This window comes from Sinohyriopsis cumingii, chromosome 15 (assembly GCF_028554795.1).
Source record: "Sinohyriopsis cumingii isolate HCF-2022 chromosome 15, ASM2855479v2, whole genome shotgun sequence".
In the NCBI taxonomy this organism is placed as follows: domain Eukaryota; kingdom Metazoa; phylum Mollusca; class Bivalvia; order Unionida; family Unionidae; genus Sinohyriopsis; species Sinohyriopsis cumingii.
In genome coordinates, this window is record NC_142975.1 from 46438361 (window position 1) to 46674780 (window position 236420).

The window sequence follows — 236420 nt, forward strand, 5'->3', positions numbered from 1 at the left end:
TCTCTCTCTCTCTCTCTCTCTCTCTCTCTCTCTCTCCTTCGTAGAAAGAAATCAGCGAATATCGGTTAAAAAACGAGTGTGGCAAATTTTCATTTGTAATGCGACGATGTCTCTGGACCTATGAATCCAGCTGCAATCAACATCGACACTGAAATACTATCACACATGCGCTGAGAGATTAGAATCTATATTGATTGATATACTGATTATTCCCAACAGACTACAGAGACTAAGATGTACTGGCACACTGTGCAGTTTGCAGTTGGTCTCAACTTATAAACTAATGCAGACAGCGTTTGAAACCATCAACCAAATGTATCTCCATAATAAAGCTCAACACCATTATAATTAGTATCCTTTATATACGACTCCAAATCATTCGGAAGAATGGAGAAGAAAAAAAAAACATATGGCAACGTGTTTTCTCCATAAAGAAGACCATTGTCACACAAAAATACGCAAGCAGACTGTTCACCAATAACCATAACACTCGATTTAATGTTTTGGTAGAAATTAAATATTACTTTAAAACAATTTCCGGATATTGCAGTTGATAAAAGCTTTGTCGACATGACCGCTTTCCTGACATTATTAAATGGTTACTTAAAACATCTGGTAATTTGTTGCAATTCTTCCATATGTTAACTGTGTCAAGAATTAATCGTTTGCACTATCTTCACTTAGGCTCTATTAACCATGCCTAGCATTGATTGTTTGCACCATGTCAACTTAGCTATATTAACGAGTCTACTTTGGATTGACAGTATATTCAAATCAGGGATCCCCATTTCTTTTTTAAGAATCCTGTCATCATGTTCAATCTCATCAGGACAGATTAAGGATTTTTTTTCTCGCGTAAGTTGTGAAAGAATAACTACGATATATATATTTTTGATATGCTAAAGCTTTGTAACTGTTCTCCCTTGAGCACCACACGATAAACTCTCTTGTTATCGTCAGGTGATCAGATCATCGTCATACAAGAAGATAATGTATGCGTACAATACTAATATTGCTTTACACAAAAGGGTATGTATTGGTAATGATTTTGCATTATCGAAGTTGTGTGTATCTCAGTGAAACAATTAATAAAACGGCATGGCGCCACAAAAGTCGCCGTTGTATTCAACCTCTCCATACAATCATCTACGTGTGCAACAACAGTGGAAACCAATAATGAATCTGGCATCACGTCAATACATCAATTAAAATCTAAGTGAAACTGATTTATGCCAACAATGAAGTTCATTAACTCTCTATTACTGGTATTGATTAAATCTGAGATGGACCAAACTGCATTCTCTCATCAAATTCCATGACTCTGTGCATCTAGCGAATTTCATATTTTTCAAGACCAACAATTGTTCTTTTTAAACAGTGAAACTGTGTTCCCCTTGTTTGTTTTTTTTTTTGTTTTTTTTTTTTTGTTTTGTTTTTGTTTTTTTGTTTGTTTATTTTTTTACTTTATCCAGTCTTCTTTTGTTTACACAATATAATACAAACAGATTAGTTCTTGTCGTCATTTTGTTTTTCTTCATTCTTTTTAGTCCGCGTCGAGTAGGCAGTTGAGAACACGTGCAAACATTACAGGTCGCAAAATGGTCACCAAAGAGCTAAAAGGTAGTCTGAGCTTTACCTTGTGAGCTTGTGTTATAGATAGCATTACTTTAATTAAAGAGTTATTAAGAAAACGTGATGTGGCTAATTTTCCATCGCTCTGAAGGATGCTGCTCGGTGTAAGGAGCCAAGGACTGCATTCATTTCAGTGTCAAACTGGCAAAAATGAAGATCCCTTCCGGATCATGCGGATTCTGGGCTGGTCATGGTCTCCAGATGCAGACGAATGCTCCGGAAGTGTGCATTTTACAATAATATTAAAAACTACGTTAAGCTAAATAATTAAATATCAGTCTTCCTTTGGCACTTAATGTTCTTTTAACAATGTTTAGTAATTTAATATATATTGCAAGCCTACGAACGAGTTTTGGAAAAAATTTAATGAGAATAAAATGCCGATTTGTTTGTAATCTTTGTGTGGTTGGCCTGTTTTTCTTTTCTTGATATACTTATTTGTGGTGCTAAATAGAACCTGTGTCTTGTTTTTTATTTACCAATAAGCTTCCAAATATTGAATTGAGAAAAAAATCCGATCAAAGCAAACTAAGCAACTTGTGTTTATTGGATAGAGCTGGATTAAGCTATCCTATAAATCAGCGGTAATGCCATGGAATTGTTTCTATGGCTGTTTCCTTCAGTTCAAGCGCAGAGATATATTGGTCGTTATATTTTTGAGAACTGCTCATACTCAAGGAAGCTTTTATCTGCCTTCCAGTGTACCAATTATTAGCAGCAGCTGCGTAAAATGGAAAATCCCTGTATTGATCTTAGATTTGTCCATTTAGAAATGAATTTACTTCGTCAAATATTTCGTCGACCCAAGCTTTCGTTAGTGGATAAGCGAGATATGACAGTCGCTTTTCAGACAGCTGCTTTCTCGACAGTTTGGTTAAGGTGTTTATTTAAAGATTTGTTTTTGTTTGTATTTCTTTGACGCCTAGATGGAATTTTCTCATAATTGTAATATCTCAGTACAGAGCAAATACAAGCCATTCAGCACTCATTTGGCCGTATCGTCAAGATCACAAACCTAGACGCTTTGCGCTAACGTTTTAGCTAAAGCGTATTAATTGCTTACAGTTCCTTAACGCTTTGATGGAATCGTCTTATACTTGTCAAGTCTCAATATAAAATAGGCACTCTGCGACACACCTTCATCCTTGAGGTGAAGGACACATAATCATCAAGGTTTATTTTTAGCTTTTTCTTTGCTTATATTTCCTAACTCCATCATTGGACTATGATCATACTTTGGATGATTCATTGTAAAGTAAAGACAGTAAATACTAATCCTTTTTACCATGGGCTTTAGGCTCTCTAACATCAATGATAAAGCTGGGATTAAAAGAAGAATACAAGGAACATACTGAGCGTGGGCTCGACATCCATTGATGTATCATTCTTCTTAACAATACTATTATCTCGAACCACTTTTTATATTGATGTCGCCTACTGATATTTTCGCATGTGATTTTTCACGCATGCTTCTTGTCCCATCTGGGGGACAAAACAAAAACAAACGCAAGTTCCATTTCTTCGCAATTCATACCGCTAGGGCACCGAACTGTACTCGTTTGCACACTTAAATGTCCATTATGTTTTTGACAAAAGCGTTTTAACATGGAAATATAACTACTTTATTTAAATCAGGTTAATAATCTATACACATATCAGGTAAGTTAACATATACTGAAATGAAACATGATGAACAGAGTTTTGTTAACTGAAGTTGCATCGTAATTGATAAAACAAAGTGTGTTTGCTACTGTGGGTAATTAGTGAGTACATTATAACCGTTTACTTCTCTTAGATGTGTTTGGTTTCAAATTCACTAACCTACCCTCTAGTGCATGTTACATTAGAATATTCCATAATTTTCATTTAAATTTAAGATAAAGAAAATGGTTATAGACCATTCAAAAATAATAAATTGCCAAAAGAATTACTTTGGGTCTTTGACAGAGCAGTAGTAATCCGCTCGCACTGCATCTCTCTGGCCCTGGGCTTGGTCCACGGTTCTGGCATTTTTACGAGTACATGCTGACCCGTCAAAAGTGTGGTTGTTATTTTCCCGGAAAGTCCGGATTCCTCCATCTCCGAGATTTCAAAATGTCATTATTTTAGACTACAGCAATGCGCCTTATTAGTTCGCTGAACATGCTGTTCAGTCGAGTTGAAATTAAGTAATTTACAACTGTAAAACATGTAAGGTGAATTCTCCATTTTTAAATAACGATTTATGTTTCTTTAAATTTATAAGCCTCCAAATATGGTTTAGAGGAAATAAATAAAACTATGAACATGAATGGTCTTTATAGGATAACCATGTTGGATCAAAATGTCCTATATATCAATGGTAGCTGTAGGAGAGTCTGGCTTTGAGCTGCTTATTAGCCAGCACAAGTGTTTTCTCCAGAACGAATTGTCGATTTTTGTTTCGGTGCATATATAATTGCTTCGAAGAGAGAAATCTCTGAATTGGTTATATAGCTGTCCATTTAGAAATGAATTTACGATATAAAATACTTTATCAGCATTTGTTTTTGTGGAGCTTTCGTTAGTTGATGAACCAGAAATGGTAGCCACGTTTCCGACTTCCTCTTTGTCTACAGTTTTGTGAAGGTTTTAGTTACAAAGCTTTTTATTTTCTTATATAGTTTTTATGCCACAAAGGAATCTTTTAATTCTTGAAATGTCACAATATAGAGCAAATACAGTTCATTCTGCAACATTGTCACTTGACTATTTTACTTTATGGTCATGTTCACAAACCTAGAAGGCTTATATTTCAGGGTACCCCTTTATATATGGTCTTAATACTTGGATTGTCACTTTAAAAAATCACTTAATTCTGCGACACGCTTGCTCATTCCATCCGACCACGAGGTCAAGGTCGCAGACACGAGATAAAGTCTGTATCTGAATATTTTTTTATATTTCCTGAATCCCGCTATAGATTTAAGTCTATAGATGGGATGTAGGCAAGAAAATATATTCTGTGATATACGTACTACTCCCTTTGACCTTGGAACCAATATGCAACCCGCTTCCATTTTGTTAAAACTATTGTTATCTCGAACTGGTTATTATAAAGATGTCACACACCGGATGGTTTACATTTGCTTTATAGCACGTAAAGCACGTCATTTTCTTTATAGCACGAGTGACCGCTCCGGTGGCCTTGTGGTTTGAGCGTCCGCCTCGGATGCGTGAGGTCGCGGGTTCGAAGTCTGGCCGAGTCATGCCAAAGACTTATAAAAATGGTACTAACAGCTGCCTTGCTTGGCGCTCAGCATTAAGAGGTTAGTGTTAGAACTGGTCGACCTGGTGTCAGGATAATGTGAGTGGGTAGGACATCATGGTACATGTCTGTGGCATGATGCCCCAGTGATATACATCACTATAAACTGCCACACTGCAGACATCGTAGCGATATGACTGAAAATTTGTTAAAGCTACGTTAAAAATTCAAAACACACACACACACACACACTCACATGCAATGCAGCAATATAGGTAAAATGTTTTAGAGTACCCACCCACCCCCCACCACCCCCGTCTATCACTAATTATAATTTATATTGTGAAAAGGCACTATGGGCTTGAAGTAACTCAGACAAAAATGTTTATTGAAATTGAAATAAACTTCCTCCAAATTTATCCTCAAATTAAGATTTTGTGTTTGGTATTATTATTTTTTTAAACGATGTCTGCAGTGTGGTAGTTTGCAGTGATGCCAAGTACTGGGACATCATCCTCAGACATGTAGCAGCACGTCCCTTCCAGTCACATTATCCTGACACCAGTCCTAACACTAACCTCTTAATGTAAAGCGCCAAGCGAGGCAGATGTTTTTACCATTTACATAAGTCTTTGGGATGACTCGGCCGGGGTTCGAACCAGAGGCTGTAACCACGTTGGCCACCGGAGTGGTAAGATTTTGTATTTGCTTGTTGTTTATGTTAATTCAGACAATATCAAATATTTTATTAGATGTCGATGTAGAGATAGCGGAAATAATGTGAAATCAGTTTTTAATTTTTAGAGAAAAAAAAAGAGTTATGAATATGTGAAAATAAAAAAGAAAGATTCCTTTAAAGAATATTTCAGATTTATTAATGTATTTTATTTCTGATGCTGCTGAAAAAGTGTGTGAGCAAAATTTATTATCAGTCCTGGAGCTAGGTTACCAAGAAAAATAATTATTAACACTAGTGATACGCACCACGAAATACCGCAGTAAATATTAATGGCCAACGATTCAATGGTCTGGGGCATGGACCAAACACTTTTTCATTCTTTAATTTCCGTCTGACACTTGCTGGAAAAAACATATATTGCTCTAATGTATCGTCAAATAGCACCATATTATAGTATTCGAGAGAAATAGTTATCTTAAGCTAAAAGAAACTAAAATATCTCACCTCAAAGAAAATAGCAGACGCCCCACCACCACCACCAAACGAGATGCTTAATACGTTATAGTATATAAATCTGCTATGTGCATGTTAGTTATTGGATAAGTTTTAATCGAAAAACTAACTAAAGTGGGATGACACCATCCGTTCTAACGGACATCATGTGAAAGACAGTGTGTTGACAATAGAGAGATTGTTGATAAAAATAGGAAGTATTGACACCGAATCTTACTATTTACTAGCCACTCTATTAATGTAACAGGGAAACTTTGAGTGGGATGCCAACGGAATGGGCCAGTCAAGATATACTACACTTAATCACCAAACAAGAAAACATCTAGTTGACATGATAAATTACGTAAATTTCAAAAAGGAAAAACCTATTCTCCTGAAAATCTTTATGATTCAGCCGTACAAAGGAAAACATGTATTAACACATTAACAAACGCTAGTAAATAACTAAAACAATGTGACGTGTTTTTTGTGTGTTTTTTTTTTATTCTAAATTTTCCCAAAGGTTGTAATTGACCAGCATATCTTTCGCAACATAAAATTTGGCCACCACATTTGCATAATGAAACGTGCCAAAGATGTGAAAATGGATCATTAATATAATTAAAAATATTTCCTGGTCTAGATTTTACGCAATTTGTGATAATTAACATTGCCTGGCAGTTGCTGCTCATCCAGTAGTAAATAGGGTTCTATTATTATTTTAGATCTGACGAAAGGCGATTCTTGCCCAAACGTTTCAGGATGTCCAGGTCTTAGCGACCTATAGGCTTCTTATTCACAAAACTGGCATAGATCACAAATTCAACTTGTACAAAAAACCTCCAATGTGAAAACCATATTCAAAATCTTTCGTCGATATTTCTGAAGAATAAGTTTTAAGTATATATCAAGGATAAGATATGCATGCAAATCATATTATTCTAAGTCACAGTGATAAAGTTATTCGAAAACTATAAGTTTCGAAGTTTTAGTATCTTTACAAATGTTGTGCTTATGGTGTTTGCTTTGGGACTAAAACACGTACCAGTATTGCCTAAACATTTTCAATACTAAACTCACGAGACCGCTCCTGCGGCCTAGTGGTTAGAGCGTCCGCCTCGGATGCGGGAGGTCGTGGGTTCGTTCCCCGGCCGAGCCATACCAAAGACTTACAAAAATGGTACTAACTGCTGCCTCGCTTGGCGCTCAGCATTAAAGGTTAGTGTTAGGACTGGTCGGCCTGGTTAGTGTTAGGACTGGTCGGCCTGGTGACAGGATAATGTGACTGGGTGGGATGGACATCATGCTACATGTCTGCGGCATTATGCCCCAGTGCTAGACATCACTATAAATTGTCACGCTGCAGACATCGTAGCGATATGAGTGAAACATTGTTAAAGCTACGTTAAAAATCCAAATCTCTCTCTCTCTCTCTCACACACACACACACACACACAGACACTAAACTCACGCTTCAGCACTATCTCGCACACCTTTGACGTCCTGTAACTTCGATTAAAATGAATTATCAATCACACAATTTTCAATGTAAGCTTAACTGTTGTTTCCAGCCTGTATTTGGACTCGGCACCCATTACGCCCATCATGTAGCTATCACCAGTAGTTTGGTACCCTCTCTTTTTCTCTACGCTACGAAATGGTTAGAAAGACAGGGTAGCGTACTACAAATGTAGTATGAGTTCCAAGCATTATTGAAATATAAAGCCTGTTTAGTTGCTCTACCGGCTTGCACGTTTCATTTAATCAGGCGTATTAGAATCGGCACATCTGGGCCTGTATTATGCGAAATCTTTGATCGCTAAACTCAAACTCAGGTTCAAAAACCCAAAACCATGCAGCATATGTTTGGCATGTCTACATAACTTGAACATTGTGTGCTAATAAAACCCAAAATCATTCCTATTTAAAGTTACTGCACGTCGAAGATAGCATACTTTGTGCTAGAGTTTCATCGTCAAAAACAAGATATTGCTATGTCTTGTATAATGTGCAATATTGTTTTCACCACATTGATTGTATAATGTACAATTACGTTGTCACCACATTGATTGTATAATGTACAATTACGTTGTCACTACAGTGATTGTATAATGTACAATTACGTTGTCACTACAGTGATTGTATAATGTACAATATCATTGTCACCACATTGATTTAATGACATTGAACAGGAAGAACGAAACAAAAGTTTAAATAAACTGTTCATTCAATACTGAGGTCACTATTTCATTTTTGATTACCGAATCAGAATTTAATGACTTTGCTATTATTTCAATATCGTTTCTGTAATTTCAGGTTTTCAGCGGCGAATTTGTATTGCGATAAACCTGGGATGACATCCAACGGTACACTATCGGAGTCAAGTCAGGAACTCGTGTCTTTCGCCATGATCTATGCTCATTATCATGGTTACATTAGCATCTTTGTGTGTCTGTTCGGAATCGTTACCAACATCTTCAACATCACCGTCCTGACGAGAAAAACCATGAGGACACCGGTGAACCACATTTTGTCGTGGCTTGCAGTATCCGATGTAATAACAATGGTGTCCTATGTTCCATTCGCTCTTCATTTTTATTGCATGTACCCTAGTGGAAGTAAAACTGTGAGAAAAAATAGTCAATCTTGGATGACTTTCATGATCTTTCACATCAACCTGACTGCTACCACGCACACCATCTCCATATGGCTCTGTGTAACGTTAGCAATAGTTCGATTTCTGCACATCCGGTCACCGACCAAAGGGAATGCAGCCCGTATTCGGCGAATCTATCAAGCGAAAGTCATGGTTTTCATTGTATGTATTGCATCTACGTTGATTCTCATTCCAAATTACATGAGTAACCAGCTACTGAAAGATCGTGACAGTGAAACCAATGACACCGTGTATGTCCTTCGTGACTTGAAGCTTGGTCGGAACGACACGGAGCCACTGGTTCTGGTCAACGTATGGGTCTATGCGGTTATTGCCAAACTTGTTCCATGTATGCTCATGGCCATATTTGGAAGTCTTCTGATTTACAATATTCATGTGAAAATAAGACATAGAAGGAAAATATTACAACTATCTGGCAGTAATAGTGTTCGACTATCAGAGCATTCAAGGACAACGAAAATGCTATTAGCTGTTATTGTTCTATTCCTTCTGACAGAACTTCCACAAGGCGTGTTGATTGTTTGTAGTGCTTGTATTGAAAACTTTTTTGACAGAGTGTACATTCCGTTGGGAGATGTCATGGATATTGTAGCTCTTGTAAATAATGCAGTGAACTTCATATTGTATTGCTCAATGAGTTCAAAGTTCAGACAGACATTAGTTCATCTTTATTGTGGCGCACTTTTAAGAAGAAGGACTCACGAGAATGGATATACGTTGGCAGATAATGTTTTATCTAAAACTGAAGGCCATAGCAATAATAAGAGAGGACAGTCGTGAGAATCAGAGATCTGACAGGCACCAGCAAAAGTGCATACGTTGGTGGCCTTTGGAATTCACGGTCCATTTAATTTTAGTAGCATTTGAATCAAAACGTTACATTCGTGTTAGAAAAAGTTATTATAATAATAATCTGTTCCGAATGTTATTTTTCACTTGTTGTCATATGAAAGTTATAACTTGATGGGTGAATCAATACGTTAACGCAACACAACCTTAACGCAATCTCAACAAATGTACTTATAAGAAAATATATACTTTAATTATGTTACGAAATTTTAATATTCGATCAAACGATAATTTTTGGATGATGCAGATCTTTATGTAAGTTTCAAATTCAGTATCGAAGCTCAAACAACTGAAATTAGATTGGCTGCTGTTATATGTATTAAGAGGTAGAAAATGAGAGAGAGAGAGAGAGAGAGAGAAAACAATTCCTCGGTAACAGAAGCCCGGCCATGATTTTAATTTACTCCAAGTTCGATGGAAAAGTTTATCATATAAGTCTTTTCTAATAGTACTAGATCAAAAAAGATCATGTTGGTCAGGGTAATAATGTATAGGACAGAAAAAACTGACAAACAACAATGCAAAAGTGATGCGCAACCAACCCATCCAAGCTTTAACAAAGAGCCAGCTCATCTAAATAGTATATATCTATAATGGATATAGTATATCCGGGATGGAAACTATTGTAGACGGTTCCAACATTTATTGCTGACCTGATAAAGCAGGTGATTGAGATCAGTTGTTATCCATTCCTAGCTTGCTAGCACTAAAAAGTAACAAGACTCGACATCGTTCAACCCTTATTTTGTATTTAATTGTACTTTTCTACAGCAAACACAACGTTGACTTTGTATAGTACTCGCATTTTGTGTTTTGCTTTGCCGCCATTTGCGTAATTATCTTTTATGACATCGTGCCTTTGAAAAAGAAATTGGTAGATTACGAAAGTGCTTGGGCTGGTTTCGCACCAATTGTTTTGCACTGTTGTTTTCCAGTATATATATATATATATATATATATATATATATATATATATATATATATATATGCATGCATGTATATGTGTGTGTGACATTTTGTTTTCTACATAGGGGTGCAGATGACATACTTTCACCAAATAACATCATCGACATGCAAAGTAGGATCCTCCGATCCGATCTATTCGTAAATCCACAAAGAAGAAACCCGTACTTTCCGCTGTATTTCTGAACATGCAGTGATACATCCACGATTATGCCGCAATTATATCAGAAACCAATAACCGTGTTTTCTAGGGTAACGTCCTGAGACTTGCAAAAAATTAAAGTCGGCCAAGAGCTGGAACAACTATTTTACTCTGATTCATAGCAAAAAAACCCCACCATATTGCATCCATTATATGTTTTGAAATAAAATCAAACTATCCAGAAATAAAAGAAAATCAAATTCCTCATCTCACAACAACAAATGCCGCCTCACCCCAAATATTAAACGGCCAGTGCTTTACAGTAGATGAATGCGCTGTATTTATGGTTAATTCTTGTGAAATCGCCCGTTTGAAAAGTGTAAACTTGCACCCTGTAATAGACATTTGGCTGATATTAGAGAGTTTGTTCATAAAAATGGAAAGTGATGATAACTGAAGCGCACAATTTACTTGCCACCTTATTACTACAAATCTGAGGGCAGCTCTGAGTGTGATGCCAACGCCCTGGCAAGATATTTATCAGAAGATGTCGGTAAATATAAAATACACCGACTCAGCAAAGAGATGTATTTGGTGGACGTGAGAAATTACACAATAATTCAAATAGAAACAATCGCTTTCCTGAAAATCTTAGCGGAATCCAAAGTAACATCAAGGAATACAAGTACTTAACACACAAACATACGCAAGTAAAAAAAAAATACAAACTCGAAATACCATAAACATGATTGTATTTGTGCCATTCATATTAATTTGCGACATAATACATCTGTTTGGTAAAATAATATTTTTATTATTATTATGTCACTTAAAATGAAAACATGCTATTATTACCGCCAAATTCGTGAAAGGATTCCTCGGAGAATATCTGTATATTCCTTGCTGACCGAAACTACCGGTAAAACGAAAAGGTGGTGTGGTACACACCACCGGAAATAGATACCAAGTTAAACTGGTACACCGGTATTATCGCATACTCACATTTCGAGGTTTCTCGGGTGTCTTCTGATGACAGGTTTGATACATTAATGTCACGGTACTGACGAGTTGAACTGTTATAAAGTATTAAAACTGGCGCACTTTAATATAATTCTGCTTTTGTTTTATTCTATAGCAATTTTTCCCAATTAGCTACAAATATATTGGTTGTACCCTGATAAATCTGAGTTCATTTTCCCCTCAGGAAAATAGGCTGGTGACAGCCATACTTTCTAAAGGGAGATTACCATAATATGTTTCCGTTCTATTCGTTACAAAAACATCAATATGAAACCTACAAGGATATGAGAAACGACTATAATTGTATCTACTGCCCGTTTTAGTATCATTGCTTTTATTTGCTCTTTCCACTGAACATGTACATGATGGAATACAAAATAAGTCAATTGTTATGAATATAGTAATCTCGGTTGTACTTCCTTTGGATATTTCTAAATGTAGTTCCGTGCTGATTGAAAACCTAATTTTTATATATATTATAAGCTGTATATTGGCCTTGCACAATAGTTAATGTTTTTCTTCATATGGTTTTCATAACGTGTCAGCTTTAAAATGAAAGAGGCCTGGCGGTGATACTTGAGACAGCCAAAGCATCTTAGTCCAAACTGTATTTATTATTTTAAACATTTTTTTCGCTCACTTAATATGATTGGCACTATGTCAAATAAAACCACTTTTTGTGTAAATTCACTTTTTATTTATGGTCACTATTTTCTCAACACGTATTAATATATATTTTCTTTTATATAAAAATATCATCGAACTTATATAGCATTAATCAAAACACAACCAATTAGCTGATTGAGTCCATGTTATGACAAAAGTCAAACTACTTGCAAATAAAACTAACGCACTGCCCTGCGTCCTCTCCAATCGGCGTATCAAAATGCCATTTATCAACATTTCCACACTTTATCAAAATTTGATAACATCGTTTAGCAATCTCAGTTGAACATGATGATCGAAATTATTCGCACGAACCTTAAATGATTTCCGATGAAAGGCTGGAAAATATCCGTTGTGATTCCATTTGTTCCTATTGCAGCCATCTGTGAACATTATTAGTCCATTGATTCAAAATTTATATTCTATTGTAATCTATTTCCTTTTTGCCAAGCAAGAATTTACCTTTAAAATGTGATTCGTGTCACTTTATTTTATCACGCCTTTATTAATTGCTTAACGATATGTCATAGAATGTGTGATATAGTCCAAAGTCCCTGAAAAATCACTAGAGGAAGAAAATTAATTCACTTCGCGCTAGTTTTGTTTGTTTTGAATAGTGCCTACCACCGTCAAGCCTTTTGAATGTACCTATGTCTCCCCTAAGCTTTCCAAGCTGGAACAAAAATTCATTCGACATCATACATGAGCACATTAAAGAGTATCGCAAAGCGCTACAGCTTTATGAGACCAAATTCTTAGCGGTAACAGAAAGTAACGCAAAGCGCTACAGCTTTATGTGACCAAATTCTTAGCGGTAACAGTAACGCAAAGCGCTACAGCTTTATGTGACCAAATTCTTAGCGGTGACAGAAAGTAAAACAAAGCGCTACAGCTTTATGTGACCCAGTTCTTAGCGGTGACATAAAGTAACGCAAAACTTTTTGGCCATCTATGACATAATTCTTAGACACCGCTCCGGTGGCCTAGTGGTTAGAGCGTCCGCCTCGGATGTGGGAAGTCGTATGTTCGATTCTCGGCCGAGTCATACCAAAGACTTACAAAAATGGTACTAACAGCTGCCTCGCTCAGCGCTCCGCATTAAGAGGTTAGTGTTAGGACTGGTCGGCCTGGTGTCAGGATAATGTGACTGCGTGGGACATCATGCTACATGTCTGCGGCATGATGTCCCAATGCTAGACATCACTATAAACTGCCACACTGCAGACATCGTAGCGATATGACTGAAAAATTGTTAAAGCTACGTTAAAAATCCAAATCACACACACACACACACACACACACACACACATAATCCTTAGTGGTAATATAAATTATTGCCAAGTACTCAAGCGTTATGTGATATAATTCTAAGCGGCAATATATATTATTTCAAAGCACTTAAGCATTATGTGACATAATTCGTAGCAATAATATAGGTGGCGCTATACAGTTTCGCATTTTGCATAGGATTTTAAAGAAAAAGAATGTCCCCGGCTTTCCTCACTGGTTATACTGGCTATTTAATAAAGACCTTGTATATCTTAGGTATAATGCAAAGAACCTTTAATTCCCTTTATTTTGGTGTATGATTGATGGGTGTACTATGGGTTATAGAGTATACAGCTTGGCCTTACTTCAAATGTGCACCTTTCAAAAAAGTGCTAGCTCTACTTGGTCATTTTCACTTCCTGAACTTCAGAGGTAAATTGTATAAAAAAGAGCCGATAACTTTTTTTACACTTTATATATTTGGTAATTCATTCATTGCACTTTCAGCAGCTGGTATTGTCTAGTCTGGCAAAATTCATTTTCCCTATTTTAATAGCTGCTATGTATAGTGTACTTTAGACTAATTCAGACTGATTTTTTAACACAAGGGAGCAGTCATTTTAGTTAGCAGTGTGCTTAAATCATGTAAAATTTCCAAAAGTACAATATCCACAAGAAATATCATCCACATTACATTAATGTAGCATAGAGGTATGCAAACATTCTCTCCACTGTGCATGTTTTAAATGCGAACTACTTCACCTTACATACGTCACTCTCTCAAAAGTACATATTATCTGGTGAGCGCCACCATAGATTTTCGCAAAGTACTTGAGCACCACGTGGGATTTGTATCTATATTGCTTGGTTCCAAAGTAGTTGGTTCTTAATTAAAGTAGTACCCCATCAGACATCCAATATGGTCCCAAATGCACTGGCATTGAGTTTTCTCTCATGACTTCTTATCATACGGTGATGGTCCTAAACGAAAATGATGCCAACCATACCTCCAACATAACGGCTGTGTTGGTCATCTTCAAATATCAGATACTGAAACGTGCACTACTCCTGAATGAATGATCGTACTGACATCGTATTTTTGATAAAAGACTTCTCACGATAGATTTATGGTCCTAAATAAAATAAAACGGCACAGGCCTGACTTAGCGGGCATCCTGAAAATCATGTCATCGCTAAATGTAAAGGAAAGGCGGTTTTACTAAAGGGTATCGATAATATGTAGATAAGTCATAAAGAAATCGGGGTCAATCTGACTTTCAACCTAAAGCCACAGCAGCCATCTTTAAAACCTTGTTACCGCTTCCACCGAATGGATAGACGCATAAACATGGATTTTTCATTGAAAGGCTTCTTCTCAAATATGGTTAGTCCTAAACGAAGATTGAACTGATTTGATTTCCAAAATGGTCACGATAACGGTCTCACATCCAACACTGTCACCACAGAGGTCATCTTGAAAATCTTGTTATTGCTCTTCATGAACGTGCTGTTGTGCTGTCATCCGGTTTTCACTGAAAGACCTCTAGTGAATCTAGTTATAGTCCTAATGAAAATGATATCGATCTGACACACAACATGACCGTCACTGTTTCCAGATAGAACATATTGTATTGTTACTCTTCTTGAACAGATAAACAAAGAGATAATAAGCTTGGTATGGAGCTGTACTAAAACCGTTTTAATGTATTTAGTTCGTCCTGCTTGAAAATGGTGCATGTATGTTCTCCCAAAATGGTCGCCATCTTGAAACTCTAGTTATAACTGCTTATCCTGAATGAATAGTCATACTGACATCGGATTTCTACTGAAACACTTCTAGTGATATAATGTAGTTCGTCCTAGATGAAAATGGTTCCAATCTTAGCAGATAATTGTTTGCCGTTGTAGACATCTCAAGATGAGATTTCATTGAAATATATATTGAATCTAAGTGAAAATGTTTGGATCTGACTTGACAATATGGCCACCATGGTGGGATAAAATAAAAAAAATCACTTCTTGCATTATTTTTCTTTATCTTCAATGAGGTTATGATTTCAGCAACTACAAAGGATTGTGAGCATGGTAACAGAAAAGTATGAATTGATTTTGTGCTAAGCAAATTGCAAATATATCTGAAGAGAACTTTAAATGATTTTAGTAATCAAAATGTGTTCCTTAATATTTGTTTAAACATATTTTTAATGACTATAATGGTCCGTCCATATAGCATTTCTAAAATATGATAATAACGAATTGCAATAAAGGGTTGTACCAAACTTAGCGTGTGGGTATATGTTAACAGTATCCATGACACGAGTGTCGAAGTCAAAATCGATAAAAAAAAAGATTATTATACTGAACTTATCTTTTGAACATTATAACTAGGATATATAAGAACATAATCTTTGAATAAAATTGTTACACTCGAGTTTCTTGGTCATATCTCGGACGATTTCAGTACTCGGCACTTAAACAGGCGCTATTTCATTGATTTTCAATAAATTAAATTTGTTTTCCTTTTCTCTGTTTGATTCAAAATGTCGAAAAATGTTAAAATTAAACTTATATTTGATCTAATAAGGCTGAAAGTAGCATTTAAAGACTGCCAAACTTTGACGTACGTAGGGTTGACTGTCTAAATATAGAGCTTGACTACACTAACATGATCACGTGACACATCATAATTGTAATCTACAGCGCAGGAGTGAACGTTGATGCTGTAACCTTAATTTATGTTATAATAAAAGACTATGTAATGGTGTCGCCCACAGGATGAAATAGTTTTAATACATAGTAATGTACTCTTCTTTAAATATAGCTGTTTTCATGTGCAGTTTTAGAGCAGTAGATAAAGCAAGTAGTTTGTTGTGTAATTATATCATGGGGGTCATCTCAAAGAGTTATTAATTGAAGCTTTGCTCTCTCTCTATCTCTCTCTCTCTCTCTCTCTCTCTCTCTCTCTCTCTCTCTCTCTCTCTGTTTATTAATATGGTACACATACTTGTTCATCCCAAATTCACACACAGAACAAGTTTAATGTTAACAAGCGAAACTGTAACGGATTTTCATCAGAAAAGTAAGACAGACGGATCCACAGATATAGATTCATCCACTTGCATAGATGGATCCACAGGTATAGACGCATCCACTTACATAGATGGATCCACATATATAGATGCATCCACTTACATAGATGGATTCACATATATAGATGGATCCACTTACATAGATGGGTAAAGTAAATCCTATGGCATGATATTAAAGAAGGAAATAGTTTTAATAAGTCGTACCTCGTGAATCCTTTCAAAAAAATAAATAAAGAGAATTATCAAGGGGTAAACGAAATATACTTTGTAAGAACCAAGTATGGCTTGTTAGGTATAGATGGAAATAACGGTAATAAAATTGGTAATTTGCAGGTTAAACATGGTTCAGCAATTTTTCTCCTGTTATGCATTAAACTTTAGGAATGCCGGTTAGTTTTCGGGGGGGGGGGGTATTTGAACACCAAAAACTATATATTTCCAGCCTTCGGATAGCTTTCAAAAAATATCTCTCCAATTTGTTGAAACAAAGAACATCTTATATCCAGTTATATTAGCTGAAAAGAATTAACTATCTTGAGGTAATAGGGAAATGTATTTCTCGATTGAATGTAAATCCATCGTCCCCCCCCCCTCCTCCCAGCCAAAATAATTAGTTTGTCCCTTGGCATAATATTTCTTTAAAGTTTGACAACATTAAGTGAAGTGGTTCTGAAGAAGGTACGAAAATTATGTTCTCACCTGTGTGTCATAGTGACCAAGGTAGACACGTTTTGTTTGTAGATTAGGATACAATAAATATATCAGCCAATATTTTAATTAAAATTTTGACTGTATTTTCTGGGGTGAGTGGGATGGTGAAAACGTTTTTTCTTCCTAATTGCTATTGAAGCAGACAAAAAGAAAATTGACCTGAAAATACACATAGAATATTTAACCAAACATTGTTATTTGTTTATTCAAAGTGTATTTTTCATCCAATTGTTCTGGGAACAAAATTTTTGTTACATCATAAAGTCACGCAGGACAGATGATAAATTATATATATATATATATATATATATATATATATATATATATATATATATATATATATATATATATATTTAACAACTATAAGCAACATAGGTTCTAACTAAAACATTATTTACCATCTACTCTAATAATATGATGTTCTAATTTACGTTCCAATTTTTCATAAAGTGTTCATTTTCCATCTATTTTTCGTGAATATAGAAGGAATGGTTGCGTGGTACATACAAGTTGTGAATGGGAAAAGGAAACGACAAATAGCATCCTATGCACAATTCTGTGGATTATTATTATTATTATTATTATTATTATTATTTCCTCCACTTTTATAACTGAAAAAAGAAAGCTTTGAAAGTTTGCGGTTTTGGTATGAAATTGTCTGTAGGTGATTTCATGGTATTTGTAATAGCCGAGTCCCTCCAATTTCCAGATATTCAAAATATACAAATGTTGGCAAACAAGAAAATTTGATTTTGTCCCCTACTGATGATAATTTTAAGATACTGAATTATAATTTATAATATTTTTGTGTACAGCAACACTGTTTTACATGCAAATATTCATACAAAATATCGCTTTTCTCTTTCCAGCGACACAAATCTAATTGTATTTTGTAATAGTAATTAAACCCATTCTTTGGAAATAATTTCTGTAAAGTATAGATCTGACAAGGGTAAAAGCATAGAATCCTTTATCGTAACAGTTACACTTCTATCAGTGTAGCTAACCTAACAATGGTTATCAAAAAACAAAATAGTTTCTGATTCTAATATAGAAGAATCACCGATAGACCTCTGCTGGCTTGAATAATTATGTTAAACAATTGTTTTGAAGATCCTTTATGTGATACCTCATGAAACATAATAAATAAGGAATATAAACAAAACATTAAATTATGGTACCATCTAGATTTTTGAGCATTAATGATCCAGCATTTGTATAATGGTTTTGAGATGCCCCTCGTTAATTCCCTTCAGATTACTTTAATCCATCTTCCACATAGGCTGGAAGCGTCCAGCTCCATTGTATTTTTGTCCTGTCTCCTATGTCTTCTTTCTCCGCCTTCTTGATTAAACAAATTCCGTGTATACTAGCAGAGTTTCCACAAAACACATTTCTTCTTCTGGGATGTGCGTCTTGGACAATTTTAATGTTTACATGGAATTATGAGCTTCTAAAGTAACAGTCGCAATTGTTCGAATATGTAAACATTATTCCTGTGCTCTATTTAGAGAAACCAAAACAGACGATCGCCGTTTTTTTTTTTTTTAAACTGTACGTTAGACGTAGATGATATAGGCCGATCAAGATAGCTGTCACTTAGTTTACAGGACAGAACGTTGTGCTTTTACAAAGGATAACATTCATTTTGAGTTTCCTGGAATTTTTACAGTTTTCATATGATTCAGTAGAGCTCCTTTATATAGAATAAAATGAGGAATAAGTCATCTTGTCATGGAACGCTACAAATTTGTTTCTGCCAGTGGAGAATCGTTCCATCGGAGGAACTCGTATTCTATTCACTGACAATGGCAAAATGAAACATATATGTTTCTCTGCTTATCAAAATGTTACAATAGATTTTGATGTTACTAATGTAGTAGTGAATCGTGTTTAATACGATAAAGTAAACAAATATAGCATAGTGCTCATCAACATCATTACGTAACGTCATAACAAAGATAAACGTTGTGTGAGGTAACACGTAGCAACACAATATCGCCATGTCATTGAAGAAATGAAAGTCCTTACTGTATGTGATAAATACAATATCAAAATGGTGTTTACTTCACATGAAACTTTTGACAGTGTTTAAATAATGTAACTTACAATTGCCATAAGTAGAACTTGCTACATAATGTTTTTCAACTAGTGTTATATAACATTCTTATAACGATAACACTAGTATACTACTTTAAATAAATAAGGATCGATCTCTGAAAATGAACAAGGTGGAATACTACAAACAGCTCTGTCATAATGATTATTGGAATATTTGACATGATGTTCAAACTAGTGATGTATAAACCATATTACTCTCCGTTTTGAATTGTTCGTACACGATACTAAAACCGTAGATACAATGTAAAAATGTTTACGTTATTCACATTATACAAATTTGGTAATAATCATTCCAGTTGCTAACATTTCTTTGCGTTCTTGTTTTTACAATTCTTTATTTCTAATGTTGTGTATAACTATATTGAGTGTATAACGTTTGACTATGATTGTAAATTGTAAGGGTCGTGTGTAAGCAATATAATGCATAGTTAACTTTTATCAGTGATTGTAGATTGGAATGTAAATATGTTGACATGGCCTTTTGACCTTAGAAGATTCTAAAAGGAGTACCTCCTTTTTGTTTTGTTTGTAAGTTATAAATATGCTGTTTACTGATGTTTGAGTTCTAGCTCGGGGGAATATAGAAATTTTTTATGTTTTTGAAGCAAACTTTTTTCTGAATTTGATAGCAAAATGACCAAGATTTGAAAAATCTTAATGTGTTTTCTGTCTTATATAAGGTTCTGAAGAAATCACAATGCTTTACTACTATCTTTACGTTCATTGTGATCAGACTTAACCTGAGAGAAATCTTTTATTTAAATTATTCATTGGAATTGCAAAGTGCTCATTGACATTTAGGACTAAATAACTTTTTGGGGAATTAGTGTGAATTAATTCAAGGACTTTCTGGATTATGTAATTGTGATACATGAAGACTATTGGAACATCAACACATTCAATATTGGAATTCATTAGGGACACTATACTTCTGGACTTGTCATAGAACGTTTATGATCTTTTCGGATTTAATTCACAATACTCTAAGATCATCTTAAATTTTCACCTTGTATCTGAGAAAATGCATTTTTTGTTGAATTTTACAAAATATGTTGTTTTTAATTCTTCTTTTACTTAGCTAAACAATAGAGTCGTAACAATAATTATTTTTATGATTCAGCATAACACTGATATTATCTGACGGTCCAAAGATCAAAATTATTTCAGATTTGTACCATGGAATTATAAATAGTCATTTTTATATGTCCATTTTTGCAATCGAATCTGAGGAACTACATTGGTTAGGCTTTCTGAAACGATTCCATGACTTCTAGTTAGATAAAAGAAAGCAAAAAAGATAAGCAAGCTGAAAGCGTGATTTATTTAGAAATATTTATAGTGCGCATATTTCATTCAGTGTTAACTGAATTTTGTTGTGAATACATTTGTGTTAAGTTGATACTGGCTTTGTATTTTCATCAATGTTTCATCATGATAATTTGTCCCATATTGAAAGGTCCGCATGCTAGCATGCTTTGTGTCTAAGTTGGTCAAATTATATTAAGCGGTTTTGCTTGTTTCTAATAGATAACATTCCGTAAACAGGGCCGGCGCTACCATATACGCAAACTAGGCAGCCGCCTAGGGCGCTGATTTCAGGGGGCGCATTTTTTTTTAAAAATTATTGTTTATAAATTTTGAAATTGATATATTCCGGGGGGGGGGGGCGCCAAAATATAACTTTGCCAAGGGTGCCAGATAGTCTGGCAGCTTCTGGCGCCGGCCCTGTCCGTAAATAATTTTCTATATTTAGCGGTATACCAGCATCATTTGTTCAAACCTGAAACTACAATTAATCCAGGATGCCTCCTGTAAAGTTTGGTTAAATCATGTTCAGCAGTTTTTCAGAAGAAGCTTTTGTGGTGATTTTTTTAAAATTCAGTTTCTTTTGTACACATTTGAAAGGTCTTCATGCCAGCCTGCTTTCTGTCAGCAAATTATGAAGGGTGGAATTTAGGTACAAAGGTGAGGTGGCTATATCTCGCTAATGTAACATGTACATGATGTTGAAAGCCCATTTTCTGCGTAAGTTTCGGTGAAAATAGATTATATCTTGGTCTAATCTTGCTAATTAAGAAATATAATGATACATGTTATTAAATTAGTGTAGTTTCTGTAAAAATATTTAGAAATATAAAATATTTTTAAGTTATGCACTTCTCAAGAGTCCACATAACGCACATATGTTTTAGTTCCCCTAGTGAGTAAAGTAAGGTGAAGGTAGAAAAAAGATGGCGTCGTCTCGATTCCAATTCACTATGTATTTTATTTTTTGTGTTGTTTCTGGCAAGTTATTTGTCTGTTACTTCTCTTTTATTGAAGAAGATAGTTTTTTTTTTTTTACAGAGTAGTACAGTAATTTATTCTTCAATTAATCAACCGACCATTTTGCACTTGTATTTGTAAAAATGTTGGTCAACTAACCAAGACAAATCCTGTTGAAGTGTGTTGCGTGGGCCTATGGCCAAATAGTTTGTGCTCCATATGTGTGTAATCTTAATCTTTGGAAACTATGTTATCGTTACAAAAGTGCCAGATACACATACAACACTTTATGTCCTATTTCTCCAGTTATATTTTACATTTATGATTTCTGTCGTGGCTACATATCTGGTATATGTATTCGTCCTACAATGTAAGAAATGGTGTTTATAATTGCTTTAAACAGTTTATAAAAATATTTTCCTTTAGAACTGGATTTTTCGAATGTAAGTATTCCCCAGTAAACTAAATTTGCTTCAAGCTTGATTAAGCGAAGTTCATCTTCATTTCTAATGAAATATCTTCTATACGCTACACACATGGCTCTCGTTTGGATTCCTTCGTCCAGTATTTAGTGGAGCGAGCATGAAAATAGTATAGTTTTTTTCTTTTGTTTGTTTCAATGTTTACGCCTTTCGTCCATCGTTGAGCATTTACAGACCTGAAATATCTACCACGTCCGATATTTTTGTTGTTGTATTTATTAATATCCCTATGTTGCTACAGCCCAAGGAAAGAAACTGAGATCACCTACCTTTCCGATTCAAGTTATGGCACGTCACCAGCATCAAATCTACAACCAAAATAAAACGTAAACATTTTTTTTTATTGTACACAGATCGATTTAAAACTTTAGCGAATCAGAGATTTGGCTGATTTTGATACTCAGTAAATTGTGACCGTTTTTAAGATTATGGATTATATTTGTCTAAAAATAAACATTTGAAATGTATTATGATTTAAGCATTCTAATGTTGCATCACCTAAATATGTTTCAAAGTTTCATCCTCACATGATAGCAAAGTCAACCTTTGCCATATTTTTTCGAGAGCTTTGATAGTCACGTTTCTTACAACCTAATAAAATTCAAACACTGTAGGTTTCAACATTTTCTTTTTGTTTTACTTTTAATGAAAGTATATATCACACTTCTTTATAATACTGTTGAAAATAACTTCGAGATTACATTGATGTTTTAAGTAATGGGTCACGATCGACGTATAACGGGATTAGTGATAAAATAGTCATTCAGCATCTTTTTTAAAATTATAATAATCAGATGCTATGAAGATTCATTATAGGATCTCCAATCAGTGTGCGATAATCCGTTAATTTTTAAATCATTTTATGCAAATATATTGCCTATCATTTACATTTTAATAATTCCAAACAAATTTATAGGGAATTTCCAATTTAACAAGATCTTTGATAAATTACTAGATTAAGTACGTTTTTTGACTTTTTTTTCGGAGTTACTCTCTGTAAGTGACCTAGCACACTCAGATGATGGAAGCCGCTAACATAAAAACCTAGGGAGCGCCATCTAAATACATTGATTAAATAAAGATTGATTACAAAGTTAACTTGTAGATGGAGATACAGATCAGGTTATGATACTAGCAGTCTCATATCAACGATAGTAATAAATGCAAGCAATATCGCAATGAAGTGAACACTACAACGCATCCTGGTAGTTTGAATTCCGAATGTGTGACCTATTTATTTACGTATTTGTCTTGTTTATTTTGTTTGGCTGTGTCATTTTTTTCTAGTGTAATCGAACTTTGTTATACTGAATTATCTCATCTTGACCATATCTAAGCGCATCGGATTTTGAATATTTTAAATTCATTTAGCCGAGCTCCCGTATTTGTAAATAATGTTTTGTCTCTTCCTTGCCTTGTGCCTTCAGAAAGACCAATTTTGGGGAAATTCGTGTCTTCTATTAACACACGACCTCTACGGATCACCAGCTTATCCAGTCCACCAGTCAATTATTCAATAAAAAATATGTAACCAGTTTCTTATTTCCTATTCAACCATTTTCACATCCAGTTAGCTACTTATTCCTTTTTCCTGATTCAATAAGTAATTGGTTACCTCTTATTTATTACCGATTGAAATAAATCCTGCATCAAATCTGAACACTCTTCAGGACATGTATTGCTATTATTCTAACCCAACTGGAGAAATATGAGTGTTCTTTTGGTACATCTGTATAAAGCTGAATAACGATAGATCACGGATTATATGTAGAAAGGGTTCAAATTATTGTTTGGTTTACATGTTGTGTAATGTTAAATAGGATTAATTAGTTCTGTTTGGTGATAGGTCCTGTTTTGTGGTGCGTGGCGTGAAGTATTAGTATTCGGCTTCGAAAAGCTTAATAACGACGCATGCAAATGTAAAAGACAGAAAAACCCTACACGTGTGAAATTGGAAATTTCTTCCTGTGTATTGAAATTGTGCTATGGGGAGAATTTTTTGGAGTATTTACAATTTTAAGAATCAGATGACATCAACTGTTGTTTTGAAGTCCATGGAAAGATATAAGCAAGCATACAGGTGCCTGGTATAAAAACATGTAGAATGTGGATCAATTATATCTATGTATTGTAAAAACTAAACCCCTAACTAGACGATTATGATTCGAACTACTCTTTGACTGTTTCTAGCTACAGATTTGTTCCAAAAGAAGAAAATGTTTAAAGAAAATTCATGGAGATGATTTCGAGACATAAAGAGCACAATATTTGACAGGGGATGAATAACACTTTGAAATTATTTTCACAAAATAAAACGTCTAGCTTGCCTTTTATTTCAGATTGTATCATATAATTTTATATACATTTCCTGAATAGAAATATCTAGTTTAAAGTTACGATAGTAGAAATGACGGTTGATGACGTCATCACACTTCCCCATATTAAAGCCTAGACGGATGCTGGATTCGGCAGTAAAAAAAGATAACACATACTGTTCCGTGATCGGTACGGGTGTTAGACCATTTCGCTTATTTACTGCAGGGTAGAATCTGGTGAAATAGGTTGCTTCCGCCTGATGGTGTTTTGTAGAAAGACTTTGTGACCGTAATGGTCAAAATAAAGGTTAATTGTCCGGATTAGATTCATGCGATGGTCGTCTGAGAGTTATGCGTTGGTATGTTATTGTATTTTAAATGGATATGTGTAGTTTTCAGTCTTTTGGCGATCCTGAAGCTATAAAAGACGCGTGACAACGGTCGAATCGAGCGGAGGCTGGGGTCACGCTAGCTACTTGATTTGTTGTGGCTCAGGCTACGATCTGATCCCATATCATGTAATGGAGCAAGAAAAATCATCACTAAAGTCGGAAAAACAAGTAGTGTAAGAATCTACTATATAAATATAAGCATTTTGTGAAAGAAGTTTAGCTTATTTTGAATATATTAAGCCCTTACACGATAAAATAAATTGGCATGGTTACACTAACCTCACCGTGTCCGCCATGACAGATAACGCAAGACTCTCGCCGTGACCCCTTTTCTGTATCAGACTTTGCCGGACCATATTTGGATATTCTACGCTATGTTATTATCAATCAAGTGGCGAATAATGGCTTCTGGGTGGACTTTAAAAGTTGCCGACAAACCATATTTACTTTTAATGCGCATAATTTCTGACTCAAACCGCGACATATTTTTACTACGATTTGTTTACGTTTCCAAATAAGTCCTCAATGTCCTTACATGGCACACAAACAAACGAGGCTGCGAACGGAAATAATCATTGTTTGAATTAATATAGTGGACGATCTAAACGAACATATCGGATAAGAAAGGTAAACGAGATTTCACAACTATTTATACAATGATTAACGATGCTTCCGGTATTGTATAAGAGGAATACTCAATTTATTTCATTATATGCAAGGAATATGTTCAAACTGTTAATATTAGGCTAAAAGTGCACCTGGTGTGAATCACACCTGGCTTGCTCAATTGACATATATATGCTAATGTTAGTACCCCGTCCACGAGGTAGGAGATGGGTACTAATATTGGTACTAGGGTCACGATTGCACTCCTTGTGTTAATTTAAAGTACCGATAAGGTGATTTTGTTTTGTCAGAGATTGCATCGTACTTTATTAATAAAACGTCAGACTCATGTGGTATAATAAATTCCTAATGTCATTCCTTCAGCTTTCCACATTCGGACCCTACAGTTTATGAATTAAATGATTTTGACATGGATTGTTCTTTGATAGTTTGTATATAGGAATAATGTAGACTCGCTAGAGACGTATTGACGAATTCGTCGAGAGCAATCGAAGGAAAATGAGGGTCTTCACCGATACTAGCAGTATTAAACAGTTACAGTCGTTTTTCTGATTGTAACCAAAACGTTGTAGTGTGTGAACCCCTAATTAGGCAATTTTTATTCGCCCTCAGATTCACAGTTCCTAGTTAGGGATCTGGTCCAACAGTAGCTAAAATTAATTAAACACAATTTCTTTGTGCCGATTCGAGAAATTGGGGGCTATCCTACGTATCAAAATGGGCCATACTATCTCCTCTCTTAGAAGTTTTAACACCGACCCTTCTTTGTCTTTTTATCTCTAGGGAAAATGCCCATCCAAGCAAGAAATCCAGAGGAATCAACGAAAAAAGGCGCAACCTATGGGTACCGGGTAGGAAAAACGTGCACATTGGGGATCGATTGTATCAACAATTTGTACAAATTAACCCCTACTTAGATGACTTCGATCTAGTTAGGGATCTGTTCCAATAGAGGGAAAAGTTTAAAGAAAATTCATCTAGCCGATTTCGAGAACTCCGGAGCTTAATATATGCTGGGTATAAAAGTCCACTAGGAGTTTACCGGAGCTTAATATATGCTGGGTACAAAAGTCCACTAGGAAATTACCGGACCTTAATATATGCTGGGTATAAAAGTCCACTAGGTGATTACCTCTAGGGCCCATATCTGGATCCTACAGCTCACCCCTAAAAGGATTTTGATACTGATCATTCTCTGATAGCGTCTACGAAGGGATATATTTGACTCCCAAATCCATTATTGTCGGCGTTAGTTGAAAGCAATCCGAGAAATTGGAGGGTCTTTATGGATAGCGTCAGCATTAAAAAGCGTGACAGCCAAAGTTTGAGATACTTCAAGCCCTACTTAGAGAACGTTGATTTCAAAGCCCCCTTTAATAGTTCCTAAAGAGGTGACTATGCCAACAGTAGCCAAAGATAATAAAACAATTCGTTGAGCCGATTTCGGGAATTTGTGGTCTACATAAGGTGCGTGGAAGTTGCCGTAAAAACATGGGCCGTAAGATTCCCTCTTTAAAGAGGTCTTACTTGGATTCTTCTTTGATATTTTATCTCTAGGGATAGTGCCAACTCATGAAAGAAGTCCTAATAAATTTTATCCAGAAGAAAAACACACACAGTGTGGATCGATTGTATTAATAGTTTGTGCTGGGTATGAAAAACACTCTCAATGTGGATCGATTATATCAATAGTTTGTACTACTTGAACCCTTTGTAGATGATTCTGATTTCAACACCTCTTAAACAATACCTAGTTAGGGATCTGTTCCAACAACAGGAAATGTTTTTTAAAAATTCGTAGAGCCTATTTCAAGAAATAAGAAGATAATGTTTGGTACGTATAAGAAAGCTCACCAAGAGATTACCTCTTCAGTCCATATCTAAATATTACAGTTCACCCCTAAAATGATCAAGGGAAGGATCATTCCTTCATAGCTTCCACGTAGGGATATATTTGACTCCCAAAGCATTACTGACGGCGTTTGACTAAATCAGTCGGACAAACAGGGGGATGTTTGCGAATAGCGGCAATATTAAAAACACAATCTCTAAACAGATTGTAGTCAAACTTTACGATGCCTGAACCTTTACTTAGAGAATGTTATATCAACCCCTGTTTGAAAGAGAATTTGATATCAACCCCTGTTTGAATGTTCCCAGTTAGGGATCTGTTCCAAGAGTAGTCAAAGTAAATAAAATAATTCATCGATCAGATTTCGAGAAATTGGAGAAATGAGAAAAATGGGGATGGATTGATACAATACATGCCATAAGAAGATTACATCTTACGTATACCCATGGACCAAAAATCCTCTCTTTAAATTGATTTTTTATAGACCATTTGTTGACAATTTATCTCTTGTGATAGTGTCGAACCGCAAAATAAGTCCTGATGAATATCGCCAGCTAAAGAAGGGAAAGCTATGCTACCAGGCATGAAAAACACGAACAATGTATAACGATAAAAACAAGAACAATTTATATCGATAAAAACACGAACAATGTATAACGATAAAAACACGAACAATTTATATCGATTGTGTAGGTTGTATAAACTGACCCCCTGCTTAGAGAATTTTGACTTCAACACATGTTGGACAGTATTAAGTGAAGGATATGTTCCAAAAGTAGGAAAAGTTTAAAGAAAATTCGATTTTGAGAAATCCGGAGCTCAGTATATGGTCGATATAACAAAGCCCACTAGAGGATTATCTCTTCAGTACATATCTGGATCCTCCAGCTCACCCCTAAAATGATTTTGCCATTTATCATTCTTTAACAGCTTCTACCTAGGGATATATCTCATCCTAAATGCATTATTAATGGCGCTCGTCGAAAGCAATCTGAGAAATATGAAGGTCGTTACGGATTCCGGCGGTAATAACATTGCAGGACTTGTATGACCAATGTTTTTCCTGGCCCTCTGTAATTGATGTCTTTCAAACGGATTTTTACCTAGCGCTGTAATGAAGCTGGGGGGGGGGGGGGAGAGAAAAAACAGTTGTTTTAACAAAGATATTTTGGCTACGATATATCAACAAAGTGAACAGACTTTTTCCAAAATTGTACATAAGAGGTCTAGCTTATCTATGACGGATGTTAACCATAGCAAAGCCACGCAACTTCAGTTGGAATACATCATGATTTTACTTGGAGCATCTTGTCTAAATTGTTCTTCTACCGAAATTAATAATTTGTCCAACATACGGATCTTCAGTAATACCCCGCTGTATACATTCAGCTATCTTTAGGTACAAAGTCATTGGGCGAAAAGGAATGTATATCTGGTGTTTTATAAAATTTCTGAGTGCTGTCAAATCGATACAATTATTAAGAAGTTCACAATAATTGGAATAACGCGTCATCTTGTACTTGCGACACAAGATCCTTTACTTTATCTATTATTGGTAATGGAAGATGTAGTAGGCGTATTTCATGGTGGATAAGCATTAGTTACAAACGATTGAAAGTTCGCAATGCTAAAACGCTTTTTTGTCAGACCTGGTCACATTCTGCTTAGTCTTACGTTCAGAAGAAGTTATATAAAAACATTCCATTTTGGTAACAGTGGCCATATTTGATGGCAGGTTTTCATCTTATGTGAGCTTTTGTGTGGCGTTTATGCCAGGGTGATTTCGGTAAAGCGTGGTACCATTCCAATCAATAGTTTCAGGGAAGAAAAAGTTTTTAAATATGTTTCTAGTTTAGAATCAGTGGCCATATTGGAGGGCAGATTAAAATGACTTGTATAAACATGAAACGTGTCCATTTCAGGGGCCAAACTATGACAATATGATCAAATTTCGATCAAAGGTTTAGTAGTCGTCATTTATAGCTTTTCAGTTTGAGCAATGCCAGCTATATTTCATGTATTTTTTATGCATCATTTTTGTTTTAAAAAACGCAAATAAACTTGGAGGGTCCATATAATAGGATGCCTTCTGTCAAATTTGGTCAAATTCTGTTTAGTGGTTTTGCTAAAGTGACTTGAAGGTTTAATAATTGGTACGATTTGTTTAAATATGAAGGCTAATCATCATCATTTTTTAAAGTTTGAAAATTTTTAAGCCCAAATACTTTTCAGTAAATTTGATTAAATTTTGTTTCTGACCTTTGAAGTAGTCCATTAAATATTATTTCTATCTTTTGTAATTGAGACCACATTTGACATTGTACAAAAATTGAAGCCCTTTATGCCACAACATATCCTTTCAAATTTGGTCAAATCCAGTTGAGAAGTGTTTGAAAACAATTGTTGAACAGCTTATATATATTTACTCGCAGTGGCCACATTTTATAACAAATTGGCATCATTGTATCAGTTTGAAAGGTCTTAATGCTAGGAACATTGCTTTTTTGTTAGGTATGTGTTAAACCTTTGGTTCGTGACTATAGATTTTATTTTTTGATACACTGTAAAAAAGTTTCTGAAACGTTTTAAACTGAGTATATCTAATTAATCTCTTTGTTGTTTGGAGTTGTGTTGCGACATAAGTCACGTAGGAGGTATAACGACACAGAGTCTTAGTAGAGTTCTGAGGATGTATAGAAGCAGAAAGAAGGAAGCAATTAATTTAGTCCTCATCTCATATTTCCTATTACTGTTTTCATTTCAATATTTGTCTCCATGTGTATTTAATGTTGTGATTAAATCTAATTTAAGAGGAATCTTATTTTTAAATTATTTTTTGGAATTGTAGCGTTCATGCGACTGTCTGGACTAAAACAACATTTTGGAATTATTGTAAATTCATTCTAAGACATTCTGGACAGTGTCATTGGGATGCATTCACGGCAGTTGGTAATTGAGTAAATTAAAGAATATCGGTACATTTGCTCATCCAGGACCTGGAATTCATTCAGAACATTTATCATTATTCTGGATTTAGTTCACAATACTTTAAGTTCCTCTAAAATATTAATTCTTTAGCAGTGAGAATAAATTATTTGTTACCTTTTACATAACTTGTTGGTTTTGCTTCTATCCGTTACTTAGTTTAAGGTCGTATGGTTTTAGCAAGGATTGGGATGGGGGGGGGTCATTCAGACGACAGACGAGAATCGCTTTAAAAACACAATTGAGAGAAATTGTTTCGGTATTTTCTTAGTCCCTGATATTTTAATTTCACGTATTTTAAAAAATACTTTAGTGAAACCAAGAAACTAACACAATGTCATCTAAGGTTGGGAACTTTTGTTTTAAATCTTAACCAGGAAGGGATGTGGTTTTGAAAAGGGTTAATTACTCGAGCTTTCCATACATTTTTCTATTTTCGAAGTTAAAGCCTCTTTGGTAAAACTAGAAATAAAAATTATCTTTGCACATTATTTGGTGGAAAATAACACCTTTGCTACAAGTGCCTCTGAAATGAAATTAAAAGAATTGATTTGAGTTTTACAAACCCAGATGTGAATAGAGCTCAGAAAGCTCCAACTTAAAAAAAGTATGAAATTGCAAGATCCAAAAAGTCAACTGCAGAAAGAGGAGAAAAGTAAATGCAAATGTAACAAGAAGAAAGAGAAAGAATGCCAAAAGAAACCAAATGATGGGAAATGCAATTTAAATAAACATAATTAGAACTGACAGGAAGAAAGCACTCCTCCCTTACAAGTAAGTTCTAGTTTTGATGTTTCTAAAATATTAGGTTTGTACCCCCTTAAAGAAAACGAAATAGAGTTCCATTTTCCTGATTTTGAGAAAATTTAAGAACATTTGCAATGACCAAGAGAGAAACTGAACTTTATTTTTTACAGAGTGTACATATGTGGAAAGCTCGTGAAGCCTATACCTTATTATCACCACAAGAGACTGCTAATCATAATGTAATTAGGGAATAAATGTGTCTTGAAGGAATATGAGATGGTACCTGAAGCATCTCAACAAAGATCTAGGAATTGTAGAAAAAATAAACTGGGCAAACACATGTCGAATTTGCTAGGGAGAAATAACACAGTTTGGTAGCTGTTGTTCCTCTAAGAAGGTCTATATAGATTAGGATGACATTACACACCTCATATTATTTGAAGAGTTCAAGAATGCATCCATAGTGACGTCAAGAACTATCTTGTTGCGCAAAAGCTATAAACTTTGGAAAATGCTGCTAACGTTTATTTGTGGACCCGCAACTTTTTCTTTTTGTTTCCTTTTCAGCAGGATTTGGGTAAATTAAAAATCATCTCCATCTCGAATAAATCTAGTACAACTGTTAGGAATCAAACTTTTGTTCAGAAATTATTGTCTCTTCCTACATCTACTTCTTTAAAATAGGGCACGTTATTTCTGACGACTACAAATTTAAAAAATACGCAAAAGAATAAAGACATATTTTATATGCTCTTATTTCTTAAATGTCAAAATCACGGCATTGTATTGAGGACAATACATTTGGTTGGTCAACCAAACCTAGGTCTGATTCTGATTTTGTTATGGAGAATTATCAGCCATTCATGTCTCACGGTTCTATATAACTCGTGGGTGATTCACTCAAGCCTATCCCTATTAAAATATAAATGGACGAGGGAGTTTCCTATAGTATTTTATTATCAGATACTTCACGTCTCTGTAAGTATCTTCTTGTAGTGCAATTTTTATTATTCAGGAACTAGAATGCATATCTGTTAATATTTCTCTCCATGGTGTCAATTTGTCACCATATTTATTCTCAGGACCTGTGACTGTCGGAGTGGTGAATCTTTCGTCATTTAGTTCTAGGCAATGACCTACCTAGAGATAAGGTTGTGACAATCTCGTTTGAATCAAAAAGTGGACCCTGTTCATCCTTTATCTGACACCTGTATTGCTCAATCTTTTGATGAGGTCAGCTTTGCTCTTGGTATTGATCAATGAAGAAGTGTTGATCAATGTGATCCTATATTTACTCCCCATTCTCAGTTTTAATCTGCGTGACAAAAGAAAATTACACATTGTTGAACAACAAGAAGATAATAAGATCTCCTGTTTGTTTCAGAAGGCTGTTAGTGAAACTGAAGCTACACAAGTACCAGTTTGTTATTTTGCGGAAAATGGGAGTCCTTTTGTGGAACTGGAGATCACCTGAAGTATCCACCTGCGACCAGTGGTCAATGAGCTTGCAAGTTGTTGTTCCTAAGTCCTATCGACCGGAAATTCATACTTTATATCACGAAACTCATTGGCTAGTTTTTTAGAAGTGAGTATCACTTATCAAAAGATTTTGAATCAGTTTTATTGTCCGAGCTAAATAGATCTTCTCGGACTTGTCAAATGGAAAATCCAATCAGAAGATACCTAAATCTAATCTGCAACCTATTCCTGCATTTGACGGACCATTTAGCAGAATACGGTAGACCTGCCGGTCTCTTACTTAGGAGCTAGTCAGGTAGCCAATACTTATTGACCAAATTGTGTACATCTCCAAGATTTCCAGAGGCAATTGTTTAAAGAATATTATCACTAAAACCATAGTAAAAGTTTTGATAAAGTATTTTTCACGTATTTTTAGCCTTCCCAAATCTGTTAAGTCTAATCAGGTGGTCTAAGTTGATGTCCGGAATTTTCCAACACGTTATGCATGACGTAGGCATCGAACGGTTAATTGTCGGCTTATTATGCTGAAAGTCGATGGGCTTTGAAAAGATTTATTCATACATTGAGCAACGTGGTTGGGTCAAATTGCTTTGATAGAGGAAAATACTGCGATGGAGTTGTTCATTTGTTATTCTTTATTATTAGGGAATTAGTTCAAAAATATTTAGGTTCAAGTCATTTTGAGCTAGTTTTTGGACATACTGTCAGTAGACCACTTAAGTTATTGAAAGAGAAACTCCTTTCAACCGAAGATTCAAAGATTAATCTTATGGATTATGTCTCTGAACTGAAATTTAAGTTGTCAAAGGCTTGTGAAGCAGCGAGAAATAATCACCACTCTACTCATTCAAAACTGAAATTAAATTATGACACAAACGACCAAAAAGGAGTTTTCAGCCCAGTGATAAAGGTATGGCTCTCTTGCTCATGCATCTAGGTCCTCCTCAGGCTAAGAATTATGACCCTTATATAATCGAAAAGAAGGTAAGTGGCTTAAATTGACTTAAATTATATCATCAACACTCCTAAGATGGAACCAGAAACAACTTTGCCATATGAATATGTTAAAGGAGTATGTTGGAAGAGATTGCCCTGTAAATTCTACACCTATAAAATAGTATCCTTATATGATGAATCCTTTCAAACGGTAATGTTTGAAACAGGAAAATCTATATTTGCTGAAGAATGATTTTTTTTTAACCAAGTAATAGGATTTCACCATGTAGTCTTGTACCTAAACCAGATAATACTTTCCGCAGGTGTACTGACTATAGAAAACTGCAGTGTCACCAAAACTGACCAAATTGAAATGCAAAATATGTCACCAAGTTCGACCTTTTGAAAGGATTCTGGCAAAGTCCACTTGTGGAAGGGACAAAATAAATTTCTGCATTTACAACTACAGATGGACTTTATCAATATAAAGTGATGCCATTTGGTATGAAAAAGTCTTACTCAATGTTCCTACATTTAAAGAACATGGTAACATCTAAGCTAGGTAACTGTGAAGCATAAATCGATGATGTCATAATCCCCGTTGACAAATGGAAAGAACACTTTGAAACTGTCATGAAATTCTTTGATGGACTGGAAGATGCCAAGATGACAACAAAGTCAGGAACAAATAAGTCTTGCCATGCTTTTGTTACATTTTAGGACATGTCGTATGACATTGTTAACTTAAATCCATAGAAGTTAAGGTTAAGATTATATCTGAATTCCCAGTGCCCATCACCAAAATGCAAGTAGTGTGATTTTTAGGTACCGCTAGATATTATCGGAAATTTTGCTCAATTTTTTTCTGTTATTGCTTAACCCCTGACCAACTTGTTGCGTAAGAAAACCAATTTTCATTGATCTGACAAATGTCGGGATGCTTGCGATAAATTAAAGGACACACTTGAGAGTGCAATATTGTTTCAGCTCCAGATTCCAACCAAATTTTTAACATGCATGTTGATGCAAGTTATGTTGGTTTTGGTGGGGTATTGATTAAAGTATGCAAAGATGATGTGGATCATCCACAGTGCTATTTCCAAAACAAATTAAACAAGCTTAAGAGAAATCATTCCATAATCCAGAAGAAATGTCTAGCTTTAATATTCACTTTGCAACACTTTGTAGTGTATATTATTTCAGCACTTTCTCCAGTTATTGTATTTTGTGATCACAATCCCATCACTTTCATTAATGAAAGGAAAAACAGAAGTCATAGATTGCTGATTGATGAGTTTGAAGTTGCAGGAAGACAACCTTGACATGAGGTATATCATGGGAAAGATAATTGGATTACAGATGTATCTCATGTGTATAGAATCACTATATTGCTTTATTTTCTGTACATGTTTGTGTTATTCATAAGACGTCTATGTAATTTTATTATTATGTTATCATTTTGTATGTATATTTGATTTACTTGTATTTGATTTAATATATATTTATTTCAATTTAATTGTCAGTTTTATTTTTTTTAAATTTTTATTACATGATATTGTAATGTAAATTTCTTCTCTAGAGATGCTACTTTTTTCAGAAAATAGTTTGACCAAGGTTGTTAGTTTATAAACACCAGGTATTGATCTAAATCCTGACCTTGTTTCAAAATTTGTAGCATAAACGTAAACAAGTTCTATTTTATTTTGAAATGATTGGTTGTTGTCGAGGTCATGATGGGACTTCGTCTTTAAGATGTAAACAATTTTTTAATGTTTATTTCTTAAAGTAAAATGATTGGTTTTCGTCAGGGTCACACTGGGTAAACGTGATCTTTAACAAGTACTTAGCTTCTATAAACTTCCAGGAGATGATCACGTGACCCCTTGTTTACGTTTTAGGATATGATATCATCTCTGTTTTTGAGAGTTCTTCTCAGTAGATGTTGGGCTGTTGAACTGGAAGTTGTATGTTGTGCTGTTTTGGAGTTATTTCAAATTACTTGGTTTCAAAAGGATTAATTCTGTTATTTTTCTGGAAAATACATGTGATATTCTTAATCAAAGACAGTTCTATTAAGAAATTTATTGTAATTTCCAAAACCGGAGTGATAATTCTTGTTTCTACAAAGAACTGTAGACTTCAACGCTACAGATTGCAGCATACGTCATCATCTTCCATCTTGGATTCTTTGTCGAGATTCGAACTTGAAATCAGTAGAAAATTTTGTTATTAGGACTTCAAAAATGTTATTCTTGGTTTATTTTGGATTTGATTCTATAAAACCGTAAGTTCATATTTTTTCATTTTTCCAGAATTGTTCCAGGGAAATAAATTATTGTATTTTTCAAAGATAGTTGTTTTCATTCTTTCTTGTGTTATTGTTTATTCGAGCCTAAACACATGACATAAGAATATATTTGACTAATATGTAAAAGAAGCATTATTATATAAATCTTTCTTTATGAGGGAAGATGTTACATATCTCAGCATTGTGTTTTCCATTCGCTGCATGACTGTAGACTTAAGTTTTAGATAGCAATACAAGTAAGTTGTTGACAAGTTTTAAATTACCTATATAATAAACCTGTTTACAGTTTGTGGTAATTTTCCTTTGAATGGTCAAGTCAGGTGGGTTGTGTTGTAAAAGAAATCAGGCGGGTTGTGTTGTGACAGAAGTCATGTAGGAGGTATTGTGGCATAGAGTTGTAGCACAGTCATAGGGCTGTAAGTAAGAAGGAAAAAGGGAAAAATTAATTCAGTCATAATTTCCTATTATTGGTCTTGTTTTAATGTCGGTCTGCAGCTGTAATTAGTGTTGTTTAAATTTAATTTGAGAGGAACCATATATTTCAAGTATTTATTGGAATTACGTAGGGTTCATTATTGTCTGGACTAAAACAATAGTTTTGGAATTGTTCTGAATTCATTCAAAGACAATAAGGACAATGACAATGTGATACATTCAAGACCGTTGACAGTTCAACAAATTCAAAGATATTGGTACATAAGCATTTTCAGGACTTTATACTGTAATTTATTCATAACACTATTCTTTTGGATTGGTGACAGAACTATTATGATCATTTTGGATTTTGATCACAATGATGTAAGTTCTTCTAAAATATTCTTTTTTTAATTCAGAGAATCAAATTATTTGTTAAGTTTTACATAACTTGTTGTTTTAGCTTCTTTATGTTACTTAGTTTAAGACTATAGAGTTGTAACATCAAGTTCTATTCAGTAGCCTTAGAAAACATGTTTTAAAGTTTTTATAATTTTTAATAAGGGTAGCCACATTTGATGGAAGATCAGCATCAGCTCTAAAAATCCAAAAAGTCATGCCTGATGCTTTCTAAAACGCTTGGCCAAATTCATACCAAGATGCATTGTTCCAAACAGGGTAAAAACTGTTCCATTGGTATGAGAGAAGTTTTACATAGAATTGCTGACAGACACACAATACAAAATAGATGATGCACAAAACTCAGTCTACACAAGGACATATCATAAGCTGACCAAGTATTTTGCCCAGTTAGGCTATAACAAACTATTGATACTTTTGTGGTCTCCTTGAAAGTTACACAAGACAGGATAATCTACCTAGAAGCTTTCCTCATATATTTCACACAAGCTTTCGATAGTTGCAAAAAACTCACAAAACATTCCACGTGAGAAAGTCTTGCTAATATGTGAAAAGTTTCTGAACTAAAATCTCACATGAGGTCTTACATTAAAGTTTCTGAACTAAACTTTGAGTAAATTCCAAGTCTAAAAATCTCATACAAGTCTGCTGTACTAGGCATCCTCTTCAAGTCTGAAAAGCTTATACTGCTGTACTGTGCTGGCATGCACTTCAGGTCTAAAACGCTCATGCAAGTCTGCTGTACTAGGCATGCTCTTCAAATCTAAAGAGTTCACACATGTCCCATGCATTAGGCATGCTTGTCAAATCTTTAAAGCTCAAACACGTCTTATGCACTTATGAAATGATCATGAATAATTCATGAATTAGCATGAACTGTTCTTGAATGTGCATGAACTGAAAATGGTCCAATTATGAAATTATGAATTCATGAACCGTTCATGAACCAACACTTCACAAACTGTTCTTGAACAGTTCATGAAGTATTCGTGAACTGAATTCATATATATATATATATATATATATATATATATATATATATATATATATATATATATATATATATATATATATCACAGATAACGGTTATTTCGTGCTTTCAAATTTTTTCGCCATTTACTATTGATAAAACGTAGGACTTAAGTGGTATAGGCCCTTAGCATGTCACTAATGCATCCACTCCAACTGCACATGTTGCGTATAGCTGCTTCCAATTTCATATAGGCCCTTAGCATGTCACTAATGCATCCACTCCAACTGCGCATGTTGCGTATAGCTGCTTCCGATTTCATATCGGCCCTTAGCATGTCACTAATGCATCCACTCCAACTCAGCATGTTGCGTATAGCTGCTTCCGATTTCATCACATTAACTATTTGAGCTCTTTTTTGTTTTAAATTAACAAATTACATCAGATCTGGCTGGGTACACTTTTCGGTCTAATTTTGCTCTCACCAAATCATTTCCTTCATATTCTTCATAATCGCTTCTCTGCACTTCTACATACTTTTTAGAAAATGATATTAAAAATAGTCTCATCTGTCCATACCATGGCTTTTATTCGATGTTTGTAATTGTTGCAGAACCTTTTGCGTGCACTTTTATTTGTGGGGGAAAAGGAGGCTCAGCCGCTGAAATCTCGTGCGTATATTAACTAATCATCTTACATCTTCTTTTAGAGTCATCTAGTCAGGATAATCGTTGTTTCCATATTTCGGTTTTTATGGCAAATTGGCAACTAGCGACTAAGCTTATTTTTAATACCGTATTTACCGCAAATGTTGGGACACCGTATTTGTTGGGACACCATAAATTAATTTTAAAAGTAATTTTTTGTGCACTGTATGTTCTGGGACACATCGTTTTTTTCGAGTCGTAAGTTGTGGGACACCTTTTAAATCATTCGAAAATTACATGTCGGAAATTGCAATCCAACTGAAATTTTATTTTTTAAATATAAAATTGTACTTGAGATAAAAATCTTTAATCCATTGCAGCAGCATCTCATCAACATAACCCTTCTCCTGCACACGTACGGTCTATTATTTTGGTACATGAATACTTTTTTAACTTTCTCATACCGTGAAAAATTGTTGGAGGCAACACACCACCTGAAGTGGAAACTGCAAGAACAAAAGGAAGACTTTTTTTCAAATCTGCACTAGTCTTGCTAATTCTCACACTTTTGATGCCCATCTTATTGTCAGTCCATCCAGGAATGCAATCAAAGTACACTAGAGTTTCATCCATGTTAATGATCATATTGTCGGGGAAATGATCTGTTTCTCTTCTGGCCATCACAAATTCATCACGTGATTTTATTTTCTCCAAATCTTCTGGATGATGCTGGGTCATCGATGTTCGCGCACGAAGCACTATATTGTGCAACTTTAAAAACTGTTCCATTGTTTTACTTTATTGTCAAACTTTTTGTGAAAACTGTTGAAAAGGAACCAAAGTTAGCTTCCATATCTTGGTCGTCTTTGTATATTCAAAGCTAAAAAAATAAATCGGCACACTTAAAAGAATCCAGTAGTCGGCATCTGATGTCAGCTTGCTTTGCAATAAAATAACCATTGTATTGATATCCTTTAAAAAAAATCGGCTTCCGAGTCCAAAGTCGGCTTCCAACGTCTGCTTGCTTTGTAATAAAAATAACCTTTGTCTTTGATGTCCTGTCGGCAAGTTCAAAGAAGTTTACTGCTGGCTGCCTGTTGTGTTCATTTACCACCAGGGCTTATATGTGCTTGGTATCTTTAGTAATAATTGATACAAAGGTGCACTGATGTCTGCGGGTAAATATTAATGATACTTACATAACCCACGCTGGCGAAAAGATTGTCATTTGCACTCAAGTGAATGTGTTTTAAAATAATGATTTTTATTTACAAGATACTGGCATACAGTATAGTTCTCTTCTGGCCTTAACGAATTCATCACATGATTTTATTTTCTCCAAATATTCTGGGTGAGGCTGGGTCATCAACATCTGTGCACAAAGCACTATATTGTGTCACTTTGAAATTTGTTCCAATGTTTCAATTTATTTTCAAAATTCCCGTGAATACAGTTGAAAAGGAACCCAAGTATGCTTCCATATCTCGGCCGTCTTTGTATATTCAAAATAAAGTAACCGGGGTCGGCTTCTGAGATCGCCGCTTTGTAATAAAAATAACCTTGTCTTTAAATGTCCTGTCGGTAGGTTCAAAGAAGGAGTTAACTGCTTGCTGCCAGTCGTGTTTATTCACCACCAGGGCTTATGTGTGCTTGTTATAGTAAGGATAATTATGTAACCCTAGCTGGTGAAAACACTGTCACTTGTACTCAAGTGAATGTGTTTTCAAATGATGATTTTGTTTTGTGCGAGATATTGTCATACAGTAGACCTGGATATAATTCAATCTTGATTATTTTGCACCCAACACCGTGTCATGCATGAATGGCATCTTCAAGATATCAGTTGACTATTTCCCTCTTGTATGCGATTTTGTTGGCTCCAGTTTTCAGTCGGATAACATGTTCAAACCTTTGAGCACAACCACACACAATTGTTGCTCATTGTTCATGTAAATGAACAACATGGTGTGTGGTATCGGACATAATTGATACACGCTACAGTATGGAAGCCTACGCTGCTTATACGGATTTCGTGGAAATGTTTTATTCTTTAATGCTCATGTTGAAAAAAATGGAATAAATGATAACAAAACAAGGTTAGTTTCATTCTTTTTTCTAATCAATTAAGCGTTTTATTTATCTATTTTATTGCGACGTGCAGTTGGGGGGGGGGGGGGGGGGAGAGCACAAATGCAATATCAATTTATTTCGTTCTTAAGTCTTGGGACATATGACCAAAGTGAAAAAAAAATGTTTCACCATAAGTTCTGGGACAGGAAACAAAATAATTATTTTATCGTGTCCCAACATATGCGGTAAATACGGTAGAATATGCAGTTTATGACAGTAATGGACAAAAATGTTAGAACAAAGTCGTTGAAAGCTTTTATAGCAAATACATTTTGTTCATGCTGGCCAGAAAATATTTTCCCATATTAATCCAGAACTACTCGGGTTAAGTACACAAGTATTGAATGAAAGATCTCTAGGAACTTTTTATACAGTATCATATCAATTAAAAAAAGAAAAATATTAACTGTTATTTATATTTCACTAATATTGTGAGAAGTTTGTATGATGAATTTTCATGAAAATTTTATGAATATAATGATATAGAAATTTCATATACATTTTTAAGAAATATCTTAGTGCTGCGACAAAGTATTTGAATTGTTCAGGAACCAAGTTCATGACATTTCAGGAACTTCAAAGATATTATAATAGTTCATTAAAGTTCATCAGTGTCTTCATGAACTTCAAGTGCATGATTCATCAAAATTCTTTAAGTGTTCATGAACTTAGTTGAGGAACTTTCATGAATATTTGTTCATGAACTCAAATGATGAACTGAGCATGAACGTTTCAAGAATGTTCATCAAGACGTGAATTTGTTTTCATTGGGGCAGTGAATTAGACATGCATTTCAAATCTGAAAAGCTTACACACATTTCATGCACTAGACATGCATTTCAAATCTGAAAAGCTTACACACGTCTCATGCACTAGACATGAATTTCAAATCTGAAAAGCTTACACACGTCTCATGCACTAGACATGCTCTTCAAGTCTGAAAAGCTCATACACGCCTCATGCACTACGCATGCTCTTTAAGTCTGAAAAGCTCATACATGCCTCATGCACTATGCATGCTCTTTAAGTCTGAAAAGCTCATACATGCCTCATGCACTACGCATGCTCTTTAAGTCTGAAAAGCTCATACACGCCTCATGCACTACGCATGCTCTTTAAGTCTGAAAGCTCATACAATTCTGATATACTAGGCATAATCTGCACGAAGTTCCTCACACATTTTATGTTGGATACAATTTTAGAAATAAGTTCAGATAGGGTTTGGCCTTTTTGTATTTGAAAATCTGTAATAATCCTCAGGAAGAAATCATCTTTAGCCTGTTGATTATTTTAGTTACTATATGAGGGTTGAAAAGTTCCAAAAATGCTGTAATGAAAGAGTTACTTAAACTTTAAACAATAATTTTTGTAGTCCTATTTCAAAGTAACTTTCTTTTACTGTAACACATTTTCTCATCTTGTGACCTGCAGTATGTCCCTAGACAGCATTTGTACTGACATGTAGATTGTATCTTTTAGCATTGACATGGAAATTGTATCCTTTTGTACTGACATGGAGATTGTATCCTTTAGTACTGACATGGAGATTGTATCCTTTAGTACTGACATGGAGATTCTATCCTTTAGTACTGACATGGAGATTGTATCCTTTAGTACCTACATGGAGATTGTATCCTTTAGTACTGACATGGAGATTGTATCCTTTAGTACTGACATGGAGATTGTATCCTTTAGTACTGACATGGAGATTCTATCCTTTAGTACTGACATGGAAATTGTATCCTTTAGTACTGACATGGAGATTGTATCCTTTAGTACTGACATGGAGATTCTATCCTTTAGTACTGACATGGAGATTGTATCCTTTAGTACTGACATGGAGATTGTATCCTTTAGTACCTACATGGAGATTGTATCCTTTAGTACTGACATGGAGATTGTATCCTTTAGTACTGACATGGAGATTGTATCCTTTAGTACTGACATGGAGATTCTATCCTTTAGTACTGACATGGAGATTCTATCCTTTACTACTGACATGGAGATTCTATCCTTTAGTACTGACATGGAGATTGTATCCTTTAGTACTGACATGGAGATTGTATCCTTTAGTACTGACATGGAGATTGTATCCTTTAGTACTGACATGGAGATTCTATCCTTTAGTACTGACATGGAGATTCTATCCTTTAGTACTGACATGGAGATTGTATCCTTTAGTACCTACATGGAGATTGTATCCTTTAGTACTGACATGGAGATTCTATCCTTTAGTACTGACATGGAGATTGTATCCTTTAATACTGACATGGAGATTGTATCCTTTAGTACTGACATGGAGATTGTATCCTTTAGTACTGACATGGAGATTCTATCCTTTAGTACTGACATGGAGATTCTATCCTCTAGTTCATCTCCACTTTCATAATGGTTCTCCTAAAAGATGTCTTTAAATTCCAGAAAAAGCCAGAAGCCACAAGGAGATATATCTGGAACATATGGTGGGTGATTTCGAGTTTCAATGCAAAAAGTGAATTCTGGTGCAAAACGAAGTCATCCCTCAGTTATAGGTCTGGACACTCACTATGGTATTCTCTGATGCCATGTGGTTCAAAACTTATTCCTGGTGCATTGAAGAATGTAATGCACATAACCTTTCCAACAGATTTGGAAAAATATGCTTTTATAGATGATGGTGAATTTGTGCGCTTCCAAACACTGCCTTGTCTTTAGGGTTCAACATAGTGTATCAAAGATAATCACATGCAATGATCTTATTTTAAGAAATTATATCCCTCTATTTTGTACCTGGATAATAATTTCCAGCAGATCTTTACTTGCAAATCATTATCTTCCTTAGATACAGTCTTTTAGTTTAACCAGGATTACCAATGATGAAAATCAGGGTAATACAACTGCTTGACAGGATTACCAATGATGAAAATCAGGGTAATACAACTGCTTGACAGGATTACCAATGATGAAAATCAGGGTAATACAACTGCTTGACAGGATTACCAATGATGAAAATCAGGGTAATGGTGGCGCTCACCAGATAATACGTACTTTTGAGAGAGTGACGTATGTAAGGTGAAGTAGTTCGCATTTAAAACATGCACAGTGGAGAGAATGTTTGCATACCTCTATGCTACATTAATGTAATGTGGATGATATTTCTTTTGGATAATGTACGTTTGGAAATTTTACATGATTTAAGCACACTGCTAACTAAAATGACTGCTCCCTTGTGTTAAAAAATCAGTCTGAATTAGTCTAAAGTACACTATACATAGCAGCTATTAAAATAGGGAAAATGAATGTTGCCAGACTAGACAATACCAGCTTCTGAAAGTGCAATGAATGAATTACCAAATATATAAAATGTAAAAAAAGTTATCGGCTCTTTTTTATACAATTGACCTCTGAAGTTCAGGAAGTGAAAATGACCAAGTAGAGCTAGCACTTTTTTGAAAGGTGCACATTTGAAGTAAGGCCAAGCTGTATACTCTATAATCCATAGTACACCCATCAATCATACACCAAAATAAAGGGAATTAAAGGTTCTTTGCATTATACCTAAGATATACAAGGTCTTTTTTAAATAGCCAGTATAACCAGTGAAGAAAGCCGTGGACATTCTTTTTCTTTAAATTCCTAACCCTATGCAAAATGCGAAACTGTATAGCGCCACCAATACAACTGCTTGACAGGATTACCAATGATGAAAATCCGGGTAATACAACTGCTTGACAGGATAACCAATGATGAAAATCAGGGTAATACAACTGCTTGACAGGATTACCAATGATGAAAATCAGGGTAATACAACTGCTTGACAGGATTACCAATGATGAAAATCAGGGTAATACAACTGCTTGACAGGATTACCAATGATGAAAATCAGGGTAATACAATTGCTTGACATTCTTAACCCTGTACAAAAGTGCATATCTCTGGAGTAGAACCAAAGTATTACAAAGGTATGTATAATTTGAGGTATAATTTATAACCAAAATTTTACACAAAATATTATACTCTGAGGCATAAATTTTAACCAAAAATATTATACAGGTATTTATATTTTGAGGTATAATTTTTAACCAAAATATTACACAGTATTACACAGGTGTGTATACTTTGAGGTATTATTTTTAACCACAATATCACACAGGTATTTATACTTTGAGGTACCGTTTTTAACCAAAATAGTACACAGGTATTTATACTATGAGGTATATGTTTTAACCAGAATATTGCACAGGTATGTGTACTTTGGGGTATAATTTGTAAACAAAATTTTACACAGGTATGTATACTTTGAGGTATATTTTGTTTAGAATTGTCTGCAATTAATACTCATTATTTCTGTTGAACACAAGACAAGCTCTAAACAAGGGTTCTGCAAAATACTGCCTCTTACCTTTTACCTCTATCTTGCTAGCAAAATCCTGAACATATGATTTTATTTAAATAAGGTTCTGTGGAACTGAGGTGTCTTGCCTTGGATCTCTTTTTATGACTAGCTTCTTAAATCTTAAATACAAGAAGTAACTTAAACAATGGTTCTGTTAAAAGTTGAATATTGAACACACAACTTAAATGAGGGTTCTGTGATGATGTGTCTTGCTTGTGGCCTCTTTTTATGTCAGGCACAATCTTAAATATTGAATACAAGACTTAACTTAAGGGTTCTGTGAAGTAAGGTGTCTTACCTGTGGCCTCTTTTTTTGACTAGCAAAATCTTGAACACATGAAGTAACTTAAACAATGGTTCTGTGGAAAGCTGTGACCTCAGCACCTGAATTGCAAAATCTTAAACACAAGACTGAAGTTAGACAACAATTCTGTGGAATGGTGTGTCTTACTTATGATCTGTGTCTTACTTGTGATCTGTGTCTTACTTATGATCTGTGTCTTATGATCTGTCTTACTTGTGATCTGTGTCTTACTTATGATCTGTCTTACTTGTGATCTGTGTCTTACTTATGATCTGTGTCTTACTTGTGATCTGTGTCTTACTTATGATCTGTGTCTTACTTGTGATCTGTGTCTTATGATCTGTGTCTTACTTGTGATCTGTGTCTTGCTTATGATCTGTGTCTTACTTGTGATCTGTGTCTTACTTATGATCTGTGTCTTACTTGTGATCTGTGTCTTACTTGTGATCTGTGTCTTACTTGTGATCTGTGTCTTACTTGTGATTTGTCTTACTTATGATCTGTCTTACTTGTGATCTGTGTCTTACTTGTGTCTTACTTGTGATCTGTGTCTTACTTGTGATCTGTCTTACTTGTGATCTAAATACACCTGATTAGCAAAGTCTTGAATAATAGGACTCAACCTAGACAAGGGTTCTGGAGAATGGTGTGTTAGCCTTTGACCTCTGCACCTGACAAGCACAATCTTAAACACACAACTCAACTTAGACAAGGATTATGTGGAATGATGTGTCTTACTTGTGATGTATCTACACCTGATTAGCAAATCTTTAACACATGACTTTACTTAAGTAAGGGTTTTGTGGAATGATGTGACGTGGAATTTTATAACTTTCATGTGAAAATATCAAGATCAAAGCATAAACAAACTATAATGAGTCATGTAGTTGTTGTACAAACTATAATAAATGATGAATCTGTTTTATTTCAAATTTTGGATATTAGCTGAATTCTTTGCAATTAAATTACATGACACATAAAATTTTGTCAACGATTTTTTTTTCTTCTTTCAAGTTCTAACATGCATTCACACATATCCATATATATTACATGGTCATTCTAGAACTCTTGTTCTGTGCATTAATAATAATAATAATAATAATAATTAACACCTTATAATTTAAGATAAAAAGATATGCTGAGTGGATTATTACATGTAGTTCAGTAGGAAATACTATTTCATTACAGACAATACAGACAATAATTTCAGACTGACTTGAATAACAAACAGCAAACAGACTGAATAAACTCAAATAGGTAGACTTTCAATTTTTTAAATCCAAATTCAAACTTGTCTATTTTATTTAGTATCTGATGCTCCATCGTTAAATCTCATTTATATAATTTTGGTTCTTGCTGGTGCACCTGCACATGTTGAATTGCAAAATAATATAGATAGATAGGTAGGTAGGTAAGTAAGTAGGTAGGTAGGTAGACATCAATGTTTTATCTTAATGTAAAGTTTATGAAACTCAGATCCGGACTAATATACAAATATTCTGAAAACCTGAAGCTGTGAGATGGGAATTTCAATAATAATTACACTGTATACATAAACTTGGACAGGCAGTCATAATTTTATCACACAATTGTGCCAGAGGTAGGCATTTACTAGTTCCTGTTGTGCACCTCATAGACTAATGGTGCACTTTTAGCTCACCTATTTTTTAATTCTGTGCTACAATTAAGGCAGCTAAGTGTCTTGTAAACTAATTTAAAATGTCTGAGCCATTTCAATGCTAATTAGTACATCAAGTGACTGCACTTAGGGCACAATGTTATGGATCAAAGATTAAGCCATGAAGAGATTCTACTTCTCACAGTTATTGCCTCAGAAGCACGACATACCTGTTACCTATTTCTACAATGATAAAAGCTTGTCTAATAGAATTTTAAAAAGTGGGGATGGGTTTATTCTTAGATATGGTCTTCTAAAACATTGTTGAAAGTTGGGTGTACTGCACTTTACTGTTCATTAGGCTGCAATCAGTATTACCAATTCCTTCAAATCATTTTATAATCTGTTAGATGGAATATCTTCATCAGAAAATCAATCAGACAGCCTATTACATATTTTTTTAGAGAAAATTTTTTTTCATTTCCGCAAGCCATTATCAGTAAAGCACACTGATGCTTGCTGTGGCTACTACTAAAGTCTCTACATGTTCATGAAATGGTCGTGAATAAGGAAATCCATTTCGCTTGCGAACATTCATTTTAAATAATAACGAAGCATTAATAAATACTCTAAGTTCATCTGCATCTTTTTTTTATTTTGAAATTTGCAAGCATTGGAATTTCGATTACTTTTGTGATTTATTTGATGCAAATCTTGAGTGCTAGATGCCAGCAACCATGATCTGTTCATTTCTTCTCTAAGATTTCATTGAAGATTTTGACTCAACATGATTTGGATGGAATGTGAGCCATGAAGCAAAGAATTCTCAAAGACTCATCACACCAATCAAATTTGGTTTTCAAACTGACATTCTAGGCATGAAGAAAGGAAACTTTAGATTATTTTCAGAATAAAACTAAAATGATTGTATTGCTAGAACTGTTTAATGCGAATTTGGAACGATCCCAAAACATTTCCTGGCAATGCATGGCAACACAACATCATTCTAACACATTACTCTTCTGCACTTACAGAGGGAAAAGTATTTCATTCAGATTCCATAAATTCAAAACAACTGACAGGTTCTGTAATTAATGTTTTTGTGTAACTGATATTAAAAGACTGAAATGTCACTTAAAGAAAGAATACAGTTAAATAATATTTTTTCATGCTGCTAAGACTAAACAAATTTTGCATCAAACTGTGGACCCTTTGACAAAATGTTATGACAGCTTGCATACATTTTGTTCACTCCTGGGTCAGAAATGGGAGTGAGGTTATTTAAACAACCCCACCCTACCCAACCAGTCTGCAACAAGCTTCTCAAAGTGAGAAAATGGGTTAACTTTTTGAACATGGCGTATCATTAGAGGAATGTGATACAAAGAATTCTGCTTACAGATATATTCAACTATATACAACCTATCTCTGATTATTTACATTCATAAACATGGATCAGAGTAAGTTCTTCTGGCATAACATAGATGCTGCAATGTAAGGCCATGACTTGCATCTTAAAATATAATTGTAGATCTTTCACATCTTTTCACATTACATTCATTTAACTATGTACATTCTTTTCATGTAATTAGTCTGTCTGAATTTGAATTATGTAATTAGTCTGTCTGAATTTGAATTTCTGTAATTAGTCTGTCTGAATTTGAATTTCTGTAATTAATCTGTCTGAATTTGAATTTCTGCAATTAGTTTGTATGAATTTAAATTTCTGTAATTATCTGGTCAGAATTTGATATTAAGCTGTTTCCTAACCTCCTGGAGATGCACAAAGTCAGTGCCAGAAAGAAAATACATTTCAAAATACACTAGAGTACCATATCTACTCTCTTACCGGTATAAGTCAAGTCTAACTGCAAAACACATAGACCCTGATCTGCCATCAAATACTACTGATTGCTCTAACAAACTGCATAGAGCCATATCTGCCTGTGCATTATTTAATGGCAGACCTGGGTCTGTGCAGTTTGCGGTTGGACAGTATGTGTATCTTATAGCATTGACTTAATGGACACATTCTGAAGGTTATTTTTCTCTTATAATAACACACTGACAATGGTGACAATATCATCTCATTACAATTTATCAGGAAAGGTCATTAGTATCTATTTCCGAATTTTCGTTGCATTTCACTTTGCACATGCCTGTGATATGCAATTTGTTTTGAAAATGAAACAAGCTTAAAATGTATTAGCCAATAGTGTTGAAATTATGTTTTTATATCAACTGCTCAATTCCTCTGGCATGTATCTTGACTCTTTAAGCCAATGAAGTCTTGTACATCAGTCTTTGGTGGGTGGAGCTGGAACTCTATCACACACTTTCATAAATTCCACGATAGAACGGGACAGATTATCATCAGGATGGCCCTCACTGGCCACAACAGCTTTACGACCAAACTCCTTTGCCTGAATTAAAAATAAATCATATACACTGAAAAATCACTACTACAATATATTTATTTTATTATTGGCATTCAAAGGCTGGGTGCCATCAATGTGAAACATACTCTAAACAAAAACTATCTAATGAAAATGCCATACCTGCCCGAACAAATTATACACCAAACACAAGATTTGTCTCCAAAATAACTCAATATGGTTGTGTTTTAAAAACTATGATTTTCAGTAAGCTCGAGAAAAAAAGGGAGAGAGACCTTTCTTGATACCATATTGTAACCTGTAAAAACAATAAACAGTGCTCAATGCTCATGGAAAACTATCACTACATGGCATTTTTACAGTTAATTGCTATTGAGATCAAAAGGAAATATACTCGCTGATAAACAACCACCCACAATAGATGTTTTGTGATGTTGCGTGGAGCTGTTCAAGAGCCTACTAGGCTAATTTCCATAAGTAAATTACATGAAGTAGAAAAACCCAATTCATTTGAAGTTAGACAAATCAAACATGAAACAAGTTATTTTTTTGTTGGATTTAATGATGATGATGATGTTCATCCATCGGTGTTGATGAGGACCATTTGATGTCATCAATTCAATGGTGGTGGGTCTGGAGATGGATGATCAGTCCGGTCTGGGAATGGAAGAGTCTGTTGCAATGGAGACATGGATGCACAGGCTGGTGACTGCGAGTTGCGGAACTGCTGTTCCTGGATTTGTGCAGATCATGTTTCTCAGCTGCATCCACAAGTCTTTTCTGCTCAAAGGCTGCCACACCAGCATTGACCTTACTGCACCAAGCAGATCAATCAGCAGCAAGACTCTCCCAGCTGTCAGGATCAAGGCTTCAATTCTTCAGTGAGTGCTTAAGGGTGTCCTAGTAACTCTTTTGTGACCACCATGAGATCTCTTGCCTTACTGTAGCTCTCCACAGAAGACCTCTACCGGCATGCAGACAGCATGGCAGCCCATCGGAGTTGTGCCTAGCACAGCATGGTATGGATGTTTGTCATGCCGGCCTTAGTGAGCACCCCTGTGCTTGGTACCTTGTCCTGCCTGCCATCTGATTTTCAGTAGTTTTCTCAGAGAGCTCATATGGAAGTGGTTCAGTTTTTAACATGGTGGCTATACACATTCCAGGTCTCACATGCATAGAGGAGGGTGAGAAGAACTGCTGCACAGACTTTGAGTACGGTGGCAAGCTTGAAGCCTCTTCTATCCCAGATATTTGAGCAGAGTCTGCCAAATTCTACACTAGCTTTGGCAATCCTGGTGTTGACCTCATCGTCTATGTGGACTGCTTGTGAAAGGGTGCTGTCGAGGTATGTGAACCTGTCTACATTTTGAGATTTTGGCCATTTACAGTGATGGATGGTTCCAGTTAATCTTCTCAAGGAGCTGGCTGATGCAGAACCTCGGTCTTGCTGGTAGTGATAGTGAATCCAAAGTTGGTGCACGCTGTGGAGAAAGGTCCATGCTCTGTTGTATGCCTGCCTCCATACTGAAGTTGAGTGCACAGTCATCTGCAAACAGGAGGTCACAAATGTTCTCAACTTCATCTCTGGTTTTGGTTTGAAGTGTCCTCAAGTTGAACAACTTCCCATCCAGGCAGTATTGGAGACCTACTCCCACATCACTGTCCTTGAAAGCATCTACCAATATTGCAGAGAACATGAGGCTGAAGAGAGTGGGGCAAAGATGCATCCTTGTTTCACACCATTCATAACTGCCAAGGGTTCGGATTAGTTACCCTGGTCATGGACTCTGTTAAGCATGCCATCATGAAAATGCATCACCATTTCAATGAAGACTTCTGGATATCCAAATTTGACCATGATTTTCCAAAGGCCTTCCTGGACAACAGTGTTGAATGCCTTAGGTCCACAAAGGTAGTGTATAGATGGACATTTTGTTCAAGACACTTTTCCTGCATCTGCCTGGCAGCAAAGATCATGTTGATGATGCCTCTGGTGGTTCCTCTGTGCAGTCTGATGGGTCCAGTCTTCACATGCAATGGGTGACAATCCCTAAATCACCAAGGATTTGAGACCCATCAGTTACCCTCAACCTGGTTAAGCCAGCCAGTCAAAGCCATTGCTTGTGGTGTGGCTGCTGTGCATGCTACAGCTTCTTGGAGCCATAGGTGAGAGCTGAGTGCCAAGTGGGGACCAAAGGTGGACTATCTATCCCCAAGAGTGTTAGACTGTTATCCCAGCCAGAGGATAATACCCGTCCATGAGCACTCCTTACACCATGCATTTAATGATAATGTGTAAGTCATGCTATTAAAGATTACTCGCTAGTTCATGATCAGCGGCAACATTTCTTCTAAGTCAGAATTTAATCAATGTTATAATAAACATTACAACGATAAATATTTCAGTACTCGGATTCATCTTTGAAGGCAAAAGCAAAATGTCACAACTGCTCGGCTAGTCAGAAAAAGTTGAGTCATCCATGAGGCAAGCTAAGCACAGCAAAACTAAATTATAGACCTTCTGGTTGACTTTAAGAAGTACAGCAGCAGTGAAGGGCACTGTATTCTTTGCCCATACTGTAAACACTGTATTGACATGTAGTCATTCTGGAGAGTAATATATTCATCAATATAAGAACACCACCCAACTTTTGGGGCAATGCATGAATACCCAGCTGAATTCCAAAAGTTACTAATATGTTTAAACATTAAAACTAGTCACAGTTATTGGATATTTGACACTCCCTCACAGAAATACAGATGCAGAAAGCTCACTTTCTTTAACAAAGATCTTTGGTTAATTTGAACCACAGCACCATGATAAACTCTTATGACACTTGTATCACCTTCAAACTCCTAGTGAACTATTGCAAAGACTGCCTCTAGTTAAGACAGTATTCCAGTGTGCAATGGATTTTAAAGGCACACATTTTATGTGTTTTTGAGCATGTATGTGAGTGTGTACACATACATTTCTGTGTGCTGATGACAATACAAGTCTTGACAACCAACAGCTTTTTGTTTGAAAGTATATTAAATGCTTAAACATAAACAAAATTTTTTATTTTATAAAAAATTTAGTTGCCATCATTTTCTATAGGTTTATGTGAGTTCATATCTTATTTAAACATCATTTTTGGGGTCACTTGGGATCTCAAAAATCATTTTGTGTTCACGAAAATAACCAAACACTGTCTGGGAGTTGGCAGGTATAGTTTTAGAAATTAGCAAATATTTTTGGATCAAAATCCTACCACCTTGCCACAAAAATGTAGTTGGATTATGAAAAATTAAATGATGCAGACACTGAAGCCATGCTATTTACTACTCAATTTGAACCCTAGATTTGTCACGGTTTATAGTTATCATGAATAATCTGAACTCGAAAGTTGTGAAAGTTTGTAGCTGTCATGTCTAATTTGAGCACTAGAGTTGTCATGGTTTGTAGTTATGCTTAATTTAAACATTAGTGTTGTCAAGGTTTGCAGTTTATTCTGAACTCTAGAGTAGTGAAAGTCTGTAGTTATTATGTTTAATTTGAACAATGTTTAATTTGAACCTTAGAGTTGTTAAGGTTTGTAATTATCATGTATAATTTGAACTCTAGTGAAAGTCTGTAGTTATTATAATTTATGCTCTAGAGTTGTCAAGGTTTGTAATTATCATGTATAATTTTAACTCTAGTGAAAGTTTGTAGTTATCATGTTTAATTTGAGCTCTAGAGTTGTCAAGGTTTGTAGTTGTCATGTTTAATTTGGTACAGTATTTTTGTCAAGGGTATAACTATTGTACTGAAATGGACGTCAGAATAAAGTAGAGTGATACCTATCAATTTTTAGTGGCCATTGCAAACTTTAGGTTGCTAAGCCCCAAAAGATTGGATTGAAAAGATTGTAAGAACAGAGATTTACTGAATAGAGAATTAAAACAGAAAAAGTGACAAAAAATGAAGGTTTCAATTAGGTCAAATTAAATTGTAAAGTTGTTTTAAATAGTATATCTAGAACTGACTCCATCACTGTCTCAAAATTCAAAATGCTAATTTCCAACCTGCTTTATGTTTTAACTATCTGGTGAAAAATCCAGTAGACAACTTTTGTTACCTAGAATTTGTAAAAGTGATATCTCCTATTGAAGGCTTTAGGTGGTGCTCTACAGTTTCATATTTTGCATAGGATTAGAAATTTGAAGAAAAAGAATTTCCCTGACTTTCATCACTGGTTACACTGGCTATTTAAAAAAGACCTTGAATATCTAATGTGTATTTCAAAGAACCATAAATTCCCTTTATTTTGGTGTATGATTGATGAGTGTATTATGGGTTATAGAGTATACAGCTTGGCCTTACTTCAGATGTGCACCTTTCAAAAAAGTGCTAGCTCCACTTGGTCATTTTCACTTCCTGAACTTCAGAGATAAATTGTACAAAAAAGAGCTGATAACTTTTTTTACATTTTATATATTTGGTAATTCATTCATTGCACTTTCAGAAGCTGGTATTGTCTAGTCTGGCAAAATTCATTTTCCCTATTTTAATAGCTGCTATGGACAGTGTACTTTAGACTAATTCAGGCTGATTTTTTTAGCACATGGGAGCAATCACTTTAGTTAGCAGTGTGATAAGATCATTAACAATTTCCAAAAATACAATATCCAAAGAAATATCATCCACATTACATTAATGTAGCATAGAGTTATGCCAACATTCTCTCCATTGTGCATGTTTTAAATGCAAACAACTTCACTTTACATACGTCACTCTCTCAAAAGTACATAATAACTGGTGAGTGCCTCCTTAAAGAGAACATAGGTATTATTATTGTATGATCTAATTTTGATTGTATGGCTGAAACATTTAAGTTGCAAGCATCAAAACAGTCCTTTTTAATAATTCTCTTGTATTTCCCCCCACAGAACAGTATTTATGAGTGTCATTCTCTAACAAGTCTAGCCCCCCCCCCATGATAAAAAGTGAGCTATTTTAAAAATGCATATTACATTTTGTAAACATTGTGACCAATGTTATGCTGAATGGCAGGAACATGAAACTAGCCAGAATTATTTCTGAGATATCAACAATGAATTTTACAGTTTGAAAAGGGAGGTAACAAATCATGTTCATAAAGGTCAAAGGTCAAAGTGTAAAATATTTGCCTATTGTTTAATTCATTCATTGCACTTTCAGAAGCTGGTATTGTCTAGTCTGGCAAAATTCCTTTTCCCTATTTTAATAGCTGCTATGGATAGTGTACTTTAGACTAATTCAGGCTGATTTTTTTAGCACAAGGGAGCAGTCATTTTAGTTAGCAGTGTGCTTAGATCATGTACAATTTCCAAAAGTACAATATCCAAAGAAATATCATCCACATTACATTAATGTAGCATAGAGGTATGCCAGCATTCTCTCCACTGTGCATGTTTTAAATGAAACAACTTCACCATACATACGTCGCTCTCTCAAAAGTACATAATAACTGGTGAGTGCCTCCATAAAGAGAACATAGGTATTATTATTGTATGATCTAATTTTGATTGTATGGCTGAAACATTTAAGTTGCAAGCATCAAAACAGTCCTTTTTAATAATTCTCTTGTATTTCCCCCCACAGAGGTATGCCACCATTCTCTCCATTGTGCATGTTTTAAATGCAAACAACTTCACCATACATACGTCACTCTCACAAAAGTACATAATAACTGGTGAGCACTTCATAAGCCATTTTGCTGCAGGATTAAAAAGATAAGAAATCAAAGGTTGACTGTCACTGTTTTCTAGGCTTCAGAAAATCAAGAGAATGAACAAACTAAGGGACATAACTCTTAGAAACATAATGAAACAAGCAAAAATCAAAACAAAAGAAGCATCATTAAAAAATTTCATATTTTACACTTTCTTATCAAACTGTATTTACTTCTCCACTGGTGTTGTGTTGACTTTCCATTTGTAAATAAACTGTTGAAACCAGTAATAAGTGTATCAGGTGTAAATGACCATATGCACTATATGAGTGTAATCTGGGACAAATAACACACACCTGGTAACAAGAGATCATGTGTTATAACACTATTAGTCTTTAAGACAAGAAAATACATTTTGTTGTGAATAATGGGTTTTCTTTTTAAACAGAATATTATTAAGATTATTCTAAAGCCTTATCTAATTACTCTTTTTCAAAGACTGTCTAATTACACTTATTCTAAGGCTGTATCTAATAATACTTATTCTAAGCCCTTATCTAATTATACTTATTCTAAGCCCTTATCTAATTATACTTATTCTAAGCCCTTATCTAATTATACTTATTCTAAGCCCTTATCTAATTATATTTATTCTAAGCCCTTATCTAATTATATTTATTCTAAGCCCTTATCTAATTATACTTATTCTAAGCCCTTATCTAATTAACTTTATTCTAAGGCCTTATCTAATTATATTTATTCTAAGCCCTTATCTAATTATACTTATTCTAAGCCCTTATCTAATTATATTTATTCTAAGCCCTTATCTAATAATACTTATTCTAAGCCCTTATCTAATTATACTTATTCTAAGCCCTTATCTAATTATATTTATTCTAAGCCCTTATCTAATTATACTAATTCTAAGCCCTTATCTAATAATACTTATTCTAAGCCCTTATCTAATTATACTTATTCTAAGCCCTTATCTAATTATACTTATTCTAAGCCCTTATCTAATTATACTAATTCTAAGCCCTTATCTAATTATATTTATTCTAAGCCCTTATCTAACTACAAATAGTATAAGGCCTTATCTAATTATACTGATTCTAAGGCCTTAGTTAATTATAAATATTATAAAAGCCTTATCTGATTACACTTTTTCTAAGCCCTCATCGAAACACCATTATTTTAAGGCCTTGTCTAATTACATTTTCATGAAGCCATATATATGATTACATTTATCATTAGACCTCATCTATTGACACTTATTCTAAGGCTTGTCGACTTACACTGTTACACTTATGATTATGACTGTACAGTATAACTGTCACTATGCTCAATAAACTTGACTGGCTTCAACAATATCTTGACAAATCACAAAACATACATGCATGCTGGAAGGGTTAATAAAATAATTTTGACAAGCACATGTAAAATATTAAATTTTCAATATTTTTAAGTGATTAATGTATAATATTATAATATACTTATCAATTTTCTACCCAAGTGTGAGCCAAATATTTGCTATCAAATCCCACAAGTAGGAAAATGATACTGTCATTTTTGGATCCTGTATTACCATAATCTCAGCTGCAGCTGAAACTACTTTTTCCTCCAGGTGTTCTAGTTACCACTGAATAAGTATGAATAACTATGCTGTACCCTGACCTAACATGCAAATAAACATGAGTAGCATTCTCTTTAATAAATTTTGTATCATCAAGTTCCAACAATTTGACCAATACCACTGTTAATAACTGTCAAAACATTGCTGTCATTCTGATGTCAAGTCCACATCTGAGCCTCTCCCACCAGAAACAGTTCAAACACTATCAGTAAGGCCTCAGATGGAAACTTTCTGAGTTATTCAGCTGGTGAAATCTTCTATAATGCAAAATTTTACAAAGGCACAATAGCTGTATATCATTAGTACGACTCTGCTGTCCCTATGTGCTGAAAAACTTGTCACGCTTCATTCATAACATTATATTCATGCATGTATCAGCTCTATTAGAAAGATTGAAAGGTTAAAATGTTAAACAATTTTTTATTTTTTCAGTGATGTTTTAGGATTTTATTAATTTATCAGTATATAACAAAAATACAATTAACATACTGCTGTAATTTGATTTTGAATGCTAGATCATGTCTTGTTGTCAGTATCATGTCCCATAATGATCTGGATTTAACAACAACTCGATATGATCAAACTGTCAAGATCACATTATATGCATTTATATTATCATTTATTAACTCCAACAGAAACTGTAGGCATAGTACATGGTCAAGTCTTAACATAAGACCATATTCCCCTCTTTAACAACATGATCAGGCCTGGTATGCAGATTGATCTCTGATGAGATAGGACAAATACAACCTAGGTACAGGATACGGTGGCTTTTCATCATAAGGATGTTGGTGAGGACCTTATATGAAGTGGATAAGACAAATCTGTCTTACCTTGTTGATGTCCATGAGAACAAAGTAGAGCATGGCAAGTGCGTGACTGACTGTAGCCAGATCCTGGGGCTGCCTGTTGGGCTGGTGTTCCCGCAGATCATAGAGGGCATTCAGCACCTGCACTGCCTCTGCCTCCTGGGCCTCATCTGGAACGTGGTATAGTATAGTGCCAATTAAAATTAGTGAAAATGGTAACAATTACTAAACTCTTTATGAAGATAAAAGTAAAAATAAATCATAAAAGGCAAAGATATACAAATTCTTTAGAACGTAAATAAGATAAGAATAGTAGAATTCTAAAATTATTGGGTCAACAGTTGGTACATAAATCATATGGAACACAAAGACACAATGAATATAATAGAAAAAGATGTCAGAATTGCAAGTGAGCAGGAGCAAAGAAGATAACTCGCTCATTTGTGGAATGTATAGTCAGTAGTTGCAAACAATTTTGAATACGCCCTGATCATTAGTATAGTCACAATGACCCAGTCTTTGTGTGTAATATTGCAAATACAAACTATGTCTGATTTGGTGTATTAAAATAAGATTTATAGTTTACGTTGGAGGGCCAGAGAGAAGGATATTTGCAGGCACAAAAGTGTGTCCCATCAATTACAGACTGGAATGCTTGATATAAAAAAAACACATTCAAGACCACTTTATCACAAAATGTAAACTTTGTCAACATGCTCATGGTTTTTATTACCCATGTGTCAAAACATACTTTTATTACACATGCATTTCATCCTACATGGCTGATCATGCATTTGATACAAATGTTAAATCTATAATTCTGTATCACACAGTCACCCAGATTGAAACTACTTTGGTGTCTTCTCTGTCTTCCACACATTATTATTTACTGATACATTGAATCAATTTTGTTAAAAATCCCAACTGGTTTGTAATTTCATTCATATGTAAAGTTAAAAATGTTGAAAAAGTGTTAAAAGGGGGGGGGGGGGAATAATAAATACAAAACTGAATTTACATTTCATTCTGAGTGTAGGTTATAACTCACTTGATATTGCTTATAAATACATCTTGGCCTAATGGTATCAATGTATCCCTATGTCATATCAAATGAGTTCTTCCTGCTGATTTAGAAATAAACACAAATGTAGTTTTATGTACCTATCCCTGAAAGCAAACACTACAGTTTCATAGTCATGCAGACTCTGCAATGGAAGGACTTTACTACAGTAAAACTTGACTTGAAAGACCACTGTTGTGTGAGACCATCTGTCTTGATAGACTATATTTGTCATATAGTGTGATCATCTCTTTCGACTGATCATTTGCCTTGAGAAACCATTTCTCAATTTTTAGAGTAGCTTTACTGTACTGACATTTTAGTTCCTAATAGTTCTAACAAAACAGGCTTCATTCCATCTGCAATAGTCCAGTGGTCATAACACTTTGTCCACTCAACATCAGAAGAGTACAGATTGGAATCCATCTCAAACCAGGTTTGTTCAGCCAATCAGTATTTCTGGGGGGAACAGGTTTGTTCAGCCAATCAGTATTTCTGGGGGGAAGAGTAACCATACATGTGTTGATGTTCCATTACACAAATTAATCAATAAACCCAATCATTCAGCCTAAAAAATATCCCCATATTAAGTAGTTAGCTAGGTAATATTAGGTACATAAAAGGTAGATATTAGGTAGATCAAGGTAGATATACAATACAGTAAAATGCCTCTAAATCATCATGGTCACTGCAAACACCTTTTGCCAATTTATAAAGGTGGCCCATTTAAAAAGGTTTGATTAGTGTTAAAAGAGCCGAACTAGAATCAAAACATATTCCTTAGGAAAGTTTTACTATATACTTATGTATTCAGTCATGGATGGATAGGTGGATAGAAGAATAAATGGACAAATGAACTGGTATGCAGATGGGTTATTGTTACGAAATCCCCGATATGGCTCATTTAGTCTTCCATACTTTTCATTTAAATCAGGTTGTCTTGTTTCACGTGCCATAATATTTCTGTAAATGCAATTTTTCGTCGTATCGCGTGACGCTTTTATTGCTCGCGTGGCACGTGCAAAATAATGTATTATTGCACACTATTATATATATATCGGGTAGAGATATTGAAGGGCACAGCCAATATAGAGGGAAGCTCTTAAACATATTCAACTGTCGGGCAGGTGCCATTGTAATTTCGTTAAAGCCAAACAGTTGGGTGAGTCTAATGTTATTTTAGTCAACTCTTTTTATTATTTACAATAATTATTCAGTTTCGTAAAAGCACGTTCATTGTTGTATTATGTGGTCACATCGTTTATCGTATTTGCAATTCAGTTTATTAAGATATAACCTAGGAAATGTGGTAGCGAGTTAATTTCATCTAGTCGCTATCACTACTAATTTCGAAAACATATTATGTATGTATTAATGTCATAGCATTACGTATATTTGTTTTTATTGCATAGCATTCCTATGTCATACTTCGTGCCTATCGTATATTCTTAAAGTAGTTGCAACAAAACCGATTTCAATTAAATTAGACTATTGGAAAGGTGTGTTTATTTTCCATATTCAGCTCGCCGGTTATGAGCAGCCGGATGGGCTTGTGAATACCATGACATCTGGTGTACCATTACTAGTATAACCTGTGCCAGCGTACAGGTACAAGTGCGGAGGGGAAAGTGACCGTGCCAGAGAGAAGGCTGTGTCAACGTGTATTTTCCAAACAAGTATTGTTTTGACAATGTATTACAAAGTAAAGCACAATAACAAGTAGTGTATTGACTACAAGTAAAAGGTCAGTAACAAGTAGTGTATTGACTACAAGTAAAAGGACAATAACAAGTAGTGTATTGACTACAAGTAAAAGCACAATAACAAGTAGTGTATTGACTACAAGTAAAAGCACAATAACAAGTAGTGTATTGACTACAAGTAAAAGGCACAGTAACAAGTAGTGTTTTTGACTACAAGTAAAAGGACAGTAACAAGTAGTGTATTGACTACAAGTAAAAGGACAGTAACAAGTAGTGTATTGACTACAAGTAAAAGGACAAGTAACAAGTAGTGTATTGACTACAAGTAAAAGGACAGTAACAAGTAGTGTATTGACTACAAGTAAAAGGACAATAACAAGTAGTGTATTGACTACAAGTAAAAGGACAATAACAAGCAGTGTATTGACTACAAGTAAAAGGACAATAACAAGCAGTGTATTGACTACAAGTAAAAAGGACAATAACAAGCAGTGTATTGACTACAAGTAAAAGGACAATAACAAGCAGTGTATTGACTACAAGTAAAAGGACAATAACAAGCAGTGTATTGACTACAAGTAAAAGGACAATAACAAGCAGTGTATTGACTACAAGTAAAAGGACAATAACAAGCAGTGTATTGACTACATAAAAGACAATAAGGCAGTGTATTGACTACAAGTAAAAGGACAATAACAAGCAGTGTATTGACTACAAGTAAAAGGACAGTAACAAGCAGTGTATTGACTACAAGTAAAAGGACAGTAACAAGCAGTGTATTGACTACAAGTAAAAGGACAGTAACAAGCAGTGTTTTGACTACAAGTAAAAGGACAGTAACAAGCTAGTGTTTTGACTACAAGTAAAAGGACAGTAACAAGTAGTGTTTTGACTACAAGTAAAAGGACAGTAACAAGTAGTGTATTGACTACAAGTAAAAGGACAATAACAAGTAGTGTATTGACTACAAGTAAAAGGACAATAACAAGTAGTGTATTGACTACAAGTAAAAGGACAATAACAAGTAGTGTATTGACTACAAGTAAAAGGACAATAACAAGTAGTGTATTGACTACAAGTAAAAGGACAATAACAAGTAGTGTATTGACTACAAGTAAAAGGACAATAACAAGTAGTGTATTGACTACAAGTAAAAGGACAATAACAAGTAGTGTATTGACTACAAGTAAAAGGACAATAACAAGTAGTGTATTGACTACAAGTAAAAGGACAATAACAAGTAGTGTATTGACTACAAGTAAAAGGACAATAACAAGTAGTGTATTGACTACAAGTAAAAGGACAATAACAAGTAGTGTATTGACTACAAGTAAAAGGACAATAACAAGTAGTGTATTGACTACAAGTAAAAGGACAATAACAAGTAGTGTATTGACTACAAGTAAAAGGACAATAACAAGTAGTGTATTGACTACAAGTAAAAGGACAATAACAAGTAGTGTATTGACTACAAGTAAAAGGACAATAACAAGTAGTGTATTGACTACAAGTAAAAGGACAATAACAAGTAGTGTATTGACTACAAGTAAAAGGACAATAACAAGTAGTGTATTGACTACAAGTAAAAGGACAATAACAAGTAGTGTATTGACTACAAGTAAAAGGACAATAACAAGTAGTGTATTGACTACAAGTAAAAGGACAAAAACAAGCAGTGTATTGACTACAAGTAAAAGGACAATAACAAGCAGTGTATTGACTACAAGTAAAAGGACAATAACAAGCAGTGTATTGACTACAAGTAAAAGGACAATAACAAGCAGTGTATTGACTACAAGTAAAAGGACAATAACAAGCAGTGTATTGACTACAAGTAAAAGGACAATAACAAGCAGTGTATTGACTACAAGTAAAAGGACAATAACAAGCAGTGTATTGACTACAAGTAAAAGGACAATAACAAGTAGTGTATTGACTACAAGTAAAAGGACAATAACAAGTAGTGTATTGACTACAAGTAAAAGGACAATAACAAGTAGTGTTTTGACTACAAGTAAAAGGACAATAACAAGTAGTGGTTTGACTACAAGTAAAAGGACAATAACAAGTAGTGTATTGACTACAAGTAAAAGGACAATAACAAGTAGTGTATTGACTACAAGTAAAAGGACAATAACAAGTAGTGTATTGACTACAAGTAAAAGGACAATAACAAGTAGTGTATTGACTACAAGTAAAAGGACAATAACAAGTAGTGTATTGACTACAAGTAAAAGAACAATAACAAGTAGTGTATTGACTACAAGTAAAAGCACAATAACAAGTAGTGTTTTGACTACAAGTAAAAGCACAATAACAAGTAGTGTTTTGACTACAAGTAAAAGGACAATAACAAGTAGTGTATTGACTACAAGTAAAAGGACAATAACAAGTAGTGTATTGACTACAAGTAAAAGCACAATAACAAGTAGTGTATTGACTACAAGTAAAAGCACAATAACAAGTAGTGTATTGACTACAAGTAAAAGCACAATAACAAGTAGTGTATTGACTACAAGTAAAAGCACAATAACAAGTAGTGTATTGACTACAAGTAAAAGCACAATAACAAGTAGTGTTTTGACTACAAGTAAAAGGACAATAACAAGTAGTGTATTGACTACAAGTAAAAGGACAATAACAAGTAGTGTATTGACTACAAGTAAAAGGACAATAACAAGTAGTGTATTGACTACAAGTAAAAGGACAATAACAAGTAGTGTATTGACTACAAGTAAAAGGACAATAACAAGTAGTGTATTGACTACAAGTAAAAGGACAATAACAAGTAGTGTATTGACTACAAGTAAAAGGACAATAACAAGTAGTGTATTGACTACAAGTAAAAGGACAATAACAAGTAGTGTATTGACTACAAGTAAAAGGACAATAACAAGTAGTGTATTGACTACAAGTAAAAGGACAATAACAAGTAGTGTATTGACTACAAGTAAAAGGACAATAACAAGTAGTGTATTGACTACAAGTAAAAGGACAATAACAAGTAGTGTATTGACTACAAGTAAAAGGACAATAACAAGTAGTGTTTTGACTACAAGTAAAAGGACAATAACAAGTAGTGTATTGACTACAAGTAAAAGGACAATAACAAGTAGTGTTTTGACTACAAGTAAAATGACAATAACAAGTAGTGTATTGACTACAAGTAAAAGGACAATAACAAGTAGTGTATTGACTACAAGTAAAAGAACAATAACAAGTAGTGTATTGACTACAAGTAAAAGCACAATAACAAGTAGTGTTTTGACTACAAGTAAAAGGACAATAACAAGTAGTGTATTGACTACAAGTAAAAGGACAATAACAAGTAGTGTATTGACTACAAGTAAAAGGACAATAACAAGTAGTGTATTGACTACAAGTAAAAGGACAATAACAAGTAGTGTATTGACTACAAGTAAAAGGACAATAACAAGTAGTGTATTGACTACAAGTAAAAGGACAATAACAAGTAGTGTATTGACTACAAGTAAAAGGACAATAACAAGTAGTGTATTGACTACAAGTAAAAGGACAATAACAAGTAGTGTATTGACTACAAGTAAAAGGACAATAACAAGTAGTGTATTGACTACAAGTAAAAGGACAATAACAAGTAGTGTATTGACTACAAGTAAAAGGACAATAACAAGCAGTGTATTGACTACAAGTAAAAGGACAATAACAAGCAGTGTATTGACTACAAGTAAAAGGACAATAACAAGCAGTGTATTGACTACAAGTAAAAGGACAATAACAAGCAGTGTATTGACTACAAGTAAAAGGACAATAACAAGCAGTGTATTGACTACAAGTAAAAGGACAATAACAAGCAGTGTATTGACTACAAGTAAAAGGACAATAACAAGCAGTGTATTGACTACAAGTAAAAGGACAATAACAAGCAGTGTATTGACTACAAGTAAAAGGACAATAACAAGCAGTGTATTGACTACAAGTAAAAGGACAATAACAAGCAGTGTATTGACTACAAGTAAAAGGACAATAACAAGCAGTGTATTGACTACAAGTAAAAGGACAATAACAAGCAGTGTATTGACTACAAGTAAAAGGACAATAACAAGCAGTGTATTGACTACAAGTAAAAGGACAATAACAAGCAGTGTATTGACTACAAGTAAAAGGACAATAACAAGCAGTGTATTGACTACAAGTAAAAGGACAATAACAAGCAGTGTATTGACTACAAGTAAAAGGACAATAACAAGCAGTGTATTGACTACAAGTAAAAGGACAATAACAAGCAGTGTATTGACTACAAGTAAAAGGACAATAACAAGCAGTGTATTGACTACAAGTAAAAGGACAATAACAAGCAGTGTATTGACTACAAGTAAAAGGACAATAACAAGCAGTGTATTGACTACAAGTAAAAGGACAATAACAAGCAGTGTATTGACTACAAGTAAAAGGACAATAACAAGCAGTGTATTGACTACAAGTAAAAGGACAATAACAAGCAGTGTATTGACTACAAGTAAAAGGACAATAACAAGCAGTGTATTGACTACAAGTAAAAGGACAATAACAAGCAGTGTATTGACTACAAGTAAAAGGACAATAACAAGCAGTGTATTGACTACAAGTAAAAGGACAATAACAAGCAGTGTATTGACTACAAGTAAAAGGACAATAACAAGTAGTGTATTGACTACAAGTAAAAGGACAATAACAAGTAGTGTATTGACTACAAGTAAAAGGACAATAACAAGTAGTGTATTGACTACAAGTAAAAGGACAATAACAAGTAGTGTTTTGACTACAAGTAAAAGGACAATAACAAGTAGTGTTTTGACTACAAGTAAAAGGACAATAACAAGTAGTGTATTGACTACAAGTAAAAGGACAATAACAAGTAGTGTACTGACTACAAGTAAAAGGACAATAACAAGCAGTGTATTGACTACAAGTAAAGCACAATAACAAGCAGTGTTTTGACTACAAGTAAAAGGACAATAACAAGCAGTGTATTGACTACAAGTAAAAGCACAATAACAAGCAGTGTATTGACTACAAGTAAAAGGACAATAACAAGCAGTGTTTTGACTACAAGTAAAAGGACAATAACAAGTAGTGTATTGACTACAAGTAAAAGGACAATAACAAGTAGTGTATTGACTACAAGTAAAAGGACAATAACAAGTAGTGTATTGACTACAAGTAAAAGGACAATAACAAGTAGTGTATTGACTACAAGTAAAAGGACAATAACAAGCAGTGTATTGACTACAAGTAAAAGGACAATAACAAGCAGTGTATTGACTACAAGTAAAAGGACAATAACAAGCAGTGTATTGACTACAAGTAAAAGAACAATAACAAGCAGTGTATTGACTACAAGTAAAAGAACAATAACAAGCAGTGTATTGACTACAAGTAAAAGAACAATAACAAGCAGTGTATTGACTACAAGTAAAAGAACAATAACAAGCAGTGTATTGACTACAAGTAAAAGGACAATAACAAGCAGTGGTTTGACTACAAGTAAAAGGACAATAACAAGCAGTGGTTTGACTACAAGTAAAAGCACAATAACAAGCAGTGTTTTGACTACAAGTAAAAGCACAATAACAAGCAGTGTTTTGACTACAAGTAAAAGGACAATAACAAGTAGTGTATTGACTACAAGTAAAAGGACAATAACAAGTAGTGTATTGACTACAAGTAAAATGACAATAACAAGTAGTGGTTTGACTACAAGTAAAAGGACAATAACAAGTAGTGTATTGACTACAAGTAAAAGGACAATAACAAGTAGTGTATTGACTACAAGTAAAAGGACAATAACAAGTAGTGTATTGACTACAAGTAAAAGGACAATAACAAGTAGTGTATTGACTACAAGTAAAAGAACAATAACAAGTAGTGTATTGACTACAAGTAAAGCACAATAACAAGTAGTGTTTTGACTACAAGTAAAAGGACAATAACAAGTAGTGTATTGACTACAAGTAAAGGACAATAACAAGTAGTGTATTGACTACAAGTAAAAAGACAATAACAAGTAGTGTATTGACTACAAGTAAAAGAACAATAACAAGTAGTGTATTGACTACAAGTAAAGCACAATAACAAGTAGTGTATTGACTACAAGTAAAGCACAATAACAAGTAGTGTTTTGACTACAAGTAAAAGGACAATAACAAGTAGTGTATTGACTACAAGTAAAGGACAATAACAAGTAGTGTATTGACTACAAGTAAAAGAACAATAACAAGTAGTGTATTGACTACAAGTAAAGCACAATAACAAGTAGTGTTTTGACTACAAGTAAAAGGACAATAACAAGTAGTGTATTGACTACAAGTAAAGGACAATAACAAGTAGTGTATTGACTACAAGTAAAAGAACAATAACAAGTAGTGTATTGACTACAAGTAAAGCACAATAACAAGTAGTGTTTTGACTACAAGTAAAAGGACAATAACAAGTAGTGTATTGACTACAAGTAAAGGACAATAACAAGTAGTGTATTGACTACAAGTAAAAGGACAATAACAAGTAGTGTATTGACTACAAGTAAAGGACAATAACAAGTAGTGTTTTGACTACAAGTAAAAGGACAATAACAAGTAGTGTATTGACTACAAGTAAAAGGACAATAACAAGTAGTGTATTGACTACAAGTAAAGCATAATAACAAGTAGTGTATTGACTACAAGTAAAGGACAATAACAAGTAGTGTATTGACTACAAGTAAAAGAACAATAACAAGTAGTGTATTGACTACAAGTAAAGCACAATAACAAGTAGTGTTTTGACTACAAGTAAAAGGACAATAACAAGTAGTGTATTGACTACAAGTAAAGCACAATAACAAGTAGTGTTTTGACTACAAGTAAAAGGACAATAACAAGTAGTGTATTGACTACAAGTAAAGGACAATAACAAGTAGTGTATTGACTACAAGTAAAAGAACAATAACAAGTAGTGTATTGACTACAAGTAAAGCACAATAACAAGTAGTGTTTTGACTACAAGTAAAAGGACAATAACAAGTAGTGTATTGACTACAAGTAAAGGACAATAACAAGTAGTGTTTTGACTACAAGTAAAAGGACAATAACAAGTAGTGTATTGACTACAAGTAAAAGGACAATAACAAGTAGTGTATTGACTACAAGTAAAAGGACAATAACAAGTAGTGTATTGACTACAAGTAAAAGGACAATAACAAGTAGTGTATTGACTACAAGTAAAAGGACAATAACAAGTAGTGTATTGACTACAAGTAAAAGGACAATAACAAGTAGTGTATTGACTACAAGTAAAAGGACAATAACAAGTAGTGTTTTGACTACAAGTAAAAGGACAATAACAAGTAGTGTATTGACTACAAGTAAAAGGACAATAACAAGTAGTGTTTTGACTACAAGTAAAATGACAATAACAAGTAGTGTATTGACTACAAGTAAAAGGACAATAACAAGTAGTGTATTGACTACAAGTAAAAGAACAATAACAAGTAGTGTATTGACTACAAGTAAAAGCACAATAACAAGTAGTGTTTTGACTACAAGTAAAAGGACAATAACAAGTAGTGTATTGACTACAAGTAAAAGGACAATAACAAGTAGTGTATTGACTACAAGTAAAAGGACAATAACAAGTAGTGTATTGACTACAAGTAAAAGGACAATAACAAGTAGTGTATTGACTACAAGTAAAAGGACAATAACAAGTAGTGTATTGACTACAAGTAAAAGGACAATAACAAGTAGTGTATTGACTACAAGTAAAAGGACAATAACAAGTAGTGTATTGACTACAAGTAAAAGGACAATAACAAGCAGTGTATTGACTACAAGTAAAAGGACAATAACAAGCAGTGTATTGACTACAAGTAAAAGGACAATAACAAGCAGTGTATTGACTACAAGTAAAAGGACAATAACAAGCAGTGTATTGACTACAAGTAAAAGGACAATAACAAGCAGTGTATTGACTACAAGTAAAAGGACAATAACAAGCAGTGTATTGACTACAAGTAAAAGGACAATAACAAGCAGTGTATTGACTACAAGTAAAAGGACAATAACAAGCAGTGTATTGACTACAAGTAAAAGGACAATAACAAGCAGTGTATTGACTACAAGTAAAAGGACAATAACAAGCAGTGTATTGACTACAAGTAAAAGGACAATAACAAGCAGTGTATTGACTACAAGTAAAAGGACAATAACAAGCAGTGTATTGACTACAAGTAAAAGGACAATAACAAGCAGTGTATTGACTACAAGTAAAAGGACAATAACAAGCAGTGTATTGACTACAAGTAAAAGGACAATAACAAGCAGTGTATTGACTACAAGTAAAAGGACAATAACAAGCAGTGTATTGACTACAAGTAAAAGGACAATAACAAGCAGTGTATTGACTACAAGTAAAAGGACAATAACAAGCAGTGTATTGACTACAAGTAAAAGGACAATAACAAGCAGTGTATTGACTACAAGTAAAAGGACAATAACAAGCAGTGTATTGACTACAAGTAAAAGGACAATAACAAGCAGTGTATTGACTACAAGTAAAAGGACAATAACAAGCAGTGTATTGACTACAAGTAAAAGGACAATAACAAGCAGTGTATTGACTACAAGTAAAAGGACAATAACAAGCAGTGTATTGACTACAAGTAAAAGGACAATAACAAGCAGTGTATTGACTACAAGTAAAAGGACAATAACAAGCAGTGTATTGACTACAAGTAAAAGGACAATAACAAGCAGTGTATTGACTACAAGTAAAAGGACAATAACAAGTAGTGTATTGACTACAAGTAAAAGGACAATAACAAGTAGTGTATTGACTACAAGTAAAAGGACAATAACAAGTAGTGTATTGACTACAAGTAAAAGGACAATAACAAGTAGTGTATTGACTACAAGTAAAAGGACAATAACAAGTAGTGTATTGACTACAAGTAAAAGGACAATAACAAGTAGTGTATTGACTACAAGTAAAAGGACAATAACAAGTAGTGTATTGACTACAAGTAAAAGGACAATAACAAGTAGTGTATTGACTACAAGTAAAAGGACAATAACAAGTAGTGTTTTGACTACAAGTAAAAGGACAATAACAAGTAGTGTTTTGACTACAAGTAAAAGGACAATAACAAGTAGTGTTTTGACTACAAGTAAAAGGACAATAACAAGTAGTGTATTGACTACAAGTAAAAGGACAATAACAAGTAGTGTACTGACTACAAGTAAAAGGACAATAACAAGCAGTGTATTGACTACAAGTAAAGCACAATAACAAGCAGTGTTTTGACTACAAGTAAAAGGACAATAACAAGCAGTGTATTGACTACAAGTAAAAGCACAATAACAAGCAGTGTATTGACTACAAGTAAAAGGACAATAACAAGTAGTGTTTTGACTACAAGTAAAAGGACAATAACAAGTAGTGTATTGACTACAAGTAAAAGGACAATAACAAGTAGTGTATTGACTACAAGTAAAAGGACAATAACAAGTAGTGTATTGACTACAAGTAAAAGGACAATAACAAGTAGTGTATTGACTACAAGTAAAAGGACAATAACAAGCAGTGTATTGACTACAAGTAAAAGGACAATAACAAGCAGTGTATTGACTACAAGTAAAAGAACAATAACAAGCAGTGTATTGACTACAAGTAAAAGAACAATAACAAGCAGTGTATTGACTACAAGTAAAAGGACAATAACAAGCAGTGGTTTGACTACAAGTAAAAGGACAATAACAAGCAGTGGTTTGACTACAAGTAAAAGCACAATAACAAGCAGTGTTTTGACTACAAGTAAAAGCACAATAACAAGTAGTGTATTGACTACAAGTAAAAGGACAATAACAAGTAGTGTATTGACTACAAGTAAAAGGACAATAACAAGTAGTGTATTGACTACAAGTAAAATGACAATAACAAGTAGTGGTTTGACTACAAGTAAAAGAACAATAACAAGTAGTGTATTGACTACAAGTAAAGCACAATAACAAGTAGTGTTTTGACTACAAGTAAAAGGACAATAACAAGTAGTGTATTGACTACAAGTAAAGGACAATAACAAGTAGTGTATTGACTACAAGTAAAAAGACAATAACAAGTAGTGTATTGACTACAAGTAAAAGAACAATAACAAGTAGTGTATTGACTACAAGTAAAGCACAATAACAAGTAGTGTATTGACTACAAGTAAAGCACAATAACAAGTAGTGTTTTGACTACAAGTAAAAGGACAATAACAAGTAGTGTATTGACTACAAGTAAAGGACAATAACAAGTAGTGTATTGACTACAAGTAAAAGAACAATAACAAGTAGTGTATTGACTACAAGTAAAGCACAATAACAAGTAGTGTTTTGACTACAAGTAAAAGGACAATAACAAGTAGTGTATTGACTACAAGTAAAGGACAATAACAAGTAGTGTATTGACTACAAGTAAAAGAACAATAACAAGTAGTGTATTGACTACAAGTAAAGCACAATAACAAGTAGTGTTTTGACTACAAGTAAAAGGACAATAACAAGTAGTGTATTGACTACAAGTAAAGGACAATAACAAGTAGTGTATTGACTACAAGTAAAAGGACAATAACAAGTAGTGTATTGACTACAAGTAAAGGACAATAACAAGTAGTGTTTTGACTACAAGTAAAAGGACAATAACAAGTAGTGTATTGACTACAAGTAAAAGGACAATAACAAGTAGTGTATTGACTACAAGTAAAGCATAATAACAAGTAGTGTATTGACTACAAGTAAAGTACAATAACAAGTAGTGTACTGACTACAAGTAAAAGAACAATACAGTAAAACCTGTCATGAGCGACCTCTGCTATGAGCGACCACCTGTCATTTCCGACCACAATCGTAATGCACGGATCGATTTTACTATATAAACGCTCTGTTATGAACGACCACCTACTGAACGCGACCAGCGACCGCGATTTCTTGGCAAAATATGCATTTTGACACTGCTATGAACGACCGCATCGCCAAAAAATCAAAACAGATTGACACCACTGACCTTAACTTAATCCTTTGTAAACACTAGAGCTCGGGATAAATGTAGTATGCAAACAAAGTACACATTAAATAACACTATAGTTGAACAAGCATATATCGGGATAAACACCTCTAACCATCATTTAATCCTTTGTAACAAAGACTGCATAAATAGCAAAGATTGCTCTAATAAAGTATTTAAAAATAATTTGTCTTACTACAGTACCAGTTTTGTGAAATTTACAACTCCAGCGTACGGTGTCATTTGTAAACTGCAGTAAACCAGACTAAAGTACATGTCACTAACCGCCATTGTAGTGCCGAAGTCGTGTGAATAGCCAGTAAGAGTAACATCAAAGGGAGTAATGATGGATATACGCAGTCAATTTAGAGGTTTGTATTTTTTCTTTATCTGTATGAAAACTCACAAAACGCCGGTAGTCCTTATGTCCAAGTGAGAAATCGTTTGAAAGGGCTTCAGTGTTGGTTTGAGTACGTCGTTTGCTTTCCAGTTAATCCATAATGCCTGGAGGGTGAATGAGCTCATTGTCTTTAATACTAGTAAGTGAGAATCATTTCCGGATTTTTTTAAAATTATTTTTTATTTCTTTTGTTAGTGTTTCACCAAGCCACAATCTGTTTACGTGGGTGCAGATGGTCGGAACATTTGTTTATCGAGCTATAACGCTGTTGATTTAAACTTCGTCTCAGAATAAATGTACAGTATTGTTTCCTGATGAGTTAATTATGTCTTTTGGTTTCATTCATTGGTACATAATATATATTTATTCCACAATTCCCCAAAACCTGATCAAAACCGATAGTCTTTATAACGTCAACACTAATAACAACGGCAGAATCTCCGCTGAAAAAAAGAAAAATTTTAACACTGGAAGAAAGGATTAATGTCATTGAAAGAAATGAAAAATGGGAGACTGCTCGCACAATAGCAGTCAGCTTAAGCGTCGGTAAAACGCAAGTTCAAAATGTAATCAAAGACAAGAAGTCCATTAGAAACGAATGGCGGAAAGGTGCACAAGCACAGAGGAAATATGCCACGGCACGACGGACAGTTTACGGAGATCTGAACGAGCGAGTATGGGAGTGGTTTTGTGTCGCAAGGAGTAAAAACATACCAGTAAGTGGGAAGTTGATTCATGAAAGGGCAATAATTGAGATACATGTTCAGACCAAATAGCTGAGTAAAACATGTCAACAAAGAAGTATAATGGATTTCTTTAAAAAAAAAAACAAGTGAATAAGTGTATAAAATAAGATATATACATCATATCTAACTGTTAATTTTTTGTATATATTAATGTGATGTTGAAATATAAATTTTATTCTCGTTTGATAGATGTATATCTTTATTATATAAAGATATTTTGAGAGGAATGCATGCATTATTTAACAAGATTCATGAATAAAGGATATGATACATGTACAGTGAGTATGGGTATTATTTATTTTTCAACAATGCTAACTATTGACCCTGAAAACCAGTCCATTTTCACACACCTCTTATGAGAGACCACCTGTCTTGAGAGACCGCTTTTGGTTGGCAGAAGGGGCGGTCTCTCATAACAGGTTTTACTGTAACAAGTAGTGGTTTGACTACATGTGAATTATGACAGTAGTGTCTGACTACATAAATGTTTGCAACCAGTAGTTGATTATATGGGTTTGCAACAAGTATTTGTTTATATGAACGTTAGCTAGAGATATTAGTGTACATGAAGTTTACATGGAGTTTCTAGAACTTTTTGACTACTTGAATGTGACATAGTAGTCAAAGTGTATTTTGTATGTGTTTTATATTCATTGTATATGCTTTTCTGTGTTATTTTCATATCATTAGTACCAGTGTTTAATATATTGTCATTTGTCATCCACGAACATGTTTATTGTTTCTTTAAAACCCTGCCCGGTCTCAAAGGGTCAGCTCGACTACATTACAGTTATATCCATGGATGTATTACTAGGTACTTAAACATATACGAAAGTAAGTAGATAACAAATGGTATCATCCAAATTAAGGCAGCTACAGATACTAAAAAATGGAATGATACATTAATTCAGAGATGAATGGATGACTGTTAGAAATATAAATCAAATTTTACTGAATGAAAATTGTAAAAGGTTTTCCTTCCATTGAAAATCTAGTGAAATTACCTAGACCCTCTTCTTCTTCCTCTGACATTTCACTTATCAATGGACCAATCCCTTTCGGTGTTGCTGGCGTCCTTGTCCTGACCTTCACAACCTTGTATAAATGGGTATACCAAATATCGGTTACCTGCAAGGATGATGAATCAGTTGTTTCCAAAAATAGGTTTGATTAATAAATTAAACTGACCAAGCAATATAATACTCGGTCACTACAAGGCACTCTAGTATAAAGTGGTTTATATTATATATGACAGGTGTGGGAGTGCACTGACACCATTTTATTACTCAATGCATATAATTTCACAATGTACAACAACCTCATAAAAAATTTAGTCCAAGGACAGCATAATGGTTAGGGTCATTATACTTGATTTTCTTTAAATATATGATGTTACTCGTTGCTATAATTTATGATGATACTCACTGGTATATATAACTACTCTGGTGGCCTAAGAGGTTAGAGCATCTGCCTCAGATGTGGGAGGTTGTGGGTTTGAGCCCCAGCCAAGTCATACCAAAGACTTATAAACATGGTATTAACAGCTGCCTGGGTGGGACATAATGCTACATGTCTGCGGCATGATGCCCCAGTGCTAGACATCACTATAAACTGTCACGCTGCAGACATCATAGCAATATGACTGAAAAACTGTTATTTCTTTCAGTTTTAAATTGCAAAAGAGAAAGGAAGAAGCATCTAGATGCACAATATAAATTTCCAACCATTTCAAATGGAAAATTTATTTTTTGTTCCCTTGATTTCTGTTGCACATGTCAGCATCCACAGGCAAGGCATTTTCATGATACAGTGAACCTTCGTAAAGGTTAACTCCTGTTAATCACCATGTAAATGTTTGAACACATTTTATAACCTCTCCAGCAAATAATTTGGACATTTTTCTCCAAAAATGGCAGGAGACTGGAGAAAAATCATGCAAGTAGTTTTCATGCATATAAAATTTGCCAATGTTTTCTCTTTATTCTTGTTTCTTTTCTTTTCCCAAGAGAATAGAAAAATGAGGAAAAGTAATTCATTTTAAGCATAAATATTTGAATATTAGTAGTTAAAAGAAAACCATGTTTGAAAGATTTCAAAATCATTTATGAAACATTTTCCTCTCATTGCAGTTATCTGTTGATAGGACTCCCCCCTCTAAATTCTGTATCAGTCTGACGTTATTTGTCCTTTTGAAGATTGTTCAAGATATTTCCCACATTTTTAATACATATTCAATGAAAACTTTTCTTTGCAAGAAATAAGACTGCCTACTATTAGAGACAAGGGTCAGGTAAATGTGTCATTGCCTAATCATTGTCATATTTTACTTTAAATTCCAACATGTGCAAACTGAACATGAAAATAATTTGGTGTAGTTTGGGTAAATGTATTAATCTTATCATCATTTCTTGATAAAACTCCATTTTAATGCTGTCATATCCAATTGTCAGCATACACATTTATTTTAAAGTAATTGCCTCCATTATGCATGTACATATAAAAAAATGAAATGACTACGTGTTTCTATTTCAATTTTAATTGTCAAGTGCAAATAAAATAATTTCTTGATTACAATTTAAAATCCCAATCTTAATTCATATGCAAGACATAAAAAAATTCATGTATATACATTACTTTTTGGAGATATTTCGATATGAGAAACATGCAAATTTAGATTATCAAATCATTAGAAATTTGTCTACTGTATGTTTATGTTATAATTCATTAAAAATTTGTCAACCTGTATGCTTACACTATGACTCATTGGAAATTTGTTTACCTGTATGTTTATACTGTGACATTAAAAATTTGTTTAACTGTATGTTTATGCTGTGACGCATTACAAGTTTGTCAACCTTTATGTTTACACTAAGTTGCAAATGAAAATAAACTTTGTAAATGATAATTACTGGTAATTAAAATAAAATTTTCAACATACTGCAATTCAAAGTGATAACTGCTACAAATGTAAATGTCCAAAAAAAAATGCACCCCTTCATACAAAACAAATTGCATCAATTAACATTAACTGGTTTGTTTTAACATTTAAACACTTGTTTCAAAGACACTTGTTTCAAAGATGTAATAAATGTATTTTTACTCTGAATTCCAAAAACTTGAATATGAAAAATATCTGTCATCTTAACAGTGTCCAAAAATTAACTGATTCAATTAAAAACAATGAAACAGTGAGGCCCGAATGAAAACTGAAAAAAGTACAAATTTTATAATTGCATTTGATTGATATTCTTACTTTAGAAATGAAAAAAATAATTTGTTCTTAAAGAATATGTTCCTGACGTAAATCTGTAAAACTCACATGAAAGAAACAATATAAATATATGAATCAAGATTTGTGTTTTGCTAAAACTCTATGCCGATGCAATCTGATACTACACAGTACCGGTGAACATTATGTTCTCCATAAATAAAATGACAAAGCATTTTGCTTTTGCTTGGTTTGGCAATATGAGTTATTCACTGAACATTAAGCAGGCATTACAGATAAATAATTGATTAAGAATGAATTATTTTACACCATAATATGCTCCACTTAATTTCATCTCTGACAAAACATTGAGGAATAAACGAACTTCTAGTTGCACAATTCAAAACCTAACACTTTATTTTTCATCCATTGCATTTTATCTACTTCTTGCAAAAATCCCATTTTGTTGGAAATTTCATGTGCTGTAAAATTTTGGGAAATTGAGTCCTGTAGACCTCAGATCTGTGAACCTGGATCCGAAATTGAGTTTCCACTTTCAGCCAATCATAAATGACCTTTCATAAGTAACATGATTTGTGAATGATGAAAATAAAATTAAAGCTCAGAGGCTTTATGGCTTCTAGGTCAGATCTTGATGTTGCCAATAAAACTCTTTATTTAGTACTGAGATAATCTATGATCTGATTAAAGACGACAAACTGATAGTTTTATGTCATGTTTTAAAACAATTCACATAAAAGACACAATCATGAAAATCATAAAGATAAGTCTTGATAAAAAAATTTTTAATCTTTTGTGCATATTAAGATTTTGAGAAAGTATTAATTTTTAAATGTCACAATTAGTATTATTTTTATAGAATTTCTGGTAATACTGATTCATGGGTGCTGATTTTCAGGTGGTTATTTGTCTTTAAACCTGAAATACAAAATGAATCACTTGTCTCTTAATAAAGTAAAAATAAATGGAGACCTCAAAATGATTCTGACATTTTATATGTTTTTCCTATTTCATTTTTAACTTGATGTTACCATGACAATCATTACTCATTCATGTCAGGAAACTGTCAATTTCAATTTTTGCAAAGTATGTTACCCTAAATTACCCCATTACCAGAGAATGAATCAAGTCTGAATTTCAACTTAAGTTAAGAATCAAGAAATTTCATTGGCTGAAATTAAAGTCTGACTTAAATTCAACCAATCCAAAGTCTTAAGTCTAGACATAAACTTTAAGATTTTGTTTGGTGAAATTGGGCCAAGAACTTACTTGTCTATATAGAGAATCAGCTATATCAATTCTGCCTTGCCGGTAAAATACATTGCCCATATGAAAGTATCCACCAGATGTCCTGATGTCATCAGTTCCAAATTCTTCTGATGCATGGTAAATCTACAGGTACATGCAAAGGTAGATAGGTATTGCAGTAGAATACGTAGTAAAATCTCACATTTTTAGCAAGGAAGAAATGTTTGCTGTAAAACAGCTACACCAATTCAACCTTTCTTTATATATTTACCTGGGATTAATAGCAATCACAGTTTTTGCCTGCCATAAATCATGACATTGTGTTACATTTGCAAGTAAATTATTGAAATCATGACATTTGTGTTACATTGATAGGTAAGTGATTGGAATCATAACATTGTGTTACATTAATATGTACCATAGATGAATGGAATCTTGACATGGTGTTACATTAATAGGTAAGTGATTGGAATCATGGAATGGTGTTATAATGATTGGTAAATGACTGGAATCATGACATGGTGTTAGATTAATAGGTAAATGAAAGGAATCTTGACATGGTGTTACATTAGTAGGTAAGTGATTTGAATCATGACATGGTGTTACAATGATTGGTTAATGACTGGAATCATGACATGGTGTTACATTAATAGGTCAATGAATGGAATCTTGACATGGTGTTAAATTAATAGGTAAGTGATATGAATAATGACATGGTGTTACACTGATTGGTAAATGAATGGAATCTTGACATGGTGTTAAATTAATAGGTAAGTGATATGAATAATGACATGGTGTTACACTGATTGGTAAATGACTGGAATCTTGACATGGTGTTACATTAATAGATAAGTGATTGGAATCATGACATTGTGTTACATTTAAAGGTAAGTAACTCGAATCATGACATTGTGTTACATTATATAGTTATATAAATGATTGGAGCATAAATTGACTTTGATATTAGGTCCCATAAAACTAAAATATGCATATTACACAGAAACACTGAATTTTGATAACTCAATTACTATTGCTTGGATTGGTTCAGAAATGGAAGTTAGCTTGTTTATATTTAATGCAACAAGTGTCCTAAATGTTATAAATTTCATGCCATTAATAACTATTTTTCTGTGCAGAAAATAGTACAATCATAACTTTTGCCATGAAACTGGATTTTTAAAAGATATATGCATGCTCCATAGAAATGGTTACAATTTAATATACCTGGATGTTTTTCACAGAAAAAGTTATTATCTAACTATACATTTTGATCATTCATTCGTGCATGACACTATTTTGACATGCTGCAGTTTCCAAATTTAAAAAAATTATTGATTCTACAATATTATGGCTTAGAATTTATAGTATTCAACATTGTTTGAAACAAATTAGTATACTGGTCAAGACTAAATTTTTACAATAAACTTATCAAGGAGGGAAGAAATGAAAAAGGAATGAGTATTATTCACTGGGACTAGGTGTGAACCTTAGGACCAAGCAAATTAAAAAAATTTAAGACAAATGCACCTTTCAGATTTTTACTTTCCAAAGTTGTGGGACAGAAGAAAAATGTAAATCTACTCCCCTAGGTGGATATTTACTGGTAGGTGGAATAGCTAAATATCAATGTGGTTAATTGTAATATATCCTCAGTGGTTTAAATAGCATTGCATGACACTATTTCCACATTGCATGACACTATTTCCACATTGCATGACAGTATCTCCACATTGCATGACACTATTTCCACACTGCAAGACAGTATTTTCATGTTGCGTGACACTATTTCCACATTGCACGACAGTATTTCAATATTGCATGACACCATTTTGATGCTGCATGACAGTATTTCCACAATGCATGACACTATTTCCACACTGCAAGACAGTATTTCAACATTGAATGACAGTATTACCATGCTTGCATACAATGCCTTAAGACCTTCTATTTCCTGTTTCCCCAGATCAGGGTAACATTCTACATGTATTTGCATTTCCTTGCCAATTATGCCACCAATAAACTGATTATAAGAACAGAACTGTTACAGCGTGTTGCCAAAATGTCAACATGCCAAGCCTACTGCCACTTGTGAATGAATTCCTCGAAACTGACGAAAATGCAATTTGAAGATGACAAAAAAATAGTAAAGTTATGAAATAATTGGAAATTATGTATAACAAATGTATCAAGTATCACTATTTCTACTAACACCTTGGTGAAAAAATTAGTGTCAAACTATAACAATAAAGATAATTAAACTATGCCAGTTATGGCTAATGAAGCAAACTGCTTATAAAAATCCATATTTTTACCAGACCCAAAAGAAGCAAACTTATTTTGGAGGGAAGGGGGTGAGCAATGCCATCTATTTCTGGTGAAAATGCTATATGTTTTAGTGTAAGAAAGCAATTTGGTTCTTTTATGCAAAATGTACCATACCTTTGAAACTCAAACCCACTTAATGACATGAAGTTCATGTGGGTTGGACATCAGAAACCTGTCTTACATAACAACAGTTGACCATTCCACAAAGCAGGCTTATGTAGTATTGTAAGAACATGACTTAACTAAAGTACCTCCCATCATTCAGAGTATGTTAATTTTATTTATTTACTATAGTTTGATTGAAATTCTTTTGTGATAAAAAGCATAATAAGTATGCATAGACTTCACTCATAATTGAAGTAATTCAAACTATTGATGCTATCAACCCACTTACAAAGTTTTATCAAATTCAGGTGGAAATTATAGTCTCTGAACACATACGTTTAGCAATCAGAAAGAAAATCATCTCATTAAACTTTTACAGATCTCACTTATTACAGAACCTGTCTTACACCATAATGTAATAATATTATTTACCAGCAAAATCTGAACAAAATGCAGTCTCCTGAGTTGAAACAGGCTCAGCCAATCAGACACAAGATAGGTTCATAAATATGTGAGATTTTTGTTTGTAATCCAATTCATTCAACATCTTGATGATATAATACTATTAAATAAGTCTGATCAAAATCTTATCTAAAGTAGAGTGGTCTGAATGCTGACAAGTCCAACCAATTAAATACAAGATCACTTCATTTACATGCAATGATCTCACTCATAATTGTGCTTATCTCAAATCTTGATGATATAAGCCTGTTTACAAAGTCTAATTCAAACCTTGTATGGAAAATATGGTCTTTAGAGCCAGGCATTAATAGTACAGACAAGTAGAAGCAGTAGTAATAGTTGTTGCATTAGTAGTCAAGAGAGATAGAAGCAGAAATGGCAGTTGTAGCATTCATAGTACAGACAGAAGTAGAATTAGTAGTGATTATAGTATCATTAGTAGTACAGACTGAGGTGGAAGCAGAAATGGCAGTAGTAGACTTTAGTACATAGTAGCATTAGTAGTACAGGCAGAGGTAGAAGTAGGAATGTCATTAGTAGCACTAGTAGTAAACAGAGATAGAAGTAGAAATGGCATTAGTAGCATTAGTATTGCAGGCAGAGGTAGAAGCAGGAATGTCATTAGTAGCATAAGTAGTAAACAGAGGTAGAAGTAGAAATGTCATTAGTAGCATTAGTAGTAAACAGAGGTAGAAGTAGAAATGTCATTAGTAGCATTAGTAGTAAACAGAGGTAGAAGTAGAAATGTCATTAGTAGCATTAGTATTGCAGGCAGAGGTAGAAGTAGAAATGTCATTAGTAGCATTAGTAGTAAACAGAGGTAGAAGTAGAAATGTCATTAGTAGCATAAGTAGTAAACAGAGGTAGAAGTAGAAATGTCATTAGTAGCATTAATAGTAAACAGAGGTAGAAGTAGAAATGTCATTAGTAGCATAAGTAGTAAACAGAGGTAGAAGTAGGAATGGCAGTAGTAGCATTAGTAGTAAACAGAGGTAGAAGTAGAAATGTCATTAGTAGCATTAGTAGTAAACAGAGGTAGAAGTAGAAATGTCATTAGTAGCATTAGTAGTAAACAGAGGTAGAAGTAGAAATGTCATTAGTAGCATTAGTAGTAAACAGAGGTAGAAGTAGGAATGGCTGTAGTAGCATTAGTAGCAAACAGGTCAAAGTAGAAATGGCATTAGTAGTATTAGTAGTACAGACAGACGTATAAGTAGGAATGTCATTAGTAGCATTAGTACCAGAGGTAGAAGTAGAAATGGCAGTAGTAGCATTTGTAGTAAACAGAGGTAGAAGTAGAAATATCATTAGTAGCATTAGTACCAGACAGAAGTAGAAGGAGAAATGGCATTAGTAGCATTAGTAGTAAAATGGTAGTAGTAGTATTAGTAGTACAGACAGAGATAGTGGTTGTACATTGATTTAATATGTTATGTTTTTATCTGAGTATGAACATAAAAATATTATTGTGATAATTTGTTTGCATTTATCAACTTTTGCAGTTACATGTATTTGTTTCATTTGGGCTTAATATTCCAAAAATAATACATGATAATCTGCAGCATGCTATATTTTCATTTTTTAATTGTTGATTGCATTTGTATTTCCAGAGCATGAACTGTGCTCAAAGCACATGCAAATAACATGTGTACATTTTAATGAATTCAAAAAATAAAATCCAGATGCTGTTTTCATAGAAACATTAAATTAATAATTTCTAAGTATAAATTTTTGTTTGTTCCAGTATTTTTTTTTACAAATCAGTAATAGTATTCCACATCATCAGATTGTAGAACAGTGATGACACCATGTTCCAATCTTTGGCAACAATGATATTACTGGCAATATTGGTAAATGGAAAATGCTAAAGGTCAATTTGTTGACAAGCATTTCCAAATATGAAACTAACTGAAACATGTTTCAAGTTGAGTAGCTTCCAGTTTGCAATATATAGCTCAAGTGGTTCCATTTTAAAGACTTCAATTTTATTTGTACACAGCTAAACTGAATTAGTGTACATATTAACACAACAATTTTATACTAAACAAAGTGCCAGACAACGAAATAAGTAAAATATACTCTTAGATACAATTTCATAATGGTTAAATTTCATATTTTAATTAGTTTCATTTCTTGTTCAGAGAAATTTATAATGCAAAGTAAATTACAAAAATAAAATGTGCCTTAAAAAGGTGAATTTTCAGGACAACTCCTAAGATCTGCAGAAATCTTAATTATAGTTCTTACATCATTTGCTAACTGTCTCAGAGACTCATCATATTCCCCCTTTGCCGCATGAAGAAGTCCTAGATTTCTGTATAGTCTAGATTTAATTGAATTAGAGCACTCAGGAGTCTTCAGCACTGTCCACTGAGCTTGGGCTAAATATTCCTCTGCCTGCGACAAACGACCAAGACCTATTTAGAAACAAGTAATCAAATTAATGCTAATTTACTGTGAATTTTTTTGTAGCTGTTCATGGTACACTGTGTAAAAATGTACAGATTTGTTGTGCAAGCAATATAAAACAAAAGCTTAGTACTTATTAAATACTGATAGTTAACAAATGTAAATTGATTATTAATCAAAATGTATTTTTACTTGATGGTTTTGATGTTGATTATTTGATGTCTTGAGAATAAATGTTTAGTGTTATGCAATTTGTTATTATCATAATCACAAGACCCTTTAATTACACTTTCAACATTTGCATAAAAATAAAATGCCATAAGTAGGACTTATCTACAGCTGCATATATTAGTGGATAATTATAAGATGAAATAATAAACTTAATAATAATAAAAATTAATAATAATAAATAATAATAATAATAATAATAAACACTTTATATACAGAAGGTAATGCAAGTAGTTACATAACTAATCTACCTTGAGGCTTTCTAGCTGTCGTGTACATTATGTACATCATAATGTAAAGAGTCAGGCTTGACACTAAATCAAAATATCAAGCCTACAACATATGCACAGACATCTGTGAACAGTAAAACATATATAAAATAGAAAATATCACCATGCATTGAAAAATTCAACTGTGAAAATGCTGCAGAAGTACAGAAAAACAGATGATATTTATTTATATTACTAGGTCTATTCAACTGTCTTAAGATTTCATTCATTTGAGATATTAATTATGAAAAGAAGAAATGGTAGGAACCTGCCTTATGTCACTGGGAATGTTGTTCCATTCCAGAGGACCAGTACATTGAAAACTTCATTTAAACAATTCTTTCTCTGGTCTTATTGTTTAATGTAATTATTACTTTTAATGGACATTAAATTTGGAGTTCCATCAGCATCTATTTGGTGAAAGATATTGCTTACTAGATATAAAAGAATGGCTTTTCTGTATACTTTACACATCAATTTCAATTTAGACTTTCTAATAAATATTATTTCATGAATTGTTCAAATCTTTATATTATTCATTGCATCCTGGAAAATGTCAATGAAGTTTTCTAGAATTAAATGGCACGCCCTCTTTTGGAGTCTTAAAAGTATTGTTATGTTTGAATTAGAGGCATTACCCCAAATTACATTACAATAGTCCAGATATGGCTAAATGTAAATTTTATAAAGGATGAGTCTATACTGAAGAGGAATGTATGTTTTTATTTTCTTCAGTAGCCAAAGATAAGAATTAACCTTTTTTGAAACATGTTTAATGTGAACAGACCAATTAAGTAAGATTGTTATCTACGAATACATGAACTTTTTTATGAGAGGTCATATTAAGGCTCACATTGTAAAACAGAACCTGGGGTTTGTTGCTATCTAGCTTGCTCATTTTTGTTGCAATGTAACTTTTATTTTTTCTGTATTTATGATCATACTGTTTTTCTTGTACCATGCTTTAAGTCTGTTTAGAGCATCTTGTAAACTATTTTCAAGTACAGTTTTGGTTTTACCTATCTCAGACAGTGTAGTATCATCTGCCCAGAGGTCTGTGGACATTATAGAAATTCCTAACAGAGTGATTAACAGAGGTCTGTGGACAAAATTGAAATTCTTAACAAAGTCATTAACAGAGGTTTGTGGAAGAAATTGAAATTCCTAATAGAGTGATTAACAGTGATCTGTGGATGAAATTGAAATTCATAATAGAGTGATTAACAGAGGTTTGTGGAAGAAATTGAAATTCCTAACAGAGGTTTGTGGAAGAAATTGAAATTCCTAATAGAGTGATTAACATAGGTCCGTGGATGAAATTGAAATTGCTGATAGAGTGATTAATAGAGGTCTGACGTTTTAAATTTAAAGGTAATCTTTGGCTAAATTTTTATGTCATAAAATTAAACAAAAATGTATTCAACATACAAATATTTGCTCTTACTAATAAAGTCTTATAATGTAGTTGCTATTTCTAAATCGGAAAAAGTGCATCAGACTCAGTGACATAAAACATTTCATCTATGTGCAAAAACAGTGTGTGTCTGTCATACCTTATGTATGTTAAATATTTTAAGAAGGAATATGACATGCAAGGTTGTTGTCTTTACTCTGAATCTTGAAACATCTTTAAAGGAAAATGAAAGTCAAAATTGCCATAGTCCATATTTTAAAGTCACTGGTTTGTACCAAAGGTATGCATAACCAAGGTCAAGTTTCCCTAACATTTTCTTTGTTTTCCCCTAACAATGAAATTAACAATTAATTATTCTGCCAGAGTAATATGTCATATTAACTTACCTATACTAGCCTCACCCAGTATGAGATAAGAAGGTACAAGCTCAATGCTTGCGAGTCCATGAACATCAATGGCAAATCGGAGAGACTGCATAGCAGCTGGAACAGCCTGCTCATGTTTTCCTTCAAAAAGTAACTTCTGACCTGTAGTCCTTGTTAGATCTATCATTGCTTTCTGTGAATTGGCAAAAAAGTGATTAAAAAGAACTGAATACTTTCAGGCTGGAAAAAGACAGGAAAGTGGACAGCAGTTTTTGTGTCATCTTAAGCATGCCTTTCATTCACTTTAAATCTATAAGAAGTGCTGGGAAGTAAAAACTCCATATATAAAGCAAAAATACTCTTCTAAACTTCAGTGCTTTGGGTTTTTTCTTTGACATTTAATTTTGTTGAACGTTCAAATTTTTTTAATAAAAAGGTGAGAGACAAGAATAAGGAGCAAAGACAAATTGACTGTGATGCATTAATTACTGCTTGTGATTTCATAATCAAAAGAATTTCTATTTTTATATCTAACATTTGGAAACAATTTATTCACACCATACCATCTAAAACTGGAATAGCTTTCCAAGACACAACCAAATTAACTTGTATTATTTCCATCTGACAAGACAATACAAGTAAACTCTATTCTTTCGATTCCTAAAATATGGCACTATGTTAAGCACAGCCACATATGGTAAGTCTCATTTATTTCATGAAAAGGAAATTTATCTCTTAAATAAGATATTTAGGCCACTTCTCCAAAGTACAACCAATGTCGGAGGGGGTGGGGTGGAGGGGTCTATTGTTACAGTATGTGAAGGTTACAATGAGAGCACAGCTGAAAATCTGCTGATATACGATGGCTGTATGAAAGATGCAGACATTGAAAACACTATATCCAATCAGACAGGTGTCCTCACTTGCAAAATAATCAATAGGAAATGAAAGCATTGACGATTCTAGGGTTAAAGTGAAGAAAATGACCCAAAAAATCTTACAGTAATAAAATGCATGAATGCTGAAATATGGCTTTTTAACATGTTATCAACAACACTGGACAAAATACAGTCGAACCTGTCTGAATCGTTGCCTCCAAGGCCATCTGTTTATAAGAGTCAGATTTTCTTTGCCCATCACAGTTTGCTAAATAAATGTCAGGCAAGAGCAGAGGAGGGAGTACCTGGTTGTTTCCAGTAGAGACTGGATGAAGAGGGTTTCCTACTCAGTCACTCTGACAGGTGCTAATTGTTCTTGGGATGACAGGGACAAACAATAAAGTGGCAGTTCAGGCACTGGGCAAAACTGGAGAAAGAACATCTAGTTGTCTATGGATGAAGTGTGAAGACAAGAACTGGCTGTCTACCACAAACAGGTAGTGACTCTAATCAATTTTGCCACCCTGAGGTTGCTCCCAGTGATAGATTGTCCAAACTGATGATCATGGTGGTACAGCAGTAGAGACACTGTATTACAATATTTATTCTTCTGGATAAGCAGTGATGGCCAGGAAAGGCTGCAAGGCAACTGAGGATAGATCGGTGATGTTGCAGGGATAGATGACAGCTAGGAAAGACTAGCTCTTGGGCATGAGAGTTTGGCATCCCTTCATGCAGTCCTCTTAATGGGGCATCCACTACACAGAAACATGAACACCCCCAAAGCCTTCTGAGAGGGGGAAGAATCAAAGGCTTGTTCAATGGACATTGACAGGTATAGTAATGGATGCTAAATCCCACAGTTGAAAACTATTCAAGAATACAAAAGGTCTGAAGATCCATGAATAAAGGTTATGCTGCAGGCCTGTACAAAATCAGGTGAAACACATAGAGCCTAGCTTTGGTGAAAAAAGGAGGATATCAACCAGGTATTACATCAATGTTGATAATCTCTACACAGATGATTTGTACCAAACAAGTCTAGTGGGTGAAGTCAAGGAGAAGCAGACTCAAGACAGTTTTGCTAGAACTGAAGAGAAACTACTGAACTCTTCATGACCACCAGTGTGTAGTACTTTTAATTAGTGAAAGCAATAAACCTGTTCAAGACAGATTGTTTTTGGACACTTCAGTCAAAGATCTGATTAAATTTCCGGAGAAGTATTGCGGGGAGTGCACAAATTATTTGAATTTTTTTATAATATTAATTTTCTAAACAGTTTTGTTGCCAAAATTCTGTGCAAAACATGCCTGAATTCATTTATATATCTAAGACATCTGGTTACTTTATGACACAAGGAGAAAGCTTGCTCCATCTATCCATTTAAACTGTCAAATTCTACGTTCCATTTTACAACTGTACATTTTATGGCTAGGTAAACAAATTCTGATGAATCCCAATCTAAATGGTATTTTGGGCAATATTTAATATCACTGTATATACTCACATATAAGCCAAATAAATTAAGACAAATTAAACCATGGAAGAAGGGATTCTGAAGTCAGCTTATCAATGGGACAAGATCTAACTTGACAATTTTTAAGTTTTCTTCTTGACTACCAGTATATATATATATATATATATATATATATATATATATATATATATATATATATATATATATATATATATATAGTTATTGCTGACAGACGATGACAAGGTCACATAACTAACCTGAACCTCCAGGACCTCCTGTACTGAAACCCCATGTGAAGATGACCATCCATTCAGATAGAATAACAAGATTTTTTTACAATGGCTGGACATATGGGTTGGGTTATATGTGGATCATTCACATTTTATGTGTTTATACCTATTCAGTTTGGGAGGTCAGCTTACATGGAAACAGGCTTATAAGCAAGTATATACAGTACTACCTGTTCTATTACCAGTCCAGACTGGTTTTGATTTTTCAATACTTATACCAAGGCCTGAGAAATGATAAATGAGATACAGGGTCTTTTCCGAGCCATCCAAAGTGAGTGAAGTATAATCTACATATTGTGAGATAATATATTCTGAATTATTTACTGGTACTCCTTTAATATTTGGATTGTTCCTGATCCTGTCAGCCAGTATTTATGCACAACAAAAATACAGAGACAGAGGTGATCATCTTGCCCCTACTAATGTCAAACAACAAAAATGCATCATTTGTTCTTTTTGTGAAACAGGTATATTCCATTTTTATGCCACATTTGAATTTTGTTTCAAACAGGAATGGAAATTAATCTAGCAAAAACAAAAATAATTGTCTTTTGAAATGGTGACTTTCTGAGAAATTAAAAGTGTTGGTATTATTGGGGCAAACCTTCTTAAACAGTGTCATTTTATAAATACATGGGGTTGCTTTTCATATTGAAGTTGAATAAGTCAAAGCTGCCATTGACATCACAAACGTTGAAAGCACTATCTGGAATTATAGGTATCAAGACATATTTTTGGAAAATTACATACACAGGATATATTTAAAATATATTATGCTACAGTGAAACTAACGTTATACAGTATTATGGTTCAGACAATTGGCGGTAGGAACATTCACTAGAAATAGAAGCAATCAAACACAGATTTTGTAAAATATATCTTAATGTGTCAATACTGTCAATAATTTTGCTAGTCTTGGTGAATGTGGATGATACATTTGAGCCCAACTTATATGTTCAAATATATAAAGTACCAGAAGAAAATTATACATATGCCAGCAAGCAGATATCCCTTCCAATGTTATATTATGTTAAAAAAGACTGGATGATGCTGGCAAAAGCATATGGGCCAGTAAAGTTAAAAATGCTTTTTCTCTCATGGTTTTGGTAATGCATGGTTAGCACAAAAATAGGGGATAAAACAGTTTTCTTTAATGTTCAGATATCTATTTGATTCCTGGTGGAGAAATATTTAACATTAGATCGACCTTTCATTTTCTGAAAAGTATTTGCATCTTTTTTATGTTCTAAACATGATTTCATGATTGAATGAAGAATGCAAACTAAAACTGAAAGTGATCAAAGAGATTGAAAATTACATCTTACAGAAAATATCAACTGTGTAAAAGATGAGTATCATTTTGTAAGACTAAGTATATGTATTTCTTATATGATTTTTTGATGGAAATACCTTGACAAGATATATGATATCAACCCTTTAGTAGATAAATTGTATGTGCACTCAAAACATAAGCCTTATTACAAATGTTTCAAAACATTGTATATATTTCGCTTTTAACCCTTTACCTCATAGAGCAAAGTTACCCAGTGCAGTGCACTATAAGTAGAAGAGCTGTTACCTATTCTACTCCATACACATAGGCCTGCCTGTTAACTGTTAAGCAATGTAGTGTATGTTACGTTTAACAGCAATTTTAACCATTTTACATTTTTGGTACAGCACTATTATGTGCAGACAAATTTAAGAGTAAAGTCTGATTGTTATAGCTGTGTATATGTTTTTCATGGAAGAATTTTTTATGTGCTTTAAAATCTTGAGAGAATTTGTTCACCATCAAGTCAGTGAAGCCACATGACCAACTGTAGCTGCCATTTCTCATATTCAAAATTTACAAGTTTTTTGTCTGCGACTACATCATTAAGTCATCTGAATTTGATAATTTATAAAAACTAATTGCTGCCTACATCAATATCATAGCCTTTACCTAAGTTACTGAAGTTTTTATAGTTGTGATTCTAATCTTGAAAACTTCATAAGTACTGAATGAAATCCACAACCTCCATTTTGGAGAGTATTGAAGAATATGACCCAATTACTTTAAATAGCAGATTTTGTCCAGAGCATAAACAGTGACCACGTGATCTGATGTAATGGCCATTAACAGAAATGAATGTAGTATCTAATGTGGGTTTCCCCCGAAGGTGGTGCTACAAAAACCAGCTTAAAATGGCTGATGTTCACAGCAGGCGTCAAAAGGAGCTTTCATGCAAATGGAGTAGAGGCGTCAAAGGGTGCTTCCATGTGAATGGAGTAGAGGCATCAAAAGGCGCTTGCATGAGGTAAAGGGTAAAACTAATAAATGAAAAGCATCAATATCAGCAAGTAGACTAATGTATTTTACTATACTGTTTATGGTGCACTGTGTATTATACTCAATTTACTAAATTATATATTATGGGCCAAAGGCCTAAAGTCCTGAATAAACTTTCTGTTCTGTTCAAATGTAAAAAGTCTAATACTTTATGAATGGCCATGGCCAACAGAGTCAAAAGAGTTTTCAAGGTCTATTAGAAGAAGAAGTACAAGTCCCAATGAGAAAAACTCTGTATAGCATGCAAATTTACAACTTTTAGCAAGTAACAGCCTAAAAAAACGTTCATGTAAATAATTATCATTCGTGTTAAAATAAAAATCCAGTACCTTTTTGTGGAGAAGCTGTCTTTGCCTATTTTGTCTCTCTTCCTCTGATGCCAAGAAGGGTTCATTTTGCCGTAGTGAGATCAAGTTCTGACATACTTTTTCATGTATCCCAAGCCAATCTGCCTTTTGATGTTCAACTCCACTATAAGGTAAAATAATGACATTTAATCTCTTTTCCACAATGAAGCTGATAATGTTGACAGTCAGCAAAGATCATGATGATGAACAATAATAATAACAATAATAAATAATATTCATCACCATACATAAAAACTGGCCTAACACCTCAACACTTTTAGAATTGGAGTCAATACACAACAACTTATCTTTTTCTTTGTAAGATATTCTTCTCATTCATCTCATGTTTGATATTTATGGTTATATGATCACAGTTTCATTATATTTCTTCATTACTGCTCCAGTGGCCTAGTGGTTAGAGCGTCCATCTCGGATGCGTGAGGTTGTGGGTTTGATCCCCAGCCAAGTCATACTAAAGACTTATAAAAATGGTAATAACAGCTGCCTCACTTGGCACTCAACATTAAGAGGTTAGTGTTAGGACTGGGCAGCCTGAAGTCAGGATAATGTAATTGACTGGGACATCCTGCTACATGTCTGTGCCATGATGCGCCAGTGCTATACATCACTATAAACTGCCACACTGCAGACAATGTAGCGATATGACTGAAAAACTGTTAAAGCTACATTAAAAATCCAAATCACCCACACACATTTCTTCAAGCACAACCTAAACAGAACTACAAAAGAAGACCAAGACAAACTCAGTCTCTTTACTATTCACACATCCGCTTGTTTGTCCTCACCAACTGATTTTAAAAGCAAAAAACATCAAGGCTATAAAAAATGAACAAAACTTGGTCATTTCATTTACTGAATTATAATTTATAACCTGACAGTTGCAAAAATGTCCTTAACACTATAATCAACTTATCAGTATTCAAAACAAATGGAATCTCTCAATGAAAACAATCAGACAGACTGCTCACAGTCATTTTCTGGTTTATAAAACACTCCATTTCAGTAAAAACTGTGTTGTCTGCATCCAAAGTTTGCAAAGTCTAGTTTTAATATTGCTAATAAAATTGAACAAATAAATAGGAGGAACTCCTGCATGTGTTCATGGAGATTTTACCTTAAAAAATTATGGATATATTGAGATTATCAAAGAAAGTGAACTAATTCACATAGTCTGTTGCTTGGAAACATAGACTAGCCCATGCAAATTTGATGACCGTGTAACTAAAGAGGCTCCTGTTTCATATGAAACATCAAAAAGTTGACAGCGGTTGGGACTCCTTGGCGACAATCAGGTTAGAATTTGTAAATAACTCAATTAAATGACAAAGTTTTGTGCATTTTTTTATATCTGTGTTAATGCTGATCGATTGCTGTGCATTGTACGCATATGCTATTTTTAAAATCACAATACAGAATTTGTCTTCGGACAAAAATATTTGAAAATACATCTACAGTGAAAATATAGGTAAATATGCAATAAAAACAACAAGAGTATGGTTACAATCATTTACGTCACAGTGGATCATTATTATCATCATCATCATCTTCCTTATAATGTATCCATTAGAACTGATAATCGTTATATGAATCCATTAATTACCAATAATATGTGACTCTGCACTTTGTGCATTGAATAAATGCAGGCTTTTGACAAAGTTCACACAATAAATTCACTCCCTTGGGATTGGCAAGTGGATTAAGTGTCATTTTGTGTGATTATTCCAAAAATGTATCAATAACGATATCAGTACATCCCGCCATTAATGTTGACACGGTTGCTATTACCGATGCGCATGTGTCTTGGAGCTTCCGCAAGTATAATACTTGCACGGACTGTAATGATGCCGTGACACTATTCTCGGTTCACTAAGATAACTACCTTACATAATGTAAGACTATTTTAAACCCGACTTTTGATTAATTCATGTGTCTCATAAGTGCTTTAAAGCAAAAAAGCATTTAGTTTAGAACATATATTACCTTTGTTTTATTTAAATTAGGACTAATAAAGACAGTCCCGCCCCTAGGGCAAGGCGAACGATGCAACTGCCTTGTGCCCCGCGCTGTCAGGAAATCAACTCTGCAAAGTATTTATTTTTTTTTTTTTTATTTTTTTTTTTTTTGGCTTTGGGGCCTTGCTCATCGCTTACTGTATTGAGGCCCCGCATGCTGCCTTGGACCCTGCACATCCTAGGGCCGGTCCTTAATAAAGGATAAACACACCATATTATCCTTAATTGACCTTGGAGAAGGAAAGATGGTGTATGTACGAAAATGGGCGTTACGGAAATTGTTAAAGCAATTAGTAACTCAATAGATTTAGTCTCTAAGATATAATTTGCAGTATCGGGTGCCACCGCACAAACAATACCTCACATTAAACTGTACGATTCCAATGTACAAACAATACACCGTTGTTATGGAGGATATAATGCAATACAAATAGATTATGATTTTGAACTGACCGAAGATTCTGAGATATATGCATACTCAAAATCCTAGTTGTGAAATAGCTCTGTGTGAAGTGTCACCACGTGAAGATTGTGATGTTCCGGATACGAATGAATCCATCAGAAAACTAGCACAACAATGGAACAGTAAACTGGTATTCACCTACCAGGATTTCATTACCAAAGATGGCTATGTAGACAAGAGACTTTATGGTAAAAGTCAGCTACTTCGCCTTTCATGTGAAGGAGTAGAATCACTTGTCAAACAGATAGATGAAATCATAAGATTTGTGAACAGTTACAGTGATGTAACTTTCAAAAGAAAAATCAGAAACTCACAAGAACAAACGTAAACAGTGTTTTGTTATAGACATTGACAAATCCAGAATGTAATCTGTGTGATTGTAGGCATAGAGGTAAAGACTTTAGATGCTGGGTATTTCTGAGATAGGCCACAAAGCCAGAGCCCATAACTCTTTCAAAAGAACACAGGCAATAATGTTGTTACTGTTGTTTCAATCAAATGGCTTTATTCCAGACAATGTGGATCAAGACATCAATGGAAAATAGACTCATGTTAATTTCTCCAGATAAAAATGTACATTTGCTTGGCATATCAGAAGCAAAGCTGACTGAAAGTCAAACGGATTATTTTCTTTGCAGTGATTGATATGAAATACCTTTTCGCAGAGAAGGGAAGGCATAAGGTGGCTAGATTTGTATATTTGGGTGTTATCAGCATACAATTGGTGAGACACTGGATGATGATCTATGACACTTGAGAGCGGCTGAGTGTACAGAATGAAGAGAGCCGGTCCAAGAACAGACCCCTGTGGAACACCACAACATAGATCAACTGGGCTGGAGTGTATTCCATTTGCAGATACAATCTGTGTCCTGTTGATCAAGTAGGACTTGAACCACAGTAAGGCTGTATCATGAATGTCAAATACATGTTGGAGACGGTGAAGTAATATATCATGGTCTATTGTGTCAAATGCTGCAGACAAATCAAGGAGGGTGAGGACTGTAATCTTTCCGCTATCTATCACAGAGAGAATGTCATTAACTACTTTAAGAAGAGTAGTTTGAGTACTGTGGCAAGGGCGATATGCAGATTGTACATTGCTAAAAAGACTTTGAATTTAGATGAGACACAAGCTGGGATAGAACAACCTTTTCTAAGATTGTTTATATGAATGGGAGATAAGAAACTGGGCGGTAGTTCTTTAAATCGTTATGGTCTAGTGTTGGTTTCTTCAGCAGAGGCTTTACAATGGCAGTTTTGAAAAATAATGGGAATTCCCCAGATGAGAGAGAGGTATTAATAACATCAGTTAGTGAAGGCAATACTGGATCTAAGCACTCAAGCAGCAATGATGTTGGAATTGGATCAAGTTCACATGACTTTGGTGCACTCTTCATCAGGATTGTACGTACGAAATTAATAGAGACAGGTTCAGATGCTGCTAATGGTTGCCGGTCAAATTATGTATCCCAACTGTATGGTGACGATGAGTAGTGTCAAGCTTATCTCAAATGGTTTGTACTTTGTCACGGAAGAAACTTGCAAACATGTCCGGAAGGTCGACTGGAGAGAAGATAGTTGGAAGTGGTCTAGATTTGTTCCTTGACATTAGGTTGTTAGTAATCTCGAAGAGCTCTCTGCAGCTGGAACTTTCCATGATCTTAGTAGTATAGTGGGCTGATTTCGCTGCATGGACTATATTTGTGACATTCTTCTTAGCGGCTTCATATACAATGCATAAGAAAATATTTCATGAATTTCTGTTCTAAAATTTGGTATAAGCGATCATTTTGTAATTTTTCTCAAAAGAAAACATAACAACAATGTATAAGAAAAGAATGTTCATAAATATATCGTATACAGGATTGATAAAACTTTCAATAATGAAAACTTAAAGAGACGAGACTACATTATATATGTAGGTAGTGACGATGAATACAAAATCTGGAGAAATAAAGTAAGCAAACTGCTATAACAAGCAAAGAGAATCGACTGCCAAAGCATTCTTGATGGGAAAAAGAACATTTGCAAAAATATCTAGAAAGATTTTAAGGAATTTGGAGTAGGAAAGTTAAAAAGGAATGATATATCATCCCTAATTAATGAAGGAAGCCACGTTTATGATCCATATGACATTGCAATTATTTTCAATGAATAATTTTAATACATTTCCGAGAAGATTACAGAACATAAGTTACACTCTGACCATTGAGAACTAAAACCCTTTGTTCCACAAAACTTACGAATTATACCATATTTGAAAATCCCGGAATTACGTTTTGTGTTTGTTTTGAAGTACCTCAAGAACATCAGTGTTTCTAAATCTACAGGACTTGTCATGATAGGTCCAAAACTTCTTAAAACAGCTGTATCCGTTATTGCTGATTGCATTGCCTTTCTGTTTAATCAGTTTGAAAACAAGTAAATTGCCAAAGTAACGGCACTACGTAAAGATGGATCAAAACAAGATGTAAAATTGTATGGAAAAAAAATGATTTATCCATCAGCTTTTACGAGAAAACGATTCTTCGTCAGTTAAGAAATATCTTTGCCCATGGAGAGAGAGAGAGAGAGAGAAGAAGAAGAAGAAGAAGAAGAAAGAGTTCCGGGCTCTCTTGAAAAAGGGTGCCACCAATAACGGTGTAAATACGGCTACTTCTGAGGAATTTGGCAAACGGAGGTAGTTAGGGATCGACTGTAACGACACTAGCCTCTGAGTTTATGACGAGTGAACTCGCCTATCAGTGGATTGACGCTTTTTATATCAGTTTCTTAGGACATGGCCAAATATGGATTTAGGTCTAGTTCTTGAGTTACGTCAGAATCTCAAAATGAGGCTTCATAGTTTCTTACAGACTATCGTCTGGGTCTATGTACGTCATTAGGTACACAATTCTGCTTGATCAGCTCATTTTCCCTTCTAGAAGGAATCCTTGGAATTTGTCTAGTTCGTCTATCTCACAACTTACAGAGTGTAATTATATTTTGCTGACTTATGATACAAGGTAAATGTATAGAGAGTTTTGCCTTTTGCTCATAAGGGCGCAATCTTTATTAAATCTTGTATAATTGTAATACAGAAATAAACGGATTTAATCTTAATATATTTTAATAGAAAATTACTTTCAATATAATTTAATCCAAAATTACTTTTAATACAATTTAGAGAAACTTCCAATCTTATTACTTGTACGGATACATTCTGTCCTAATAAAAATACTAGATTAATATGTATTCTTCCATTCCTTTCCAAATTACTAGAAAAGCATGTACACAGGTCGTTAATGAACAACCTAAATGATCATAATCTACTTCATGAAAATCAAGCTGAATTTGGAGATGATCATTCTTGTGAAACAGCACTTATCTCTATGAATGACAAGCAGCTGTAAGCTTAGATGAAGGAACGCTGCTACAGTACAGTAATGACTGATTATTTTCGAACGGTTTTTGACCTAGTAGATCATGACGTTCTTCTTGAAAAATTAAAGTAAAAAATCTGCCTCTGTAGTGAATATACTCTTAATTGGTTCACATCCTACTTGAGCAATAGATCTCAACAGGTAACATTAAATGGACACCTGTCTGAAACAAAAAAGATAAGCTGTGGAGTGCCACAAGGTTCTAATTGAGGCCCTAGTTATTTATTCTGTTCATAAAGGACCTACATCTTAAAATAGGAGATGCAGTCTCATCAACTGACATGTATACTTTGATGCTCAAAGCAACCAATCCGAAGTTGAAAAAAAAGCATTCAAACTGCTCTCAACAGACTTTCAATATGGTACAAGGAAAATGGTATGATCCTCAAAACAGACAAAACAAAGGTCTTCTTGACAACTACAAGGCAGAAAAGAGCAAGATAGTAACTGATATGCTGTATTTTGGCTATGATAACACTGATCCAAATATGACGTGTTTAGATAGAATTCTTGGAATATTTGTAGATAATAACTTGCAATGGTCTCCTCATATAAATTTTTTTTATAAAGAAAATAAGCTTTTTATTTGGCTCCTAAACAAAATAAAGACTTTTGTTTAGTTAAATTACATTGTTACTTTTTTTTTATATAAAAGGTACATCCAACCGCATCTTGACTAATGTAATATATTTTTGGGGAACACAGCTGCTACAAGTATGAGAAAAGCTTCCAGACTCCAGGTAAGGACATGTGAAATACTTCGTGATCAGCAAACAAAAAATGCTCAAACTGCAATTCTTACTTTCAAAGTATTACCAGTACATGAAAGAATATTTTAGATAAGGCATGAACAATGTGCAAGGTGTTTACAAACCCCACATACATAAACAACATTTTCCAGGAAATATAATCTACTGGTACCCCAAATATAAGACAATTAAAAGGGCTGAATCTCAAATTACCCAAGCCAAAAAAGGAGCTATTCAAACTTAGATTTAAATTTTTAGGTGTGCTAGTTTGGAATAAAATTCCACATCGTATTAAATCGGATCCAAGCATCTCTTCCTTCCACAATAGGTGTATTAGATGGATGAAGCCATACGTATGGTGTACGTATTAAAGTACATGTTACACCACCCACCTCCTGTGCTTCATTTTCATTTCTGCAGCAATGTATTTTTGTATGCATTGTTGTTTATATACTGTGTATTTGCTTGTGTGTGCATATGTCTGTACGGGAAGATAGTATTAACTTGTATATTATATGTACGCAATTGAGGTCCTCAAGATAGATTAGATTCTCATTTGTAACTAATTGAATCACCCTCTAAAAATAAAGCCTTTATTATTATTATTATTAGTTTTATTATTATTATTATTATTAGTAGTAGTAGTAGTAGTTTCATTATTATTATTATTATTATTATTATTATTATTATTATTATTTCAGCTTCGTTTACAATTATTGCAGAAATTTAAAAATATGTCTGCTGAAAGGTCATTATAAGGACGAGTAATTGCTTAAACTGTGACAGTTTAAAAAAACTCAGGAACAGGACGTAATCAGCTTTAACTGCCTTCAGCCTTTGCCACGGCCAAGGCCTACTTCTGGACTTGCTCCTGTCGATGATGATTTGATAGAAATCACAAGGGTGGGTATCTCAGGCTCGGGAAGGTCTTTTTCTCGTGGGTCCTAATAAAGAAGTCTGATATATTGTTTCAGACTCCTTAACTCTGCCAAAGTGTCTAAGGGTACAGTCACCGTTTGACTTTCACTGTTCTCCTTATCTCCTAAACCTTGTTTCTTCTCTGCTGATGCTTTTTCTTCCTGTCGTTTCCTTCTTTCTTGCCTCTTCTTCTTCTTCTCGTTGCAGCTGCTGAAGGAGAAAAGCTTGTTCTGCTTCTTTTTGCTGCTATAAAAGTTTCTCCAGTTATTCTGTTTGTCTCTGTCTAAAATGGCCGACGTGTGGTAAAGAAGGATTAGGTGGCGAAGACATTAGCAGCAGAGAGACTGAGCCCACCAACTATTTCGTCAAACAGAACCTTCTATCGAAAACACTCTTGACAGAAGTATTGTATTCACAAAATAAACCCTTCTAGTCAGAAAACACTGATAAATAGGCTTTCTCCGCTGACCAGAAGGGTTATCTGATGAAAAATATCTACCTATATAACTACTTCTCGATACAAGGGTCTACTAGACGAAACATTCGGTGACTCAGTCTCTCTGCTGCTCAAAATTCAAGCATTTCTAATTCTAGAATTTTTAACACTAACTAAAAATTGTATCTAACCCAACTCGATACCGTATCCGAGGATCATGTAAATTTATTGTTACAAATCCGTGTGGTTTTGCCTGAGCACGACTAAAGAAATTTCTGAATTTATTTATGTCCATGTCACCGCTGCACCAGGTCTGATGTATATTTCGTAACGTGTGTATGTCAACGCCGTTAAATACCGCGAGAACGTTACAGTTATCTCTGATCACTTTCGGAATTTGTGTATATCGTTGAGTTACATAAATCACATCAACGTTTTTATGCCTGCCGCGAGAATATCCTGGCGGGGTTTGATTGTCGTCGCCGTTTCTGCTGCAGTGAATTAAAAATTTAAGATAACAATAATGGCCAACATTGGAGAAGCACATTCCGCTAGACTAGCTCGAGAGCGACTAGAAGCAATAAAAAAATTTCTTCCTGTACGAGAACGTGTAAGACAAAAATTACAAGCACGGCAGCAAGCACAAGTTGAATTTGCAACAGGTGCAGAAGAATTATTTAAACCCGTTACAACAGCTACTGAGAAAGCTGCGGCGGTCACTGAAAGAGCTTTATTGGGAGATGAAAAGGGTATTCTTCCAGTGCTAAAACAAACCGCCGAGCAGACTGAAAAGATTGCTAGGAGAACTAAACAAACAAAAAAGATTTTACGAGAGCTTCCAACTGATATAGCTGCAGCTCAACCTCCACCCACCGTTGTAGCTCAACCTCCACCCACCGCTAAAGAAGGTACTGAAGTCGCCAAAGCTGCTGCGCCCAAAGCAGCAAAGGAAATTGTTGAACTAACTGCAAAATTTGATCCGGGTTTTATTAAAGCCCTTAAAAACACACCAGAAGAAAAATTACCTGAAGTGATATTAGCTGGTTTATATAGCAAAGAAAAAGTTTTAAACAAGAAATATAAGTCCACGACTGATGACAATTTTGTTAAATGGGCGTATCGTGTATACTACGACAAGAAAACGGTCAAATTTAACGATCCAAAATTTTCAACCCTTGTAAATGCAATGAAGAAACTTGACGAAAGTAGACAACAAGGGCTTCCACCTCCCTATTCACCGCTATTGGAGGAGCGTCCAGATGAAAAAGATGATGATATTCTCAAAGATCTTGGCTTATATGGAGCTACAGGTAGTGGTCTTGGTGGTCACATTACTTGTCCTGATAATATCATCAATGATGTATCACGGCTAGAAGTTCTCTTAGGAGGAAGGCGTGCCGGAAATAACTCACCAGAAATAATTAATGAAGCGGCTGATATCTGTCAGCGATTATTTCGCGGCGGTATCATGGATACTCACATTTATCGAGAACTTATTGATGAACTCGTGGACAGCGATTGAAAGTCGTCGCGATTAGAGAAATAACTAATTAAATAAAATGATAGTACACAATTCTCATCGTAGACCAGTCATGGTCAGGGTGGTAAATTCACGAGTACCCGTATACAGGATGACTTATGGAAACGGATTAGGCGATGTTGTTCAGGGTTTATTTGCGAGAATGGCACCTAAAGCAATACCGATCGCAAAACAATTATCGATGAAAGCCATTGATGTTATTAAAGATAAAGCTACTGGCGCTGTTGGTAGCGCTGCCGGTAAAGCATTCCTGGACAGACTAGCACGACTGATACGTAGAAAACCTCCGCCGGTAAAATTACCAGCCACCGCAGACATGCCAGCAAATGTTAGTAAAGTAATAAATGAAGCCGCAAATCAAAAACTAGCGGCCTTGATAAATCAAGGGACTGAACAAATAAACACAAGTTTGGTGGCGGGAAGTGGTCTTCGTTTTAGACGATAACTTCTATAATAAAATGTTTAAACGGGAATCCGACCCAGCATTCGACATAGACGAACCGGTTCTTAAAAATGAATCAGTGCGTGATTACCAGTATTATTCCTACGACGCGCGATTTCCACTACAAACGCGAATTGAACTTCAGGTTCAAGATACAAGTAGATATTTCCTGCCCGCTGAAGCATTTATTGAAGTAGAAGGAGAAATTATAAAAACAGATGCTACAGAATACGGACCTGATGTTAAAATCGGTTTTGTCAATAACGGAATTATGGCTTTGTTTGATAGTGCTATCTACAGCATTGATGGAAAAAATATTGAATCAATTCAAAAAGATGTCGATGTTGCTACAACAATAATTGGTCTAGCAAGATATTCTGATGATTATACAAGATCAGCTGGTCCATCAATGATGTTTGCCAAGGATACTTCTAATTTTCCTAACAGTGATCAGTTTATTATTAGACGACCAAGAAACTTTGCAAACAACGCTGACGCTGATGTGAATCCGGTGGTTCATGGTTCTAATGCAGAATTTAATTTAGGTTTCGCTGCACGTAGACAAATGCTAAAAGGTAATCGTAGAAATTTTTCATGTGCCATTCCGCTGTCGCACATCTTTGGATTTTGCAGAGATGTCAGAAAGGGTAATTTTTGGGGCAAAACATACGGTCACGCTTGTTAGAAAAGCCACCAGAGATGATGCTATATGGCGACCTCTAGGTGACGCTGGTAAGGTAAACATAACAAAACTATCACTGTGGATGCCGGTAATGACTCCTGCAATTGCCGAAGAACAGCGACTGCTTTCTCTTATGGATCAAGGTGGTAAAACGCTGCTATCGTGGCTTACAACATCCACAGATAGCATACAAAGTGCCATTAATGGTTTATTCACATGGCAATAGCATCACAGCAGGGGGCTTTCCGCGCCGCGACATATTTTCATTGCTCTTCAGGATGTTACACGAGTAGGCGATCAAACACGCTCGCATATGATATTTGATCAACTTGGTGTCACTGACATTTCTCTGAGAAAAACGGGCATCAAGAACCATCCGAGAACATAATGCTAAATTTTGCTAACAACCATGTTGCACGTGCATACCAACGATTGACGAAATATCTAGCGCGCGATCTAAACATCGACACTGGTTTGCAAGTATCACAGTTGGATTTTATATCTCATTATCCAATCTATTACTTCTCGCTGGAGCATCTTGATTTAACCAGACAATCTGTCGTTGATATACACTTTCGGGCTACCGTGGATAGCGGGGGAGCTAATTACGGAGCAATCGCGGTCATACTTTCCGATAAAGCAATGTTGCTTGAAGGTGCTGGTGGACGAATGAGAGTCCTTGATGCACCAGTAGAAAATATGTAACAATTAGATCAATCTCGTATTAAATAAAATGTCATACAGTCATGTTAATGTCACTCTGACTCCTGGTCAGGTGAAGAAATTACAATCGAAGAACGCGAGCACATGTGGGACAAAAATGACACTAAAACACGATCAGCTAATGGGCGGTCCAAACAAACTGTCATTGACTAAAACCCAACTAAAACATTTCAATAAAGCAAAGCAAGCAACGACTGGAACTCAACTTGATTTCTCTCCAGCCGCGGTCAAGGACATGATTAAAACCGGTGGTATATTTCCTCTTCTCGCCGCGATACCAGCACTGATAGCTGCTGCTGCTCCCGCAGTCGCAAAAGCAGCCGCGTTAGGGGCTGTTGGAACAGCTGCTGGAATGGCTCTAAAGAAAGCAACAGGAAATGGATACAAAAAAAAGGGACGCGGGTTAAGACTTTCAGGAACTCCACCCTCATGGTACCCAAAACGGTTTTAAAAACACAAAGTATTTTCACACCGATGTTGAAGCTTCCAGCTTCTAATTTTGATTTGCTTGATGCTGTTAAACAATTAAATATAAAAAATTTCAGAGGCGTCTTTATGCAAGATCAATTACCAGCACGACCGAATAATCCAGAAACCGGAATTATTAATCTTGATAACAGTGATGGTCCAGGAACTCACTGGGTTGCTTACGCGATCGATCCACGTGGAATTATCTATTTTGATTCGTACGGGCTAGCACCGCCAATTGAGTTTCTTCGATATACAAAAACATCCCCCTGACAGGGAAAGTTTGGTATTCAACGTTACCAACACAAACACTGACCGATCCTCCGATATGTGGCCGTGAAGTATTAAATGTTCTTGATGCGATCTCGAAATCAAAGATTTCTCCTCACAAAGTCGTGCATGAATACACGTTGAAATCACAGATGTGATTTCCAAATTTAAACAACCACATAACTAATAATGGTTGATATTTACGGAAGATCAAGCAGAACAAAGGAAGAAAAAAAAGATATCGATTTATCAAAGTATGCGACCAAAGATAAAATTGATAATCTTTTAAATCTGACCGGGATAGACCCAGATGAGGTTGTTATTTTTCAAGATCGACATGGCAAGCTAAAAACCAGTAACATTAAGTGGAATGACATAATTCGCAGGGTTATTGGAGCTACCACGGACAACATCGTTGTATTCACTGACAGCGGCAGAATCAGAGATTCGCTGATATCAATCGCGGCGCTTCGAGATGATGCACGAAAATCCGCAGGGGAACGTGTAGCGAAGACCGGTGATACAATGACAGGTGAACTCAGCATGAACGGTAACAAAATAACCGTTTTAAGAGATCCAACATCCCCGGAAGATGCCGCAAACAAACAATATGTAGACACCGTTGACAGTAAACTAACTACGTTGCGAGCAGAGTATGATGTTCACGTAAACTCGTTTACAAGACTTCGAAGAAACTTCGCAAAAACTGATGAGGCGGTGGATAAGTTCTTTGGGACTCCTCCAGTCATCAACATGAAACTTTCTGAAATCATACCAAATCTTACTAATAACGCCAACGATATCAACAAGATTAATACCCGGTTAGGTGTAGTACGAACAGATAGAAGTTTTTCGGATCAAATCGCGTTGATACAAAATAGCATTGACACGATCAAACAAACACAGCAAGATATCGTATCGGGAATTCTTGAGATCGTTAACAAAACCAGTCTGATTAAAGTCCCCACTGGAGTTACCCCCGGGCATATCACCAACATCGTATATACAGTATCATCGGGATTTGCAACATGGTCTCGACAAAATAATACTATCAAATATACAGCAACAGCCACTGGCGTGTATAGACTGTCTGTATTCAGTGCCGCTAAGTTTGAGATCTTCACAACATATCCCTGGAGACATTCCACTGATAAGTATACCGGGGTTGTGACTATCATATTAAACAAGGGAACCGAAGAAACATTTATACTGGAAGCCGCAGACAAGAAATTAAACGCAACATCTTACTGTTGGTGTTTGGAATTTGTAGCTGAAACACCTCAATTGGTTACCGCGTAAAATAATAAAATGGCATCAACGACAACACTAATGACAGAGTCATTAAGTGCGCAGCAATATAGATATGATCAAGTACGCGAATGGCAGTCAGAGTTAAAAAACACTATTGACAAATGCGCAACAAAGATAAAAAAATACAAACGGCGTGTAACTGTATTAGACACAATAGTTTATTCGGTATCCGCGGTAGTTGCATCTACTGGGGTGCTATTATCAGCGCTGACACTAGTGACAACTGCAATCGCGATTACAATTACAGCTTCAACATCAACGACAATTGCAGGAGTTGCTAATATTATTGCGAAAAAAATATCCGCTAGTGCGTTAACAAAATTGCACGAGTATGAAAAGTTAAACAGCGCGGTCACAAGCACCTACTAGAAATTATCCTCGTTGATATCATCCAGCCTTGACGATACAGTTATATCCGATTCCGAATCCACGTTGATGTCCAGCGCATACAACGATTACAAAAACACAAAGAATTTTGATTTGAAAACGATGAAGATAAATAATGACGGAATTACTTCGGCAGATAGCCGCAAATACAAGCCCGGCGCGAACATCAATGATAACAATATCTGCCAGGATACGTTTCCCCGGTCATCTTGAGAAAATTTGTTACTGATATCGTCGATGAATACTTCGATGACATACTTGACCAACACAAAAAAATACTACCACCGCCAACTATCCTCAGACATGACAATTCCACAGCCAGTGATGGCAGACATATTTCTCCGGGAATCGTAAATATCATTGAAGTGGTCGCGGTCAATCTTGTGTGTGATGCAATTGATGGCAGTTACAACATAGACACAACAGTATCAAATCAAGCCCAGCAAGGGTTTATACTATACTCATTTACTCCTAAAGAACCACCTGGGTTTTTGATTGTACAAGAGCCAATCAATCCAGTATTTCTGCAGTGTTTAAATCCAATGCTGACAAGGATAAATTTTAAAGTCACTGACCAACAGGGTAGACTTTTGGACCTGAGAAATAAAACTATTAGTATTAATTTGCTGGTGAAATCGTGAAACGATTTTCAGGTCCTAAGGATTTTCAAATCGTGAAACGATTTTCAATTAATAATATCATATTATAATAATGTCCAAAAAATCTTCGATTTTCAAGTCAAATACTTCCCAGAAATGCAAAAGCATTTCCGAAAAAATATGATGATGATGATGAAAATGTCTCTGACATTTGCACCGACAGTGACACCGACAGTGATTTTATTGTTAGTGACAGTGATCTCTCTGACATTTCCACCGACAGTGATTTTATTGTTAGTGACAGTGATGAAAATGTCTCTGACATTTCCTCTGACAGTGACGACAGTGATGTCGGCAACAATAACAGTGCCATCACCGTCAGTGGCAACGCCACTGTCACAATAAATTATATTAAATGATAAAAAAAATATAGCATGTATCAGCACGTGAAATGTTTCATACACGACAAACAAATACTTGAAGAATATATCAAAAAGTATTCAGCGGAACGTTGATAGGTGAAGTTAAAATAGTTATTGACAAATACGGTAATGATGATTTTTTACTGACAGAATCACAGTTGAAACAACTACAAGAGAATCATATCACAATGATCATGTGTTTTCCAGACCAAATCATGAATTATGCTCACTCGTGTATTTCACGGGATCATCTTATCAAGATATTGCAGTAAAAATCCTTTATTCTGGGGTATTTACTAGTAAATCGCCTTGATAAAATCAAGGAGGTAAAAAAAAGTAATATTTTTTTTTACTTTCGATTTCACTTCCAAGTATTTGACGAAGTCAATGACGAAATCAAGGTGAGGTATTTACTTCCTCGTCAGTGACTTCGTCCTTGACGAAGTCAAGGGACATACAATGCTTTAATTTTCTAACCCGATTATTTATTATCTTTTTAGTTTCCTACTCGGCTGCCAGTGCCAGCCTGATCTTTTCAATTGCATGAGACAACGGAACAAATTCATTTATTTGTGCTTCTTCTACGCTGTCCAGCGATTTATACAAATTATTTTGGATCATCTTTATGAATCGATATTGAGCAGGAAGAATATAACGCCCTGCGCGTTTAGATTCATATAACGATTCAAAATCAGACAGAATTGTTTCAGGATTTAGTGATAAATTAAATCCTTGTTTTTCTAATTTTTTAATAGCATCAATCACATTATTGATATTTTCGTGATTCATATTTATATATATTTTTTATATATTTAAAATAAAAAAACATCACATCTCCTTGAGCTTCCAGCTTATCATATGATAGGCTACCAAACTCAGGAGCGGAAACACGACCCCCAATGAGCTCCTAAACTGTCAAATAATAGTCTAGAAAGCCCAGAGGGTGTGTTTGCGAACGACGAGACATTCCCCATTTGTGAACCCCTAGCTTGCCATTTGATATGCTAGCAAGGTTCATATGGGGACAACACATAACATATAACTTATCCTAGTACTTAATTCTAACTTATCCTAGGGACGGTACAAACACATAGTATTTACAATATTTACAGTAGAAGCATATTTACAGCAGTTGTATTTACAATATTTACAGTAGAAGCATATTTACAGCAGTTGTATTTACAATATTTACAATTGCATATATAACTTATCCTAGGACGGTACAAACATATAGATGCGAGGTTATATTCTACGTCCAAAGAAGTTGCACCCCCATCCCCAAAATCAATCCCGTTGGGTGGTAAAAGACCACCCCTGACGGGGCGATAACGGAGAAAGTTGTGCAACTTCGTTGGGTTTCGAAACCCCGTATATTATTCGGACGATCTTGTATATAAACCGACTGATACTTGGAAGTTCAGAAATAGCTCAGCGTGACTTGTTTAAAACGTTTTTTCTTAAATATGATCGTGTGGAAAATACAGATGTACCATAAACCCGAACAAGTGTAATAAAATAGTGATATTGTCTGTAAAAAAAAAGATAAATACGCGTTTGTCCCTGACAAAGTCAGGGATAAAATCATTCTTGACGCTGTCACCTTGATAAAATCAAGGGTGATAAAATGAAAGGAAGTTATTTACTTCCTTGTACACAGAAAACCGTCTGCTCGTTGTGTTACCTGTAAAATAATATACCTCTGTAGTGGTAACAGACAGTTAACAAATTCTGAATTGAATTTTAAACACTGAATTTAAGCTCCGATTTATGAAAATACTGACAAACGCGAGACTGTGACGCAGTGTGTATACAGTTGGATGTAAAAAAAAATACCGCACTGGATAAATTTACCTGTCAAGGAGTGTTGAGCAACACTTCCTGACAAGGGGAAATAATTGTATCATTGACTTTTACGCAGTCGCTGTAGAGTTATCTCCCATTAAAAAACTTCAGGATTATAGAAGTACCTAACAATAACGAAAAGCAATCTTTTGCTTATTATATTTTTTGACAACGCGGATTTATATATTTTTTCTGCGACTTTTCGTACTGAGGGTGCACAAATACCGAAATACTTGCCAGCTGCATATATCGATTGAAATATTATTTCTTCATTTGTACCTAAATTTATGGAAACAACTGCCCTAGACTCTCTCTTCCCCCCAGTATTACCAGCCCTACAATTTTCGCTCTGCGTCACAGCTCTCAGATTGGATAAATTATTATTAAGTTTCTGTCCATCAATGTGATCAATTACAAGACCATCTTTGATTATCCCAAAGAAACACTCGTAATTATGAGTTTTTACCCCCAGCCCTAAATCTTAGATAACCAGCATTACTAACAACACCAACTGGTTTTTTCGACCTACAATGTCTCACTATTCCCTCGCGAGATGCTTCATAATTCTTAATGGTTGGATGTGGGACAAATTCTTGATTCATATATACTTCATGTATTTGTCTAATTTATAATTTGTCTGAAAACTTAGTTATATAATCACGATCGGATTTCAGCGCATCTCCATTATTTTTTTTATTGTAGTATCGCTTGAGTTCACGGTATCGCTGTACTTCCTCGCTTGATGCTTTGTATGTGTTCACCGCAGAATTCCTTCCTGCAGGGCTTATTACAGACTCTACATATCCAACTTTTAACCACTTGCAGTTATTCATTTGTATATATATATAATATTTCTTATTTAAATATTTGTCTTAAATATAATATGGTGGTGTTTTCGAAATAACTCCAGTTGGCGCCCGGAGATTCGATCTTGACAGACTAACCCCTGATTCACGACGACGGAATCTAACTGATCTATTTAATATTATCAGGGATGCCAAAAAAGAATTCCGCGACGACGGCGCTTCTCTTGTATGGTCGTCATTTAAAATTATCTGCGATATTGACGAAATCATCGATGACAGCATCGATGTTGACGAAGCCATCGATGCTATAATGACCGATGCCCGAGCAAAAACAATTATTGATTATCTCCCCCTTGATAAACATCAACACGGTAAGAAATATTTTTTCAGAATAAAATTTATTGTGCAAACAGATTCCGATACGTGGATTATCCGTGACAAACTCGACCCTGTTCTTGCTAACGGAAAAACCGTTCTGGTAAGTAAAGATTCCAAACCAGGAATGCTGACCGGGATTGATAAACCATATTACACCCGAGCGTATCCTGTGACCGCAGTCGTTTATGGAATCTATCTGGTAAAAAAACCAAAAATTGATAAACTCGCCCCGATGAGAACGTCATCAATGACTACGTTAAATTGTGTAGCCGAGCGAGTAATGGAACATTTTAAAAACGCAAAACGAGGAAACGGTTTAACCGATCTGCGACGTGAAAAAATAACAGCATGGGCTGAGCAAGTCAAGGATACTGGGGCATCAATAAATGATGTTGCTGTGCTATCAAGTAAATTAAAATTTTCAATAACAGTAAAAACACTAACCGGAGAAATATTATATAATTCGAAGCATTATAAAAAGTCAGGATCACCGATTGAAATTATTGATCATAACTCTCATGCCTGGACTGATGCGGTTACAATATTTCCACGAGATCGTGTTGTAAAATTTTACTCGGAAAACATATTTGATGTTATTTACACGCTGAGTAAAGCCGACCCTGTGTCAGTGTGGTTATTTAAGAGTTCCGAAGATGGCGAATATGATCAATTTGTAAAACCCAACGGTGAATTATACCGGACGGAGTCGTTGCAACAACGAATGAAAAAACTCGCAGAGAAATATGTGAAAGAAAACATTGAGCAGTTATTGGTCAATTGTTTTACAGTTCCAAGTGTTGCCGCTCACGCCGCAAGAGAAAGAAATTCGTGGAGACCAACCCGAAGTCAGTTTCTATCGGATATACAATTGAGTTGTGTCGAGTATAGGCATGGCGGGTTGTGGAATACCCGGTATGATTACCGGGATATGATTTCCGTGGATATGACTGCTTGCTACCCAGGAAGCTTTCTCGGGATGGGCGAGTGTCGCGAATACTTTAAGCGATTTGGACATCCCACGAACTCGATGACACGAGTTGCTGTAAACGGTCCTTTACCCGATTTTGACCTGACGAGATTTGCTCGTGTGACTTTGTTTGAATTCGCCGTGGGACTTCATCCGTGCTGTTATGTATGGTTTGGCAGACACTTCAGTGAAAAGCGCTGGGTACCAATAGTGTTATTGCGATATATGCTTGACAGCCGAATACTGGTATCGTTGACTGTCAGTGAAGCAATCATATCATATCAACCGCAGACCTCAGTTTGGTTGCCAACACCGGAGCGTGTCAGTGTAGATGAAGTTATTAGCGAGTATGCACGAGAGAGTCCAAATACACCGATGGATGTCATTATTAAAGAAGCTCCTAAAGTTCTCAAGATCAAACATAGCAATAGTGAAAAAATAGCAAAAGATCTTGGACTAATAATAATTGGTAAATTTACTCAAGGTGCTGCATATGATCGCAAACTACATCACTCGCGACTGATTATCGATGATGCTGAATTGGATTTTATAATTGCTGACGCTGTTGCGAGAAATATATTTTGTAATCGGGAGGATGAGTTCTTGTCCGACGGGAAAAAGTTGGGCACAATTGTAAGTTATATCGACGGAGAATCGCCTCAATACACACATCTAAGATCTTCAATGCTGGCTTATGTTTCTACAAATTTGCTATCAATGATAAATCGATTTCCTGACACCGCAGTTAGAGTTAAAACGGATTCATTTTATATCAATAAAAAATATTCAGAATTACTGGCTTTTACAATGAAATCCGCAGGATTTTCGGATGAATGGAGTTCGTGGAGAATAAAAGCGGAGATGTTACACGAATATTGTGAATCCGCTGATGTTGAAATTAAGGATGATTATTGTAAATCAGAAATGTCAGAAATGTCGAACGCACCATCTGTGTATGATCCAATCACTAGACACAAAACTGTTTATTTAAACGGGCCGGGTGGGTCTGGTAAGACAACTCGAGCGATTGAATTATTTGGAAAATCGGATATGATTGTGCTAACACCTACACACAGGCTTGCCAGGGAGATGAAACAACGAGGAGTCAATTCTTGTACTTATCACAGCTTTTTCAAATACAGCGGCGGTGTGTGGACGTCAGATCGAATGGGAACAAAATATATTCCCGAGAAAATAATTTGGGATGAGATATGTACGGTGCCCTTGGAAATATTAAAAAACATTTCTTGATTGGCTGCTAACGAAAAATACTGCAGTGATTATGTGCGGCGATCACGGTCAACCACCTCCGTTTGTCGGCGCATCTCCACATGATTGGTTAAAAGATTTTGTTGATTATTACGAAGAAGTGTCTGATGATCATAGAGCACTTGATGCAACGTTGAAAGAATTTAAAACATTAATCAGATTACAACCGAATAAAATTCAATGTGAAATTATGCGCGAGATGATTCCTGAAACTTCGATGAGCGACTTTTGGAGCGTGTGGAAACCAGACGATTTGATAGTGGCAAGTAGAAAGATAGTCAGAGACATACTTCAACAGCAGTTATTTCAATTACAACAAGAAAAGTTTCCAATGCTGCCAGTGCCGTTATGTTATAGACCAGCTGATACGCGGTTACAGAATATAGATGTTGATATTCCTGGGAAAACAGAGAAACAGAATTTAGTACTGAATGATATTGTGTTAGTTGATATTAATACTGTCAAAGATGCACTAAAAATGAATAAATCCCCGTGGACGCTAGGATACGCAATGACAATTCATTCATCTCAAGGACTAACTATCAGTGATACAACTGTCTGGATTGTTGATGATCGAATCGAATGGTCAAACTTAGTCTACCTAGCGGTGTCCAGAGTCAGAAGAATATCTCAACTGCGAAGAATTGTCTTGGAAGATTCAATAGCTGATAAAATTAATAATGAAAACAACAGCGACATAATAAGAAAAAAACTCTCTGGTTACAAACAGAGTGACAAAAAAAATAATCGCGACTTTGATCTTGATGATGAATTTATTATTGAGTTAAAACAACAGCAGAATAATCACTGCGCGAGCTGTAATTGTATAATGCTATGGCAGTATTCGAATAAAAATTCAAGACAATTTACCGTAGACAGAAAAGATAACAATCGCGGTCATACACGTGATAATATCATGTTGACCTGTCTTGAGTGCAATCGACGTAGAGGCGCTAGTTAAGTGATCGCGGTGGTAATTCCGTATCCTCAGGAATCACCTGTAATTGCTCACGTGTGAATCCACGTTGAGGAGCAGTTGAATCCAACCTATAGATTGCTGGTCTACCAGTGGATCTTGTCACGGTGGTTATCTTGTGTGTGGTGACACTCCAGATAGGATCAGTCGCTCTTCGTTTACCACCTTCAAGTTCACCTGGTTCATATAAATATCTAACTGTAACATTACCCAGTATCGGCTGTGCTGAAGAATCACGTCGTACGGGTATATGTTTTTTTGTGATCGCGATGGCAGGTTTCATGTTGGTTGTTCGTGTAATCTCATTATTTAATGCAGCTATCACGCTTGGTAATCTTGCAACCCATTCGCGCGATCTCGTATCTTGAATAAATTCCTTCGCGTATTGATATCCAAATAACCGCTCAGCAAGTGTTCGATTGAATCGCTCAACAATTGCCTGATCGCGATGAATTTCAGTATGTCCTAGTCTGATGGTAACGTTATGTTGCTTCATCAGTGATGATACTGCACCCTGAAATTCTTTGCCAGGATCACCTTGTAATAAATTTGGCCAACGTAGATCACGTTGATAAATTCGTTTAAACGCAGAAGCAACCTCAGATACTGTTTTAGTCGTTAACGGTTCCGCATCTTTGTATTTACTTGCAACATCAACTACAGTTAACGCGTACTTGTATGTACGTCTTCGGATAGTATCATGTGGCAGAAATAATATATCAGCCTGATGAACCTCATTTGGTACACTAACATCAAAATGTGCAAAGTGAATTTGTTTAGGGCGCGGTAGATGAATTTGCCATATTCCCTGTCGGGATAACCAATTTTTAGCAGTAACTTTTGTAACTTTTGCTGCTTCAGCGAGTTTACTAATTGCTGCGCTACCTCTCCAATATCCTTTTGGGGAATAATAAATCGACTCCATTATATTCCAGTACCTAGCGCTAATTTACCTTTCATTGCGGATTTTATTAACCAGGATGCTAACTTTTCTTTGAAAGATTTATCAGTGATGGCATTTAACGCATGAATTAATTTCACGTCAGCGAGATGCCTATCTTGTAGATTTTTACTTTTATAAGCTACATCATGGACATGGCATGCTTTATCGATAGCATTTATCGGATACTCACCTGGTTTGGGTTGATCTTGGTCATCAAGTCTGATATCAAGTCGGGTTCCAGGACCACAGTAATTATATCCTGGAAGATGTTTTTCTCCTGGGTATTTAGCCCACGGTGTTCCTGGTAACTTGGCTAACTTGGCTGCGATATCACCTCCTTTTTTTATAAATAAATTTAAACTTTTTTGTGCCACATCGTTCACACTTGCCTGTAAGCGCTTGTCGATTATTTTTTGTTGTAATTGTTGTCATATCCGCAGTGGGGTACGTGCTCGGCATTTCACACAATATAAATCCATATTATTTTTATGATATATCTAATGGCGATTACTGACTTTTCTGCGTCAAAACGACGAGAGCCAATCAAACATAACTCAGTGCTACCAAATTCAATTCGAATGATTATTATAGGTCCATCTGGGTCGGGTAAGACACAGTTGTTACTTAATTTAATAATGAAGTGGATGAAGTGGGATAAATTATATTTGATAGCTCCATCTGTGGATGATCAACGGTGTTTTAGCGTACTGAAGGATTACAACAAAAGTGCAAAATCGATAAGTGAAAAAGATGTTGTTGATTTTATAACTGATATTGATGAAGCACCGAGTATCGATGATATTGATGGGAGTATTAATAATTTAGTCGTATACGACGATATCATGTTGGACAAACAATCAAACCCCGCCAGGATATTTTCACGCGGCAGGCATAAAAACGTTGATGTGATTTATGTAACTCAACGATATACACAAATTCCGAAAGTGATCAGAGATAACTGTAACGTTCTCGCGGTATTTAACGGCGTTGACATACACACGTTACGAAAAATACATCAGACCTGGTGCAGCGGTGACATGGACATAAATAAATTCAGAAATTTCTTTAGTCGTGCTCAGGCAAAACCACACGGATTTGTAACAATAAATTTACATGATCCTCGGATACGGTATCGAGTTGGGTTAGATACAATTTTTAGTTAGTGTTAAAAATTCTAGAATTAGAAATGCTTGAATTTTGAGCAGCAGAGAGACTGAGTCACCGAATGTTTCGTCTAGTAGACCCTTGTATCGAGAAGTAGTTATATAGGTAGATATTTTTCATCAGATAACCCTTCTGGTCAGCGGAGAAAGCCTATTTATCAGTGTTTTCTGACTAGAAGGGTTTATATTGTGAAGACAATACTTCTATCAAGAGTGTTTTCGATAGAAGGTTCTGTTTGACGAAATAGTTGGTGGGCTCAGTCTCTCTGCTGCTACATTGCTACCGGTACAAATTCTTGCGAAGAAGTGAAAATTCACTAAATCCAAATTAAAATCGGTCTCTTCTGGAAGTAGGATTGTGTTGCTTTGGCAGCCGCTGCTATACCATGGCTTCTCGTCTCCACAGCCAGTGCACCCCAATTCATCGTCTTCTTAGTTTATGTCATGTTTGAAAATTATGTTGCATTGATTCATTGCACACAGACGCTAGCGCATCTATATATGGAATGCGACGTCACAAGCAGCTATCTTCGGATTGGAAGACAGACTCCACTCTGTGACTGAATTTTGTAATGAGTGCTAGGATTGGTAAAACAAAATATATTTTTAAAAATCGTTTCGATCTGATATTCCACCACAAATAACCGCGTTCATTTCATTCCCTTCACCTGTTCTCGTTACAAGATGTGGACTAACGTTTAATCATCTGCCCCTTTATCGTCGATGCTGTTCCGTGGAGACTTACCCATGAATGTGAAATCATCATGGACAAATCATCCGGATCACCGATACGAGCGTTTGAAAATAAGAATCTATGTGGAGAGACAATGCAGTCGGAAGAGAGTCCTCATCTACGGTCCAGAAGTCAGAAGAAGTGTGACGAAGAGAAGAAGACCTATGCGATGCCCTCTGTGTTAACGGATTGATGTTAACAAAAAACCAAAGGCCCTTTTCAGGGCCACTCATATGCCTCGAAAAGATTTGCTTTCTTGCCTAAACAAATTCTTTTTAAGACACTTTTATAGTTAAGGCATGATAGATTGATGTTCATTAATCTATGTATATGTGCTGTATATGTCCATGTCTATATCTCTCCTGTATTTGTCTCGACCCAGGATAGCGGTTATTCAGGTCAGCTACTTGCAACATTGTTGCCAGTGTTCTGTCCAATTGAGGTCAGCCCCTTGCTACATTGTTACCAATCTCCAGTACCGTGACGTCACCTTACCTGTTCCATTCCTATTGTCCCTATACAACAATCCAACTTTCCCTTGACGTTATACAGGCCCTATATTCCTCAAGTTCGATTCCCCTTGACGCTATATCGTCCCATGGTGTGCTAAGATTTGAGGCTGTATCGCCCCCCCCCCCCCCCGTGGGGGGGGGGGGGCTGTAATGTATTTTTCCATTGAGGCTATCTCGACTCCAATAACTACTCCTATGTCAAGTAGAGGGATTTATAATCTTGTGTACTGAAATAATTATTTATTCCTGCGATAACATCTGGGCAGAAATCATTTGCATTGTATTATTCAGAATTTTATTTAGGTGAAATTATTTATTCGTTTAAATTATTTATTCACTGGAAATAAATAGTGCTCATCTATAATATTCTTGGAAAGAGACATTAATTTGGACTTATAGTGATTCAAACAAGGAAACTAAAGATTATGTGATGTAATAAGAAACTGTTTGCGCATCATTATATTTCGGGCCACTTGTATATTAGTACATTAGACACTACGGGCACATCAACAGTTTCAGCGCTGGAAATCATATAGAATACCACTAATGTTTATTTAGAACTTTATTCATTAGGACTTGTGTTGATAAGTTTAGGATTATTTGGGATTTATTTCGCAATACCGTAATGTCTTTTTTACATTTTCACTTTTGTATTCAAAGGAAATGAATTATTTGTTGGATTTTACAAAGCTTATTGCCTCTAATTATTTTCTAGTACTTATTTTAAGACCACAAAGTCGTGATATTGTTAACATCATGCTGTAAAATGTTACATTAAACTGTACAGGCCGAATCAAAAGATTATTTAGAATACTTTGTCCGAACTTTTGATATATGCAAAATCAATGTTTTCACTCGACCGTACCCTGCCTGTCTGAATCCTCATCACAAACTTAAAAACCTAAAGTTACCCTGGTACTAAATTATTTAAAACCTTAAAAATAAGAACAACTTTTATCAAATCAATGCATTACGTACGTGGCGTGTATCTAATACAGTTGAAAAGAGATGATGCAGATGTTAAAACATCTTTGACATTGAAAATCACCGGCTGATGTTTTTCTGTCAACTGTAGAAGTCTTTGCATGCAAGAAGAATGACGGTGTTCTCCCCACACATTACTTCAGTCAAATTCGAAGAGAAAACTGTGTTGCACACATTAGCATAACACCTCCAACCCTTTTATATTTCCTGTTTTCTTATTTACATATATAAGCAGTGTTTCAAAGTGATTAGACCAAGGTAAAGTATTGTCAATAAGGATGCCTAAAAATTCAGCATATTTAACAGTTTCAATTTTACACCATTCACTTATGAGTACACTACTCTGGATTCTGACTGCTCCTTGTGTTCAGCGGATGAGCACTAGGTCGATTTTCTGTATTTTTAAGCAAAGTTTATCGTCATCCATCCAGTTCAAAGCACACTGTAATTCTTCGTTTAGTGTCCGAATGGTCCTAGGCGCTTGCTCTTACAAATCACTTACATCTCATCTTTGTCCGCGTTTTGTCGAGTCTCTGGCTTGACCAGCGTGGGTATGTGAAAAAGCTTGCCGCTAGCTTTCCGTGGATCAATAGTTCTCCCTGGAGTTTTCCCCGGTTCTTCCTCTAGCATATATGCTGCCACGTATAGGCAGCCTAGCATGTGCTGAAAACGGCTTGAAACCGAGAACAACAATAGCAACAAATGCTTTGGCAAATGATTTTAGGTATAATGAAAAGGAAGGGCCTAGAATTTACCCCAGTGGTAATTTCCGTAAAATCAGAGACATAACCTCCAATTTACAGCTTATAATCTACTTCTCAGATAAGATGAACCCTGGCAATGAGAGGTTTGTAACATTGGTGGAGGAAGAATGGTGGAGGAAGAACCCGGGAAAACCCGAGAAGAACCACCGACCCACGAGAAGCTACTGGCAAACTTTCTCACATACCCACATTGGCCGAATCCTAGACTCGAACCCACGCAGACAGAGGTGAAATGGCAGTGATCCGTAAAAGAGAGCGCTTTAGACCACTCGGCCTCCCAGGGCCCCAGTTTAAGAATAAAACTCCAGCTAATTTTCCGTCGTCATATATATTCTTTAACTAGTGATCAATCAAACCAATTATTGCTGTCTCGCCGAAATGATTTGAACCGAAGCCTGACTGACACGAGGTAATACAATCGTTCTGTTGATAAGAAGTCATAAAATAAATTGAAAATATATCCTTTTCGATTTATATAACAGATACAGGTTTATAATTACTGGCAATAAATATGCCTCCTGAACTAAAATGAAAGGGGGCTGTAACACGAGTTTTTTTTCTCCCAATCATCTAAAAACATATTGGTTCGCTTGGACAAATTAAATATGCGAACTGGTGGCTAAACAATCTAAGCTATCAAGTTTTAAGAGTTTACAAGCCCTCAAAAACAGTAGCCTTAGAATATTTTTCTATAACAAATTTTCGAGCAAAATCCTCAGTAATATTTTGGCTATCTCCTCTTTTCCTCTCACCAATTGTACGCTGATTACACCCAAATATACAAATCTAGCCACCCAACTGAAGTTGATGCTTCCATCCAAGGTGTAGAGAGGTGCATTTCTGATGTGAAATCATGGACGACATGTAACAAGCTGCGGATGAATGATGATAAAACTGAGGACATTCTGATCACAGCACAATGACTTTCTCATCACATCCCTTACCTCAAACAATAAATATCAGCAACATGAAACATTAAATTCACACAATCAGTACGAAATCTAGGTGTTACCCTAGACAGTACTCTCACATTGCACCAACATGTCATGAACATATGCAAGGCTGCATATCTTGAGCTGAAACGTATCAGCTTCATTCGCAAATATATTTCAGTTGATGTCCCTAAAACACGTGTGTGTTCATTAGTACTTTCAAGACTGGACTATTGTAACTCAATTCTGTCTAGTTCATCTCAATATCTACTCCAGAAACTTCAAAAAGTTCAAAACACAGCTGCTCAGATCATACTTAGAGTACCACGATCAGAGCACACCTCCCCCACTGCTCTGTACCCTACACTGGCTATCCATTCGATCCAGAATCAAACACAGAATTTGTTCTCTGTGCTACGTTTCACTGACGGACTCCAGTCCAAGATACTTACGTTTCACTGACGGACTCCAGTCCAAGATACTTATCCGACCTCACCCATGTATACACCAGCAAGATGTTTACGCTCCTCTTCTGACAATCGTATAATCATTATTCCCACAATGAAAACAAAGTTATATGGACAACGTTCTTTTGCATACCAGGGCCCAGCAACGTGAAATGAATAGCCCACTGAACTTAGACACAAAGACACAGTGATCCCATTCAAGAGTGCTCTTAAAACTCACTTATTTTGACAGCAAGAACAAACTTAAAGACCTAATAATGTTTCCTACCTTAACTATTTTCAGCATGTTTTTTTAATGTTTTTTAAGTTCATGGTGTTTTTTTAAAAAATCATATCATTATAATGTTTTTCATGTTATTTGTGTTGTCTATTGTTGTAAAGCGCTTAGAGCTTCTTAAGATTTGGCGCTATACAAAGTCATCATTATTATTATTACTATTATTATTTTTATTATTATTATTAGGAGGAGGAGGAGGAAGAGGAGGAGATGGGGGATGATGATCTACGTCAGCATGAATCACTAAACTGTTCTCACCTCATTCTTATTCATTATTATTATTGATATTTTTCTCTTTTTCTTTTTGTGTTGAATATATTTACTTTCTTTGTTGTTTGTTTAGCAACCAAAATCCTTTTAAAACTCGTCATGTAAATGAAGAGACTGGAAAATTTGTTGATAAAAATATAAGACTTACAATAATATTTTATTTGGAAGCAATTTTACGTCAATTGTACGTTGAGCATTTACGTTACAAGATGTGTGTGTTTTCGATAATTTTAGGACAAAATATTGCCGATATTTTATATACATTTTATTTGGAGGGAGGAGGGGTGTATACATTGTCAGGATTTTACATATTCTCCTACATTATCCCCTGACTTGGTGTACAGGAGATTCCCTTGAATTATTTTATATCCTCACTTATACACAAACAAACACACACAAGTATTGTACATAAAGACACACATGCACAAAGTCCAAGGTGTTATTAAAAACTGCCTGCTTTTTTATTTTACAAATGTAATTTTTATTATTATTTGCCAATTCCTATCCCATTAATGCCAACCCCACCCCATCAATAATTATAAAACAACTTTAAGATAATAAAAGAAAACCATGCACATACCGCAATCTGTCAGTAAGGTCCTCTTTTTCTCAAACTCATCAGTTCAGTTGTTCCCTTTCGCTATGTCTTTTTGCCGCTTTTAATGTGTTAAATACATTTTTAAATAACTGATGAAATTTGGGATTTCCGATACAAAAAATGATATTTATATAACATATCTTGCAACGTAGATTCTAAAATAAAATGCTTATACAAAATTTGTTAATTCCTACAAATACATCTTTTCGTGTAATTCTAAAACTGAGGTCACAAGTATGGATCCATTCCACAAATTTCCAAGCGTTCACTAGCTAGATAGTGATGGAATAAATATTCATCAATTTCTGTTCATGCCTTATAAATGGCACAATTGTCATATCACTGAAACTAAATTTAAAAAAAAAAAATTATTTGTGGTAATATCCATTTATATAAACATTAAAGTTAAATCAGCTTTGTAATTTGTTATATAAAAAAACTTAGCAATACCCCAGACCCCCCCCCCCAACAAAAAACTAAAACAAAAAAAAACAACAAACAAGATAAAAAACAAAGCGACAACAATTGGCTAATGAGTCAACACCAGTTGCACTCTATAACTTCCGAGACCAAATTTCATGCGCTATAGGAGTCTGCAGTTCCGCTACTTTGAAAATCGCCACTATCGGACCCTTGTGTTTGTTTTGTTCCGAGGTAAAACATGGCTGCGCCCTTGGAAGAAGACGATACGGATCTTTTCAAGGATGATTACTATGCTATCTTAAACTTACCAAAAGATGTAATTATCAAGTAAATTGCAGAGCGCTTAAGGTGCAAATTGCTGGGAAAAACTACAGCAGGAATCAGTTTCAAACATCGAAAATTTAGCTTTAAATTATGTTAGATGCACGTGCAGTCTGACGCAAGTCCCAATGTCATACAATGTCAGTATTTGTAACAATACAACTATCTATGTACCAATTACAAACTTTTACATTACGTATTACCGGAAGGTGTGCTTATGCACATCTCAGCGTACAGAGATAAACTCCGCGGCGACGGCAGACACCGGGTTACTAGGAACACAGAGGACTTAGTTTTACTTGTATAATCGTGTAGATAAATGTATTGTGAGATCACGGGACTATTCGGTCCATAGCAGAGTCGGCCCATTTAAGAACTCGGCTCACAATGAACTCAACCTTCCCAGATCGGCCCATAACGTACTAGGTCCACATAACGAACTCTGCTCATTACGCACTCGGCCCATTTTATGTTCGCTCACGATTTCTGCAATAGTAATATGGATGTAATGGGTTGGTTTTTTTTGTTAAACGGCCATTTCATATCTTATATTCTTTCTGCACTTCTTTCAACTGTCATTTATTCTGCAATAGAAATTTAATTGAAAATATAATACGAGATTAATTTAACTATATACTAAACTATCAATATTTGGATACTGACCATGTCCTGTTGCTATTTATTGTTAACTGAGTTTTACAATAGCACATATCAGCTCTACTACTTGTAACTGTAAACATGTGTTGACACGTGTGAATCCGATAACAGTCGCACTTCCTATCCTTATACTGTAAAGTTTGCATTAACAGTAAATATTTTCCATTAATCTTAGTTTGAAACATATTTGTCTTTGTAAGGCCATCATGTTAATCGACTTAAATAGACATATTTAAGAAATAGAAGCATACAGATAAAGCAGACATTTCAAATTCTTATGTAATTATTTTTCTAGCGTAAATTTTATATATTTGCCCGTCTCGGCCCTGTTCTATTTCTGGATTGACAAGGGCAGCACCCACCTAAGATTTTACTTTTTTCTTACTAGACTATTTTTTTGGTCTTGCTCAGAGATTGCTATGTAAATACTAGAAGAACTTGCAGATGAAATGCAATACTGATGTATCTTTGAAAAATAGAGTACTGTATTAAATGTATTTATGAAAAGAAAAGGATAGCATTATTGATGAACATAATAAGAAATACACTTATGGAAAAATTGGAAAGAAAGAAAGAAACATACTAATGAGAATTTGAGAGCAAGAAAAGTGTTTATATTGGACATACCTGATTGCTTGAATCAAATACATCCTGATAATGTACAACTGATCCTTTACCTAAAAATATTGGCATGTGATCAGTCGAAAAGAAACGAAAATATTTATTAAATACTACGGCTTTGGTGTATCTAATCCCGGTGCATAAATGAGTTACAGAAACTTTACATAGTTAAAACAATAAATAGCCAGGAAGAAAGAAAGTCAATTTATATTTTATTACTAAATGTCTGAACAACCAGAATTCATCTTTTGTATTTAGATAAACCCAAGAAATTCAAAACAGCTTCATTTCTTGTATCTTTTATCAATGAACAGTTTGATGATGGTTTAAGTTCTGTAGACCAAAAATATGCTTGTCAAAGAAAACGATGGCATGAAATATTTACTTTTTGTTATTGATGAGGGTTGTTTTTCTTGATATTTGTTGATAGAGCCTTTCAAAAGCAAAAGGACACAATCAAGTTTATAAGCTTTATAATCTCCAGAGGAAGAAGACCTATACAATTTTGGACAGATAGAAGCACTGAATTGTACATAGCTGGCTGCAAAACTTTATGAACATAAATTGAGTGTACTGTTTTATTACATGAAATCAAAAGAAACGTACATGTATGTGTGTGTGTGTGTGCATATATATATATATATATATATATATATATATATATATAGTGATCAGAAAGAATAATGATTAGGGAGTTGAAAATTTTATAAATGTTAGCTTGCCCTTGCAGGCTGATGAAATTTTAACTTACCCTTGGGAAATAGGAGCTTGCCTGAAACATAATATCCCAACACGAGTACAACAATAAGATCAAATAAAACATTGACCGTTGTAAGGAAATCACACTACATGATTATTTATTTTGGTTATTTTTTAATATCTTTTTTGCCAATCTAAAATCATATGCCAATATCTAAAGTTATAAAAAAAATATATATGTAAATAATACTTGCAGATAGATATGAAAATTAGAAAGACTTAAAAAAAACAGATACAGTTAGAAGAGCAAAATCAGATATGTACATTTAGATAGATAAATGGATATGTGGAAAGGGGGTTTGGAAATACATGTAGCTAGATTTTTAAGTAGAGAAAAAGAGAGAGATGTATAATGAAAGCTTGACTGCTGGCATGAGTTATTTATACTACCCACTGAAGGATTTGTGAACACCTATTTTATCCATTTACTTAACAGTTATCATCCAGTTATCTTCATACATGTGACAGAATCAGGATTTAAAACCAGTAGATTAAAAATTTTGATCAGTTGGCTTCAAAACAATAGATTTTTTTTATCTGCATAAAGTTGATGTGTTTTATGGGGACTGAAAACAAAACAAGTACATTTTTCCATAATAGTCTCATGTAGTACTATAAAACAGCTCAATTTAAACGTGAAGCAGAATTCTTATTTAAAATGTTACAATAAATAATTAATGAGACTAAAAATATTTTCAATTAAATGAAAAGGAAGAGTTGAATATCTTATAGATTAGAACGTGACAGTGATAGGACAACCATGTTAAGGTTTAGAATGTGACAATGACAGGACAACCATGTTGAGCATGAGAATGATGTTAAGGATTAGAATGTGCCAGTGACAGGACAACCATGTTAAGGATTAGAATGTGACAATGATAGGACAATCAGGTTCAGCCTGCCAAGAAGTTCCGACTTCAGTTTTCCAGTTGCTGGGCTTGTAAGGCTGCTGACTGTTTTCCATTACTCCATCATGCTACATTTACCACAAGGAGGAAGGTCCTGACCTGGACTTACGATGCATACATGAGCCTCATCATTAAGAGCACTTTCTCTTCATGGCTCAGATCCAATTATCGGTTGGCAAGTGTTACCACTGTAAATAAAAAAACATTACAGTTGACTTAGACTTTAAAGAAAACCAATGAAAATTACCGTATTTCATGTTAATAATTAAAAAATAATTATTAATTTCAATGTACAAAAAATTATATGTAAAATAAATAATTATCATTTTGTAGTAATTACCGTGTATGAAAAAAAAAGGGATCATACCTGACAAGGCCTGTGGAACATATGACACTCGACAACCTAAGGTACAAAACTAATGTACAAAATCGGTCTCATTCTGCTCAACTCAAGAAGAATTTGTTGTTATTATGAGAGAGAGAGAGAGAAATAAGAAAATAATCTTTATTGTTCAGTTACCTGTCAGTTGAGTTATTCTTTATGTAAACACTACAAGGGCACTATTATATTCCATTGGCAATTAAAACCTGAATAAATAAATCGTTTTGGTTGTAATTATGAGATCCATTGTCACTGTGCCACATGGCTATGCAGACGTAATATACATGCTAATTAAATACGCTTGACCTTTAGCTTGGTCTTTTCCAGTAAATACTGGATTAAAGACCAGATCCACCTCTACAGATCAAATTAAGGAGACTTTGTGTAGGGAAATGAGGCTACCCATGGGGTATTGAAAATGTGTACGACAAGTCTATTAGCTCAAGAAAAATATTAATTTACTGATACTTGTTCTGAAGCCAGTTGAAAAATGGGCAAATGGTTTTAAGAGAGAGAGAGAGAGAACAACAAAAGCAACGTGCATATGAAAATATTTTTGTATTATAAACATAGCATGTTATTTGAAGAAACTTAATAATGAAGACATGCCCAAGCATGAACAGACCAAGATCTTTGAAGATATTAACTACCAGTATATATAACTCGAACTCACAGAGTCAATGACTTTTGCATTTATGATTAAAAGTAACGGGGTTTTTATAGTTTTTTTTACTGCATTACTATATTGAGCCAATAAGATTAATTGCCAAATGGTCTGTGGTCTTCACGTCTTCCTGTATTGAGATATTATTTTTATTGGATAAATAAACTCAAATGGCTTCTGAACTCATTTTCAAATGCGTGCTTTGCTTTGTTACACCGACTGATGTAATCAAGAGCACTCATTAACGACGCTGTCCAGCTGTTGATGAATAGCAGTATATATTGTAATGACAACAAAAGAACAAATACATCAATCATTATATTTTCTTGCCGATACAAAAGATGAAGAAGGTCAATAAAATGAATGAGAATAGATTCTCAGTTAACAAAACAGTTGCCCTTTCTGAGTAAGCTGAGCAACGGGCTTTCTACACACTTATAATTGGTGAATTCTTTGGAAATCTTTCTGTACATTTGAAACTTCAACACAGAAGGGGCATTTTTCGGATTTCTTGGAATTGAAAGGACTTTTAGGAAACAAGAATTCATTCACCATGCTGTAAGTTAATTTAATTCTTTCACTTATGTATTTTGAGAAATAAATTATTTTCAATTATGTAGAACTTGTTTCTGTTGCTATTTCTTGTTGCGTAGATTAAGACACTGGAGTCGTAACATGGTATTGATGGCAAAAGTAAAAGATCAATGAGCAAAATTAACATACATGTATTACTTACCCCGCCTGGATTCATGTTTGGTGACACACTCCTTCTTCGAAATATCTCAACCAGTTGAAAATGAATTGACAACTTGTGCCTTAGTTAAAAACATGCCCAAAGTTAGTCATTACTCATAACTTGCTTAGCAAAACAAAACCCTGGTCATTTGATGTATCTAAATTGAACTTTGGTATATTTTTGAATCCGTTTGAAATGGGAACCTGTCTTCAGTTTTAACAAAATAAAATAAAAATAATGGATAAATAAAAAATAAAAATGCAACTAAAACAATGATTTTATCTCTTATTTTAGGCTGTAAAATTTAAAGGGCCATACTTTTTTTATCGCATTGGCAAAAGAAAATCTTCACAAAAGATCATTTTATGTACAAAAAATAATAGGATGACCGAAAAAATATTAAATTTTGTGTACAAAAAAATATGATAGAATTAATTAATTATTATTTTTATGGCTTGATAGTGTACGAAAAATTAAAGGGTACGAAAAATATCCTGAAATACGGTATGTATTCATGTATTCATGCATTTATGAATAATTTATCCCAGATTTAAAATTTATTATCTTGTAATACCTAAGGGATATATTTTAATTTAGATCATGAGCTTAATTGATGTTCATGAAAACATCAAACAGGGTCTTCAGAGTGGGTGTGCTTGTTACAGAAGAATCATTGTTCCAATGCAGTGGTGCCTGTTTATGCCTGGTGACATAATTTCTTCCGCTGTATACTGTCTTAAAATTGGCTTTATATGAAAAACACAATATAAACTGCGCCTTTCTACTTACCTGTACTACTTAAACTCTGATGTCCAAGCAATGTTGAACTTCTGTAGTATTTGTTAGCAGTTGATTTCTTAACATTGGGAGAAAGCGTGCATTTTGGCTATTTGACATTAATGGAACAAAAAAATGTAAGAGCTGTCCATTAATATTCCTCATAAAACAGCTTGAACAATACGGTAAAAAAATAAGCTAGACAAAAATCAAAATACTTACTGTAGTGTTAAAATCCTCTTTGTTATGGTCCATCTCAATTTTCTCTCTCCTCCACCAAAGGTAAGGTGATTTTCATTGAAGACTCAGAAGCCATTCATGGACCACCTTTGAGCCTTCATTACTTATAACACCTCAAAAAAAACCATTCCACACTTGGCTTTAAGCTTTCCAAGTTGCAACAATACAGTAAGTTAATCAGTGAACATCTTGCGGTGTGCATCCTGTAGTCTCCGCCAGACATCTTGGGTCTTACTTCTCAGCCACACATATTGGGTCTTATTTCTCAGCCACACATATTGGGTCTTATTTCTCAGCCACATATCTTGTGTCTTATTTCTCAGCCACACATATTAGGTCTTATTTCTCAGCCACACATCTTGTGTCTTATTTTTCAGCCACACATCTGGTGTCTTATTTTTCAGCCACAAATCTTGTGTCTTATTTCTCAGCCACACATATTGGGTCTTATTTCTTAGCCACAACATCTTGTGTCTTATTTCTCAGCCACACATATTGGGTCTTATTTTTCAGCCACACATATTGTGTCTTATTTTTCAGCCACACATCTTGTGTCTTATTTTTCAGCCACACATCTTGTGTCTTATTTCTCAGCCACACATATTGGGTCTTATTTCTCAGCCACACATATTGGGACTTATTTCTCAGCCACACATATTGGGTCTTATTTCTCAGCCACACATCTTGTGTCTTATTTCTCAGCCACACATCTTGTGTCTTATTTCTCAGCCACACATCTTGTGTCTTACTTCTCAGCCACACATCTTGTGTCTTATTTTTCAGCCACACATCTTGTGTCTTATTTTTCAGCCACACATCTTGTGTCTTACTTCTCAGCCACACATCTTGTGTCTTACTTCTCAGCCACACATATTGGGTCTTATTTCTTAGCCACACATCTTGTGTCTTATTTCTCAGCCACACATCTTGTGTCTTATTTCTCAGCCACACATCTTGTGTCTTAATTTTTAGCCACACATCCTGTGTCTTAATTTTTAGCCACACATCTTGGGTCTTATTTCTCAGCCACACATGTTGTGTCTGTCTTCTCAGCCACACATCTTGTGTCTTACTTCTCAGCCACACATATTGGGTCTTATTTCTTAGCCACACATCTTTTGTCTTATTTCTCAGCCACACATATTGGGACTTATTTCTCAGCCACACATATTGGGTCTTATTTCTCAGCCACACATCTTGTGTCTTATTTCTCAGCCACACATCTTGTGTCTTACTTCTCAGCCACACATCTTGTGTCTTATTTTTCAGCCACACATCTTGTGTCTTATTTTTCAGCCACACATCTTGTGTCTTACTTCTCAGCCACACATCTTGTCTCTTACTTCTCAGCCACACATATTGGGTCTTATTTCTTAGCCACACATCTTGTGTCTTATTTCTCAGCCACACATCTTGTGTCTTATTTCTCAGCCACACATCTTGTGTCTTAATTTTTAGCCACACATCTTTGTGTCTTAATTTTTAGCCACACATCTTGGGTCTTATTTCTCAGCCACACATCTTGTGTCTGTCTTCTCAGCCACACATCTTGTGTCTTACTTCTCAGCCACACATATTGGGTCTTATTTCTTAGCCACACATCTTTTGTCTTATTTCTCAGCCACACATCTTGTGTCTTATTTCTCAGCCACACATCTTGTGTCATAATTTTTAGCCACACATCTTGGGTCTTATTTTTCAGCCACACATCTTGGGTCTTATTTCTCAGCCACACTTCTTGTGTCTTACTTCTCAGCCACACATCTTGGGTCTTATTTTTCAGCCACACATCTTGTGTCTTAATTTTTAGCCACACATCTTGGGTCTTATTTCTCAGTCACACATATTGGGTCTTATTTCTCAGCCACACATCTTGTGTCTTACTTCTCAGTCACACATATTGGGTCTTATTTCTTAGCCACACATCTTGTGTCTTATTTCTCAGCCACACATCTTGTGTCTTATTTCTCAGCCACACATCTTGTGTCTTAATTTTTAGCCACACATCTTGGGTCTTATTTTTCAGCCACACATCTTGGGTCTTATTTCTCAGCCACACTTCTTGTGTCTTACTTCTCAGCCACACATATTGGGTCTTATTTTTCAGCCACACATCTTGTGTCTTAATTTTTAGCCACACATCTTGGGTCTTATTTCTCAGTCACACATATTGGGTCTTATTTCTCAGCCACACATCTTGTGTCTTACTTCTCAGCCACACATATTGGGTCTTATTTCTCAGCCATACATCTTGTGTCTTATTTTTCAGCCACACATATTGGGTCTTATTTCTCAGCCACACATCTTGTGTCTTATTTCTCAGCCACACATCTTGTGTCTTATTTCTCAGCCACACATCTTGTGTCTTAATTTTTAGCCACACATCTTGTGTCTTAATTTTTAGCCACACATCTTGGGTCTTATTTCTCAGCCACACATATTGGGTCTTACTTCTCAGCCACACATCTTGTGTCTTACTTCTCAGCCACACATATTGGGTCTTATTTCTTAGCCACACATCTTGTGTCTTATTTCTCAGCCACACATCTTGTGTCTTATTTTTCAGCCACACATCTTGTGTCTTACTTCTCAGCCACACATCTTGTGTCTTACTTCTCAGCCACACATATTGCGTCTTACTTCTCAGCCACACATCTTGTGTCTTACTTCTCAGCCACACATCTTGTGTCTTATTTCTTAGCCACACATCTTGTGTCTTATTTCTCAGCCACACATCTTGTGTCTTATTTCTTAGCCACACATCTTGTGTCTTATTTCTCAGCCACACATCTTGTGTCTTATTTCTCAGCCACACATATTGGGTCTTATTTCTCAGCCACACATATTGGGTCTTATTTCTCAGCCACACATATTGGGTCTTATTTCTCAGCCACACATCTTGTGTCTTATTTCTCAGCCACACATCTTGTGTCTTACTTCTCAGCCACACATCTTGTGTCTTATTTTTCAGCCACACATCTTGTGTCTTATTTTTCAGCCACACATCTTGTGTCTTATTTTTCAGCCACACATCTTGTGTCTTACTTCTCAGCCACACATCTTGTGTCTTACTTCTCAGCCACACATATTGGGTCTTATTTCTTAGCCACACATCTTGTGTCTTATTTCTCAGCCACACATCTTGTGTCTTATTTCTCAGCCACACATCTTGCGTCTTAATTTTTAGCCACACATCCTGTGTCTTTATTTTTAGCCACACATCTTGGGTCTTATTTCTCAGCCACACATCTTGTGTCTGTCTTCTCAGCCACACATCTTGTGTCTTACTTCTCAGCCACACATATTGGGTCTTATTTCTTAGCCACACATCTTTTGTCTTATTTCTCAGCCACACATATTGGGACTTATTTCTCAGCCACACATATTGGGTCTTATTTCTCAGCCACACATCTTGTGTCTTATTTCTCAGCCACACATCTTGTGTCTTACTTCTCAGCCACACATCTTGTGTCTTATTTTTCAGCCACACATCTTGTGTCTTATTTTTCAGCCACACATCTTGTGTCTTACTTCTCAGCCACACATATTGGGTCTTATTTCTTAGCCACACATCTTGTGTCTTATTTCTCAGCCACACATCTTGTGTCTTATTTCTCAGCCACACATCTTGTGTCTTAATTTTTAGCCACACATCTTGTGTCTTAATTTTTAGCCACACATCTTGGGTCTTATTTCTCAGCCACACATCTTGTGTCTGTCTTCTCAGCCACACATCTTGTGTCTTACTTCTCAGCCACACATATTGGGTCTTATTTCTTAGCCACACATCTTTTGTCTTATTTCTCAGCCACACATCTTGTGTCTTACTTCTCAGCCACACATATTGGGTCTTATTTCTTAGCCACACATCTTGTGTCTTATTTCTCAGCCACACATCTTGTGTCTTATTTCTCAGCCACACATCTTGTGTCTTATTTCTCAGCCACACATCTTGTGTCTTATTTCTTAGCCACACATCTTGTGTCTTATTTCTCAGCCACACATCTTGTGTCCTACTTCTCAGCCACACATATTGGGTCTTACTTCTCAGCCACACATCTTGTGTCTTACTTCTCAGCCACACATCTTGTGTCTTATTTCTTAGCCACACATCTTGTGTCTTATTTCTCAGCCACACATCTTGTGTCTTATTTCTTAGCCACACATCTTGTGTCTTATTTCTTAGCCACACATCTTGTGTCTTATTTCTCAGCCACACATCTTGTGTCTTATTTCTTAGCCACACATCTTGTGTCTTATTTCTTAGCCACACATATTGGGTCTTACTTCTCAGCCACACATCTTGTGTCTTACTTCTCAGCCACACATCTTGTGTCTTACTTCTCAGCCACACATCTTGTGTCTTATTTCTCAGCCACACATATTGGGTCTTATTTCTCAGCCACACATCTTGTGTCTTCTCAGCTTCACATCTTGGGTCTTATTTCTCAGCCACACATCTTGTGTCTTATTTCTCAGCCACACATCTTGTGTCTTACTTCTCAGCCACACATCTTGTGTCTTATTTCTCAGCCACACATATTAGGTCTTATTTCTCAGCCACACATCTTGTGTCTTATTTTTCAGCCACACATCTTGTGTCTTATTTTTCAGCCACACATCTTGTGTCTTATTTCTCAGCCACACATATTGGGTCTTATTTTTCAGCCACACATCTTGTGTCTTATTTCTCAGCCACACATCTTGTGTCTTATTTCTCAGCCACACATCTTGTGTCTTACTTCTCAGCCACACATCTTGTGTCTTATTTCTCAGCCACACATCTTGTGTCTTATTTCTCAGCCACACATCTTGTGTCTTATTTCTCAGCCACACATCTTGTGTCTTACTTCTCAGCCACACATCTTGTGTCTTATTTCTCAGCCACACATCTTGTGTCTTATTTCTCAGCCACACATCTTGTGTCTTATTTCTCAGCCACACATATTGGGTCTTATTTCTTAGCCACACATCTTGTGTCTTATTTCTCAGCCACACATCTTGTGTCTTACTTCTCAGCCACACATGTTGGGTCTTATTTTTCAGCCACACATCTTGTGTCTTACTTCTCAGCCACACATATTGGGTCTTATTTCTCAGCCACACATATTGGGTCTTATTTTTCAGCCACACATATTGTGTCTTACTTCTCAGCCACACATCTTGTGTCTTACTTCTCAGCCACACATCTTGTGTCTTACTTTTCAGCCACACATATTGGGTCTTATTTCTCAGCCACACATCTTGTGTCTTACTTCTCAGCCACACATCTTGGGTCTTATTTTTCAGCCACACATCTTGTGTCTTACTTCTCAGCCACACATATTGGGTCTTATTTCTTAGCCACACATCTTGTGTCTTATTTCTCAGCCACACATCTTGTGTCTTACTTCTCAGCCACACATATTGGGTCTTATTTCTTAGCCACACATCTTGTGTCTTATTTCTCAGCCACACATCTTGTGTCTTATTTCTCAGCCACACATCTTGTGTCTTAATTTTTAGCCACACATCTTGGGTCTTATTTTTCAGCCACACATCTTGGGTCTTATTTCTCAGCCACACTTCTTGTGTCTTACTTCTCAGCCACACATATTGGGTCTTATTTTTCAGCCACACATCTTGTGTCTTAATTTTTAGCCACACATCTTGGGTCTTATTTCTCAGTCACACATATTGGGTCTTATTTCTCAGCCACACATCTTGTGTCTTACTTCACAGCCACACATATTGGGTCTTATTTCTCAGCCATACATCTTGTGTCTTATTTTTCAGCCACACATATTGGGTCTTATTTCTCAGCCACACATCTTGGGTCTTATTTCTCAGCCACGCATATTGGGACTTATTTCTCAGCCACACATCTTGTGTCTTATTTCTCAGCCACACATCTTGTGTCTTATTTCTCAGCCACACATCTTGGGTCTTATTTTTCAGCCACACATCTTGTGTCTTACTTCTCAGCCACACATATTGGGTCTTATTTCTCAGCCACACATCTTGTGTCTTATTTTTCAGCCACACATATTGGGTCTTATTTCTCAGCCACACATCTTGGGTCTTATTTGTCAGCCACACATTTTGGGACTTATTTCTCAGCCACACATCTTGTGTCTTATTTTTCAACCACACATCTTGTGTCTTATTTCTCAGCCACACATATTGGGACTTATTTCTCAGCCACACATCTTGTGTCTTATTTCTCAGCCACACATATTGGGTCTTATTTCTCAGCCACACATCTTGTGTCTTATTTCTCAGCCACACATCTTGTGTCTTATTTCTCAGTCACACATATTAGGTCTTATTTCTCAGCCACACATCTTGTTTCTTACTTCTCAGCCACACATATTGGGTCTTATTTCTCAGCCACACATCTTGTGTCTTAATTTTTAGCCACACATCTTGGGTCTTATTTCTCAGTCACACATATTGGGTCTTATTTCTCAGCCACACATCTTGTTTCTTACTTCTCAGCCACACATATTGGGACTTATTTCTCAGCCACACATCTTGTGTCTTACTTCTCAGCCACACATATTGGGTCTTATTTTTCAGCCACACATCTTGTGTCTTATTTCTCAGCCACACATCTTGTGTCTTACTTCTCAGCCACACATCTTGGGTCTTATTTTTCAGCCACACATCTTGTGTCTTATTTCTCAGCCACACATCTTGGGTCTTATTTTTCAGCCACACATCTTGTGTCTTATTTCTTAGCCACACATCTTGTGTCTTATTTCTCAGCCACACATCTTGGGTCTTATTTTTCAGCCACACATCTTGTGTCTTACTTCTCAGCCACACATATTGGGTCTTATTTCTCAGCCACACATCTTGTGTCTTATTTTTCAGCCACACATATTGGGTCTTATTTCTCAGCCACACATCTTGTGTCTTATTTCTCAGCCACACATCTTGTGTCTTATTTCTCAGCCACACATATTGGGACTTATTTCTCAGCCACATATCTTGTGTCTTATTTCTCAGCCACACATATTAGGTCTTATTTCTCAGCCACACATCTTGTGTCTTATTTTTCAGCCGCACATCTTGTGTCTTATTTCTCAGCCACACATATTGGGTCTTATTTCTTAGCCACACATCTTGTGTCTTATTTCTCAGCCACACATATTGGGTCTTATTTTTCAGCCACACATCTTGTGTCTTATTTTTCAGCCACACATCTTGTGTCTTATTTTTCAGCCACACCTTGTGTCTTATTTCTCAGCCACACATATTGGGACTTATTTCTCAGCCACACATCTTGTGTCTTATTTCTCAGCCACACATCTTGTGTCTTATTTCTCAGCCACACATATTGGGACTTATTTCTCAGCCACACATCTTGTGTCTTATTTCTCAGCCACACATATTGGGTCTTATTTCTCAGCCACACATCTTGTGTCTTATTTCTCAGCCACACATATTGGGTCTTATTTCTCAGCCACATATCTTGTGTCTTATTTCTCAGCCACACATATTAGGTTTTATTTCTTAGCCACACATCTTGTGTCTTATTTCTCAGCCACACATCTTGTGTCTTACTTCTCAGCCACACATGTTGGGTCTTATTTTTCAGCCACACATCTTGTGTCTTACTTCTCAGCCACACATATTGGGTCTTATTTCTCAGCCACACATATTGGGTCTTATTTTTCAGCCACACATATTGTGTCTTACTTCTCAGCCACACATCTTGTGTCTTACTTCTCAGCCACACATCTTGTGTCTTACTTTTCAGCCACACATATTGGGTCTTATTTCTCAGCCACACATCTTGTGTCTTACTTCTCAGCCACACATCTTGGGTCTTATTTTTCAGCCACACATCTTGTGTCTTACTTCTCAGCCACACATATTGGGTCTTATTTCTTAGCCACACATCTTGTGTCTTATTTCTCAGCCACACATCTTGTGTCTTACTTCTCAGCCACACATATTGGGTCTTATTTCTTAGCCACACATCTTGTGTCGTATTTCTCAGCCACACATCTTGTGTCTTAATTTTTAGCCACACATCTTGGGTCTTATTTTTCAGCCACACATCTTGGGTCTTATTTCTCAGCCACACTTCTTGTGTCTTACTTCTCAGCCACACATATTGGGTCTTATTTTTCAGCCACACATCTTGTGTCTTAATTTTTAGCCACACATCTTGGGTCTTATTTCTCAGTCACACATATTGGGTCTTATTTCTCAGCCACACATCTTGTGTCTTACTTCACAGCCACACATATTGGGTCTTATTTCTCAGCCATACATCTTGTGTCTTATTTTTCAGCCACACATATTGGGTCTTATTTCTCAGCCACACATATTGGGTCTTATTTCTCAGCCACACATCTTGGGTCTTATTTCTCAGCCACGCATATTGGGACTTATTTCTCAGCCACACATCTTGTGTCTTATTTCTCAGCCACACATCTTGTGTCTTATTTCTCAGCCACACATCTTGGGTCTTATTTTTCAGCCACACATCTTGTGTCTTACTTCTCAGCCACACATATTGGGTCTTATTTCTCAGCCACACATCTTGTGTCTTATTTTTCAGCCACACATATTGGGTCTTATTTCTCAGCCACACATCTTGGGTCTTATTTGTCAGCCACACATTTTGGGACTTATTTCTCAGCCACACATCTTGTGTCTTATTTTTCAACCACACATCTTGTGTCTTATTTCTCAGCCACACATATTGGGACTTATTTCTCAGCCACACATCTTGTGTCTTATTTCTCAGCCACACATATTGGGTCTTATTTCTCAGCCACACATCTTGTGTCTTATTTCTCAGCCACACATCTTGTGTCTTATTTCTCAGTCACACATATTAGGTCTTATTTCTCAGCCACACATCTTGTTTCTTACTTCTCAGCCACACATATTGGGTCTTATTTCTCAGCCACACATCTTGTGTCTTAATTTTTAGCCACACATCTTGGGTCTTATTTCTCAGTCACACATATTGGGTCTTATTTCTCAGCCACACATCTTGTTTCTTACTTCTCAGCCACACATATTGGGACTTATTTCTCAGCCACACATCTTGTGTCTTACTTCTCAGCCACACATATTGGGTCTTATTTTTCAGCCACACATCTTGTGTCTTATTTCTCAGCCACACATCTTGTGTCTTACTTCTCAGCCACACATCTTGGGTCTTATTTTTCAGCCACACATCTTGTGTCTTATTTCTCAGCCACACATCTTGGGTCTTATTTTTCAGCCACACATCTTGTGTCTTATTTCTTAGCCACACATCTTGTGTCTTATTTCTCAGCCACACATCTTGGGTCTTATTTTTCAGCCACACATCTTGTGTCTTACTTCTCAGCCACACATATTGGGTCTTATTTCTCAGCCACACATCTTGTGTCTTATTTTTCAGCCACACATATTGGGTCTTATTTCTCAGCCACACATCTTGTGTCTTATTTCTCAGCCACACATCTTGTGTCTTATTTCTCAGCCACACATATTGGGACTTATTTCTCAGCCACATATCTTGTGTCTTATTTCTCAGCCACACATATTAGGTCTTATTTCTCAGCCACACATCTTGTGTCTTATTTTTCAGCCGCACATCTTGTGTCTTATTTCTCAGCCACACATATTGGGTCTTATTTCTTAGCCACACATCTTGTGTCTTATTTCTCAGCCACACATATTGGGTCTTATTTTTCAGCCACACATCTTGTGTCTTATTTTTCAGCCACACATCTTGTGTCTTATTTTTCAGCCACACCTTGTGTCTTATTTCTCAGCCACACATATTGGGACTTATTTCTCAGCCACACATCTTGTGTCTTATTTCTCAGCCACACATCTTGTGTCTTATTTCTCGGCCACACATATTGGGACTTATTTCTCAGCCACACATCTTGTGTCTTATTTCTCAGCCACACATATTGGGTCTTATTTCTCAGCCACACATCTTGTGTCTTATTTCTCAGCCACACATATTGGGTCTTATTTCTCAGCCACATATCTTGTGTCTTATTTCTCAGCCACACATATTAGGTTTTATTTCTCAGCCACACATCTTGTGTCTTATTTTTCAGCCACACATCTTGTGTCTTATTTCTCAGCCACACATCTTGTGTCTTATTTCTCAGCCACACATATTGGGTCTTATTTCTTAGCCACACATCTTGTGTCTTATTTTTCAGCCACACATGTTGGGTCTTATTTCTCAGCCACACATCTTGTGTCTTATTTCTCAGCCACACATCTTGTGTCTTTTTTCTCAGCCACACATCTTCACACTGGTCATTGCAATGGAGAAACATTTCTGGCCCAGTAAGCTGCTGCTGGATGATTGCTCTATTGTGCTGATTGAAGTCATAAAAATTCCCCATTTTGTTTATTTTATTTAGGTATTTTTCTGTTTTCAAAAGCAGTACATTTCAGCAATAAAATGGATTATGTCATAGATAGCTTTTATAATGGTATATTTGTTCTACAACCAGTAGAATCACATGTGTGAACCATTAAATCAGAGATAATCCTCAAAATGTTTGGCATGCACAATTTTGAGAAGGATTTGACAACACGTTTTTCGTCCATTTAATTGCTTGACAAGGAGTAAGAAAATATCAGTTTTATATAATTACCATGTAAACAACAGATCATAAACACTGCTAATAAATGCTACATTTTCAATATATCAGTCCTGCTCTGAATGAAATCCTTCTGGTAGTTAATTGAGTGCTACTGATTTTCAAACACACCTGTCAAAGAAATCTCACAAGTTTTATTATTAACAATTACCACCAACTGGTATTTGCCTTAAATCAAAGACGTGCATCAAAACAATCTTTGGCAAACCAGTTGTTTAGAGTCAGCAATCTGACAAAAATTGCCAGATGCTAACTTAGGACCTAAATGTCCATTATTGTTTTATGCTCATTTGTTTCTCAGTTAACGTTACATTGTCAGAATCATGCAGTATTTTATGATATTGCACACCTTCATATTGCATTCATGTGCATAAAGGAACTACTTTCTATTGTAAACAAACGATGGATGCAGATGCCAGCACTTTTGATTTGTAAACAAATCATTTACACTCAGTAGTAGGCGCTTTACATTTTGGTTGATGAAATGTGTTTCTGATTGAACTAAAGCAGATGTTTCATGGACTATCACATACCAGCTGCTTTGGCACATTCCGTGTTAACGTTTTTGATACAATGTTTTGGATTTAGGCTAACTATACAGCAGATGCCAGACAGGGTCCATACGAATAACATGCAAGTGACAAGGCATAAACTCTTTTTAGCTGGTAATAAGAATGGCCAAAAATATACTTACAGTTTTGCATCCTACATTTCCTCAAAATGTACTTTCTTAGTTCTGCAAATCTGAATTACATGAATCATGTCATGAGTTCTCAAGCTTGATTACACATTTTGAAATTGTACTCTAATTTTGACTATATTCCAAGTGCAATTACATCGTCCTTACTGCACTCAAAATGAAATAAACATTGAATTCAATAGTGTCGTTTTGATAATTGCAATTGAAAGACTTCATATTTTTCCACATTATCATTTCAAATAGTCTGTGACAGAACAAATACACTTGCAAATGTCAACAAGCTTCTCCAATGCTGCTTCAGTCCAGTGTATTTCATGAACAATTTGCACAGATGAATCCAGTCCATAATCACGAAATTTCATAGAATCTACAAAAATACCGAAATCTATTCATTCCAGATCAAATGGAAAACTTGTTGCAATGCGAATTCATTCACAATATGACTCCAAATTTAAATTGTAAGTAGACAAAAACACCATTTTCTTTCGAAACTTATGTCTAGCGCACCACAAGTTCACATTTATCTGGGTGGAGTTATGTGCGCATTAATAATGTTGTGTGAAGATGAATCTGCGCTTGTGTATTTAGATTGGAATATGGCATGCATTCATTTTACTTTGTTTCTTGTAATGTATGTTTGTTTATATAATTAAGCATTAAATAGAATAAGAAAATGAGCATATCATAAAAAGGTTACTGCATTTGTATGGGAAAATATGAACTCACTTTGTCGGATGGATATACTGCACTCCAAAGGTCGTGCAGTATTCCATCCGAAAAACTCGTTCATATTTTCCCATACAAATGCAGTAACCTATAAATTCTGATTAACTGCTGAGTTAAAATATGAAATATTTATTCCATTTTGAGAAAACTTGCTTTAAACAGTAAATATTCACATAATCTTGTCTGCATTAGAAAATGCGAGACTGAGGTTGACATTGACTTCTTGATGATAATGACATACATTAGATGAAAGAATCTGTGGCATTTATGTGGAAGAAGAATGTGCTAAATATAAATAGAAAATAATGGTGCTGATGTGTACTATGACAAGATCACAGGGTATAAAACTTGCACAGCAGAAAGCATTAGCAATCGAACATGAGCCCTGGTCTATAAACTAGCCCACACAGTGCTTCAGGAGTGTCTTATGTTTTTTAACCGGACAAATTTATTGTATCTTGTATCCCTCTCTCATTTTTTGTGTGACTTGCCCATGGCCATGTCCTTTGCAAACTTGAGTATGCCCAAGCTAAATTTGAGTTTATACAAGGATTCGGGCAAGTGGATTTATAAATTCATGATAATGAATGCTCTGTACTGAATGATGGAACAGAAACAAACCTATAGATACAAAGATGAATTAATTGGTCCAAAAATATAATCCAGCAATGGGACTCTTGGTTTTCAGAAGTCGTTAGTCCTATATCTGTAGTTTAAAAATCATTTTTTTTTTACAGCAGCAAGTTGTGGTTTATTTTTCAGGCCTCGAAAGATGACGTCAATAATGCCTATAGAAAATTCAGCAAGATTTTTCACCCTGACAAGCATCAGGACCCATTAAAAAAGAAGAATGCTGAGCATATGTTCAGCAAGCTGAAAAGGGCACATGAAGGTAATGAATATTCTGTGTTATAAAAATGCACATTATGGTAATGAATGCTCTACCCTATATGTTCTAAAAGGGCACATTACGGTAATGAATGCTCTACCCTATATGTTCTAAAAGGGCAGTTTACGGTAATGAATACTCTATGTGTCCTAAAAGGGCACATTACGGTAATGAATAATTGATGTGTTCTAAAAAGGGCACATCAAGGTAATTAATGATTGATGTGTTCTAAAAGGGCACATCAAGGTAATGAATATTCTGTGTTCTAAAAGGGCACTTCAAAGTAATGAATAATTGATGTGTTCTAAAAGGGCACGTCAAGGTAATGAATAATTGATGTGTTCTAAAAGGGCACATCAAGGTAATGATTAACTGATGTTTTCTGACAGGGCACATCAAAGTAATGAATGATTGATGTTTTCTAAAAGGGTACATCAAGGTAACGAATACTCTGTGTTCTAAAACTGTACATCAAAGTAATGAATACTCTGTTTTAAAAGGGCACATGAAGGTAATAAATTCTGTATCTGTTCTAAAACTACATCAAAGTAATGACTACTCTGTGTTCTAAAAGGGCATATCAAGGTTATAAATACTGTATGTGTTCTAAAACTGTACACCAAAGTAATTAATGCTCTTATGTGTTCTGAAAGAGTGAGAGAAATTTCTTGGTTTTGTTGCTGAAACACAGGCATAATTATCTCCCTTGAGTTGTTTTGTAGGGTCTGTACCAGTAAAGTTGATGAATTTATCCAGTATTTGACTTCATAACGAGGAAGGTAGGACTTCCACTCTAAACATCATTCACTTTTTTTTTACAGTAGTCACCTATTTGGAGATTAGCATATAAAATTGTTATAAAGTAACATGGTAATTTAGTATATTCAGAGTTGTACAAATTGACTATTTACATAAAATTTAATGTGTAATTTGTTTTTTGTTTATTATCATTGTTTCAAAGAGTAAGTAAAACTCAGTTATTAGCAGTTTTTTAAATTTTAATTTTTTTTCTGTAACTCCAGGACTCGGATCTGATGTTCACAAAATGTGAGTGAAAATGTGATTAGAGATTTCAAGTTCCTGTGTCCTTTTGCAAGTGCAAGTTTTTCCAGTCATGCACAGCAAATTAATACTAAAACTCCTGTTACACAGTAAATTAGTAAAACTTATATGCATAATTCCAAAATAAAACCTGTTTGGATATGAGTATAAATATAACTTTATTGTATTTTTTTTTTCTTTTTTCAGTACTATCTGATGAACACAAGAGAGTCATATATGATTTGTATGGAGAGAAAGGTTTGGAAACATATGGAATGGAGGTAAACATAGCCAAAGCATATTTCACGCAGTTTTTAATATATCTTTCTTTTCTTTTTTAAAAACAGAGGGACAGAAAGGGTTATTATTAATATTATTATTATTATTATTATTATTAATAATAGTATTACATTCAAAGTCATTTATGTCGACCTCATTTATCTTGAGAACCTTTGTATAGTGTTACGATTCGGTATCGAAAAAAAACTTTGTTATGATAATGTATCCCCACTTAATCTTGATCCCTGTTAAGTCATTAACCCCCGTTACGTATGGCATAAGTTTCAGTCCAGAGTAACATCTGAACCCACTTAATTCAACGAAATGCAACTTTTAACGTCCAGCTCAGAGAAATATTACAAGAAATGATCCAGTGTTTCTGCTATTACCGGTACCTTGTACTGGCAAGAATGGAAAAAGTGGGTACAAGACCAAATTTTACCGGTACAAATGCTAATCAACCAATCTCATCAATGCTTGATTTATCACTTGCATTGAGTGGAGAAAATTATCTTGTAAACAATACTTTAGAGTAAGGAAATTGAAGGAATGAATTTCTGACCTTTATATAAGCTGCATTCAAAATGGACATTATGATCACATGTCAGCATGACTACAACATAGTTCATCCCACACAGCAGCATAAATTTGATCTTATTTGTTGTTGTTGTTGTGGGGTTTAACGCCATTTTTCAGCACACGATAAGCTATGCATGGCGGCCAGTATTAATGGTGGAGGAAGAACCCAGGAAAACCCTGGGAAGAACCACCGACCCACGAGAAGCTACTGGCAAGCTTTCTCACATACCCACATTGGCCGAATCCTAGACTCGAACCCACGCAGACAGAGGTGAGATGGCAGTGATCCGTGACGGAGAGCGCTTTAGACCACTCTGCCACTCGGTGCCCCGATCTTATTTGTAACTATCAGGTTAACATCATTAAATGTTAGCTAAAAATACTTAATTTGTTTTACACAATACATTTGAAATGAATTCGGTAACAGTTAACGTATTTCCATGCTTGGTGCAAGTGTAAGCCATCAACTTCATTATAGCTAGATCACATAACGCACAATCTGTCAATAGAAACCCACAAAATTCCAAATTGAGCTGATTACCCACCAAGAAAAACACATGGTATTAATTTGTTCTGAACAAGTGTAAATAAAAGCACAAATGGTATTGTAAAAAAAATAATCCAATGCACCTAGTATTTTGTTAATGAAATTGTCGATTGCTTTGCCATGATTACATATTTTTCAACACAGGCAGAATGAAGCAGAAAGTGACTGATAGGATTAATGTCTATGAAACAGAGTTGTGCTTTCATTTGTATTTTTATCTTGAATGTCAAAGTCTTGCAATCCATCAAAGAGATTGACTAACTCTCCTTCTGGTCCTGTGTTCGTGCAGTGGTCACTGATCAAAGTCAGGAGGGATATGCAACTGTATGAATGGAATAAGTTGGCTTCTAACTGTATGAATGGAATAAGTTGGCTTCTAACTGTATGAATGCAATAAGTTGGCTTCTAACTGTATGAATGCAATAAGTTGGCTTCTAACTGTATGAATGGAATAAGTTGGTTTCTAGCTGTATGAATGGAATAAGTTGGCTTCTAGCTGTATGAATGGAATAAGTTGGCTTCTAACTGTATGAATGTAATAAGTTGGCTTCTAACTGTATGAATGCAGTAAGTTGGCATCTAACTGTATGAATGCAGTAAGTTGGCTTCTGACTGTATGAATGCAATAAGTTGGCTTCTAACTGTACAAATGGAATAAGTTGGCTTCTAACTGCAAGAATGGAATAAGTTGGCTTCTAACTGTATGAATGGAATAAGCTGGCTTCATACAGAATTTGATGTTGAGATAGTTAACTTTAAAGACTTGAAACACATTTTACAGTTTGTTGGTATATGAATACGGACTGCCTTGTCTTTTTCCAGTACAGAGGCAAATGTTATCAGTAAAACCTGGCATATACTAGTGTAAAAAAAACTCTGACGATCAACAAAAACGATTGCTTTTCACGCATAGTATTGGCCAGTCACAGTTTGCTGATAGTCACAAGCCAACTCTAAAAACGAAAATACTTTAAAAGGAAAAAGTATAGTTCTACATGTACTTGTACTTAAAATGGCCAAGATTTTGGACAGTGTGAGAAAATCATTGTCTTGCTGAGGCTACCAAAGGCTATTCACAGAGAAATGAAAAACAACTTTAAACTACTGACATTGTTGCAGTAACTTAAATGTTGTAGAAATGTGCGACTTGTTACTTAATCTCGTTTTAAAAAAACCTCCAATCTCTTTTTTTTCTGCAACCAGGCATGACTGAATTATTAATTTAAAAGAAAACTCCTCATTTTTGGTACTTCAGATGCATAATCATTGTTCTACAGTAGATTTGTCAAATAAACCTTGCTCTCTCAGGATCTGGTTATGTCGACGATTTTTTGACATCCCGGACATAATTGAGATAACCGAGTTTTACTGTATTATTATTATTATTATTATTATTATTCACTCCTCTTTGAATTTGAATCCCAGTATCACTGAGATGGGGTCATAGATCAGATGTACAGCAACTTTAGTTAACAGTTTGCAAAGTATTTTTTGACCAGACTTAGTATATACAGTGTGGCAGGAAGACATCTAATACATATATGTAATGGATTTTGCATTATGACTCCTGGGTCACTGTCTGGGGAGGGGTGGGTGAGTAGGCAGGGAAGGGCATACTATATGTAATGGATTTTGCATTATGACTCATAGGTCATAATAATATATAGGATACATTTTGCATTCTGACTCATGGGTCAGTATCTTTGGGTACGCTCGGTGAGTAGGAAGATACAAGATAGATTTTGCATTATGACTTGTGTATTTTAAGCCAGGGGTGCATGGGTGGTTGCAAGATAAAGTAAAAAGCTTAGGAATATGCAGTGGACTTGTCTAATTATTATTATTACTATTATTATTATTATTACTTTTGTTGGTGTTTTAAACTGTTTCGTAATTCTAAATTTCTCACAACAGTGGACTGTGCTTGACAATTTGTTTAAATTTGCAATCATATTTTTGCAGTGACACAAAATGGACCATTTGTAGAATAGATAATTGCCTTGGAGTGTTACTTTTTCTAAACTTGTTTCTGTCTTATGATCATCTTGTAGAGTAAATTATGTTGTGACATTATTGATCAGCCAGTTGATGAAATCATTGGTTGTTTAAAGGTGGTTGCCGATCAGCAGCAGTGGTAGCTTACATGGGAGTAATAGCGAAGAAACCTTATACTCACGAGTCATGCACACAGACCCACATCGACCGTTGAATAGTGTACTGGCGTTTATAGGTTTATGCAATTTGTTGGGAGTAATCCATAGAACAAACACATAGACCCCGATCTGCCATTGCATTATGTGATAGTGGATCAAGGTGTTTTGTTGGCAGTTGGACTCAACTTGTAAGCATGTATAACATAATTTGTTTCTGATTGATGGCCATTGATGAGAGTTGAAGTGTAATTTAAGTTCCAACAATTTGCCAGTGAAATAAATCATATGAATATCCTACAGTAATTAGAAGACGTTTGTTTGAATGGCCGAGTATTACAGCTGGTCTTGATTAGGGTTTTCCTGTCAGTTTTCTATAATGTAACCATTAATTCAAAAGTATCCAATTATACCACTTATATAATGTTTGATAAACCTAAGTGATATTTTTTTAACATAATGTGATGCTCTGGGATATAATTTAGGTCATATATCTGAAACTTTTTATAAACAAATATTGTCATATTTTGTTGTATCATATAAAAATGCATGCAGTTGTTTTCTTTTAAAGATTTCAGAAATGTACGATTATTTCACTGATTTAAAACAATTCATATGAAGTTAGCACTACTGTAAGAAACATTAATTTTTTCATCTAATTTTTTACAGGTTATCGCCAGAACCAAAACTCCAGCAGAGATTATTGCTGAATATGAAAGGTTTCAGAAGGAACAGGAGGATAGGCGGTTACAGCAACAAACAAACCCAAGGGTATGTGAGACTAAAGCAGAGGTATCTAAGACTAACCCAAGGGTGTGTTAGACTGACCCAAAATCATGTATGACAAACCCAAGAGTATGTAAGATAAGCCCATGGGTATGTAAGACTAACGCAAAGGTATCTAAGACTAACCCAAGGGTATGTAAGACTAACCCAGAGGTATGTATCACAAACCCAATGGTATGTAAGAGTAACCCATGGGTATGCAATACTAACCCAAGGGTATGTTAGACATGCCATTTATTGTCTTGCTTTTTTCAGAGAAAAATTGAGACCTTGCAGTGCTGATTCAGTGTCTGTGTCTTCAACAGTGTCAGCACCAACTGAATGTTCAAGATTGTGTGAAAGCATATAGCCAAAAACGTCTATGGGAATTTTTTTTTTTTAACTATCTATGCTTAATATTTTGGGAGTGTTTTTTACTTTTTTATCAAAATTACATCCCTCATGAAAGAGGATGAAGAATGTCAGGGATCACCCTCATATTGTCTGATAGTTTGTTAGAATTCAGTGCAGTTTCTATAATGCATGCTTTTTTCCTGGGAATGTTCATATGTAGAAAGTTAACATCATTATTCTAAATGTGTGGGCCCTTTAATTTCTTGGACACTATATTTTCAGAACTTTTAATATTGCATACAATTTCCAGCATTGTCTTTTTTTTTTAAAGCTGGCATAACATTTTAAGATGGAATCTAAAGAAAGGAGTGTTCTGTTTATAGCCACCAACGTTTTTGACAGGCACAATGAGATTGAGTGACATAGTGTTATGCCTTGACTCATCGGGTGCAGGCACAAAAAGGGGAATGTTGTTTTTTCCAATAAAGAAAATTGTTTTTCTTGGCACACTTGTCTCCAAATGCATTATATCTGCATGAACAAAAAGAAAGACAAAAACATGAACTGAAACCAGTCTTGGCAAAGGAAACACCTAGATATCATCATACAAAAGGTTCTTTATTTGCAAGCAGTATAGCTATGTTATCTCACATACTGCCAGGCACATTAGTACACAACAGAAATTAAGTTTTCCAAAAAGACAAAGTATTTTGGACAATTTAATTTCTCTTTTGCAAGAAGAAAAGTAATTAATCAATGTCTACAAATTAGGATAACTTGTAAACCAGCATTGTCCCTGGGTTAAGTCCATGTAAAGCAGTAAAATAAGTTGTCAACAACAGTAGAAATGAACCTTGTCTGACTTTAGTGTTGTCCCTGCATGTTTCCCTCTCAATATGGCAGTCTACCCTCTGAGGGGGTGTTTTGCTTTCTTTGGGGGTCAACCTGTTTTAAATCTCCAAATGTTCAATACATTTCTTATGGTAACCTTGAACTTGTGTAGTTTTGGGCTTCATTTACTACAGTTCTTTGCTTGCAGTGAAAATAAGATCTTAAATGAACAAATGAGATGCATAAAAATGCCCTGTTTTATACAGGAGGTACATAGAAAAGAGACACCACCATGATTAGAATGATCTGGCAAGGCAACTAGCTTCATGCCCTGAGTGGAGGATGACACTGACCAGTATACAGCCAGATCTGATGGTGCTTTACACTATAGTACCTATGCTGATGAAAGTTTGGCACATGTTTCTGGCCTAGAAATACAGTATAAAATATAAATATGTTTATATCTGTATCTTACAGGGGCAGGTTACGATTGGCCTGAATGCTACAGATCTGTTTGACCGCTATGCCGGCTATGGTGAATATGAGGAATATGAAGAGTAAGTTACTTTTGGAGGGGAGTATAGATACAAGAAAATGAGACTGTAGGTAGCAGAGTTTGGAAGTAACTCTGATCTTGTTAGTTGAAATTGTAGTAGCCACCAGGTCCATTATTGCCAGAATTTTTTTAAATTCTGTTTTTTGTTTTCCCAAGTCTTAAAGTAATATTTGAAGAATCAATAGAATCAATGAGTGTTTGGCAATCAGTGCCCCTCCCAACATATCCAAAAATATTTCCAAATTTTCATACTTGATACCAGTGTACTCACGTCAATTCAGGATCTATATATGATTCTTTTGTTGGGGCACATGCATTTATATTGAGAAATAGACATTTTGTAATACTGGGTTAGAATTGGAGGTGAAATGTTGATGTGGACTTCACATCAGTCCTTCAGTCCTTTTCCACAAATTCTTTTTACTACAACTCTTTGGTCTTAAACTAAGTAATAGAAAAGAGCAAAACCAATAAGTTATGTGCAATGTAACAAATTATTTATTTCCCTAGAATACTATGAAGGGGGATGAGGGGGCTAACTTTGTACATACAAGTATATTTAGTTGTATATTCTTTGTATATTTTTGATTAGGTTTTTGTGTTTAGCTCGAGTAAATTGCACACTATATATAAATATGTTATATCTGGAATTCTGAAACTTAGTGAGGGCATACATCTTGATGAGCACTTTACTGTCATCACAAATGTATGTCACTGTGACTCATATTTCATACTTCAGTGGCTTAGGTTAAATTTTGTGTTTTAAAATGATTCTATGCATTTCTTGTAGCACCACACCCCTACAAATAAGAGGATCCCTACAGTGTACATTTCACATTTTAGTGTATTTATCTCATGACTACAATGTAGTTTTGCCCCCTATATAATTAGTGTTATTCCTAGATTTATGAAACTAAGTGAGGGGATGCATCTTATAAGAACTATGCCCTCATCACAAAAGTATGTCATTCTGACACATATTTCATGCTTCACTGAATTTGGTTAATTTTATGTTTATTTGCAGTTGATTTAGGTTCTGCCATATATAATATACATCTTAGCCTAATAAGGAAGTTTGTTGTAACTAGTGCAGTTGAAGTCAGTGTAAATATGTTTACTAAGCGATACACTTCCCATATTAGTGGCTGTACTTTACATATTGTGATAGGTCACCCTCAACAGGTTATCTCTGTATTGTAAAAGTGAATGCAGTTCTGATGAGTGGACTGCATGCTGCAGGCTTTTAATGTGAGGCCTCGTTTGTAGTGGCCAATTAAAGTAATTAATAAAGCATAAACAATGCTTATACCACTGGCTTGTACTGGAGGCTGTTGCTTTGTGGTTATGATCATCACCCAGTAAGATCTGTATTCTAGGTTGGGCAGTCATTATAGCTTTTAAAGCAGGTTTTAAGAACAAGGATTGTTTTAAAAATATAATACAAGAATAATATTGTTCTCTGGTTTTTATAAACTATGTCCACTACCTCTGTTTTGATATAATAGAAGGACTGTTTAGTGTCTTTTATGCTCTGTCACTGTGGGTAGGTAGGTTGTTTGGTTTCTTTAAGGTATGTCAGCACAATATTGGTTGTATGGTACTGATAAAAGTTAAAATTTTACACTTTAAAATGATTCAATTTTCAAGTGTAAAAAGAAAATATTGTACTAAAATGTTTTTAATTACATATGCAGCCAGCATTTCTTTTCAAGATTTCTTTAGCCTGAACTTATTTTCTGCATTTGTGATGTGATGTGATTTTGATTTTTAACGTAGCTTTAACAATTTTTCAGTCATAACGCTACGATGTCTGCAGTGTAGCAGTTTATAGTGATGTCTAGCACTGGGGCATCATGCCGCAGACATGTAGCACGGTGTCCCACCCAGTCGCATTATTCTGACACCAGGCCAACCAGTCCTAACACTAACCTCTTAATGTTGAATGCCAAGCGAGGCAGCTGTTAGTACCATTTTTGTAAGTCTTTGGTATGACTCGGTCAGGGATCAAACCCATGACCTCCCGCATCCGAGGCGGACGCTCTAACCACTAGGCCACCGGAGCGGTTTCTGCATTTGTAATTAATATTTACACTAGCTACAGGAGGTTTGTAGAGATGAATTGTAGATTACTCTGATTGTTATTATGGTACCAGGGACTGAAGAAATGCAAGAAGAACAAGCTGTTTATTTGTAAATGCAGATCTCTTGCACATCATCAGCAGACTGGTATTCAGGATTGACACCAAAGAGTTATGTGCCTTGTAGAATATTCTAGATTTCCCAAAAGATCGGTGGATCCTGTACTCCTTTCTACAAAGATAATCCAAAACATTTCTTGGGATACCATAGCAAAAGCTTTGGCAATTCCTAAGCATGTCAGCAAACTGTGTTTTAATGATGCATGCAAAGATGTTATTAAAAAGTGGAAAAATGTATTTTGACATTTTAATGCCAGTTTGCCAGTTGATCAACTGAAAATCGGAATATATTCCATATACTGTGAGCTAATGCTTCTCATTCCATTAGAGAGAGCATGAAGAGAACATGAAGATTCTGTGTCTGTAGGTTGAACTCTCACTATATTAAATCAGTATAATCCTTCAACTTGTTGCTTCATGGTACACTATGGCAGATCAAAAACTGTCTAAAAGTTAATGTTTAATGGCTTGGTGAGTAGTGCTCTTTGAAGCAGTAAAACTTGGAAAGTGACTGTTACTTACTGTTGTTTTGTCTAGTCATATATACCTAGCAACTAAATCAAAAAGCCTTAGAATAACAAAGACATTTGTAATGAGATGCCAGTCTTTGCCAGTCTGAAATGTACCTCTTATTGTTTACTACAGGATTAAGTTGATATCCCTAACATCATTTTAAGATCATTTTACTAGCTAATTGTGTGCAGTGTAGTCTCTAGGCATTTGAGCTGTAACAAGCTTAGTTGGTGACACCTCTATTGATTATTATGCAATGAAACAATGTGTATACTAGACCTTGTGTTCACTGAGTTAATTTTAGTTGGTAACATCTTGATTGATTGTCTAACAAAAGAAACCATCTGTAAACGAGACAGTGATCTTTGAATTTTACTGCATTAAGGTGTTTATTTGACATTTTAATGGATAAATGATCGAAGATAATTTGGAATTTCATACAACCAGTGTCCAGTTACTTATTCTGGTGAAAAACTTTGAACTGCCAGACATATCTGGCAATAAACAGGGATTTCAGGAAACCTGATATAGAATATTATACATGAGAGTTAGGTACATTATTTTAAGGCAGAATATAAGTGATTTCTATCAATTAAAGTTTGTCAAAAAGTAGAGTTTGAAGAATTACATACATATATACTGTAATAAATCTTTGGCCATCAGCAGAGGCATATGTGTATTAAACTTGACTTTTATTTATCTCTACATTTAACCTTTTTTTGTACAAACCAGTGTACTCTTATTAGCAGACACACTTCCTTAAATCATCCAGTCTTATATTTAATATCTTACCATTTTCTGCATTGCAGGCCTCATTTTCCCACAGTAGAGATCAACACTATGAACATATTCCAGACAGTAGAATGTCCTCTCACTGTCAAGGATACAGTGGTTGTGGGAGGGACAATGTCCACTCAGAATGGAAGGGGGAGTGGTGTCTTCCTTGCCACATGGAGGAGATTGTTGTCCAACAAAAGCTGGGCAGAGGTCAGTTAATATTGCTTCTAGAATAAATCCTAAATTAAATTTGGAATATTGGATTGTTACACATGCAGTTTACATATAACTAGAATTGAATTTTAGATTTGATTTGAATATCTTTAGTTTCAGTTCATGTGTTTTTAATGGCAGAACAAGTTTTGTTAATACAGATATATAATACACAAACTATCTTGACTTTATTTCACTTGTGTTGGTGGAGGGTGTTGTTGAGTACAGTTAAGTGAACTATGCCTGTGAACTGACAGGTATGTAGCTGTATGTCTTCTCCAGGGGTAATGTTTCACTCGACTTCAATTCGAGAGTGGAATCTGCCTGGCTAGTTTGTGGATTATCTCTGTATCCCTAAGGACATTGTTGTAGGTAGTAACATGGGTTGTAAATCAGTTAAGTGTATTGCTCAGCAGCACATTGTCACACAGGCCTGACTCCTCTAGTAAAACCTGGATTTTTTGTTTGCTTGGTAGTGGAGTGTACTTAAGTGGATTCTACAAAGACATGGGATGAAAATAATCAATACACTCAGTGTTTACAGTAAAGTAACCATAGAAATCCCAGGGTGGTGGCGTGGACTTTTTTTAGGTGGAGGAAATGAGACATTGTGGAGAGAAAAACCAATTCAGATCTACCCCTTAGCTGATTTACTTGGTATGATCCTGAAATTTTGTTCAGAAATCCATAAATTCAGATTTTCTGATTTTGTTTAACCAAAAACAAGATTTTTAAAAATGCCGAAAAGATTTTACAAATATCTTTTGATTCAGGATTACTGCATGAAGAGAGCAAAAAGTGATGCAGAAATATCTTGAAGAATACACAACAGTCATGCCAAGAAAATCAATCAATTTTTCATCTTTTATGCTGATATTTAGTGTGTTAATTGAACTCACTCTAAATATCATTATAAAAGATGAAAGTGGACATATGATAGATTTTCACCATATGACTAGCATACATTTTTCGCATTAAGTAAATAGCATAAGGCAGTGGATATGTCGATTTCTTTCTAAAGTTTTTGTAAATATATGGTCACAACACTGATCCTGTTTTTTTCTTCTTCTCCAAATCCTGATTTTTTATATGCTTCATTTGGCATCCTGATTTTCATTTCACTCAAGGTCTGCAAATTTAGATGGGCAGCCACCAACCCATAACGTTAGTTGGATATATGTGATTGTGTTTACCCTGCACCATCCATTTTGCTGATTAAAAATGTGATGTTATCAATATTGTTTGTCTCAGGTGTGCAGAATGAAACCACAACATTCCTGTAGCAATAACATATTGCTGATAGGTTATTGTTTGTTTCTGAATCTAGCTATAAGTAGTACAGCTGCAATGAGTCATTGTTTGTGGCAGGGGCATCCTGTGTACTGTTGAGTGATTGTTTGTGGCAGGGATGGCCAGTATACTGTTGAGTGATCTACTATAGCAGGGATGGCCAGTGTACTACTGAGTCGTTGTCTGTGGCAGGGATGGCATTTGTACTGTTGAGTGATTGTCTTTTGTGAAAATGGCCAGTGTACTGTGGAGTCATTGTCTGTGGTAGGGATGGCCAGTGAACAATTGAGTCATTATCTCTGGCAGAGATGGCCAGTGTACTGTTGAGTGATTGTCTGTAGTAGGGATGGTCTGTGTACAGTTTAGTCATTGTCTGTGGTAGGGATGGCCAGTGTACAGTTGAGTCATTGTGTCAGGGATGACCAGTGTACTCTTGAGTGATTATTTGTGGAAGGGATGGCCAGTGCACTATTTAGTCATTGTCTGTGGTAGGGATATCCAGTGTACTGTTGAGTCATTGTCTGTGGTAGGTATGGCCAGTGTACTATTGAGTTATTGTCTGTGGTAGGTATGGCCAGTGTACTATTGAGTCATTGCCTGTAGTATGTATGACCAGTGTACTATTGAGTCATTGTCTTTGGTAGGTATGGCCGCTGTACTATTGAGTCATTGTCTGTGGTCGGGATAGCCAGTGTACATTTGAGTCATTGTTTGTGGTCGGGATAGCCTGTGTACTATTGAGTCATTGTCTTTTATATGTATGGTCAGTGTACTATTAAGTAATTATCTGTGGCAGGGATGGCCAGTGTACTGTTGAATGATTGTCTGTGCTGTTGCAGTTTATTTCAAATGTAATAATACCATGGTAGATAATACTTTCCCATGTAATGGTGATTTGGCAGTGACAGCCATTATTCATGCATCACATGCAGACTTCACCTCTGTCTGATAAGTCATTGGCTTTGAGAATCAAGTTGTCTTTTGGCAAAGGCAGCAGCTGCTGTACTCCAGTAGAAACATTTGTATATATTTGCATCTATGTAAAATAAGTATTGTGTGAGACATTTGTACTAACCTGATTCCATACTTGTTATCTATAAATATAATTGTTAAGGGCTGTTCCAGTAAAACATATATCACCCCCGGGGACGGCACTTCAAAAAAACATCTGTAGGAGGTTGTGTTTCGAACTATTTTGATTCTGACAGTGGAAGGTTGGTTAGGAAAATCACTTCTGTTGCGGGTTGTGCTAACAAAATGAGAAATCGCTGGTGGGATTGTCAGAAAGAAGAAAAAAAACAACGAATATATATTTAAAATCGCATCTAACCCCCTCCTAGCGGTCTAATGTGAATAAATCATTTGGTCAGAAAATGATGCCAGTACATGCGAGTGCACGTAATTTGTATGAATTCGCATACTTTTAAAGCAGTGACACGTGTTCGGCAAATTATGTCAACGTCGCGGATGTAAAAAATGTGCTTTGCGCAGTATGCAATTTTTATTAAACTTTTAACTTTAACTTTAAAAGTGCATTTCGCTACGTAATTCGCACTGCCGTAGCTGTCTCACAACACTTGATGCGACATCCGGATATCTGGATACTTCTGATCGACATGAATAGCTGTTAAACTAAATTTTATTCGTTCATTGGCCCTGGAACAGGCATTTTATGGAGTTTTAGCCTTACTTTCATCGTTGAAGTTTTACAAATGCGTGTTTCCAATAAGGGCCACACAGGAAACCAAAATGTTTCAGATGATGTTTTCATTTGGCAAATACTGGCTGGTGATAGCTATGATGACAATGAATTTCATGTATATCGGTCTGTTGGACATTGGAAAAATGTCACTGGAAATACCAGTGTGTGATTTTGAGCCCAAAATTGATGTTGAGTGCGAGTCCGATGTACGTGTTGGATGGACAGTATGCCGGTTATATTTTTTAAATGTCTAAACAAGCAGACTATGGGAATGTTGGACTTAAAACCCTAATACAGCATTATGGAAGAAAAAAATCTGGCATAAGAGGCAGCAAAACACTGATTCAAGGAAGTGAATCTATGGCAGGGTTCATGTTAGTGAAAACTGACAGAGGTCTTGGAAACGCTTATAATCACGCGTATTTGGACGCCAATTTTTTTTATTTAGGTGGGCGGTAAAATTCAAAGACTTGCCAGTCCTGCTTCAGTCACCTGCATAGTGGGAAAATGTGTTGATCAGTTAGCTGTGATGATATTTACAATGACAGAATTTGGTGGTTGAAAGCCCCCCCCCCCTCGTCGTCACCATTATAAGAGTACATCAAAAGAACATGCTGCAATAGCTAAGTGGCGAGATCAAAGGCTTTGACTGGCAGCTGGGTGGGAAAATCTACTGATATTTACAGTGCTTGAATTCAGAGGCAGAAATACCCAGATATGTACATGTGGTCATTTATAACGGTACATCAAATAAACAACTTTAGCTTTCAATGTTGTGTTCATTTCCAGTGTAACGGAATAAGCAGTGCACGTGACCTCGGAATCATGACATGTTGAGACATAGACTTGAATGAGTATTTTGGGGTTCAACGGCAAATTGACGAAGATTGTGAGATTCAGGAGAGGGCTAAAGTTGCTAGAACTGATAGTTTGAAAGGGACATTAGCCAAGTGTAAGAAAGTGTGTGATGCCTAGCTTAGTGCTTTGAATAAGACCTTCCTTGGATCGAAAAAATTCAGACTCACTCTGATGGACAAGCAAGAGTTATGTCAGTGTTATAAAGAATGCAGAAATTAAACTCTTTGGCAACCAATAGTTCTTATAATTGGCATAGTTTTCTGAGAAGGGACTGCAACTTTTCCTGATGGAACTCATATTTTTACCAAAATGGGAGCCATGAACTCTTAGTTTTAAAATCCTAACAAGACCTCTGGTTCAAAACTTTTATTTTTGGGACAGAGATATCCAAGAGAGAATACCCATGGGGCCATACATATGAGATGTTGAAAATTGCACTACCATAAAGAACAGTAACTTGTTCAAGCTAGTTATGCATGTGCGTTTCAGACAGCAGTCAATGAAAGTAGTTCACAGCACAGAATAATATTTGTACACCGAGGAGGAGGATCATATTAAATTCAGAAACAATTAACAGATTAATGCTCAGGGCTATTCCATTTAAACATACCCCTGGGGGCGGGGGAAAGCACATTAAAAAATGGGTGACCACCCATAGAAGTGATTTTTTTCTACCACCACCAGTCATAGCAGTGAATTTTGGACACACATGGCCATGCATCTTTTGATATGACATGGCACAGAAGTGATTATTGTTTATTGATGACCATGCATGGAAGTTTTTTTATTTTGCCGTCCGTGGGGAAGTGGTATGTTTAAATGGAATAGCCCTCATAGGGAACATCAGAGAATCCCCATACAACATAATTAAGTGTGTGTAGATCTCTAGTTGGCAGAACCACAGAGCAACAAAAGAATAAAAAGACAAGCTTTTGTATCATGCAGATGTATGACCAAATGATGTACATGCTCTCTATGTGCAAAAATTAAATGACATTAAAACATAAGAGACTGACTGATCTGTGTAAACTCGGTTCTTCCTATGTATATTTTGATCATGGTGGTATTTTCTGCAGACTTTTTGGCACTTAGTTCCAAGCCATCATTTGGTATTTATATTGCAAAATTGATAACTAAAAAAGTCTGTTATCTAGTACAATACATTTTTAAGCAGTTTCATTAACTGATTATGAAATTGATGAAAAAATACTTAATGTCATTCTGATATATGGATTCTTTACTACACTACTAATCTGTTCATCCTGATTCCTTTTTTTTATACCATCTCCTTTTTATACCATCTCCTTTAGTCTTACTGGTACCAGTGCTTTTAATAAAAATGTAACTTCTATTTTCTTGCAATCTAAATATTTGTAATGATGGGTTATTGTCAAAAGGTAAAATGTGCTTAGTGTTGTAAAATCTAAAACTATTAATTAGCAAGGGACTAAAGTAAAAAGTGGACAGAAATTATTGCCATATTACAGTGTTGTTAGAAATAACAGAATAGTTGTACAAGATGTATTTTGCACAAAGTTGTAGAACTAGCGCTAGTATTGTCACCACATATTCTACTTAAATAATTATATCATTATTTCTGTATATTCCTATCAGTATTTTCCCAGTGGTAGTAATTTTCTGATCTGATGTTCATTTCTTGTGCAATTTTTACACATCAAGAATTCTCACCGTATCATTAAAAAACAATGTAATCTGCACCAAATTGAGTTTGAGAAGAAATTAATTTTTTTAACCCCAAAATCACTGAAGCTACGAGTTCTTGCATTAAAGTCTTACATTATATAACATTTGAAGTAGCCACAATAGTAGTTTAGGTTGCAACTGTACTAATTTCACCTTTGGTATATCCAAATCTTGAATGTGATGGAGGAACATAGCTCCAAAATAAACACATCAATTTTAGAACCTGTTCATTGACTATGAATCAAGTATCCGAGTCCAACTGAATTGCTAGAAATTTCTGAATTCTTTTGACATCATAATTAGCTGTCAAATATGGAGTAAGCCTATAGTCTTTATGCCATCCCAACCAAGACCCCACCACAACCATGTGACCATGACAAATGACATCACAGTAATAATCGCTATACAACTAGAGATGACATCTCTTCGAGAATTTTGATTTCAGTAGAGCTGTAACAGAGTGGGACAGTAAGAAAGAGTGACAGATATTTAAGCGTTAGGGAGATATTTAACAATGACTATTCCCACCACCACCACGTCCTCATTGGAGATCACACACACACAAAACTTAGAGTACATCCTGAAATCCTGGCAGCATCCCTGCAGAGCAGATAACTTGACTATTCATTTTATTGGTCTCTGGTTATCCCATGGTATTTCTGTTACTTGAACATTATCTTACAGTGTGTCCATTCAGCATGGTCGAAAAAGGCTTACAACCATTGAGAGTTGTTCAAGGACTCACATTACTACAGATGTGAAAGAACGAGAACCATGCTATAAATCAGTGAAGATAAAATAGAGTATATATGTGTTTGACTGTCCCTGATTGGTTTATAATGAAAGTAAGATTTTAGTAAAAACAATCTTTGGAGAGCTTGTCCTACTTGTAACTGAAAAAAGTGAGGGACATTGTTTTATTAACATAATTTCCATCCCTTTACAGACCCGAGTTTGAACGACTCATTACTGAAATCAGCAGCTGACTCTTTGGTGCAGTATTGAAAGTACACATTTCAAATTTGTATAGATCCAGAAAATGGTGCAGCTGTTATGGTTTTTTTTCTTCACAAAAGCTGTCGTCATAGATGTGTCTATACTGATAAAAATTTGATCATGATCACTCAGAATTTTAAGTTACTGAATTTTAATATCGTGGTGTTTGCACAAATTTACAGTGGAAACTGAATTAGTGTAGAGTCCTGAACTCTTGCGTTTTGTGCAGAAATATGGAATCCAAGCAGAATACATCCAGAAATGTAGAGGTTTTCAATCTTGGATTTAGTCTCCCCCATTGTGTTTCACACTGATATGCATATTCACAGAACATTTGTATAGTAGTAGGAAAAGTAAGTGAGAAATTTAGATACATATCATAAACAAAACAAACTATGTGGGGGGAGAAGATCATAAGAACAGGCTGGAATGGAGAAGAAGAATAAAAACAATGAGTAGAAGTGTGCCTCTTTTTTTTTGTGTGCAACATTAGTTTCTTAGCTTCAGTAACAAATTTCATCAAAGGGAAGATAATAAAGGGTGTACAGTTAACTAAACCAGTATGAATTTAGCTACTTAAAAGCTGTATCAAACTGATTTTAACCTTTTGGTCTGTTTCTGTCCATTCTGGTGATATGTCCACTGAATCCGTATGGTTGGAAAAAATATTTGGCAAATTAAAAAAATTAAAAATCTTTTGGCAGATTATAATTATACCCTACTTCTGCCCGAGAGATGTGAATAATTTTATTTCTTGGTTTGTTGATTGTGGTTGTTGCTCAATTCAAATGCATCATTGAAAAACATTGATGCATTCTCATACTTTGTTACAAATATTTATTACAGATGCATATCATCAGATATTGGTGAATATAGCTTGAATAAGTTATAACAGTTCTAGTTGGAATAATGAACATTGTTAAGAGAAAATTTAAGTGAGCTAAAATGTTAACTTTTCGGCAGTGTGTGATCTAGGATTGCTCAAGACTTCCATCTCATATGCTCACCATGAAAAATCCATTTGCACCAACTAATGATGACTTTTAGGTAACTGTCAGAAAGACATAATTGACGATATTCTAAGGTCTACAAAAATTACTTGAGTCAAAAGTTATAAACTATTACAGCTGTGGCAAAAATGAATGACTAGTACCTTTGCTGCTGTTGCCACAGTTGATTAGTTGGTTGATTCAGTGTAGTTTGATTTTGGGTTTTTTGGTGATTTTCTTAAAGTATATTAGGTGGAGGAAGAACCCTGAAAGACCACCAACCTAAATTGGTTGATCTGTGACACAAACTCACTCTGTGAGATGTTTAAGTGATGTAAAAGCAAGCACCTTAGTACACTTGGGCACATGGAGCCTCTGTTGATTTGACGTTTATCTCCAACAGCTGAAGTCATTTAGACATGAGATCTCGGGGGTTTCAGTAGATCATTATGGCCTTTACACCATTTTCAGATGAAGAGGATCTATAAATGGCAGCCAGTTTTACTGCTGAAGAAAATCCAAGTCCTTTTGAGACACCAAACACCACTTATGTAGAACCACTGACCTTCCACAAGTAACTGGCAACATTCTCATTATCACATTGGAGGCAAGTAATCACATGACAAGCATCTTGTACCACTGCCATGGAAACCCCTTAGATCTGTATCACAAGACAAGCATCTTATACCACTCTGCCATGAAAGCCCCTCAGGCCATAGGTATAAGTCTCATATGAAAGACTAGAAGTGGGAGAAAGAACCTGTGACAACTGGATTGAAAGTGCTGAATGTTACTGCTAGGCCATCAGTGATGATTATGATGCTGTTGACAATACCGTTAACTGCAATGACATTGATTTTATGAGTGCTCTGGGGAAAATGATTCCTTGACTTTCATCCATTTTTTTAAATCTATGATATAAAAATGTTTGACTTGCTATATTTTTTTATAACTTTATATTAGTCTTGCAACAAGGTGTAAAAATAAGACATTGGTAAATGAAAAAGATGTTCTTACAAGAAAAGATATAGTGTAAAAGTAGATAAATGATGCAACATCACTTCCACAGGCATCATTGTTTTTTTTTCTGACAAATCATATAAGTTTACCAAAACATTTATTGGAAAAAATAATAACAATGAATCATAGAATCTGACCACACATTTAAAGCAATACAAGATTTAACTATTATTCTAATCAAAAGCAGCATGCCTGAGAACAAAGAAAAATAGCAAGACATATTGATCACTTTAGGAAACACAGAGTTTAGTAAGGATACAAATTCATGATTTCTGTATTAGAACAGAAATATCTATTATAAAATCTGTATTCATGGATGTTAAATTAGTAGGTATTAAGGGACTGATCAATGACATCTACAAATAATAAGCCACCATGAAAATCTGTGATTTCACAGTGTCAGAGAGCAGCAGGGAAGTTGTACAGACCAGACTGTACAGACAAAATAAAGCCTCCTACGAGAACTTTCTCCGTAGAAGCCTCAGAAAGCAAAAATAAAGCTTCCTACGAAAATTAATTTGCGTAAATTCGTCACCGATTGCAATTTTTGTGTGCAAAATCGATGATTCTGGACAAAGAAAAAACGAAGATTTTAGGGGGGGGTAGGAAATTTATTCCGTCAGCGAAAGTTTGTCAAAGTTTGGCTGCAATTTTATGAATAAATTTGATCAAGACCGATTCGATATCTACTACGCGGATCATGAAGATTAATCGTGATAAACCCATGCGGTGTTGTCTGGGCGCGGCTGAATAAATTTTTGAATTTGTTTATGTCCATGTCGCCGTTGCACCAAGTCTGATAAATATTTCTCAACGTGTGAGTATCGACGCCATTGAAAACCGACAAAATGTTACAATTGTCCCTAATTACTTTAGGAATTTGCGTATATCGCTGCGTCACGTAAATAACATCGGTGTTCTTGTGTCGGCCACGCGAGAATATCCTAGCCGGATTAGTTTGCTTGTCCAGCATAACATCATCGAAAACAACAAGATTATTAACATCGCCGTCTAAATTTTCCACGGATGGAGCTTCATTGATATCCGTGATGAATTCGATTGTGCCTTCGTCGGTATTGTCGCTAAATTCTTTTAGTACTTGATAACATCGCTGATCATCAACGGACGGTGCAACCAAATACAATTTGTCCCATTTTAACCATCGCATTATCAAATTTAGCAACAGCTGCGTCTTTCCAGAACCGGATGGGCCAATAATTATCATCCTTATCGAATTTGGTAACACCGCGTTGTGTTTCACTTGTTCGCGTCGCTTCGTGGCTGAAAAATCAATTACATTCATGATATAAAATAATATGGATCTATATTGTGTTAAGTGTCGCACGCGCACAGCTACGTTAAATCCAACCGAAATCGTCACACGCAACAACAGAAACGCAATTGCCGGAGAATGCGAAGTTTGTAAGACACGCAAGTTTAAATTTGTAAAAAAAAAAATAGAACCGGAGGAGACATTACCGCCTCCTTGAAAAATCTACCCGGGTTGCCTTGGGCGAAATATCCCGGAGAGAAACATCTGCCAGGATACAATTACTGTGGACCCGGCACGAGGCTCGATATCAGACTCGATAATAATAAACAACCAAAACAAGGCGAAGATCCAATAAACGCCATCGATAACGCGTGTTACTATCACGATCTCGCATATTACAGCGGAGATTTACAACAAAGGCATCTCGCTGATATTAGGCTAATTCACGCATTAAACGCGATTCCTGACAAAAGTTTCAAAGAAAAATTGGCAACTTGGCTGGTAAAAGGCGCGATGAAAGGTAAATTAGTATTCGGTGCTGGTAAATAATAATGGAGCAAATATATTATTCTCCGCGAGGATTCTGGCGAGGAAAATCAGCAATAGCCAAACTCGCCAAGGCAGCAAAAGTAAAACAATCCACCGCTGAATCGTGGCTATCGAAACAGGCAATTTGGCAAATATATCTTCCTCCGCCTAAGAAAATACCATATGCAAGTTTCACTGTCAGTGTCCCTAATGAGGTCCATCAGGCTGATTTAATGTTTCTTCCTTACGATACCGTCGACGGAGTCACATATAAATATGTCTTGACAGTCGTTGATATCGCCAGCAGGTATAAAGAAGCCGAGCCGTTATCGAATAAAACAGCAACGGAGATCGCTAAGGCGTTTAGCGAAATTTACTCACGATCTCCGCTGACCTGGCCGAAACTTCTCCAGGTTGATCCAGGTCGAGAATTTCTTGGCGCGGTTACTTCACTGATGAAAAAAAATAATGTTAAAATCCGTCGCGGTATTGTAGGTGTTCATCACAATCAGGCTATCGTCGAAAGATTCAATAAAACTCTTGCAGAACGATTATTCGGATATCAGTACGCGCGCGAATTTATTCAAGATAATCGATCTCATGATTGGGTAACAAGATTACCTCACGTGATTAACGCGCTAAATAACGAAGTAACTCGAACAATAGCAATGAAACCCGCAATTGCAATTACAAAATCGAATATACCACTAAAGCGAGATTCCACAATTCCGCCTGTGCTAGGTAGCGTCACGGTCAGGTATTTATATAAAGAAGGCGAGGCCGAAGGAGGAAGAAAAAGAGCAACCGATCCAACTTGGAGCGTTACAACACACAAAATATCAGCCGTAACAAGATCATCGGGAAGACCAGCAATTTATTTCCTAGATTCGCTAGCGCCACAACGCGGATTTACCAAGGAGGAATTACAAATAATACCGAAAGATACTCAACTACCGCCAGCGTCATTAATGTGAAACCGAATTCTACCTAACTGAGATAATTTTCTTACTCTTGACACGGCCAGATACACTAAATTTGACCAGGAAATTCTATCATCGACAATCCAAACTTGTCCATCTACGGTCAATCCCTGCGATGAATGTATCGTTGTTGCATATCCTAGTTTCCATGGCGATCTTTCTGCATTTATCGCGTCATTAACAAGATTAATATCAACAAGAATAATATCGTTCAGTACCAAGATCTTTTCCTCTCCGCATGGCAGAGTAACACTGATATTTTGTTTCCTGGTATCAGCGGGCCTGTAACACAACGGCACCTGCAATGTTGGAAATTTCTCGCAATGCAGTTTGAATAACATATCCTGAATAATATCGCGAACAATTTTTCTGCTAGCAACGATCAAATGATCGGGACGCCACAAATTAAGAAAAATATCCATCGGAGTCTCGTCGATTATTCTTCTCATCACGTCACATTGAATTTTATTCGGTTGTAATCGAATTAATTTCTTAAATTCAGTCAGTAAAATATCCGTAGATCTATAATCAGCGTCGATTTCCTCATAATAGTCAACGAAATTCCTGAGCCATTCGTGCGGAGATTCACCATCAATCGGATCAGGCTGGCCATGATCTCCGCACATTATCACGGCGGTATTTTTCTCCTCCAGCCATGCCAGGAATGATTTTAATACAACTAAATTTACTGTGCAAATTTCATCAAATATTATAATTTTATTGATATATTTATTTCCCATGCGAGCCGAATCCCATAATCCACCGCTGTATTTGAAATAACTGTGATAAGTGCAAGAATCAACGCCGCGTTGCCTTATTTCTCGCGCTAATCTGTGAGTTGGAGTTAACACGATCATATCAGATTTCGCAAATAAATTTATCGCTCGCGTTGTTTTACCGCTACCACCAGGACCATTCATGTAAACGAATTTACTACGTGAAATCGGGTCAAATGCAGATGCAGCCATCGATATTTCCTCAAATTTATCTCGATGAAATTTATCGCAATCTTCGACATCGGCGTCTTCACAATAATCTAGGATATCTTCGTTTTTTATCCTCCAAGTTCCCCAAGAGCCATCGGTGATTAAATTATCCAGTCTATACTGATATTTCTTATCGATATAAAACGAGTCCGTTGCGACCCTTACTGCGATATCAGAAAATTTGTTTATCATCGATAGCAAATTTATACTCACATAAGCGAGCATCGATGATCTCAAATGCGTATACTGCGCTGATTCTCCATCGAGATAGCTAATTACGGTACCCAACTTTACTCCGTCAATAATAATATTCTCTCTGTTGCAGAATATTCCTCGCGACACTGTATCGGCAATAATAAAGTCCATCTCGGCATCATTAATAAACAACCTAGCGTGTCGATGTTTATGATCAACGGATCCTCCTTGAGTAAATTTGCCAATTATTTTTCTTCCGATATCCTTCGCGTTTTCACAATCTGTCGGCAACCACACTTCAGTTTGTTTCCTGTATGATATAATTGCCTCACTTATCGTCAACGATATTAACATTGACGAATCCAGCATATATCTCAACAACACCGTGGGAACCCATCTGCGTTGAGATAAATGTCTGCCGAACCAAATATAACAAATTTTATGTAAATTTTCAGCAAACTCGAATGAAGTGACACAAGCGAATCCGGTCATGACAAAATCAGGCAACGGCCCGTTAATTGCAACTCTTGTCATCTCGCTGGTGGGATGACCAAATTTAGCAAAATAATCCGCACAATCGCCGTATCCGAGGAAACTTCCAGGATAGCACTCGCTCATGTCAACGGATATCATGTCTTCGAAATAATATTTGGTATTCCACAATCCGCCATGGCCGTATTCGATACAGCTAAGTTGAATATCATTGAGAAATTCATTCCTTGTAGGTTTCCACGAATTTCTCTCTCTGGCAGCGTGAGCGGCAACAGACGGAACAGTAAAGCAATTCGTTAATAACTGATCGGGATTTGACGAATATTTCACCGCGATATTTTTCATAGATTCATGTAATTTTTCATCACGGTAAATATCTCCTCGCGGCAATATAAACTGATCATATTTTTCTTCGCTCGAGAATAACCAAACTGATATCGGATCAGATGCGGCTAATATTTTGATATATCTGAACATGGCATCGGAATTGTCCTTTGCACCATCAACGGGATAAAATTTAACAGAACGATCTCGCGGAAATATCATTACCGACTGCGACCACGCATGTGAATTATGATCAACAATTTCGATTGGTACTCCTCGAGATCTATAAGGTGACGAATATAATATTTCTCCCGATAGCGTTTTCACGGTAATAGGAAATTTAAGTTTCTTGCTCAACGCAGCAACATCGTCAATCGATGCGCCATCAACAACAGTCTTCGCCCACGCGTTAATTTTATTCAACCTCAACTGGGTCAATCCAGAACCACGACGAGCGTTTTTCATGTGCTCGATAACGCGCTCAGCAACGCAATTTATCATCGGTGATTCTTTCATCGCAGGTAGATTTTTCATGTCAGGATTATTATTTAGCCGATAAATTCCATAAACAACAGCGCTAGAAGGATACGCCCTGGCATAATAAGGACCATCGATTCCCAATAATAATCCTGGCTTCGAATTTTTATCAAGAATAACATTTTTCTTACTGCCACGTATTGGATCTCGCTTATCGCGAATAATCCAAGTGTCGTCAGGTATTTGTGCAATAAATTTTATTCCGAAGATAAATCGTTCTTCCTTGTGTTCGAATTTTATGTGCTCGATTATCTTCTTGGCCCGTTCCAGATTCATCGTAGCATCAACAGAGTTAGTTTTCCATGTCGACCAAGTGTGAACCGCTCCATCATCGAAAAATTCTTTTTTGGCACGATCAACCTCAGGAATGATATATTCTGCCTCATCAAGATCAAATGTATCCATTATTATATTTTAGACAAATATTTAAATTATAATGAATAAATGTTCGTGGATACCAATCGGATCAACAAAATCATGCGACAAATCCTGCAGAGGCGATTATTGTGGCGCTCATATATATGCGATTCGACGAGGCAGTAAAGGACCACAGCGGTGTTTAGTTTGTCAAGTTGGCACTCGAGGAAAGACACGGTTGTGTTTATCCTGTGGAGGGAAAAATTATCGGGAATTACGGAGATATTATGAAAAAAGATCCTCGTCGGTGATAACATGCGAAGAAGATTATATTAATCGATTCAAGGCAAATTACGATTTAAACAAACAGAATATTGTATATGGAGATGAAATCAACGATTCCTGCAATGAAAATCACGCACGACTATAAATCTCATCCTACGATCGAGGGTTACGAGTCGTCATCGGATGGTATCGTTAGGCATATCAAAACGAAGAAAAATGTTGGTAGGGTTAGCAATTCGGGCTATCATATATTTACTTTCGGTCCAGCAAAGAGAAGAATTGCGTATTACAATCATAAGTTTGTATTCGAATGTCACAAAGGACCAATAAAAATTGGACTTGTCATCGATCACATTGACGGAGATAAACTTAATAATAATATATATAATCTTCGCGCAGTAACTCCGAGTGAAAATTCAAGATTTGGTAATACCGGTGGTGCGCGACTAGCTAAGGCAGTTAAATCAGTAAATCGAGAAACAAATGAAGAAATTATATTCACGTCGATGACCGCCGCCGCAAAATATTTTAGTATTAATCCAGCATCGGTGAAATTCGCGGCAGAAAAAATAACTAGCGCAGCATTTTCCTATAAATTTAACGAGTGGATCGAATTTTCCTATATTCCGATAATATCTGATTAAAAATCTCAAGATTTTCTAAAATTAAATTGAATATTACAAAATCTATATAAAATGGACCAACAGAATATAAATAACATCATCGAAGCCATCGATGACCTGAAGAAAAAAATAAATCTTCCATCGGATCTAGACACGAATAAAATCCGATCCGAATTTGAGACGATTGTTCAAGGGAAGCTCGAATACAAATACACGCTGCCGTCAGAATATAAATTAATAAAGAAAATCCAAATTGCAATGTATCAATCACTTGCAACAGTCAGCGATGATCGCGTCGAGGATTTTGTTAAATTATCTACGCTGGTAGAAAAAGCTAGGTTGATTTTATCAGACGAGTACGAGACAAGAAAAATTACTAGTTCGCGTGTCAGGCAGTTGAAAAAGCTTGTCGATGAGAGCAAGGCCAAGGAAATTTCTGATCCTTGAAGATTTTATCACAAAAAAAAAACAAAAATTAAAAAAATATATTAATTTTGAAAATTTCCTTGATTTTTATTTATTTTTTTTATTATTTTACTGAAATTATGCAATTTTGACGGGGGTATTTACCCCACCAAAAACATAAAATTATATAAATTGCACAATTTGACGGGTATTTACCCCAGCAGATTCACGAAATTATATAAATTACTCGATTTGACGGGTATTTACCCCATAAAAAACATAAAATTATGCAATTTTCTTAATTTTTCTGATTTTTATTAATTTTTTTTTATTATTTACCAAAATAATTTATTTACTGAAATTATGCAATTTTCTTAATTTTGATGGGTATTTACCCCAGCAGATTCACGAAATTATATAAATTTCACAATTTGACGGGTATTTACCCCGACTGATTCACGAAATTATATAAATTGCACAATTTGACGGGTAAATACCCCCATCAAAATTAAAAATTTTTACTAATTTTGAAAATCCCCCCGGATTTTATTTATTTTTTTGGCTTATTTTTCCCTGGCAGACAGATTCTCACGATTTGAAAATCTATGATTTTACCAGCAGATTGATACTAAGTGTTTCCCCGCGTATATCAAGCAAATTTCCTTTCTGATCCGTTAGTTTGAAATTTATCCTTGACAACAATCGATTATGACATCGCAGATAAAACGGATTCACTGGCTCTTTTATTATCAAATAACCCGGAGAGGCGCTAGGTGAAAACGAATACAAAATAAAACCCTGCTGCGCCTGATTTGACTCTGACGAATCAACATTGTAGCTACCTTCAACGACATCCGCGTGAAGATAAATCGCGATAACTTCCGTTATATTAACGATACCCGGCGAGATATGCCGCCCGCCTTTGGTCGGATCATTATCGTGTCTGAGAAACAGCGCTAATTGTTTTCTCTCTGCCCACGCAGCGTGTAATTTCGGAAATAACTCATCGATGGTATCAGTTACTGATTTTCTTAGTTTATCAACGTCATAACCGGGAAATTTGAAATTTGGTAATGTTTCCTCGGTTAATTTATGTAATTCCATGAATTTTTTCTTATTGCCTGAATTTTTGATCAATGTAAATTTGGTAATAGGAAGAATATAATCACCGATTGATATATCGTCGATGATAGCCTTAATGAACATTTCATGATAATATTCAAGATCGTTCGCAATTCGATTCAAGCTGCTCACGTGCCCTGGGAGAAAATCACACCAGCCTGTTTTATTTAGGATACATTCATTGAAAAATGATCGGAAAATAGAAAGAAACATTTTATGTTCTCCATTAAATTCACTGATGGTTTTTTTTATATAATCGCCGTCTATTGGGGTTATTATAATTTTATTATATTCATCAATATTAACTAACGCTGTATCCGCGGGTGGGATTTTGGGAAGAACCAACCATGAAATATTTTCCACCTTAAAATTAAAAGAAAACACAATACGACCAAGTTTATGTTGCTCCATGAGATCAAGAGCCTTATTGATTATATCAAAGCTGGATGTAGGGTGTGATAGCGAAGCCTCGTTGGTGACAAAGTCGGATTTTTTTGGTTCTAATGTACTTGGTAAATCCAACGAGGTAAACCCGGGTGTTGTATCATCTAATGTTTCCACAGGCGGAATTTCGGGCCAACCTAATATGGTCCTAATCAATGATTGGTAAATATCAACGATATATGGCGATTTCACTTCTATCATCGATGAAAGCGTTGGATCGTGCGCAGATATTTTTATTCCCGGAGTAGCATCGCCGGTTATATTTGATATTCTGGTGGTAAATTCCTTATCCAGCTGATCAATTTCGTAACTACCTGTTGGTATACCGACATATATCCAATCAGGTGTTCCATCAGATTTGTTTTTGTTGGCAAAAACAAGCGAATTATTTGACAATAGTTTACCGAATGATGTCGATCTAACATTGGGCCAGCTATTGTAGACACGCAATTGTGTTAACGCAATTTCTTTGACGCTGATTGGTGTTGGAAAATTAATGCTAAATTCAGGTTTGGTTGAGCTTAACGATATTAACGTTGTTGTCGGCGGTGTCGTGTTTGTCACGATCTGGGCTAGCTCGGACATTATTAATATTCATTTGTTCAATCTCCGAGTAAATACCGATCATTGCCGAAAATTCTAGATCGGAGATAACGCCATCGTTGAGACTCTCAGAAAGCAGCGATGATAATTTCGAATACGCGTCGTTGATCTTGGTTAGTTTGTTTTTGTACAACGATAATTTCTCACTCGTGCACGAGGATATCTTTTTCGCTACGATATTGAGAACACCAGCGATTGTTGTTGTTGACGAGATTATTATCGTTGCTGCGATCGGTGCTATCGTTGTTACCGCGGATAAAATTATTCCAGCACCAGCGACTACAGCGGATACCGCGTACACAGCGATGTCAATGATAACTAATCTACGCTCGTATTTTTTTATTTTTATCTGATACTCGTCTAGGAGTTTTTTTTAATGAATCCTGCCATGATCGCGCCTGATTGTAACGGTAATCCGATGCGGTCATTTATTAGTTATTTATCTAGTCAATTTCTTTGTAAAATCGAGGTTTTTTCGTTTTAAAATTATTGGGGGTTCTTCTTCCTCGGCAACTGCGACTGACTCGGGATTCTCTTTCTCGGCAATTGTAAATGGTGTAGATCGAAACGCTAAATATTCGAAAATTACAAAATAATACTCTGGTCCCATGGTGGTTCTGTCTTGTGGTTCTATTGTGAAATTTGCGATGTTACCTTCAATTAACGAAATAATGAAATATCCCGGGGAAAATTCATTATTTTCATAAAAAGTCGAATTTACATTGAATTTTATCTTGGATACAACATAAACTCGATATACACCCTGAATTGGCGCGGTAAATTTAAAAGAATTATCCTCGGGTGTCCAAATGCGATATGAAGTTCTAACAACAAATGTCACACTGCAAGATATATTTGCTGGTATCACCTGATCTGGTATCGAAATACGCGCCAACGCAGGAATATCCAACGATGATATTTCTGCATTAATATTGTTAATTTTTGTATTTGCGTCGAGAAGTTTCGTGTTGATATTTTGAATTTCTCCGTCGTACACTGATGTATCGACTTTTTTATTCGCTAATTCGCGTACCGCGTTAATTTCATTGTTAATTTTAGTAACATCTTCGCTGATGGATTTTGTTTTCTCGCTGAGGTCGTCATGTAATGTTTTATCGACTTTTTCGTTTACGATTTGGCGTACCGCGTTAATATCATCGTTAATTTTAGTAACATCTTCGCTGATTTTTTTTGTTTTCTCGCGGAGGTCATCGTGTGATGTTTTATCGACTTTTTCATTTACAATTTGGCGTATCGTGGAAATATCATCGCTGATGGATTTTGTTTTTTCGTCATGTGATGTTTTATCGACTTTTTCATTTGCGATTTGGCGTATCGCGTTAATATCATCGCTGATGGATTTTGTTTTCTCCTCGATTTTCTGATGCGTAAATATACGAATCGCGTTAATATCTTTGTTGATTTGGGCGATATTCTCGTTGAGTTTTTTTATTTTCTCGGTGAAATCGCCGTTGGTATCTTGATTCGACCCACTAACCGCTTCGATATCTTTGTTGATTTTGGTAATTTCCTCGTTGATGGATTTTATTTTTTCGGTAAGATCGTTATGTGATGTTCTATCGGCTTTTTGAAATATTAGTTCACGTGCCGATTCAATATCTTTGTTGATTTGGGCGATATCTTCGTTTATTTTTCTTGTTTTCTCGGTAAGATCGTTATGTGATGTTCTATCGGCTTTTTGACCCATCGCGGTATTTATTTTGGTAATTTCCTCGTTGATGGATTTTATTTTCTCGTTGAGATTGTCGTGTGTAGTTGAGGAGGTTTCGATGAATTTTTTTATATCCTCGTCGAGTTTTTTACCGAGTTTACTTGATGTATCGTCTAGTTTTTTAAGATCGTTAGTTAGCGATCTAAATCTTTTTGTCGCTCTATCCTGAAGATCGTCGTGTGATGCTTTATCGGCCTTTAGAAGCATCGCCGCTGATAGTTCCCTGTCGGATTTTTCCACATCTGTGATATTAGCCTTTAGTGGCAATACCGCTAATAGATCGGTAATATCAGCTATAGATTTTAATACCATCTCCGATTGGCGAGTAAATTGACTGATATGATCATTATATTCTTCTCGCTTGATTATATCAGTTATTTTCACGTTGCTGGTTTGTAATCGCCCTTCGGTATTTTGAAAAACAGCAACTTCGCCAGGGTCCACCTCTGACAGCGATAAAAGATTGTTAATATCACTCTTGGTTGCGAATTTTGATAGATCAACGTCAGTCACTTCTGCTTTTTCCTTCCTGAAGAGGGATCTACCGTAAATGTCAACCATGATATTTATCTACGGTGTATTCAAATAAAATTTTGTGATAAGGACCGGATGATTTTGAAATTACGTCAAGAACATTAATTGACTCTGGGCCGCATATTGGTGGATCCGCTAATGTTTGTGTTGGAAGAGTCGAATACCAAATCGGAAGATTTAGTTTTGACACGTATTTGATAAATTCATTTGGCGGTGCTAATCCATAAGAGTCAAAGTAAATAACTTCGCGAGGATTAATCGCGTAGGCAACCCAGTGCGTGCCAGGGCCGGTATTTTTATCGAGATTTATTATTCCTGTCTCGGTAGGGTTTGGTTTTTCTGGTAGTTGATCTCGCATAAATACGCCTCTGAAAAATTTTATTTTTTTTTTCTTTACTTCGCTGATTAGATCTAAATTTGAGGCTGGTAGGCTCGACTTAGGCCGGATCCGTATATTGGGGGTCGTCTTAGATAAAGGCCGGATCCTTTTTGTTGCTTTTGCAACATTCTCGCGATTAGGGGAGAGAGGATGGGAAATCGTCCTCCCTTTTTTTTACGGTATCTCCCTCCGGTAATTTTACTTGTTACTGCGGAACCGATTTGGGAACCTATACCTGTGAGCGCGCCTAATCCTAATGCCTTTCCAATCGCCGGAAGAGCCATTTTTATCAGAGGCAAAAAAGGAAGAATTCCGCCTGTTTTGACCATGTCTCTGATGGCGCCTATGGAGAGACTCACATGAACGCCGGAATTTAATGATTTGGCCTTGTTAAATCGTTCACGTTGACTTCTAGTTAGCGATAGTTTGTTAGGCCCACCGTGAATTTGATCGTTTTTCAGGGTTAAATTCAAACCGCTTCGCTTTGATATCGCTGCTTGGAGTTTTTTTATCTGACCCGGGGTCAGAGTTACACTGACGTGTTCATATGGCATATTAATAACCGCTTAATTTAAATTTGGAATTTATCACATGTTCTCGACGGGAGCATTGATGACTCTCATTCTACCGCTGATGCCTTCCAAGATCATTGTTCTATCGCTGAGGATTACCCCAATGGCTCTTGCTGCTCCTGCTGTGTTAATTCTGGCTTTGAAATGGATATCGACAACGGATTGTTTTACCAAGTCGAGATGTTCCAAGGAGAAGTAATAGATGGGATAGCGAGTATTAAAATCCAACTGTGATATTTGCAATCCGGTATCGATATTTTGATCGCGTCCCATGAAACTTAGCAAGCGATGATACGCGCGGGCCGTCGAATTATTTTCAAAATCGATGGCTATTTCCTCTGATGGTTCTTGCTGGCCGTTTATCCTTAGTGAAACGTTTGTTGCCGCGAATTGATCGAATATCATATGACTGTGAAGTTGATCGTATCTGTTTGCAGCATGAAGAGCAACAAAGATGTGTCTAGGTGCCGAAGCGCCCTGTTGTGACGCAATTCGCCAGGTAAATATTCCGTTGATATTAACATCGCAGGAGTCGGTCATCGTTGTCAACCAGGACATGACGGATTTTCCGCCTTGATTCACAAATGATAATAATTTTTCTTCCTCGAGCATCGATGGAACTATCGCTGGCATCCACAAGGTAAATTTAGTTAGGATTACCTTACCTGCATCGCCAGGATCTCGCCAGATGGCTCTGTTACTGCCAGTAGCGTCTCGAACGAAAATTATCGTGTGTTTTGCTCCGTAAATAACTTTTCTGAAATGCCTGCAAAATCCAAAAATGTGAGATAGCGGAATTGCACAGGAAAATCTTCGTTCAACTCCCCTTAACATAGCTCTTCTCGTGGCAAATCCAAGGTTGTAACCGGAATTGGAGCCAATCACTACACGGGTGTCGGTGACGTAGGCATCATTAGCGAGATTTCGCAGTCTGCCGGTATCATACGGGGAATAATCCGGTTCATTGGAATTATCCTTGGCGAACATCATACTAGGACCGGCTGACCTGGTAAAATCATCCGAGTATCTCGCTAGGCCTATTATCGTCGTTGCTATATCAACGTTGTCCGTTATTGATTCGATCTCTCTTCCGTCGATCATGTAAGTGGCACTCTTGAATAATGCCATAATGCCGTTATTGACAAACCCAACACTATAATCTGCATCGTAGTTGGTATCATCTTCTTTCACAATTCTCCCAATAACCTCGATATATGCCTCAGATGGAAGAAAATATCTTGTTGTATCGTGGACTTGAATTTCCAAGCGATTAGGTGTATTTGGGTCAACTGCGTCGTACGAGAAATACTGGAAATCTCGCACTGATGTGTCTCTGCCTACAGGCTCGTCCATGTCAAACACTTCATTTGACACTTGTGCGAACATTTATTATTAAGAATATCATCTAAAACGAAGACCGCTGCCTGAAATGAAGCTTGTATTTGCAATTTTCTTTGCTAGATTTGTGTTAGCAACTTCCTTTGCTAGATTTGTCTTAGCAACTTCCTTTACTAGATTTGTATTAGCAACTTCCTGCGCTATATTTGTCTTAGCAACTTCCTGCGCTAGGTCGTTTATTTTTTTATTTGCTGCGTCGTTTATGACCTTACTGATTTCGGGTGGCATTTCGCTGGTGATAGGCAATTTGACGGGTTGTTTTTTGCGCATTAAATTTAATATTTTACTTTTGACAACATTGAAGCCTTTACTGGCCAAATTACCGATACCAGAAACGACAGTCTCGCCAATCTTTCCTATTGCTTTTAACCCGAGCTGTTTGATCACGGGTCCTATTTTAGGTATTACTCGCGTAACGAGACTTTTAACAATATCGCCGAATCCATTACCGTGAATATATTTGTACACGGGCAATCGAGAGTTTACTATGCGGACCTGTTTGGGTCTGCGTTGATGTTTGTGAACAATCATGTTATTTCAATTGTGTTGTTTTAATCGATGAGCTCATCGACAAGTTCCTTGTAAATGTGAGAGTCAATGACACCGCCGCGGAATAATCGCTGACAAATATCTGAGGCTTCGTTGATTACTTCGCGAGAGTTATTTCCGGCTCGTTTTCCTCCGATTAATATCTCAAGGCGAGATACATCGTTGACAACATTGTCAGGGCAAATGGTATATCCGCTTCCTGTCTTTGGTTTTGGAAATGACGATGACGCGTCCTCGAATTCCTCCTCTTTTTCTTCTTCTCTTAATTCTCTTACAGCTTTTTTAAATCTCTGATAACTTGGAAGATACGGATCGATTTTTTCTCTCCTTGAGGCAAAATACACAACGGGAACCCATTCCTCGGCGGTATATTTATCTTCAGCTCTGGGAGCCAAATATTTACCTTTTTCTCTATAACCGTACTTGGCAATTTCAACCAAGTTTCCTTCATTTAATTTTTTAAGTCCAGTGTATGTAAAATCATCGGCGGGAAAACTATAATTAATTTTTCTAGTTTCCTCCATCGATGTTCCCGTAAATTCACCTTTTGCATAATTTTCAACATGAGCAAAATTCACCCCCCGGGCTTGTTTCTCATTATATCTTATTCGATATATCGCCCTTATCCAAAGATCTCGTGTTTTATAAAAATCTGATCCCGCATCTGTTAAATATTGATGTCGACTATCAAAGCTGCGCTTTGCAAAATAACCAAGTTCCTCAAGATCATTAGGATCAATGCTGTCTAATTTTATCCTCATTTCGAGAAACTTCGTTTCCCTAAATTTATCCCTTATATTAGCGAGATTATCTGTTTCCTTTTCCTTCTTTTCCTTCTTTTCTTTTTTTTCTCTCTCTATTAGTTCTTCTACTTCTTCTTGCTCTTGTTCTTCTTCCTCTTGCGCTTGTTCTTCTTCCTCTTCCTCTTTTATCCGTTCTCGTTGTGCTTGTTTCGCTTGTTGTTTTTCCCTTAATTCCTCCAAATGCCTTTCAATCTTTTCTTCTCAATGTGCTTGTTCTAGTTGTTCTTGTTCTCGTTGTGCTCGTGCTTGTGCTCGTGCTTGTGCTAGTGCTTGTTCTAGTTGTTCTTGTTCTCATTGTTCTTGTTCTCGTTGTGCTTGTGCTTGTTCTCGTTGTGCTCGTGCTTGTGCTTGTGCTTGTGCTTGTGCTCGTGCTTGTGCTCGTGTTTGTGTTTGTACTATTCGCTCCGGCAATAATCGAGTGTGTTGCTCGATGTCTCTTGTCATGGGAATAAGCCCGCGCTTTCTAAGTTCCTTATCTTCCTTTTTGTCACCGTATGCGACTTGTTCGATTGTTCCAGTGACCGGACTCAACAACTTTGACGATATCTCGGTAATTCCATATTGCGCGTCTTCGTAATCACGAACTTTTTTCTTAAATAGTTGTTTTGCCAGGATGAGTTTCTTTACTGCCGCTAATTCTTCTCGCGCTAATCTGGCAGAATGAGGTTCTCCAACTCTACTAGCTTTGCGACTCATATTATTTTCAACTATATTGTTTTAATGCGAGGTAAAATTAGGATCAGCAGCCAAACTTTGACAAACTTTCGTTGACGGAATAAATTTCCTACCCCCCCCTAAAATCTTCGTTTTTTCTTTGTCCAGAATCATCGATTTTGCACACAAAAATTGCAATCGGTGACGAATTTACGCAAATTAATTTTCGTAGGAAGCTTTATTTTTGCTTTCTGAGGCTTCTACGGAGAAAGTTCTCGTAGGAGGCTTTATTTTGGTGAAACAGTCTGGTCTGTACAACTTCCCTGCTGCTGTCAGAGACATATTTGGCTGACAGACAAACAAATAAAAGGATAAAAGACTGATTATAATGAATGAATACAAATAAAAATATGCAGTAGATTATAATAATAATAATGAGGACTTTGTATAGCCCCTAATCTTTAGAAGCTCTAAGTGCTTTACAACATTAAACAACACCTATAAGATAAGAAACATAATATTATTACAAAAAAAAATTATATGATGTATATGAATTCAGTAGATTACCTCTAGCCAGCTGTAATTTAAATCGCTTCTGTCCCCAACCCAATATTAAAATCGCTTCTACCGCCCACTAACCCATAGCCAGAAATTATGTTAAAAAATATACTTCTGTAGGGGGCAGTGTTTCTCGATTAAAACACATCTGACGGTGGATCATAATTTTTTTAAATTGCTTCTGTTGTGGGTTGGTTGAATTTGAAAGTGCCTTCCCCTCGGGGGGTATATGTTTTACTGGAACAGCCCTAAGTAGAAAAATGAAAATAATATAATAACATGTATTTATTTTAAAATGAGTGATATACAAAACTTCAGTTTTAGAAGTGATATTTAGGCAGTGCTTGATTTGGTTTGTGTTTTATGGCACAGCGACACAAGTAGATTATTTAGTGACAAGGCAATCTGAGTAATATGCTTTGCCCAAGGACATATTTGCATGGTACCTTACCTGGTCAGATCAGGTAGTAGAATTTGCAGACCTTTTGATCTTGAGTTAGGCCTGCAATTGTAGCTTACCTGGTCAGATAAGGTAGTAGGATTTGCAGACCTTTTGGTCTTGAGTTAGGCCTGCAATTGTAGCTTACCTGGTCAGATCAGGTAGTAGGATTTGCAGACCTTTTGGTCTTGAGTTAGGCCTGCAATTGTAGCTTACCTGGTCAGATCAGGTAGTAGGATTTGCAGACCTTTTGGTCTTGAGTTAGGCATGCAATTGTAGCTTACCTGGTCAGATCAGGTAGTAGAATTTTCATTCCTTTTGGTCTTGAGTTGGACATGCAATTGTAGCTTACCTGGTCAGATCAGGTAGTAGGATTTGCAGACCTTTTGGTCTTGAGTTGGGCATGCAATTGTAGCTTACCTGGTCAGATCAGGTAGTAGAATTTTCATTCCTTTTGGTCTTGAGTTGGGCATGCAATTGTAGCTTACCTGGTCAGATCAGGTAGTAGGATTTGCAGACCTCTCGGTCTTGAGTTAGGCATGCAATTGTAGCTTACCTGGTCAGATCAGGTAGTAGAATTTTCATTCCTTTTGGTCTTGAGTTGGGCATGCAATTGTAGCTTACCTGGTCAGATCAGGTAGTAGGATTTGCAGACCTCTCGGTCTTGAGTTGGGCATGCAATGAAGCCTACCTGGTCAGCTCAGATGGTAGGATTTGCAGACGTTTTGTCATGAGTTGGGCATGCTATGGTAGCTTACCTGTGTAGATCAGATGTTAGGATTTGCAGACCTTCTGTCATGAATTGGGCATGCTGTGGTATCTTACCTGTGTAGAGCAGACCTTCTGTCATGAATTGGGCATGCTGTGGTATCTTACCTGTGTAGATCAGATGGTATGATTTGCAGACCTTCTGTCATGAGTCGGGCATGCTATGGTAGGTTACCTGTGTAGATCAGATGTTAGGATTTGCAGACCTTTTGGTCATGAGTTGGTCATACTATGGTAGCTTAGCTGATCAGATCAGATGGTAGGATTTGCAGACTTTTTGTCATGAGTTGGGCATGCTATGGTAGGTTACCTGTGTAGATCAGATGTTAGGATTTACAGACCTTTTGGTGATGTGACGGGCATGCTGTGGTAGCTTAGCTGGTCAGATCAGATGGTAGGATTTGCAGACCTTTTGGTCATGAGTTGGTCCTACTATGGTAGCTTAGCTGATCAGATCAGATGGTAGGATTTGCAGACTTTTTGTCATGAGTTGGGCATGCTATGGTAGCTTACCTGTGTAAATCAGATGTTAGGATTTACAGACCTTTTGGTGATGTGTTGGGCATGCTATGGTAGCTTACCTGTGTAGATCAGATGGTAGGATTTACAGACCTTTTGGTGATGTGTTGGGCATGCTATGGTAGCTTACCTGTGTAGATCAGATGGTAGGATTTACAGACCTTTTGGTGATGTGTTGGGCATGCTATGGTAGCTTACCTGTGTAGATCAGATGGTAGGATTTACAGACCTTTTGGTGATGTGTTGGGCATGCTAGGGTAGCTTACCTGGGCAAATCAGAATGTAGAATTTGCATGCCTTTTGGTCATGCTATGGTAGCTTAGCTGGTCAGATCAGATGGTAGGATTTGCAGACCTTTCTGTCGTGAGTTGGGCTTGGTAATCATTGTGCCACCACAGCACCTGTCTTTTTCCTTGGAAAGTCTTAATACACAGCATTGTTGACCTCATAGAAAATAGACTACAAAAGTTTACTGAAATGAGAGTAAATAACTGTTTATTTTTAAAATGTGTTTTTCTGCACTGGTTTGGTTGCATTTATTCCACTTTATATTGTATTGCAGCTAGAAACAACAATTGGCACATCAAAAAGTGTGAATTTGAAAGTATCCAGACAGCTAACCAAAAGAATGTAAGTTCACACATAATTTTATCCTTTCCTGTTGTTACCTACAGAACATAATGTATGATCAGAAGACATTAGCATTCTAAAGATGTAAATCATTCTATTGAATGGCTTAAAATTTGCTCAAATATTTTCTCTTTTCTCCACATAAACATCTTTTTTGTTGTTGTTGTTGTTGTGGGGTTTAGTGCCATTTTTGAGCACATGGTAGGCTATACATGGCGGCCCGTATTAATGGTGGAGAAAGAACCCGGGAAAACCCTGGAAAGAACCACCGACCCACGAGAAGCTACTGGCAAGCTTTCTCACATACCCACATTGACCGAATCCGAGACTCAAACCCAAGCAGACAGGTGAGATGGCAGTGATCCATAACGGAGAGCGCTTTAGACCACTCGGCCACTGGGGGCCCTTATAAACATCTTTACACTATTGAATGTCTTATTATAATTCAATACCAACTTGTCTGAAAGCCTTTAACAATTCTTAACTCAGATGGTAGGATGTTGTAGCAACATACATATTTACTTTCCTCAGTATCATTGACTGCCATCTTTTGGGTCCTCCTTCCATTTGGTCTGTTCCATTCGCCACACACAAGCAGTTATCACATGACCCCTGTACCACATGCCACACTGAACCACATGACCATTACCATTACTTAGTAGTGGTGTGTTGAGTACTTACAATATTTCAAATTTGGCTGGAAAAGTCAAACGACCAATCACCATAATCAAACATAAAAGATTAAGTTTTTGTTTTTTTAACAGTTCAACTTGTTTACAACAGAATCTTTACGAAAAAGTCAAATATGTTACTAATCACATTGTTATGATGTTGACCAATCGAATATGATGGTTGATCAATTATGATGACCCAAAGCATTGCTTTTAAAAATTTCTGCAGATTTCCAACACTATTACTTACTCTTAACATAATCTGCAGTATATTTTGAACTATCGGAAGAAGAAAAGAAACCTTAGTGTTAGGTAAATTTTGTCCCTGTAGGTACTTAAAATACTATTTTGAATTATGAATTTATAACAGTTGTGCAGTAACTGGTTCCATGCAGCAACTGGTGCATGCTCTACATATTTTATCAATAGTGATAAATTCTGAATATGATTTACAGACGTTTCCATCCTTGATCTAATACTGATGTCATCAGATCATAGATTGACCCTTTGAGCTTTCGGTCTCATTGCATATGGCTGTCTACCATTTAATGTTCATTGTGATCAAGATTAATCATTGTTACTTGAGAATGGGTACTTTTGTGAAATCAACACAAGTTGAACAGATTAAAATGACATTATCACATTGGACATCATCTATATTATGTGACATTTTACCTAGATGCATTGTAGCATTGTGAACTCCCAATGAGATTAGATGTAAAATTATATTGCTGCAACTTTTATCTCTTATTTAATAACAACAAAGAAAAATACCATGTGATTTTAATAATCACAATCCAAAAAATTAATAAAGTCAGCAAAAATTATTTGACACCTTGGAAAAATATTTAGCAGTTTGTGAGCTACCATAAAATCAGTCAAAAAGATGGGATGATTGTATGATGCTGGCCGATTTCAACCACACTGACATATCTCTGTGATTGTTGTTGTTGTTATAGGGTTTAACGCCATTTTTTCAGCACAAGATAGGCTATACATGGCGGCCAGTATTAATGGTGGAGGAAGAACCCGTGAAAATCCCGGAAAGAACCACCGACCCACAAGAAGCTACCAGCAAGCTTTCTCACATGTCCACATTGGCCGAGCCCGAGACTCAAACCCACACAGACAGAGGTGAGATGGCAGTGATCTGTGACAGAGAGCACTTTAGACCACTCAGCCACTCGGGGCCCCTCTCTGTGATTGTATCATTCTAACAAATTTCAGCTACTGACATACTCTTTTCTTTGTGTATTTGATAAGAAGCATACATGATTATCAACTTGGGCACAAGTATTATGTGCCTATGTTATACTGTTATTCATCCTTCCATCTGTTTCTGATATCATTTGGAGTGTTTTGAATGTATTTAATATTGTTGATTAATCTCCATAAATACCCCAAATAAAAGAATGCAAAAGAACAGGAATATGCCGAAAAGAAATGGTAGTTGCTTCAATGATTAAAACTGTGCTACTACTGGTATGAGCACAAATGAAAGACCAGTCAAGATTATTCACTTGTATTAACATCAGATGGAGTCAGTGCAGCCAACAACACTAAGCTAATCAGTTATGAAATGTGTTTCATCTCTTCCTTACAACACTCTACATAAAGTTGCACCATCAGTTACCTGCTGACAAGTGTGTCATACAGTTGGTAAAATTGAACTTAGATTCCCATTGGTGATGTATCATAGAATGACCAAACATGTGATGACATGAACTAGGACCTTGTATTTCAGAATATTCAGTAAATAATATTTTTATAATTATGTAGTTTCAGACAAGCCTATTAATATTGAGTTGTGCATGGTAAAAACATTTGGCCAACTTTGGAAGTAAATACCAGCCCTATTTCCAATCATAAAATAATATATATTTGCTAATGAGAACCAATTCATTCGAAATTCAGTAGAGGTGTAGGAAAAATCTGAATGACACTGACTGATCTTGAAATGCCTGTAAACTTATTAAAAATTAGAAAATAGAAGAAACATAAGTTATAGACAGAATTAGAGCAAATAAGAAATTGATAGACCTTGTAATTTTTTAAAATTTGGAAATATACCTAAAATAGTTTGATATTGTAAAACTTTACCATTCCTGTGTGTTCTGGGCCCCAAGGAATTATGAAAAACTCAGATTTAGCATCATTGCATGTATGATAATATCTTGCAATTTACATTTCTTCAGATAACCTGATCTTGTTGGAATTACATACACTACCTCTCAAAACCAGTCCTTCCCAGCTAAAAATGATATTCACTGCATCATTTGACTTCATGAAGCAGCAAAAGCAAAGAAAGATTGTCTTCCTGCTTAGGTGGTGCTCTAGTTTCGTATTTTGCATAGGGTTAGGATTTTAAAGAAAAAGAATTTCCCCTGCTTTCCTCACTGGTTATACTGGCTATTTAAAAAAGACCTTGAATATCTTAGGTATAATTCAAAGAACCTTTAATTTCCTTTATTTTGATGTATGATTGATGGGTGTACTATGGGTTATAGAGTATACAGCTTGGCCTTACTTCAGATTTGCACCTTTCAAAAACGTGCTAGCTCTACTTGGTCATTTTCACTTCCTGAACTTCAGAGGTAAATTGTATAAAAAAGAGCCGATAACTTTTTTACATTTTATATATTTGGTAATTCATTCATTGCACTTTCAGAAGCTGGTATTGTCTAGTCTGGCAAAATTCATTTTCCCTATTTTAATAGCTGCTATGTATAGTGTACTTTAGACTAATTCAGGCTGATTTTTTAACGCAAGGGAGCTGTCATTTTAGTTAGCAGTGTGTTTAAATCATGTAAAATTTCCAAACGTACAATATCCAAAGAAATATCATCCACATTACATTAATATAGCATAGAGGTATGCCAACATTCTCTCCATTGTGCATGTTTTAAATGCGAACTACTTCACCTTACATACGTCACTCTCTCAAAAGTACATATTAACTGGTGAGCGCCCCCTTAGGTGGAAATCAGAATCGAGTGGTCTCCCTTGAAAAGTCATTGATGCCAAATCCTGTTAATAGCCTTTTAATCCTCATGTCTGATTGGGATGTGTCATATGAGGCCTCACAAATTTCAATCCACTTTGCTTCTGTTTTCATCATCTGAATGATTCCTTTGAGTTGTCTCAAGTCAAGGAAATATTTGTTATTTTAATCTTGCCATGGCTTCATCGTAGCAAAATAATTTGCACATGTTATCAAAGAATCCTACTGTAAGTTAATTGGTACCATCCTAATTGCTTGAAAAATGGACTATTATGGCACTTGCAGTTCTGTACAATACTCAGCCTTTTCTGTGTAAAATAAATAATTTAATTTAATTAGATTTTTTTAAAAATTATTTCTCTAATCCATAGTGTCCACAAAGTAAGTTCAGCATGACCCTTAATTGACTTCATATGTAAACACCATTATTTTGCTTTCTCTGATTACGGGTATCAGCAACAAATGGTCAGGTTTTAATGTTTGGTGCAAGGTTTTCAGTTAGCTGGAGTAGTCACATTTCTTATATTAGTTCTGTTGGATACAGTTTGAATCATACATTTAACATTTGCTGGTTGGAGGAAATTGTTCAAGTTTCATAGCCAAGCAATTGGCTCAGGCAGATCAGAGAGCCAAGAAATGTACACGTACAGATTCAGAGGCCATCACGATTACTGCTTATACTCCTTTATTATGAGTTTTCGGATTATTGAATCTCTGTATTCAGAAAGCTCTCCAATCCAGAAGAAATCGGGTGATTTTTGCATTCATGGGTTCCAGACACAGTTACAGTTTTGTCAGGGTCCTGCTGCTGCAAACAGTTGTTGTTCTAGGGTTTAACACCATTTTTCAGCGCAAGATAGGCTATACATGGCAGACAGTATAACTGGTGGAGGAAGAACCTTGGAAAACCCAGGGAAGAAGCACCACCGATCCACGAGAAGCTACTAGCAGGCTTTCCCACTTACCCATGCAGCCGAGCCTTGGACTTGTACCCACGCAGACAGAGGTGAGATGGCAGTGATCCGGAACGGTGAGCGCTTTAGATCACTAAGCCACTCGGAGCCCTGCCGCAAACAGTACATATCTTAATGGAACAACCTATTGCATCACTGCTGACATTTAATGGTGGTCCAGCCAGACCAATCATGTACATGTCATCATCACAGGCAGACACTGTTACAGGCAACAGTGATCTTTTCTTTGGCAGGGGAGACCACTGTTGTGTAACTTTTGCTTTGACAATCACACCACATTTGAAAACTTTTATAGGAGTGAAACGGGCTAAAAGGAATGTATGAATAGCATGAGAAGGTGTAGAATTTCTGAAAAATGATCAAATTTTAGCAATTGAGACCATAATTAAATGAACTTTAATGTTACATATATTTGTTTTAACTCTATCTTTCATACCTGTGGAAATTTGACTGGGAAAAAAGGTAATTCCAGTTTATGTGCACATGCTTTACACATGAGGAAGCATTTTTAAACAAATATGTGCTTGGATCATTATGGTGAAATACTGAATGCTATAACACATTTTTACTAATGTGATTGTTCGTAAAGTATGTAATAACACATTATTGTTTGATTTTTCAGTTCCACAGGTACCTAAACTAGGTTGTTCATTTGTTTTTATATCTTAAGATTGTACTTGTGTTTGTACAGTAATCACAATACAAATTCACAAGCAAACTTCAAAGATTTATGTCATTTGATGGGTCAGTACATCAAAGGTAAGATGACAGGGTTGTGACATTTTTTGTAAGGACAACATAAGATGGAGATTTTTTGTTAATACCAATGATTAATATTTTCCAGTGTTGGTACAGCTTCATGTGGTTTGCAAGCCACTGACAGAGGGTTCCGTCCCGGTGTAACTTCAAGTAAGTCAGACATAAAAAGGATTTGAAGTCTTTAAAAAAATATTTTACTTAGATTTTGCAAGAATGTTGTTCTCTTTGCTTTCTAAAGCAAAGATTTTATTGAGTGGTGATTATATTGTAGGAGACTAGAGCATCTGAAGAAAAATGCTGACAGTGAATGGATATCATCAATAGTTACCACAGATGTCAAAATGCTAACAATGAATGGATATCATCAATAGTTAACATACATGTCAAAATGCTGACAGTGAATGGATATCATCAATAATTACATGTCAAAATGCTAACAATGAATGGATATCATCAATTGTTACCACAGATGTCAAAATGCTGACAGTGAATGGATATCATCAATAGTTACCACAGATGTCAAAATGCTGACAGTGAATGGATATCATCAATTGTTACCACAATATGTCAAAATGCTAACAGTGAATGGATATCATCAATAGTTAACATACATGTCAAAATGCTGACAGTGAATGGATATCATCAATAATTACATGTCAAAATGCTAACAATGAATGGATATCATCAATTGTTACACATACGTCAAAATGCTGACAGTGAATGGATATCATCAATAGTTAACATACATGTCAAAATGCTGACAATGAATGGATATTATGGTTACCATACAAATCAAAATGCTGACAATGAATGGATATTATGGTTACCATACATGTCAGAATGCTGACAATGAATGGATATCATCTATTAGGCAAAAATAAATGTGTTTTCTATTGCATTGGTTTTAAAGTTTGGGCTTGCCGGTAGTTATTATGTACTAAATAAATTTTGTTAGTTTGGAATGACTTTATTTTGATGATGAATTTTAAAAAATTATTTTTTTCCCAGTACCACCACATTGTGAATTAATTGCACTTACACTGATTCTTATAAAATAAAATAATAAAAATATATGTAAACTTCTATATTTATTTCATTATATATGAAGAGGACAAATATACTTTTCAGAATGCTGAATTTTTATGCATCGTAAAACTACAGGCAAATAAACAGTGAAAGAAAGAAAATTGATAACACTCATGACAGAAAACCAAATGCTGTTTGAGGAGTATTACAATATATACCAGCTGCAACTTAATATATCATTAAATGTGGTGCGTCATATATAATACAACTGCTGGATATGAGTCAAACAACTTGCTAACTGAAAACAGAAATATGCATAACAGTGCGAGGCAATCAAACTATTTGTTTACAGACAGTAATTTGTGCAAAACATTTGCAGTATTACAGTTGGATATTTCAAATTATAACAAAAACCACCCAGAAAACAAGTGGCCATATATAATGCTCAAAGAATATTAAAACTGATACAAACATCAATTTAAATATCATTAAATGTGTGTCATATATGATGTTACTTCATATTAAAAACAACTGCTGGGTATTGGCCAACTAATGACTGAAATATGCGTAAAAGTCAAGGCAGTCAGATTAATTAATATCTTTACAAATAGTAATTTCTGCACAGTGCATGTAATATTACAGCTGGATATCAAATTTTAAAAAATGGATAGTCTGAGGAACAATTTTATAAAATCATTTTTGTGCAATGTTTCAAATGCTCATAGAACACAGCATATTTTGTATTATTGTACTGACTTAAAACCAAAATACCATGGACAATAAAATAATTTATGAGCTAGAACCATGACATACACCTACTGTCATCTTATTCAAAAGTGAAAGATTCTGATTACAATGTCTTGATTGGTATCGTCAGTTAAGTTAAATAAATTGTAATAAAGCTATTAAAGCCATAATGCATAATGTAAAATGTATAAGGTGTCTGCCTTGAAGTCTCAACCATCTCACCTCAATCTATTCAAGCCTTAATGAAGACGAATATTTACATGCGAGAAAGCTTGCCAGTAGGTCCGACACAACTAATGCTAGTTGCCATATATAGCTAATAAATTTGCAGGAAATGGCATTAAACCCTGTAAAGATGAAAAACAATTTGAAACTTATTTTATTTTGGTGATCTTGCAACCACATGGATGCTGTACAGTTGGAGTTTTCCCATTCCTGCAAAGATTGTCCCATTGGGCAGAACTGTTTTGTGTTGCATTTTTAGCTCACTGTATACCTTGTTCAGCACAGTATCAACATAGAGTTTTATTTCCATGTGCTGGTGTAGCATATGTCATTGTATTTGGGCACTTCACATTTTTGTGTAGACTGTTTGATGGAGTTAAAATGGATACCCTACATGTGTACCAAACTTTCTCGTTTCTGTGGTGACTGAAGTCATTTGTCTCTCTGTCAACTTGTGATGACTATATATCATTTGGTTTCCTGCATTCAGCACAATCAACCACAGCTCTGGCATTCAAATGTAAATTTGAGATTAGTAGGCCTGGACTGTCATCCTCTTCTCTCTATGATACATCAGCTATTTCCACACCTTGTGATCTTTTCAGTTCTGTTGTTGGCACATTTAGATTTGGAGTTGTGCCTGCTATGTTGTGCAAAGATGGTCCATCAGTTTCATCTGTGTCTAGGTTTTGTACAACTTCATGTGGCTTATAATGTTCACCAGTTCCATCAGCAACAGGGTCAGGCAGCCACTGTAATTGTTTGCATGGTAGGTGAGGTGGTAAGCAGTAATTTTCTTCATCACATTTTCTTATCTGAAATTTTTACTGCCTCAAACAGCAATGTGTTTTTACCCATCTGTTTTATGAGGCAACTTTGCTGGTCTGTGCTTTCTGAAGCTTGTTTGTATCTTGGTCCAGGAAGAGTTCATGGAGGTGCCTCTTGATTGTGTCAATTTCCTCATCAGAGACAAGATCAAAAACTGCAAATGGTTCATCCTTCAATTTTTAAATGCATAAATCTGCATCTAATTAATGAACTTGGAGACTCAACTGATTCCAACCATGCCTTTTTCTTTTGCACATTACAGCAGCAGATGTCTTCGTCCTTAGTCACTTTTTGGGGTCTCAATTGGAGTGACTCTCTCAATCAGCAGCCATTGAGGTTTTATTATTTTTGATTTGCATTGATGTCTACTTCTGCTAACACATCCTTTGGTAATCACAACCATTATGGATCTGAACACGGGGATGGGGTGGAACAAGTCTCCTACTTTTTTTGACTAACATAGGAGCATGTCCCTGTTAGGATCATTATTTATATGTCCACATCATCAAAATGGATGCCATTTTTTGGAAACCTGTCATTGGTGGCTGATGAACTTACATGGGAATAAAGTTTTCATTCTCCCATTAACTTCACTATGGTGACTGATCTTAAACAGCAAAATGGAACAAGTAACCAGACCAGTATATTAATGTTTGGGATTTTCTAAAGTGATGTCCTCAACAACAATCCAGGTTTCAGTTTGACATTTCTTAGGATGGCTACTGTATTGGCAGACACATTTTTCTGCAAGCAGGAACTCCTACAAACAGAACGGCCTTTTCATCCCTCAGTTTGATATGACACATGCTTGATGGGATCAACTTATTATGGACACTAGTGACAAGGTGGATTACCAAATGTCCCAACCTTTGTCTGGTCTTCTAGTCATTTGGATTTCAACTGGCCAAAGTCACTGGACCCTTGCCCAGATGTAATTTTCATGGGGTTTAACCATGCAGGACAAGACATAAGTTGAACTGCTCTCAAGAGCTTAATTAGTTCACATATCATACAAGTCCCGCCTCCTTGCTACTTTGGCATTTGGCAGGCATGATTAGCAACACATTTCTTAGTGGACCAACCTACTTACAGTTTCAACACAATGGATCGGTATTGCTCATGAAGCACACACCACTTGCGAGGGTACCATTGACTTGCCTTTCTTACAAGACCTGCTTCTTCATATGCATTAGGTATGGCAGCATAATTGATAAATAAATGTCTTATCAGTTGACCTAAATTACATGCAGTTCAGACAAAACGGGTCAGTTTCACTCACGATGGCACCCTCTTTCATTGCCATGAACAGGCTCCCATCCATGGGTAACCAGATATTGTCTACTCTGGACACCTAAGCTCAAGACCACCTACAAGATCCAGTACAAGTCTTGAAGTGGTATTTTAAAATGACATAACCGTTACATCGAGGGTGATCATATTTATTTTTTTACCTCGGAAACAGGAACAAGAAGATAATCAGCACAGACCTTTCATCCTGGATTAAATGGATTATTCACTCTGAACATTGAGAAATAAACCCAGCATAAATGAATCTGTTATGCATTTCGGCTCACAAGGCTTGGGCAGTTGCCACAATCATAGCATTTGACTGGAACTGTTTTCTAATTGACAATATCCAGGCCATGGGATGGAGATCAGAGTTGACATTCTCCAGTTTTTATCTAAGAGATCTTTCATCCCAAAGGACTCAAATTGATCTGGTAGGACCTATAGACATGGTGCAACAGGTCACCTTTCCAGGGCATTTGACTGCATCATAAGACATTTCATGACTTGTAGTGGAGACAATTTTCCCTTTTCGAAACCACTCCAAACAGATGTAGTCTTCTCCGGTTAGGTTATTCAGAAGTTGTCTCAAATACATTATGGGACTAAAGGTGGCATCTTCGTGATAAGGGGATTATCTCCTTCCACCCCTTACCTATTCTCATAAGGTATTATGATTAGATAACAGATTTAAAGAATCCATTTTTTTCTAGTAAAATATGTTCTTGTAGAAAGCTTACCCAATCATAATACACATAACACCCTCCCAGCCTCCCTGCAGTTACATCCATACAGGGAGTGTACCTTCTGCTGCAGTAGTAACTGAGGTATTCTTGGGATTTGGCACCAATCCCTGTACCAAGGGGAGATCACTCTGCCTGACTGCCACCTAGGTTTGCAGATAACTTTTAGCTTTTTAGCTAAGGTGGTGCTCTATGGTTTTGTATTTTGCATAGGGTTAGAAATTTAAAGAAAAAGAATTTCCCCGGCTTTCCTCACTGGTTATACTGGCTATTTAAAAAAGACTTTGTATATCTTAGGTATAATTCAAAGAACCTTTAATTCCCTTTATTTTGGTGTATGATTGATGGGTGTAATATGGGTTATAGAGTATACAGCTTGGCCTTACTCCAGATGTGCACCTTTCAAAATAGTGCTAGCTCTACTTGGTCATTTTCACTTCCTGAACTTAAAGAGCCAATAGCTTTTTTTACATTTTATATATTTGGTAATTCATTCATTGCACTTTCAGAAGCTGGTATTGTCTAGTCTGGCAAAATTCATTTTCCCTATTTTAATAGCTGCTATGGATAGTGTATTTCAGACTAATTCAGGCTGTTTTTTATAGCACAAGGGAGCATTCATTTTAGTTAGCAGTGTGTTTAAATCATGTACAATTTCCAAAAGTACAATATCCAAAGAAATATCATCCACATTACATTAATGTAGCATAGAGGTGTGCCACCATTCTCTCCACTGTGCATGTTGTAAATGCAAGCAACTTCACCTTACATATGTCACTCTCTCAAAAGTACATAATAACTGGTGAGCGCCTTCTAAAGATTTTTAACCTGGGAGGGCTGGATTTGCGGGAAGTTGCAGTTCTCCTTAAGTATTATACTTGGGTAAGTATTCTCAAAGAAACATTGAAGAAATTGGTATCAGGACTTTATGGTGTTTTATATATTACACACCACAGTACCTCAAAAGTCAAGGTCATCATAAGGGATTTGAAGTCTTTTGCAATTACATTCATAACTATTTATGAACTTAATAGACTGAAATCAAATAAGTTGTGTACCAGTTTGTTAGTTAACTTATCAAATTCATTTCCTTATATATGTTTGGTTTTTGTATGACTGAGAAGTTTTAATTTGCATCTTAAAGCAAGGTTTCTTACATTTTATAATATTTCTTGTCACATACATATCCTATAAACACATTCCAACATTGCCATTATTAAAATAAAATTAACCAGAACCCACACCCACATAACCATTTTCCCACCACCGCAGCACTTTTGAGGAAGGCATGTACCATGTGGTGCTCTTCTTTTTCTTCCATTTTATTTGTTTCCATGTATACACATACTTGTATTAATATACACCCATGCATGGAATAGAGGTACACACAATGCTCTAAATCCTCAAATGATGTAATTATAGGAAAGTGACTTAAAATTCAAATTTCCTAGAAAATTTGCAACTTTTCTTGGGCAAGTCAAGTGGCTGTTACTTTCTGAAAGTTGCTCCTAGGGATAGACTAAAAGGTTTGAGTAAGGATTGTAGCATTTAATAATAAAAAGAGCAAGCATGGAAAGGAAGTTTTGTTGTTGTTGTGGGGTTTAACGCCATTTTTCAGCACACGATAGGCTATACATGGCGGCCAGTATTAATGGTGGAGGAAGAATCCGGGAAAACCCCGGAAAGAACCACCGACCCTCGAGAAGCTACTGGCAAGCTTTCTCACATACCCACATTGGCTGAATCTTAGACTCGAACTGCCGCAGACAGAGGTGAGATGGCAGTGATCCGTACCGAAGAGCGCTTTAGACCACTCGGCCACTCGGGGCCCCCTAAAGGCAGTTTTGAATTAACTACCAATGACTGCGGCAATGGCATACTGTGAAGTCACTGTTTTCAATTTGTAGCAATTTTTGGAGGATTTTTGCTTGAAGCAGACCTCAAATTAAAAAGACAAGAATGGATTATTCATCAGTAATTTGCTTGTTTATTTAGTGTTTTGTGGGCACATTAGTAGTTGAAGGCTGCATCATCAGTTTGTTTGGTACATGAAGACTGTGTCATCACTTTATTTAGTGTTTTGTGGGCACATTAGTAGTTGAAGGCTGCATCATCAGTTTGTTTGGTACATGAAGACTGTGTCATCACTTTATTTAGTGTTTTGTGGGCACATTAGTAGTTGAAGGCTGCATCATCAGTTTGTTTGGTACATGAAGACTGTGCCATCACTTTGTTTAGTGTTTTGTGGGCACATTAGTAGTTGAAGGCTGCATCATCAGTTTGTTTGGTACATGAAGACTGTGTCATCACTTTATTTAGTGTTTTGTGGTACAGCAATACATGAATGCTGTGTCACCAGTTGGGTGTATTATCTGTTTGGTGTTTTATGGCACAGCAATACATGAAGGCTGGGTCATCAGGAGGCAATTGCAGCAAAGTTCTTTGCCTAGAGACAGACCACAGTAGACAACATAGGATGATCCATTCACAGGATTTGAACCAGTACTCTTCCAGTTGTGAATCTGCTACTTTAACCACAGAGGAATCATATTTGCTGCTCATCCATTTATAAAGAAAATAATGAGCACTTTCTCTGTCAAATTGTAATGAATGAATTTACAGGTTAGTGATCATGTGACCAATATGCACAAGAAATTATTATCTCTCCGGTTAAGTAGGAAATTAAAGTTAGTTTTCAGGCGCTGTGTAAGGATGTTTGCTTATTGTTGTTGTTGTAATGGGGTTTAACGCCATTTTTCAGCACATGATAGGCTATACATGGTGGTCAGTATTAATGGTGGAGGAAGAACTCGGGGGAAAACCCTAGAATGAACCACTGACCCACGAGAAGCTACCGGCAAGCTTTCTCACATACCCACATTAGCCGAGCCCGAGACTCAAACCCATGCAGACAGAGGTGAGATGGCAGTGATTCGTAATGGAGAGCACTTTAGACCACTCGGCCACTCGGGACCCCAGGGTGTTTGCATTTCCAATGAGAACCTTTTTAGTTCGAATGGATCTCTACCTTTCTATTTTGTTTCATCCTGATAAATAAGCATATTTTAAATTACATATTTTATGTACATTATTTGTACAGTGATTTCTAATTAGTACTATACATGTTTCATAAAACAAATATAACTGAGAGGTGATCTTTCATAGGGAGGAAGTGTGAGCACCCACAGGAAATGACAAGTAATATTTGAATGAAATTGTGACATGAGTTGAATGATTTCTATCTTTAATAAGCCGTGGAGAGAAAAAGATGAAAATTATTTAGCAAGTTTCCTTAATTTCATTTTAAATGAGGACAAACATTAGATTCTGTTTATAACCTGAAAAGTTATTACAATATTGTTGAGCCCAATTAGTAGGAATTCTGATATGGTAGCCAAATTTCCAGTGGCTCAAGGAATTGCATTATTGTCAATAATTATGGTATTGGTTTTAAAAATTTAGCATTGCTTCAATCAAAGGCTTGACATGCATACCCTGGCCATCTGTTTAATAAACCCACTGGAAGGCTGGACTTGCATACCCTGGCCATCTGTTTAATAAACCCACTGGAAGGCTGGACTTGCATACCCTGGCCATCTGTTTAATAAACCCACTGGAAGGCTGGACTTGCATGCCCTGGCCATCTGTTTAATAAACCCACTGGAAGGCTTGACTTGCATGCCCTGGCCATCTGTTTAATAAACCCACTGGAAGGCTTGACATGCATGCCCAGGCCATCTGTTTAATAAACCCACTGGAAGGCTTGACATGCATGCCCTGGCCATCTGTTTAATAAACCCACTGGAAGGCTTGATTTGCATGCCCTGGCCATCTGTTTAATAAACCCACTGGAAGGCTGGACTTGCATGCCCAGGCCATCTGTTTAATAAACCCACTGGAAGGCTTGACATGCATACCCTGGCCATCAGTTTAATAAACCCACTGGAAGGCTGGACTTGCATGCCCAGGCCATCTGTTTAATAAACCCACTGGAAGGCTTGACATGCATACCCTGGCCATCAGTTTAATAAAGCCACTGGAAGGCTGGACTTGCATGCCCTGGCCATCTGTTTAATAAACCCACTGGAAGGCTTGACATGCATGCCCAGGCCATCTGTTTAATAAACCCACTGGAAGGCTTGACATGCATACCCTGGCCATCAGTTTAATAAACCCACTGGAAGGCTGGACTTGCATGCCCTGGCTATCTTATTAATAAACCCACTGGAAGGCTTGACTTGCATGCCCTGGCTATCTGGTTAATAAACCCACTAAAAGGCTTGACATGCATGCCCTGGCCATCAGTTTAATAAACCCACTGAAAGGCTTGACTTGCATGCCATGGCCATCAGTTTAATAAACCTACTGGAAGGCTTGGCAGGAGATTTGGACATGATACTTTTACTTTTTATGTCATAAACTTATTTATAGCATCATTACATTTTATGAAATATGTAGTGTTTTGTTTTATATATATATATATATATATATATATATATATATATATATATTTTTTTATATATACACACACATACATGGAAATTGTAATTAATATATTTCTTTCCAGTGCTGGTTGTTCAGCTGGATCAGAACCTTCAGGGCCGAATCACATGGAATGTTCTCTTCCCGTCTTTCTTGGCAACTTCCGTTGTATATGACACCCAGAAACATCATGCATTATTTTCTATACAGGTACTGTAGCATAAATAGGTTTATTTTATGCTCTGTTTGACAGAGACAGTCTGGTTTGGATAATTCAGCTTTCCTTGTATGTAATTTTCTATGTATGACACCCATCCAACCACAGATACATACTCAAAACTGCATAGTTTTTGCATGTTTTCAAGTGGGTCAGGGGAAAGAAAGAGTTCTGTATGGTGTAGCGTGTATCTGTTGAGGCATGCCTGACAGCCTTGATGTATTATTCATTAGCCAAATCAAACAATTTCTGTCCTCCATCTTGGCACAGAATACAACTGTAGTTTTGTATTGATTACATCCCCCTTCTTTTATAGCAAAATATATGCTTAATTAGATGCAGACTTTGCACTCACTAGAGACTGGATAGTGCTGTTGTTCAAACTTTCCTGCTGTATTTACTACGTAATTCCTGGTACGAACTGCATTGTTCTTGGCAACTATAATGTTAGTATTGTCATTTCTGTATCTGAATCACTCTGACCACAAGATATTATTGTCCCTTTAGAAAAATGAATATACATCACATTTGGGATTGACCATTTAATTGGGGGGATTCAGAGGTTATACTATTTTCAAGTTTAATGGGGGCTTTACAGGTAATACAGAGAAATAAATGCATCTGTTCATTTCAGTTGTTAATGCTTTATGAACACAGATAAACTGTGCAAATACAAGCTTCTGATTGTTATTGTCTTTCAGTCAATCTATTTCATTGCTAAAATCATCCTGAAAAGTATGTTTTGATCAATAGTTAGTGCATTAACAAGATTAAGATGAAGAATAATAACAAAGAGAACTAATAGAATCCATATAGGTGGTGGTCCTATTTCAACAGACTTTATACACTCTAGAATGACTTATGTAGATACGTTGTTTTGTAATATGTGCAGAAAAATTTAAAAACCCTTCCCTATTGCTTGCATTGTTGATAGCTTATTGCTTCCAGAATCGTCATCAAAAATGAATCTTACTATTCCAACAACTGAAATAATCTTGAAAGAAAATGTAGCTGCTGTTCACAAACTTGCCAATAATCTTAAACAGAGATGACTTAAACATTGAAGGTTGTTTTTACCTGATTTATTTGCCTTTTAATTGTTGTATCAACTACCCAACACTAGTTTTACATAGATTAACAGGAACCTGTAACATTAATTTTTTTATTGTTTCTGTTTTTGGATAGAAATTATTGTGTACATTTCATGTGTGCTTTTCATTTTCAGCTTGGAATTTTGTCTACTTTTGTGATAGGAAGTTACACTCGTAAGTTCCAGGAGATAGAAGGAAAGGCCAGAGTAGCTATAAAGTAAGTTTCTTAATATTTTGGAGTTTTCAAATTATCTTTTGTCAGATATTTTGCTTATATTTTCTTTTTATTGTTCATCATTGAATAGACAAAATCAGTTTTGATAGGTATCATGTGTAAAGTTGTCATGGATATCTTGTTTATCAGTTGTCATGGATATCTTGCGTATGAGTTTTCATGGATATCTTGTGTGCAAGTTTTCATGGATATTTTGTATATCAGTTTTCATGGATATCTTGTGTATCAGTTTTTATGGGTGTATATCAGTTTTCATGGGTATCTTGTGTATCAGTTTTCATGGGTATTTTATGTATTCTTCTTCATGGATATCATATGTATTAGTTTTTATGGATATCTTGTATATCAGATTTTATGCGTGTAAGTTTATCAGTTTTTATGGATATCTTGTATATTAGTTTTCATGGGTATCTTGTGTATCGGTTTTGATGGTTATCTTGTGTATCAGCTTTCATGGATATCTTGTGTATCAGCTTTCATGGATATCTTGTGTATTCTTTTTCATGGATATCATATGTATTAGTTTTTAAGGATATCTTGTGTATCAGATTTGATGGGTATCATGTATATTAGTTTTCATGGATATCATGTGTATTGGTTTTGATGGGTATCTTGTATATTAGTTTTTATGGATATCATGTGTATCGGTTTTAATGGGTATCATGTGTATCAGTTTTCACAGATATCTTGTCTATCAGTTTTTATGGGTGTGAGTTTTAGTTTTCATGTATATTAGTTTTCATGTATATCATGTGTATAAGTTTTCATGTATATCATGTATATTAGTTTTCATGGATATCATGTGTATCGGTTTTAATATATATCATGTGTATCAGTTTTCACGGATATCTTTATCAGTGTTTATGGGTGTGAGTTTTAGTTTTCATGCATATCATGTGTATAAGTTTTCATGGGTGTGAGTTTATCAGTTTTTACGGATATCTTGTGTATCGGTTTTGATGGGTATCTTGTGTATTAGTTTTCATGTATATCATGTGTGCAAGTTTTCATGCATGTTATGGGTATCAGTTTTCATGGGTCTTGTGGTTATATGTTATGGTGGGTATCAGTTTTGATGGGCATCATCTATATCAGTTTTGATTGGGATTGGGTGGACCCCTCCAGTGGCTTAGTGGTTAGAGCATCTGCCTCAGTTGTGGGAGGTTGTGGGTTCAATCCCGGCCTAGTCATACCAAAGACTTACAAAAATGGTACTAACAGCTGCCTCGCTTGGTGCTCAGCATTAAGAGGTTAGTGTTAGGACTGGTTGGCCTGGTATCAGGATAATGTGACTTGGTGGGACATAATGCTACATGTTGGTGGCATGATGCCTCAGTGCTAGACATCAGTATAAAACTGCCACACTGCAGACATTGTAGCAATATGACTGAAAAATTGTTAAAGCTACATTAAAAATCCTAATCATACACACACGCACACACACATTTCCCTAGAAAAACAAGGTAAATATGAGAAAAAGAGCTTACGGTTTTATGAATCAAATCCAAAATTAATCCAAGAATTAAACAATAGAAGTTCTATTATTACAAAGTCCTAAATGAAACTGAGTTCAAATCCCAATGAAATCCAAAATGGAAGACAATGACATCTGTTGTAACCTGTGAAGTGCTGCAGTGTCAACAGTCTCTTGTTGAATCTCAGAAATTAGTATTCCAGTGTTTGAATTCCATTTAAATTTCAATATATGTCCTTGACCAAGAATTAATTTAGAGCACTATTATTTCCAGGAAAAACAATTTCTTGAAATCCAAATTATTTGAAGAAAATAAAATAGTTAGCCCAAACTGGACACAACATAAAATACCTGAATGTCTCGAGTGTTAAGGCACAAATGACTATTCTTTCTCAAACCATCAGTAATAAGTCTAACTACAGTGCAAAACAGATGCCCACATGAGGATCTCATGGTCATCTTTCTAGCACAAATAGAAGCTTTTACATGCCTAACATCACATACTCCCAGTATGGCCTTAACTGAAATCAATGGTTCTTAATCTGGGAAAGAATTTTTAAAAAATTAAAAAGTTATTTACTAAAACTGCTACTGTTTCTCAATCAAAGTTAGAAACTAGGTCAGCATGTCTCTATTATTAGCTGATTACATCAAAAATATAAAACAGTCAGTCAGAACTGAACTCTGTTCTGGACAATATCAAATCCAGTAAATAAAGTTACATTACAAAAGCATGTAATGCAATTAAAAAAATTAAAACTATCAAACAAATAATTAAATTACATATACATAACACAAGGACAAACTGGAGAAAAATATTAATGATTTTCTTGAGGACAATAATATAATGTAATCAGAGCTGATTGATTCAATATAATGATACCCTAGGGCTGATTGATTCAATATAATGATAATATAATGATACCCTAGGGCTACCACCATGTCAGTATAACTACCATTGCTGAAAAATATTTAATCAACTTTATAGCAAAGTGGTGTTTAATAGAATTCAATCAACTTTGACAGAGAGCTTCCTGGCATAAAGCTCCCTCAGTATTGAACAAATAGATAGAAGAAGAAAAAAAACAGACAATGAGAAAGTGGTTTTCGTAACATTTTAGTGAACATCATTGAGAAAGCATCTTACTCACCAAGATTTCTTGGGGTGGCCGAGTGGTCTAAAGCTCTTTCTGTTATGGACTACTGCCACCTGATCTCTGTCTGCGTGGGTTCGAGTGTAGGATTCGGCCAATGTGGGTATGTGAGAAAGCTTGCCAATAGCTTCTCATGGGTCGGTGGTTCTTCCCGGGGTTTTCCCGGGTTCTTCCTTTACCATTAATACTAGCAGCCATGCATAGCCTATCGTGTGCTGAAAAATTGCGTTAAACCCCACAACAAGAATAACAAGATTTCTTTGCCAACCACTCTTTGCTGTTAGATGTCAATCAGGTGAGCATTCTTGTTCGACAAGTAAAGAAACATTATTTTGAAAATAATAATTACTTGATCATTCACACCCTCCTGACCAGTTACATCTCTGGAAGAATATGCACATCTGCTCCAGTAGTACTGGTGATCAGTGGGATTTAGCATTAATTTCTAACTTGGTTAGCTCATGACATTTTAGTACTTTTCTTGCTAAAATAAGGCAAACAACATGTTTAGCATCTTTTTTAGCTTGGGAAGGACCGGATTTGTGAGAAAGAGTATGCACTTCTAATGTATTATGATCAAATAAATACTGTGAGAGATAAATTTGACTTCAAAAATAGCTTTCAAAATTGTATTCCACAGGGCAGGGACATTTGGTATAATTTTTGAATATGGAGTAGAAAAGAGGATCACAAAGTTCAGCACTCTTGGGGCTACAGTGGTTCTTGGTGTCCCGACAGGAGTCATGCTGAAAATAAAGTAAGTACGGATATATTTAGTTGTGTTGGATTAATTATTTCATGATGTTTATAGATAAAACATTTAATGTCCAAATGAAAAGGTCAAAAGAGTATGTTTATTCCAGAAACAAATACATGTCGGTATCTAATAGACGCTTTTGCATCATTCATTGTTCAAATGATGACAGTTGACCATCAAATATAGAAAAAACTTTAAACAGTTTCTCAGAAAGCAATTAACAGAACTTTAACAAATTTGATATTAAGCATTGGCTTAGATGGCTTTCATAAATGAGGCCAATCTACCATTAAATATGGCCACCATTGCTAATTATAGAACAATGTTTAAATGATTTGTTATAAAAAACTACTTTAAAAACATTGAACAAATTTTACAAAAAGCATCATGGCATAAAAGCCTTTTATATTGAAACAAATGATGATTGGCTATGATATTTATTTCAAATGATGATGATTGGCTATCATATTAATACAAATGATGATGATTGGCTATCATATTTTTACAAATGATGATGATTGGCTATCATATTTATACAAATGATGATGATTGGCTACCATATATGGCCACTGTTACAGCAAATAGAACAGTAAATGAGTCCTTTTCAGAAGTTGCTCATCAGAATTCAACCAAATTTGATAAAAAATAAACAATTTAGCTTGAAGGATTTTCAGATTTATACAAATGATACTGATTTACCATTAAATGTGGCCACTTTTAATGAAAATATAAAATCATTTGAATGATTTCTCACCACAAAAATTTGCAAATTTATTCTGAATGGATCTTGGCATGGGGCTTTTAGAAGTGATCCAATCTCCCATCAAATATCGCTGCTGGTCCTAAAAGGAAATAAACTTTAATAACTTTTAAACAGCCACTTGCAGAATTTGACCATATTTGGCAGAAAGCATTGGATTGAAAGCCTTTTTCAATTTTAGCAGTGATCCTGATCCACCATCAAATATGGCATCCATTGCAAAAAATTGAAAAACATTTGCATTACTTACTCTCAAAAAACACTTAAGAAAATTTGACCATCTCTGGCAGAAAGCACTCTGGCATTGAATACTGCTAGCATTTGACAAAAGTCCTGTCAGATATGGATGAAGGTGTTAAAACTGGAGAAAGCTTCAAACAGTGCAGTCAAGTGGCTTGTGAGAAATGTGTACAGAATGTATGCTGCTGATACAGATTCTTTTGGCCAAGTGTTCTTGCTTTTGGCTGTTTGACAGATGGAAGTTGCTTGAATGGTCTGAGTCATAGCTTGTCCTCATGTCTTAGTACTTGCTACCATACATGCCTGGTGACTTCTTACCTATTTTATGTTTAAATCAATCTTAAAAACTGACCTTACATGTGTTTTAGTCAGCACAACCATGTTGTGAGAGTGCTCTTTCAAGTGATGTGCCCAGAACATTGCCATATGGAACTAGTATGCATATAAATGTAACAGATTGAAACAGTTTTTGACATGTTTGTATATGCCTAATATGGTAAGATTTAATTTCAAACTATCACACACACATACCAGTAGTGTGGAAATTATGTTGAATAAAGAATTGTTGCATTTTCTACAAACCCCAAGTCAAAACGATCATATAAGTCAGCTCTCTATTTTGTATTAAGTTCCATAAAATCTATATATGCCATACACCAGAATTTTGTGATTTTGTTAAACAATGCTGGTTTTAAATCTTGGCAAGTAATATTTCTGCAGTTCCGGAGTGTCAGAGTGGTCTAAAGCGCTCACCATTACGGATCACTGCTAATTTACCTCTGTCTGCGTGGGTTCGAGTCTCGGGTTCAGCCAGTGTGGGTATGTGAGAAAGCTTGCCAGTAGCTTTTCATGGCTTGATGATTCTTTCTGGGGTTTTCCCAGGTTCTTCCTTCACCATTTATACTGGCCGCCATATATCGCCAGTATCTTGTGCGAAAAATGGCATTAAACCCTATAACAACAACAAGAACAACAGATCCAGATAGAATGTAATACACAAGATCATACATTTGCAGGATTTATTTAATGGTCCCACTCTTGGATCATTAAACTATTTTTTTAACAGGATCATTAAACATTTTTTAACAGTAAAATGTCTTTTTTTTTCACAATTTTTTCCCACCAATTTTCTACAAGTATATAATAACATTGTATTTTCTGTCTTCTACTTTCTGAGACAGAAATCAGATGAGATTGGTCTTCCCTTTGACAGAGAGATTGGCACCAAAAGTTTGTGATTCGCAAGTTAATACTTCTGCTTGTGCCTAGTTAGCTGACTCACTCAAGACATCTTACAAATTATTGTATGCCTTTTCTCAAAAGAGATCTATTCCGAGAGTTTTCTCATAGCAATGGAAGTATATTCCATCTATTTTCTCACTGAAGTTTGCGCTGTCCTGATTGCAGATAAATATTTTGCATCACAGTAATCATTTTCAGTCAAATGATAAGCTAACCCAGGCATTGTTTTCTGATGTAATGGTCCATTGCATTTTCACTACATATAAAAACATGACTTTATCACATGATATCTCAAGCAACCACGCCAGCATCAATATAATAAGGTGGTTCATGTGTATTACTGGTGCTAGCTGTTGTGATCTATCACTTAATAGACAGTATCAGGTACCAATTCTGACATAAGTCTGTCCTCTGCTTCATCCCTTTTCCCAACATTGGTTCAGCTTATGCCTTGTGTCACCTGTTCTGGGTTCTGTGATCAGACTTTTTAGCATATCCAGTCCCAAACTAAAGATGTAAAAGTTGTCCAACACCTGGTCACACCACTTCCAGCCCCAGGCTTTGCCATGGATGCACAGTATAAATGACACTAGTTTTGGTGATTGAGCCTTCCACAATTTACACTTCCTTGCCTCTAACGATTTCATAATTTTTCCAGCTCTGTTGCAACCCAAATGCAGTATTGGTTATAAAGATTTCTGTTTCCTGCTTACACCTTATCCAAGACTTTGAGTGACACTCTCATCCAACAGTTGGATGTTAATTTTCCCTAGTATGTATGGAGTCCCAGTCTTCTTGACCGTCCCTATCTTTAAGTGTCCCCAGTATGGTCTTCACAACCTTTGCAAAAGGGTTCTTTATGGCCCCTCACTTCTAATACTAAAGATGGTGGTCAACAAACCATTATTTTCTACTCAATCTAGCAGTGTCTCTGCCATCTGTATAGCCATTTAAAAGACTTATGTCTTCTGCCATATAGTTCTGTCCTCCAAATCCGGTTCCATGGATGTCCATCTCAAGAATTGCTACAACCGTTAACATTTTAACTGAAAATAAGCAGCCTTCTTGCTGCAGTCTGCTCAAGTCATTGACATCACTGATTTGAAAACAACTTAAAAAACTGCAGCATCAACAGGCCTGTTTTCTCACAATGACGAATTTTGTAAAAAAACTTCAATCCAGCCACTTACAGAACTCCCATATTAGTTTTCAATATTGTAACTAACAGAGATGTTGCAGATCTGGGAATGCTGAAGCTGTCTTCTGTAGGCATGGACTGGGAACCCTTCCAAAACATGCAACAAGTAATTTGCAGTGTATCATTATTGGCTTCCTACTTGATGTTATCTCCATGGCTGTCTTTAAGCAAGCTGACCATAGCCTAGATCCCACCATTTAGACCTCAGCTGGTAGACATGCCTAGGAGTCAAGAATGCACATGGGCTGAACACAACTGCTTAATAGAGAAAAATACTTTCCTGTGCAGAAGTCAAACACAAGGCAGCCTTTAAATCTCAATCTTTGTCTTACAGTTTTCTATTCCATGACAATGCAGGGGAAATCAAGAAACGGGCCACCAAGAAGGCAAACCCAAAGGAAAACCCCACAGACCCAGAGACCAGAAAAATAGTAATAACCCCTAATTACATGCTCATCCAAACTTTACTCTTTGGCTATAACACTGTTTCCAGAGCAAGCAACAACAAAGCAAAGGAAGATAGGTCCGATATCAGCACTGTATGTACTTACTTATGAGTCCTACTGCAAACTGCACAGACTCGTATCTGCCATCGCATAATGTGCAAGCATATCTAGGTCTGTGCAGTTTGTTGGGAGTAATTAGAACAGGCACATTATGCTACAGCAGATTAGGATCTTTGTTTGCTGTATGATGCGACTGAAAGATGAGTTTACATGGTATGCAGAAAATGATGCCATGCTTTTGCAATTCTTTTTTACCATCCTGAGTCCAGGTGGTCTCTGGCACTTACCTTTCCAGAGCACTTAACAGCATCTCACCTCTCTCCATGTGATTTTTAATCTTGCCTCGACCAATGAGAGTATGTGAGAAAACTTTCCACTAGATTTCCATGGGCTGTGGTTCTTCTGGGGATCTTGGATTCTTCCATCAAAATACTCTAGCTACCACATGTGGCCTATCGTCAGCAGAAAAATGGCCTCCTATTGGCTGGAAGATTTCTGCACTTCACCACTTCTTCGCCAGCCAAGGTTCTGATATCCTACACCTTGGCATATCAAGCAGATATTTCTGTGCTTTGGGTCTGTGAATTTCATTGAATAAGGCAGCAAGCCACTGCATCCAATCAAAATTAAGTTGTTCAGATTTGAACACTGTTTCTGTATGATCAAAACAAGGGGAACACACAATTTGAATGGACTGATAAATGAGCAATTTTCCAGTGCCAGGCCTTGGTTGGACAAATACCTTTCATTCAAATACACTGGTAATGGCTTCACTCTTGTACATAGTCATGCTTTTGAAGTGTTTTAGGTCAATTGCCACCACCATTTTTGGCCGATGTACAATGCACCATGCTATTGGTTAGTTGGCATTACATACTAAGGGAGGCAATACATGAAATCCAATAGATGTCGCTAGGACAAAGCACCATTATAGCTGTTTGAGCCACCAAGGTATAGGGTTATCGGAACCTTGGCTGGCAAAGATGCACTTCACCACAGAATGGGATATACCACAAGGACCTGTGTGTAAGTCACCTCTCACCTCTAAAGACACCTCTGAGCGTCTTCATTTCACATTTCTTGACCCACCTCTGCTATAAAGGGTTTCCTTTGGCAGACAACTCCAAGAGATCTACATAAGCCAGATGTCCTGGAGCAGGAAACAGACTGTCATAAAAGTGTCATATGAGTTATACTTATTGAGATTGTGCTCCAGACATCTCTTGGTTCCAAAGGAAAATGACAGCTGGTGATAAACCTAGGCTCTCTCAAATAATTATTCAGGCACACAAGTTCAGACAGGAGAATCTAAGGTTTGTCCTCAGTGCAGTTGGTGGGGGGAGATTTGTCATCAGCTTAAATCTTGTTGTCTTCTGGAAATTCAAGTGGTTCGCCTCCAGTGACACAATGTACCAGTTCAGGACTCTCACCTTTAGTCAGAAGCTCAGTATGTGTCTGCAGTCATAAACTGGGTCATTGTATACTTCAGACCCACCTACATGTCACTGACACCACATATTAATTGGTCTACTAAGTCATCCCTTCTATCACAGATTCATTAGACTATAAAATCATTCCATCTGTTAATGATTCATTGGTCTGCTAAGTCTTTTCATCAGTTCACTGATTCATTGGTCTACTAGGTCATACCATTTGTCTCTGATTCATTGGACTACAACATCATTCCATTTGTCTCTGATTCATTGAACTACAACATCATTCCATCTGTCAGTGATTCATTGGTACACCAATTCATTCCTTCTGTCACTGATTCATTGGTCTACAATAACATCCCATCTGTCAGATTCATTTATCTACTTGGTCATTACACCTGTCACTGACTCGTTGATCTCCTAAGTCATCTCATCTGTCACTGATTCATTGGAATGCAAAGTCATCCCATTTGTCACTGATTTATTGGCCTACTGAGTCATCCCATCTAACATTGACTCATTGGACTGCCAATTCATCCCATCTATCACTGATTTATTGGGCTACAAAGTCATATTATCTGTCACTGATTCAATGGGCTACAAAGTCATCCCATCTGTCAATGATTCATTGGACTACAAAGTCATCCCATCTGTCACTGATTCATTGGACTACAAAGTCATCCCATCTGCCACTGATTTCATTTGCCTACTAAGTCATCCCACCTATCACTGATTCATTGGACTACAAAGTCATCCATCTGTCACTGATTTGTTGGTCTGCTAGATCATCTCATCTGCAACAGTTTCATTGGTCTACAAATTCATCCCATCAGTTAACTGATTCATTAGTCTACAAAGTCATCCAGTTAGTTCACTGATTCATTAGTCTATTAAGTCATTCTATGTGACACTGATTCATTGGACTACTGTGTCATTGTTGCTATAAAGTTCAGTTTCTAAAAGTTCTTAAAAATTACATAATTGATGATAAAATATGTAATAAATAATGAAATCGGTTTATGGAGATATATTAGAAACCAGTTTATGAGGCTGTCCGATTTGTGCAACCTTCTGCAGGAACCTGCCACTTTTTACAGTGCCAATATAACTCTAATTCAATATGCAACTTTAAATCTAATTAGGTTACTCAGATACTTCTAAGGTGTATACCATTAATATCAATTCCAATTATGCTCAGATTAAATTTAAACTTAGCAAATATGAAAACTTCGAGTCACTTCATCCAACCAGAATGGACTAAACAACGTTACAGGTATGGACAATGATTGCTTTAATAAGTGATTGTTGTATAGCCTGAATAGAGTAAACTATGTTACAGGTACAGGCATTTACTGCTTTGACTCGTCATTTGAGTAAGTTAATCAAAATGTTGAGGACCGCTCCGGTGGCCTAGTGGTTAGAGCGTCCACCTCGAAAGCGGGAGGTCGTGGGTTTGAACCCTGGCTGAGTCATACCATAGACTTACACAAATGGTACTAACAGCTGTCTCGCTAGGCGCTCAGCATTAAGAGGTTAGTGTTAGGATTTAAGGGTTTAAGTAGCTTAATTAACATCATCATATATTGAACAGAACCAATAAAACTGCCAATAATGTCATCAGATGATAAAGTTTTACATTGTTACCATCATTGCAGGATTATTTTCAAAAGTTTGATGCTGAATATCTCAGCTTACTGTTGGCATTAATAGTTCAGATGCATATTTGACAGGCTGTTAATTAGACAGCATAAGTGTATTGCACGTATATATGCTTATGTACTCTTATTATTTCTAGATTAAAGTCTCCTATAGGTTTAGTAGGTAAATCTTTACAATTTTCTGAATTAAATTTACTTCACCCAATTAAAAATGATGACGGACTTTGGCAACACAAGAGCTCAGCTATTTTGAAAAGGTAAATGAATTTCAATTTCATTTGGTGCCCCAAGTGTTTTAACGCTCTCACCTTTACCAATCATTGCCATCTCACCTCTGTCTGCATGAGTTTGGATCTTGGGCTTGGCCAGTGAAGGAACATGAGAAAGCTTGCCACTAGCTTCCCTTGGCTTAGTGGTTCTTACCAGCGTTCTTCCTCCACCAGTTGTTCTGGCTGCCATGTATAAAATACATGGCACTGAAAAATAGTGTTAAATCCGAAACATCAAGAACAATAGTTTTAGTTAGAAGTATGATTTGTACCAGACCGCGGTCCATGCAACAGAAATTCAAGTGCAAATTGTAACCATCTTTACAAGTCAGGTTGGGTAATTTTTTGCAATGCATTATGGATAAGGGGTTATCTAGTAAAATATAAATACAATACCAGTTTTACCCACAATTCCTTGCAAATTATTCTAGTCTCTTGCCCACATATTAAAGAATTTTACAACGTTTCTATGCTGGCAGAATTGTACGAAGTTTCTGTCCTGGCAGTCATCTGCAAATCATACTACCAACTTCAACGTAAATTTATTGAAATACTATTTTAATAAAAATAGAATATTATGGTTATTGTCAGATAGTTTTAGACTGGTGAAGTCCTCAAAGGATGTACCTGCTTACTTGACTCTTTAAGACTGACTTTAATTTATAATATTCTTGAATTTGACAATCTCAGCAATCATGTTAATGGTTGTTTCCTGATACAGATTTAGTTTTACTGGTTATGCTGGTGAACAGATAATCATGACAGCAAAACCAGCATTGAATTCTTTCAGACCATAAATACAGAATAGTTAGTCTTGTTCTAACACATTGGTTTTGCTGTTTCATTATTGTAAATATTATGTGATAAATCATGACATCATTATATTGTCCATATTTCAGATAGATGATCATGGAATTAACTACTTAAGACTTCTTATGTTTAATCTGTCAAAAATTAGAATTTGAAAGAGTTGCAAAATTGTGTTTCTTTAATTATTTCTGAAATTCTTTTTCAGACTTAACAGAGGGCAACAGACATTTAATTTTCCAATTATGCTGTCGGAGCAGGTTCTACCTAGTGCCATATTTTATGGGACTTTCATACCAATATTCGCTTATTTTGTTATCAAGAAAATTATAATCAACCCATTTCTACAGGAGCAAACTAAGAAGTGAGTTTCTTTGATTTAATCTGTTTATGTACACACAGCTACTATAGCATAGTTGGCATCTTTATTTGGTTCTATCTATACGTTACACATCCATGCGTCTTTACAAAGACCACTTAATATTGATAAACAAAACATTGGGCTGACACATTTGTATAACTAATTATATTTCCATGCTATTAACATTATTTTTCCATTTTTGAACTTTTTTTACCTTGACTTTTTTATTTAAATTCTCTTTTGCACAATTAATAAAACTGTTCTTGTGGTAGAAAAATAAAATTTGGCAGGCATTATTTGTATCTATATGTAAATGACATTTTGATTGTTATGCCATTAAATCATTTGGAATACAATTTTTTTCAGTTTTGTTCACCAACACAGATGAAACTTTATTTTGGACTGCGCTTGTAGATTGTGGAACATATGTTTTATTGTTCTGGAAGCAGCAACTTTGCTGTTGCAAATAATTTTTGTACGGCGTGAAAATGTTTGGTCTTTATGAAGGTTATACAGTAATACACAGCATGATCACAACAACTATGAATACAACAATTTAGCTTATTACAAATAGTGTATTATTCAAGGGTTAATTTGTCTTAGTTACATGACATGGTAAAGGGTTAATTTGTCTTGGTTACATGACCTGGTATAGGGTTAATTTGTCATAGTTACATGAGATGGTAAAGGGGTAATTTGTCTTGGTTACATGCGATGGTAAAGGATTATTTTGTTTTGGTTACATGAGATGGTAAAGGGTTAATTTGTTTTGGCTACATGAGATGGTAAAGGGTTCATTCATCTTAGTTACATGAAATGGTAAAGGGTTAATTTGTCCTGGTTACATGCGATGGTAAAGGGTTAATTCAGTTACATGCGATGGTAAAGGATTATTTTGTTTTGGTTACATGAGATGGTTACGGGTTAATTTGTTTTGGCTACATGAGATGGGAAAGGGTTAATTTGTCTTGGTTACATGAGACGGTAAAGGGTTAATTCATCTTAGTTACATGAGATGGTAAAGGGTTAATTTGTCCTGGTTACAAGCAATGGTAAAGGGTTAATTCATCTTGGTTACATGAGATGGTAAAGGGTTAATTTGTCCTGGTTACATGCAATGGTAAAGGGTTAATTCATCTTGGTTACATGAGATGGTAAAGGGTTAATTTGTCCTGGTTACATGCGATGGTAAAGGGTTAATTCATCTTGGTTACTTGAGATGGTAAAGGGTTAATTTGTCTTGGTTACATGAGATGGTAAAGGGTTCATTTGTCTTGGTTACATGAGATGGTAAAGGGTTCATTTGTCTTGGTTACATGAGATGGTAAAGGGTTCATTTGTCTTGGTTACATGAGATGGTAAAGGGTTCATTTGTCCTGGTTAGATGACATAATAGGCATGATTATTGTCTTGATGACTAAGTCTTAGTCCAGTGTCATGTGTTCACAAAATACCCAATCTAATTGCAGACATGCAATTCATTTCGAATGGAGAATAAATTACCAAATTTATTAAATTCTTGAACTCATCATACCATTTATACTTGCTTATGAAAGTCAAGTCCAACTGCAAACAACACAGACCCTGATCAGCCATAGCATAATGTGGTGGCAGATTGGGGCTTGTGTTGTTTGTTCTACTGATTAAATCTAACCATCTCCATAGACCCAGATCTTCCACATATATGAAGGGATAGAGCTGGGTTTTGTATACATGGAGTTTGATTTGATAGATAAGGGTATATACATGGTACATGTATTATGGCTGGCCAGCATACAGTCGGAGTACTGTTGTCTCCCAAATCTTATGCATTTGGTAGTATACTTGCCAACCTTCCAGGCAGTGATGCGAGGTTTTTGAGACTTATAAGTTGTTTTTGTGTCCAAAAAGGGGATCATTGTGCAGGATCCAAGTAAACACAATTGTCCCATCGAAAATAAGTTACCTACTAGTCCTACAGGCCTGAAGAAATTGATGAGAAATTCAGTTTTAAATAGAAGAAGAAGAAAACATGTTTTATTTGAAGTATTTAATACACTTCAAAAAATTCTGTCTTTAAAATCCATCATTAAATAAAATCCAAATCATGTATTGTCCACTTTCCATCATTTATGATTCAGTTATGAGTTACTATTGAGTGTCACCATTGATAGGACAGTACAGTATTAACATGTAGATGAAAGCTTTGCTACTCTCCATAATTCAATCAAGGGTTGGAAGATGATGCAAGTTTTAATAGTATTCATCTCTGCACCTAGTAGAGAATGAAGGAGGATATGTTGTTTATAATTCCCCCCAAGAGTCTTGTTGACATTTTTTTAGCAAAGAAAATGATCTTTCTGTACTTGCATGAATGTGAGTGAGAATTAAGCATGCATTGTGATGCCATTTATCATGTCAGATCTTGACATTCCTGACAGCAGATAACAGATGCATTTTGATGTTACTCAAAAAGGAATTACACTTCCATGCTTCTCCTAATGGTACCATTCCTACGATATAAATAAGTATGCTTTACTTTTTCATGATTACATGTATGGAATAAAATCCTACTCAAGGAGCCTTTGCTCTTCAAAATCACTAATTTTAAGACCCAAGGTAAGGTCTATTGTCTCAAAATCACTAATTTTAAGACCCATAGTAAGGTCTATTGTCTCAAAATCACTAATTTTAAGACCCAAGGTAAGGTCTATTGTCTCAAAACGACTAATTTCATGGCCCAAGGAAAGGTCTTCTCTCTCAAAGAAAAATCAAACAGCATGCATCCAATAGACATCCATGAATTTAAGAAAACATTACAGAGTGGCCGAGTGGTCTAAAGCACTCACCGTTCCGGATCACTGCCATCTCACTTCTGTCTGCGTGGGTTCGAGTCCAAAGCTCGGCTAGCGTGGGTACGTGGGAAAGCCTGCCAGTAGCTTCTCGTGGGTCCATGGTTTTTTCCCTGGGTTTTCCAGGGTTCTTCCTCCACCAGTTATACTGGCCGCCATGTATAGCCTATCTTGTGCTGAAAAATGGCGTTAAACCCTAGAACAACAACAACAACAACAGAAATGAACTGTTACAAAGTAGACAACAGAGAGGTTATTTAGTGTTACCATGTCCAGTCCATCTTTACAGATTTCAGTATAGCTACTCAATAATTTTGGTTTGATACCAAATTTGATATAAGGCTGCCTCACATAAAGAAGCCTTACAGAAGACCTAAGTTAAATATCATTGTCAACATTTTGTGACAAGTTTAGAGTTAAGACCCCTTTTGACCTGAAAAATTGCATAAATTGTTGAGGGGCATCCATGTTTGTGGACACATTTCTAGTTTTTTGCTTATTTTGCAGAGAGACAGAAAAGAAGAGGCAAGAGCATGCAGACAAAGTGGCTCAGAGGAAGAGAGAAGCAGAGGCAGCGGTAAGTAAAGCAGTAAATAAAGTAACAAATATTGGTGGATAGAGAGATAAAAAATAAAGTAAATAGATGGGTTTAGATATCAATTAAAAGTCTTTGTATACAGACTGGTATTTAGATGTGACATTATTAGATAAATGGGTTGATGAGTAGCAAAATTGCAGAAATCAGTTTTTATAGCAAATGCAAATTCAGTGTACTTGGATGAAATCTGCACCTTGACAAAAGCATACTCACTGTACTTGGATGAAATCTGCACATTGACAAAAGCATACTCACTGTACTTGGATGAAATCTGCACTTTGACAAAAACATACTCACTGTACTTGGATATTCTGCACTTTGACAAAAGCATATTCACTTTCTTGGATGAAATCTGCACTTTGACAAAAACATATTCACTGTTCTTGGATGAAATCTGCACTTTGACAAAAGCATATTCACTGTACTTGGATATTCTGCACTTTGACAAAAGCATACCCAGTGTATATGGATTATCAGTTTAACAGCTTTATGGTCTCTTTTTTCAGGTTGAACTAATGAAAGAGACAGTAGAGAGGAGCATAGAAGTAGAGGAAAAGAAGATGGGACTTGTTATTGTTAAAGCTTTGTATGGAAAACTTGTAGGCATGGAAGGGTAGGGTCTAGTGTTTTTTCTTTCTGCATAATATCTTTTGTATGAGTTCTGTTTATCATATTGGTTCAATGTTTTGATTGGAACAATTTTTTCAAGGAGTTGATTCAAATTCTAATCCAGAATATTGTCATCAGTTTGAGATAATTGAAAGATGTATATATCATGTCATTATTGTAATCAATTTGTTTTGAGATACACAAGAGTAGACTTGACATGGGTACAGCACAAAATGATGTGAACATAAGCTTTTCCCATGCTCTGTTGGAAATAGTAACAAATTGAGCTTTTTGCATTACTCTGCTAGAAACTGTTTCCATGAGACGTGTGAACTGCTCAACCCTGTGCAGCATCTGCATCCAAGTTTACAGTGCCAATTTTTGGTTGTTGTTTGAACTGTAGGTATCTATAACTGAGTGGTCTTAATGGTTGACCTCAGAAATGTGAAGTCGTAATACAAAACTCTTGCGTTGGTAATGTAATCTCCAGTATCAATACAGTATCAGAAACAACAACCCCTTGCTTCACATCATTTTGTGTACCTGCAGTGTAACTTTCAGATCTAACTTAACTGTAAAGTTTGAATTATTTTTTTTCTTGGTGTCTTGTGGCATAGGTACACACATAAGTTGTATCATGCTAAGACAGTTGCTGGAGTAAACATACAGTAGAGTGTCTTTCCCTTTTGAAGTTTCGTTTTTGGTGTTTTATGGCACAGGATGGCTGTTAATGAAAGGAGTAAAACAGTCTTTAATTAGCTGCTAGTATCTAGCTCAAATACCTTCTACTTTTACGACACTTAACATTTTTATTATATTGTTGCATTGATTTAGACTTGTATCTTTAATTTTGAGCTGGCTACTTCAAAAGATAATGAAATTCTGTGATATGTGTGACCTCGGTAAGAGTGGAGATTTTTATGTTACTTGTTTCACATATAAAAACATATGGCAACATATGGCACTTAATGAGGAAAAGAATATTTTGTTTACAGTAATACAAATTCACTATTCTTCTTGGGGTACCAGTTTTTGTATATTTCTTAGTTGTTGCAAACCATCAAGTAAAAAGAACCAGTGAAGAATGGTCCTTCAAAAGAAACAATAGGACCCTCAAATCCATCAATTATGTACTAAGAGAATATTTTTCGCAAAACTAGTTTGTGTGTGTGTGTGTGTGTGTGTGTGTGTGTGATTTGGATTTGTAATGTAGCATTAACAATTGTAGCCATATTACTGTGATGTCTAGCACTGGGGGAATCATGCCACAGACCTGTGGTATCATGTCCCTTACCAAGTCACATTATCCTGACACCATTCCAACCAGTCCTAACACTAACTAATTAACGCTGAACACCAAATGAGACAGCTGCTGGTATCATTTTTAAAAGTCTTTGGTATGACTTCGCCGGGTTTTGAACCTGTGACCTCCTGTATCTAAGGTTGATGTTCCAACCACGTAGGCCACCTGAGTGGTCTCACAAAACAAGATTAATACTCAGGAAAATACAAAATTGAAATCTTGTTTGAAAGTTGAAGATCCTTATACATTAAACTTGTGTGGGCTCTCTTGATTCGTTAATAGACTGTAAATAAGAGTTGTCGGATATATGAGGAGGCTTTACATAGATTCAAGGATGTGACAGGCAGTTAAGATCTGAATGCAATACCCTAATTTTCAATGACAAATTTTGAACGATATTTGGCTACTCCAGACATAATTACCTTCAATTAAGCTATCTTGCACATAATTATCTACAACATAATTTTGTTTTCAATTGGACTATCTTACACAGACTTTATTGTCTCCAATCAAGTTCTTACACCAGCATAATTATCTCCAACTGAGCTGTCTTATACAGGCATCTCCAACTGAGCTGTCTTATACAGGCATCTCCAACTGAGCTGTCTTATACAGGCATCTCCAACTGAGCTGTCTCAATACAGGCATCTCCAACTGAGCTATCTTATACAGGCATCTCCAACTGAGCTGTCTTACACAGGCATCTTCAACTGAGCTGTCTTACACAGGCATCTCCAACTGAGCTGTCTTATACAGGCATCTCCGACTGAGCTGTCTTATACAGGCATCTCCAGCTGAGCTGTCTTATACAGGCATCTTCAACTGAGCTGTCTTGCATGGACATTATCTTCAATTGTACAGTCTTGTACAAACATTATCTCTAGTTTAACCATCGTACACAGACAGACAGTATTATATCAAATTATGATATCTTACACAGACCTAATTATCTCCACTTGAGCTGTCTTAGATAGACATTATTATATCAAATTGTGATATCTTACACAGACCTAATTATCTCCACTTGAGCTGTCTTACACAGGCATTATTATATCAAATTGTGATATCTTACACAGACCTAATTATCTCCACTTGAACTGTCTTACACGGGCATTATTATATCAAATTTGTGATATCTTACACAGACCTAATTATCTCCACTTGAGCTGTCTTACACAGACATTATTATATCAAATTGTCATATCTTACACAGATCCAATCATCTCCAGTTGAGCTGTCTTACAGACATTATTATATCAAATTGTCATATCTTACACAGGCATAATTATCTCCACTTGAGCTGTCTTGCACAGACATTATTATATCAAATTGTGATATCTTACACAGATCCAGTCATCTCCAATTGAGCTGTCTTACAGACATTATTATATCAAATTGTGATATCTTACACAGGCATAATTATCTCCACTTGAGCTGTCTTAGACAAACATTATTATATCAAATTGTGATATCTTAACACAGATCCAATCATCTCCAAGTGAGCTGTCTTACAGACATTATTATATCAAATTGTGATATCTTACACAGATCCAATCATCTCCACTTGAGCTGTCGTACACAGACATTATTATATCAAATTGTGATATCTTACACAGACCTAATCATTTCCAACTGAGTGCTCTTAAACAGCTATTATTTCCAACTGAGCTATTGAACATTATTATTATTAACAATTGAGCTATCTTACACAGACATTAGCTTCAATTGTACTGTCTTGTACAGACATTTTCTCCAGTTAAGCTGTCTTAGATAGACATATCTCCAATTGAATTATCCTACACAGACCTAATTATCTCCAATTCAGCTGTTTATGTACTGACATTATTATCTCCAACTGAGCTATCTTACATGGACAATATTATTGCTAATCAAGCAGTTGTACACAGACATTGTTATCAGCAATTGAACTATCATCCATGGACCTAATTCTCTCCAGCTGAGCTATCTTACACAGACATTGTTATTGCCAATTGAGCTAACTTGTAGACATCATTATTGCCAGCTGAATTATCTTACACAGATATTATTATTGCTAATTGCACAATCTTAAACAGACATTATTGACAGTTTAGCTATATTACACAGACATTATTATTGCTAAATGAGCTATCTTAAACAAACATTGACAGTTTAGCTATATTACACAGACATTTGTAATACATGGGCATTGTTATTGCCAACTGAGCTATATTACACAGACATTATAACTGTTGTCATTTGAGGTATTGAACCTGCCATTGAGGCAGTTCTGTTTCTGTCATTAGGGGACATCATTGTGCACATGTACATGCAAGTAAATAATAGCAGTTTGTTATGAATCTAAAATAATATTTTAAAAAGACTTTTTTTTTATTCAATAGGAGTTTGTAGACTTAGGTCACAAAAAATTAATTTGAATATTCTGTTGATATAACTGTAACAGAGCATTAGTCCTTACATGGCATATTTTACATGATGAAAAGAAGTTGTATTTTTCTTTGAATAATATACAGATGTTTATTGTCTCTAAAAAATATTGAGTAATAATTGTCAAAATATTTCTGTATTTCATTATTCTGCATATACTAATGTCTGTTTTTTCCTTCTTCCTCTAGTGAAATGGCCCAACAAGATTGCATAGATGTGACAATCCCTATTCAGGCCTTAGTTAAAGACTCCAAGCTTATTGTACCAGATACTACTACTAAAGTGAGTATTATAATTGTACCAAATACCTCTAGTAAAGTGAGCATTATAAGTGTTCCAGATACTACTAATAAAACGAGAGTATTATTATTTTACCAGATACTACTAATAAAGTGAATATTATAATTGTACCAGATACTAGTACTAAAATGAGTGTACTATTATTGTACCAAGCACTACTACTAAAATGAGAATACTATTATTGTACCAGATACTACTACTAAAATGAGTGTGATATTAATGTACCAGATACTGCTACTAAAACAAGAGTACTATTATTGTACCAGATACTACTACTAAAATGAGTGTACTATTATTGCTCCAGATACTAGTATTAAAATTAGTGTACTATTATTGTACCAGATACTACTACTAAAATGAGAGTACTGTTATTGTACCAGATGCTACTACTAAAACGAGTGATATTATTGTACCATATACTAGTACTAAAATGAGTGTACTATTATTGTACCAGATACTAGTACTAAAATGAGAGTACTATTATTTTACCAGATACTACTACTAAAATGAGAGTACTATTATTGTACCAGATACTACTACTAAAATGAGAGTACTATTATTGTACCAGATACTACTACTAAAATGAGAGTACTATTGTTGTACCAGATACTACTACTAAAATGAGTGTACTGTTTGTACCTGATGCTACTAAAATGAGTATCATTATTGTACCAGACACTACTGCTAAGTGCTGTTCCATTTAAATTTACATGGTACACAGGGAAGGCAGTTTTAAAAAAAATATATACCAGTTAAATTGTTTTCACAGAGTTCATATTAAATGATAAGAAATTTATACATTGCATCTATTGGTGAGTGCATCAGTTTAAAAGTGCTTTACCTGGGTCCTATGTATGTTTTAATGGAACAGCCTTAAAGTGAGAGTATTATCATTGTACCAGATATGACTACTAAATGAAAGTATATTTTTTTTACCAGATACTGCTACTAATAAAGTGAAGAATAGTGATGTTGTACAAGATATTACTATTAAAATTAGAGTAATTATAATTGTACCAGTTTATACTATAATAATGAGTCTACTGTTGTTGTAGCAGATACCACTACTGGTCAGATTATTATTACCAGATTCAGCCATTACGGCAACAGTATTTTAGTTATGCCAGATACAAACACTAAGGTCAGTGCTTTTAATTTGCCAGATACCAACACTAAAGTCACTGCCTTTAATGTACCAGATACTACCAGTAAGATCAATGCTTTTAATGTACTAGATACCACAAGTAAGGTCAATGCTTTTAATGTACTGGATACCACCAGTAAGGTCAATGCTTTTACTGTACTAGATACCACAAGTAAGGTCAATGCTTTTAATGTACTAGATACCACAAGTAAGGTCAATGCTTTTAATGTACTAGATACCACAAGTAAGGTCAATGCTTTTAATGTACTAGATACCACAAGTAAGGTCAATGCTTTTAATGTACTGGATACCACAAGTACAGTCAATGCTTTTAATGTACTGGATACCACCAGTAAGGTCAATGCTTGTAATGTACTGGATACCACAAGTAAGGTCAATGCTTTTAATGTACTAGATACCACAAGTAAGGTCTGTGCTTTTAATGTACTAGATACCACAAGTAAGGTCTGTGCTTTTAATGTACTAGATACCACCAGTAAGGTCAATGCTTTTAATGTACTAGATACCACCAGTAAGGTCAATGCTTTTAATGTACTGGATACCACAAGTAAGGTCAATGCTTTTAATGTACTAGATACCACAAGTAAGGTCTGTGCTTTTAATGTACTAGATACCACAAGTAAGGTCTGTTCTTTTAATGTACTAGATACCACCAGTAAGGTCAATGCTTTTAATGTACTAGATACCACAAGTAAGGTCAATGCTTTTAATGTACCAGATACCACAAGTAAGGTCAATGCTTTTAATGTACTAGATACCACAAGTAAGGTCAATGCTTTTAATGTACTAGATACCACAAGTAAGGTCTGTGCTTTTAATGTACTAGATACCACCAGTAAGGTCAATGCTTTTAATGTACTAGATACCACAAGTAAGGTCAATGCTTTTAATGTACTAGATACCACAAGTAAGGTCAATTCTTTTAATGTACTAGATACCACAAGTAAGGTCAACGCTTTTAATGTACTAGATACCACAAGTAAGGTCAATGCTTTTAATATACCAGATATCACAAGTAAGGTCAATGCTTTTAATGTACTAGATATCACAAGTAAGGTCAATTCTTTTAATGTACTAGATACCACAAGTAAGGTCAATGCTTTTAATGTACTAGATACGACAAGTAAGGTCAATGCTTTTATTGTACTAGATACCATAAGTACGGTCAACGCTTTTAATGTACTAGATACCACAAGTAAGGTCAATGCTTTTAATATACCAGATATCACAAGTAAGGTCAATGCTTTTAATGTACTGGATACCACAAGTACAGTCAATGCTTTTAATGTACTGGATACCACCAGTAAGGTCAATGCTTGTAATGTACTGGATACCACAAGTAAGGTCAATGCTTTTAATGTACTAGATACCACAAGTAAGGTCTGTGCTTTTAATGTACTAGATACCACAAGTAAGGTCTGTGCTTTTAATGTACTAGATACCACAAGTAAGGTCAATGCTTTTAATGTACTAGATACCACAAGTAAGGTCAATGCTTTTAATGTACTAGATACCACAAGTAAGGTCAATTCTTTTAATGTACTAGATACCACAAGTAAGGTCAATGCTTTTAATGTACTAGATACGACAAGTAAGGTCAATGCTTTTATTGTACTAGATACCACAAGTACGGTCAACGCTTTTAATGTACTAGATACCACAAGTAAGGTCAATGCTTTTAATATACCAGATATCACAAGTAAGGTCAATGCTTTTGATGTACCAGATACCACCAGTAAGGTCAGTGCTTTTTAATGTACTAGATATCACAAGTAAGGTCAATGCTTTTGATGTACCAGATACCACCAGTAAGGTCAGTGCTTTTTAATATACCAGATACCACAAGTAAGGTCAATGCTTTTAATATACCAGATATCACAAGTAAGGTCAATGCTTTTAATGTACCAGATACCACAAGTAAGGTCAATGCTTTTAATGTACTAGATACCACAAGTAAGGTCAATGCTTTTAATGTACTAGATACCACAAGTACGGTCAACGCTTTTAATGTACTAGATATCACAAGTAAGGTCAATGCTTTTAATATACCAGATATCACAAGTAAGGTCAATGCTTTTGATGTACCAGATACCACCAGTAAGGTCAGTGCTTTTTAATGTACCAGATACCACAAGTAAGGTCAATGCTTTTAATGTACTAGATGCCACAAGTAAGGGCAATGCTTTTAATGTACCAGATACCACCAGTAAGGTCAGTGCTTTTTAATGTACCAGATACCACAAGTAAGGTCAATGCTTTTAATGTACTAGATACCACAAGTAAGGGCAATGCTTTTAATGTACCAGATATTACCAGTAAGATCAATGATTTCATTGTACTAGATACCACCAGTAAGGTCAATGCTTTTAATGTACTAGATACCACAAGTATGGTCAATGCTTTTAATGTACTAGATACCACAAGTAAGGTCAATGTTTCTAATGTACCAGATATCACAAGTAAGGTCAATGCTTTTAATGTACTAGATACCACCAGTAAGGGCAATGCTTTTAGTGTACCAGATACTACCAGTAAGGGCATTTTTTTTGATGTACCAGATAGCACCACTGCGTTCAGTGTTTGTAATATAATCCTGTCTAGACCACCTAGGATCACCTGTCATAGTATATCTCTTTGCAAGGCTGTCAACTCCCATTACCTCAGTATCAGTCCTCTAACCAGTATATATACTGGAAGCTTCTATAAATTTGTTCGTTATTGAGGGGATATGTGCTAATGAGTAGCCATCTTGTTTCATATCAGATTCATTTTTAAAAGATGCTTTGGTCACTTAACCTACCAATATGTTTTTTTTTTGTTCCAGAGCAACCTTCCAGGTTTTTATGATCCCACCCTAGGGGACGAAAAACAGCTGTATATAAAATACAAATTCCACAATAAGATTCATGTTGTAACTCTAAGAGATGAGGAGCCAATACGATTACCTCAACAGAGTAAGTTGAAACTCTATTTATTTTTCATCACTGTTACATTACAGATTTTAACAATTTCAATTACGTTTTCATAGACTGGTCATTTCAGAGGTTGGTTAATCGTAATCTTGGACTTGTAGGGGTTTGAGAACTCGAAGGAAACTATTGACCTTTGAAAGGTGACTACTTAACACTACCTGTGCATTTGCTGTAACAGGAGATCAAATTTAAGATTGAAGATATGTAAATAAGCACATTACCTGTGTTATTCAATTTTTCTTGTGTTTTACCACAAAAATAACATAAAATCTGAGCAAAATTTGGTTAAGGATAAAAAATTTTCTAAACTTTTATCCATGTTAAAAGAAATGTATGAATAGATCATTACATGCATGTTCAAAGTGCTGACATCAGCCTGTTTGGGTGTTTCTTAAACATGGATGATAAAAGTGCTGACATCAGTCAGTTTGAGTGTTTCCTAAACATGCATGCTAAAAGTGCTGACATTAGCGTACCCATGACAGCCAGGATCTTAAATCAGTAGATTTACACATTTTGTTAAGTAGATTGGTTTCTTAAGCAGCAGATTTTTTCCAGCATAAATTCTACATTCCACAGGGATTTAAAATAAAAGCAGGTGCATGTTTTTTACCAGTGGCCGAGTGGTCTAAAGCGCTCTTCGTTACGGATCACTGCCATCTCACCTCTGTCTGCGGCGGTTCGAGTCTAAGATTCAGCCAATGTGGGCATGTGAGAAAGCTTGCCAGTAGCTTCTCGTGGGTCGGTGGTTCTTTCCGGGGTTTTCCGGGTTCTTCCTCCACCATTAATACTGGCCGCCATGTATAGCCTATCGTGCTGAAAAATGGCGTTAAACCCCACAACAACAACAACAACAACAATGTTTTTTACCTTAATGTGTGTTCTCTTCATGCTATAAAAAAAGCAGCAAGTTTTGAAGATGAATTTGATTTGGATTTGATGGAAAATGTTACAGTTGATTTCTAGGAGTCTGTTTATTGTCATCGAATGAAAAAGGAAGAGTTGCTTATCTTATAGTCCACTGCAAAGATATTTTAATCACAAGATTATTGTTTGGTGACCACTGATGACATTCACTGTGGCCTTTAAGCATCACACTTGACAGTCTGTCAATAGTTCCCTGGTCCAGTTTTGCCCCATGAATCACTTGGTATTTACGAGGAAATGGGGAATATTCTCCATGTGTTTGCATTAGAATGTTGCAATGACTGGACAACTTTGCTCAGCTTGCAAAGACGTTCTGACTTCAGTTTTCCTTTTGCTGGACATATTAGGTTGCTGACTGCTCTCTAATACTCCTCCAAGCTGTGTTCAACCTGAGGAGGAAATTCCAGACTTGGATTTAAGATGTATTAAAAAAACTGAAATAATGTCTGCCAAATATCAATTTTGTGTGCTTGGTTTCTGCATTTTATCTACCCTTCATCAAACATCAGCTGATTTTCATCAGATTCTTAGAAGACAGCACATCAAAAAAACCATCCAATATTTTGACCTCAAACTCCTAAAATTCCATCAATATTGTAATCTTTCAACAGAGCTTTCTCTTCACATGTCAGCTGTTCTTTAACAGATTGCAGCTGTTCTTTAACATATTGCTGTCCACATGTCAGCTGTTCTTTAACAGATTGCTGTCCACGTGTCAGCTGTTCTTTAACAGATTACTGTTCACATGTCAGCTGTTCTTTAACTGTTGAAATCCTGTTGCTCTACCATGCATCACTGCACTGGTTGTTGTCCTGATAGAACATTTCTGGTCCCCAGCAGATTGGATGTGGCTGGGTTTTCAAATGTTTTAATATAATGTGAAAAAATAGTGTTGGGGCTTTATTTTTAAGCAAATTTAAACATTCTTATAATTTTGAAAAGCAGTATATTTCAACTATACAACGGTATGTGCATTAGAGAGCCTTTAAAATGGTATATTTGCCTACTGTTGGTAGAATTACATGTATGCATTTCATAGAATCACATGTATGCATCAGTCTGGATGGGTGCTTCCTAAAGATGCATGCTAAAAGTGCTGATATCAGTCTGAATCAGTGCTTCCTAAACTCGGTTTGGACATTAGTGTCTACCATTATGTATGCACCATACATGTAAATGGCCAGTAAATATTTCTAAGAAATAATATGATTGCTGCTTTGTCTGTAACTTTATGTAAACATCTCACTGTCTGCATCTATTTATATTATATGTGATTTGTGTTGGAGTATAAATCATTCACATTTCATATCCAGGGCTGGATTAAGCCACTTAACCAACACCCAGGACAGTTTTTTATTCAGCTCCAATAAGCTCAAGTTTGCATGTGTTTTTGGCCATGGTCAGGACCAGAAATTGAGAGAGATGTCATGTTTAAGTTTTGCAACACTTTATGTTCAGCATGTTTTATACTTTGTAACCTCACTATAATACATGTATCACCATCTTTATTTAGTGTTTAAATGCTGTTACATAAATACTCACAATGGCATTAGCTGTTAGTCCTTGATTTTAGGTTCAACTGCCTGAGTTTGTTTCATCTGTCTTGTAGACCTTGTCACTGTCTTTCAGTTTTCTTTTGCAGACATGATGATGTGAATGCGTACTATTTGAAGCGTTTTCATCATCAAATGCATTGCAATTCCAGTTAAGATTAGAAAATACCTCTGCTACTTCTGCCCCGACTAGGTGGCCACCTATATACCAGATGTTTGCCAGTTTAAAGTTTTAACACTGCTTCTTAGAATCCATTGCAGTTTATCTTAATTTTTTATTTTTGAACATTATTTCAGAGGAATAGTAAGTCAGAAGTTTCATTGGTGTAGTTGGTCAGAAGTTTCAGTGAAATACTAAGTCAAAAGTTTCAGTTGTGTAGTAAGTTAGAACTTTCAATGGAATAGTAAGTCAGATATTTCAGTGGTGTAGTAAGTCAGAAGTTTCAGTTGTGTAGTAAGTCATAAGTTTCAGTAGTGTAGTAAGTCAGAAGTTTCAGTTGTGTAGTAAGTCAGAAGTTTCAGTGGTGTAGTAAGTCAGAAGTTTCAGTTGTGTAGTAAGTCAGAACTTTCAGTGGAATAGTAAGTCAGATATTTCAGTGGTGTAGTAAGTCAAAAGTTTCAGTTGTGTAGTAAGTCACTAGTTTCAGTTGTGTAGTAAGTCATAAGTTTCAGTAGTGTAGTAAGTCAGAAGTTTCAGTGGTGTAGTAAGTCACTAGTTTCAATAGTGTAGTAAGTCATAAGTTTCAGTAGTATAGTAAGTCATAAGTTTCAGTTGTGTAGTAAGTCAGTAGTTTCAGTTGTTTAGTAAGTCATAAGTTTCAGTAGTGTAGTAAGTAAGAAGTTTCAGTTGTGTAGTAAGTCAGAAGTTTCAGTGGTGTAGTAAGTCAGAAGTTTCAGTTGTGTAGTAAGTCAGAAGTTTCAGTAGTGTAGTAAGTCAGAAGTTTCAGTAGTGTAGTAAGTCAGAAGTTTCAGTAGTGTAGTAAGTCAGAAGTTTCAGTGGTGTAGTAAGTCAGACATGTCAGTGGTGTAGTAAGTCAGAAGTTTCACTGCACCATATCCCACTTCAGGACATCCTCATTCACAGTACAGTATTCGTGATGTAAGCAAATTTCTCTACCTCATTTACAGTTTAGGGTGGATAGTCAGTGTGGAGACATGAGATCATGTCCTTTCTCTGCACTTCATTCATCTAGGTAACGACACATATTAGTCTGCTTTTTTCTGCCAAAGACATTGAATGTATTGTTCATATATTGGACACATTATCTGCATAGACGTTTATTTCATTGAAGAAGTTTTTTTTATCTCTACACCCTGTTCAATGTGGCAGTGAACCTACCCTGCTAGCAAAGCCAGTTCCACCCCATTAACAAGACATTGTGTGTACAGTCCCGGTGGTTCGTTTAGTTAACGTACAGGCGATGGAATTTTTGGTACATATCTTCTTAGAGTCACCCTTTCATTATTCTCTTTTTCTCCAATGTTCATTGTATTTGTTTAAAGGCTTGGTACAATTCAAACACCGGACCCGTTATCACCTTGACTCATGTTGCTTACATTCGTACTGGTGCCAACAATCTAATGTTTCCTGCTGTTCTTCATTCAACTTCTTATTTTGTTCCACTAATTTTTCTACCAAATTTGCTTCAGGCTGTTCGATTACAGTTTTTTATGTACTCATCTTGCACTTGTCTGTAGACTCTTCATAATCTCTACTAGCAGACCTTACTGGCTTCTGCTTTACACCTGCATGCAGGAAATCCTCCCATTAGACCCCAACTCTGATGGCTTCTTGCAAACTGGTGATGACGCCAAACTTCGAGCTTCAGGTTTTTGTCTTGTACCACTACTAAGAAATGATCTTTTGCAAGCCTATTGTTAATATCAGGTGGGCAACTGGGATATGCCAACAAAACCAGCCTTTGTATCATTTGACCTAATTTAGGGAGTGTTTTCACCCTTCTCCTGAAACAGCTTTGGAGCTTTGCCTTGTAGTACTCATCTTGGTTACGAGGTGCAATGCGAGCTTCCAAGGAAGCTTTCAACTTCTCGAAATCAACTTGACCGGGCTGGATGTGGAGATCTGTTAAGACTTGGAGAGCATCTTTCCTTAAACACACAGCTAAACACAATCCTTTTTCAGTTTCACTCCAGTCATTAATTATTGCGCAGTGTTCAGAATGTGTCATATAGTCGAGAAAAGTTTGAGAACCCTTGTGTCTGTTTTAACTGTTGCCTTAGTTCCAGTTAGAGACAGAGAAGAACTAGACCATGTTTTTCCAGTGTCACCTCTATTGTTTATCTCACTGCAGCTATCAACCGATCTTTCTCTTCACAAATTGTCCATGGTTGTCCATCAAACTTCTCTGTAATGAGGGCATCTATAGTCTCGAGCAGACTGTCAGTTGGCGAACTAATTGTTCTCTTGGATACTGGACATGTTTGATTGTAACTGTCAGACCTCACGTTCTCAGGCGTACCCTCCTTTATAGTTTCGAACCTCAGATCATCAGACCTGCCACCAAATGCACATGCATTGCTATCAGATTTATTGGCCTCACATGGAATCAAGGTCACAAGGAACTGGGTGTTGCTGTCTACATCCACAAGTTTTCTCTGCCTTGCATTAATAGGCGACAATGGTGATGAGTCGCCAATGAACAGACTTTGGTAAGGCGTATCAATTTAAGAGGTAGGCTTACCTCTGCCTGTAGCCATTATAATAATTTATAATAATTCCCCTTCAGTATTCCCTATTAGCCTGTTGCTATATACTTTGTAAGAAACTTGCCAACTACCAATTGCTATTTAAAACAGACGTAGAGTTAATTGTTGTTGTTGTTGTTATTGTTATTGTTTTTCTTATTGATGAATCTGTTATGGAATTTCAATAAATTCAGTATACAGCTTATGAACTTAACACAATATAGCGAGGGTTGTTGTCAAACACACATTCATTATTAGCGGTTCATCTCAGTTAATTAAAAAAACATAACGCAGCCAAATTCATCAATCTAGCATGCCTAGAGTTTCAAGGCCAATAATTCTGATATTGTTAGATCATTCCAACTTAGTTCTCTGGGGAAAAGTCAGTTATTTTGCCCAATTCTATTTTGCACGTGTCCACTATATAACACGATGCTTCTCACTCCGACCTTGTTTTGGACCTGTGTGCCCTTAACCAATTTCACTTTCTTCTCCATATCATCGTTGTATTTTACATCCAAGATAAAATATTCAGTCTTGACTGAACATAAGCACTCAAATTAGACATATTTCTTAGAGCAAATAAATATATTTACATTCGCAGACTAAATTTTGCGAAACCAACATGCAGATTTTAAAAGCGCTGTATCATTAATAATTTTTTATTTTATAGGACATGTCTTTCTTTCCAAATTGCAAAGGAATAGTCTGTTCTATACATAATAAAAACGTATCACTTTTAACCCAATCACATAACTATTCACATATTTCATTGCAGACCACTAGAAATTTTCTTGTTACAGGCCAGGGGTCTTTACTTGACCGAACGGTTGTCAAACCCTGGCACGATTCTCGCTAGAAGTCATAAGTTTACTTCGAATTTCCAAAGACTTCTAAACAACTTCAGTTGTAAATTAGAAAGCCCAACGTGTCCATTTTATACATAAACTTTTTTACTCTAATTAATGCAAGACCACAAATAAAACAACCTGCCAAATATCTATCAACCGCACATCTGCGTGGTTTCTCTTCATCAAGTTTCTTACAGCCAGCCGTTCACGCCATAGAAACTATACGAGTATCCCCTAACACTGGGAACTATTTTAACTCCGCCACCTTAGGCCAGTCAATGTGTGCTTTCCAGGCACATTTCGCCAATATAACTGCACCACATTTGCCACCATGGCAACATAAACGGTATGTGCCGAGTCCCTTCTTATTGATTCCATAATGTAATTTACCAGTTTCCTATCATAAATACTGCCACTGCAGACACACCACCAATGTACACCACTAGATTTTAATATGGACTATCTTACTTCAGGGACATTCATTCGGTTTTGGCCTGAATTCACTACTAGTGAACCATGGCATATTGGAAACTCACTAACACTTGACTCTGTGACATTTGCTCCTAGTAATTGGCTAATTATTTCAGGCTAAGGATATTTCCATTGTGTAGAATTCCAATAATTACACAAGTAATCACACAAATCTAAGAATTCCATAAAATGGGACTCTATAATCAAATGCGCATACTCCAACTTTATTATGATATGATCATGATAGGTTCAAGAAAAAATAATAAAGCTAATCTTTCCCAATTTCCCTTTGGATATGTAAAGTGAATGTATTGTGATAAATCTTTATTATTTGATAGCTCTCACAGGAGAACACATTGTTAATGTCATCAATAGTTACATTCACCAAAACTCTCACCCACAACTCACCGTTGTGGTGAATTTTACATTCGGACCACAACTCTCACCCACAACTCACCTTTGGTGAATTTATATTTGGACCACAACTCTCACCCACAACTCACCATTGTAGTGACTTTTACATTCGGACCACAACTCTCACCCACAACTCACCTTTGGTGAATTTATATTTGGACCACAACTCTCACCCACAACTTGCCTTTGTTGTGAATTTTACATTCGGACCACAACTCTCACCAACAAATCGCCTTTGTGGTGAATTTTACATTTGGACCACAACTCTCACCCACAACTCACCTTTGTGGTGAATTTTATATTCGGACCACAACTCTCACCCACAACTTGCCTTTGTGGTGAATTTTACTATTGGACCACAACTCACCTTTGCGGTGAATTTTATATTCAGACCACAACTCTTACCCACAACTCACCTTTGTGGTGAATTTTACATTCGGACCACAACTTTCACCCACAACTCACCTTTGTGGTGAATTTTACTATTGGACCATGCTAATTGTGTAGAAATCTACCTGCAATGGTCAGTTTTCATTGCAGAATCCCATCCTCTGCACATACTAGACACAGTATTTGTTATAATTCCTTTGTTGGATTACATTGGAACTAGATACTATAGCACCAGCCAGACTTAAGTAGATTTAATAAAATAAAAATACCATTCAGTCCTTCTTTTATATATTTTAAGTGCTTCTTTTTCAAAATGTTATCCTTTTTTGAAACTTTTCTTCTTACTAATATATCCAGTTCAGTAATGTTGACATTGTGATCATGTGAATTTAAATCTGTTACATGCAAATTTATATGATTGTAAGTTTTTATACATGTTTCTACTGATTCAGATACATTCTGAAGTTTGGTAAATGTTACTATCTGTAATTCAGATGTAGGAGAGTCGCAAAATAAACACAGCTTTTGGTTTTGCACACATTTTTGAAGCCAGTGTTTTTTTGATTGTGTTCAGCTAGGGCAATAGGTGAACCTTGACAAAATCTTTCATCCAAGAGTAGACATGAAACATTTTGTTTTAAAATGTGGGGGAACCTGGTCAAGGATCTGCTTGACCTAGTAAAGGATGGACTCAGGAATATAATGGCATCCCTCATGCTGCTCTATCAGCCAAGGTTGTCAGTATTCCATTCTTGTGTAGAGAAGGCATTATGGAGGGGTGACACATTTCACCAACTTGTGTTAAGTTAACATAGTAACACCACTCTCAGTCTCCATCCACCAATCTGCTAAATTCTCTTCCTATTTGAGGAAAAAGAAAGCTAGCACTTTTCATAAGCATTTGTTCTCTTCCATGATTCAGATATCATGGAAGAGAGCGTGAGTGAGTGAGAGAGATTTGGATCTTAACGTAGCTTTAACAATTTTTTAGTCATATTTCTATGATGTCTGCAGTGTGACAGTTTATGGTAATGTTTTGGACTGGGGCATTATGCGGCAGACATGTAACATGATATCCTACACATTTATCCTGAAACCAGGCTGACCTAGTAATAACCCCTTAATGCTGAGTACCCTATGAGGCAGCTGTTAGTACCATTTTTATGTGTCTTTGATATGACTCTGCCAGGGTTTGAACCCATGACCTCCCATATCCAAGGCATATGGTCGAACCACTAGGTCACCAGAGTAGTTCATCATGGAAGAGACAATACTGACTGCATGATGGATTCTTCTGACTTATTCTCCAATTTACTCATTCCTTCCTACACTTCCCAAGAAATACAAGCATCATGTCATAGATTTTGCTCAAATTTTCAAAGGTTAAGGTCTGGTCATCAGGTGTGGGGTGGAGTGGAGAAGGGAGTTAATCTTTATGAGTTACTTCGTTTTTGTTTATTCTGAAATATTTTTTTTTGTTATTTAACAAATTTCTGGATTTGGCAATATAAGAGGTTATTTCTGAAAATTAATATGATTTTTTTGGAATATTGGTTAAAGATAATTTAGTAAAAAATTTCCTTTTTGACAAATAGGATATAAATATTATAATTTAATATTACTAACATTATTGTAATAATTGTAAGCCACCTTTCAGGTCCTAACCAAGGTACAGGCAGTGGGTGAGTAGGCTTCTTCATTATCATTATGCTGACCAATCAAACAACCTGACCAACTTTCTGGTAGACTTAAATGTAGTGAATTTACCAACTCTTAAAAATCAGCTTGTCAAAGAATTTTGGATGAATATCATGGATTTCAAGATGCCATGGTTATTTATGTAACTCTCAAGATTCGCGTTACATGATTGTTTGAAATACAAAGGCAGTAATATATAATGATGAAGAGCCACGTGGATCAAGAAATTACACCTTATATAGTTATACACGATCAAGAAATTACACCATACATAGTTATACACTATCAAGAAATTACACTGTACATACATTTATACACTGTCAAGAAATTACATTGTACATTTATAGACTGTCAAGAAATTACACTGTACATACAATTATATACTATCAAGAAATTACACTGTACATGTATATTTCATATATGCATAACTTTGTTGTTCTGTCTCTGCATTCTCCAGCTATCAGTTGACCTTGTTCATGCCTTGCTTGCAAACCTTTAAAAACAGGGGTAATAACAAATACATTGATAAGACTGTTCATTACTAAAGGGGTCCATCATAGTATGTAAATGATTAACTATTATTTTGCTATAGTGACTGAAATGTTATGGGAAAGAAAAGGAAAATTTTGTCAGACTGCCCAATTGTTTTAAAAATAAATGCATGCCAAGTCGAGTAGTATCAGACTGCAAAGTTCATGCTCATCTCTGCAGTTTTGTATAAGCGTTGTACAGTGTATAGAACCCAACTGTGTTGTAAACCAGATCATGTTATAACCAAACAAGTCAGTTGATGCATGTACCTAACAAAATTGGCAGGGGTGGGGGGGTGTAATGAAAGTGGGTGCAAAAATACATGCTTTTAACTAAATGAAGACAATCCTGTCTGAAATACACCTGCATATTGACAACTTACATTTTTGTAGTACAATCCATTATCTGTAAAGTACTGTGCATGTATATTAAAAAATCCATGAATTTGAGTCTAGATCACATGTTATAAAATTCATGTATCAGTCACATCCTGTTAGTAAACAAATAACATTTTTAAAAAAAATTGGTAATCCTCATTTCATCTATATCCAGTTGTCACTAAGCAATTCACTACAATATTGTCACCAGTAGCATGTAGCTATTGTTGTCTTATGCTTCTGTACATGTACTTCAATTGGCCTTGATCATAGTTGGAGAGAGCTATCATTTTGGCAAGGCCATCCAGGTAATGAGGCTATTAATAGGAAAATAAAAACATGAACAAATTAAAAACTTGAATGAACATCTTTGCAAGATGCCCATCTTCGGCTAACTTGATGGTGAGATATCTGTGGTTTTAAAAGATTGGAAATTTAATTTGTGTTTTATGCCTCCATTTGTAGCTGCTGAAAGCATAAACCATTTTCACAGCACAATAAACGTGTTCATGTCACTTTGAAAAATGCAGTAATCCATCAGATTCGATTGCATTCATTTAAGTTTGGTGCTGACTTTCTTTGATAAAATGTTCCTTGTTTTTACTGAAGATTGTAGTCAGCTTTCTTGGATGAAGGGGGCATTGTTATGTATATTTGATTTAATTTATCTAATTTAATATATATTTATTTCAATTCTTTGTTTGTCAGTGTTACATTTTTTAATTTTCATTACATGCTATTGTAATGTAAATTTATTCACTGGAGATGATACTTTTTCCAGAAAATATTTTGACCATGACAGTTCGTTTAGTAAATACCAGGTGTTGATCTAGATCCTGACCTTGATTCAAAATTAGTAACAGCCATGTAAATCAGTTCTATTATTATTTTTAAATGATTGGTTGTTGTCAAGGTCATGATGGGACTGCTGATTTAAGATGTAAACAATTGTTTGTAAAAAATTTCTTAGAGTAAAATGATTGGGTCTTATCAAGGGGCTAGATGATTTATTTTAATATGTAAACATGACCATGTGACCTTTATCTGGGTCATAAATTTCAAGATTTAAACCATCTTTTTAGATTAGTAAAACACACACACACACACACACATCGTTGGGCTATTACACTGGAAAGTGACTTGTGCCATTTGGAGTTATTTCAAATTAATATTTGGATTCAATAGGATTAAAAATAATTCCTGGAAAACATGTGTCTCATATGAGATTCTTGAGCAAAGACAGCTGTTATAAAAAATTTATTCAGATTTCCAAACCAGAGTGATATTTCTTGTTTCTACAAGGAACTGTCAACTTCAGCACTACAGGTTATAGCATACGTTATTGTCTTCCATCTTGGATTCTTTGTCAGGACTTGAACTTGAAATCATTAGAACATTTTATTATTAGGACTTCTAAAATTTGATTCATGGATCATTCTGGAATTACTTTTGGATTTGGTTCTTAAAACCTTAAGTTCATATTATTTCATTTTTATGGAATTATTCCAGGGAAAAAGAAATTATTATATTTTTCAAAGCTTGTTGTTTTCACTATTTCTTGTGTTACTGTTTATTCGAACTTAAACACATAATATAAGAGCATTGTTATTGAAGTCACTGCTAAGTGGCAGCTTTGGAGGTCCAAACAAATGCCCATTTTGTATTGCAGCAGCAACATCAGAAATAACTATGAAAGATTGATTGAGACTAAATGTTTTTCATTTGCATAGTATTCATACAGAACAATCAGTGCTTCTAAAGGAATTACCCTTCATATGGTTGATTGTAGCAGTTACTGTTTCTGCCTTCAAAGGTTGGTGGATTGTAGGAAGTCCCGGTAGCATGACTATTTGATAGACCAAAAGTGGATCTCCACATTTTTAGTTGCAATTTCTGGTAGCGGAACTATGTTGCCTTCCACACATGCATCAGATGTTGAGAAAAAGGTCAACAGGCAATATATAGACAGGTGTTCTGTTCTAAGTAATTACTAATGATTGGCTAATAGTCCGACACTATTTTATTTGAAAGATCCATTATGAGATAGTGCCTCATTTGGTTGATCTCAGTTATCGGACACGAATGTCAAGAAAAAAAAAAGAAAAAAGAGCAGAGATCTCACTCAGACCAGATGTCAGAATGAGTGGATTATGATATAATAATCCACTGTTAAGATGGTTTGACAAAATGAACAAAGAATTTATGTAACAATAGATAGATTCCAGTGCATTTTATGTCCAAATTTGCCGCTTCCTTTCATTGTACCTCTGAATTTCTCCACTCCAAACCCAAGATTGTATATACAAGTTTAAACAGCAAACAGTGTAGTTACCAAAAAATTCTGAGATGGTATATTTTGTCACCAATAAAGGGAGAAAAAATTCCAATTTGTGACATTGGCAAGGCCAAGCATGATCCCTGAATAAACATTTTACATGTTATTTTTCATACTTTTAAGAAGAAAATACTATTTTTGTGTGCAAGAAAAATACATATAATAAACTTCAGGAGCCATGCCACACTCATTTTATATTAGAATTTATACATGATCACTTCCCTAAGATGACAGTAAACTTTTTACATGTTATTTTCTGTACTTTTAAGGAAGAATTTTTTTGGCACACAAGAAAAATACATGTATATGAAATTTCAGGAACTTTACTGCAATTGTGTTTTATCCTAATTTATCTTATAATGAATCATGCTGTAGTGGGGTCACACTGTGTGTGCATAATTACATACATACATGCATGCATGCAATCATACATACATACATACATACATACATACATACATACATACATACATACATACATTCATACATACATATCAACATAATGTTTTCACTAAAAGATTTTTGTGATGTTTAGTTGGTCTGAAGTCAAAATAATACCCGATATCTCAAGGGAAAGCTCAGATATATCAGAGTCAGAAATCTCTAGGGCAAGCTTGGGTATATCAGAGGCAGATAATTCTAGGGAAATCTCAGATATATCAAAGGCAGATATCTCTAGGGTAAGCTCAGATATCTGAAGGGCAAGTTCAAGCCCTGATGTTATTGGGATGCATAGCGTAGCATTTAGTGCATACTGGAGCACTCTCCTAGAAGTCAATCCAACTGCAATCAATGTAGACCTGATCTTCCGTCATATAATTCACCATGAGATCAAGGTCTGTGTTGTTTGTTCTGCTGATTACTCCTGATATACTGCATAGACCTAGATCTGCTGGCGTAAGTTTTGAAAGCAAATCTCTATCAGTCTTAGACATCAGACCGTTGTCATTGCAGTTTGCAATTGGACTTGAGAGCATATCTGGTATATAATAGTGTAAAATAATTACCAACAAATATTTATATTTGTTGACATCAGTCATTCACTGAATTGTACATGGTTAAAATGCTGAAATTATAGATATTCCAAAAGTTTAATGATGTTAATACATTGTGATTTACAGTAATTAACAGTAAAAAATTAGTGATGTTAATACATTGTGATTTACAGTAATTAACAGTAAAACGTAAGTGATGTTAATACATTGTGATTTACAGTAATTAACAGTAAAACATTAGTGATGTTAATACATTGTGATTTACAGTAATTAACAGTGAAACATTAATTTAACAATATTAATAGATTATTGTTTAATATTATGATTTACTTACTGATTTACAGTAATTAAAATCTGAAGATGGTTCATCCTGGAATCATAAAAGTATCTTCAACATAGGCAGAGGCCTTACAAGTCAAGTCAGAGATTGAAAACTCTTTAAAACATGATTTTAAAAAATTTAATTGGATAATAGATGTCAGTTTGGCTTATAAATTTACCCAGTTAACATCGCTAGCTCAATCATTGACAGATTTTACATTGTTCTCCATCAATAATCATTTCAGAACTTATTTATATGAAACCATAAGACAAAATTATCATCATTTTCATCATCTTCATTATCATCAACTCCCTTATTCCACAGAGCATCATTATCAGTCTTTAGCATCATGATGATGATCATCATCATCACCTCATGACCACCACAACCATCCTCCTTCACCTCAATCATCAACATAATCATCTGATTTATATTTATTTTTCAGAACATAGAGTGAAAGATGAACCAGAACCTGGTAATGGTAGTCCTTCAGAAGGACCTAGATCCTGACATCAACATCCTAGCTAGAGGTTTTTCAATTTTTCTTCCAAAATCAACAGAGGAATACTTCATGGAATTAATCCAATAATTCCAGCTGTCTTTCTGACAGAGTGACTGTTAAATGCATAATCATGAAGGATAGTCATAAAAATACCCATTTGATCAGCAGTACTAAAGAAAGAATAATACACATTGAAACCAAAGACAACTCTGATTAGTGAGTCTTTGTGAAATTAAATGTCCTACTGTGGAATTGGTTTGTATAAATCTATATGGACTTTTAAGTTGTCATTATGAATACACTTCATTAAAATTAGAGATTGTGTTGGAAGGGAGGAAGGAAGAAAATGTATAGGTCTTATAATTATTTGACATGTAATTCGGCCATGCTTTTCATCAACAGGATGTGAATGCACATTTGATGAATTGTGACTGTTTCAGATTTTTAGTAACTGAAATGTAATATGCAAAGAAGCAAGCAAATATGACTTTTTCTTCAGAAAACTAGGTCAATTTCCACAATATCAAGCTATCCTAAATTGTAAATATTTTTCACTTTGGGACGAAAATTTGAGTACAGTGAAACCATGCTATAATATGCTTCATTACAAAACAAATTCAGATGTAGCATGCTCATGGCTTAGCTCCTGAAATTTTACCACAATTTCCCCAATTGCTTGAAGTCTTACAAAAGTTTAGTGTTAAAACAAAGAGTTTGATTTAATAATTTGGCAGGATATGTTGTACTCTTGAAGAAAAGAATTGTTTTTGAAAGATGTTAACTCCTTAAAAAGCTGATAATTATTATTAACTTCTCAACAGTTAGCCATTCAGTTATCTTTTTGTTTGTCTTCAATGCATCCTGTCTTCAGTCATTGCTAAATCGTAGTAAACAGCAGACAACAAATGTTGCTCAGTCATCTGGAAAATACATCCAAGCACCCAACAGTAGAGTGGTCTAAGTACAAATGGGTCGCTCCCAATTTTTAATCCAATTATTTTACCTACATATTTTTGACCACATACAGGGTTCGCATGCTACTGGGAAATCAGGAAAAAGTCGGGGTAAATGATCATTTTTTTCAAGAAAATGAATTTTTCAAAAGTTGATGAAATTCGGGGAAAACCCTGGAATTTTCCACCACCACTTGACACCCAAAACAATCACATAATGAGTTGTAACTAAACTGATCTTGAGTCAGATTTATCGAGTTCTAACCAGAATATTTGGAGGGTGCATCATGGATCATTTGGTTGCTTGCAATAAACATATATGCTGAGTCAATCCAAATGTCCAGTGAATTAGATTCATTTAGTAGACTTTTATTTTCAAAATCAGCTCGATATCCATATCTTTCCTTACATAGAAGGTATGAAAACCAGTCTAGCATCACAAGAGGTAAAACATTGTGGTGGTAAAGCATAGCCACTTACCGAATGGCCTTGCAAACTTTAAACATTAGGTCAAGTGATACATGCATGAAATTGATATGAAAATTACTCATTTTCTCAAGAAATTGTGAGTATTAAAATTGTTATGTCTTTAATCTGCTGAAAAACAAGATAAAACTATGTTGTTGATGTTTTTTGACCTGGTACTCATGATTTGCATTGCTAGTCACATGAGTACACAAATCTAACAACCCACATTTTCAAATGTTGTAGAGAAAGAAAAAAAATTAAATCAAAGTCGTATACTAATTGTAATAAAATATAAAAAAAGAAAGAACACAAAATTATCCATATTTATATATTCTGAGAACAACTTCTGGAGTTTTGTTGTATCATGTGACTACCACATTGACATGTGCTCTCTGCTTGATAAATCAGACTAGCCAGATTGCTGGGTTTTACAAAAAAGTATCTGACTTTCATTTAATATAATTAAATTTCGAGACAACATTATAAAGGAGTTTGTTGTTGATATCACATGACTATTGGACTTCTGATGTCGTCATTTGAAATTTGTGAAGTCATGTGACTAGTAATGCAAATGGTGAGTACTGGGTCAGGTTTCATCTAAACAGTAGTTTCATCTTGTCTGTCAGTGGATTAATGACATAACGATTGTAATACTTGCCATTTCTGAGAAAATAAATCATTTTCCTACTGATTTCATGCAGGTATGAGTTGATATAGCATAACTTTAAATTTTCTAGGCCAGCTAGTCAGCGACTACCATATGTCACTACTGCACGGTGGCGGCAAATTTCAAATTTTCGATATGCAGTTGCAATGACCCCACACTCCAACCTAAATGTCCAAATATGAAAAATGGGATTGGAATATTTTGAGGAAACTCGGATTAGAAAACAGAATGCTATTCATTTAAAGCCAAATTTGTGGACCAAATTGTTGAATCTCCAAGCTGAAATGGGAAATTTGTTGTCCCTTGTATTATATATTAAAAAACAATATGAGCCTCTGTATCAATACAGGTTTGGTGACTGGTTTAGCCAATTACAAGAAGACAAGTTGATTTTACAGAAAATTCAGTCTGTGTTTATACAACAGTATATAATTTTGAAGGTCTTTTGTCAAAATTTAAATCAACCCTTTTGAAAATGTTTTTTAAATGATGGATTTTTAACCAGATTGTCTTAAGGAGATTAGATTGTTTGAAAAATCTTGTATGGGATTTTATTAGCACAGATAAATTCAGGGTTAAGCTCTTTTTGTTACAAGACAAGATTCTGATTATTTGCATATATTGTTGGTTTTTTAATACTTTATACTGTAATAGGAAATGTTACTTTCTGTGAGATGCATATATATATATATATATATATATATATATATATATATATATATATATATATATATATATATATATATATATATATATTGCTATAGAATTCTTTATAATTAAAGGTTTTGAAAGGAAACAAAACATACTTTAAGATCATTATGTTGTTCCCACTTATCAACATAATGCAGCAAAATAAAGTTTGAATTTTTATTCTCTACATTGAAAGGACTTTACATGCCAGTTTATAGGAATATAATCAAACTTGTTTCGTGTGATACAGTTTGTGGTTTTGTACATGATCATCTTTTCTGAGTTGAGTCTTGAAATGAGAAACATCTGCATGTTTTATAATCCAAAATGTTCTTTAATTCCATTTAGTAATGGTCATATGTGAACCTTGAAAAAAGTAATTTCATCCTGAAAACCCCTAGAGGAAAAACCCTAGAAATGACATGGAAATGTATCTTTAGAAAAGTGTGGGAGCCATGCACATAACTCCCCCCATCATCTTGGTTCATTTTGTGTTAGAATCAGAAATGCAGACAGCAGTTCCAAATCACTGCCAAAGACACAAACCCCCTGTCATTGTCCTGTATAACTGCTGTTGTTGACCATTTACATGAAGAGAACAATTTAAATTGTTGTAATCAAGGTGTTTGCTGTTATATTTAGACATACTTCTTGTTGATTTTGATCTGTGGTAGTGCAAGTCGTATCTATAAACAAACATTTGAACAAGTATTGGTTTTCCTCTGGTGTTTAGAGAATCACTCCTCTGCTTTTATGAAGAACATGGAAATTCAACGGTGTTCTCCAAAATTACACCTTTTAAATTGATTGTCTCAAGTAGATTCTGAGGTCAGTACCCTTGACCTCCAGTAAGAATTTCAGTGAAAGTATTTGTCAAACCCATAATGCCCCATTTATGCACGTAATTGTCAGTCAGAAATCAGACTAGTTGGACATGTCATGGATACATGAATATTTAAGAAACTGCTTTGTTATTTTAGAGTGAGTGCATTCGGTTTTCAATGGAATCAAGCAGAAAAATTCTAGAAATTTCTTTGTGCATATTTTCAATGGAATTACTGTTGTGGATATAATGAGATGAGTTTGCAAGTACGTGTACACTGTTTAAACTTCAGTTGCCAGTTTTCTTGTACATGTATATATATGCACAAATGAATAGTTCTCTGCCCCCCCCCCCAAAAAATATTAAATATGTAATAACTGTTGTATTTCTTCTTTCATATGTGTCAAATTGATAACTGTCACTGAAGTACCCCTCCATCTTGAACAGCAAAGAGGATTGACATATAGTATTTTCTTTAATTAACTGACTCGGTTTGATTGCACATTATGGTAATAGCACAATGGCACTTTGTGGACCCTGTTCGTCATGCTTTATTGGAGTGTCACCATCTGTCTGCATTTGCGTTCAGTTGGAAGGAGGGGAATTTATTTTTGCCATCTTTTTACTACAGAAGATTCAGGGTATTATTTGTTACATGTTACTTGACAATGATGTATGGAATGCCTGGTAAACTAATTATTTAATGAATTTATTACTTCATAAACTTGTTTGGCCACAATTTTATTGTTTTCATTATTAATGTTTTAGGTGTCACTTTTGGCTATGCAGATGATTGTTTACAAACACTGCTTTATGTTTACAAACACTGCTCTATGTTTACAAACACTGCTCTATGTTTACAAACACTGCACTAGTTGTAAAAGTTATCCTGAGAAGCCATCCATTCTGTTTATTGCAGATTGATTGGGAATTTTAGTGAAAATCCTGCCTGCAGAATTTTAATAAAGAAATTCCAGAAACTTTTAGTTTCAGGCAATGAAAAATTGTAACAATTAAATTTTATTGTTTTAAATTTAATATACTCTTTTTTACATGTACTTGGCATATAGCAGATTATGTAAGTTTTAGAGATCTGCCACTGTTTGGAAGATCTCACACAAGGTCACTCCACTTGGCAGAGTCTCGTCCTTACTGGAAGTACGATTTTGATTAGAGAATATTGCAGAGGTAGTGCAGAAGCATGCGCAGCAAAAATGAACTGTTGCACATCCTCTAATGGTCAAGCAGACCCAAGTGGCATTTCCTGTCGAGTGTGCTGCTGACAGTTCAGAGCATGAATTGGCTTGATCAGCCGCTCACATCCTTCCAATAACCAATCCAGTTAGTGATCTCATGGTCATCATAGAACTTGGTGGACGAAGACCAACAATAACAGCATGGCACATATGGTGCCATTACAAACAGATATGAGATACATCTAGCAGTAAATTGGTCGTCAATTTCTAAAACTCTTTTGCCCCAAAACATCACATTCGGATTTAAAGGACACTTTTACATGCATGACAGTAGTACAGTCGCCACCATTTTGCTCCCCACAAAAAGAAACATGCCCATAATGTGGTCACATGGCTGACCTCTAGTATATTACAAACTATACAATTACAATTATTTATGTTTTTGTTAATGAACATTGTATTATTATCATTAGATATCATTAAACGGCTATGATGTTGTCTTTCCTATATTTTATTTAGAATCTTGTCATAATATAAAAATGTAGGAAAAATTAAATCCAAATTATTTTTTTTAAAATCCAGATTGTTGTTAAAACAATAAAGTACTTTTGGGTTGTTTTTCTCTATTATTTTCTTTCACCTTTCTTTTCATTTCTTTCTTACCAAACACTTTCTCAGACAGAGTCATGTTACACATCATCAGTCACATGGATAGAAATATTTTTTTACTTGTAGAACTTTTTGGTTATCTACACATTTTTTACACTTTGAAAAGAAAAAAATGTTTCTATATGTTGATTGGACTACAACACAGAGAGTTCTTTATTGCCTAGAATTATAGATGATAAATTCTTAATGGACAAGAAAATTTTCTAATTGACTGTTTCATAATGCTCAGTGAAATTCAGCTTATATTTTTATTGTCATAGAAAGATAGTGTCTGAGCAAATTTATAAAGCTCTCATTTTTTAAAATTTTTTGTTACCGAGGTGATATTTAAATGATTGCTAGGTTTCAAGTGCTGAGTTAATTAATTTTAACATAGATTAAATCTAAATATATGAATTCACATTTTATAATATGACTGTTTTATAATTCAAAATGAATAAAAAATTTAATTTGATTATTTAGTTTTGTATCATTTATTTTTAAAAAGGTTAATAATGTACATTTGTATGCCCTGACGTTAATGGAATTGGCGTTATGGTATTACAAGTATCATCCATTCTTCTGTATGTCTGTCACACTTTATTTAAGTTTGTCTTTAGGTCTCATATTCTTGAATTGCAAAAGAGGCAAGGCATTAAATTTTGTGTTTTAAAGTCACATG

At 35.5% G+C, this 236420-nt stretch overlaps 3 protein-coding genes across 4 annotated transcripts in view; 2 read left to right on the plus strand and 1 right to left on the minus strand.

The window, feature by feature from the left end:
• LOC149781734 (G protein-coupled receptor dmsr-1-like) overlaps positions 1-9906 on the plus strand; it is a 25212-nt gene extending 15306 nt beyond the window's left edge. Inside the window, exon 2 of the mRNA XM_089935845.1 lies at positions 8346-9906. Coding sequence (XP_089791971.1) covers positions 8346-9486 — 1141 coding nt within the window. The 3' untranslated portion in view covers positions 9487-9906. The remainder of the gene's footprint in view (positions 1-8345) is intronic.
• Positions 9907-46094: 36188 nt separating this feature from the next.
• On the minus strand, positions 46095-91429 carry LOC149781735 (zinc finger MYND domain-containing protein 12-like). The gene is made up of 8 exons (XM_089935846.1): positions 91268-91429; positions 89629-89770; positions 84343-84514; positions 81884-82053; positions 76766-76888; positions 73272-73395; positions 57346-57491; positions 46095-49228 (listed from the first exon to the last, which is right to left on the minus strand). Exons 1-8 carry the CDS (start codon positions 91372-91374, stop codon positions 49103-49105), a joined length of 1110 nt encoding a protein of 369 aa, XP_089791972.1. The 5' UTR covers positions 91375-91429; the 3' UTR covers positions 46095-49102.
• A 27570-nt stretch (positions 91430-118999) lies between these two features.
• LOC149781736 (dnaJ homolog subfamily C member 11-like) lies at positions 119000-236213 on the plus strand. 2 transcript variants are annotated; one of them, XM_089935848.1, is made up of 18 exons: positions 119000-119134; positions 137694-137823; positions 139069-139142; positions 143086-143187; positions 144844-144923; positions 148443-148620; positions 175804-175871; positions 181362-181426; positions 190700-190824; positions 192057-192139; positions 195426-195542; positions 203864-204019; positions 207355-207424; positions 207952-208058; positions 211973-212066; positions 216074-216203; positions 225191-225215; positions 230237-236213. In XM_089935848.1, exons 1-18 carry the CDS (start codon positions 119057-119059, stop codon positions 230241-230243), a joined length of 1689 nt encoding a protein of 562 aa, XP_089791974.1. In that variant the 5' UTR covers positions 119000-119056; the 3' UTR covers positions 230244-236213. The 2 variants fall into 2 exon arrangements, with proteins under 2 accessions (XP_089791974.1, XP_089791973.1); XM_089935847.1 differs by lacking the exon at positions 225191-225215.
• Positions 236214-236420: the final 207 nt, after the last annotated feature.

Bases quoted from the DNA above. Each gene is read 5' to 3' on its own strand.
- LOC149781735 (XM_089935846.1), bottom strand. From the start codon at position 91,374: ATGACACTTAATCCACTTGCCAATCCCAAGGGAGTGAATTTATTGTGT. The intron at 57,492-73,271 runs GTAATTTCACTA...ACCACGTTCCAG, and splicing joins GGAAGAAGAAGAGGGTCTAG to ATGAGGCCCAGGAGGCAGAG. The intron at 49,229-57,345 runs GTAAGACAGATT...TTTTTAATTCAG, and splicing joins TTCTCATGGACATCAACAAG to GCAAAGGAGTTTGGTCGTAA.
- LOC149781736 (XM_089935847.1), top strand. From the start codon at position 119,057: ATGGCTGCGCCCTTGGAAGAAGACGATACGGATCTTTTCAAGGATGAT. The intron at 207,425-207,951 runs GTAAGTAAAGCA...CTCTTTTTTCAG, and splicing joins AGAGAGAAGCAGAGGCAGCG to GTTGAACTAATGAAAGAGAC. The intron at 216,204-230,236 runs GTAAGTTGAAAC...TTTATTTTTCAG, and splicing joins AATACGATTACCTCAACAGA to AACATAGAGTGAAAGATGAA.